We start from the raw sequence: 270,483 nt of genomic DNA on the forward strand, positions 1-270,483 counted from the left end.
GACTCGGTTTTTTTGCAGAAGCCCCGGTTCTCCTACAATGCCACGCGAAAGCAGCGTTTCTACAGTTATGTCTCCTATCAGCCTTTTTGATCCTCTCCCGCATTATTTGACAAAAAAGTAACAAGCAAGGAACAGGCTGTAAATTTGTTTGCGCTGAAAATGCCAGTAAAATACTTAACTGTTACAACTGGAAACCTGCCACTGTTATTTGCAGACTGGCCTGCGCAAACCCAGCAAAAACAAAGCTCCCCGATTAAGACAGTTAACACTTAACATCGTCTCCTAAAGAGCAGCACACAGGGCTTTGTGTCTGAAAGCCACCTTCCGCTGAGTAATCAGTGCAAACCCATTATAGAGCAGTTAAAATAACTATTACAGGCTTATGTAACCGAACCATGATATTTAACACAGCAGGCTTTTTTCCATGCCTTATAAGTATAGCTTCAAAAAGACCAAGCAATGCAAACTTTACCCCCTGTTTCCTATATCTTTTCTTCCTTTCATTTGCTTTCTTCCACAATTTATTGGTTTACTGAAATGAATACTAATACAAGACAATGTTCTGCCTCTGTACATGTAGCACTTGAGCAAAGAAATGCACGTTACCATTCACCAAACAGTACAAGGATGTAGCAAAGTTCAGAGGGACATGCATAAACCCTTCTCTCTACAAAGCTAAAGTGGAAGTAACACAAAGGTCATTTCCCATCAACTCTATATGCCACCCTTACATCGACCTCCTAGTTGCATGAAGGTAGAGAGACACATTATTTTTACCTGAACAGATGGGAGAAAAAAAAAAAATCTACTCCAGAAGGCCAAGAAGCTCTAAATAAATGGCCCAGGAGCCAAATTCATCCATCGTACAATGAATGGGCATAACACTACTTGCAGATTTGATTTCCTTCACCATAAGTTCAGCACTCGATGTTTTACAGTCATCGGTGCGGAACACGCAACTTATCTGTTCTTTCAAATCTTAATTGCATTTACTTCTCCAAAGACTAAAGTAACGTTTTAAAATATTTCTTTAATCATCGGTTGACCTTTTGCAAGTTTTTTTTCTCCCAAGGTGACATCATCTTGGCACCAAGAAATGTGATGAAAAATTCTGTCTGTCGAATGGCCTTGCCTTATAAGGGCTGCGTTCAAAAATAAAAGCTCATGTAACAAAGTGAAAAAGTCCCGAAGAGGAAACCGTGTATGTGAGCTCCAGGACACAGCACCCCTGCTACGCACGAGAACCTGTTATGCAAACCAGTTGTTCCAAGAGCGTGTGTTGAGATTTGGAGAAATCATACCAGAGCCTTAAATTATTCCTGCCAGGCTTACAGCTGCGGTGGGCTCCCCGACATACGTATCAGCGGCACAGGGTCTGGCCCCATGCCAGAGCTTGCCGTGTAGTTTCATTCACGATGCAATGAAGGTGAAGGGAGATGGGAACATAGATGTCTCAGTATTAGCAATAGGCATTTGCTAGAGGGAACTATCCAAAATCCTGCAGCAGGCTGACAGCACATCCATGGAGACAATAATCAATGAAAGCCCAGCGGCCCACATGGCTGGGATGGATTATACAATGAGCTGCAGCACAGGAAGAAGTGTGACCACCCAAGGGCATCCAAAAAGAGCCTTTGTTTGAGTGCAACCTACTCCTGGCGCTGTAAACAGACAACAGAAAACTCCCCAAGGACGTGGTGTAACCAGGGTGAGGCAATCGGGGCAGTTGTCCTGGGTGCTGCCGTGGGAGGAAAGGGGAGTGGGCAAAATAAAACAGCTGCTGACAACAGCTACGTGACCATGACCACACTGGTGGCGTGGCACCAACCAGAAGTTGCTGCTGCCCATGCCCCAAGCACCTGGCCACTTGCAAAGGAGGAAACCTCTTTGAACAGCATCCGTGTGCAAGGGGAGGGGTGTATCAGCAGCCTCAGACCAGCTCACCCCGAGCAGCACTGTGAATTTTGTGACAAAAGTCCTTATTGAGCAAAGGCCTGCGCATGGCCACGCTAACTCTAGCATCCCCACTGCAGCATGAGACTCTCACCAGCCCCACCAGACGGGGTCAATCCCATCATGTCACTCCCTTCCTTGTGTCCCACAAACTGGGGCAGAAACATGACATCAGTGATAAGTAATTCCTGGCCATCAAGGATGGTTTCATCTTGAGGACACGCAGTGTCCAGTTGGGTATTTGCGGACCATAAGAACATTGGATATTTGTGTTCCACAAATGCCTTGAACCACACCTATTCCACATTCAACCTTGCTCTGACATGCCTTTCTGCCGCCAAAAAACACGAGTCAAGCACGTTTGTTAGCCAAGGTGAACATCTAAATCCTGCAAACAACATTCAGAAAATACACTGTAATTTTGAAATTCTGTCATTTAGTCAGTGTTGTCCTGAACGATGACTTAAGTCTTGCATCAAATCCAGCCTACCCTTTACTGCCAAAACCGCGTCTTCTAATGAAAGTTCAAGTCCTGACCAGAAGTTTTGGATTAAGAACAGATTTTTGCTCTTCAAAGATCCAGTCTATGTCCTGGGTGGCTGACCATGACCTGAGGTGCTGGAGAGGCATGGCATGGGAAGAAGTGCCCAAAGCAGTCCTCTCTTGCCTTTCTGTCCCTCCTTCCTCCTATACCTTGGGCTTCAGCACGAAGCAGTGCACAGGAGCAGCACCAAGCAGCAGGCATGGGGAAACTTTCACTTCATTTTTTTGCCATCATTGAAGCCCATCTCAAACAGGGGGGGAAAAAAAAAGATGATTTCACTGGCAAAAAAATGGGATCAATTCTTCCCTCAGCAGCCAACTCAACTGTCGGTCTAGAAATCACTCTACGATTCCCAGAATGCCTTGCACTCCAGGACACATGCGGACCGAGCTAGCTAGGTCCAGCAGCTGGAGTACGGGACAGGCAGGTACGGTGCTCCCAGCCCATCCTTCTGATACTCCCCCCCACTTAAGCAGCACCTGGGACCCAGGCCTCACTCACCCACCCAATGTTACACTACCGGTACTGACTCTAGGGCGTGATTCTTGCTTGGCTGGTTGCCTGGGCCATTCCCAAACACTCAGGTCACTTCCTAGAGCTTTTGGTGGCCAAAAGTATCATCACGTACTAAAACACATATCGCTTCTTGCGCAGTTGCTCTTGGATGAAGAGTCGCTGCACCAAACTCTTCAGTCCTCCCCAAAAATGGCCAGCCAATTCCACTAACGTCACTGTTGCTTTAGCTGTGCAAAAGTATATGGTTATTCTCGCTGCAACCAATCCACTCACAGAAATATCACACTTCATATCATATCCAAAAATCCTCACATTGTCAAACTTTCTAGTTTGCCAACACCATGTTTGAGCACAGAGCTCAATGTCCACCTCATTTTTGCAGGGAACCATTCTGCACAGCTCATCTGCCTATCACCCTCTTAGGCGGCGGCCAAGCCGAATGGGTGAACCAGATGACTGTAGAGTGCATCAGCTCCCATCAAGGTGACTGATGGTCTGCCTAGAAAGCTTCTGAACACGCAGCTACCAAACAGAGCACAATCTATGCCAATTATGGGTTTTCCTTGAAACTTCACTCGTTTGCCATGGGTTTCTCATGTCCAAGCAGCCTCAACCCTTGTGCAGCCACTTCATGACATCCATGCTGAACTACCCTCAAGGCCATGAAAGAAACCTACACGGCTAATGCTGATCAGCACCCTCAGAAGGTTCCTCACATCACAGCTGGAGATAGTCTGGTTATCAGTGCAACATCTGGATTAAAATAGGCCAACCAAGAAACTGAATTATTAATCCCTACAGCTCTTTGAGCCACTCTGCAAATTACCCCCAGAACCTTCCAGCTGGACTTGCCATTAATCAATGAAAAGCTCTCATGTGTATCCCTGTTCAAAAAGATCGATAGCCTGGTCCATCATCAAACAAACTCTGGACCTGAACCTGGTCTGAGGAAAGCTGGTGTCCTTGTTCACGTGGGAAGGATACAGACAAGCCGAACAGTCTTGGGAACCAGCTAAATGTATTCACACATCTAGCATCCTGTCTAGAAAATCCCGGTCCCATGCTTGTTGGACGTCACCTTCCAAGGGTTGGAGGGGAAGAATCAAGAATTTATTGTTTGATGGCCAGCCTTACTTAGCAACATGTCCTTGTCCTAGACCAATCCTTTTTAGTCATGTCTTCACTTTGGAGGGCAGATTTTGATGGATGCAGCCCAGTGCTGTCATCTATCTGTGCTGTTTATTTTTTCATACCATTGCCCACTCCAGTACCATTTCCCTTGACTCTGATCCATGCCTTTTGGCCTGCTTCTCACAGTCTGCTGTTCAGTGCTAGGCACCCTCTATTTCACCGGCCTGTTGGATAGAGATCGGGGACCTAATGGTTCTAGGCACCCTCCAAAACCATATCAAGAGACTGTCTTTGCCCCCAAGGAATTTACAGCCTAATTAGATGAACAAAGAATGGAAATACAGTAGGCTGACCCCCATTTTACAAAATGGGTGAAGGGGCAAGTCCGAGGCAACACAGAAAGTCTGCAGTCGAGTTGAAATTTGAACTCAAGTGGCCTATGTCCCAGCTCTCAAGAAGTCCTCTGATACTGTATGAAGGTATGATCAATAATTGAGCAAATGTTCTATACACACCACCAGTTTAAAAGCTATGGGGGAGAAGCACAGTGACAGCTTGTTCAACTTAGCTGAAATCCACTGGACTTAGAAATCTTTTGGAAGGACATAATGGAAAAATGGTAAATAGTTTGCAACTAATTAAGGACTGTCCCTGCTAAGTTGTGCCAGTTGGCATTTTCACAGGGCAAGAAACAATAAATACATTTACCCTCCCCCCCCGCCCCAAAAAAAAAATCCCTTACTCAAAGCAATTACATCTGTATTGGATTCAAACTAAAATATAGTGCTTGAGTTCATCTTTGTGAAAACATTGACCTCTGTAAAGCGGCCAAAGCCCAAGTGACATCTAGCAAGGTGATCCGGATCAGATGCATACCTCGTGTGCCGGTTACCCAAGGAGAGGGAAAAAAAACCTCTTCACTCAATGTTTCCCGAGTCTCGAAGTCTGCATACAACGTGCGTAGCTGAGCCACTGCTCTCCACTTTTGGGAAGGGTGGCCTTGTCCCAAGTTTTCTTCAATTGGACACAAGATAAAACCGGCAGAGCAGAATCGTTCCTCCAGCCCTCTGTCCAGATGTCACAGAAAGGCTGTACGTGCAAGCCTTCAGACTTGCATAACCCATTTTTCATTTCAGTGGACAAACATGTTACATTAGTTACCCACAACACTGCAATAGAAGGCTGTTTTCTTTGCTTGCGCTCAGTTAATCAAATGCTCTTTTTAACTTTCTCCTTTAAAAGGAGAAGCCAATATGATTTGGTGGAAACTCAGAATTGGGTTACAACTGTCAAACGAGACTCAGACCAGTTATACTCCTCTCAAGACAGCAGTAACTAATTCTCCAGGAAAAATAAATTCTGCCAGCATGAAAACAACTTCTTTTGGTTTGTGCATAGATAGATAGATAGATAGATAGATAGATAGATAGATAGATAGATAGATAGATAGATAGATAGATAGATAGATAGATAGATAGATATAAGCTCACATTGGGCCACATTTCCAGGTACTGCAATATAGAAAGCACAGGAAAGACTGCATAGGGGCTCAGATTGACTGAAGAGGCTGTGATTTGGTTTTTGCCAAAATTAAGCCAGAAGAGGTTTGGGCCCAATTCAGTCTTATCCAAGCTACTGAGATAGTTCACAGCGCACGTGTGCAGAGCGGACAAACAGAGAACTGTTTCTGACATAAAGCCGTTGAATCCCTTGGGCAAGATGTCCAAAAATGTGAGAAGAGAACGAGACACAGCTCCGAAAGTTTGTTTCAGATGAGCTATATATATTTTTTTTTAGTGTAAATTAAAATCATGCCTCTATAACGATATTGATGCCAAGGGTGCTTCAGCGGTCAATCTAATGCTGGAAAAATATCACTTTGTTGCCAGGCATTTGTCACTGTGATCGTGTCATGAGCTCTTCCAGTGCTTTATCTCTCTGATTCTCACACAGCAGAAGAACTTCTTTGATTTCAGCTTGCTGGAAACCCATATCATCAAACTGAGCTAAAAGATGCAGGAATTCAGCTGCCTGGAAAAATAAAGTAACAGAAAAGAGCAGTTTTTATCAGTCTGAGATATAGTCACGGTAAGGTTACAACTGAAGCAATAGCAGCATTGTGAAACAAAGCTGAAATCAAACTAAATCTAGCAGAATTATGTTACTTTTGGTTTCAGCCTTGCTCTTTAATGCTGAAATTATGCTAGCATATTTTTTATGCACACTTAGTGAGTTGAACAGAGCTACGAGCTCATTTTTAACGGTGGGGAATTATTGTTTCTTCATTTCAAGACTGCATATAAGAAATCATTCAGTAACGTTAGGCTGTAACTTCATTAATCCAGATGAGTAGTGCCATGTGATTGTAGAGCGGCCCCATACAACAGGAAGATGAATGTTAATATTTGAGAGGAAATAACCAATATCTGAAATTCTACTGTGTTATAGTCCATGCTATGAAATAATGCCATGAAAAATAGATCAGGAAAACACACTAAGTGTCATCTGGAATTTGCTGGTAGTGCTGTTGCCGTCCCCCGAGTCCCTCAGTCTGTACCAGAGCCAGCCTCAGTGTTTCCAACAGCATTTTGCCTGCAGGTAAATCATTAATACATGTCTGTGGGTTAGAAGCTGGAAGGTTGTTAACTACTGCAGTGTAGCTTTCCTAACAAGAAGTGAGCGGAGCTCAGCGTGTGTTCAGAAAGTGGAGCTAATGCCAAAGCAGCACAGGCATGAAGCTCTTGGCCAGGTCTCCACACTACTGCAAGGGGCACTGCCTTGCAACCCCCTGCCAAATGAGACTGCATCGAGGCACAGCCACAGTGCTGATGCACAGGGGAAGGCAGGCACTGAATGGAGAACCCGTGCAGAGGTCTGAGCACCCTGTGGTGGAGTCAACAGGGAGATGAGCCACCGATGAGGTTGTGAATTTGTAATATAGCATTTGTCAGTGTGGGGGCTATTAAGTGTAGCAAGCAGGAGCAGCAGCAAAGCAGGCTTTCGCAGATGCACTGGACTTCTAGCGTGTTGGAGCTGTACCCCTCAATAGCTCTGTGTATTGCCCACTATGAAAGTGTCCCTGGATGGGTGGTGGTGGGGGGCGATTTGTCTAGTAAAAAACCTAAGCAACGTTCGTCTTTGCTCTGAATGCACCAAATTGCGTCTGACCTTCTTCTCAGAGTACTGGAACATTTCCATGGCTTCTTCCACCTGCCCCTCTTCATAGCCCTGTTTCAGCAGCCTGTCGCAGGCACTAAGATAACTGAGAAACTGCAAAAGGAAAAGGGAGAGAAAAATGGGATTAATATAAAACACCCCTTCCAGCCAGGAGGGTGGTGCAATGAACACTGCTTGCATATGCAATACATTGTAAAAGAGTCTACCTGCCCAAGCCGCCCAGCACAGGTCTCAAAAGGTGTCCCTGGTACCACCTCAAAAGCTTGACTTTATGATACACCTCTAAAATGTGCATAAGTTATAAGCCGGATCATGTAAGGTACTGGGCCACTCAGCACCTGGCATGATTAGGCTCCCGGTCTGGAATCCATCCTGGAGACTGCTCTTGTGATTAACATGCCACTGGGAACCCTCCAGGGGATGACAGCATCAGAGAGACTCCCAGGCATATGTAAGAACAGATGAAGTGCCAGACTGGGCCAGAGCAATGGTCCGTCTAGCCCTGTATCCTGTCTCCGACAGCGACAGAAGTAGATCCTGAAGAGAGCGATCTCTCCCCTATTCATTACCCTCGCAGGCATCCACCATTATAGATTTAGAGATGCCAGAGGAAATGTCTCCAACCATTCTGTTCAGTAGCCATTAATAGATCTATTGTCCATGAATTTGTCGAGTCCCTTTTGAACCTAGCTGTGCTATCTGCTTCCACCACCTCCCGGGGCGCTGAATTCCATGACTGCACATGGTATTAAAAAAAAAAACACTTGCTCCTGTTAATTTTAAACCTGTCTCTTACTAATTTCAGTCGGAACCCCCTACTTCTAGTACTCTGGGACTTGGCGAACTACAGCTCCCTGTTCGCTTTGTCCACACCCTTCATGATTTTATAGACCTCTATCATATTCCCCCTCAGCCCTCTCCTCTCCAAACTAAAAGCCTTTTTAGTCTCTCCTGATATGGCAACTGCTCCAGGGCCACAATCGTTCTGGGTGCCCTTCTCTCTACCTTTTCCAGTTCTGCTACTTCCTTAACGAGATGGGTACGCACGCAGTACTCAAGACATGGGTGCATCATGGACTGAGCACCTCAGTCTGAGATAAACCACCGCATCAGGATTGAAGACCCAAAGAGCCCTGGAGTGGAGTTTTCTTGGCCGAGAGGCTGATCCCCTGCTTTTGAACGACACATAGAGGCCTTCAAAAGGGAAAGGATTTAAAGTTTATTTATGAACACACGCTCCCAGGTTGTCAACCCATCAGGAGAGGTGCAGGGAGCAATTTTAATATGCACAACTAAGAATTTCCTTCTTTACTTTAAATAAATAGTTTAATTTGCGGTTTTTCTTCATCAAGCAAAGCGCCTTATAAGCAAAGGTTGGACTGAATTTGAAGTTGGAGAAAAGACTGTAAGTGAAGCCTGGAAATGCTTGTGGCTTGCATGTCAGAGTTTTCCCATAACCTGTCAAATGCTGCACGCTACAATCGCACTTCAGGGACCTGGACTTCGTGTCTTGCAGTCTCCATCAGAGATCAGCTGTAGCTTCTCACCAGTTTTAGGGATTACATAGGATGGACTAGATTCAATGCAGGATTACTCCATCCCGCTTAGCGTCTCATGCTTGTCCTCTCTGGTTGTCAATGACTCAGACAGCGGGGCTTCCACCGCTCCCCCAGGAGAAGATAAAAATCTAAGTCCTGCCCATTCTGCATGCGTGAGAAATAGGAACAAAGACAGCCACCGCTGGAGGAATCCAAAACGTGAACCCTGCTTGCAGGGAAAAGATGATCTGTACACCTCTTTTATCGGTTGCTTCTATTCAAAAGAACATCTCACTGGGGTGTTAGGTGTGCGCCAACCTCGAATTCTCCAGGGCTGCCAGCGTCACCTTTGATGTTCAAAACTTCGGCCTTCTATGGGCTTGCTCCACCGCTCTGGACCCAGCGGACAGCCTCAAGGGAGGCCTGTGCGCTGTCATGATTGAAAGTAAACAGTTATTTTTGGCTTTCCTCATTGTTCTTGGAGTGCTGACAGCACAATTCCCAGCAGTATCTTTTAAATACCGTAAGAGTCCTTTGCTGCCCAAAAACATGTGACAGGCAACAAACAATAAGTGAGCTATACAATAGTGGGAAAAGGGCCCAAATGGGCCATTTGAAGCAGAGACTGCAATTCCATAGGGTTCCCTAAGGCTATGCTGGTCATGTGAATGTGACCTATAACCTCAATATAACTTTTACCAGTTAAGCATACTACAAATGAATGGCCCATCAGACTCCAGCAATGCCACAGCAAGCAGGAGGTTTCAATAAAAGATGATCCTTGTTGCTAAAGGTCCAAAAAAGTCTTTCAAAAGCTGAGAGCAGAAGTTGGCAGGATTCATGTTTCTCCAGCAGTGCAGTAATAAGGATCGAAACACGTCATCTGAATCCATTCCCTATTAACAAATCCGACCTCAATTGATTTGCCATCCATACTGATAATTTGCTGCCTTTGTTTTCCTCCAGACCTTCATCCAATGGCGTAATTAAGGCAGGGCAAGCAGGGCAGTTGTCCTGGGCACTGATGTGAGGGGAGAGGAGTGGGGGAAACGCACAACTATGCAGCCACGTGATCACGGCAGCGGTGCAGCGGTAGCTGGAAGTCACCGCTGCTCCTGTGCATGGCAGCTGCCCCAGGTGCCCAGCTGTGTTGCTGTACCTCTGCTTTACGCCACCAAAAGCCAGAGTGGTTGCTGTATTTCTCGGGCTATTAACAGGGGCATATGTTTACAACGTGCACCAGGGAAAGCGAGCCGTTCGGGGACTCTCACGCTGGGCAAGCAGAATTTGGAACCGATACACAATTGGATGAGTTTATCATCTCCAAAAGGAACCTCACGACTGAACGAGGACAGGTGTTTATGTGGCGAACCGTTAACCTTTAGAGCTCCGTCTCATCTTCAGCACGGGAATATGAAGAAAGAGCATACCTTTCCTATCCCCGGGGAACGTACGTGCTTAGGGCCAACAAGTTGTCCATCTTGGTTTTCAAGTATATGAACGCACCCAGGAAAGGTTAGGCAGGCAAACAAGGAAAACCTAAATACGCACTGAGCTATAATGTTTCTGTCTTCCCAGAGCAGTGGTTACACCTTGCATCAGGAACGCTCTTAACCATCCTTAACATAAATCGGCCCAAGTGCCTGCATCTTCTACCAAGGGAAGCTTTAAGTGATTATCATTTTAGCATTATAACGAATGGAACAGCCCACCAAAAATAAATCAATCTTAAGGATCCTTTTCCATGAACCTGTCACTCAAGCACGTGTCTACACCCTCATTCATTATTTTAATCACCATGCTAGAGAAACAAGCAATCACAGAAAAGACAAGCAGATGCAGTGACTCCTGGAACAAATTTGCCCATGGCCAATGTCATCTTAAGGTACCCCGCCGGTTCCCTATACTGCTTTGATTGACCTTCACTAAAAAGGCCCGTCTCCACCAGATCCCAATGTCTGGGGGTTGTATGAATTTGGTTGCAGATCTCACTGTACACTGGTTTAATTCCAAGTGTCTCACAGCCAGTTTGGAGAGCAGTCTATAAATCTCATCATTGTGGTTAGAAGCAAAGCACAGCTAGGGCATCTGATGGCCAAAACGGGTGGAAGGATGAATTCGGAACTAAAGAATGGAGGAAGCTGCTGCCCCTTTTTGGAGCAAACACCAGGCCAAGGGCTGGGAAAGCCACTGGTAAGAGCATCCCATGAGTATCCTATGCTGAAGAACAACACAGATTCTCCGTTACGTGGAAAGGAAGAACATCGAAAAAGCAATAGGAACTGTCTCACACAGTGGATAATCAGCCTGTGGAACCCATTGCCAGGAGGGAATAACACAATTGAGGCTAAGGACTCAGAAGAATTCAAAAAAGGGGCCGGGCACTGATATAACCACCACCCTCCGGGGCAGTAAAAGAGCGATTGTGCACCACCTGCTAGGGCAAGAGGTCTCTGTAGGGTGCACCTTCCTATTACAGCTGGTGGCAGCCCTGGACCACACTCCTGATATCAAAATGGTATTGAACATACATGGAACAGGGGGTTACACTTCGTCCCTTTCTTTCTGCCTGTCAAGTTTGAACCCTTCGTGGATGGAATAAATAATGCTCGCTAAACTGGATTACAGGAAGCCTTGCGTTAGAGCTAGAGCTGGTTTGGAAAGGATGGCCCAGCAGAGAGAGTGGGAGCCTGTGACTCTGGGGGACTTGGGTTAAAAATCTCTGCTTTGTCCCAGAACTCTTGAGCAGCCTTGGGTAAGTCAGCCTGTGCCTCCGATCCCAATCTGTATCGGGGGCTAGTAGCACTCCCTCACCTCTCAGAAGTGGTGAGAAGTGAAATACAGTGGAGTAGGAGGTGCACAGGCACCATTGCAATGGCAAGGGTCATTCAAGTCCCTAAAACAGGCTCTGGTTCACACGCAGAAGAGGAAAACTATAAGTGCGGTGTATGCATTGATGACAGGCGGGAATATTCTGCAACGTCAAGGCATTATCTGTACATATTCAAGCCATCCTCATGCTTTGGTGTTGGAGAGGGACCCAAAACATCGCAGAGATCGGCACAGTCCAATGTTGAGTAGACGAGTCACTGAGATAATGCTACTGACCTCACGACTGGGGAAAAATAAATCCTCTAAAAAGTTTCTGTACTGGGCAAATATGTCTAGGCTGTAAAAGAGCATCGGGCTTCCTATTAAATAGGAAAGCAGATCTTAAAAGACGATGTCTTCAGGCAGCATTGCTTGCCGAAGGTCATTCTCATTGAGGATTTCAGGCACAAAGCACAACCCTCAATCGCTTTAATTCTTACTCAAAATGAAGAGAAACGATCAACTCTTCCCAATACAGAACTACTGAGCCTTTTTCTTAGAGCTGCACCCAGGTAGCCCAGAACCCGCGGGAAGGAGAGTCATCCTTACCAGGTGTTTTCCAGACCACTGAAGGAAAGTAATATTAGCTTCACTAACCTGACCTAAACTCTGTCTTCCCGTCTTCTGGAGAGCAAGGATAGCTCTGCGGATCGGATAACCCAAGGCTAAAACTGGCTCGATGAGGTCACGCTCTTCCTGGCTCAGCGCCGAGAGCAGGTCAGCCGTGGAGTCCGGACGGGATCTGTGGGAACTCAGAGGTCGCGCAGCCCCAGAAGGGGCTGGAAGGCAGGAATAGGGGTTGAGGGACTGAAAAATAAACAAGAGGACTTTATGTTCACTAATTAGGACGTATCCACTTACGAGGCACTGGTACGATGCGACACTATAAAAAGAATTCTCTTCCTCCTCCTGCAAAACAACAAGGTAATTGCAGATACTGAAAAGCACTGCTCTGGCATTTGTCATTTAGTGCAATCTCATTCAACTGTGCAATCGGAGGGAAATGTCCATAAATGGACTATCCCAGTTTTTACTTTCCGTGTGCAACTGCGTGTGCTTGGATAAATACAGGATTATGTGTTAGCTGTCATGCATGCGAATCTTCTGGTTACGCATCCTGTTCAAATGAATCCTACGGTTTATGTATTTATTTATTTTTGTGGGGGTTTTTTAAAGCATCCTTTCAGGGATCAGAACTTGTTATGTTTCCAGGGAAACTCTAAACAGAGCAGAGGTGACTATGCCTGGAGGTCGGAAACTTGGGGGAACCGAGCAGCGCACTGCCAAATAAAAAGCAAACAAAGCAACCGGCAAAGCTATGACCATCATGCCGAGATACCTACAGCAATTTGTCCACAAGGAACAACGGAAAAGGAAACCAGATTTAATTAAACCCAGGCCTGGCTGCAGATACCGATCAAAGGAGATAGCAGGCAAGTGTGATTATGCGGTAAATGGGTAAGAACCAGCTTCTACTGTCCAGGGAATCCCATTCCTATCTATAAGCTCTTTACTTGTCCTAGACTGGCCAAGCAAGAGAGGATGACAGTGCCAGCTGGCGTGGGCAGTAAGGCAGCCCTGTCTCGGAAAAATCAACTGTCTGAACACTTGATCTCCTATGTCAGTGTGTTGTGTAAGCAGGAGAGGGAAAGGAAGCCATCTTCAGTCCTAGGAAACAAATCTCCTACTCAGACACGTGCATCCTGTCTAGGGCCTGTGGGAATAGTTGCGAGACTTCTGGAGTGAGAATCGAATGGCTCAGGACGACAGATTAGCAATTAGATTTAACATCCATCGTATGTACAAATACAGGCATGTAATTGCTCTGTAATTCCCATCTCTCGAAACTTCAAGCCATCACGTGAGAACAACATGGTCTTCCACGCATTTGGGGCACCAGGACTGTAGACGTTCAGCACGAACCCGCTCATCTCTCCAGTAGCTAGGATTGTACTCTATCATGCAATTTCAACTTAAGAGGACAAAGGGCAATGATTACTTTGTCGTGCCGTGGCCTTTACTGTACGGTTAAATTATTCAGATTTACAAACAGACGGTGGCGTTAGTCCAAAGTGATCTCTGTCCCATCTAAACTACAAATTTAGTGCAGGTACCGAACTGGAAAAGCCAAAGCCTCTCTGTTTATGTGAAAATACGATCAAAGCAGGCAGTGATCCTCACAGTAGTCCCCCTTCCACCCTAAACAGCAAGGATAGAAGGCAAATTTAGCAGGAGAAAGCATCCCAGTCTTCCTGCTCATTCAGTGCAAAGCCTCCCACTGCAACAGCCAGAAGGGCCTGGTGGCTTTATGCTGCAAGAAAGCCAGGGCTGGTTAGGCAACGTACTTCATTTCCTGAAAATCTTTGCAAAGAAAAGAGAAATTATTGCTCAATGTTTCAGGAATTCATTGAAAACTAAAATAAATACATTTAATTAGTTGCTGAAAACAGGTGTTTCAGTCGGCAGTCTGGGAAATCCAAAAATATTTGAAGGGGGGTGTTTTTTAGATGAAAGTGGTAATTGGCTTGCAAAAGTTCATTTAATCTAAAAGGCATTTTTTCATCACAAAAAATGTCAGCAAAACTCTTTCAACCAGTTCCCCAGAAAAATGACTCAAGGAATACCTCACAAATTATTTCAGCCTTTTCAGTCCCAATGCATACCAAAGACCAGTTGTTTTCTTGGTAGCTTCCAGTGTTGAGAAACCTGTTTATAGATAATCTATTGCCCCCTTCTCTCCCCCCATCATGTTCACACAGAGCTAAGGGACCACTACAGATAGCACCCACAAATGAACGTGGTAGCAAAAAAAATACATCTTACCGCAACTATGGGCTTGTGTTTTTTTATCGGAGGCATCAACCTAGTGGTGGGCAGCTTCCGGCGACTGCAGCAAGGGGTGGTTGGAGGGGTCAGGAAGTTGCGAGGGGTAACTGAAGGTGCTGAGTAGTTGCAAGGGGTGTCCGGGGGTGTTGGGTAGCGGAAAGGGGTGAGCAGAGGTGGTGGGTAATTGCAAGGGGTGTCCGGGGGTGTTGGGTAGGGGCAAGGGGTGACTGGGGGAGTTGGGTAATCATACGGTGTGGCTGGAGGTGTTGGGGAGGGGCAAGGAGTGGCTGGGGGCGTTGAGTAATCACACGGTGTGGCTGGAGGTGTTGGGGAGGGGCAAGGAGTGGCTGGGGGCGTCGAGTAGTCAGAAGGGGCGGATGGGGGTGTCGGGATGAGAGCTCCTTTCAAAGACCCATCAGAGGCAGGGGTGTATCTTCGAGAGCACCGTCGCAGCAAGAACGGTCTTGGCGAGAGTTTCTTTTCTATGGAGGCTCTGTACAGAGGGTGCACTAGAGCAGCGAGCTTCTTTCTGGCTCCTTCCAACTCATTCTTCACGTTATTAAACAAAACCAGGGACCTCCTCTGCTTGTTCAGATCGGGGCTATTTGATTCACTGCAGTGTCTTTCAGAGGGTGGCTCTAACAGCCCTGGAGAAGTCTTTGGCCTGCGCTGATCCAGCTGAGGGAAGCGAGGCACAGTCTTTACAATGGTTTTGGTCTTCGGGATGATTACTTCCTCCTTGCTACTTTTCTCTGTGGATGATGAGTACTCCTCATCAACCTGCGAGGACTCATCCTTTTCTGAGTACCTCTCCTCGCTTTCTGTCTCGGAGGGCACACCTCTGCCCCTGGGGCGGCCGTAGCTCACATCCGCAGCGCTGAGGCTCATGCATCGCCGAACGTGGTTTCCAAATGTCATGCCATCCCTGGCTTTTCCATCAGCCGCCTCGTTCTTCTTTACCTGGAGGCCCAAGTTCTCTTTCGAGTCAACCAAAAGCAGCCAGCAAGGTGGAGCTGTTGGGACAGCTTCTGCGGTCACTTGATACTGAAGAGTTGCTTGCCTAGATGCAGCCTCAATCCAATACAGCACCTTCCTTTCCAACGAGAAATCGTGCTGCCAAACAGCAATAAGCAAAGCAAGTCAGTATCTGCTCAGGCAGCGCTGCCGAAAAACATTTTATGGGTTCCAACCTGCACTTTGATTGCTTACAAGGAGACTAATGGCATGAGCAAGGGTTTCAGGCTCAGACACCGCGCCCAGCAGCTCCAGCATCACTCCACTGGAGCCGCAAATGGAAGCACGTTCTTGGCACCCGCCAGGGATTTGCCCCAGTAGCTGTAACCCTGCAACTGTATCAGCCACTTAGAAATAACTGCAGGCAAATCGCATGAATCCCCTTCAGAACTTTTTTTGTTTTTTAAATCTTTCTGTGAATCTTAAAAAGCCCCACTATCTTACAGAGTGGAGGTCACCAGACCTTGCTGCCCTACCTCAAGTATTTTTGTATAATCTATTATATTGTTGAAAGGGAGAAACAGAATAGTTGGCAGAGGATCTTGGCAGGGAAGTGGAAGGACCATTTCCATACACTTTGTTTTAGAACATAAATATGCTTGTGAATTAAGTCTGAAGACCTGATTGAGAGACTAGGCCTTCCAACGTGCCCAGAAGTTTGCCAAACTAGAGCTCTTATCGGCGGTTGGATAAACACAGCCCATCGTCTAGGTTACAAATTCTGTTTCTATTTCTTTTGGAGAACAGGGTAAAGCATTTGTTAGTTATGAGTGGGATGGGATCCAGGTCCTCTGATCAAAACCCCAGCACACCAAGGGGTGTCAGTGCTGATCCTGAGTCCAGTCTTGCAGCTTTTGCCATCTCCCGAGAACATTATTTTTCCCAGGATAAACAAAAGCCGACATGCTCCAAGGAGGCGATGGCAGGCCTCTGTGCAAATAGCAGTTCGCAGCCCAGGAGGGTGCTCACCTTGCTGTCTGCAAGCAATTACCCGGCATTACACACGTATTACATAAGAGCGTGCTGCAGTCTCCTCCAGGAATATTTCGAAAAATATCATGACGTCAGCTGTAATAATACGTTAGCATTACAATGCCACAGCCATGGTTTTGGTGCATGCGAGTTGCTTAGCCATTGGGGCAGGGCAGGGCTGAAGTAGTGAAGAGGTGGGATGTGGGTTTTTTAAAAACTTTACAGGTGCTTCAACATCCACCGCAAACAGCTGTAAAACCAGTAGCAGGCTTCTCCCCTGTGTAGTGCAATGACTCCACCTATTGGTGAGAACACATTACAGACATAGACCCCGCAACGCATCTGAACTTGACTTAAAAGTCCTGCCCATCCTGTGGTTAAAACCTCATGGGCAATAATTCATAGAATCCAAGAAAATGAGGGCTGGAAGGGACCTCAGGAGGTCACATCTAGTCCAACCCCTCGCTCAAGGCAGGATCATCCCCAACTGGATCGTCCCAGCCAAGGCTTTGTTGAGCCGGGCCTTGAAAACCTCCAAGGAAGGAGATTGCACCACGTCTCTGGGTCACCCATTCCAGTGCTTCACCACCCTGCTAATGGGAAAGTTTTTCCTAATAAACATCCCTTGCTGTAACTTGAGACCATTGCTCCTTGTTCCGTCAATTGTAGCCTTGCAGATCTGTACCTGCGCACCCCAAAATCATGCAAACATCTGAGGACATGGATATAAACCCAGACTACAGAGAGACAATAGGGGAATCCATACCAGAAACCAAGTTTTCAGCTGCAATATAAACAGGGCCAGCCTGTGAAGACAGAACCCGTGGCAGTATGTGCATACCACCTAGGTAGCTGTACAGTGCTCTTCTGCAGACAAGGTGCCCAGGTGAAGAATTTGAGCTGCACCCTACCAGCTTGCTCAGCAGTAAGGGGAAGTCTCATTTCTATTGCCCATCCAGTCTGGTGTTGGATGAGACTGGAGGGAAAAGTGGGTGTCAAGTTCAGAAAAGAAATATTTCAAGGGTTTTTTTCTCTTTCTTCATTTCTATTAGCAAGAAAGAGGGACAGAAAAAGTTATTCTTAGCATCAATTATAACTTAACTGATCAAAGGTCATCCTGAGCTTAGCAGCTTTTGTGTTAACGTGATGGAAGCCTACCATTTTTTGTGTCTGATGGCACACAAGGGGGTGGTATGGATGGTATCAGTAGTCACCTTCGACTGATCTTTTGCTCAAAGACCAGAGCAAGACACCAACACCAACCAGCCCACACTGCCCACAGAGTAGTATGGTGGGCTGACACCGACCCTGGCTCGGAGGACAGGCAAACTTACCATGGTGCTCATTAGGATCTCCATGCAGTCAGGAACCTCTATGTCAGGGGGGCTGATTAAACTGGTCCCCTTTGCAGAGCCATCCTCAAAGCTTCCGTACGTTCTGAAAGGCACGTCATCCAGATAACCCATCATGGTCCTGCGACACTTTGCAATCTAGCCGACACCAGTTACGTGAAGAAAAAAAAAAGGCAGAGCAAATTGAATGTGAAACAGTGGGGTAATGATACTTCAAGTGTCTAATCTTAACAGACACATGAAAGCAGGGGAGATAAGGATACGCTGAAATGAACACAAATAACAGTAACTCAGCTTTTAAACTCACCGATTAGATGTCCGTGGAAAGCACTTCAATGCAGCCCAACCTAGCAAAGAATAGCAGTGCCCATTAGAGCCAACTCTATAACGCTAAATACAGTCAGTAAGACTTGCAAACTAGAAATATTTAAGATTTAAATAAGCCATGCTTTATCACTGCCAAAGGCACTTATGTACAGCACGCGACAGGGACTCTATTTGGGCAAGTCCCACTGACACTGAAACCAGTGATTGCTCCCATGACAGCATGCAGATTTTTGTCTCGCTGCTCAGCAATTCTGTTATGCACTTAGCTGGGCTGTCCCGGGACCCACACACGGTTACTGCTCCTCTCCAGACAGGTTACACATGGTCCCACGCAGGAGTGCTCTCCACTCATACCATGCTTAAGTCGGCAGAGAAACTGCCAAGAGAAGTCCTTCCATGGATCATTGAGGATGGTGCCTTTCCCCCGTGGACCAGCCTAGGTCTGGCATGATAAGGTTCCCCTTGCAGTCCACATCTACACAAACCTCAAATGTTCCTCGAGTTATGTGATCTATTTTTCCACCCTATATCCCCACCATCAAGAGCAGTACCAAACACTCCTTTATCCTATTCCCGCAGATAACGTCACAGAACTCAGTCTGATCTCTTGGCCTTTAGCTAGCTGCTCCTTAGCTAAAGCAGCTTTCCAATGACCTTGACCCTTGATAGCCACTAAACCCATCTTCCACTGATCAAGTGTCCTATGGTTTTAGTACCTATTGTAAGTGAGGCTAGCTTGAAGAGGTGGCAGAAAGTACCAATGTGGCATTCAAGTCCCCAAGAAGAGCTCAGACTACAGCTTTATTTGGAGGAGAACACACGTCTTCATCCTCGGCTGTTCTCCACCTCCAGTCTTCCCCTACGTTCAAGTTCAGCTTCCCCATGCAGGCTCATTACATCCCAGTCCTCATTCTGTCCTGGGATTCATTATTTCCCCTGTTCTCACCTGCCTGCTCCCTCCCTGTACCTGCCCACTCTGTTCCAAGCCTTCTAACCACAGAACAGAGTTGGGGAAAGAGACTGATCAGCAGAGATAAAGGCTGAAATGGCATCAAAGGCAGACACTTCCCAATTTCCTTACCCTGTGGATATGTACTGATGACCTTGGGGTGGCAGATGGGTAGACCATTTCAACTGGTAAACTAGCAGTCACCCAAGAGCATGGGGGAAGCACAGCTAAGCATATGTCTAGCCTGATCAATGGGACCCAGAAGCCACCTTCATAAGTTCAGGACTCAGGAGCAATCTCTCGGGCTTCTTCCTATGCGGTAGTGTATTTAATGAGGCACATGGGATGTGTCTGCTGAGGAGGCACTGGAGCAATTTAACAAGCCAGAGATTACTGGAAGAAGAAAAATGCTGCCGTTGCAGTTGCAGGCACGGACACACACACGCACTCTGTTGCGATTCCATATTCCAAAAAAACACCACTTCTGACTCAAACGTTATGTTAATAGAGCCCACACTCCCAGATTTACTCTTATAAATCCTTCCCATCAGGATAACATCTCTTCCACAGTTAGTATTAATGACTCAATTTAGTGAACAAAAAAAATCCCCTGGGTTCTGGCTTCTGCTGAGCCAGGGCAAAAGAACCGAACCCACTTCCATAGGGACTCAGCGATGACACTGTGCAAATCGGTTTGTGTAACACTGATCAGCAAGTTGTGATGGCAAATCATCCAAGGAATCTTGGAATTGAAAGCCTGTGCTTATTCAAAATACCTGCAAATTATTCAAAATCAGTGCTTATTCAATGCCTGTGCTTATTCAAAATCAGCAGCTTCTAACAATCTTTGCAAATGTGGCCGGGGAAAGAGTTGGAATCACATTTCCTCGGATGCATTTTCCCCTTTGTTAACCCCCCCAAAAAACAATCAAACCCCACACCTGAGAGAGGGTTAATTTGCTAATGAGGATAACCATCTCAAAAAGGAAACAAGATTTATACAGCAGCGGATTAGGATAGTGGGAAGAATGTGGATCTAAAAAAAGGAGGCATAAGCCCCTCTCAAAGCCAGACGCCCATTCATTAGAGAAGCTGCTAAACACAGCCTCACGCACACTTCCTCGTGGTAGCCAAACTGTTTATGGCAAGATTACAAGCAGAGCCGCGCTGGATTACTAATATGGGGATTAGGTGTGCCCTGTGTGGCAGTGTAAGCCAGATGGACAATAACCAGCTTTGCAGAGCTGCACATGTACTTTCACTAACATATTTCATAGGCAACGTGTTGGAATCCTACACCAAGGTAGACCATCTGCTTCCATACATAAAAGATGCATCAGCATTAAGATAGCACCTGCATAAATAATAGGAAAAAAACAGATTATGTATTTAAAAAACAATTTGTATATGCTGTTTAATTTCCAGCTCTCTGCACTTTGTGTATGGAAGAGCCCACACACGCTCACGCACATGTGTTAAATGTTACCTGAAAGACACTGTGCCCTGCAGAAAGAGCAGGATGCCCTTAATTATGTAATAAAAGGTGTCTCTCAATATAGGACTGCTTTCATTATTGCCAGTGGCAGTCAGGTACATATATGGAGAAAATAATATTGGGTTACCTTCAGCCCCACACCTCTCCCCCCAAAATAGCTGTTATTTTTTATGAAGAAAGGGAGATAGAGAAGTGTGACAATGCAAGTCGCACTGAACAGAAAACAAAAATTGCATTCTGATAGTTTCAAAATATTTGCTACGCTGAACTTTTCAAAATACCTGTACTTATCTATATACTGACTTAATTCTAGCAGTATAGCACAGCCGTCCTTAGCGTTATAATGGCATCTATTCTATGTAAGGGCTTGCATACAGCCAGAGCCATCCCTAGGGGTGTGCGGGGCCTGGGGTGGTTAGCGGCCAGAGACGGCAGCACTCGGCGGCAGTGGGGCTTATGCAGCACTGACCACGGGGCCCCCCAAAAGTGCAGGGCCCGGGGCCAGTCGCCCCGATTCACCCCCACCAGGGACAGCCCTGCATACAGCTATACCAACATGGGAATGGGAATAAGCTATAATAGTAGCATACAATAGACACAATTCTAGTACAGTTATATTGTTTGATTTTTTTTAAAGTCACTCCTGTTCAAAACAACGATACTGGTGCGCAAATCTGCACACACAAAGTGTAAATAGTAAGTAGGAGAGATGCTACAGAGAAGACGTGCAGACACAGCACAGTCACAGTACAAATGTTTTCCAATCTAACCTCTGAAGAATCATGCCAGACAAATACGTGAAACTATAACTGAACCTTCTAATTTTGAAAATTAGTTTAGGGACCTTGTGAGATCATAAAGAAGGGGAATCGCTTAAAAACGAAAGGGCTTCCAGTTGGTAGTGGTTTATAGCAAACTACTTTCCACAAGGATTTTGAGCTCAGTCATTCTGTGGCTGCTCCACATTCACGCCTAGACAGTTGTGCGCTAGGGAAGGCTACAGGTTAACAAATGAATTAATGTGTAGCAGGTACAAATATAAGAAATAAGCAGAATTTGTCAATAAAATGTCTTACTGTCATGCAAAATCTAAACTGCACTGGGATCGGACCCAGAGGGGTCTTGAAAATCTTAACAGTAACCCAGCCTCTTCTTTTTACGATACTTTTCTAATCACATAAAATAGCAAGAAGCAAACCTCCTTGACTCAGCTGTAGGTTTAAGTCAGATTCAAATCTATTTGAACAAAGATTTTTAGAATCAGAACACAGGGTCGCACATCATATTTCTAAGTTGTGCAAGATTTAGTGTCCTTCTTTAGTTCAAGATGAAAACCATGCTTCTCATTTAAAAAAAAAAAAAAAAAATCAACGTTTTTCTTGAAAACAGTGTTGGACAATACAAAATCTTTAGTACTTATCCTAAAACTACATAACTAAAGTGTATTTTCTTCCAGGTCACATCATCAACTGGCATTTTCACATTTTGAGCATTTATAGACCCAGTGTACAAAATGCAGCTTACCTGCGAATGAAAGTCATGCAGCTCTTACAGTGCAGTCGTGAAAGTTGAATTGTTTTTATACGCACTGGCAATTCATCTGCTACTCAGTTCTTTAAATGGGCAGGAAATCAGGTGTTTCTGACTTAGTTTCAGATTATAGTAGCTTAAGAAGGTAGCCTGCGTCACCAAATCCTTTTACATAACAAAGGGCGTAATCGCGTACGGTGAGCATCCTCTGGCCCCCTCACTTTCCGGCCCACTCACTTTTATGAATAGAGAGGGCTGTCGCAGTTGTTGTACAGGACTAAAGTTCTGATTTAAATCAAACAAAAACTCTCAGGATTTGTTCTGATATTGGTGAGAAGCTAAATAGCAGTTAAACATACACACAGCAACTAGAATCCCTGGCATTTCCTACAGCACTTCATTACAAACTATGTTCTACGGTGCTTATGAATAGATAAAAAGAGATGCAAATGCTGCATCTAGGAAAAGCATCAGATTCATTCTAATCCTTTCACATTAATACTGAGCCTGCACACACTGAGACTACCTAACTCCAGACACAAGCTCCAGTTGAGCTACAAACACGTCCTTGTAAAGCCCCCAAGAAAAATTATGTCAACTCTTGTCATTCACCACAAATCCCAAGGTAAGTTTTCCAAGGAATGTGAGTAGGTCCCTTTTTGTAGATCTGATGTGCAAGAATTGGAGAGATGTAAATGCCCTGTCACACGGGAGCCAAGAAGCAGAGCTGCAGCCCACTGGCTGGAAGAGCCACAACTCAGTACTACCTGCATCTCTTGCTGCTCAGTAGAAGCTCCTCTGACAAGGATCCCAACACACGCTCCTATTGCTGTTCTACAAATGGGCCCGGTCACAGAACGACTCTGAAAACAGAGTCCACCAGCAGCAGGGCGTGGAGCTCCAGCGCTTTCCCCACGGGGTTACTTTGCCAGCACCCCCTCTCTTTCCCAGCCAGGCTTTAGGGCTTAGCTTACATAATGCCAAGGCCCGAGCTTCCACCCTTAAAAAAACCCCCCACATTTACAAATTTCCAGTCTTCTCTATATTTATTTCTGCTTTAAGTATAAAAATAAAGTGTACAAAAGTTTTACTTTTGTTCAGATCATTTTACACGTGGTATCTATTTACAAGAAAATAAGTAACAGGGCAAGAATGGTTATAGCAAATCACACTTTAGCTTTTTCTAAATTTTCGTTCTAGCAGGCTGATTTACCAAGTTGTACATAACCGCACGGCTGGTCGACCTTGTTCAGCATAACAAAGGCGGTACTATTTCACAGCGTGGTTTCCGTTCAGCACAACAAACAGATCAAAGTGCCATAAGCTGCTGCTCAAGCATGTAAAAAAGAAAAAAAAAAGGTCTAAGTATTTCAAGGGGTCAGTGCAACTTATAGCGTGCCAATTTCTACCACTAAAAATGAGCATAACATTCTTCTCACAACTATGTAAGAGCCTGCTTACTACCAATTTTAGTTTTTTACTCCTGATGTCTTAGCTTGTTCCTAATTTTATTTTTGTTAAAAAACAATAGAAACACATAGTTGAGCAAATTAGATCTACATGTTTTTCCATCTCTCATGTTGTAAAGACATATTTGAAATGAAGTTACAAAAAAATTAGTATAAGGTACTGGGAAGTTGTGACAAGTCTCAACCCCCCAAAAGCAAAGCTATTCCAAATCAATACCGACTGCCATTCTTAACTCGCTCATCTGGGTCCAGACGCTACAAGTCTCCAAAAATATTGACTCGCATAACAATGCGTATCGATGTTCAACAGCAATTGCGCAGGCATTCAGATGAAAATAACTCCTAATGTATTGTGGCGCCTCACAATCCCAGAATAACTTAGAGATAGGATTGTATTATTTGTCTCCATATGCTCTGGAAGTTATTAATAATCTCTAAAGGGATAGTGTTACCCATCCTTTGTTGCTAACGTTGAAGTTTGTTGGGGCAGAAAAGGCTATTTTTAATATGAAGGATGTAATGTTCAGTCTTGCACACTGAGATCACCTAACTCCGGATGTCTAAATTAGGCTAACACATTATGTCTAAACAATTGTATGATGAGAGAGCAGCATATTGTCCACTGCGAACATGATCATCTTGGGGCTTTCCTTGGAGTCCCAAGGTTGCAGTAAAAGAGCACAGGAAAGTACGTTCATTGATTTCCAGAAGCTCTAGAAGAGTTGGTCCACAAGTATCTACAGCTTCTAACACAAGGACGGGCAATTATTTCGGGTGTCAGGCCGCTTAACAAGTTACAGTGAGCTGTGGAGGGCCACATGGGTATGCCTGTCCCCTGGTTGCCATATTGGGTTAGTCCTGCCCCCTAACCCCTGACCTTTGCCGCAAGTCCCTCCCCTCACCCCCAGAAATACTCCTTTTGGGAGGGAGGGGTTGCCATTTTAGAACCAGAAAAAAACCAAGTCATATGCTGACAGTCAAATGCCTGCTAGAACTTATTTTTATTACAAAAAACAGGTGTCACGGGCTGTATAGAAGGGAATTGGATAATAACTCAAAAATAAAGTCTCACTCTTATATTGCGTGTGGGGGATATGGCGGGGTGCATGAGAGGTTTGTGCAGGGGGCATGGCGTATGTTCAGGTATGTGTATATGTTGGTAGGGGTTGGGGGCTAGAGGGGAGGGGCGTGCAGCCCCACTGCCAGCAGCACCAGGGGTGGCTCTGGCCAGCGCTGCGCACAGGGGCGAGAAGCACAGCCTGCCCAGTTGCTTCCACCACCGGGGCTCAGCCTGGCACACCTGCAGCTCCTGCACTCGCACCAAAACACATGGTACTGCCAGCTGGGCTGGGCTGATTCTGGCACCAGCTGAGCTGGGTGAATTGCTGCACCAGCAATTCACCCCACCCACTCTTTTCTTATCCTCCACACTCCTGGATCTGCAGTCACCGGGAGCTGAAAGGGCTGGCCCCAGCAGTATAAAAAGCTGCCCTGGCAAACAGCTCAGGGCTACTTACTCTCAGGAGCTTCTGAGGCCCAGCCAGCTGATATATGGAGAGAGACAGCCCTTGCCCTCTCTACCCACTGCAGCAGTCTGGCAGTGGGAGCTGCTACCTGGCTGTGACCTGCTGCCACATGCAACAGCATCCATCCCCTTAGACCTGCAGCCCCACATCTGAATGCCTGCCAGAGCCAGATGGGGAAATCGCACAGCTGCCCGGGATGTGGTATGGGCACTGCAGCAGAGCCGTCTGCACCTCTGGGCCAGCTGCCATTGGGCTGTAGCTGCACAGTTGGTCTTTGTGCAGCATGCCTGCCATGTGTGCCCCTGCCCTGCCATCTGGGCAGCTAGTGCCTGGAAGATGTGCTCATTGTGGTGGCCCACTGTGAACCGTCAAAACGTGTCCTCCTGGCCCCAAATGGCCAGGTCAGCCACCTCATTTGTCCTCCAGCTGGGTGCCCGGTGCCAGAAATCCGTGTTCTTCCATAATTAAAATGAAACGGCACTAGAGAGAGAGAGAGAGAGAGAGAGAGAGAGAGAGATCAGTTGGGCAAAGTTTTATTGATACATTTACAATTTTAAAACAATTTGCAAGCCTACCAGTGCCTCTAGCAGGGGTATGCCGACAGAGATTTTGAGGGCCGATACCAAAAGCCAATTTTTAAGAAGGCGTATCGGCAGATATTGATCTGATTTCCAATACAGCTGCATGCAGTTGGTAAGTCTGTTGTAGTGGATGGGGAGGAGGGAAGGGGGCAGGGGGGCAGATCAAGGCCCCCCGAGGTGAGGGAGAAGTGGGACTGGAGCCAGGGCAGGTGCTGTCTACCCGGGGCAGGCCAGGGTAAAGGACAGAAAAGGGATGGCTCCATTGCTGTGGGCACCCCAGAGGGCAAGGCCGGAGGTGCGGGGGGGAGGGGTCCCCTGGATCTGTGCGGGGGGCAGGCTGCAACTGCAGGCTGCGCCAGGATCTTCCCAGCACAGAAAGCCTGCAGCCACCCTATTTTGCTGTAGCACCCCTGTAGCCCCTTCCCAGCCTGCTGCCACCTGCCCCAAGCACAGTCCCCACGCACTGGAAGAGCAGCCCCCCAAAGTGGCCCCATGCCCCCTGGACGAGCTGTGGCTCCGTCCCACACCCCGTCCTGGTTGGGCAGCACCTGGCCCACTCCCTCACCACAGAGGAATTGATCTGCCCCCCAATCCACCACAACAGACTTAGCAGCTGCACGCAGCTCTCCAAGCTGCCAGGCTGTGCTCCTCACCACCTACGTGCTGTGCTATGGCTGCATGCATGAACAGGCACTTATTGGGCCAATTATCGGCCACACCAGGCCAATTTCAGATACAATCCATTTTCTTTATATCTGTGCCTATCCGATATTGGACCGATGTATCGGTGCACCTTGAACATCACCATAAAATTAATTCTAAATTTCTATATGCTTTAGTGTTTGCCTTTGGTTTTTTTAAGTCACAGAAAAATCAGACATCCCCCCGACTTTGTTAACCAGGGTGTGGGGACAGCTGCCCCTGCCACCACAGCTCCTGCCAGCAGGTCCCATCCTGACTGGCAGCTGGGCCTGCGGGGTGTGAGATGTGGGGGGAGGGAGTGCGGTTTGCAGGAGGGGGGTGAGGAGGAATGTGGGGATATGGGTATAGGGCTTATGGGGGGCTGCCACATGCCTGCCCGCCCCCCGCAGCGCACAAGCCCTGGTGCTGGCAGCAGCAGCTAACCAGGCCGTCAGGGCCATGGCCTGCTGTAGGCACAGGCCTGAGGCAGCATGGCACAACCTAACCTGGGGTCTGTACATGGCAAATGGAGCCGGCCCAACACGGCCTGGTTTGCCAGCATGCGCCTTTGGACATGACTGGGATTTCCTGGTGTCAAATTTAGAGTCCGCGCTGCATAAGCGTGGGGAACATTTTTTTTTTTTTTTTTAATTCTTAACATGCCTCTTGCAGCATCTCAAACTGCTTTGAAATGCTATAACAGGCACGCCTCCTGGAAGAACCCGCAGTGAAACTGAAGACAATTCCTTGGATGAATGGCCTAATGAAAGAAAACTGCACAAGTCAGACAGCATTTCACTGACTTTTGATGAAAGCCTGTCATGGTGTGTAGCAAGTGGGCTATGCAGAGAAAGCAGCAACAGCAACAATTCAACAAACTCTTCTTCAATTCCTAATCTTGATGCTCATTTAGTAAGTGAAAACTCTGATTGGTTTGATCACAGTTCTGTTTCAGACCAATTCAGTGTTGAGTTTGAAGTAGAGTCTATTTATTCAGAAGATTATAGTCACAATGAAGGAGAGGAAGTCACAGATGAAGATGACGACGTGTATCAAGAAACCATATCAGACTGCAGAGAGTAATGCCGATTTATTTGATGAAGATCCTGAAATTTCACTAGCCGATTACTGGAAGTGCCCTGGGTGTAGTAAAATGAACCCTCCTCTCCCATGGCATTGCCACAGATGCTGGGCTCTTTGTGAGGACTGGCTTCCCAATGAAAAGAACCACTTATCGGAAAAAGAGCAAACTAAAAAGTTCCACTCAGCTTGAACATGAAGAGGGTTTTGATGTTCCAGACTATAAGAAGGTGAAGATGGATGAAGGTAAAGAGCCGGCTGTTGAAGAAAGTGATGACACTACAGTAACAAGTCTCTGAATCTCAGGAAAGTGAGTACTCTCAGTCACTTCAAGAGGGATGTGGCTAGCATTGAGAGGGTCCAGAGAAGGGCCATTCGTATGGTCAAGGAGCAGGCCCTATGAAGAGAGCTAAAGGGCCTGAACCTATTCAGCCTCCACAAGAGAAGGCTGAGATGGGATCTGGTGGCCATTTACAAACTTACGGGGGGGGGGGGGGGGACCGGTGAGAATTGAGGGAGGCTCTGGTCCCCCAGGCACCACCCGGGGTTACTAGGAATAATGGCCACAAATTGTTAGAGAGAAGGTTCAGGCTGGACATCAGGAGACACTATTTTATGGTTAGGGCTGCCAGGCTCTGGAATGGGCACCCAAGGGAGATGGTGCTCTCTCCTACCTTGGGGGTCTTCAAGAGGAGGCTGGACAGATATTTGGCTGGGGTGATATGACCCCAGCAGCCGTTCCTGCCCAGGCCAGGGGGTCGGACCTGATGATCTGTTGAGGTCCCTTCCGACCCCAAGCACTATGATACTATGATGTACGTCTAGCAATCTCTTTTATAGATTCATAGATGCAGGATGGATGCTAGGGTTGGAAGGGACCTCAACAGATCATCGAGTCTGACTCTCTGGTGCTGGGTCAGATGGCCCCAGCCAGATGCCTATCTAGCCTTCTCTTAAAGGCTCCCAAGGTAAAGGAGAGCACCACCTGCCTTGGAACCCTGTTCCAAATTCTGGCCACCCTTACCATGAAGAAGTTCTTTCTGATGTCCAGCCTAAATCTGCTGTCAGTTTGTGACTATTGTTTCTTGTTACCCTAAGAAGCTCGCCCTGGTGAACACAGCATCTCCGGTTCTTTGCTGTGCCCTCCTAATGAGTTTGTAGGCACCAACCTAATGAGTTTTGTAGCAGTCAAGGACAAAGAGTTAAAAGAGAAAGAGAAGACAGAATCCAGTCTACCTATTACCAGCATAGAGCCCTGTGCCATATGTCAAAGTAGACCAAAAGAATGGCTGCACTGTACATGGCAAGACAGAACATGTCATGTTTTACAAGCACGTGAAAACTAAAAAAGCAGAATAAGCCCTGTCCTGTCTGTAGGCAGTCAATTGAGATGCTTGTGTTAACTTATTTTGGTTAGAAGGATGTTGAACAGAACAAGCGCAGTAAAGCAAAAACATTGCAAGATTTCATAGCCTGAAACTATGATTTAAACAATGAAACAAAACAAACTGTTTTTGTACATTTGAAGACTTATTTTGGAGGTTTGTGCCTAAACAGATGTAATCCAAAATAACATGTGCACTGGATTTATAACTGAACACACTCTAAATTTAGTCATTTTGGGGGTTCTCTAAAAGAGAAATGTTTGTTTCAAGATTGAGAGCAAGATTTCCTACCAACAGTCACATACCATATGCAGCTATTAATGACACTTGTATAAGTGGGTGGCACACATTTTAAAAACTAATTCAATGCTCATTAGAAGAGACTTCTTGTATGAGTTTATATTATTGGAAGTCCTCCTACCTCTCTTTAATCAATATACATAACATTTGTAAAGAGATAGAGAAGTAAAAACAATAAATTCTAGTATAGCTATTTCTTAGTGAAGACATAATAGATTAGAATTCCAGATAAATCTTTTTGAAAAATAACATTTTGACTCATTCGTCCTTACAATGTAAATCGATCTGCATAGATAAATTAAGGGGCAGTACTTCTGCTGTAAACTAACCTCAAGAAATGTGAAAATTAGTAAAGCATTTCTAATAGTCATCTGTTTCAGTCAAAAAATGGAATGGAAAAGAGTGGGTTTAGAATGCAGGAGCCGTTATCTTCACAAAAACAAAGGGTACATTTTAGTCACTACATAACTTGTGATTCAGTACCAACCATGGATGGTGTCAAATGGAAGAAGAGAGTTACAGCCTGGTCCAAAACATTTTTCAGGCCTATTTCAAATGATTTGATAGTCTATCCTGGTACTGATGGATAGATCCAATTTGGACATACCTATACACACCTTTAATGTGACACTCCAAAACTTCAGACTGTCTTATGGTAAAGTTATCTGACAGCAGTGGCCCAAGTGTCACTGGTAGGAGGAGCTGGGAGGACCCATCCTGGAGGGATGCAGCTTCCTTCAGGATGATCTGCTGGTACCAAATACCGGTCCCATTCATGCCTGGAAGAGGAGAATGTTTACAAAGGATGTTTGTTCCGTTTCACTTCACCCATAAGACTGCTTATGATATGCTGATACACGTGCATTTCTTTTCATACTGTCTGCTACGTAAGTCAACTGATAAGATCACTCTCTGAATTACATTCTTTAAAGCAAAAGCTTGAAGGCTGAACTCAGATCCCTACAAACAAACGTGTAAGTTCTAAATGTATAGGGTGTGCCATGGCCACCTTTCTCAAGCCACAGGCCAGAACAACCCTGATCCAGTCTGACATGGACTGGGTGGCCTACATAGCACATCAGCTTGGGGGAGAGCCACGTAGCTGGGAACTACACCTGCACTGCTGGTGTTTTTCTCTACCCCCACCCCCCAGAAGGGAGCAGTGCCAGGCTCAGGCCAGTTAAGGATGGGGAGGGCAGTAGTAGTGTGGGAGCAGCTTCCAGCTGCCCAGCCCTAGTGCAGCTCCTTGCTGCTCAGCCCCTGCAGGGGTGGGGCAGAGGCAAAGCCCTCCAGTTCTATAGGCCTTATGCTGCTGACCCTTGCTCTAGGACAGCAGCTCCCAAACTCTGACAGATTGTGCACCACCAATTTAAAACAATACAACCTGAAGTGCCACCAGCACTTAAGGTGGGGGGGGTGTGCACATGTGTGTGTACAGTAGAGTGTGGGGAGGTGTGTATGGTGGGGTGTGTGGGCGAGTTGTGGGTATGTGGGGTTTGTGGGGTGCGAGGAACCTCCACACTTCCCCCATGGCACAGTAGCAGGTGGGGGTGTAGCTCCGGCCAGCACTGCACATCACGTATCCTTCGTCAGGCAGTCTGTATCGCCAGCACTCCCTGAGCACAGGAGGGAAGCCCAGCACTGAAGCCAGCTGACTTTCACACCCCCCAGGGGAAGGCACCTGGGGCTTTCTTCCCATGCTGTGCAGCCCCAGTGAAGAAGGCAGCCAGCTCCAGCACGCGGGGCTTCCCTCCAATGCCCACTGAGTGTGAGAGCTACACACATGTGCAGAAAGCACTGGTGACAGACAGGCCAGAACAGGCTGTGCCTCTAGTGATGAGCAGTGCTGGCCAGAGCTGTGCCCATCCAGGTGCCTGTGCATCTGAGTGCCCCACCTGCTGCTGCTGCCACCACCTGCCAGGCCTGCGCGCCATTTGGGGGGGGGGGGGGGGGGGGGGGGTGGAAGCACAGGGGGTTCCCCCTGTTGCTTCCCCACCTGTTGCCTGGAGCCAGCAGGACACTGGGAAGTGGAGCAGGTACCTGGGGGCTGCTCCATCTGGAAGCTGTGTGCTGGCGGGGCCAGGCCCCTCTGCCCACAAGGGTAGGAGCAAGGCAATAGGGTATGTTTGGGGCTGTGTGTACATGTTACATGTGCGTGCCTCATTCCCATCCTCATGGGTGGAAGGTCTGGGTGGGGCATGCAAACCACTGGTGGTATGCATACCACAGACTGGGAACCACTGCTCTAGGATATCACTGTAGAGAAACCAAAAGTAATGTATCCAAATTATCCAAGTTTTCTTAGCCTCATAAGGGTGAATAAGGAAAACAGAGATTTATAACCACCTGAAGAAACCTGATTAGTATTTGTGAGAGATAACTTTGTATTCACAAGTCGGTGAACCAGGAGAGGCTGCGATTTTATCTTTAAATATATCTATATAACCAAGTGCCACTTTAGTATTGTATGCAGTAAAGATGCTGGTTGCTCTCACCTGATCTGGATGAGGACTGGTACAGAATGCTCAGCTTGTAAATAATACTGTTGGAAGGGTCGCAGCAGATGGCCAAGGGGGAACTCATCTGTTACAACACATTAAAAATTATTCAGTAAAATGCCACAAATTCCAGCTCAACAAAGAAAGCCTAGACAATGAAGATGCCTTCCTGACTTAGCACTTTGCCACTCTATAACTAACGCTTAAATTAATGTATGAATTAGCAAATAACTTATCAGAAAGATCTACATTCAAATTGGCATCAAAAGTTTCATACTGAAAAAGCACTACCCATATATATGCAAGCCCTCCTCTTCACTGCCCAGCAGGGAAACACACAGTACTAGATGGGAAGGACAAATAGCATTGGCTGAATGCCAGTACTAAAGCATCTACACCGTGGGAGGTTTACCACCTAAACCAATGGTGTGCAACCTTTTGGTGCAGCTCCCAGCTGAGCAATGTGGAACCCCCCTGCGTGCCAGGACTGGGCCCTGAGCCACCTCCAGCTGGGCCCTGTGTGCCCAAGACCAGGCCCCGGGGCACCGACATGCACCATCCAACATGCTATCTAGCCCACAGGACTCCCCACAGGTCCGGAAATTTGGCAGCAGGGGAGCAGTAATTGCTGCCACTGTTCCCCCACGAACAAGTTTTTGGGCCCCTGCAGGCCAGCTGGCATGACTCCAGGGGATGGATCTGGCCCATGGGCCAGGGGTTGAGCATCTCCAATCTAAACAGCCAATTCAACCTAAACTGCTTGGCTTGCAAGATGTGACGAGACACTAGTTTATGACATGGTTAACATTTCCAGTTCTTACTGCCACACCTTTTGAATTTGATAAATTTAATGAAAGAACTTGACTGAACTCGTGTCATCTCCACATCTTCATGGCATCACCTATTTCAGCACGTCGGCTTTTGTAAACAAAGCTTTATGCTATCACTTTAACCATAACCTTGCTGGTTTTCACAAAAACTCCCCAATACCAAAGCAAAATTTGCAGCCACGTACCCGGATTGCCAAACAGCACAGACTCGATTTCACGTTTCTGCTGCAGAAGCTTCTCTCTTTCTTTCTTCTGCTTCTTTTCCATTTCTCTTTTCCTCTCTTCTTCCTGCTCTCCTTCTAACATGACTCGTAGAGCTCTCTCTTCAGCTTCATACAGTTCAGTCCGTTTTTTAATCAATGTCCTCATCTTCTGAATATTATGTTCAAAAGCTTCATCTGCTGATGGGGGTGGACAGACACCTACAGAACGAGAGCGAAAACTTCAAAAAAAAAAAAATCAACCTCGAAATCAGTTTCACACTGAGAGGCAATTCGCAGCATTTTGGACAAACCTGCGTCTAAGTCAAGAATTTTTCTCGCAGCTATCTTTCGATAAAATGAGTTACGTGGAGGAGTTTGGAATGGGAGTGAAGCTGCTATATTCCACATGCTAGAAAACAGATCCTTGAAGGCAGTATTATAAAAGCATCCAATTAAAAATTTACAAGTCTGGAATAAAATCTGCCAAAGCAGCAACCTTCCCAGTGCTCCTTCCAGCAAGGTAGCTGGCACATGAGGCTTGTTGGTTACGCTCAAGGATGCTACAGAATCTTCCTCTTGGTGTGGCTATTTGGTACACTCACTGTACACTATTAAATACATAAAACATGCGATTGTTCATGTCTACCATTAACTACTACTTCTTCATCGCCATCACTATTAAGTCAGAGAGTCTTACCAAAAGAAGCCATTGATCGGGATGGGCAATTATTTTGGGCAGAGGGCAGAGTTTTGGCAAGCCATCGAGGGCCCCATGACAGGCAACCAGGGGCAGATAAATATTAATTCTCTAAATTTTTTAGGGGCTCTGCAGGCCAGATAGGTTGGTCTGGCGGGCCACAACCAGCCCATGGGCCGCATTTTGCCACCCCTGCGTTAAATAAAGGACTTAAAACAGATCAAAGGTACCCATTAGAGACCAATATTTTGCAAAGTCAGGGAGTGGTAATAGGTTAAACTGAGGAAGGCCTTATTAAAATAAATACCAAAAAGCCACCGAGAAAGCCCGAATCAGGATTTAAAGCATTAAGAGCTCTCTTCCAATAAAGCCCTTAAGTGAACCTTTTGCTTATGAGAAGAGGACACTACTACAGCCCTTACGCTGTCTGAACCCCTCAGAAACTTACTGAGGGACAAAAGCTGAGCAAGATTTTGTTGTTATCGCACTAGAGTCTCACCAGAAAGCGTGCGTTATTTCAACGGTTGCATGAACTAGAGAGATATATTTTGCTTTACTCCATAAGCAGCCAGAAAGAAGTGAGGCTGCTTGCAAAGTAAACGACTAATTAATATCCTGTCTTGTACCTGGTCTTTAACAGGGTTTGGCAAAAAAAAATAAAAAAATCCCTTCCCCCTACTGAAATTGCTCGTTATTGCCTGCATTTATAATAGTTCACAAAAACCGCACCAAATTTACCTTTTCTTCCTGCGGCTTCTTTTCTCAGTTTTCTAAGCTTTTCTAAGCCCCGAAGGATTTCCACCATTCTCTTCGTGTCTGCCTGCTTCCTCCTTACCTCCGACAAGACGCTGTCGGCAGCCGCTTTGAGCTCCTGCTCCTGCGTTGGGGGGAAAGCAGAAAGAAAACGTGAGCCCCGGCAGGTACTCGCGAATACAGACAGCGACAAGAAGCGTAAAGGGAAGAATAACTGAAATCCGTAACGGCGTCCCAGGACTGACGAAGCGTCTCATCGACAAAGATGCGGGAAGTCAAAACAGCACATTTTAAAAGAGAACGAAAAACACGGCAGAGGGGCCAAAAACGAAGGCAGCGGTTGAGGGATACGGAAACAGGACGTCCTTTCAACCTTAACTCAGCGGTCCCGAAACTTTTTCAGTGGACGTACCCCTCGGTCTCCGAGTGAGACTTCACGTACCCCCGTTCAACGGGGATTAGTTAACACAGGTGGTTAGACAACGTATAAATATCTCGTGGGCCCCGGTTGAGAACCGCTGCCGTAACTCTTCCGAGCAAATACATCGGGGAGTTTAAATGACAGAATTATTTAGCGACTGAGCTAGACGAGGGGTGCTCGTGCCCAAAGGTTTGCCAAAAAAACAAAAAGGAGGAAAAGAAAGGGGAGGGGGTTTTTTTTGGGGTGGGGGGGTGCCCCGCTCACCCGCGCCCTCTCGGCCGCCTCGTGCCCGCGCCGCGCGCGCCACCGGTCGATGAGGGCCTCGCGCTCGGCGGCGCGCGCCTCCTCCTCGGCGCGGGCCGCGCGCGCCCCCCGCCGCCGGCGCCGCCGCTTCTCGCGGGCCCGCGCCGCGCGCTCCCGCAGGGCCGCCAGGAAGGCGGGGGCGCGCAGGGGGGCGGCGCGCTCCCGCAGGGCGGCCAGGGCGGCCCCGGCGCGCTCGCGCTCCCGCTCCGCCTCGGCCCCGCGCTCCGCCCCCGCCTCCTCCAGGCGGCGCAGGGCCGCGCAGCGCGCCGCCACCTCGGCCACCAGCGGCAGCGCCCCCGCCGCCAGCGCGCGCGCCCGACGCTCGCTCGGGCCCGCGCACGGGGCAGGCGCAGGGCCTGTGGGAGGGGGAGGCGGGGGCGCGGGCGGAGAGGGAGGGGGAGGGGGAGGCGCGGGCCGCGCGCGCCGCCGCGACATCAACTGCGCCACCCACTGCTCGTCCCGCTGCCGCTCCGCGCCCGGCCCTGGCCCCGGCCCCGGCCCCAGCCCCGGCCTCGGCCCCGCGCCCGGCCCGCAGCCCGGCGGAGGCGGCGGCGCCCAGGCGGGCGGCCCGGGCCGGCAGTAGGCGGCGGCGGCGGGCAGCAGCAGCGGCGGGTCGGGGCCGGGCGGCGGCAGGAAGGGCGGCGGCCCCGGGAAGCGCGGCCCGGGCGGAGGAGGCGGCGGCGGCGGCGGGAAGCCGCGGAACGGGCCCGGGCCCGGGCCCAGGCCCGGCGGCGGGAAGCGCGCGGCGAAGGGCGGCGGTGGTGGAGGCCCGGCCATGCTCCCTCCTCAGGCGGCTGGAGGGGCGGGGCCGCGCTCGCTGAATATGCATGAGGGGGCGGGGCCTGCGGGGCGTTGACTGACTGCGCACAAGGGGGCGGGGTCAGACGGTGACTGCAAGCGAAGGGGCGGGGCCTGGCGGAGTGACTGCGCACGAGGGTGGGTGTTGCGTGCGCGTAAAGATGTAGGGGGGCGGCTGCTGCTGAATATTTATGAGGCACAGTGGATAGGTCGGCTAGTGATGAATATGCATGAGGTGGGTGGGGGAAGACAGGTGGTCCAGAGATGCCTATGCATGAGGCCACACACACACACGCGGGTCCAGTGGTGAATACTAAAGGGGGGGTTGGCGTTGGGGATGGTGCAGAAGGTGCACGAGGAGGTACAGCACGTGGGGGGCGGGGTGCTGGGGGCCAAGCTGGTGCTGCCTCGCCCAAGCAGCAAGGCCCGACTCGTGCGGGGCCAGCGGCCCCCCTTGCTCCTCTCCTCCAGGGCGGGCGTGGGACAAGCAGCGCCTTGCCGCTGCACAGGCCGGATCTGGGCTAGCACGTGCACGCAGCGGCTAGCAGGGCACAGGAAGAGTCGCAGCCAGCAGGCTCTGTCCCTCCCTCAGGCACATGGCACAACTCCAAGGTGGGAGGCAGATGTGCAGGCCGCAGGAAGGCTACTGCGTGGGGACCAGGAGAGCGAAAGCTCCTGGTTTCACCTGCCCTCGCACCTAGAGATGAGCCTGCGTCAGCAAGTGGGATGACAGAGATCGGCGGTTCATGAATATCTGCTGTTTTATTCAAACGCCAAAGCTGGTTTGGAAGTACAAAGAGTAGTTACACAGCATTTTGTTTCTGTAAAAACTTTTCTTGATTACACATTTCTCAACAACTTTCAAAACTAAGTTGTTTGATGGTTTTCATTAAAATGGCCTTCAGTCCGTTTGGAGGAAAAAAGGTAATTTCTAACAGAATTAAAAGCCATTTTACTTTTCACTCTACAAAAAGGAAAAGGAGGATAGGATACCTAAGTTACAGATACTGGAAGTCAGAGAGTTTACGCTAGGTTAAACCGATCACCTGAATCTTTCCTGAGCTTTGAAAGTAGCCTTTTCTGACCTGTGACCAGAAAGAGAAAAACATCTGCTGCATCTGGTTTAAAGTCATGTTTACTATATCTGTTTTCTAAAAGCACATAAAGTATGACATGACTTTCTTATTTAAATGTTAAACCCTAAACTATTCATGAGACAATGGGGACTAGGACCAATAAAAATCAATAGTACCAAAAACTTTTACTGCTATTACTAGACTAAAAATGGTAATGAAGGTTTTCATTAGCAAGTATGAATCAAAATTCAGGAACAGGACTTAGGAAAAGCTAGACTCACATATCACTGTAAAGAATAAAGCAGTTGTAGATAACCATTTTAATTTTTTAAATGAATCAAAAGCCATACAAGTCCTTTAGAGTTTTCACAAACACTTTCCTAAAGGATTATTAAATTTATTTGGGTGTAAAACAGAAATCAAGGGTCTTTGCTTTGCTGCAAATCTAAAAATCAAGAGACAAAAACACAAGATGCAACACCAGCATTTAAGCGTGTAACTTTAAAAAAGCATGGTCATGTGTACAGTCACTATTGATTACATCAAAATTATTATACAATAACTTTACTGTCTTCATCTCTTAATGTTATAAGAAGATAAGGTTGGGCAAATATCTGGCACCAAAAAATTGATGCACAATAGTTCCGATAATTCGAACAAAATGCATGTATTAGAACATAAATATTTTAAAACGTTATGCCAACATGGTATATCCCACTGCCTTTACATCTTCACCGTCCTCCACAAATCCAGCAGGTTTCACCGGCTCTCTCAGTATTCCAGATGCTCTGTTAAACCTATAGCTAATGGCAAGGTAAAGAAGTTAGGAAATGGCATTAGATATTGTATCCAATTATTGTAAATGTGTTACATTTTAGCAGACTTGCAGAAAAGGGTCATAAAGCAGTATCTGAGGTTTGGAAAATCCAGTTTAGGGCATGTCTCAAGACAAATGTAACAAATCCCTCCAGCACCCATTTGGTTCTGAAAATGAACAGAAACTTAACACTGACCTGAACTTAACCCAAGTGAATTATAAGACGAATTCATAGTTTATCTATCCTCTAGTTAATATTAAGCTTGTTTTCCCATTTGTAGAGTAATATTACCATAAAAGTTTTTTTAGCTGTTGGCAATAACTGCATTGGGTTTAGTTCCAGAAAACAACCCAGGTGTTGCCAAGCTTGTTAGAGCTTTTTTTTTTTTTTTCAAACTGAACAAAAATAACGTACAATTTATACTCGACATTATGCCACCAAAGTCCAAATAATGTCCAATGAAGAAAAATCAATGTGATGATACAATAAATACATGATCTGATTTATTTAACTGCAAGTTTTTTGACCATGTATCATATGCCGGATAGATCCAACGCCTTTAGTGTCAGACTGTAAAGCCCAGTATGATCTTGTAATAACCAAGTGTGCTTTATGCAGGAGAGCCTTTTGACAGTACTTAATTGTTTGCAGCGTCTGCTTGACGAGGCCAGCCTTCCTCTTCAACTCCGGAGTCATACTCTTCCTCGGATGAATCTTTAGTCGGAGTCCTACAATTAAAATGAACTGATCAGGTATGTTAACATCTGAGAAGAGAATGGAGGCAGGATGACTGGAATGGAAACAGCACATTGTCTACTTTAAAACACTCAGGCCAAAGTTTCATTTTAAAAACCCAATTTATTTGCTTGAAAGAGTTCATCACAGAATTCTTTTGTGATAACTGGCAAAGCTTAAGCTTGGACTAACGCAGAGCGAGTGACACTTATTCTGCACTTAATTCAACTGTTACTGAGAGAATACTGGTTTACACTGCAGCGGTTCCTTCTACAGCAGAAAATCAACATGCTGAATTAAGCCTCAGCATCAATGTGAAGTAAATAGCAGCATTATTTCCATTAGTCAGAAAGACAGTATGTACCATAATGAATGCCACGTGGGAGCTTTACGAGACCTACAACCCCCGACTCCTAGTCTTGTCTCTTAAACACAAGACCTCTTCCCACATCTGCATCACTAGTTAACGAGACTTAAAAAAATCACCCTCTGTCCAAGTCTTTAGATGCTCTAACTCATCACTAATATAATATCATCCTAGCAGCACTGAAGTCATCATTTCAACAGGAATTCAGCCAACCAGCCACCTCCAGGAACTCCTTTCCCCATCCTTTCACCTTTGTGGGAAGCAGAGCCTCAACCCCTCTCAAGAATACCAGCAGAAATATCTTGCAAACAGCCCGGGTAGCCATCAACTTTGAGCTACTTCAGACTAAGGGAATCAGAGGAGCCAGTTTTGATTTTTTTCTCCAAGAATTTCAATGCCCTGCCTATTACTAAGGACTAACAATGATAATTCCCCCCCTTCTTCAGGAAATTCAACACAATCACCCATTTAAACAGAGTGTTATATGTTCTTGATAAAGTCATTGTACTATTTACCCACAGACAGGCACACGTCAAGTTAAAACAAATGTCATGTATTTACATTTATTTGGTAATTTACAGTTATTTTTATATTTTTAATCAGAAAGAAGCCAAGGTGTCTCGACTATGTAGCAAGTGCCCTTTACCTACTGTGTATGGCACATAGAAAGAAGGATTCTTGGTTTTAAAAGGTGCGCACAATTTTTATTTTCTTGTTTCTAACGCACCTAATTGACAAGCAGTAGGGCACTTGCCTAGATGTGCTACCAGTCTGCTGTGGTATTGCCATTCCTATTTTACCTAATGTATCCTGGCTCTTTTTTGCCTTCTACAACATCTTTGTCGACCTCCACACATACAATATCAGAATTCGGTACTTCGAACATGGGCTCCAACAACAACTTCTCCTACGAGGAAAGAAAAACAAACGTGTATTTCACCTAGTCCTTCACACAATAATGGTTGGTTGGGTACTCTGTTAGAAGAAATCTGACTACCCTTACCACTGGGAAAAGGTTTATTCTCCATAACTGAACATCCCACTTAAATTACCCTTAAAGAACAAGCTCTCTTGACAAGGACAATGCGCATAATTCAAATACATCTACTCAGGATGCAAATAATTAGTGCTACTTAATAAAGAGCTCACCATTATAGATCGAAGGCCTCTTGCACCAGTCTTCCTGTCCAGAGCCAGTCTGGCTATGGCTTTCAGTGCATCTTCAGTCACATTTAATTCACACTACGTGTAGAAAAGTAACATTGGATATTTTATTTGTATGTCTAACTTCTATGTTTTCCCCATCTTTCTTTTAACTGTGCTTGTGGCAAAATTGCATGCGAGTATTTTTAAATGGCTAGGTCATCCTTTGGTAACTTTTTCCATACAAAGTATTCAAACATAGAAAGATCTCACCAGAGCCCTCTGGATTGCAGCATCTTCCACTCTTATTTTGGGTTTTTAAAACCTTGCCACTGGTCCCCTGGACTATGCATATAATTCACTGTGAAAAAAGTAGTCCAAGGTCTGTCCCAAGCCACAGTGTTTTGGCAGATTGGCATGGTTAAGTCAGGTTAGTTTCTGCAACCAACAGCACACGAGTGTGATATGGCCAGTCATGCTGGCCGTCTTAGGTTCCCTGGTCCGAGGATGGGGGTTTATACTAGGGGTGCACTGATAGAGGTTTTGGCGGCTGATACCGATAGCTGATTTTTAAGGAGGCGTTATCAGCGAATACTGATCCGATTTCCGATATCAGCCTGGCAGTTTGGAGAGCTGATGTCTGGTGTGGTAGAAGGGGAGGAGGAAGGGAAGGGGTGTGGCGATTGGGGCAGATCAAGGCCCCCACAGAGAGGGAGGAGTGGGGCTGGGGCAAGCATTGCCCAGCCAGGGTGGGGCAGGTGCAGGATGGAGCTGTGGCTAGTCCAGGGGGTGGCTCCTGCCACTGCGCGCCGCTCGTCCAGTGGTTCATCTGGAGCTCACCTGGTGGCTCTCACCACTCGTCTGGGACAGCACGGGGGGGGGGGGGGGGGGGGGGGGGGGGGGGGAATCCTCCGGATCCGTGCAGAGTGCACTGGGGCTGCACCAAGCTTTTCCCAGCTGGGCTCAGGCCAGATGGTGACGGTCCTGGGAGGGGACTACAGCAAATTCTAGGGTGGCTGCAACCCCCCTTCCCCTCCCCCCGCCCAATTCCCAGAGCCACGGTTGCCCAGCCTGAGCCCAGGCCAGCCAGGAAGAGCATGGTGTATGCCCTGCCCCAGCCCACCCTGGGCAGATCCGAGCAGCAGGAACTGCCAGATGTGCAGGCAAGCACCAGACGAGCCGCTGGATCAGCGGTGCGTGCTGACACCTCCCTCCCCGCACCGCCAATCCGCAGCTTTGTCCCAAGCCCACCCCATCCCAGCTGGGCAGTGATTGCCCCAGCCCCACTCCTTCCTCAGCGCAGGGGCCTTGATCTGCCCCACCCATGCTCCTTCCCTTCCCCCTGCTCCGTCTTTTCTACCACACCAGACTTACCAGCTACCAGCTGTGCTCCTCACTGCCTGTGCTGCGCTACAGATGTGCGCGTGCATGGGCCATTTATCAGCCAAATTACTGGCCTGATATGGCTGATTTCTAATACAGACATTTTTCTTTATATTGGTGCCGATCTGAGATCAGATCAATGTATCAGCGCACCTCTAGTTTTCACCAGGACCCAATCTAACCAATTACATTTTAACTAGCTTCCACAAAATAGTCTGTTCTAACTAGTTTTTGTGCAGGTAGAAATGGTTCAATTTTGATATTACAGTAAAAGCTGTGTTATCCGGCATCCCCTGGGAATGGGGGATGCTGGATAATAAAATATGCCGGTTAATTGAGTGGCCCAGATCACCACTTCTCCCACCATGTCTGGGGCATCCCACTGCCCCTCCCACGGCATCGCCACCCCTCCCACCGCATCACCGCCCCTCCTGCGGGCCCTGCAGGCCCCGTGGGTCAGGGAGGCGGGCCCCGCACAGCCTGTTATGCCCCCTGGGCCGTGGGAGCTCAGCATCACAGGCTGCTTTGCCCTGGGGGCTCAGAGAAACCAGAAGTGCCACGGTGGGCACTTCCAGTTTCACTTTATCTTACAAGCCGGCATGCCAGTTAATTGAGCATGCTGGCTTGTAAGATACCAGTTAACAGAACTTTTATTGTAATATAAAAAGTCTCTATAGTAGTCCAGGGCCTTGAACTAGGTCCAAACAACGTAAACATGACCTGTTATGGAAAAAGGCCAGAGTAGCCTTATAGACATGGTACCAAAACAGCAGAGCAGGGGTGGGCAAAATATGACCCCCAGAGCCCCTAAAAAATTAGACAAGTAATATTTATCTGCCCTGGCTGCCTGTCAAAGATGACCCAGGAGGCTCCAGTGGCAGGACCCAGCAGCAGCAGGGCCTGCCTGCCCCCCACCTGATGCCCAGCTCACAACTGGAAGCTTCTGCCTGCCAGAGGCTTCTGGCCTGAGACCCTGGGGCTGTTTCACACCTCTCTCTGTCCAAAAGTGGAGAATCAGATGGGTGGAGCAGGAAAGGGGAGTGCGGGAAGAGGATCGCCACCACAGTAGGAGCCAGCCGGCTCCTGCTGTGCTGTGCAGTCCTGGCCATGCAGCTGGGAAGCCCGCCGCTCTGGCAACACATGGGGGTGGTGTGTGGGGAACATCGGGGGGGGGGCATGGTGGCAGTGGTGGGTGAAGAAGGGAAGTGGCAGCAGGCACAGGAAAGAAAGTGGCAGCGAGTGGGAATGGGAGCAAGACCCAGCTAGAAAGCGTGGGGACTGGGCTGGCTTCTGCTGCTTTCTGCATTGCAGCCAGGAACCACACGCTACCAGGAGGTGCCTGGCCAAGCCGGCCAGCTCCGTGCCACACTGCGCTTCTCGGCCACAGTGCCGGGACCACAGAATGCAGCAGGAGCCAGACCGGCCCCTGTGGTTCCCAGCTGGCTCCTGCTGCCGCCTCTATGGCAGAGGCTGTGCACCTGCAGCTCCCACACTCGCAACAGGGGAAAACCCACACTGCAGCCGGCTGCCTTCCCTGCCTCCTGCTGTGGCTCTGCTGGGAGTGGAGGGAGCCCCAATTCCCTGCTTCACTGCAGAGTCCAGCAGAGCACTGCTTCCCCCAGTGCGAGTGCGGGAGCTGCAGGCATGCAGCACAGAGCCTCCATGATAGAGGTGGACAGACAGGCTGTGCTCCTCCCCACTACGGCCTGTGCCAGGCATGAGCTCCCTAAGCCCCCCTGCCTGATGCTGGCATTGAGGGCTGCATGCCATGTGGGGGAGTGGGGGTTCCCCACACCCCCCACCCTCCCTCATACCCCACAAACCTCCATCCCCACATATACACCCCCCCAAAACACCCTATGCCCCCCCACAAGCCTCCCACCCCATCATACACACCCTTCCTGCCACACAATATAAAAGTGAGATTATTTTTGAGTAATTATGCAATGCCTTCTATATACACTACACAAACAAATCATGATAAATGATTCTGTAATAAAATTAAAATATATTTTAATTATGGAGCTGAGGATGGCAACCCAAGTAAAAGACAACAAGAAATTGTTTTTTTAGATATATTGGGAGTAAAAGGAAGGCCCAGGGAGGAACAGGACCCCTGCTAAATGGGCAGAAACAATTGGTGACAGATAGGGGGGACAAGGCTGAACTCCTCAACGAGTTCTTTGCCTCAGTGTTCCTAAGCGAGGGGCACGACAAGTCTCTCCCTGGGGTTGCAGAGAGGCAGCAGCAAGGCGCCAGACTGCCATGCGTAGACCCTGAGGTGGTGCAGAGTCACTTGGAAGAACTGGATGCCTTTAAATCGGCAGGCCCGGATGGGCTCCATCCGAGGGTGCTGAAGGCACTGGCCGACATCATTGCAGAGCCACTGGCGGGAATATTCGAACACTCGTGGCGCACGGGCCAAGTCCCAGAGGACTGGAAAAGGGCAAACGTGGTCCCCATTTTCAAAAAGGGGAGGAAGGAGGACCCGGGCAACTATAGGCCAGTCAGTCTCACCTCCATCCTTGGTAAAGTCTTTGAAAAAATTATCAAGGCTCACATTTGTGAGAGCTCGGCAGGGCAAATTATGCTGAGGGGAAACCAGCACAGGTTTGTGGCGGGCAGATCGTGCCTGACCAACCTAGTCTCTTTCTATGACCAGGTTACGAAACGCCTGGACACAGGAGGAGGGGTGGATGTCGTATACTTAGACTTCAGGAAGGCCTTCGATACGGTATCCCACCCCATACTGGTGAACAAGCTAAGAGGCTGTGATGTGGATGACTGCACAGTCCGGTGGGTGGCGAACTGGCTAGAGGGTCGCACCCAAAGAGTCATGGTGGATGGGTCGGTCTCGACCTGGAAGGGTGTGGGCAGTGGGGTCCCGCAGGGCTCGGTCCTTGGACCGATACTCTTTAATGTCTTCATCAGCGACTTGGACAAGGGAGTGAAGTGTACTCTGTCCAAGTTTGCAGATGACACAAAGCTATGGGGAGAAGTGGACACGCCAGAGGGCAGGGAACAGCTGCAGGCAGACCTGGATAGGTTGGACAAGTGGGCAGAAAACAACACAATGCAGTTCAACAAGGAGAAATGCAAAATGCTGCACCTAGGGAGGAAAAATGTCCAGCACACCTACAGCCTAGGGAATGACCTGCTGGGTGGCACAGAGGTGGAAAGGGATCTTGGAGTCCTAGTGGACTCCAAGATGAACATGAGCCGGCAGTGAGACGAAGCCATCAGAAAAGCCAATGGCACTTTATCGTGCATCAGCAGATGCATGACGAATAGGTCCAAGGAGGTGATACTTCCCCTCTATAGGGCGCTGGTCAGACCGCAGTGGGAGTACTGCGTGCAATTCTGGGCGCCGCACTTCAAGAAGGATGCGGATAACCTGGAGAGGGTACAGCGAAGGGCAACTCGTATGGTCAAGGGCCTGCAGACCAAGCCCTACGAGGAGAGACTAGAGAAACTGGACCTTTTCAGCCTCCGCAAGAGAAGGTTGAGAGGCGACCTTGTGGCTGCCTTTAAGTTCATCACGGGGGCACAGAAGGGAATTGGTGAGTATTTATTCACCAAGGCGCCCCCAGGGGTTACAAGAAATAATGGCCACAAGCTAGCAGAGAGCAGATTCAGACTGGACATTAGGAAGAACTTCTTCACAGTTCTAGTGGCCAAGGTCTGGAACGGGCTCCCAAGGGAGGTGGTGCTCTACCCTACCCTGGGGGTCTTCAAGAGGAGGTTAGATGAGTATCCAGCTGGGGTCATCTAGACCCAGCGCTCTTTCCTGCTTATGCGGGGGGTCGGACTTGATGATCTATTGAGGTCCCTTCCGCCCCTAACATCTATGAATCTATGTTCTAGTACGTGTTTAACTTTTAGTGTATGATTTGTTTTTTTCCTGGTTCTAAGATGGCAACCCCCCAGATGAGCATTTCCGGGGGGGAGGGACTTCTGGTGCCAAAGGTCAGGGGACTTCTAGTCCCAATATGGTGACCAGGCAATGAGGCAATTGTCAAAGGGGAGGCGCGCACTACCCATGCAGCCCTTGACAGTTCACCAAAGCTTGTTTAAGCAGCCCTCCACCCAAAATAATTGATCGTCTCTGCAGTAGAGGTTTTAAGGACAAATATAAACATTGGTGAAAATGAACTAAAAGTTAACATACCTTCCTTCTTTTTGCAATTTCTAGCCAACCCCCGCACCAAAAAACATATCACTTGATAACATTTCAAGGAGGAAAACTAGGATTCATGGAAACATGGAAGATAGGAATAAAAACACCTCCCCCCCCCAGTCTTATACCTTTAGATTACTGGACTCAAGGTTTCAAAGCTAACTTGAATCAAAACAGAACAAATTACACACCTAGCTAGCAGAATAATGTCAACAGGTTTGCTGTATGTTTGGTCAAACCAGTCCACATGGGCATTTGCTGCTGAATTTCCATTATCTCTCTTATGAGAAATTAGGAAACACAATTGGCAAATTATAATACAGAGGTCAGAAGACAGGGGGGGAAAAAAGTATGTATTTACACATTCTTTATGTCATCTGATCAGTATATTTAAGGGAAATACAATTCATGCAATAAGGTCTTGCTCAACTCCTTATCTGGAAGTCTGCATTTCCTGGCATGAAAACAACTGGTGACAGCCTCCAGCTTCCTTTATGCAGTTGTATGTTGCTTTGCCATGAGAGAAAAATAAAAACTGCTCAAAACTCACTGAACCCGACATTAGAACACAGAATTCAGCAAGCAGTTCACAGCAAGATTACAGAATCTTCTGTCAAGCTGAATCGACTTGCGATCATTCAGTCTCAACAAACAAGGACATCCTCCAGCAATGCATTTACACAACTCCAATTACTTACCTTTGAGCAAAGGGATGACTGTTTTCTTTAGCCACAGAGCAGACATTAGTATAGACAAATACTAAAGGGAGGTCAAAGAATAAGACAAAAACCACACCTTATCCATGCTGAATAATGCCTGGTACTGAGGAACCACCGCATTTCGTGGCTCAGTAAGAATCCGCACGAGTGTTTTTTCATCTAGGCTGTGCAAAGGAACCACCACAGGCAAACGTCCCACAAACTCTGGAATCATGCCAAATTCAATGAGATCTCGAGCTTCAACATGGCGCAACAGGCGATCCTTTTCTTCAATGTCTTGCTGCGTGTCTGTCTCCCCACTTATGTTAGCAAGGTCAGCTGCTGCTGCAGCCCTTCTGCCCTTCCCCAAATTAGAGGGTGTCCCAAAACCAAGATACTGCAAAACAGACATCACACATTTGTGGCTTGTTAGATAGCTCAGATTTGCTACACATGCAAAAGATGCATCATCTGCAACACTATATGCTGAAATAATCAACTTGCAACCTCCATACATTCTTGAAGCTAAGTTAATACAAAGTTAAGCCAAGTCTTATATGAACCCCCAGTCAAAAATGCTAGCTACACAAAAAAACCCTACAGCTTTCCAAACATGCAGTAGTTCCAAACTTATCATTAGATATCTCCCCTACTGAAAACAAAAGCAACTCAACTTCCTCCTACCAGAAGCCCTAGGTAGGCTGATTATGTCATCCAGAAAGAGGAAGCTTATACGTGTCCAATTACTGATATCAAAGTTGAAACTGAACAAGTATTGTTTTCTGTTCACCTAAACATTGCAAATAATAGCCACGGTCTGTTTGGCCAACAGATATTACAAGTGAAGCTGTTGGCACTCATGTAAAACAGGAAAAGTTTCCCCTAGTTTTTCAATGTTTGTTTTCAGTTTCACACTTTTTTCAATGGATTTCCTCATACAATTAAGAGAGAAGCCCTACCATCACATGCAGAACTGAGTTTCACACAGGTATGCCACTTTTAACAAATAATGCAGATTTTTTCCCCCTCAAACTTAGCTCTCTTCATATCAGAATTCAGTTTGAGGCACAGAGAAAATGGAATCTGCAGATACAATTTGCCCTATGCCAGTCCTAAAAGCTGCTACCAAGAGGTACCAAAAAGAACCATTTTAAAACCATGCATCCTCACCTTTTCATTTTTTCTCCTGCTGATAATTCTGTCCAGACCGTTAAAAGCACCAGAAGCTACAAAGAGGACGTTCGTTGTATCAACCTGCACCGTTTCACCACGCAGCTTACGAGAATTCTTTTCTGGAACATTTACGATTGTACCTTCTAGTAACTTTAACAAGCCCTAGGAAGGAACACAGTCAATACAAGGAATTAAATAACAAATCTGCACACTTACGCGATGGGCAGCAGCATGCACAAAGCTGCCACGCTGTTGTCTTAGCACCACCTCCCAGCCTGGAAGCCACCCAGCTATGTCTAAGCAGTGGTAAGGGCTAATTAACACTGCCAGAAGTTAAGCTGTTAACTATCTGCAATGCTGCACCATGACACCTACGCTGCTTCTAGTGTGTATTTTAACACGTATGGAATAGAACAGCATGGATGAGGCTACTACTCGCTGGCAAAGTAAGTTTATAATCTAAATGTGACCTTCAACTAGAATGTGTACCAAATTCCACTCATCTTACTCGCACTGGATTCAGTGACTGAGTACACAATTGGGGCAAGCTGGATATGGCTCACAATGCAAATAATATCAAGTGCCAGAGGGCTAAGCAAGATGCTTGCCTGGATCAATACCGTATTCCAAAGCAGCAAAACATACGTCCTATAAAGATATTAAGGATTACTATAATTACTTTGCATTTCTACAGAAGAAAGGAGTTTAGAAACCAAATTTTCCATATTCAACAGTAGAATCTTCCTTCAAGTAACAAAATCAGTTTTTTTGTGGCCATACACTGATTAAAGTAAGGTTTGAGCACATGCAAATAAGAGAATTAGGCCAGTATGGTTCTTTTCATGTCTACATAAAATTTCATAAGATTCATAGATTTTAAGGGGCTGGAAGGGACCTCACGTCATTGGGTCCAGCCCCCCCGCTCGAGGCAGAAAGACAGAGCAATTTCACTGCAGTCATTTTTTTTTATCCTATATCAGATGTGGAACAGGAACCTCCAAAACAAATATTCTGTTTAAAGACCATCTGGCCCCTGGGCTAAAGTATATAATGGAATCCTGACATTTGTTTTCTTGTGACTTGGTCTTCATTACTTCAGTGGAATTAATTAAGTTGCAAGTAATTTACCCAAATGCTGAGAGAAGCAGAAACACAATCTAGGTCTTTCACCCTCTCACATGCTATCTCCCACATAAGCAGAGGTATTTCTAAATATTTTTCACTTGTCCATGAACTTTTAGTGACTTTAGGGATTTAAATAAAGTGAAAAAAATTAGCTACTGTTGTCCAGTTTATCTAACCTTTCGTCTGAAAGCAAATAAGAATGCCTTCTGACAAAATTATTTCATCTGAGACCAGAGAAAGGGTGCTGATATCCAGAAGTTTGTCTAAATCTATTCTAACCGTGCAGTGGATCCAACAAAAGAGACCACCCACAAAAACATCTTGCCTCTTGCATATTTCATCCAGGTCTTTTTTAGGGGGAAAAGAAAGGGTAGAGAAGGGTGGTGGAATAGTAGCTGAAGTGCTCTGGGTTTAAAAAGTGAAGAAGCTAATAAAATATGCATCTATAAATTCAGACACGATCTGGGACTTGATGGGCCAAGTGTTCCACAAGGATGAAGTACTTACTTGCTGAACGCCTTCTCCTCCTACATCCCGTAACTGATGAATGCCTGGCACACTGCCAATCTTATCTACTTCATCCAGAAAAACAATTCCTACAGTTATAGAAAATGCAATTAAGGAAGGCTCTCTCTGGGAGAGAGAAATATAACCTATGCACTCAGAAGAATGCAGTCTTAAAGAGAACAGGTTGCTAAAGCAATGTAACAGATTGCTGAACATTACTTCAGCAACTTGCTAGATGATATGAAAAAAATAACCTGTTACATCTGTTCATAAACTTTTGAAAGGTTTGCTAAGTTTCAAACTGTTTACTCAGAGCTTCTGAAGACACGTGGCTCAAGTTTACCTTGCTGGGCTTTTTCTACATTATAGTTGGCATCTTGCAGTAGCTTTGCAATGACGGACTCAATGTCTTCACCAACATAGCCAGCTTGAGTCAAGGTGGTACAATCACAGATAGCGAAAGGTACATCAAGGCATTTAGCTAAGGTCTGAGCCAGCAGGGTTTTGCCTAGGAGAAAACGCACACACACATATTTATACAACTTGTTTTGTAACATTCGTAAAAATCCTGCGGCAATATACAAAACCACAAGTATTCTCCTTCCAGAAACATCATTTTTTATTAGACAATTAATGTTAATAATTCCATCAATAACACTTTTAGATAAGTCTGTTCTAAAATAGCATGTGCTATCAACTTTGGTCCCCAGCTAACTGAATATATCTCTAAAACATGCTCTATAATTAATATATAAGCCACAATCTATGTGCAATGTGACAAAGATTAAATACAATATTCCAGGGATATATTTGGTAGCTGTGCTGATCTGAGACAAAAAGAAATGCAAAACTCTACAACTCATGGTTCAGAGATGACACCTTTTATTAGACCAACTAAGAAATCGCAGAATGTCTTAGTTGGTCTAATAAAAGATATCCTCACTGAACCAAGCGTTCTAGAGTTTTAAATAAGATATTGGCACTCATTTGTTAATATCTGAAAGTACGATTTGCAGATGCATACTACAGAGATACTTTCTACCTTGTAGCTTGATGATTACAGTCAAGGTTCTTTGTTGCATGAAATAATTTATTGTAGGGAATGCATTTTAAAATTTTGCAGAAAACTACCTAGGTTCAAAGAGACTTAAAATCTGGCAGTTGGAAAGGAGAGAGCTGTAATATAATCTAGTTGTGTGTGCTATACTAACTGTATTGCAGTAATGTAAAACTAATTTCAGTTTGTTTTAGGTAAGCTTCAACTTACAGCGAATTGTTTCAGTTCACCTTTACTGTGACTCAGGCTAAAACAGCAAATTTGTTGCTTATTACGTGCTTTCCATTTTTACTTCCTTCCATCTTTCCTAATATTCAGCCACAGCTGCCCAAAACAACTATGCTAGACTAACATTTCTTGAAACAGGGAACTCATGCTATGTTTGTGGCATATCAAAATACATTACGTAAAGATCTAATCTGGCTATTCAGCGATGCCCATGTGAATACAGTCCGGTGACAAGGAGGTCATTCTCAAAACCCCATGTTAAATGAAAAGTTTCCAGACTTCTCCCCCATAAATGAATTAACTGAAGGCAGCACTATTCTGTGGTGTTTGTTCTACAGAAATGTTTGTCAAGTTATTTTTGAAGCTCCTTAAAGATACAATGTAGAATGGTAGAAGCCCCAAAGAAGTGGCCAATAGATAAGTCTTAATTTTCAGTGAAACCCAGTTACATTATTGCCCTCTGCAAAAGGAGCTTCATAACAGAGGGGGCCTTCATCTGTTAATTTACCTACATGTAGGTTTCCAGTCTAGGACAAGACAAGGAAGTTCCATGTAGACAAACCCAAGCCTTTTCAGCATTTTGATGGGGGTTGGGGATTAGCCTTCAAGCACAAAACTGGAATTGTATATGATTTATATTGGGATAAGCCTGCCTCGGACAGACGGCTGGAACTAGATAACTTCTTGAGATCAGTTCCAGCCTTACGCTCTATGTTAATCCTATGAGCTGTGGGGAGGAGGAGGAAATGGGGAAAACTCCATACATATACATATACATTTGTCTTTAAAGAACAGTAACTCATTCTGCCAATAGATATTATTTCAGAGCAATCCACCACATCTTATCAAAAAGGCAGATACTAAAGAGCTACCAAATGTTATTTTAGTTAATGGAAACCTGCAATGAGATTTTCAGATGGTTGGAACACCTCAACACATTGCTTTAACATGCTTATGTCCTAGTTGTAGAATACTACTAGGAATCTGCATTGGCTATCATAGAGGAATCAAGATGCCAAAGCAACAAAATTAGCTAAGGCACCCCCTCACACACAAACACACACGCACAATTGGGCAACTAGAGGCTACAATGCTTCATGATTTTTGTCTTCAGGAATGATCAAATGGGATGCTTGTTACTCATACTTGTTCTACACATCTTAGGCCTCTCAATTTCTTAGGAAATCTCATGCTTTGGAGAAGGGAGTTGCATGTAACTGAAAACTGTGGTTGAGACCTGCTGGTCAAATGGCAGGATTGGCAAGATTTCTTTTGGAACAGTTCTTCCCTTCAACTTTCTCCGTTTAAATAAATTACTTGCATTTCTCTCCTTTTAGTCACATGCCATGCTTTTATTTACAAGTGGTACCAAAAATATTTTCAAATATATTATCTACGTCAATCCTATACATCAGCAAATATCAACATGTACCATAGAGGACTTGGAATCTATACAAGCGTTCCATTACAGACCTGACCCAGTTGGTCCAAGCAGCAAAATATTACTTTTTTCAAGCTTTATGTCATCATAGGGTGAATCTAGTACTTCGCCTCCACGTTTCTCCTGAGGCATCTGCTGATTCACTTGCTGTTGCATTGATGCTCCTAAAGCATTACCATGTGGACTGATTCCAGCAATCTGCAGCAGTTCTGAAATGAACAACAAGAGCGTTGTTGGGGAACCAGGTTTAACGTGAACTGGCAGGGTATCTGGCACAGCTGTTGCACATGTAATTAAGTTTTTTAACTGAGGTTTCTTGTAATCTTTTAGAGCAGAGGTGGGCAACTATTTTGGCTGGCAAGCCACTTAGCGAGTTTTGGTGAGCTGTTGAGGGTCACACACAAAATCTTTCAGAAGATATCATTTTAACCAGTCACAGATAAAACAAGTCATATTAAAAATCAAACATCTACTATACTAGGGGTGGGCAATTATTTGGGTGGCTGGGCAGAAGCTACTGCTTGGTGCAGGGAAAAAAGCAGGGCCCAGCAGTGAGCACAGCTGCCTCCCCCTTCCTGCTGTGGGGGCCGCCTTGCTGTGGCCACCCAGAGCCTGCACCAGGGCTCTCCCTCCCTGCTGCCACCAGTGCACAGCCCTGGCCTCGGACCACCCAACTTAGGGGGTCAGGGTCCTTGCAGCGCCCGCTCCAGACCCACCCACCGCAGCCACAGTGAGTGGTAACAGCCAGGTAGAAGCTTCTGCTCTGAGTGGGAAAAAAACGGGCCCCAGGGGCAGGTGCACCCACCTCCCCCTTTGCCACTGCCAGGCCCTTCTCACTGCTGCCACCTGGGAGTTGCGCTGCGGCTCTCCTTCCCACTGCCACTGCCTTGCTGGGTGCGAGGGCCTGGGGCGGCCTGGAGGTGGCAGCAGGGAAGAGAGGCCCAGTGTGGTCTCTAGGGAGCAGCAGCAGCAAGGGCCCAGCAGCGGTGAGGGGAAGGTGGCTGCACCTGCCACCAGGCCCCACTTCTTTCTTGCACGGAGCAGCAGCTTCTGCCCAGCCACCACCGTCGCTCATCATGGGCAGGGCGGGCACTGCAGGGAACCCAACCACCTGCGTGGGACAGGCCAGGGCCTGGGCTGTGTACTCAGCCTGGCGCACCGATCCTGGCTGGTCTCCATGGGGTTAGGACCAGTGGCAGCAGCAGCTGGATAGAGACACCACTGCTAGAACTGCTGAGAAATGAAGTCTGGACACAGCCGCCCCAGCCCCGCTGTGCATCTGGGGGTGGCAGGATGCACCAGGGGCCAGACGAGACCAAGGGCTTGCTGCGGGCTGCCAAGTCCCTCTGAGAGTCAGATCTGGCCCATGGGCTATATTTTGCCAATCCCTGCACTATTTTAATTTTTTTATTTAAAAAAATAATTGTGGTCCTGATTTATGGGTTTTTTAATAGTGTATATAGATGCAATTGCATAATAGTTCAAAATAAAGTTTTATTCTTACATATTTTGTAGGGGGAGGGTGTGCATGTGTGGGTGGGTGTGTGGATGAGGGTGTTTGGGAGGATGGATGTGTGTGTGTAGGGGGGGCTGCCCATGCATTAGGTCCAGGGAGCCAACCAGGGGAGGGGGAGGGAGGCACACATGCAGCAGAGTGGGGCAGGGCAAGGAGGTGCAGTCCACCCCCACTTCTGCTGCCATTGGGCCCATGGTGCTCTGCATGGAGCCAAGCCATGCCTGCTCCCTGCTGAGGAACCCACGGCACACTCCTGTCCACACTGACCAACAAAACTGCCCTGGCCTGGCCAGCATGCACAGCTTCCTTATAGGGCTGCTTCCACTGCTGTCTGGGTGCTGCTCAGTTTCCCCCCCGCCTCTAGAGACTTGTCCTCCTCCTGCCCCTGCTGTGCTACTCCAGCTGCCTTCCACCCCCCTTGACTGCCCACAGGTGGCTGCTCATCATGCCAAGCAGCCAAGGGGGTGGAAGGCAGCTGGGAGCTGGAGCTAGAGCCTCACACACTGGGGCAGGACCTGCCTGGCTGCAGCTTCCCCCTTGCCTGGCAGGCGTGGCACAGCAGGGGCAGAAGGAGAAGGAGCCACTGGAGGTGGTGGGAGCCGAGCAGTACCTGGGTGGCTGTAGCAGCAGCAGCAGGAGCATCCCCACCAGAAAGCTGTGCACACTGGCTAGGGCAGTGTCTTTGGTGGGTACAGGCCAGAATGTGGTGCAGGCTGCCCCAGAGAGGACTCAGGCCTGTGGGAAGCGCTGCGGAGGTGGCCGTGGGCTGGATACAGTCAATTGGCAGGCTGGATCCTGCCCGTGGGCTGTATTTTGCCCACTCAGTTTTATAGTTTTGGTCTTCAAACCTGTAATTCTATCTAAGAAAATACATACGGATTCAAACAAATGTAGCTGGTATACACAGTGCAAAAGAGGATTTGCATTTACTTATGTATCTGTGCACACATTTTCAAAAGTTTGAAGAGATTTCCAAACACAAACAGCAATGCTGTGGGGACTCATCTAAAACATTCTAAATTTAAAGCAAGCTCATTAGAAACCTCTAGTTCTCACATATACATAAAGTACCCTGCTTTTTATGAAAAAAGGAAAATAAAAGCACATAGGTAGGACAATAAGTAAGGTATAAAGGCAAATGTAAAATTGGCCAACCACCAATATGTACAAAATCCAGTTATGTTGTGAAAAGTAACTATACAAAACTATCCCATAACAACAGTTCTGAAACCTGGGTACATTTAATGGTAAACTAAGGGGTTTTTTTGGGAGGGGAGGGAGGGTGGGGGGGATTTTGTTTATTTGTTTGGTTTAATGTTTTTTAACACATTTCTTTATTCCTTAGTAATGTAGGGCTGGATTTTATTCACACTCACCCATCAACATAATTTTAAATTAACTCTAATTGCAGTGCAGGATTTTGAAATTTAAGATGATGGAATTGAATAGGTGTGAATGAATTTAATGAACTGGTCTGCAGAAGCACTACTGGTCATGGGTAGCATATGAAACTAAAGAAGCCAGCTTTACAGCGCACTTCAGGTTAGGGGGAAAAGCCTCTTGAGAACTATGCAAACGTGTACAAGCGTCAGTAAGACGGACAAAGCTGTTCTGACTGTCAGAGTACAAACACAACACAGCATATCAAACCTTGCCTGGTTAATGTTGACAAAAGTTGACACGAGGCATTATCTACAAGGTAATGATTTACATTTCCCTTAGCCTCACACAGATGGTATCAGAAATTTATAGAGTTCAAATACCTCACTTTTGAGTAAATAACTCTCAGCTTTCACTTGTTTTATCATTTAAAAAACAAAACAAAACATAAATGCTTATGTAAGGTATCTTTAACAAGCGGTGGGTAAACTTTACCTGCCATCCACCTAGGATTAGAAACCGTGGTTACCTCAGTCACAAACATTGTTAAAGCAGTCAATGAACTACTTTTGGGAGTAAATCAAGCAGAATCTGGCCAGTAATTTCAATCAAATCATCACAAAAACCATATTTTAATGTTAATTTCAAAAGGTAAATATTGCAGAGGAGGACATGAGGAGAGTTCACTTACTTGTAAATCTGTACTCATCCTCCCGTCTTCTTATTTCTAATTCTAAGAGAGGATGAAAACAGTAATATAAAAGATTATAAATGCTCCACCTCTTGCCCTCTTCTGAATACACTTCATCATGGGGTAACAAATATATTTCTAGCAAGAAATCCCCGTGTGAATTCTAGCTTTTATTACATTCTAATACTCGCCCCCATATAAAATGACAGCAGGCTGCCTATTCAATACAATAATGATCTTAAGTTACTGTATTACGATCCCCCAAAATCTTGAAATAAGATTCTTACAGCAACAAATCCACACCATAAACTTGACTTAAAATAAAGAACTGTAATATTTAGTTTAGCATAGGTGAAGTAATTTTAGAGGGTTATTTCAAAGGATTATCAATTATACTTGTTGTATTTGTACAACAAACGTTGTAATTTGTTGTATGCTCTTTGTCTTTATTCTGCTTCTGTCGAGTGTCTTATACAATAGCCACTCTGAGACACCACCACAGCAGCATCCAGTGCAACTACTACTGTTTGTGATTTCTTCAATTAAAAGTTAGAAATAGCTTTGAGATAAATGCAAAAAATGAAAGTTGTTATTAAAAGCAGTATTTCTTTATACTCAGCATAACACTTAAGACTTTAAATCAGATTGACACTCCTTATAAACCAACTACAGTAGAGCAATCCCACTTCTAAAAATAAAGTAAACTGATATGACTGCATAAATACTGTGCAGTCAAAGTACTACCAACAAGTAATCTCATTTAAGCTTGCTGGATATTTAATATTAAAATGACTGAACAGATACTGCTGATGTGGAAGCAAAGTTAATTTTTCACCAGGTTATAGTGCACAGAATATAGTTTAAGTAGACTAATTATTAAGTAGTAAAGCAGATTAGCAAGAAAAAGTTTATAGGTGGCTCATGTTTATAAAATAATTTTTTTTCACCTGAAAAAAGCGTGCTGACAGAGATGCTATTTAAAACAAGTTATCCAATACAAATTAATGCTATAAAAATGTACAGCTTATCCAAATAAATAGCAAAAAAAATCTACATAAGTGAAGGATTTGCAGCACATGAAGATAACTCAGTGGTTCTCAACCAGGATAACTTGACTAGCTAACAGTCCCCTGTGCGCCACATGCACAGCAGTGGTGTGCAAAATGGGCCATATTCGATCCAGATTTGGCCCAAATCAGGGATTCGATTTGTTAACTCACATCACTGTCCCTGATTCGATACGGCCGAATCCTAATCCAAAGATTCGATGCTGATTCGGAAAATCAGCGATTAGGCCACAGACACAGCTTTAAATGTTTTTTCTACGTACCTCGAGGTACCAGGCACAGCTTGTGAATGCTGCGATGCTGGAGCAGATGGAGCATCCCACAGGAGCGCACCCCCCCCCCCCATGTGCTTGGTGGTGAACCCAGAACACTGTCCCCCCCCTGCTCAGCAATCAGTTGGGGGGGGGGGACCCTGGGTGCCCCCCCCAGACCCAGAAGACAAGCCAGAGGGGCACAAGGGAGCCCCATAGTGCGCTCCCTAGAGCACCCAGAAGTGGACTGGAAGTGCTTCCGGTCCACTTCTGGGCCTGCTGCCCAGCGCACTGGGGAACCCCCTGCACTCCTGTGGGACACTCCATACCCCAGCGCTACAACATTCACGAGCCCCTCATACCTTGAGGTATGTAGAAAAAACATTTAAAGCTGTGTCTATGTCCAAAACTTTCCAAATCAATTTGGAGGGGTCCAATTCAATTCAAAGAGGAGATTAAAAGGGTCCTCCGATTTGATTCAGATTTGGAGATTTGGCCACCGCATCAGGCTAAGCCTCTGCCGAATCAAATCAGGGACCGAAGCTTCGCACAGCCCTAGTGCACAGCAAGACTGGAAAGCAAGACTGTGATTGCACACACATACTCTCCTGCCCAATTAGAATGGTCTGATAAGCCCCAGGCAAGCAGGACGTGCCTGCTTTTGCCTTAATCATTCCCAGTCCAGAATCCCCTCCCCTCGCAGGGGGAGGTGTGTGGGGCAGTTCCACCTTCCCCGCACACATCAGTTTCTAGGAGACACAATGCAGGATCAGACCAGGAAGGACTGTAGCAAGAGCAGAGATACTCTTACCTGGTTTAGGTTTATCTGATAACTCTAACAGCATCAGGAGTGCACACATGGGCTACAGCTTTTCCCAGTCTGGCTGTGCATAAAGCACATAGGCCACTTTTACCTGGCCATAGCTGTGGCAACACCCAGGTTGAGAGCCACTGAGGTAGAACAACACTGGCTCTCAAAATCGGGAGTGCAGCCAACTTCAAAAAACGTGTGGAGGAGTCTACTCAGTCCAAAAAGGTTGAGAACCACTGAAATAGCTAAACAAAAAACACAACACAACACAGCACAACCACGGAAATTTAAAATCTGATTTTAACTGAACGCTTGATAAAAAGCAGACTAAGTAGGAATACTATTTATGTTGTTCTTTTGTTTCCTGCATTTCATTCCACCTAGACAATGAAGACAGACCAGTCTATTTTGCTTTGGAGTTTTCATGCAATGAACACAAATATTTGCAAATATAGAAAAATAGTTGCAAACCCTATTTTGCTGACATATATTAAACAGGTCATAATCATTCATAATACTAGCTTTTGCAAAAAGGTTTATATTTACCTAATATTTTGAACTAAGTTGCTTGATAGTCTTTAAGGGGCAATTAAGTCTTTATACAAGAAATACAGCATGGAACTCAAACAAAGTTTAAATGCAATTATTATATATTGCATAAACACTAGGAAAAAAAAAAGAGAGATGGCATTTTATATGTTCAAAAAAATATGAAACATTATACAAACCTCTAGGTGTTAAAGAAGCTTGCTTTTCAACTTCTACTTGCTGTCTCAGGTTAGCAGGAATATTGTTGTAGATTCTTTTGTAATGATTATACACAGCAACTGAAAGCACTTTCTTGGCAAATGACTGCCCAACAACATACTTGTCGAGGTAGTTATAAATCTGAAAAATAATTCTCTCTTAATTTCCACAACACCTGCACGTCACCTGTTAGAGTTAAAAGCATTACATGGCGCAAAGATACAAAGTTAGCATGGGCCAGGTTAAAACTAAACAACCCTTCCCTCCACCTCAGGTTCTGAGGCATCCAATTCTGAAATTCTGTGTACTTAAATTAAAACTTCAAGATTGTGAATCATAATATGCATTGGGCATAAATGGAGGCTGAACTCAACCTGTTGTCTAATAGTGTTCATTTACAAATTGTTTCACAGCTTATGGAATCAACCAAAAATGTACAGCTGGCTTCAGGATACCCAGTACTTAAATGCAATTATATTCAAAACAATACCCTGCCCTGTAGAATGCAATAGCTAAATTTGAATCTTGGCAAACTAACCATCTTTTGGGTTTGTTACAACTGCACTTTAAATTTTGATTCAGAATTTATAAAGCAAAACGTTCCAGTATGCAAGGCAATAGTCTAATATTCAAGGTTCTAATGCAAGGCAAGCTAGTTGGGTGACATTAAGAACCATACTTTTTTCGGTGGAGGAGGTGGCTTCTGCTGGAATGCCAACTTCACAGCTTCTGCTGCCGAGTCCGGCTCTTTAATTATGCTCTTTTTGGAGTCTGCCTCCGACAGCACAACGAAAAAATGGTGACATTTTTCACACTTCACAAAACGAGTGGAAGCTGTAAAAAAAGACAGAGAAATTCTTCAAGCAATATTCATTCAACTTGATGGTTGCATGCTACATAGAACTCAAAAGATGTCTGTAAGAAAATATTTTGTAAATTCCCTCCTCAGCCTCCGAGGTATATCTGAGATTGGCAAATGCCAAATCAGGAGAGACAAAAAGTACAGTAAATATGCAGCATTTACCTAGTGCTTTTCATCTGCTTACTTCAGAAGCTTTACTGTAAAATCACCAGACAGTGGAACGTTATACAGAGAGGTAAATAAAGCACTGTACCCAAGATGACACACAGCACAGACTGTACGACAGGTGAGAAACCAGGTTTCTCCTTGTTCACAGATTCATAGATTGTAGAGTCGGAAGGGACCACAACGGATCATCATGTCCGACCCCCTGCCCCTGGCAGGAAAGAGGACCAAGGTTACATGACCCCAGCCAGGTGACTATCTAGCCTCCTCTTGAAGACATGACCGCTATCTTCCCAGGATCCCCCCACTACAGCATATAAGCCCAAGCAGCATAAAATGTAAGACTATACAGAACCTAGATGTAGGGTGAAAAGGTCCAGTGACTCAAGGGATCAGCAAATAGGCAGCTCTTGTTGGACAGGCCTGAGCTACTGAACCACATGATGTGGATCCACTATCACAAAGCCCATATAAAGGGAAAGGCAGTAAATAGTGGCCTGAACCACATGAGAGTAAGAAAGTGCCATTTGTTTTTATTCCTCTTTGTACAATTAAACTGACTGCTGTAGAAGAGGAGAGCTGGGGATGGATTTTCCTAAAAACCAAAGCATACAAAATTTGGTTCAGTGTCATTATTAGTCAACTTCAAGTCCACAATGAAAGGTGTTTAGCTCTTAGTAGTATGAGTATTTCAACCTATGTAGATCACACAAGCATTTATACAATTAGAAGAAAAGGCAAGAAACTTGGGGGGGGGAGTAGTTTGATTTTCCTTGTCTAGAGCTCCCTTTTAGTTACCACTTCAGAAATTAACTGCCCTGTTTTCTGGCCTTTTTTCAGAAGTCATACTAAAACACCTAAGAAAATAATTTCTTTCTTAAAAAGAAACATGAATGCTGCCTTTAGTAACTAGTTCTTCAGCAAACAAAGAACCATTCAGAAACATTATGAAAATGTGTGGACCAGAAGCAGCAAAGCTATTGCCTTCTTCAGAAAGGCCGAGATGAAAACATCTACAGGAGATGCCAGTAAAGAACAGAGACATCATCCAAATTAATTGTTCAGTTCTTGCTCCAACACTGGAACATCCTGTTAAAAGACCAGTACCAAATAAGTGCAGCATGACCCGTTTAAACAATAACAATTGCTCTGTATCAAGTGACCATTTGAAAAATTCCATGTTGAGTCTCTGAAGTTTTAAAAAGCTTTTAAAAAATAATAAAGACTGCATAGTTCAATTCTGGCCGACAGCAATAACCAAACCCATTTATTTATGCTTTCCACAGAGCAGATGTCAGCAGGAGCAAATCTGATATGACGCTTGCACGTTCAAGAACTCCACTGGTGGATAAATAAGACTAGTGGTTGGGATGCTGCTACACAGTGCTGTGGCAATCATGCTGCTCTTACAGCTACTCCTTTAGGCAGAATGAACAAAGGAGCTGAAACACTCCAACAGTCGCAGCACAAACTATTGGTACCGGAGTAGAGGGAGTGCAAGGAAGACACTCCAATGACAGTTTGATTTGGTGCCGCCATCACAAGGAGAGGTTTTGCCACTGCACTCATTCATAATATTTGGGATATCTGACTGACAACCTGTGTTATAGGGACTGTTCTCCAGGGTGAATAAAAATCAACATTTAAAAAAAAAATCAAAACAATCAGATTTTTTTGATTAAGATGTTTAAAAAAAAATAAACCTATAAAATGATAGTTTAAATTTAATATGTTAAAGCTCAAAGATATCATCATGGAATAGGGATTATAACTTCTAATTGTATACTACTTGAGACAATATATTCATGTAACATTTTTAGAACTTTTATACATGGGTCACAACAGGCCATGGGCTATATTAGGGGCCCAATCTTATGGGGTTCCCAGAGGGTCCTATATAGATTAGTAAAGATTCAAGAAAACCAGTCTACCCAATGGGACTCAGTGCTCAGGTTAAGCATCCCATTAAGCATCTCCATGATGCTTAAGTTTCAGTTCTCAAATTGGATTTGTGTCTGCAGAGATCACATCCTTGTTAACAGCAGGATATGGAGATGAGAGATAACAGACCTGATTACCCACCCATCAGCCCTCTTGTCTCTCTGCAAGTTTGTGTACACAGAATCAAGCCCTTATCTCTCCTTAAAAGTGCAAAGTTTCAAGAAGTTAAATGAATAGAGGATTGCTGGTGTAGATCTAAGCAAGGAGGAGGAGTCTGGAGATAAAGGCAGTAAAACAAAGGAGAAACATTGCGAGCAAAATTTTGTTGAAATCACAAAATATTCCGTAACAACCACTTTACAGCAGCTGCTCTCAAGCAAACAGGAGGAACCAACCTAACTCTTGAGAACTGGCTTACTCTGATGATAATCTGTGAACAAAATCATGACAAAATAGATGGAGTTGTCATAGCCAAAGTTCTCAACACTGGCCTCAAGAGAAATGAAGAATGCATGCTGGCTATCCTGAACCTATTTCCACAGCCTTGAACAAAGGTTATATAAAAAAAACAAAACAAGAATCCACTTTTTGTAGAAAACATTAATTAAATCAAGGCTTCCTGGCCAGTGATTTACAGTGATATAAAACATGATTTAAACCAATGTGATTTAAATCAAATCCACCCTGCTGTTCTCCCTCACACGATACTAATACTTGACACTAGGGTCACAATACATACAGCAGCTCTCTCTAGGGGCAGACTGGACATAGAGAAACAGAAAATAAATGAAAAACCATTAAAAAAAAAGCTACTTTTATTTTATGGTGCTTTTTGCTGGAAGGAATGCAGGATGGTTTAACAATCTAATTCTCCCACGATCCCTTTAAGTCAAAGGTATCAAACATATGGCCCACTGGGCCCGTGTACCTAGTCCCCTGGGCTACCAGAAGCTGGGGGGGTGCAGTCTGCTGCAGAATATGGGGCCCTCTAGCCTCATTGCCCACGGCTGTTGCAAGCAAGATCGGCTTGTCATTGCAGCTGTCCCCAGACCACAGTTGCTGGACCCACTACTGTTCCCTCCAGTCCAGCCATCACCAGACCTACCATCACCACAGTAGCCACGATTTTGAGGACACCCATGGTCCACGCATCCAGCCAGGTGAGTTTGGAAACCCTGCTTTAAAAGAACTATTTCCAGCAATGCACATAGCAAAGCAGAAGCACAAAGACGTTTTTCTCCAAGGTTTTAGCAAGTCAATGGCAGAGGTGTCAAAAGATTATAATGTCAAGAAGCCTCATACTATGAGCACAGTAAATTGTGACAAAGGAAAATAAGATCGCTTTGTTTCCAAGGCAATGCTCAGTTTTAAATACAAAATGACCTAAGATATTAGAAACCTGTGGGAAAAAATTCCTTCTGTTGCAGGCCACTGTGGAAATGCTTCAGACTGTGAAATGGAACACAGCCTGTTAAAGACTGAAACCACCGGGTCAAAACGAAAAAAAAAACCAAAAAAAAAAAAAAAAAATCAAGCAAGCAAGCAAAGCAGAGCATTTTGCACCACCCATTTCACAGAAGCATACATTTTAACTCCATCCCTCAGGACAGAGGTAGAAATAGAACTGATTGAAAACTGATAGGACATTTCTCTGCCAGAGAATACTAATTTCTTGAAAGAGAAGCATTTTACAGAAGGGAAATAGTTGTTGAAAACGATGCAACTAAGCACAGGCAGGTTTCTACCAGAACTCTTTCCACCTTCCTGTAGGCTCAACCAGTCAGCTTTTCTCAGCCTCCTAGGGTCTGTGGTACCACAGCAACACCTATAATAAAATTTATAGCAACTATTCAGGGGAAGGCAGCTGTGATATGGAGAAGAACTGTAACAATTCCAGCAAGCTGCTAGCAGGTCTCGGAGCATATCTTCTTTTGGAAACACCATGTGCTTCTGAAATGAACATTTTAGAGAATTTCTGCTTCATGGGAAACGGTGGCAAGTTTGGATTAAAGGTAAACTGGAATTAAATCAAATTCCAAAATGAGGCAATTGTCAATAATTAGAAATCCCACATTCTGATCAATTATAGCTATGGGAAACGGTACAAATTTCCAGTGCCGACAATGTCATGTTAACAAGTACAGCCAACTTTGTCACTTGCCTCCAATTTCAAACTACTTCACTGGCATGAGAAGGTCTGCAAGTGTTTTTGATGGAAATGTAAGCAGTGAAAGCATGGAGAAAGGCTGAAGTACTTGATGCCTTTTTTACCTTGGTCTTCATAGGCAAGGGCAGCTCCCAAACTACTGTGCCAGGCAGCACAGTTTGGGGGAGGAGGTGAGCAGTGCTCAGTGGTGAAAGAACAAGTTAGGGACTATTTAGAAAAGCTGGATGTGTACAGATCCATGGGGCCAGATACAATGCACCCAAGGGTGCTGAGGGAGTTGGCTGATGGGACTGCAGACCTGCTGGCCATTATCTTTGAAAACTCATGGCAATCAGGGGAGGTCCCAGACAATTGGAAAAGGGGAAATATAGTGCGCACCTTTAAGAAGGGGAAGGCAGAGGATCCACCTCAGTCCCTACAAAAATCATGAAGCAGATCCTCAAGGAATCCATTTCTAAGCACTTGGAGGAGAAAGTAATAAGGAACAGTCAGCATGGACCCACCAGGGGCAAGTCATACCTGACCAACCTGATTGCCTTCTATGATGAAATGACTGGTTCTGCAGATGCAAGGAAAGCAGTGGGCATGATCCACCTTGACTTTAGCAAACCTTTTGATATTCTTGCAAGCAGGCTAAGGAAGTGTGAGTTGGATGAATGGACTGTAAGGTGGAGAGGAAGCTGGCTAGATCATCCAGCTCAATGGGTAGTGATGAATGGCTCAAGGTCTAGTTGGCAGCCAGTATCATGTGGAGTGCCCCAGAGGTCGGTCCTGGGGCTGGTTTTGCTTAATATCTTCGTTAAAGATCTGGAAAATGGGATGGCGCGCACCCTAAGCAAGTTTGCAAATGCTACGAAGCTCTGGGGAGCAGTAGATATGCTGGAGGGTAAGGCTAGGATTCAAAGTCATCTAGACAAATCGGAGAGTCGGGCCAAAAGAAATCTCATGAGATTCAACCAGGACAAGCTGCACTTAGGATGGAAGAATTCCATGCAGCACTACAGACTTGAGACCAAATGGCTAAGCAGCAGCTCTGCAGATAAGGACCTGAAGGTTACAGTGGACAATAAGCTGAATATAAGCCAGCAGTGTGCCCTTATTGCAAAGAAGGCTAACGGCATCCTGGGCTGCATTGGTAGGTATGTTGCAAGCAGGTCAAGAGAAGTGATTCCTTCCCTCTATTCAGCACTGATGAGGCCACACCTAGAGTACTGCGTCCAGTTGTGGGCCCTCCATTACAGAAAGGATGCAGAGAAGTTGGAGAGAGTCCAGTGGAGGGCAACGAAAATGGTTAGGGGGCTGGAGGGTAGGGCTTCTGAGAAGGGGCTTAGAGAACTGGGCTTATTTAGTCTGGAGAAGAGAAGACTGAGGAGGGATTTAATAGCAGCCTTTAATTACCTGCAGGGTGGTTCCAAAGAGGATGGAGCTGGACTGTTCTCAGTGGTGGCAGATGACAGAACAAGCAGCAATGGGCTCAAGTTGCAGCAAGCGAAGTTTAGGTTGGATATGAGGAAAAAAACTCTTTCACTAGGAGGGTGGTGAAGCACTGGAACAGATTACCTGGAGGGATAGCGGGATCTCCAACTTTGGAGGCTTTTAAGGCCCAGCTTGACAAAGCCCTGGCTGCAATGATTCAGTTGGAGCTGGTCCTGCTTTGAGCAGGGGGTTGGACCAGATGACCTCCTGGGGTCCCTTCCAGCCCTAATTTTCTATGATTCTATGGATCTTGACTTAGTTTCACACTGCCATGGCATGCTGGAACCTACAAATTGCAAAGGTATTTATTAACCGTGTGCAGTTGTAAGGCGAAGTCCTTGTCAAATGAACAGAAAAGCACTTTTCAAAAGATATTTGCAGAAACAAAGCAATAGTGCACTTTTAAAACAAAACAAAAACACTTGAAACCATTCTGTGATTTCAAGCACTCTCAAAAATTGTTATGGAGAAGACAACCCTAAGGAAAAAGGGGCAGGAAACATTAATTTAAGGGTGTTTAAGCACACTAAATCTTGCTTTGGAGGCTGGGAGAACTGACAAAATGGGGTGAAGAAGAGGGCAAAAAAGAATGCCAATTTTACAAAGTGCTTATATCCGCAGCATTCAGCCAAAGGCATTAAAAAGTCGTACAGTTTGACTCCACATATCAGGCTTCAGCTTTATCTCACTGAGCAAAGTTCTTAACACAGGACTCCTCGCTCCTCTGTGCAACCTGACATAAGGTTGGACAGACTGCTGCATAAATGAATCAGAGCAAAGTCCCTTTATTCCTTCAAAGGAGCAAGAAAGAGGGTTGGAACAGCAAAGTATCACAAACCACTGTGTAAGGTTGGCAGCTTTATGGGACAGAACATCATGACCTTCAGCAGATAGCCAGGCTGTCATTTCAGCATCCAACAGCGCTTTACTCCTCTATTCACTAATGAAGTAGTTCTCCAACTCAAATTGCATATTAGCATTTCATTTCTTCTAATCCTTTCAACACAAGGGGGGGTGGGGGGGGCGGGGAGTAATTTAGTGTTTAAAGAGCAAAACAAAATGCCAAGGAAGTCTGTGTTTTCCTTCGTTTCCAATGATGTAATTAAAGCCCTGAAGGTTTGTTGTTGTTGTTGTTGCACAAGTGACATTACAGGCTGTTTCACAAAACACAACCAACCCTTAATACGCCCAGAACTGGAACCTGTACGACAATTCTGACAAAGCCGAAGAGGCTTAGAACATAGCTTGCTTGCTCGCACCCACTCAACATTCGGATAAACCCTGAAAAGAAAATAGAGCGATTAAATATTAGAAGTTGTTTTAGTCAGGGAGTAATGTATTCAATTTGATTGTATGAATAAGAAATGGGAAAAATTATGAATATGAAATAGGAAAAAGTGTTTAGGTCTCAGAAGGAAAATGCATGATGAGGGAACAAAGGAATATTTGGAAAATTAAAGCAGCTACACCTGATTTTTTTAAGTTCATAGTCACCAGGAATCCAACTACTGCTTCTACCTAATAATCCCTAACCAAAATGAAAAGAGTCTACTCTTACTTGTTGCACTTTGTGTGTAATTAATTGAGAACAAACTCTTTAAAAAGACACTTAAAACACCAAAATCAAGAAGAGTAAGAAATTATAAATATTCAACTAATTAAAAAATGGATATTCTCACATTTACTTTGACACATCAGTGCCTATAAACTTCTACTAGCAAGGTAGTGGTAGCCCTGTTAAAGCAAGGTCATTATTTCTAGTTGTAAAAGCCTCATAACACCAGTTGAATCCAGAGCAGGTAATACTCTTGATCTGGTCTTCTGAAAATCAAAACTACATTCATTTGTTAAGCCTATCTCCCCTATTTGAAATGCATAAATTAGTCTCCTATTTGCAGGTTAAAGAATCATCAGAACATTGATGACACCTTAAATCAGGGATGTCAAATATACAGCCCGAGAACCTGGTCCAATCCGTGGAACCCTATCAACTGGCCCACGATACTGTCTGTGGATCTTGGAGTGGCCCCATATGCTGCACGCTGGATCAGCCCCCCATGCTGCATGCAGCGCCTACAACAAATCAGTCCAGGACATGTGCTGCATAAGGTGCTCATGTGGGGCCAGTCTGAGAAGCACACTGCACACGGTGCCTGCACTGGGCTAGCCCCATACACTGGATCTGGCGCACAGAGCCAGTCTGAGGGCCCAATCCAGCTTGTAGGCCATTCCTGTGCCACCCACTTGGCCCTGCAGGCTGGATCAGTTTCACACCCCTGCCTTAAATTATACCTGAATTAACAGCCCGAAAGCTTGCTAGTGAACGGGGCAAGGATTTTTTGTGCTATATTTTCTGGACCTACTGTATAGTCAGGAGAGCTGTTGGACAAGCTTTCAGGCATCAAGTGCCCTTCCTCAGGTTTAAGAAAGAGGCAGACACAAGTTGTGCTAAATTGCAGAAAGAAGACTCCATGTAAATGCAAACAGTCTGCTTGAAGGGATGGAGAAGGGCAGTGATCTAGGAGTGAAGAGGCGTTATCAGGAGCTATTATAAAACAAAAGTAGTGAAGTAAAATAGGAAAATCTAGATAGTGGCAGAGGGAAGACATATTTGAATACTTCAAGCTGAAAGCACAGACATCTCAGTCAATAGGTAACACAGGCAGAGGAAACCATGCTCAGACCATGCATCTGCTTGTTCCTGGGTCTCTTGAAGGCAGTCAGCTAGATTAAGAAATTTTCCACCACTTTCACTGACACCCTTTCCACAAAAGCCCTGCATATTTACTGTGATATAGCAGATGTTTGTCCAGTTGTGTACTTAGAAATTCAGAAGTACTGATCACTCACAGAATCGGAATGAATGGGAGCTCATTACTCCCAAAAGTCAGGCCACTTACAAGCTGATCCCTTGCCTGTCCTGAGAAATTAATATAACAGCAGGGCAAGTTACTTGTGTTGCTGGTATATTAAGCCCATGAATGAGGCTTGATTACTGCAATTCCCTGCAACTTTTCTGTTGGAAGTTTGTTCAAAAACAGCGAGCAAGTCCACTCATCAGTTTCTGCAACTGCTGTATTAGATCCACCTGTTGTTCTTTACAATGGATTTCAGTTGGCCTTGTTTTTACAGCCTTTACAACAGCATTAGAGCTGGCTAGACTAGAGACCTCATCCTTGAGCCTTACAAAAACAACTTAATGAAGGACACAGTCCAGTTTTAGAAACTTCAACAGTACTACTTAGGTAAGCTGCATATTGTGCTTTCACTGTGTTGGAACTTAGAAAATGTATTTACCAGTATTTATTCAATTTATATGCCAGCTCTTTCCAGCAAAATCTCAGGGCAGCTTACAATAAGAAAATAGAACAACTTAAAAATAGCAGAGACAAGAGATCAAGAACAACTGAAAACGGAATAGGAATATCAAGATAAAACAGATACCCTGCTGAACAAACACCTCGCCCTCGCTTCGTCTGGTAAATACCCAACTAGGGAGGTCTTACAGCCCTTCCAAAGTATGTCCTAGGCTCAGGCTCTGGGAGGTCTCAAGAAGGAGGGAGTTCCAGAACTGAGGAGCAACTGCTAGAAACAACTTCCCCATGTTTTCACCAAGAGGACTTGATATACTGATGGTATGTGTAGAAGGCTGCTCTCAGCTGACCTTGAGGATCACGACAGGGTATAAAGGGCAAGGTGGCAAATTCAGATCCCTCTGGGCCCCACCACTCCAAAGTGTTTTCAGTGACAATAACAAAGTTTGGACCATTATAGTGCTCAACATGGACCAATAATTATGTTGAGCCCTTTCTTACCTCTGCTGTGTTAAAACACTTATCTTGTGCTTCAAAGACATAGGAATCATCCAATATGAATCAACACAACACTTTGTTAACACTTACACACAAAGGTTTCCACATGCGTGCACAGGTCACCACACTTTGGGCAGCGCAGCTGGTTTCCTCCTTTCCCAGAGTTTCCAGAACCTGACTTCTTGCTGCCTCCCTCACTGACAGATTTCTGACAATAAAATACAATTTCAATTGTTAGTTCTGGACTGTGAATTACAGATTTGTTACATTATATATGCCACTAACTTAATGAAAAAAGGTTGGTAAATTTAAGAACTGGCTAAAATACCTACCGTCAAGATAAAATGATGTCACAAGGACTAGAACGTGGTCCGTTTTTCAAAAAGCAACTAGTGATCCCTGACTTGCGATATACTGAAAAAGGACAGTTCTTCAGAATGTATCGAGCACCCACCCTGCCGTGCCACATCTACATCAGGAGCAATCTGCTGCGCCGACAAAGCATTCCTATGATATATCTCACTACCAGGGCTTCTGTCACTTTAGTAATAGCAGCCACACTGCCATCAGGAATGCCTGGGCCTCATGGCCCGAACGTAGTTCTGCCAACAGGAATTTTTCTGCCTAAGAGCTAGGCCAGCCTCCCCGAATGCCTGTCAGCCATGCTGCACCCACACCACACCAAAGCTTTTGTCAAGAGAGCAGTGTCAGCTATGGAGAGTGAGCTTTTTGCACATCTAGCCAAATAGTTCAGCCAGCATAAAGCTGCAATACAGACAAGATAAGACCCAATGTGGATACAGCTTATAATAACATAGCTTATTCACACACACACACACACACAGACCAAACAAAATGAGCCGCCCTGGTAAAATGGCACTTTGTCAGTATACCTGTGATGATCACGTTGCATGACCTGTGATTAATAGAGCTATGCCAGCAGATATCCACCATGAAGACACAGTTATATTGGCAGAGGGCTGCAGTTCAGACATGACCGCCAGAACAGGCCCTTCCAAAAAGTGTGTCATATTGGGCACCCAACATCAGTAGTTCCTTTGGTAAACTTAAGTTCTTTTAATGCAGCAAAATAGAATCAGTCAGGTCACACCCCTTGCAATTCCACTATATGTTGTAAGAGACCTAAATAGCTCAACCTACACCTCTTCCATTCCTCCATCACTGGGCTGGGCCATCAGACCACATTCCACAAGCAACACTGAAGATAATGCCTCTCCCTTTTAAAAGCTTTAAGGAGTAAAAGCAATATTGATGTTAACATATTATCACCAACACCCAAGTTAGCAGTTGCTGAAATAAATGGAGCAAGTTATACCTCAAAGTGTATTTCTGCCTTTATGCAAACTCGTATATACAGTTCTCATATCCATTACACAGCTATGCTTCCAATCTAATAGCAAGAAACCTAATCTTTAGCTATGTTACAGAGTTCCACCAGCAGAACTATGTTGAACAGGAGTGTAGAAATATAGCTCCCTGAAACTAATGGAGCTACGCTGGCAAAACCCCATGTGTAAAGACAAGTTCTGCCAATCAGTGAGGTGGTGCAATTCTGACAGCAGCAAAGCTTTTTACCCAATGATTACATAGTGTACATGGGGACTCTGCCACCAGTTTTTCTGAGAGGTGACTCATAAGTAGGGTGGCCATATGTTTCAGTTGAGACAGTCCCGGATTTCAGAGGCTTGTCCTGGCCAGCTGTTGGGAATTAAAAATGGGCATCCCAGAAATGCAGAGGTGTGGAGTGCAGTCTGGCTGGGAGTCAGACAGAGTGGTGTGGATTTCCAGGATTTCCATATGGTCAGCCTACTTATACTGTAAACAAAAACAAAAAAAAGTGGGGAAGAGAGAAAGAAATATGTGCTTCTATAGAACAAGTGAGACATTTGTGCGTGCCCTCCAGTTAGACGTCCAGACCTAGGAAAATCCACTCTAACAACAATGTATTGAAGTACTTGCCAAACTTCTGTGTGTGGAGTTAAGAGCAAACTTACACTGGGTAATCATTCACTTGAAAATGTTGCCTATTAATTGCTAGTAAAAGAAAGGGGGGGAGGGGCTTGTTGGGTTTGTTGTTGTTTTTCTCTTAAAGAAGACTAAATATGTAATGAAAGTAGCAGTTAAACAGACAGTAAAAATAAAACTAATCTTTTCACAAAACATTACTGATTAACATATCTGCAACATGTTACTGGTGAAATTAGGGAAAAACCATAAAACATTTGGTTTGGAGGGAAACTATCGTTAAGGAAGTCTGTCAATTGTAAAAAAATACGAGTTGAAAAATTCCTGTGCTACCACCTGACTGAGCCTTCAGCGTATTGCTGTGGTTGTATAATCATGTCTTGCTACATTTTCAAAACTGTTTAATTTCCTTTTTGCTGTGTGAAAGACCCATGCGAACAAGGGATCTAACAACAAAACGTATACACATTCAACAGGAAACTATATGAAAATATTTTTGCAGCTTTAGTGATCTGACAGGTGACTTGGAACAACAGTCAGTAAACAGCCCAGAAAGGAGTGCAGGCTTTCAGATGAGGGCTCCTTAAAATACAAGAGTAGACGGTGAATATCTGATACCTTATTGCCGTCCCCAGAGCCATCTTTGCTTGCACCATCCTTTGAAGCAAAGTATGCTGGTGTTTCAGAAAAACATCTAAAGGGAACTCTTCTTAAAGAACGCGTTTCAAAGGCTCCAAGTCTTCTTAAAACAGGGAGACGACTGCGACCACAAGTAATACCTGGAAATGAAACCAATCCTTTAAGGACAAATTGTTTTGCTTCCCACTCAAAATGCTGAACACACATACGCAACATATTACCTATGATCAGTTTGTTTCATGATATAATAGAACACAGATAAAATACTCATTACTACTGTATTCATCACCCGCTGTTGGGGAAAATTAAAGAAAGAAAAATCAGTTTTACTAGTATCTGTAGGATGACAACATCATTCCCTGACTTCCTCAACCCCTTCATGACAATAAAGTGAACTTTGAAGGAATAGATTACTCTCTTAGGAATCAAAGGGTTACATGTATTTCAATTTTTGTTATAATATGATTCATTCTTGAGTTCCTTCTGTAGTAGAAACACAACTATATGCCAGAAGAATAAAAGCTGAAATCAAATTGAATTCAAGGTCTTGTAGTGACGAACACTAGGATTTCCATTAAGCTTAACAGTTAAAGTCAATAAAAAGTTCATGTGTAAAGGACGTCTGAATTGTAGAATAAGTAATATCCAAAAGACATCCCGAGTATGTACACATCCACACGCCACATGTTACTATGGGAAAAGTTACTAGAGCCTGATAAAATATAGGCACGAGGGCGGATGCACCACAACTGTGCAGTGAAGATTCCCAATGGTGTTACAATCAACAGGGAGTACAGCAAAAGCTGTGTTAGCTAGCACAAGTGGGAAACACGGCACGCCGGTTATATAAAAATCCCAGTTACCTGAGGCAGGGGTTTTTGGCTGGATGCAGAGCAGCGCTAGCGCAGGGTGGTGGTGGTGGCGGCGGCCACCACGTGCGAGCCCCCCTTTCCCCGCATTTGGCCGGCCAGAAATTCCGGTTAATAGAAATGCCAGTTAACACAAGTTTTGCTGTACTACTCAGTTAACATCAGGGTTAGTACTTACCTATGCTACAGACCCTCTGTCACTCCAGCTAGCCTGGTGCATCTGTGTTGACAAGAGCCCTCCAACAAAGACACAGGACATGCTGACAGATGGGTTTTTTCTGCTGACGTAGCTACACCACCTCCCCTGGAGTGCATAAGCTCTGCCAATAAAAGCCTTCTTCTGTTGGCACAGCTGTGCCCATGCACATGGACTTTTGCCAGTATAGGTATGTTGATTATATAGCAAGAAACTTTTTTTTTTTGCCTGCCCCCCACTCCAATGTGAAGCCCCTCCATAGGGCAAGAAGCCCCTTTTGCAGTATTTGCCCCCTTTTGGGGATGGTTTCTCTTTTCTACCTTTTCTTCCTTCCTCCCTCTTCTTCTTTTATTGTATTATTATTATTTTTATAGAATATAAGATGTACTTGTAATAAAAAATGTAGTTTGTAGATGCTTTTATGGGTATAAAATAGTGTTCTGCATCTGCATGCCTCCCCCCACCCCCACCATTGTAGTTGGCCTATTTGTTGTATGTGCCATGGCATTTCACCCTTTTATGTTTTATAGTCTATGCTTTTTAACTTTGTAACAATGTTAGCAAGAGTGGGGAATCCAACCATGGCTTCTCTGTATGGAGTGGATCCCTGACTGAATCTTGGTTGATTGAGTAATGCAGTAGCTACACAGAATAACAAGTTATCCAGCATCAATTAACACCTAGGAAACTAGACTAAGGAGAGGAAAGGATCAATACAGAGCCAGGAACTCCCTGAAACTTCACTGTTAAAGGTACAGAAGCCCCGGTTTGAACTAATCAACATCAAAGACCGACTCTTGGGACTGAATAGCCCCCCCCCCCCCCCCCCCAATCAACTGCCCCCAGAGCCCTGTTCATCACAGCAGTGAATTAATCAAACTTCATCAACAGACTCCTGAGACTGCACGTACCTACAGATGTGACCCCTGGGGCTGACGGCTGCCATCCAGCAACCACCAAGGGGGATGTCTCACAAGGTCAATGACCCCTGGATTGGATAAGCCCAAAAATTGGGGAGTCACCAAAGTCTGCCAGAAAGGGATAAAAGGTAGCAAAGAATGACCCCCAATGGTGCCCTTTTTGACCTGACCAACACCCTGCCTCCCCAGCCAGAAGGACAAGTGGCTGATCCTTCCTGCCCCTGGGGCAAGGGGCTGGACTTGATGATCTTCCGAGGTCCCTTCCAGCCCTAATGTCTATGAAATCTATGAATAGGTATATCTTGACACCGGTGCTTAGTGTTCATAGCTAGCTACTGTGAGTATGTGTATGTGCGTGAATGTGTGTGCGTTTGAGAGGATCAGCCCCAAGGTTTATGATCTGGCTTTGGCATCCGTCTAATAAACGAGAATTTTATGATGACCCTGTGAGTTGGTCCTTTGTAGCCAACAGTTATGAGGTGTGATCTTTTCATGCCCTTAAACAGACATAGCTAGGCAAAACTTAGCAGGCCAGGCCAGGCCCTCAACACCTATGTCCAAAATATAAATCACAACACAAGAGTAGTTACTCTATGCCTTAACCTAATGCTTCACCTGGAGCCATTCAATGTTTTTTTTTTTTTAAATAAGCACACATTCAACAAACACTCTTCCCAAAAGAAAGTGCATTAGCAACTGTCCAGAGCACATTTAAAAAAAAAAAAAAAATCACTCCTCTTAATCTGGATGCCATACTGCTCCGGACAAGCACCGGTGAAATAAAATATCTGATTAATCAAACCTTTCAACATTAAGTCAAACAATGCTTCAATTCAGCTCTAAATATCGAAAACTCAGTTATACAAATACAGTATGCCACCTTCCAAATGTGCATCACATTGATGAAAAATTCTCAATAATTCAAAAAGTAAATGATCCAAATGTATTTCATGTCCACTGACATTAGGGTATCGGAAGCTGTGTTGTACTAAGGACTAAATTTATATCGGAATTGCATAATCAGCTCACTGTGTACAAATTAAAAAAAAGGGACCAACCTTTAGCATAGTATTATGAAATAACGTGACTGCAGGTGGAATTATGTGACCTTTGAAATGTCTCCTGATTGTATGAAATTATGCATGTATTTTGCACGTGAAGTAAAGTGGTCTTAATTTGGCAGATTCTGAATCCTTGACTTTGACTTGTAAACATTTCTAAGTCAATCCCCAAGAATTCTGCAGTTCACGTTTGAGAAAAATTATTAGCGAGAGAATAGTGAAGATGATGATATATTTTTAAAAAATGGTTACCTTTTTACAAAGCGTAGGCATGGGTCTTAAATTTAATGATTCATTTTTAATTTTAATAAGTGACACAGCTCAAAAAAGGACAGACACACCCAAGCTCTAGATTACACACCAGCTGGGAGTTTCCAAGCTGCTTCATATACCTGATAGACAATTCTGGAGGAATTCCTTGGCTGACCTCAGAAAGAAACTGCAACTTGGCACCCATAGGAATTACCATCTCATTGGTGGGTTCAATTTTAAATTTCATTAAATCTGTACTGGAGAAAGGGAAAAAGCCGGCAGAACCAAGTGGAAGAAATCTCATGCCAGTAAAATCTTTTTTTTAAAAAGGGACGGAGGAGGAGGTGGATGATAGGGCAAGAGGAATTATATTGCAGCAGAGCTGAAATGATTCCCGGTCACCTCTATGACAGCTGTTAGATTTTGTTAATCATTTTGTTTCATTTTATTGTATTTTCAAGTTGACTTTTTAAATCAAATCCTGCCACTAAAGGAATAACCCTATAATCCTGTTCCAAGCCAACCTGCAAATATTTTTTTGTCTGGGTTAAAAAACAAACAAACAAACAAAAAATCCTCAATGGGTATATTTAAGTTTCTTTTCACACACAAATTCCAATAAGAGTACATGCTTAAAAAAAAAAGTTTAGGACAGTAGTTTCAGGGTAAATCTCTGCAGACATCTTCTACTGTGAAATGAACACCAGTGATATTTGATCAAATCAGATTTACAGCTTTTTTAGAACAGAAAACAGAGTACTTAAGAGGAACTGGGGGGAGGGGGGGAAATCAAAATAAAAAAGTCACTCTCCATTAAATAAAATCCTTCATTTCACTTGTATACGGCATCCAGTCCCCCCCACCAAGTTTCAAGTCTTGGAATCAGGTTTTCCTGTTTTTAAAGATTTCCATTACCCTGATGCTCTGAGACAAATGTAAACCTGACTACCTACACAGGGTACATGAGGAATCTGTATGTGAAATACTGCCAACTCCAAATTGTAAACTGAAAAGACGCATTTCTCTTTCAGTTAAAATTATTATAGGGATTATTATAAAAATAAGAGACGAGAATTTTCAAGCTGGTTGCATCTCTTCAGCTAAAAATTTGAGCTGTGCTCTGAGCAGTTATTGTGTAAGGGTGTAAATCTAAAGTCCAACAGCTCTTCTATATGAACTCTCTCACAAACATTTTTTGTGCAGTTCAGCTTATTCCATTTTTCAGCGAGTTACAAGACACTCATCTGGAATAGCTTTATTCCATATGATTTCCCCATTTCATCAGGTCCTTACTGGCAATACCAGAAATATCTTGCTTCCCAAGCCTTGACACACACTTTCCTTTATATTCCATGAAACCGATCACTTTAAAAGATTTTGTAGGGTTTTGATATCTATTGCTTAGCCTCAGCCTTGATATCACAGCCAATGACACATTCTAGATAACAGTGTCATCACCTGCACTTGACAGAAGAGGTGGCATGTAGTCGACACAGCACATTAAGTGAGATGCCCAAGGTGGTAAAATGCATTCTGATCTCTCCTCTTGGTCGCAGAGACACCTGCTTGTTTGGCCTTCAGAGCATGCTGTTAAGCTCATCTTTTCTCCCACAAGGGGTTCAGGATGATATAAGCAGGCTGAAGAGGAAAAGTTAGCCGAATGAACATAGAGAAGACTTTTTACAACGCTGCAATTTTAAAATTCAGTTTTTGAAGAAATATTACAGTACACATTCCAATAGAACAGGAATTTTACCACATGCACATTTATTTACATAAAATATAACTAACTGCAAAAAGCAGTTTTTTCTAGGAATATTTCATGCTCCTGTCAAATACAAAGTTACACTTTCATTGCATATTTCAGCCATGGCTTTGAGACATTCAGAAATCCTCCTTTCTAACAATTCAGAAATTCTCTCTCTCTCTCTCACACACTCACACATACACACACACACACACACACACACTCTTTAAACAAACTTTGTGACTGTTAATACATGGTTCAGCATTCAGCTATATCAAAAAATGTGTTTAAAATTTAAAAAAACCCTTCCTGTTCCAGGTATTACCATGTTTGACTGCTGCTGTAGGTCCACAGTTGCTACCTAAAGTCCAATACTCGCCAGATACTGATTACCTTCTCCACCACCCTTACTGCTACTCCAAAGCATCTGAGCACTTCATTTTTTTTTTTTTTTGGCATATATCCTTGAAATCTTGGCAAGGAAAGAAACAGCGAAAAAGGCACCATTCTGTAGATAAGTAACTGAGGTCCAAGAGACAAGCACCGATCCGCAAAGTTTTCTGGTATCTAACTGCTGCTGCTGCTGTCACCGTGAGCTTTGAGCAGAATAGGAAATTAAACCCAGGTCTTTCCTGGGATTACACTAAATAAACTATCTTTGGCACGACAGTCTTAAATTCAGGAGTGATTTCTCTACGTGCCAAACTCAAGTACCAAAGATGTGTGATAACCGCTGCAGCCGCTAAGGTATGGCAATTAAGAAACAGTCTCCTCTAAAACTTTCACAGAAAGCGCGATTCGCGGTCACGAGCACGCGACCCTCGAGACGAGTCGAATCCCCGAACAAAACCCAATTCTGATTTCTTAATGTTTCGTTCGGGTTGCGGTCGACTCGGTCGAACTTTGCAAGGCCCAACCTACCTGACAGCGGCCCTTCGAACCACGGGAAGCGCCGGACTAAGGGTCCTACCAACATTGTGCAACGTGAAAAGCTTTTGGCTGGAGCAGGACTGGCCACAAGAACCAGAAACGGGACCAGCGCGGGAGTCGGCTTCTTTGTGCAAGGTTTAGCTGAGATTTCGCAGCCCCTGATACACGGTGCAGGCCCTTAAGTTAAGAACCACATGCTCCAAAAAAGGCTCTCCCGATGCCTGAAGAGGGGAGTGGGGGTTGTGCCTGGAAGCTTACAAAGAATAATTTTGCAACTGTTTTTCAGTAATAATAATAATAATAATAATATTTAAGTGCAGAGATTTTTAAACCGACCCCCTCCATGAGGCCCATAATAACAATAATAACGTGCAGAGGTGTTTAAAGCGACCCCCCACGAGGCCCCCGCCCGGGGGAAGATGGCGGAGGGGCCGCAGCCCTGGGGGGGGCGAGGCCGAGCCCCGCGGGAGGCGCTGAGCGGCCGCGGGGCGGTTACCTCTGTGCGCCGAGGGCAGCGAGGAGCCGAGCAGCCGCGCGGCAGCGGCGCAGGTGCTACAGCCGGACATGGCGCCGGCGGCCCGCGGCCCCGCCGCACTAGGCCCGTCCAGTAAACACCTCCCGTCGCCTCGCCCAGCCCTCTGTGGCGTCACGAACCTCACGTCCCGTCCCCTCAGAACTACAACTCCCGGCAGGCTCCGCGCGGGGCCCCGCGCCCGCCGGCCGCTTGGCCCTGCGCGCGAAGCCTTCTGGGGCGCGTAGGCGCCGTGGCAGGGAGAGGATAGGCGCGGGGCATGGCGGGCCACCGGGATCGCTGCATGCCGGGAGTTGTGGGCCGCTGGACGGGAGCGCGCGAGGGTCAAACGTGTGCGCGGGGAGAAGCGCTGATAGTGGTCGCGAGAGGTGACTCAGCGCTTGCAGCCTCCACGTGGCCGAGCGGGCACAGCGCTGAGTCAGCCCCAAGCTGTGCGTGCGCTGAGCCCCGCACTTGGTTTGCTGCTGGGTGACAAAGAACTTCCTCGTGTTAGCTTTAGGCGTACAACCTACTAGTTTTATTGTGCGACCCCAAGTTTTTGTGTTGTGAGAATAAATATTAAGTCCCTATTTCATTTCCCTTCACCGTTTAGGTTTTTTTTTTTACGGGTTTCCCTCGCCAACCACGATTTTGAGTACCCACACTTAATATTATATTATATATATATATATATATATATATATATATATATATATACACACACCATTTTGGCTAGCACAGTATTTCAAGTAACCACGGTTTTTCGTGGCTGTGGCTGCCATTTTTCCCATGCGCTTTTTGTCTTGCCAACCAGGGGGAACTTTCAGGAACCTGACCCCAGCGGTTGGCGAGGGAAACCTGTACACTTTTATCATGTCCCCCCTTTTCTAAACTGAATAGGCCTGGCCTCTTTACTCTCTTCTCATCCAGAAGCCCCTCCATACCACTGATCATCCTGATTATAGGCAACACGCAAGGGGGCACAGGTGGGCATGTGCCCCCCGACCCTGAGATTGACCACTGCCAGCTTCTGTCATTCATGATCCTGATTGCCAAACTTCCCTGGACCCTCTCCAGTTCTATATTCTTTCTGAGATGTGGGGACCAGAACTGGTCAGTGTTCAGTTGATTCACTTCTTCAACATACATAATAACCATGACTTTCCCAGCCTGGTGAATCTGCAGCCTGGACACTAATGGTTTCTTATGACAAAATTAATTTGTGTCATGCACTTGGTCCAATAGAAGATCTCTTCCACAAGAATCCTTACCCCACAGCAGTGACCATTGACTGTCAGTGCAAGCTACTAGTGACTGCTTGAGGCACTGCAGACCACGGTTGAGGGAAAAAATTGGTACAAAATGAAGCTGCAAAGGAAGCCAGCTCCTGCCAAGCTTGGGAAAAAAAGTTAAAAAATAACAAAATCACCGCAACCCAGTGTTAACAACGGCAGCTGATGAAGTGAGCTCAGTCCCACAAAAGCTCAGGCTACACATCTCTGATTGAGTTACTCCTTAGCTCTATTCTGCCTTCTGCCTAACACTAGAACAGAACATTTCTGAGAAGAGATCCAAAATCAAAACATAGCAGTTCCCTTCAGAAACACCATTACAACCCTATTGCCATCATTCTGCTGGCTTGAACAACTTAACTGTGGTGGCTTGGTTCATTTTTTTGTTGTGTAACGTTCTTCTACAGTTGTTTGTTCTGTATTTGATTGAAAAAAAATATTTTGAATTTTGAATGACATGGCATACATAATCCCCCTTTCTGGATGCTTCCCTGAGATATAAGCAAGAGATCTAATAGTGCTAACATGTAATATCCAAATAGAAGACTTGCAATCAAGAAAAGGCAGAGATCTTAGCTTCAGCCTTATTTATTCTACCTAAACAGTTCAACATGGATGTGTCAATGACCTGGTAACTCTACTAGAGCGATTTTCAAGCTGAAAGCTTATATGACCTTTTAGAGAGGTAAAATCACCCTTCCTGATCCTCCTCACTACTCTCCTGTGCATGGATCGAAGAATACAAAGTTCTTTGGGTAAATGTGATATATTTTAATAGACAAACTAAATAGTTGTAAAAATTGTTCCCTGCAAGCTTTCAGGCACAAACACCTCTCTTCAGGCATAAGGAAAGTCTGCTGGTGTTGTGTGCTCCTAGGTGTCTTAGAAAAGATATGTCATTGTTGAGTCTGGCTTCTTTAAACCTGTCAGCTATTACATTATAGCAGATGCTTACATTGAGTTGCTTGTCCACTATAACCCTTAAAATCTTAGAGCCTTTTCAGGGATGTTGCATTGAAGGATACATCTCCCTATTTCGTAGCTATGACCATTTTCCTTGACATATAACAGGGTATTACGGAATATATTTTTTACACAGGCCCAGCTCACCAAACAGTGCAGAGGTCCTCAGTAGAAAAGCTACCAGTGTGATGTCTGAAGAGAGAATTTGTATGAAATGCATCATATAAGCCAGGACCCCAATGCAGTGACCATTTGCACATGTGAATAGCATATATACAATGAGCAGTACTGTTGAAGTCAGTAGGACAACTGTTGTGTGAAAAGTTCAGCAAGTGTATCAGCGTTCAAGAGATCGCAGACTTCAGTTTTATCATACTGCATTTGTGATTTTTTCCCCCTGGTAGGTGACAGTAACAGCTCATTACTTTTCCTTTCCATACACAGAACAAGAACCCGAACAAAACAAACCCCTTCAAGAAACAGTTTTCAAAACTTGTATTAGCAATAAGCTATTTTGGTTTACAAACTTAGATCCAAATATTCCCTTTAGGGGCATGGGTAAGTTCAAAATGATATGTGCATGGAGCAGGGAAAAGGCGACATAACACTATTTTATTACTCTTTTCAGTCCTGTAATCTCCAAAGTATGATCTCATTTTATTTGAGGCTTTCTACATGTGTAGCCATGGCTGAGGGAAGAGTTGTTCTCTGTAGACACCTCTTTTCTTGACATTAAATACTTTTCAACAGTATTCAACTGTGTTTTTTTTTAAAACAGAGAGCAGTTCTCCAGATAGAGCCATCTGGTGGGTTTATGCCACAACAGCTGCACATACACTTGCTCTATAAAATTAGTCAATGACATTTTTTTTCCCTGGTCCTGGCCATTCCTGGTGGAGAATGTAAATCCACTGTCCACTTTCCAAGCACAACTGCCTCCAAATTAAACCAGTCTGCCATCTCAGTTCTGTAGTTTTGAACTATGCAGCCATCCAATATCAGATAAGGTGACTGGAGCCAGCTCACACCAGGACAGATACGGCCTATGGACCAGCCAAAATTCACTGAAAAACATCAAGTTCTACTCATCACGATCTAAACCCTAATGGCCAGCTTGCAAACGAGAAAAACATAACTTTCATCAGCTTCTTTTGTAAAAATTGAACCAACAAACCCGTGGCATCAAGCGGGCAGATACCTCCATTGACAATACTAGAGCTGCAAGTCTGCACCGGAGAGCAGAGTTTGGCCCTTGAATTTTAGCACAGCGGTTCTCCACCTTTTCAGACTCGAGATCCCCCTCCAGAGGCTCAAAGCCTCCCACAGAAAATGCCAGCTCTTAGCTTTCACTCGTTTGACTACAGAAAAACAAGAGCCATTGCCCTGTTGCAAAGAATCAAGAAACCCCGCAACTGGTCAGGATGGTTAACGCTGGATCCCCGCGTGCAAACAGCATTTCTCTCGTGAATCGTGACCTAGCAGCGCTAACGGTCTGTGGCGCCCCGAGGCACCCCGGGAAGGATCTCAAGGCACCCGACGGTGAGCCGCCGTTCGACCACGTGCGTCCCGCTGTCGCCCCCCAGCAATGAACTTTAGCCAGGGGGTAAAATGCCGCTGGAAAGGGGCAGGCTTTCAAGGACGCTCTCTGGAGGCCTCACGCTGCTTGGCGGTCTCCCACAACCCCAGCTCTCCGAGTCCTGTTAGCACTACGAAGACCAGACTTCATTTTCTTTAAAAAAACCCAACAGCCTGAGCATACTGAGAAACCCTGGGCACACCCTGAAGGCTCAGACGCCAGGAAAAGAGAGGAAGGAGCCCCACACCACTCTCGTGATGTACCTTCATGATGCTCCACCTGCAACAGCCACACCTGCGCATGCGCCTCGCCCCAGTCCCGTGCGCATGCGCACTCTCCCCCCTCCTGGGCTGTGCCTCAGTAACAATGGCGGCCCGGCGCCTCGCCCCGCCCCTGCGCGTGGTCACGTGGCCGGCGCGTGGCTCCGCGGGAAGGCGGTACCCGGAAGTCGCGGCTGGAGGCGCAGGCAGCGCGGTCCGGAGCGGAGCGCTCCTCCCCTCCCCCCACTCCCTCCTCCGTGAGGGGGAGCCGGTACGGCGGCATGGGGGTTGGGCAAGGTGGGGGATGGGCATGGGCTGGCGGGGCACTGGGCCCGGGGCTGGGCCGAGGGCTGCCTAGGCGCTGTCTCCCGTCTGTGGGGACGCGGGCACAGGCTGGGCAGGGGTAGCGTGGGGGGTCTGTGCTGCCCGCGCGCCCGTGTAATTTCTGTCGTGGCTTGTGGGACCTAGACAAAGAGCCAGTGTTTTCCTTAAATTGGTTTTTAAAACTTGTTTGGTTTTTTTTAAAGACGTGCGTGGCACCATCCTGGACAGCTCCCTGCGTTATGTTCCCTGCCTTTGAATGAGCTGGGAAATCGGATAACCAGCAAAGTGTCGTGGTTAAGCTTTCATGGTGATGGTTATTCACCTAGGAGGCTTTTAACGTTGCGTTTCTGCGGAGACTTGCCTGCGCCGCCGCCGCTGCGCAGGAGCCTCGCAGGAATTGAATTTCCTATCGCCGACGTTGTTTTGTAGCGGTGCACAGAGACGAATAGGAAGGAGCGCGAGCACGGAGCAAAATAGCTGTAAGATGGGAGCACGAGTCAAGGGGCAGTGGTTTGCGGTGTGTGGTAGTTGCCGTCTGGGTTTGGTTCGTATTAGGTAGCTCTCTGCTTCAGACAAACCACAGCTAATGCCAATTAGGGTTTTTGGTAACGATCTTGGTAGGAGCCCAAGGTTTAAAGGTGTGGAGACTGTTTCTTTTGAGTCTTATAAGGGGCCCCTGCAGGTTGGTGTTCAGGTACATTGGTGAGACCATGAGGATGGTAAAGAAAAATGCTTGTTCCAGTCCTGTTCTCTAGAATAACTCCGTCTCTAAGGTTGCCAATTAATGCCTTGCACTTAAATTAATGGCACTAATACAACCACTGGCAGCAAGAGAAGGGAGAGCGGAGAAGAGCTGGAATTGGCTCTCAATCCTGTGATGAATGAAACCATTTCTTTAGCGCGCAGTCCTGTCATCGAGCTAAACGGATGCTTCCTTACATTTCTCTAAAGAATTTGCTTATGTGCTCGCACAGTGGGACCCAGATCCTGACTTGGGCTTCTGGCCACAGCTATATAATAAATTAAAATACAGTGTGAAGCATACACTGCTCTTGCATTAAGGTGTCCGTGTGTGTTTTGCTTGCTTTCGCAATTTCTGCAGCATATTATTGCAGCGTTGTTTCCAAAAATGTTTGTTTTTTGCGTAGTGGCTAATCCAGACTTATGCAGGGGATTTAGTAGAACAAATTGCTCTCTTCTTTTTGCCTAATGACCAGCTGTCCTCCCGTTCCAGTAATATTGTGAGCCTGCTTCACTCGCCAGTCTGTTGGCTGGAGGCGGTGTTTGCTCTCCACTAACTTTTATGCGCTGCCAGGCTAGCACAAGTGGTAAAATACTTGACGCAAGCAGGAACTTATCCAAAATTGAAATACCAGTCAACCCAGTAGGGTGAGATTCTCACCCAATCTGGAAATATTTGTGATGTGGTGAAAATGAAATACTTTTTGCAGTTTGGAAAATAGTAGGTAAGAGGCATGTACTTCATGTTTCTAGTAAGTGTTTCTTCACTGTTTGTTCCATCTGTTTATAAACTAGCAAACTGGGATTGAATTCAAAAGAGCTGTATCTTAATTGCTTTTTTTGTATAGTGGTGGGAACAGATGAGGTGAATTTCCTTCATTTAGGGTCTTGTCTACAGAGAGAAATTGAGTGGAATATATGACAATTCTGATTAGAAATGAGAGTCAGTACCCATTTAATTATATCTGAATATTTGATTAAAAGAGCAAACACCTTATTTTCTTATGCTCTGTACACTGTGAAATTAAATGAATCTCTGGGGCAGAATTTCCCTTTCAAGCAACAGGTTACAAGCAGTCAGAATATAGCCCCAGTTTTAAGAATTATCCAGTGTTATTTGGTATACAAATAAAAGTGCTTAATCTATCAGTGCCATGGCGTTTCACTAGGCTAGTCTTGATTTCATTATTGCAAACAAATTGTGTCCTATATAGAACATGAAACCTCAATATATGGGTAATTTTGTTAATGCTTCTTTGTCTGGGGGGAATTGGCTGTAGTGGGAATAGTCCATCTACAATAGCTATTTCAGAATAAAGCTCCGTGTGTGGACACTTCTGGAATAAACTCTGTTTTAATTTTAGAATTATTACTTTGGCTGGGAAAACAGTTATTTTTCTGGAATAATTTTTTTTTTGGAATAAGTACACTAATTATGTGGAACAACTGTTGGATGTTGCTGTTTTGGTCGGCTTCTCTGTGAAGAGATGCCCTGAAGCTTTGACTGTTCTGTAGAACAGGTATCGAGTAATATGGAGGTAGTGTTGAAGCTTGCTTTCAAGAAATGCTTATGTTAGTTACAGTTGAATTAGAGCATGTGTCCTATATACTTGAATAATTGGAGGGCAAGGCATGAAATACGTGGGCATTTATAGCCCCTTTTCTGAACTGTTTAAAGTTGAATAGAAGCAATGATAAAAATGTCCACTTTTTAAAACAAGTTAAACCCTGAAATACTATCTTTCCCTTTCAGGAGCTGCTCCATTGGAATGGTCTGTAAGGAAAAGCTGCCTTTTTATCCCCGAAAGCTCCATCAGTTCATAATTAGAGGGTTAGTATATTAAAACATTCTAGTGATTGTATCTTCTGAATACCTTTTAAGTAGCTTCTAATTAAAACTAAGGATAACCAAACTTGACATGCATTAGAAACCAGCTGATAAGAGGTAAAAGCAAATTTCATCATGAAAGGACTCTTTGTATATACAAGGCTTCAGTGTAGTGGCTTAGTGCGAACCTGCATTCTTTGCCTAAAAGATGCCATATCTTTGTTTCAGGTTTACCTAAGTTTCATCTAAACATCATGGGAGAGATTAAAGTCTCTCCTGACTATAACTGGTTCAGAAGTACAGTTCCTCTTAAAAAGGTAGGTACAATTTAAATAATTTGTTATGAAATAGAGCCTTATTTCACAAGGACCGTGCTGTGCAGTACTGAGAACTGTCTAAGCCAGTGGTAGCAATGTTTTGGAGCTGTGAGCTGGAACAACTCGACTCCGGTTTGGATCTGTCTCACAGACCCCTGCAGAGTGCATCTTTGCTGGAACTCCAGTGACTGCTTTACATGACTTGCAGACGGTCATGTCTACTGACATGACCCATGTTACCATCTTGCCTGGTATGGCGCTTTTATTTTTGACACAACTCTTTTTAAAGTAATCTCTACTGGGTTCCTGGTGCCATCTGAGCTTTGGCAGTCTGCTGGAGAGCTGTGCTTGTCAGCACTTCTGGCAGGTCATTTTTGATTCTGAAGTTAGGAATTGGCAGTGCAGTTTAGCTGCCTGCCCTGCATTGGTGCTGCTGCTGCTGCCGCCTACAGCTCTGACTTCCATTCCCATTGGTTTGGTTTGGTTTTATGTAGAGCTCTTCTCATCCTCATGGAATCCAGGCTGCTTTCTGAAGTCCCATCCATGGAAGGATGCACTGGGCATGCTGAAGGAAGAAACTCTCTTTCTCGTAGAATGACAGGCTCTTCTGATAGCTTCTGTTGTAACCAGACACCTTCCTCTCTTGTTTAGGCTCTTCTCTGTAGGCTTGACGAGGAACTAAAGTGTTTGGTGTGTGCAGCCTTCTTATAACTTCTGCTGTGAGCTGCCAGCGTTGCAAAAGATTTTCATAAAAGCACTGCTTTCCAGAAGGACTCTGAAGCCAGTTATGTATCTTGTGATATACAGATGAAACCACATGGTTTCTCCAAGTAAATGGTAGATAAATATATTCATAGCTCTCAAACTTGAAGGTGAAGTTTTGGAGGAGATGATGTCTGGTGAAGAGGGAGGGGGAAATATTTTCTTCCTGGCATCAGTGAAGCTTCTCCCCTGTTCACTGTTGCATTGGCTTTCACCATATCTGATTATGAAGAGCTTTGGGAGCTTGGGAACCCCGGAGATGTCTTTGGGAGCAAGTGTCTTAGAGTGGGGTTTCTCAACCCATGGGTCACAACCCAAAAGTGGGTTCCAGGGATATGTGAAAGGGTTGTGTGCAAACTTTAAAGATGGAGTCTTCTTTAAAGGAGAAAAATGTGGGAAACAGTAGCTTTTCCCTTGCAAGCTAGCAGAGTTCCAGCATGTGAGGGGTTGCTTGCCTGACCCCCCCCATACACTGGGAGGCTGGAGGATAGCAGTTAGGGAGTGAGGGGCACTGGGTTGGGACTGGCCTTCATTTACAAATGGGTCCTGATACAAAAGGTCGAAAACCATTGGATTAGAGATCCTAGGTTTGTCCTGCTTCAGTCATGAGTTATCCCTGCCACTTGTACCCCCTGCCCCTACCATGTAGCTGACTTCCTGCCCCTTGGGCAGGGGGCTGGACCTGATGATCTCTCGAGGTCCTTTCCAGCCCTAATGTCTGTGAAATCATAACTGGATGGAGGCCTTCTTCCTGAAAGAAGTGCGAAAAATAAATGTTTAAAGACAGAATTTTCATTCCCCCCCGCCCCGAGCTGCTGTTCGTAGCTGTGCTCCTGACTCATTGGGATTACTAAACAGCCTGGGGCACATTTATAAGTCCAGGAGAGTTTGTTCTGGTGTGCTGAATTCAAGCTTAGATAAACATTCTGCCTAATTGTTATCTAATACTCACCATGTGGTCACATGGGAGGATTCATTGTTCCCTTTCACTCTTTAACCCTGATGGGGCTTCTGGGGAAGACTGGCTCAAGCATTTCACCTGGCAGGCAGCTGTCTTGGGGTTGAGAAGTGATTCCTCCAGTTGGTTTCTAATATGCCAGAGAAAAGTGCTGTGTAAGTCATGCCTGCAATGCATGCAGTGTGGGAGAGGGCAGCTCATATCTAAGGCACAGGACAGGAGTTGAGGGCCCTTGCGTATGATCTAATCTGCAAGCACTTCCTGTGCAACTGTCATGTGAAGTGTGTGTCCCGCAGCTTCCTCCAGTGTGAAGTGGGGCAGAGGGAGCCTGAGGCTATAAAGGGTTTCATGAGCGCTGAATGGGGAGAGGAGTGTAACAACTGCAGTGCACTGCTCAGGAGCAGTGAATAGCACTGACAACCTTACGGTCAGGAAGCATATGCTGCTCGGAGCCATAGAATGAAATCCTGGCTCAGCTGAAATAATTCAGTGGAGTTTAGATCAACTGATGCAAGCTTATATTATGAGTTAAACTTGTTATAAAGCAGTAGGGGGAAAGGGGGGTGAAAATTTTTTGGCAGGCATTGCACAAACCAGTCCCACGTCCTCCCAGAGTGCCACCTTCATCCCCTTCCCCTACCCAGTTTGCTGCTCTGCCTTCTGCGTCCTACGCTGCCTGCTGCTATGTCAGCTGTCCCTCCATGGTCTGCTGTGTCACAAACTGAGGCTGCCCTTTCCACTTGTGGCATGTGCTGCAGGTTGGCCACCTTTGGTATAAGGGAACCAAAGAAGGCAGTGACCTATCTGAATTTGCAGCTACCCCAAGTGATTTTCTTAGTTGTTTGATGCTTACTGCAGTTTCAAGACTAACCCAGTAGGTCTCAACCAGGGTGCCATGAGCCCTCCTCAGGTGCTGCAGCAACAGTAGGCAGGTAAAATGGCCCCATGCAGACACTCCTGCTGCATTAGGGCTCTGATAACCCTAAAGCAGCTTGGACTGTAGCTCTTCCAAACTCCTGCAAATAGAGGCATGTGGGGTAGTTTTACCTGGAGGCAGCATCACCCAGTTGAGAAGCCCTGGGGTAAACTGAGGCAGCACCAACAGTTGTTCTCAACTGGGGGTGTTGCCACCTCCAAAAAAAGTGATGGAGGGGCCCTGTCTGTGACTCTGCAAAGGTTGAGAACCATTGGATTAGGCAGTAAAGCTGTGTTATGGCTATTTTCAGGTGGGACAACTTCATGGTGCCCTGCATGCCCCAAGTTCATTGTCTGGCAGTGAGGAAAATACCATAATTTCTGGCCTGCCCTCCATTTCCTTCCCACTTGTACGCAGCGTTAATTCTCTCTTAAACACTTGCTAGTATCCTAGAATAAAGTGCTCAGGACAAGTTATTGTTTTTCTTTTTAGAATTAAAGCTAGTCTCCTGTTTCAGATGCAGATGGTTGAAATGAATAGATTCAAGTCATAATCTTACAGAGCAGCTGCGAATTGCAAGTTGAATTGTAGATGCACAAGTCTGTCTGTGACTCCAAGTGCTCTGAAGTCTTGGCCCTAAGCCATGTCTAAACTGTTTTGGAAATGTCACAAAAATTACTGCTAACATGGGACTCTCACATGTCCTCTGAGCCTTATGCTGAGCAGGCTTGCAGTGAGCCAGGCAGATCTAGGGATTAGTGATCTGCTGTTCTCCAGGAATCAAGAGAAGGGCTGCTTATAGAAAGTGGTTCAAAGTTGGAATAGATCAGATTCTGGGGTGGGCCTGCTGCAGTATGGGGTAGGTTTTATCTGGGAGTTTCCATGGTTAGTTTGGCCTGTGGTCGGGTACCAAAGGTGAGCCTTGTAGCAGTAAAGGAGACTCCTAAGCATCAAGCGGTACATCTGAAAAGCAAATGCTGTAAACGTGAATTACTTCTCAGCAACAGGAGGGACTAGGAATTTTCAAACTCCTGGTTTTCAAAGGTACCATTCACCCAGGGTCCTCATTCCCATGACTTGACTTCCTAGCATCAGACAGACCTTACATGAAGCTCATGTGCAGCAGTTCTGATGGTGGAGAGCAGATCCTGTCCTCCCCTTGAACGTTGCAGTGAATGCCTCCTTTGCAACGAAAACTCCTGCCGTCCCACCGCAGCTTGGTGGTGCTGCTTTGAGTAAGCTCTGTATAGCATCCCTCTTTTGATGGGATCCAGTTGTTTCAAATTAGTGATCTGTAGTTGGTCTGCTGCATCAAGTATCCCTGACTACCCTCCAGATCTGTGAGAGGCAAAGATGTTTGTGGGTGATATCTCCTATTGGGCTTACTGCATGGTTAGGACCAAGTCAGACCTGCAGACATCTGGATCTGCTCCCACAGCCCTATGTTGGTGCCAAGAAATGAAGCTGTCCTCCAGTCATTCAGAGGGTGATTTTTTTACCAGTCTGTAGCTATTACACTTGATATTCCAGCTACCCGCTGGATAGTTAGTCTAGACTTTAGAAGCCATGTTCCTTCTTGGCCACGCATGCTCTGTATGGTAGTGGTACACTACTTCCTGAGATCCTGACTTGTTTACACAATCTTGCTGCTCTTCTGACTTTGATCTGTGTACATTTTCACATTTTGATTTAATCTATTCAGTAGATTATGGTTATGTTATGTGTTTATGTAACTCTTATGTCTGAGAAGGAAAAATTCCTTCCTGGAGCAATTTGTGAAGGACAGTCTCGTTCCTAAACCACCATGACTTCCTTCTGGTAATTGTGAACTGAAATCCTTTGCTGCAGTGGGAACTTCCACAACCCACTATCTATTATAGTGATATGACCTCTGAGCAGAGTGGCTTCAGATACCTGGTTAGCACAGAAAGCAGCTGGTTACATGGTTTTGCAACAGTGGTGCTGTGTCTAGGCATGTTCGGCAGTTAGTGTAAACACCACGTATAATAGGATGGAGTAAAAGTTATTGTGAAGAGAAACAAAGGGGTGGGGGGTACTTTCAAACAAAATCTTATGCACTATAGTATGAGAGCCAGACACCTGAAACCTATGTAGAACATAGCTGTAGCTAAACCAATCCCAAGGAATAATGGGCTTCATAACTCCTTTTAAAATGCTCTTTTCCCAGATCATAGTAGATGATGATGACAGCAAAGTCTGGTCGTTATATGATGCAGGACCCAAGAGCATCCGGTGCCCCCTCATATTTCTTCCACCTGTAAGTGGAACTGCAGATGTGTTTTTCCAGCAGATCTTGGCCCTGACTGGATGGGGTTACAGAGTTATTGCTGTGAGTATTCTCAGTGCAACCTCAACATCCTGTGCGGATTTATTTTTGTTACTGTAAATACAGTCAGTTCAGTGGCATCATGATGGTTTGTTCTGTTTTTTATAAGGAAATCGCAGAACAGCTATGCTAAGGCATGTTCCTGGTGTACAGAACATGCAAAACTGAGCCCTGGCATACCATGTATTTACAAAGGGAGTTACATGAAACACTTTTACAGATGCTCCTTGACTTCATATATTTTTTTCCCCTCTATGCTTTGAACACCTGGAGTTCTGGATGATCTTGAGATCACATGCATTTCTTAAGATTTATTACTAGGGGGATTTTAAAGCAGCTGCTAGCATTCTTTTCAGTGCAATAGCTACTTGCTCTGTCTCCAGGTCTACAATATAGGAAAACAATCATAGTAGTTGTTTTCTCTGGAAGGCAGCCATAGCATGGTGCAACTTAACACCTATTTATCCACTACGTTTTAAGAAGCATTGCCTGGTATCTGTATGCTAATGAGTAATCTAACTTATAACTGCTTGAGCTACTTATTCCTAGTGGAGCGATGGGTTGGGACCCTACCTTGAGCATCATGGCAGAACCATCGTTTTTCTCTGACTGCTTCTGTCTTGGTTCCTCTCTTTATCTTTAAATGGCTGCTTCTACTATAATTCCTACCTTTAGCTCCTCACAAAGTCAGGCAGTGCTCACTGCTTTTGTAAATAAGAATGCTTTTATATGCAACAAATTCTGACAAGTCAGTGAGGTCTGATGCTGGTCAGTCTTGTCTCTTCCAGCCCTAACCCATATCTGATGCTCCAGAAAGAGACTACTTAGTATGCTTCTCTTCTCCAAACCAGCTATTCTGTGCATTTGCAGAGGGGGTGTCATCCTTTATCTTACAGATAACTTGTAGCTTGCATAGCTGCAAATATTAGGTCACAGTCCTTTGAAAAATCTACTTAAAAGATTGTCTTGAAGTCTGTCTCTGCTGCAGTGAATTCAGCATGTGGTGATCCAAACTTCTTAGTGGAAGCTTAGGTTATGCAAATGGGGTAGTTCCAAATCACTCCACCTTTTTGTGCTGGATAATGGTTTTATTTATGCCACTTTTGCGCAACATAATGAGGGGATTTTGCTCTTTATCCAGTAATCATGCTGTTCAGTACCATGTCTAGGTTCTTTGTTTTTGCTGAAAGTCCAAGCTAATGTGTAAGACTTCTTTCTGAACAGACAGGAGCTATGAGGAGGGCTGATGAAAGAACACCTTCATTCCCTTACTAATCACTGTATTCATTTTATCCTTATACTCTAGTTGCAGTATCCAGTGTATTGGGACCACCTTGAGTTCTGCGATGGATTCAGAAAACTGCTAGACCACCTGCAGCTGGATAAAGTTCGTACCCTGAGATTAACGACTAATGTGTTGTTACAAATGTTCGGTAAAAAAGCCTGTAGTTTATTAAGAACTACTAAGCAAAAATTCTCTTAGGGCTGTGATGCAAGCTTTTTTTTCTTAAGACATTCAAAACTAAGAACGCTATCTAAAGCCTCTAACTTTGCCCATGTTGATCCCTGTTTTCTGGTGTACCTCATATCTTGGTTAATTAAGTTTTTTGTTAACTATGAAAGTTAATCTTTCTTAAAAATTGTAGCATGTAAGCAGATAAAAGTACTGTAACTTAAAGTGGAGGAGGTCTAGATTCTTTGGGGAGAAAACAAAGAACTGTGAACTTTGTTCCCAACAGACTTTAAGTGTAGGACAGGGATAAGATTTAACAGGTTCATCATTGCATTTTTGTAATGCTGTGCACAGGTTTGGGGGGATAAATTTGAAGTTTGTTACATTACAGATGTACTTTTCTGATTTTGAAATAGGTCCATCTTTTTGGGGCTTCTTTGGGAGGCTTTTTGGCTCAAAAATTTGCTGAATACGCATACAAGTCTCCCAGAGTTCAGTCGTTGATCCTTTGTAATGCCTTCAGTGACACCTCTATATTTAACCAGACATGGACTGCAAACAGGTGAGGAAGGCTAAAAAAAAGCAGCCACACTAAGAGCCTACTATTTTTCCAGTAACATCCTGAAACATCAGATAAAAGCGTAAACAGAGTGCTAGCCATTTGGGCTGGGAGCAATTTGGGAGCAGAGAAGGAATAAGGTGATGGGGGAGGGGGAAATAAGTGGTAAAATACTAATGATTTAACAAGACAGATTACAAAGAAACTGCATGCTTTTCACAATTTGGGTTTTGAAATCTTTAATTCTAGGCTTGGAGAACTTTTTTTCCTACCGTGAACTATTGTGACTCATAACCAGACTTGTGAAAGATCGCATCAGAGCTACACATTCATTGTTTTGCTAGAGTCTGATCAAACCTTGCATACAAGAAAGTGTGAAAGGTGTTGTGGGGTGTAAAATATACTCTGGCTGCATAAGAAATTTAGCAGCCTTAGAAAGCAGTCTGTTGTTTCAGTAGGTGCCATCATTCATCCATGTGATCTTTAACGCTTATTTAATGATTGTACAAGTTGTGTCCTGCAAAAAAAACACTTGATTAGATTAAAACTAAATATTTGTATGATCTGCTTTCATTTCAGTTTTTGGCTAATGCCTGCATTTATGCTGAAGAAAATTGTTCTTGGAAACTTTGCATCTGGTCCTGTTGATCCTGAAATGGCAGATGGAATTGATTTCATGGTTGACAGGGTAAGTGGCTCCTGAGTGTGTGTTTATGGGTATGTTAAGCACTTCTAGAGAAATCCTCAACTCCAGTGAAGGAAAACGTTGTCCTAGTTGGAAGTGCCATGTACCTTAACATCTAGAGAAGCAACATGTGAAGCAGTGGGGGTCTCATGCTTCAGTCAAGATAACCATAGTTATTTCTGCATTGTGGGAATACTATCACGCTGCAAGATGAGGAAGATCTCCTATTTTTATTTATATATTTTGAAGACACTTGGAGAGAAGTGTTTTTCTGGGCGCTCGTTTTTTTTGGGGAAGGGGCCAATAGCTGCTGTGTTGAGAACAAAGTCAAAAACCTATAAACTTCCCAAAATGAAATTTTCATTTCTAATTTTCATTTCCTTTATTAAGCTGGAAAGTCTTGGCCAGAGTGAGTTAGCTTCGAGACTTACCCTTAATTGCCAGAACTCCTACGTGGAACCTCATAAAATTCGAGACATTCCTGTAACTATTATGGATGTAAGTTGATCTTGTTTTGTGTGCATTTTCCTTTATGTATTGGAAACTCTTATCTTTCCTGGGTGGGACTTGGAAATTCCACGAGTAATTTTAAATACTTGGAAGATCTAATTCTGTGTTAAATCTCTTTGTCCTCTATGGATTATTCTGTACAGTGAATTAAAGGTAAGGTTATCATGGGGTGTCTTGCGAGTACAACCTGAGCTCAGGGCCGTCTAAACTTTTGCAAACAGAGTTTGCCAGCCTGCCTGTATACTTAAAAACAATATGTACGTTCTACAACTCTAGTGATTTTGGTGTCACCCTGAAGCCCGACTGTAATGCTAGCAAGCCTATGTGATTAATAGGAGAGACTTATTGCCAGCCTTTACTTCCTTTTATGTTTCAAATAGTCCTTAGCAAATATGTAATTTATTCAGTACTATTGTAGCTTTATTCTTGAAGTTAAATTTCGCTGTGTGATGAACACTGCACCACAAAGAAGCTGAGAAGGCAGCATAGAAGGGATAGGACAATGAAGTTAAGGTAACGCCAATGGTAGCTTATTTGTAGCTTACAGTAAGTTTCTTCAAAAGACCCAGTGGGTTTGAGTGATGATTTGTGACTTTGTTTTCAAGGTGTTTGACCAGAGTGCACTTTCAACTGAAGCTAAGGAGGAAATGTATAAGCTATACCCCAATGCCAGAAGAGCCCACCTCAAAACAGGGGGCAACTTCCCTTACCTCTGTAGAAGTGCTGAAGTCAATCTCTATATCCAAGTAAGTCATTAAAATGCAAATCTTCCTAGCATCATAATCCAATCTTCCTCCTACACTTGCTTGTTATTCTTTAAGCTACGTGGATGGTAGTGGATCTGGCTCCTGGAAGAGCTGCTGTGGAGCGGTTGGGCTCTACAGCAGCTACACTCATTGCCTCTGGCTAGATTTCATTTCCCTACTACCATATTTTTTCACATACAACACACCTTTTTCAGCTGTGTTTTGGGAAACGAGTGTGCATTATATGTGAGAAATATGAAGGTTTTGCTGCTTATGGGCTGAAACAGTCAAATCTGCAGCAAGCCATAGGAACAGAACAGTGAGCGAGCTTCGCTCCCCAGCTTCTGCTACTCAGTTACTTTTTTTTAAATAAGGAAAGAGCTTTCTTCTTCATTCTACCTTTCAAAAAACAAGGTGCATAGTATATCCTGGGGTGTGATATATGTAATATGATATCTCTGCTTGCAATTTTAAATTCTTGTGTTCCAAGTAGCTGGGTTAGATTTCTTCCTATATGAAATAGATACCATGCTTGTACAGAAATGTGATGGGGGTTTTCTCTGGTTTAACGACGGGGGGTAATAATGCCATTGTTTTTCCCCTCGAGTATCCGTATCCAAACTTCAGAGTTATTTTTCATATTTAACAGATACATTTACTGCAATTCCACGGGACACGATATGCAGCTATTGACCCCTCTATGGTTAGTGCAGAAGAACTGGAAGTCCAGAAAGTCAATCTCCACATCAGCAGTGAGCCAGAAGAGCAGTAACTTCGTGACTGCCAGCTTGGTGGTCTTCCTGTGTACAATCAACTGTTTCCACTCTGCCGTTTTTTGTTTTTTTTTTTTTCCTCCTCCTTACATTTACCGGTTATCACTGTGTAACTCCAACAGAACTGAGCTATTCAATGAAATACAGCTGAAGACAGTTGACTACAACAGTGTAACAGGATAGTTTTGTTTAACTTTTAGTCTCTGAATTTAAGGAAGTATCTTTGAAGACTACACTTTTAAAAATTGAGACACATTTTTGCTACCAAATCTTCACTGTCTTGTTCTTAAAAGGAACAGTATTTCGTTTTATATTTTCATTTAGCTGTATATATTGCATAAGCAGGTTGTGTACTTCAGTGCCCGCTCATGGTTTTGTTGACTGCTTGGTTTAAAAATGATGAAGTGCCAATTTTGCCATCACTTATTTGCTTTATATGTTGAGTTGCAAGTTAGTTACTATTTCTAACTGAAATGAAAGCATTAAAATTTTTAACTTTCTTGCAAGCTGTAATAATGGTTTTCAATAAAACTTCAGTTTCAACAAGTTGCTTTTTCTTATTAAACAGAATTGCTCTAACTTCACATGATCCTTCAGAGCTGTCCGTGGGTGTAAACAGCAGTGCATAGTTGCCATAACAGCTATGATATCAAAGGGTATTCTTTCCTTTAGATTTGCTTTGAACAATTAAACTGCCTCAGTGATAGTTTCCAACTTGTATTAGGTAGGTGTTCTCAGAGTGCCTGTAAATCGTGGCAATATCATTTGTAAGAGCAGGAACAAAAGGTTAAAAAAAACAACCCTCGCTTTAAGGGAAAAGGTGTCCTGGCTTACTGGAAAACACTTTATTTTTTCCTTCAGCATTGTTTAAAAAAGTTACAAAACTTCACATGACAAACTCTTGTTTAAGAAAGTGTGCCCTTTGTCAGAGGTGGTATGAACAACAGATGATTACCTCTTCTGTACTGAAACAGTAAGACTCGCATGCTGGCAGTTAGCTCAGGGCTATCTGTCAGCCAATAATGTGTTGATGTACATGGGGATGGTTTTCCCTTTAGCAAATATGCAGCCGCTTATGTTTTAAGAAAGGGGACTGACTTTTCAAATATCTCTTCCTTGAGCTTTGCAGGTCTAGGGTGCCTTTAAAAATAAACGGAATACTGACTTAACAACTATATCTTTTTTCCTTTTCCTAAAATGTAAAGGAAGATTTTAAAAGGACAGATTCTAGCCAACTACAAAACTGTATAAGATGTAGCTTCACCAAATACCTGCTAAAGGGAAACTTTCAAGGCTGAGGTCCAAAATCTGCTCACTTGAGGACAGTCCACATAACTCTTTCCCAAAATACCTATGCCAGCAGGTAAGCAGTTCTGAGTCAACCTATGGATAATAAACCACAAGTGATCTGGACAAGAAAGCCTAGATGTTTGGATACAGAACACATTAAGCTACAGTTTAAAAACAAAGGAATCTCCCCGCATTAACTTATAAAATAGACAATTAAAAAACTACATACAAAACAATGTAAACAAGTTAAACGGTAGAAATGAGCATCAACGTTACTAGCGCTGTAACGAGATTTGTTCACTGAGCTGCTGTTACAGTGACCAGGTTCTGCTCAACAGCAAATACAACCCCACCCTTGTAGAAAGAGACAGTTGGTTACTAGCATCTGCTGCTGTACCTTGTCTGATCGGATGGAAGTAGCAGACATGCCATTTATTATGATAAAAAGCCCTTAAGTTATGTCTGCCTTTTGATAAACAGAACAATTCCAGTTCCAATCAATATAGTTGTAGGAAAGTCTTCTGCTGCAGCATCATACAGGGGACCAACAATCCCCATTCGGTGGTTACATTGCTGTACACTTCCTTGGAGAAGTGGTGTCTGCATTTGCTTTTTTCCTAATGCTTTCTGTAAAACAAAAGCAATAGTTCATGTTTTCCTTCAAGCTCATAAGGGTGAAGAGTGGTAATTCATGCTGAGTGGCAGCCTGACACTTGAACTCCCTCTTCCCTTGCTGCTGCCATGGCTGCTTGTCCCTCCCTTTTCCCCCAAATCCCAATTTAAAGGTTTTTTTCCTTGGCAAAGGAGGAGCTGCATTACTGTGTGGGGGTGTATTTGCTCTAGAAAGGCTTGTTTTGATGAATGGGAAGCATGGAGCAGTGGGAGGAAATGCCAGGGAATATGAGTAAAACCCATGCAATCTGTAAAACAAGGGGGAAACTAAAATGAACATGTAATCAAAGCTTAAGATTGTCTATGGGAATTGGTTATATTTATATAAGACAAAAAAAAGAGAAATTTAAAAAAACTCTTGAGGTAGCCAAGTAATTTTAAACAGTGTTGAGTTTGTGCTACTTGGAGCAAAAGTTACCAAGCATTACCTGCTAAGTCTCTTCTACCAATACCAACCAGGCCTTCGTATAATCCTTTGATTGGATTTTCTCCTGCCATAATAACACCATGAAGCCAAATAAGCAACATCCGGTGGCCGTGTTCCCTGTAGCTTTTAGTACCTAGTTAAGATCAGAAAGAAATGCTGTACTTTACTGTGCATGGATTCTGTAAACTTGGCTTTGCAAATATAGCTGTAAACTCGACTCTGGAGTTCAGTGTACGGCTTTAAGGTAAAGCGTGGCCCTATTAGCTATGTAGGCACATCCATGCAAATACAGCTAGAAACATTGTCTTGAGGCAAGGGAGGACTATGCTCAAATGTGTATTGAGTAGGGTTCTAAAGGAAAGCAAAGTTTCTGGGAAAATGATGTCCTGTGATCAGATTTGTCTAATTATTTATCTTAGCAGCAGCATAACTAGGGATGGGTGAGTTGAGGTAGGAGGGCTCTAGCCATGGGAGATGCTGCTGCTAGGGGATGGTATCACTGCAGCCAGTAACTATGTAGTTAACCCTCTCACCTGTACCTGTAGCTCCCCTCCCCACCCCCCAATGGCCAAGTTTAGGGTTTCAAAATTGCTAGGTGGCAGCTACTGCCAAGTTAAGGGTCCGAGGGGGAGGCTGACTAGGGGACTGGACCAAGGTGCAAACTCATACTTCTGTTCATAAACTAAGAGTTATGATCTCTCCAATAAGCCAAGTTGATATCCACTCTGAAAGCCTGTGACTAGTGCCAAACCTGGAAGCCCTGGCATATATGACTTAATCCTGGCAGGATCTGTCTTTGCTTCCACCCCGAGCCCACAGTTATACCCCTCTATTGGCAAAGTGGGGCTAGACAGTCACTTCTGGGGAAAGGTAAAGCAGCACCTGGTAGCTGAAAGGTACTGGGTTTGGGCCTTGCGCTCTGAAGAACCTGGGCACCACATCTGAAGTCATGTTCCACTTAAAAGAACAAGCAGGAAAGATGGTGGGATGCTTCATCCTACATGCATAGGTCAGCATAAGGCCTCAGGTTTCAGTGTCCCACTCGAACTCCAGGAAGTTGCCTGGTATGTTCTGGGCAAATAAAAGGACTTTGGGCTCTTCCTTGCTGCAAGGAAAGCTTGCTTGCAGCCATATTTCCAGAGATAATGCCGGTCCTGAACTACCCCAAGTAATGTCTAGCTGGGTCTATAGCACTACTGTGTTTGGAGGTTGAATGGAAAAGGCACCAAGTTTGCTTGCTAGCTTGCCCCTAACCTGCCTGTCTTGCCCCTCAGCACTACCCTCCACAGGACTTGGATCCACTTTGGCTCTCTCAAGGAGAAACCAAGGGCAAATCTCTCTCACAGGTCAAAGTGGAAGCCAGCTCCCCCTGGGCACTTAGCGTGGCTAATAAAATGGCAGTGCAGTGAAGAACGAATATTTAGCTCCTGCAGAAAGTGTCCTGTGTCTCTGCCCAGGCCCTTTTAGCAGCAAAAGGTTGCCAACCCCTGGTTTAAAGTGTTTTGAACAAAATCTGGGGGCTGTTCCAGGCCAACCAGCCAGCTCCTTCAGCTCTTGGCCATACACCAGAGCAGAAGGATGGAGAGGAGGAGGAGAAAATGCTTGGCTTGTGACTTATACCTGTCCACTGCTGCTCAATGGCTCGAATATGTGCATCAGTGAATTTCCAGTAATGTGCCAGCTTCTTCCATTCATTGGGTTTGAGGTATTTTGTAGCTAATCTCCACATCACCGAGCGAATGTGCTGCGTTTCCAGCCTGTGATCTTGCTTAAAGGTCAAGTGTTTTGCTATCCAGGAGTCCGAGTCGCTGTTCAGATTGTCCTGCCGAGTTAAGAGAGGAGCTTCAGTGCTGGGTTTTTATTCAGGAAAGGAAAACACAGGAACTTGGAGTGCAGCGTTCCTTTGTGTTTGAGAAGCAGTTTAACTTCCCTGCTGGCAGCAACGTGCAATACTGCATGTCGCTCCTGTTTGCCCACAATACAGCCAATTATCCTATGCTGATGCTCACACTGCAGCAGGATACAATGACTCTGTATTGTTAGCAAGATCAACCCCAGTAACAATTCCTGGCCTAAAGCTTGCAAGTGCTGCTCTAGCAATAGGCTGCCTGTGCTTCCACTGGTACTTGCCAATCCATCACATCCCACATCTGTGGCAGACTGGGTGTCACAGAGTTCATTCTGACACAGCATATTTCTGTTTTATTAACTTGATGGTTTCATGCCTTGTTTAATAAGTGCTGTTAATGGCATCATTGCTACGCCAGTCAATGCAGATAACAATTTGCATTTCAATGGTGCCTTCTGTCGGAGACTCTTGAATAGACCCAGGAACGATAAACCAATCCTCAGCTCCCTGGTGATAAAGGAAGCGCTATCCTTACATTTGCACACAGAAAAGAGCAATTGAGGACTCTGCCAAAGCCCCTCAGGCAGTCTAAAGGCCTGGTGCAGAACACACTGTGCCTCTTTCTCCAAACCCCCCTACTGGGATGTAAGACAGCTCCTAAACAGATTAGATAGCCAACTTCCAATGGGCTTTCTTTATTAAACTCCCAAGCTCACTTGCCTGCTGGGTGATGCTGGACCAAGCAGCAGTTTCCCTACCTATAAATGGAGGGGAATGATGTTGATCCTCCTCTCTAATGTGCCCTAAGATCTACTGTCTGAGACTCTCTAAGAATCTGGCCCTCCAGGACAGGCTGGGATGTCTAGCAGCAGGTGCCAAGATCAGGAAGCAGGTCTGTTGTAAAGCTGTTTGGCCTCTTTTATAAAACAGGTGGTGAAAAAAAAAAAGAGATGTTTATCATGCAGTCTGGTGCATTTCTTTCCCCCTTGTACCTCTGAGCATAGCGCATCACATGCTGTCTCAACTGCCATGTAAAGCTTCATCTCGACAAACAGGAGGTCTTTGAAGATGCTCAGCTCAACACAAGCTGCCTACCTTTTCCCATTTGTAAAACCGATCTGCTTTAATAATCATATCTGCTAAGTTGATGTGGTTTCCCCGGGCTGCTACATCCAGAGAGGTTTTCCCTTGCTGAAAAAACAAAGTTAGAAAAACACAGGCTACTGATCGCACGTGCAGGAGAGGTACAGTCGCTAATCTTCTGTCTGTCTCAGGTGCGTGGCTGGTCCTTAGAGCTGCTCTAGCCACACACCCTGCAACCTTCAGTGAATTGGTTCCCTTCATAACCTGGTGAGGGAGGGCAAAGATAGTGACCGTGGGAATAATGTACTGGGCTGGGACGACGGAGTCCTGGATTCTAGTTATGGTTTGTACTGGCCTGCTGGGTGCCCTTGGGCAAAATGTTTAACTGCCCTGTGCCTGAGTCTCCCATCCGGGAAATGGGGATAAGGGTACAGGTCTGCTTGCTACAGTATGTAGGCATCTACTTGGGAAACGTGTTGTACAAGATCTGGGTGTTGTGACCGTCCTTGTTGAGGAGTGGAGAGCCGAGACCCAGAGAAACAATAAGTATTGCATGCTGCAAACTTGAGTACAATTGCAGCTTGTGTAGATGAATCAGAACCAGCTTTAAACTAACTAGATTGGCACCAACAGTAGCTCGCGGGTGAGCAAGATGCAGCCCGCGGGACGGATGCGGCCCACCAGGCCATTCTACCCGGCCCACGGGGCCCCTAAAAAATTTAGAAAATTAATATTTATCTGCCCCTGTCATGCGGCCCTCGATGGCTTGCCAAAACTTAGTAAGCGGCCCTCTGCCTGAAATAACTGCCCGCCCCTGGTGTAGCTGCAGCCCAGGTATGTACCTAGTGTGTCCAGCAGGCTGTGCTGACCTCGTCCACACTGTTCGTGGTTTTAAAGTTGGCCAGGATAAAGCCAGCTTGAGACAAGCTGCAGTCACGCCATAGCCTTGCCCAGGTGACATCCACATAGGAGTCAAAGCACCCGCCCTCCCACCACCATCCTCCTAACAGCATCTAATAAGAGCACCCCTCTGGGTGTCACTGAGTATACATCAATAGGAAGTAACATTCATTAATACAGTCTTTCATGGTGCTTAAATTACTTATGTGAATTGTAACCCCAGGATAATTGTTACCACAGGGTCTCTCTCCACTGCACCCCACTCTGCCAAGCAGGAGCAGCTACAGTTTGTTCCTGAATATCTCAAAGCACGCCGCGCAGAGAACTGGTGGGTTCACCGCACGATACAAACACCAGCTCCAGAACAAACGCTTGGCCCCAGTACCTTTCAACATGCACTCAGCATTTCAAGTCTGAGGCATCTTGCGGCTGTTTTGCTCAACAGGTTCGCTGAGGTGCATGAATCTGAACTGACCAGTGCTGTCTCACGAGTTTCAGTTGTGCGTGTATGAACAAGTCTGATTAAACACTACTTGGGAGGAAACAGCATGTTGACATGACTATTAACGCAGTATTTGAACTCCCTCGTATGTGCCTGGACTCGGTGTGTGTCTGTATCCCTAGTAGGCACAATTAATATATATATTATTATATGCAAGAGACCTAGAGAGAGAGGACAGTTATTAGAAATAAATGCAGCAAGCCAGGAGGGTGATTCTGTGTTAGGGTGAAGCACAGTCCTCTGCTTTGTCTTGTGCTTGGTCTTAGCGTAGTCCCAAGAGCAGCCAGTTGGTGGTAGCAGCAACATTTTGGTTCCCGACTAAGACCCAGTCCAGCTGGGTTTGGCTTTTAATTAATGATTTCATAGACATTAGGGCTGGAAAGGACTGAGAGATCATCAGGGCCAGCCCCCTGCCCAAGGGGCAGGAAGTCAGCTACATGGTAGGGGCAGGGGGTGCAAGTGGCAGGGATAACTCATGACTGAAGCAGGACAAACCCAGAATCTCTAATCCAGTGGTTTTCAACCTTTTTTGTATCAGGAACCGTTTGTAAATGAGGGCCAGTCCCAACCCAGTGCCCTTCACTCCCTACCTGCTACTCTCCAGCCTCCCGGTGTATGGGGGGGGTCAGGCAAGCAACCCCTCACACGCTGGAACTCTGCTAGCTTGCAAGGGAAAAGCTACTGTTTCCCACATTTTTCTCCTTTAAAAGAGACTCCATCTTTAAAGTTTGTGCACAACCTTTTCACATATTCCTGGGACCCACTTTTGGGTTGTGACCCACGGGTTGAGAAACCCCACTCTAAGACACTTGCTCCCAAAGACATCTCCGGGGTTCCCAGGCTCCCAAAGCTCTTCATAATCAGATATGGTGAAAGCCAACGCAACAGTGAAGAGGGGAGAAACTTCACTGATGCCAGGAAGAAAATATTTCCCCTCCCTCTTCCCAGACATCATCTCCTCCAAAGCTGCACCTTCATGTTTGACAGCTACGAATATATTTATCTACCATTTACTTAGAGAAACCATGTGGTTTCATCCGTACATCACAAGATACATAACTGGCTTCAGAGTCCTTCTGGAAAGCAGTGCTTTGCAAATCTTTTGCAACAAACAATTACAATGTTTTTACATTTCATTAAAAAGCATGCCATTTATAGTGAATCGTAGATCTGATACTAAGCTCTACCTGAAAACTCTTTGAGTTTCTCACCTGCACAAGCAAATACGTGCTTGGGAGCAGAGGGCTGCATTTGCTCAACGCTATCAACAATCTTTTTGTTAATCACAGCTGCAGGGTTTCTTTGCACACTGACCACTGGACAGTTCAGATTTTTTGCCCATTAATACATTTGTACTTTAATCCTTCTTACTGGCTATTTAAGACCACCCCAGAAGAAGGTGGTTTGCGTTTAATACATGTGCCGGCAGAGGTGGCAGTAACAGGCGCTGACTCCTGCAGCTCTGCCTAGCAATCAGTGAACTATTCTGCACCTTTCTAAAAGTCAGCCCACACCTTCCTCAAAACTACGCCCTCCTCCATTTTACCCTCTCCCTCCCAATTCCTCCTCATTTGAACTGCTTATCAAAGAAAATATGCATCTTTTTCTAGCACTGGCTGTTTTTCCTGCAGCTGAAAGTAAAATAAATCAGCAGTCCTGTGAAGTCCTCTCAGATCTGTTTGGCCATTAAGGAAATTTACCTTATCAATTAGCTTTAAGTTAACGCCTGCTATGAGAATCATCTCAGCTATGTCTTGTCTCCCATGTTCTGCAGCAATATGCAGTGCGGTCTGCTGCCTCTGTGTAAAAAGAAAGGAGAGATTCAACATCGGGCACAAATGCAGGCTGAGAACAACAGGAAGAAATACGGCCACGTATAATGGAACCAGCTGACGCTGCTGAACTTGCATATTCCTATACACGCTTTGCTCTCTCTACTACCTAACTCAGTCCCATTGATGTTACTGTCAAATGTCCCATCAGCTGGGATGCACCACGGGATTCCCAGATGGGATTCTGGCTTGTCTTGGCACTATCAATGGGAAGTCCTTCATGGTACATATTTCAGCCTAACAATATCTGAGCCTATAACACACCTTTGGGACCCCCCAATTGCACATTTCCAGCCCTATATATCAAGCAGAGGGATGTCTGGGAAATGGACAGTCTTCCCTGTCTCCTTTCCATGGATAACCATATCAAATGGATGCTGGCTCTACCTCTCTAAGGCCTAAATCAAGCTATACTATGCTGGTGATTTCCCTTAAAGTCAAAATGAGGGCTGGTCCTTTAGTGGAAAATTCCAGGTAGCATACAAGAAACCAAGCCAAGAAATAACACAGCAAATCGATACAGGCACTAAGCCAACTCAAATGCTTATTGAGAGCTGATTTTAGTTCTAGTATGGCGATAATGACCTAAAAATCCAATGACTGGTTGAAAGAGATCTGTATGTGCAACAGATGCATTGCTTGCAACATCACTGTTCGGCCCAAGAACCAGCCAAGGTCCATTCCTGCTTTCCTTGTACAGTCTTTCTTAATGTTCTCCAAATTATGTATGTGTTCAAACCTCTGCTGCTGGCTCACAGCTCAGAGTGGGAAGGGCCTGAACATGCAGACCTGTATACAGACCAGCCAGGGAACCTCACGCACAGAGGGATCATGGGGTCCAACCAAGGACCTGCTTGGAAAATGCAAACAACTCAGGCACTTTTGAGTTTCGTGAGCTGAATCTCCATGTTTTGAACGCTGTCTGCTACATGCACCCCTGCTCAGTTCCCAGTCTTACATTATCTGGGATGTCCAGGTCACATTCTGCATCGATGAGGAGTTTAACCAGGGCTGGGAAGTTGTGCAGCACCGCTATGTGCATAGCTGAGGCATTTTGCTGTGGAAAGAAGATGCATTATTTGCCACGGGTCTATAGCTTATATGCAGCCTTCTGCCTGACAATCTACTTGTTAAGGGTCCCGGCACCTGGGCTAGGACACAAAGGCTATGAATCCCCAATTCTAAAGCGCTCCTTTTTCGTTGCCATTCATGCACCTAATGGATCGGCAGCAACTGACATTTGTATGGATTCCTCAAGGGAATGAAGTACAGGCCAGGTGTAGCCTTGCTCCTACTGATCTCAATGAGGACAAGATAGGAAATGAAAGCAAGCTGTTGCTTTCAGGCAGACAAGTCTTCCGAAGGCAAATACCAGAGATAGTTTATAGGCACACGCAGCTGCTCAGCCTGTGCCAGCACAGCATTTGCCGGGCTGCACGATGGAGAAGAGAGGTTTACGACGGCCAAAGCAGGTGCTCACAGACAGGAGATCCAGGTCCCCTATCGTCTGCCTCCCATGACCGTATCCAGAATCTGGCCCCATCTGTTTAGAAAAGCTCAAAATCATTTTGTGCAGCTTACGTGATTGACGGCCTCTGCATGGATTCCAGCATCCACAAGGACCCGGGCTATATCTTCATAGCCGTGCAGTGCAGCATAATGAAGGCAGTTCATCTGTTTCTGAGACACACACCAAAAAACAGGTGGATATTAGGCCAAGGCATTTTATCAAGCAAAAGGACCTTTCTCCCTCTGGGCCTTTGTTCATTCTGCTTCTCAGAGGTTCCAGCTGCAGCAGCTTCCTCAGAGAACGCCCTTCCCTTCCGCTGGGGACCTGGTGCAAGCCACGAGGGGCACAGCAATACTGGGGCGATGATAAGATGTCAGCTGGAGACAGCCCAAACCCGAGGCATGAACAGCTTTACCATGGAGCTGTCACTCTCTGGTTTAATGGCATCTTGATTCTGCGTGTCCTGCAGTGCTATCACTTTTCTCCAATGCAGATGATTTTCACTATCACCCAGTCACCTCGATATCCTTTAGAAAACCCAAATGACCTTTCTTTTGGTGGGGGGGTGTAGGTTGTAGCCGTGTTGGCCTAAGGACATAGGCAGATAAGGTTCTTTGGGTGAATCTGGTATCTTTTATTGGACCAACTGCTAGAATACAAAGTAGTATCAACTACTAGGATACAAAGGATGCAGCTCTTTCTTTTGGTGGCATTTTGTTCCCCAAACTTTTGTCCTGATATACCAAACCCTCTGTCCTGATATACTGGTCTCAGTTAGTTTTCAGAGGGAACTGAAAACGCTAGTTTTCAGAGGGAAAGAAGAACGCTCCTTAGTCCATCTGATTCTACAGTGATAGACCTCTTCCTCAGAGGGAACTTCAGTTTAATTAGTGGTGAATGGGTCTCCTAGCCTAATTTTCCATGACAAAAGAAATGGTGTCTTTGCTGTCCTAGGCATAGTGCAGCATGAATACCTCATCTATCAGCAAAGCCCACAACAAAGCGGGTGTCTGCTCTGTTAGGGTCTATGCTCTCCGAGAAACCATTAAAGTCCCAGTAACTACAACTGGGGGCCTGTTGCATGATAATGAACAAATCATTGTACAAGCCTGGAAAAGAAACAACAGGAACCTAATATTGCCACAGCTCAAACCTGTCTGAGCAGGCCTGACATTGAGTCCTTGCTTCAATTGCCTCCACCTCCAGTGGGAAGACAAAGGAGACCACTGTCAGGGCTTCAGGGCAAGCCGGCTGCCATACAAGCGTTTGAGACCTATCCCTTTGTCAAAGGGGTGTTCCACCCTGCACTGATACTGAAGTCCCACAGCAGCTGGAAGGTGGAAGGGTAGGACTTAACCCTTCTTACGTTGCCACCTGCACACAGAGCAAGCCGCACAGCTGCTGCCCAAGTGGGAAACGACTGAGAACAAAGCCATCTTCCAACAGGTCTTGCTTACTTGGGTTTGGACGTTAACATTGCAACCAGCTTCCAAGAGGAGCTTTACACAGTCATAATGCCCTCCGTCAGCAGCTGAGTGCAGGGCAGTTTGTCCTTCCTGGGAACAAGAACAAGAGACAAAGCTGAACCTGGGCATGGATGCCAAGAGGGGCCCTTCATAGAGCAAGGCTCAGTACCGGTGAGCTGGACGCGCCAGCTTGGTGACACAGGGGAGTCTGTTCAGAGGTGTGGGATCCTTGGGCCTCTTCAGTCAGCAACGTGCTCCCGTGCTGGCTGTACGCATCGGGGTTCACTCCCACTCCAGACTAATGTTAAGGAATCACTCACCACTATCAACATGCTGATAGTGTGGTGTTTGCCACAGCTTTCAGCGTCCTCTCTCACCTTCCTTGCACAGGCAAAGCTCCCTCTGAAGTCAGGCCCCACGCAGCACTGACTGCAGAGGGAGCTTTGCCTATGCAAGGAAGGTGAGAGAGGACTCTGAAAGCAGTGGCAAACCATGCATAATACTCTGTCCCTGCAACCTCTGCCTCCAGTGAGTGATTTTACCCACATGGCCTACAAATTTATCAACAGGGGGAATCTAAAATGGACTCCATACCAAACGTCTGCAATTCATCAGCTTCAGCTGACTGCTGCCACAGCCATCAAATTAAAGTTATTTTTTAGTGCAGCTGGGACATTCTGTAATAAAAAGAAACAGGATGGCATATATGCCTGCTTCACAGATGGGTAAGCTGAGGCACAGGGTCACAAATGATATCCCAGAAGTCACAGTGAGTCATGGGCAGAGCTGGGAATCTATGCCACTTGACTGCTGCTCCTGCAACTACTACAGCATACTTCCCTTTATGAAGGAGGCCCCATGAGCCTTTCCCAGGACATTTATCTACATTCATTGCTACTGTGTGCACGAGGGGAAGCTGATCAGGAAGGGATCCATCCAGAAGTAGCACTGGCTGATAAACTATCAGATGAGACTGCTTCCCTTCCCTTTCAGATCACCTTATTTACTATGCAAAGGCAGCAATTAAGATTTACGTTTATCAGGGATTCATTTAAATTGTGAGACTGAGTGGATTCGCCCCAGGACTCGACTGGATGGCTATTTGCTAGTCAAGACTTTAACTAATGCTCTAATCATAGACTGGTAACTCGAACAGCAGAAGATATCAAATCGAGAGACTAGCTGTTCAGTGACCAGATCGATGTTCTTTATGCAGGACTTGATGTATCTTAAAACAATGTTCATTAACCACTTAGGCACCAGAATATGCAAGAGCGTGGCACTGTAGTGGGGGAGAAAAGATGGTAGTCAAGTTAGTTCAACAGTTACATGAACTGTGAGTTTTTTCCTTTCTCTCTAGAGTAGTCCTTCTCCAGGATCTCCTGAACCTGTATTAAACAAACTACTTCACTGCCACCGCAGTGGCAGGACGTGGGCAGTGCCCTTGTCTTCCCTGCTTTCATCTATGGCACGTGGTAGAGTATTGTTGGTGCTTCTAATTTTGTGCTTTATAGTTGTGCATGAGGCTTTGCAGGGGCAAGTTTGGGAATTTCTTGGGCAAATGGCAGCCTGAGACCACAAAGCCCCTTCCAGTCCTGTGTTCCTACAACAAAGGTAAAGGGAGTCAATTAGTGTTTAGTTTGGAGTCAATAGGGATATTGCTTCTTGCAGAGAAACTGCATGTGTCCAGCACTTTGGAGCTGCGCATTTTAAATAAACCCAGCGAGGCCCATAAGCTAGTTCTTAGCACAGAGCCCAGCAGTCCTGACATGGGAGGCTGCCTCTAAAAGTCAGGAGGGATGCTTGCTTGGGTTTCTTTTATTTACTCACCACGTTCTTTTCATCCAGGTCCACTCCAACTCCGACAATCTTCTGTAGCACCGCCAAATGCCCATTTTTAGCAGCTAAATGTAGGGCTGTATTCTTTTCCTGCGTGCAAACATTGCTTCTTGTGTAAAACCTCCATGGCCAAGCACTCGGGCAAAGCAGCTCTGTACGAACCAGTTCCCAGGATGATGCAAAAGAAGGTTTTCTAACCATCAGCAGAACAAGACTGAACCACCTCCCAGCAGCAGTAGTGGGGCAATAAGCCTAACTGGTTTTAGGAGGAAGCTGAATTCATTTAGGAATTAAACTATACAAGGTGGCTGCCTGGGGATGAGACTTGATGACCCTGGATGTCCCTGCCAATCTCTTGTTTCCATCTGACCCCACAGCAAACCTGGGAGTCATTCTTTTGTCAAATAATTGCCCATTAAGAAAAACAACTGATTCAGTTCTGATGAAGGGGTGCTATGTCTGCCAAGAAACTAGAGCACCAAAAGGAGGCAAAGAAAATTTTCTGTTGAAGCATTTAAGCGTTGCTTTTGAACAATTCACTTCTCCCCACTCCACAAATTTAAATCCTTGGTAAATGCAATTATGGCAGCAATTAGACACATGAATAAGCTTCCCATCACTGTGGGATCTTACCACTGCAGTGCCAGTGCTGCTTCTGATTTCTGACTCCACAGCCCTGGAGCTTGAGTATCCGAGGACTTTCTCCCCAGGAGGCAAATGTCTTCTGTCTCTCTTATCCATCTACTTTACTTCTATGTTCCTCACTGCCGCACTATAGGAGCTCCATAAGGCTCAGCAAATCACAGGGTATGTATTTTCCTGTGAACGAGCTGAATATGTGCTGCTCTCTTCTGTCACTCCTCTCGCACTAGCCCCCTAACAAATATTCTCTTGTGGAGTGAGACGTATCTGTCCTTCCCACACTGGGGACCTAGCAACTGTCTCCAGGAGAACAAATACATTGGTTTTATTCCATAAATTCAGCCTGCCACTTCATCGTAATGCAGGGTTAGGGTTATAACCCCATGGTCCAAAAAGTCCCCCCTGCTCCAGGGCCTATCCACAGCTCCAGCACCTTCCTGCTGGGCTTGCAAATGGACGGGGGAAGAATTCCCTGGAACAGGCAAGACACAGAGCTACCGCACACCAGCGTACAGCCAACCGGCCTGAGCGTGCGCTCACCAACCACCTGCGCGTCTTTGACCCAGCCACCCAAATCGAGATCCCATTGCGTCATTTAAGTCATTATTCCATTGCTGTGCCCCGAACGCCAGCTTCTGTCCGTACCTTGTCTTTCGCGCTGCGGGAACACCCCACTCTGATCAGGAACTCCACCGCCTCCAGCCTCCCGTGCTCTGCAGCCAGGTGAAAGGCCGTCCTGTCCATCTGCAATTCAGAAGAGAAAAACAGAAACATAAAGACAAAGGTTAACAGCTGAGAATAACCTGGATACCCGACACACGGAAGATACTGAATTTTAGCCAATTTTTTCAAATGAAATATTTGTATTTTCCCAAGCAGGAAGCAACTGTGACCACCTGAAACCCGATTTCCTGCTCTTACCTTGGCTCAAAGTAATTTGCATCATCACCGATCCTCACAGGAGGAGAGAGGCTTCATACCAGTTATGAACTGCCTGCCCAGAGGAGTTTTCCACCTATTGGCCACAAGCTAGCAGAGAGCAGATTTAGACTAGACGTTAGGAAGAACTTCTTCACAGTTCGAGTGGCCAAAGTCTGGAACGGGCTCCCAAGGGAGGTGGTGCTCTCCCCTACCCTGGGGGTCTTCAAGAGGAGGTTAGATGAGTATCTAGCTGGGGTCATCTAGACCCAGCACTCTTTCCTGCTTCTGCAGGGGACCGGACTCGATGATCTATTGAGGTCCCTTCCGACCCTAACATCTATGAATCTACTGACTCCTCTGTGAAATCCTACGAAATCTGAACTTTCATTTCTACCCAGGAGAACTTCTACAGTCTTTTCTCCGATGCCTGATGAAGGGGTTTGTGCCTGAAAGCTTGCAATTAAAGATTTTTTTTGCAAAAATCTTGGTCTAATAAAAGAGATCATCTCTACTTCAAGTCCTGATTGCCTTTTCCTCTAGACCAAAACGGCTACAACCTGGATACCTAACACTAGCACTAAGGTAATGACTCTTGCTGAAGGCATTAGAAGTAGGCCTCCCCCAATAACTACACACTGCAAGAATAGTTTTGTCTCCCCCTGGCAGTAACTAGCACTGAGCCTTAAAAGGTTTTATACATCGCCAGCAGGGGAATGTTCCTCTGCTTCAGGGGTGGGCAATTATTTCAGGCGGAGGGCCGCTTACTGGGTTTCAGCAAGCCATCGAGGGCCGCATGACAGGCAGCCAAGGGCAGATATATATTAATTTTCTACATTTTTTAGGGGCCCCGTGGGCCGGATAGAACAGCTTGGCGGGCTGCATCCGGCCCGCGGGCCGCATTTTGCCCACTCCTACTAGTCTGCTTTCACATTTTGGGGTGATCTTAGAGAAAAAAAAAAGACCTGAGCTGAACCACCTGCCTGGCACTAACAACTCTATGCCCTTTGGTTTCATCTGGCACAATAAAAGGCAAAGAGAATGTCAATATTTATTTCAACCCGAAGAAAGGAAAATAAGCAGCTTATCAAAAGGTAATTAAAGCTTAAAAGCCGAAGAGAAAGCAAAAATGATCTGAAGCGTCAATTATCCCGTGAGTCATTTTATTTAAAAAAACCTTCTTGGGTGTAGGTAATTGCCAGTGCAACCCACTTTGTGTGCTTGGGGAAGAGAAAGGATCCCCGCAGGAGCGGTGTGGGGTGAAGAGGGGGCAGCAAGGGCTACGACTGAGGACAGCGAGGGGAGAACGGCACTCGGGAGCCGGGCTCAGCCGTGTGCTTCCTGATGAACGAGGTGGGACCCACCTGCAGCGATCGATCAGGAAGGAACCGCTTGGCGACAGGGACCGTTGTTTACCAAAGGCATGCCCATGCCCTGCTGTGTCATTAATGCAGCCCGGCTTGCAACTCCCCAGGGTGAGGCTGCCAGGCACAGCACCATCCTGCCACTCGACTTTTCTGGCGATTCCCACAGAAAACTGCATTTGGGGGAGCAGGGCATTTTGCCCCGGGCGAAAATCAAGTCCTTCTCGTGATAACGTCTGGCTCGCCCGTCCTGCCTCGCACCCCACGGACAGCTTCCAGGGCACGCTTAGAACGAGATGCAATTCCACGGGAGGACAAGTCCGAGGAGTGGGGCTGGAGGGAGAAGCCAGCCTGCTGCGTTCCCCTGCAAGCCAGATCCTGGATTCACCTTCTCCATGCATCTAAGGAGACGTGATCCCAGGGACTCAATCCTGCTCCTGCTGAAACCCAGGGGAACACTGCCAGGAAGAGCATGAAAGTGAGACTGCTTTACGGCCTTACTACCTTGTCCGTCTTGTCCACGCGCATATTCTCCAGGTCCTCCATGACGAACTCCATCACCTTGACGTGACCTCTCTGGGCCGCGCAGTGGAGCAGGTTCCTGCCGTGCTAGAGTGGGAAGCAAGCCACATTTGCTTAATGAGTCAGAGGCTGCATTACATCACTGCTGTAATAGCTTCTTCCTGGTAAAAAAACCTCATCCACTGCCTCCCTGCAGCTCCCCGGCTAAAGCCAGCTAGGGCTGCAGATGGCTAATTGTTTCTCCAAAATGTTGATGTTCCCTCTTTCTCAGCAGAGGTTTATTTTTAAAACATATCTACTGCTGATTTATTAATGCTCCTTCTTGTTTCTACAGCACCTTCCATCTGGGCCTTTCAGAGTCGTGGACTGCGGAAACCTCTCTGGAACAAAAAATATGACAGCGGAAACCTCTCTGGAACAAAAAATATGACAGCTATGTACTAGCGCAGCTAGGCTCAGAGATGTGAAACAGCTTCCCTAAGCCTGTGGTCACACAGCGGGTCAGAGACAGAGCCAGGAGTGGCACCCAGCTTCGCCCGCTCCCCCGTATCCCCCGCAGGAAGTCAGTAAAAGGATATCAGCTAACAGGGAAGACTGAGCAGCTCACGCCAGCACTGAGCTCTTCCTATTGCCCTGCAAACCTTTCCCCTCCCATGACTGTGCAATGCAGTACGTGGCATCTGCTTGCCATAGATGAAGCAAAATAAATATATACACATCCCCGCAAAGGGCAGGTAGGTTCCTTTGTCCTAATAAACTCACTGTCTCACGGCAGCTATTTATAGTCTCAAGGAAAAAGGTCTAGTATTCTTATTCAATCACATATAAAATGCTCATGTTCTCCGTTGTGCAGGTTGGATGCCTGGGGCTGCCTCCTAAAAAGACCATGTCTCAACACAACGGACTGGCTGCACGCTGGGCTCAAAGCCTTCTGAGAGAGAGACGAATAGCCTCACACACCGGGAAGGACACTTCAATTTGTGTAAGTCGACTCCTGAAGCTACCGCAACCTAGCCAAGCATCGGATTAGAGAGATCACGGCAGCCACTGAAACGGGTGGCTGCTGACCCTCCGTATAGGGGGTAAGAACCCGTTGTCATCCCGCTCCATCTCAGGCGACTGGGGCCCAGGAACAACCACCAGCCTGCGACGGGCACTTCCGTACATTGTGCCCTCGCTAGAAGAGCTGCCACGGTGGGCAAAAACTGTGGAAACAGGCCCGTGTTGGACAGCCCGGCTGTGGGTAGAGGCCTTCAAGCAGGAGTGGCAAGTGAAGCAAAAGGATGTGGCTGGGTGTGATAATATGAGGCTCTCTTCTCAGAGGCAGTCATAGTGCAGAAAATGGATTGCCATGGTGCATACAAATACAGAGCCGTGGGCATATCCAGAGGGCTTTGGGGAGTGGACAGTGCTGGCGCTGTACATTTTCCCCATCATGTTAATAAAATAAATGATGATGCCTGCATGCCTGGACACCGATGGGACTGGGTAAAAGGAGCAGCAGGACGAGAGATCCTGGGATAGGGGTTACAGGAGTCCTCCCAGTACTACTCAGGAGCAACCCAAGCAGTGATTGCCCCCAGGGTGCATGCAGCCCCATCGTGCACATAACGACCCAGCCATGGGTGACTGGTGCCTCCTGAGTTTGGGGGGAAACCCACAGAAGCCAGTGACAGCATCATTAGTGGGGATGGGGCTGGTGAGCACCCGCAGATGCTGACGGTGTCGGCAGCAGGGATGACCCTGTCGGGAGGGGGGGGCACGTGCCCCCCCTACCCAGTCACCTATGGACCCAGCTTTGAGGCCCCGTTGTGGCAGCCGGTCTCTCAGCTCTCCCATTCTCTGCTGGCTGTAATGACCGAGCCGACCGCCCTCCCCCTATTGCTCCCTGGCTCTGGACAGCTGAGGACAGGACACAGGAGCGAGCTGCCTCACCTTATTGACACAGGTGACCTTGGCCCCAGCGTTGACGAGGATCTGAAGGATGCGCAGGTGGCCGAACCAAGCCGCGAGGAGAAGCGCATTCATTCCAAACTGGAGAGGAGGGAGCACAGATCTCTTCAGTCTTACCTTCCCTCCAGGCCTCCCCCCCACAGTACTGCCGGACGCCCCATGCCAGAACTCGGAGGGAATCTGCACGAGCAATATTTTAAAATGTGGGGATCTCTTTTAAGAGCCCCTCCTTCCCTCTGCCAGTTCGATCCCCCTCTCCTCACTGGTCTTCCTGCTCTGGGGAGATCAGTAGCTGCTGAACCTGTCGGTCTGCTGATAGGAAAGTGATCCTCCCTGTTAGCCCACTGCTCCCAGGTGGGAATATGTTGGCCGGACACCACTTGCTGGCCAGCAAACCACTAACACAGCAGGTCCACCCTCACAGCCTGGCTGGCAGCATCAGCGTGGCAGCCAAGGATGAGACGGGACCGGAGTAACTACTGCCTTCAGAGCAAGGCTGAGACGCAGTGCAAGGGAAGCACACACGGCTTCTGCTCGTGCACCCAACCCATTCCCCAAGCACTATGTTGAATTTGAAATGAGATTTCCCACCCTGCCGCCCCACGACCTGCAATAAGGCTGCAAAGGAGAGGCACGGTCATACATGGTCTTCATCATCCAGCGCCATGTCGTGCTCCAGAAGCAGCCTCACAGCTTGCTCATGCCCAGCTCCAGCAGCCCAGTGCAGAGCAGTTCTGTCTATCTGGAGAGGAGGAGAGAGAGGAGCCAAGTGGCTACTCACCTGGGCTGAAGTCTTGGTTGCACTGAAGTCAACGTCCAAGCTCCTTTTGACCTCCTTGGGGCCAGGAAGTTACTCTGGAGCGAGGCCTGCCCCCTTACGGGAAGCCCCATGGGGCAGGGACCAAGCTTTTATACCGAGACTGGCACTTCTGATCTTGCTCTATAGCACCTGGGGTTCCTACATGCCTCGGCAATAACAGTAATGATTAATACTAATAAATGCTGGCACACTGTTCTTTGAAAATCTGGCCCTTCAAATGTTTGGTACAAGGGACTCAGCTATTGATACAGGTACTGATCGCTGTAGTATATGGGTGGATAGGCTGGATTGAATTTAGCCTTAAGCATGGCCACAATGCTGTGATCCTCGACTTCCTGTGCGTTCATTGCAGCTTTCAAATCCTTTCAGGCTGCCCAGAGATGCTAGCACGTTGTAACACTTGCTCCACACTAGTGGGCTGGCGTTGGGTGGGTGACTTTAAGCTTTGCCCAACCGACAGTAACACAATGGAGCATGGAGACGCAGCCTGAACACTACCCCCCTGTGCTACCTGCAGCCCTCATGGTCCCGCTGCTGCCAGAAAGCCCGAAGGACCTACGTTGTTTTTGGCTTTGATGTCCACCCCTCTCCGGATCAGCTCCTCCATCCTGGCCGTGTCATTACGCTTCGCGGCATCGTGGAATTCCTTCTCCGAACAGAGCACTGAAACGCAAGAGAGGGTCACGTGTGGGAGCCATTCAGACACGGATGCTTTGCAGCTGCCAGGAGTAACCTGCCCCTTGCTCACTTCTTCCACTCGTTCATTAACTCTGACACATCTTTAGGGGGGGGAATTCCAGAGCCCGGTACTTCCCGCTCCCCTCCAGACACCTGCAGACGCAAAATGCCCTGCCTTCTTACCTGCCTGCGTCTTAGCGAGCGCGTTATCCGGCCCCACCGGGTTCTTAGTCATGGCAAATCGATTTAAATCATGATTTAAATCACTGGTCTGGAAGCCTTGAGTTAGACTCCCTATGCCTGACAAAGGGTGACCGTGCCTGAAAGCTTGCGAAGAACTTTTTTCAACTACTCAGTTTGTCAAATAAAAGATACGACATCTACCCAAAGAACCTGGCCTGCCTTGAGTCATTGTTTTCTACAAAAAGTGCATTCTTGCTGTTTGATAGCCTTTATTCATTTAACTTTTTGAAACTTTGCACTCTTAGAGAAGGGGAAGGGCTTGACCGTACGTTTGCAAACTTCTAGAGAGACAAGAGGGTTGGTGGGTGGGTAATCAGGTCTGTTATCTCTCATCTCCATACCCTGCTGTTAACAAGGACGTGATCTCTGGAGACACAAATCCAGTTGGAGAACTGAAATTAAGCATCACAGATGCTTAATGGGATCTTCTAGACTGAGCACTGGGTCCCACTGGGTAGACTGGTTTTCTTGAATCTTTACTAATCTATAGAGGAGCCTCTGGGAGCCCTATAAGATTGGGCCCCTAATATAAATAGGACACAGCAGGCCGTGGACTATAAAACTTCTAAAAAGGTTACATGAATCTACTGTCCCAAACAGTATATAATTAGAAGTTATAATCCCTATCCCATGATCTCTTTGAGCTTTAACAGATCTTAAATTAAAACTATATATAGGTTTATTGCTTTAAACAAGCATCTTAACAAAAAAAAATACAATTAAATAAAAAAAGCTGATTTAAATAAAAAGCCCGATTTTTTAGATTAAAAAAAAAATGTTGATTTTTAGCCGCCTTGCTGAGAACACAATCCTTCCTCCTGCACATCCCAGCACACTCCCCCTCTGCTACTTGTGACTTTACTCTGGAACAAGCCTACTGCCCCCATTTAAATGAGGCACGGGGAGGTCAAATAACTGGCCTGAGGTCACGCAGCAAGTCAGTGGCAGAGGTGACCTCCACCCAACCCTGACACTTCCCCTTCTTTAGGTCATGTTCAGTGCAGCGAGCAGTGTCTGGGGTTAGGACTTCTCTCATAGACCCTGCTTCTAATTGTCTGCAGCTTTACCAAGCGGTAGGAATTTGCCCTGAGATGTTCCACGCGGTGGGGGAGCATCACGGGCTGAGCTTTCGAGTTGTGAGAATGAAGTTAGGGGAAAAAAATGCTGCTTTGTGCAGGTTCAAAAACAGAGATTTTTGCAACTGCTTCATTGCTAAGGAGCTTGGACACCATCACGCCTTTGAAGACGGGGCTTGCCATTTAGCACGGTGTTTCTGCGGGGTCAGTGATGTGACTTCTAGCGTGTGATCCGCCTTTGAGTGCACTCACGTTGCTAAAGGCTGTGCTGATGCACATGTGCCGAGAGCTGAATTCAGATCACGCAGGCAACCTGCCGCCTGGCCCATCCTAATTTCAGAACGGTTGAGCTTGCAACTTTGTTCCTTCGAAGCCCAGTATTATAGGTCGAGGGTCTGGTTCTTATTTACACCCACTTCCAAGCCTGTTGATACAGCCAGAGCAATGCAAAGGGGCCTTAGTGTGAGAATGTTGCATCCTCTTAATCAAACGTCTTAATTAATATCTATGGTGAGCCTGAGTCAGCAGAGTAACATCATCTAGAGAGGTTATTTCCCAATCTCCTACAATAGCAAGTGATTAGTTTTCATATGCTATATTCCTCTGAATGCAAGATGCCCTTTGAAGATGCACCCACATTTTCAGGTTCTCAACTTCAAGAAAATAATCACACGACACATTTCCAAGGATGCAACTTCTACGGGATCTATAAGGGCGTTTTACTTTTCAGAAGAAATATCTGGTTGCAAAAAGCCCACCTTATATTTGAAGGAATATGGGAAATTAATGAAGGACTACTTTGAACACCACCACTGCTGAGACAGGCAGCGTTTACCCTGCACGGCTAGAAGTGATCAAAGGGGATTTACGAGTCAGCATGGGCATGGAGTTAGCTCATTTTACCAGCTCCCTGCTTTACTGGAGAAACCTCCCTGCTAACAAGTGAAAACCAGCCCCCATCTCCTTGCAGCGAAGCTGGCAGCGTGGCTTTAGACCTGGATTTATGTCAAGACATTCTTGGCCACCCCGATCCAGCAGGTGCTTTCTCTTTTATCGGGTCCCGTTTCTCTTCCAGGCTGTTCGGTGCAATGCCTTCGACAGGCGATTCATTCAGACGCGAGGCTTGCTGCATCTGGTTGTGGATCCTGCGCGACACCCCTGCGCTCTGCTAGTTTTCCTTTCCCCTCCCGACTCTAGCGAACACTATGGAGGGATGCTCCCTGCCGTTCACGAGCCAGAGAGTTCATTTGCAACGTGGATTTTGCTCACTGAGCTTGCTCACCGGGGGCTAGGCCATCGCCTCCAGCATCATCAACCAAGGGGACAGGGAATCCCTGGTCGAGGATAAGACTCCCCTTGCGTGCCTTTTCCACAAGGTCCGCACCCTCTATAAAGGGACCACAGTAAGACAGTGAAGAACATGCAGGATCTGGGGTTTATGCTGTCTGTGTCTCCGCACGCAGTCCCTTGCACGCTAACGATCATACGAGATGCCCGGACATCCATGCGGTGGGTGCAAGACCCATGCTCACACCCAGCCAACAACTGCTAATCCCTGCTCCCCTAAACACGTGATCTTTTGATGCTAGAGGTTTCCCTGCCCAGACGGAGCGCTCCGGTAGAAATCTCCCTGGCAGAACACGATCTGGGCTTGTGATCTCACATGCTCCTCTGGATCTGGACCCTCACTCCCAAATGGGTTTAACCTGGAAGGTGGGAACGAACTTCAGTCACAGTTCACAGGTCCTTCTCCATCTCCCACCCCTGTCCTCCTCTCCTCCCCACGAATCAGGAAATGCATTTCAGCAAAGAGAGAACAGGAGGAGGAGGAGGATCCCACAGGTGCGAAGAGCCAATATTTACTTTTTCAAGAACTGGCTCGGAGATGGGTGACATACTGCGTGACGCTGCGGCCGCCTTTGCTTTGGGGAACAGCTCCAGTGGCAAGACTGCCTAAGCGTTGGGTTTCCTTGCACACGCTGGTGTTAGCCAAGCCAAATACAGTCAGATCTTAACTCCCGCATTTAGTCTTTACGTGGGTCTCAATTCACACTTTTTTTGTTTTAATCCGACTTTCAAAGGCAAACATGAATTTCTAGTTCCCTCTTTACCTAGGATAAGGCTTGCTTTTCCCGCAGTGAGCAGCACGATCCAAAGAATAAAATCACAGGAAGACTAAACTACGTGACCTCAACAGCTAATACAGGGAAAACCCTAGACTGGGGGTGGCTAACCTGGGCTATGGGTGCCACGAGTGGCATGGGGCAGACTGGGAAAGGGACAGGCATAATGCCAGATGGGCAGGAAGCAGACCATCAGATCAGACAGGGAGCACTGGGCAGGAAGCAGAAAGCAGAGCAGCAGACTGGGTATGGGAAAGGGACTGGAGTGGTGCTCAGCCAGAGTGCAGGGCTAATTTATAGCATGCCTGGCGAAAAGGCTGGTGCCCACTGCCCTAGAAAACAGCTAGAACAAGCGTACATGGGATTGTTACTTAGCCGCACAATCCTTGCCCTCGAAAGACGAGCCCACCAGCCAGCGAGGGATTACCTCTGTGAGGCATTCCCACACCTGAGCCATCTTGCAGAACTGGGCATCCTATTTGTAAAAAGAAAAATGTAACGCGTGCCTTGCACAGAAGTAGCCACTGAGCAATCCTCCTTCGCTCGGGGAATGTCAGAGGTTGAACCGAGCTCGCCAGGGTAGCGTCATCCAGGATTCATTCTGTTTGTTCAGCTATCACCGAGAAGGTCACGCAGGGCTTTTAATAACATCTGATTTCTCCTGTATCTACACAACACATCCAAATTCTTAGCCTTCTGCTTTCATCGTGTCAGTTAAATGTTTGGTCACAGCTTTCTGCGAGACAACAGGAACCTAAGGTAAGAGAACAGATGTTGCTAATAGCTGTCACACGCTAAAGTTAACGAATATTGCATTAGTTGCCCACCATCTGTTACCACTCAATGTTCAGTGGGCAAGGTGTCTCGAACAATGTTCACACACTTCAGTCATCGGGAACAGAGGCACGCATACGGATTGTGCCGACTCTTGTTTCCTTGGAAAACAAGCAGCATAACTTCCCCCGCAGACTACAGCAGGTGTGCAAAATGCCCACCGCTGACATCCAGGCACTTAGCGATACACAGGGGTGTATACGGTTTTTTGGAGGTAGCCCATGTGATAGGAATCTGTTGAATTTCCATAGAAAGTTATACCTAAGAGAGCACTATATATGCAGGCGTTCTTAAAGTCATTGAAAAGACCAGTGGCTATATCAGGGATGGGCAAAATGTGGCCCACGGGGTGGATGCGGCCCGCCAGGCCATTCTATCCGGCCCGCAGAGCCCCTAAAAAATATAGAAAATTAATATTTATCTGCCTGTGGCTGCCTGTCACGCGGACCTCGATGGCTTGCCAAAACTCGGTAAGCCCAAAATAATTGCCCGCCCCAGGCTATATCATAGCAGGACACCTGCCAGGCCAATATAGCTGTATCTGACTCCCCCCAGATCTATTTCTTACGTAACTTGTGTCCATAAGTTGGTAAGCTCGGAGCAGGGTGGGGGGCAAGGGGAGAGGCGGTGTCATCGCTGCATGGCACTTAACATAAAGCAGCGCCAAACCTGCCTGCAATCCTCCCAGCTTCCAGCACCACCTAACCAAGACTTTCCATCCAGACAGGCACTGCGAACACGTGTAATTGTGGGGCAGCTGCAGGGCCTGGCTCCACTGAAGGCAATGGGAATTCAGGCGCTGATTTTAGCAGCAGAAGCAGAATTGCATGTATTTAGCCGTAGCCTGATAGAGCAGGTACAGCTACGGGGCGGCGTTTTCACACCACCCAGCAATACCAGCAGTAATGAGAACGACGCACATAGCTTACATAAATGATGAATGCAGGCGGTTTCACGTGCAAAGCTCGTTTCCGCCGATCAGAATAATAACTCGCCTAGGTCTCCGCTGATCCGGAGCGGCAGAGATGCATGCTCACATTTTAGGAAAGCAGAAAGTCTAGTCTCTGATTAGTCAGAAGGTGCCAAGGAGCCACTGATTCATTCATACTGTAGAGAAATAAGCCTTTTATGCCAAGATCCCCAGTTCAAACCACAGCTTCGGCTGCAGTGGCTGGAATGTATTACTTGACTGGGTATGAGAAAAATGCCCGCAGGATTCAAATCAGCACCACAAATGCCATTGTCATTGCTGCACCCACATGGGCAGCAAATAGTTTCCTGTATATGGAGTACCTCCCTCAGCATTTTTTAACATTAGACTCGACAGTACCTGGCATTCAGAAATATAAATTCTGTTATACTAAACCAGGTACAAAATCATCTGCATGACTTCTCATCAGTGCAATGCATCACCTTGAAGTTACTTTTTTATGCAAGGGATACTTAAGAACAGCAAAGGACAGTCACATGCAAAAAAAGTAATAAATAAGAAAGCATACTGGGACACAAAATTGATTATGGCCACTCCAACCTTCAGGGTGTTTTCATAACTTTGTGTTGGGCCTGGAGGAAATGTCCACAAGAATGCGACCAAAATATATCAAATAAGACTACTCTGACAACAGTGAGGAAGATGAATTGTAGTATTATGGAAGCGCATGTTATTTTACAGGAAAATAAAACCAGAAGTGGTGGGTCCCTGTCTAGGTTTTCCAAAACTTACTTATGAATTTTATGTTTTAGTCTGTTTTTTTTGTTTTTGGCGATTTGCTCCAATTGTAAAAGTACCGAAAGTCACCTGCTTTACCAGGAACCAAAATCATCCCTCCCCCCCAAGCTAAAACTAACCTTTCCTGGTTTTGCTAACCAAGCTGAGAGCAATGCAAACACAAAGCAATCAAAAAGGTATTATGCAAAGTAAATCAGATGTTTCTAAGTCTTTCCACTTCAATGTCATATTGAATTAAATAGTCTGAATGTTTGTAATGGTTGCCCATTAGCCAGTTTCAGGAAGAAGACAAGATTTATCTTCTTACCTAGGTCATTGTTTTGGTCTACGTACGGAAGGTCCTGACTTTGCTCAAAGTCTTAACTTTTGAATTTTCTCTTTAGAGGCCTTTAACAAAGAGAACCTAAAAATGGCCCGTAAGCAAATATCCCAAATTCCGAGAGATCAAACCCTAGAGCTTTTTAAAAAATTGGAAAGAAAAGGTCACTTGTAGTGGTATGGAAGTTCCCCAAAATAATTAGAATGGTCAAGAAAGAAACTAATTACCAAGCAAAAGAATCTGTTGAGTAAGATCCGAGCCCAAATTTGGGGGTAGCGACAGGTTTGGGTAGGAGGGGCCCGGGACAGCAACTCGCTCAATAAAAACTGTAACCTACTCTTCCAATTTGGAGGTAACCTCACTTGCAGAACAACGAAGGAAGAATCGCAAGTGTAGGCCGGATCAGACTGATCCCCTGAACCGCCCTCTCCGTGAACACGAATCTCTTAGTTCACGCTGAAGCTGCAGAGCACCCGAAAGGGACTGAAGGAAGGGGACTTAGTCCTATCAGTATTGAGGCCAGCCCATTGAATCATATTGCTGAGGCGAGCCCACTGAACCATACTACTGAGGCCAACCCATTAAATTGTACTACCAGGAATGAAACCATATTTAGGTGTTTGGCTTCTCGGAATTCTAGGATTGAAAGTATATTATGAAAATAATAGTATTGATTCAAATTTAACTTTTAGTTGTAACTGTAGTTGTTTTTGTAATACTAATTCTTATAGCATTGTTTGGGAAGGAAGTGCATTCGGAGCATTGTTTCTGATATATGTAATTATTGTGTTCTTAATGTTTGTGGTGTTTCTTAAAGCTAAGCAGTGTTATATACGTAGCAAAGAATTTTAAAATAAAATTGTGTTGTATGAATTAAGTGTGTAATCATTGTGAAATCGTGCAATCAGCTAACTACTCCCCCAGCCAGTGCATCAAAACGAATCAGTAAATTGTGTGGGATTTTCTCTATTCCATAACCCACTAGAGACATTCAACACTTCAGCATGTTAATAATGTAGTTTTATCATTTCCTCATTTGCAACAGCACGGCAGACAGGATAACAAAAATGAATCCCCTAGCAGGTAAGAGGTGCAGGCAAGCCTCCCTTAGCAGGGGGAGAATTGAAATGCAGGTTCCACTCCTTTCAGAGTTATTGTCTAATCCTCCGTAGTTTCCAGCCATATGCTGGGCATTATTTTACCCCGCTGTCTTTGCATCACCCTTCATGCAGCATGCAGAGAGCACGCTGTGTCCGCAGGGGGACTCTACACAGCATGCAAACTTTGGACTGTATTTCTAACTCCTATAAAGATAAAACCAGTGTTCTGGAGTAACACATTGCTTGCTCAACTCCAGGAGCCCAGCTCTGCTCCAAGTCCCCAGAGTGGACAGAAAACCTGGAGCAGCAGCATTAGCTCAGAGGGGGCTTGGATTTCTGCAGGTGCGACCGAAAGCAGAATATCTGAAGAGCCAGTTTGAAAGAGCATCAGAAACTCAACAGCAGAAAAAGTCCCCAGCTTTAAGCCTAAATCCACCCCGTGTGAACTCGATCTAGCTGGGAAGCTCTCAGATAGGATGGGCTTACAGAAAACTCTCCTTGGCAGGTTTGCAGCTAAAGTCACGATCTTCTTGCAGAGGTGTACAGAAAAGGAGTGATACAGGAACAATAACAGCCCCGCTCGCCTGTTCATTCCTGTGCTCACCCAGGGCCAGGTGATCAAGGCCTTGACAGGGTCTTACCAGCTTCACTTTGGGGAAGTTCCTGGAGCCAGGGATCACGGAGCCCCAGCCCAAGAGCCCACGACAGCCAGGCCATGCAGGTGGGGCTACATATTCAGGCGGCCTGACACTATCCTGCTTCCCTGGTTCTCCTTGGGGTCAACCATCTCAGGCATGCGTGTGCAACAATAAGTGTGCGTGCATGTGGACATGTGTGTGCATGGATGTGCATGTGTGTACAGAGAGCGCAGCAGTGTACACAGATGGGCATGTGCATGCATTGCCAGGTGTGTGCATGGCAGGGTGTATGTGCACAGATGAAGGGGTGCGCATGCCTGGGTATGTGTGTGTGTGTGCATGGACTGTGTGTGTGCACGGCCGCATGTGTCTGCACAAACTGGGATGTATGTGCGCAGCTGGGTGTATGCGTGCAAAAACTGTGGTGTGGTGTGCGTGTGTATGGCTGGGTGTGTACGTGCACAGACCAGGGTATGTGTGTCCAGGTGTGTGTGTATGGCTGGGTGTGTGCATGTGCACGGACCAGGGTGTGTGCGCCCAGGTGTGTGTGTGCATGGACCAAGGTGTGCGCACCCAGGTGTGTATGTGTATCACGGTGTGTGCATGTGCACAGATCATGGTGTATGTGCAAGTGTATGGACCAAAGTGTATGTGCCCAGGTGTGTGTGTAAGGCCAGGTGTGTGTGCATGTGCACAGACCATGGTGTGTGTGCAAGTGTACGGACCAGGGTGTATGCGCCCAGGTGTGTGTGCAAGGCCAGGTGTGTGTGCATGTGTACAGACCAAGGTGTGTGCACCCAGGTGTGTATGTGTATCACTGTGTGTGCATGTGCACAGATCATGGTGTGTGTGCAAGTGCATGAACCAAGGTGTGTGAACCCAGGTGTGTATGTGTATCACTGTGTGTGTGTATGTGCACAGATCATGGCGTGTGTGCAAGTGTACGGACCAGGGTGTATGCGCCCAGGTGTGTGTGCGCCTGTGTGTGTGTGTGTAAGGACGGGTGTGTGTGTGTGCGCGCGCGCGCACGGCCCAGGGGGTGCGTGTGCAAGGCCGGGTGCCGCCCGGCGCGGTCCCTCGCAGCCGCAGCCCATTGTCTCGCCCGCCCGCCCGCGCCCCGCGGCCACTCACGCGTGTCGTCCTCGGAGACCAGCTCGTCCTCCATCCCGCCTCCGCCGCCGCCGCCGCCGCCGGGTCCGGGTGCTGCCGGCTCCGGGCTCCGGGCTCCGGAGGCGGCGGCTGCAGCGGGCGGGGCGGCGGGGAGGCGCAGCCGCCGGAGACACTGGGGTGCGCCGCGCCGCGCCGGGCCCTGCCCCCGGCCCGGCCCGCTGCTCCCCGCACCGACCTGCCCGCGTCCCGGGCCCGGGGCACAGCGCAGCGCACTCATCACAGCGCGCTGCATTGCTCGCGCCCCATCCGCTACAATGTAGCGCGGCATTCATTGTATCGTACTACACTGCGTTCCGTATACGCTACGTTGGATTGCATGGCCCTCATTGTCCTGTATTGTAGTGCACTCCATTCATTGTCTTGGATTGCACTGCAGTCATTATAGCACGTTGGATTGCATTGCATTCGTTATGCTATATTGTAGTGCCTTGCATTAATTGTATCACACTGCATTCGTTATACTATGTTGGACTGCATGGCATTCAGTATGCTATATTCTAGTACACTGCATTAATTGGATTGCATTGCATTCATTATAGCACGGTGGATTGCATTGCATTTGTGATGCTATATTGTAGTACACTACATTAATTGGATTGCATTGCATTCATTATAGCACATTGCACTGCATTGCACTCATTATGCTATATTGTAGGGCATTCCATTAATTGTATCAGACTGCATTCGTTATACTATGCTGGATTGCACTGCATTCATTATGCTATATTGTAGTGCATTGCATTAATTGTATCACGTTGCATTCATTATAGCACGTTGCATTGCACTGCATTCATTATACTATGTTGGATTGCATTGCATTAATTGTATTGCATTGCCTTCATTATACTATGGGGTGGTGCACTGCATTACTTGTATCACCTTGCATTCATTACACCACACTGTAGTGCCGTGTATTGTACCATGGGACATCACATGTTCTGTTGTTATTGCTCAGGCTTCTGGGCTTTGCCGGTTGCCCCCCGCTTTCTGCCGCCTGTGCCAGGGTGTTGTCAAGCCTCCCTCAGAGGCATTGGGGGCTGGCTGCAGCCCAGGCTGGGCCTTTGGGCTCTGCCAATGCTCCTGCCGGGGCCAAAGCTGGAGGTTCCTGGCTGGAGGGTCTTGCCCCCTCCCGCTCCCGCTCCCGCTCAGGGTCAGATCAATTGCCAGACTTGGGATCAGGAAGGAATTTTACACCATGGTCAGATTGGTAAAGACTGTGAGGAGTTTTGCCTTCCCTTGTAGCAGGGGTGAGGCCTCTACCCGGGATCTCTGGAGCATCTATTGACAACACCTCATAGAAGCAGGGTGCTGGCTGCCTGGTCCCCTGCTTTACCTGGGTCGGGCCGGTTAGGGTGTCGGGGCTGTCTTGATTCAGGGTTGACGGCCAGTTTATGTAGGGTTTAGATTATGGATTGCATGGGATGGTTTGGATGGGGTTGATCCTGCCTCACGCGGGGGGTGGGACCTTTGGAGGCCCCTTCCAGCCTGACTTCCCTAGGGCTCTATACTACATTACATCATATTAGATCCTTACTGTATCATCCTGTATTATACTGTTGTATTGTATTATGTATATTAGAATAGGTATTATATATGACATGTAATGTAGATATATAATGTGTGTGTGTGTATATGTGTGTGTGTGTGTAGGTATTATATATTGCTTTAGGTATTGTATATTATTATATTATATATAACATATAATGTAGGGGTGTGTGTGTGTGTGTGTGTGTGTGTGTGTGTGTGTGTGTGTGTGTGTGTGTGTGTGTGTGTGTGTAAGTAATCCTTGCTGAAAAATTCGATGTAGCGAACTCTTAAGATAAATCCTTAACATTTAATTTAATGCTTAACATAGCTTGGCAAGACTTTTATTTTTTGCTTCTTGCCTATACCAGCCTCATTTCACTTCCTTCCCTTAAACCAACCAGCAGTTCTCTGCCTTTCTAGCATCAGGCACCTCTCAGGAGACTCAAGGCCCCCATCAGAAAATGCCAGCTCCTAAGGTTTTTTGTCTGCAAAAAAAACAACAGTGCAGTTCTTCTGTTGCAAAGAATAGCCCACAGCAGGTTAACGCTGTAAATTCCTATTTGAAATCTCTGGGTTTATTTTGTGAGTCCTGGTTGCACTCTTGACAGTGCTAACACTGCAGAGCACCCCTTGAAGGCATCTCAGAGCACCCCAGGGTGCCACAGCACCTTGCCTGAGAATCACTGCCTTAACACAGATCAGAGACAATCGTTAACTGAACATGAAATAGTCAGGACAGATGCTCTGCATTCACAGTCATTTAGCTTTTCAAACCTGTTGTTAAACAAAGATGCAAGGGTTTGGGTTTTTTTAATCTGCCTCAGAAATTTTGCCCCTTTCTAGTTGGCATCTGGATGAGACCCAAGGCCCAGTTTCCAGCCCCCAGTGCTGAGTGAGACCCAAAGCCTGTCTGCTTTACTCCCATAAGTAGGACTGTCTCTGGTGGTCTCTGGTGTAGTCTCTGGTGTAGTATTTTTATTTAGCTGAGTTATCTCTGATGAATTTGGTCTGGGGGTTTCAGAGCTACGTGATAAGTGGTTTCTTTTCTTTTCTTTTTTTTCTTTTCTTTTCTTTTCTGACTCTCTGGCCACAGTGAGGACAACCAGAATATTCCATTTTCAGATTTCTTTGGGGTTTTTTAACTTCTATTTTCATAGATTTCATTAGGGCTGGAAGGGACCTCAGAAGATCATCAAGTCCAGCCCCCTGCCCCAGGGGCAGGAAGTCAGCTGGGGTCAAAGGATGCCAGCAAGATAAACTTCTCATCATTGAAGTCTGACACACTTAGAATGGTAGCATCATTTTGAGACGGAAACTCAAAACATTTCATTTGGAAGATGCCAGACTGAGACATTTCAACTCTTTGGAGGTTTGTTTTTGGAGCTGAAACTCTTCGTTGTTCAGCATCCGTTGGTGCATTTATTCCATTGACCCAAAAGTGCATTGTTTGGCACGTAAGCCATTCGTGTCAAGCAAAGGAAGCACAGCTCTATCCACTGAAATCCTCTACTGGAGGAAAAAGAACAGGACTTAACCTGTACTTTAAAGCAGAGCCGTGAGCTCTGCTGCTTTAACTTGTGTGGTTATGTTTTGCTTCCTAAATCTCTGCATTTTGAGCTGGAAAATCCTTTCTGCCCCCGAGGTGCTGTGCACAGTTGCTGCCTTCTATCCCAGAGGCGAGCGATGGACCCAGTGGCCCTGCAGGCACGGGCACTGCACCAGGAGACCTCTCTGCACCCCCCTAGCCCTGCTCCCCCAGGCCCTTCCAAGCTAACATTCCCACTTCCACGACTGCAGCTTTCAAGTGGACCTTGCTGACGGTCTTGGACGTCCCTCGGAAGAACAAGGTTGGTGACTGGTGTCCAAGCCAAACTGCAAGCAGCAGGAGCCTCTTGAAAGTCCCGCAGCAATTTCCATGAGATATGGAGACTTCACTTCCTGTCTTAAATCATGCCTGGGAACCCTCATTATTCATCTCAGCCATTCATTCCCATCCCTGTTTTCTCCTTGGCAGACCCTAGCAATCAATTGCTATGTATCTAACTCAGGGGTGGGCAATTATTTCAGGTGGAGGGCCGCTTACTGAGTTTTGGCAAGCCATCGAGGGCTGCATGACAGGCAGAAACAGTTTCTCTGTAAGTGAGGGTGGTTTATAGGCTTCCTGGTGGGCCTAGGATTTGGTTTGGACCCATTTTTAAATCAAACCCTCCCCCTGCAACAGAGTATAACAAATATCAAAAGTCTGTTGCTTTGTCCTAGCTTGTGCTTCCTTCGCCGGGTGTGTAATTGGAAGGAGCTCACATCATTTCCTATTGTCTTCCCTTTTTACCTGCTTGGTCACTCTCCATCCTCTGGCCTAAGAAAGCCCAATGATGGGTATCCCAAACCACAGGCCCACGGACGTCCAGGGGCTCTGCTGGACAGACTTGGGGTAGTGGGTTTCTGTTGCTGGTCACTGGTTCCCAGGACAAGGTGCTTCTGGGAAGAGCAGCTACATCCATGGACCGAGCAGAGAGGAGAGTTAGGAGATGGATTTGGATCTTTTTTAAAAAACAGAAAATAGACCCTCAAGCAAGTCCACCCTGGGGCATCTCCACTGGGATTACACCATCCCAGCCCTGGGACAGGGCCATGGTGACAGCTTAAAGAAGCCCTTTGCAGGAGAAGGTATTTTCAGGTCTCTGATTCAAAGCCAAATCAGTGCAGCTTGAAAGCTCCTGGGAGGCCCATTGCTGCAGGTCCATTAGCTGGTACATTATGTGTCCAGCAACCTGCTCCATCTGAATGCTTTCTCCAAGTGCTGCTGACCGATGTGTAAGGTAGGTAGTTTATTTTAGATGCCCGGTGGTCGGCTGGGGGTGATTTCACTCTATTACTGCTGCCTCGTATCATTGAGAATCCAGTGACATCAGGAGACTTGCCCAGCGTTAACATCCGACCGTGCGAACCTGGGCCCTGATCTGCATCTGACTTACGTGTGTGCATTGTGCCATGCGCTGGGAACGGGTTGACGGTGCAGCGCTTGGAAAGCAATGCACCACCATCCATCTTTGCATGGATCGGGGCTGTTGGACAGAAGCTGGGGCTACCCTGAAGCACGCCGCAATCTAAAAGCAGGCCTGGCAAGCAGAACAAAAACGGAGAGCTCAGCACTGTTAACCAACACTAAGCATTTAGAAATCCCGCAGCAGACTGCCCCTGCTCTTAAAATCATCAGATTGACTGAAAAATCATGAGGCTTTTTGTTTTGCTTCTAATACTACGTGACAATTTGTCAGGCTGCAGGAGCACGGTGCGGTTTTCCCACCCTCGAGAAAATCTGCTAAAGGCAGAAAAAAATGCAATGGAAGACAACTCATTGCTGATCATGTACTGAGAACAGCTCCCTGCTGCTACCAGGGGTGGGAATAGCAATCACCTGGAGGAAGGGGCAGGGTTCAGCTGCTGAGTCGCTTGGGCAGGTGCCTTTCATTAGCTCTCAGGCAGCCGACAGAAAAAGCCCAGCAGTAGGGGAGTCTTGCTGGAGAAAGCTTGGGGTCTGCTGGACTTTATAGTGGCTAATTGGGCTTTAAGCATTTGTTCCAGTCATTTGTGGGGGAAAGGAAGCAGGGTGAGCTGGATCAGACTCTTCCTGTGACTTGGTATAGTGAAATATGAGGTATCCTGGATTTGTGCTGTTTTTGGCTTGCACCTCTTATTTCGGGGTGGGCAATTATTTTAGGTAGAGGGGTGCATGCTGCGTTTTAAGCCATTGAGGGCTGCGTGACAGGCAGCCCAGGGCAGATAAATATTAATTTGCTAAACTTTTTTAGGGGCCCTGTGGGCTGGCTAGGATGGCCTGGTAGGCTGCGTCTGGCCCCTGGGCTGCATTTTGCCCAGCCCTGGTCTAATCAGTGGAGCAGCTTTCTCTATTTCTCACCCTGTGCTAGCTGTCACCCTGTCGTTGCTTGTGGTTCATGCTCCTTCTTCTCTGCCACAGCCTTGTAACCTTGCCTCACCACAATCTCTGCCTGCCCCCTTTCCATCCTGTTCTCTTTGACAGCTTGACTGATATTTAGGTATGTTATGGTGCTATTTAGTGGCTAATTGCTCCTGAATGAGCTGCAGTCCCTGCCTTGGCTTGTTTGCTAGCTGAACAGCCAAGCCTGGCACAGGCGAAAGGCTATGTTCTGCTGCTGTCCTGGTGTGACCTTTGTCCTCTGGAAACTTGCTGCTTGTAGTAATCCCTTTTCTGCTCCTGCCCCCTCGTTGTCCCCATGTCCTCTTGTCCCTGTAGCATCTTGTCCTGTGTCTGATTAGGTTTAACTTGCTCAAACAAAGCTGTCTGCATGCTAGAGCTGCTTCCTGAAAGGAGCTCCAATGACTTCACGTTTTGTGAACGTAGCCCTCTAGACCCGATTCTCCTCTGGCTCGATCTTGCACTGATTGCAGTGGCACGCTTCTCTGGATGAGGGAAGAATTGGGACTTTGACTGGACTACCATCACTTCCAGGGGTTGAGATCTAGATATTGAAACACAACATCCTAATTTCAAAGGCTGGAAGGAACCTCAGAGGTCATCTGGTCCCTGAGTGCAGGAATAGAGGTCTAAATGTTGACATGCATCCTGGTATTTGTTGCCTGCACTAATGTATCCTAGGGGCAAAGGCTATATTCCAAACGCCAGGAGGAGGGACCAGGCACAGGGATAAAGGCACTGTACCAGTGTGGTCTAGGGCTGTGCAAAGCCTCGGGTGGTGGCTAGATTTGGCCCAATTTGGTGGCCGGATCTCCAAATCAAACCAGGGGACCAATTAAAAGGTCCGAATCGATTCGGATGATTCAATGATCAAATGATTTGATGATTTGGGCAGTCCTCACCCAATACAGTGGGGAGCTGGAGCTGACTCTTGGTGTGGGGAGGGGTAGCCATGGGGGGACCCCTGCCTGTTACCCCAGCCTCCCCACGGCTGCCCCGCCTGCCCCAGCTCCCGGCCCTTTAAATAAAATCCTGACTCACCGGTGCTGCTGGGGGGGGGTCATCCCTGCTGCCCCCCACTGCCCCATGCTGCATAAGGGGCTCTGCATGAGCCCCTGACCCCCCACCCACCCCAGCTCCAGCCCTTTAAGCAAAAAAAGGAGAAAACCCCTGGGACTCACTGCTCCTGCAGCAGCCTTAGGGCTTTGGGGGGCTTGTGCAGAGCCCCCCACGTGGTGTGGGGCAGCCGGGATCACCCCCTGCCGGTAGGAGTGGTGAGTCGGGGGTGGGAGGGAGGGTTGTTCATAAAGGGCCGGAGCTGTGGCGGGTGGGGCATTGGGGGGAGGGGGGACAGGGGCTTATGGCGTGCCTCCCATGCGGTGGGGAGCAGCAGGGATCACCCCCCACCCAGCAGCACCTGCTGAGTCAGGGCTCTTCCCCCCCCCCCAGTGCCGGGAGCTGGGGCAGGCAGGGCAGCCGTTGTCGGGCTGGTGGGGATGGGCTCGGCTGATTCGGAGATCTGGCAGTGGCCGAATCTCCAAATTGGGTTCAGTTGAATCGATTCAGGACAGTGATTCGAATCGCCAAATCGAATTGCTGTCCCCTAAATCGGCCGAATCTGAAGCGAATGCTAGCCACTTCTCACAGGCCTAACGTGGTCACTGTCAAGCCTTTAATGGAGTGAGAGGCAGATGTGGGATCTCTTCTCTGCATCCACATGACCGCTGAATGCTATGGTTGTATTTTCGGAGCATGCCCAGGGATGCTACCAGGATGCCCATCTTAGCCCTGCTTCTGAGAGGGACTGGCATCAGCTCGCCCAAAGCCAAATGGTGACTGTGAGTGTTTTATCAGTCGGTGGGTGTAGTGATAAGGGTTAGACTTTAGAGACAGTCCCGTACAAGGGAATGTCTTATCGGGTGAGGAATTTGAACATGATCCCTGGGGAGTAAAGAGAAATCCAGATGGAGGGAGCTGCATGGTCTGTGCTGGAGGAGCTGGGCGCGGTGCTGTCTTTGAAGGTCTGTTCTCTTCCTCGCCGTTGTTCACTGCGGGACGTGGTGTCAGCAGCGGTGAATGGGGAAGACTGGATGGATCTGCAGCATTATCCCAGCAGAAAGCTGGTAATTCAGGGCCTGGAAGCTGCGCTCGGCAAGGAACAAAGGCCTCTGCGAGGACAGTCCCCTCTCTGCAAGGCAGAAATATAACAAGCTCACGCACCGTTAACCATGGGTGCGTTACAAGCCCCTTCCTGCCGTTCCTTGTCAGGCAACAGAGCTGAGAATTGGAGAAAATGTAGACAAAGGTTTGAGTCCTATTTGACTACTATAGGAGCAGAAGAGAAAACTGATGAAGTTAAATCGTCCGTTTTCCTGCATGTGGTAGGGGAAGAAGCGCTTGAGGTGTACAACAACTTTACATTAGCTCCAGGCCAGAATATGAAGTTAAATGAGATACTGAATAAATTTGAAGAATGTTGTGTGCCAAAACGCAATGAGACGTTTGAAAGACGTAATGCTCTATGCTGTCATCTGGCTTTTGCATGCGCGTAAAAAATGATATCGCAGTTAAAAAAGGCTCAGCAAGGCCTGTGTTTTTTGGGGATGTGATGGATTCTCTGATCAGGGCTAGAATCATTTGGGGCATTATAGACGATGGATCAAGAGAGAAGCTGCTACAGGAAGGAGACCTATCCCTAGGAAAAAAAAGTATACAGATTTGTAGAGCAGCTGAAACTGTGAAGGCTCAGGCCAAAGCTGACTGCAGCTGAGGGTGTTGTCCATGTAATACATAGTAGTAAAGACAGATGGAAAAGGCCACTTCAAATAGTGGTCATCCCAGCTACTAAGGGGCAGATGGAGTACAGGCAAGCATGCAGCCAGTGTGCAATGCAGCATGGCTCCAAACGATGGGCTGCATTAGGAAAGCTCTGTTTTAATTGTGGTCAGAATAATAATTTTGCCAAATGTTGCGAAGTGCAAGCCCATAAAGTCCAGGTGCATATGGCTGAAGATACTCCAGAGGGAGAGTATTATATAGACACAATACAATCAAGCAGAGCTACCAAGGCGGGCTGGATCCTGCCACTGGAAGTGCATGGGATAACGGTTCCATTCAAACTGGATACAGGGGCTCAGGTGAACCTTTTACCAGAGCAAGGTTATAAAAGGCTGCAAAGGAAACCAAAACTGAGGCCTACAAAAGTAACCGTAACTGCCTATTTAGGAGGGAAGATGCCAGTCAAGGGAAAGTGCCTAGCCTGCATCAGACATAAAAATGTGGTGTACAGTCTTTAAGTTGGTCTAATAAAAGATATCAGATTCACCCAAAGAACCTGGTCTGTTTGGTGTACAATCTTGCATTCATTGTAGTACCTAAGGAGGTGACATCTATTTTGGGCCTAGCATCTTGGAAAAAGCTCCATTTGGTTAAATGTTGCATTGCAACACTCTGGCTCGGGTTATGAGGACCTTTTATCTTGGGATATCAAGACGTGTTTCGAGGCCTTGGTTGCTTACCAGGGGAACATACAATGCAGATGGATAAATAGCCCCTCTACCCCCCAGTTATACACCCATGCAGAAAGGTGCATTTTGCCCTCCATGATAAACTAAAGGCAGAGCTAAAAAGGATGGAGGAAGCCCAGGTAATACAGAAAATTGAGGAGCCATCAAGAGTAGGTGAACTCCCTAGTTATTGTAGAGAAGAATAATGGACAGGTGAGGTTATGCTTGGATCCGAAGGATCTCAGTAAGGTCATAAAGAGAGAACATTTTAGAGAAGAGACAATGGCTCAGTTTGTGAACGCGCAGTTCTTCAGTACATGAGATGCTGCTTTGGGATTCTGGCAGCTGAAGTTAACAGAGGAAAGTTCAAAATTATGCACATCCAATAAGCCATTGAGAAGGTATCGACTTCTGTGTTTTACTTTTCAGTACGGTGTCGGCTCCAGAGGTATCGCAAAACTAGACATGATTTATGAGCATATTCCATGTCTTGCCAGGTGAGGAACTTGAGCATGGTCCCTGGGGATCAAGGAGAAGTGGAGATGGAGGGAGCCGCATGGTCTGTGCTGCGTGGTGCCATCATGGAAGGTCTGTTCTTTTCTTCACTCCTAATGGTCGTTATTCCCTGCGGGACCTAAATCATTACAGTCAGCAGGGCTTATTTCTTAGCAGCTTTGGGATCATTAAAGAAACCGTATAGACCAGGAGTGGTCAATTATTTGGATGGGATTGCTACTTAAGGAGCCTTGGTGAGCTCTTGAGGGCAGGGGGTTGGGGGTTGGCCCCCTGTCACGCTGTTCATATGGTGCAGAAGGGGGGTGTTGGCCCAGGGAGATGACAATTTGTCCTATCTGGCCAGTCAGCCTTGCACCCACTGCCAGTGGGGTCAAACGGAGCAGGCCTGGGACTCCTGCAGCAGGGTGCTCTGGGCTGGGTGGATGGGATGGGGACATGGGTGGGAGGGGAGCAGCATCCAGGAGTGGGGCAAATGGAGACAAAGCTGGGGTCACGGGGTGGTGACGGTGCAGGGCCAGGACCCAGGGCAGAGCCACAATCCACTGCCCGCATGTCCCTGCAATGGTCACCAGTTCCTTGCGCTAAGGTTCCCTGCAAAACCGGCACCTGTCCCAGGGACTTGCAGAGACTGGATGGTGGCTCTGCCCTGTATGGCCACCACCCTGTGATCCCAGCCCCAGCTTCCTCCACCTGTCCTGCTCTGACACCGCTCATCCGCCCAGCCCAGTGCACTCTGACCATCGGGGTCCCGGGCTGGTCCCCACAGAGACCCTGCCCACTCTGTCCTGAGACCCTGGCAGTGGGTGTGAGCTGGCAGGGCATGCACCTGCTTCTGGATGGCCATGGCAGGGGCTGTCAGGAAGCCAAGTCTGCCTGGCCTTGTGGACTACGATGCCCAGGAGCCATGGGGGGACAGGGTGGGCTGTGCCAGGTGGGACCAGCTGCATGCACCATGGCCTGGGCTGCCCCCGTGTCTGGGCCAGACGGCCAAGGGACCTGCCGTGGGCTGGGTGGAATCGCCTGGCAGGCCAGATCTGGCCCATGGGCTGTATTTTGCCCACCCCTGGTATAGACAAGTCCAACAAGTATGTTGGAGCCACAGGCTCCAGGTGACTCTGGCTCCCCTGATGGCAGCCGCGGGGGGGGGCCGGGAGGGATGGTCCAGAGGGAGACGGCTGGGAGCGGGTCCCTGAGTGGGAGCTGGTGGTGGCTGAGGGGAGCATGACCCTGATGGGGATCTTTGTAGAGGATTGGGGGTGGTCTGAACAGAGGGTGAGGATTTGTCAAGTCCCTTTACCATATTCTGCTGTCAAAGCACTTGATCGGTCTCTCTTTCCATGCAGTAAACCCTTCCTTCTCCCCTCATATATTTGACTGACCTGTCTGTGTTAATTTACCCCAGAAATCGGTTCAATAACCTGGGCATGCCCATTTGGAGAGGGGGGGGCAAGCTGGCACAAACCCAGGGTGCATCTCAGGGTTAATTGCAGCATGTGGCTCTTATGGACAGTGTAAAAACCAGAGGCCCATTGAAGTTAACGGGGGCTTTGCCTTTGCTATCAATAAGGACGAGACTCCAGGGTCCTGTCCCAGCAACTAGCGGTCCTAGTCATGCTGCAAATATATCGAGGAATAAAATAGAGTGGGGATGGGGGATCCTTGGAAGGAAGGGAAGGGATGTGTTCTGGAGAGGTTTCTGTTTAGGCTTGATCACTGCTGCTAGTATGTTTGCTGGCCTCATTTGAGTTGATCTTAACTTTTTTTCTATTCTGTATTAATACAACCAGGTGCAAGGAGGAGCCAGACAGCAGCAGAGTGAAGATCAGAGGAAAACGGGCAGCCAGAACACACGGGGTAAGTGAGAGGACAATCGGACTGATTTGTACTGCGTGTATGCATGAGCTGGTTATCTCTAACTGGTTATGATGGAGGCATTTGGCAATCCTTACGTGTCTCATGAAGTGCAGGGCAATGGGGATGAGGTGTCCCCAGGCTGTCTCTGCAAAAGGAGGGGGTGTGCAGCACATGTGCGTGCCTGCCAGCACGGTGTTCTTCTGGGGTTTGAGTAACGCATCCCAGCAGTAAGGTATTGCTGCACTTAAAGCAAAGTGTGAGCTACCAGGGCTGTGAGACGTCTGCCCACTGCGGTGTCTTGCAGGTGAACTGGCATCGCTGTAGTGCGCTCTGGTAAGGGCCCTCCTCGCCCAGACAGCCCACACCAGAAATCTGCTTGTGGAGCCCAGATAAAGTAACTCTCTTGGACTTTGTTTTAAAGGCGCAATGTGATGTGAGTGGAGAACAGCTCATCTGGGGGACGGTGGCAGAATTATTAGTTAATCCGATAAAGGATGACCAGATAATGAGCCTGAACCAAGTTGCCTGGTCTGTGAGGCTTTAGAGTTAGCTTCCAGTGGGCACGTCTACACACAACACTTTACTGTGCACTAGGCCAAATTATTCCACAGTAAGTGTCACTGTCTGCACGTGCAGATGCTTACTTATCTGGTTGTTTATGAGCAGGGATCCTGGCTTTCCCTGAAATTGCAAATTCTCTCTCTTTAAACCCCCAAATCAGTGATTTTTTTTAAAATGAAAGGCCCCTCACTCCCCTTTTCTGCCCTGCCAGAGGGGTGCCCCAGCTGCCAGGGCTATGGGGTCAAGGACCCAGGCCCACAGTCCCCTGCCCCTGGATGAAGGTGGGGGCTGCTGCAGCAGTGGGGCTGGCTCCCTGCAGCTGTGTGCACTCCCAGAGGGGACCCATGTCCCCCAGATCTGGAGTGGGGTGGGGGGGAGACAGGTGCGTGCTGCCTTCTCTGGGTCTATGCTCCCGCCCTGCTGTCCTCCCCTGCGGCCTCCTGCTGTTCCCTGCAGCACTGGGTTGCACCTGCCAAGCTGCAGAGGCCCCAGGGGAGGGCAGCAGGGTGGGAGCCTACAGTGAGCAGCATGCACCTGCCCCTGCACAGAGATCTGGGGGGCAGAGAGCTGTCTTCCCCCCACCAACAAGCAGCCTGCAGCCCTGTCCTAGTCCCAGTCCCTACTGGGGCTGATGCATGGCCACAGGGCCCCAAGCCCCATGTACCACCTGGCCAGGCAGCAGCCCCAGCCCTGCCCAACTCCCTCCCCTCCCTATGGGGGCTTCACTTCCACCCCCTCCACCCCCCCCATGTGCGCGCGCACACACACTTACTTTTGAGAGCTGCTCTCCAGGCTGCCTGGGGCCATGTGCCCCTGCCCAACCACCCTCTTGCTCCTCCCAGCCCCTTGCAGGCTGGAGCTGTGCCGGCCTGCAGAGAGCTTGTTGCAAAACTGCAAAATCCATGGGTTTCTCTAGTAAAATGAGAAATCCACATTTGCCTCTGGTAAAAGCTAAAATCCACTGTTTACTCATGGGAAACGGAAAAACCCGGATCCCTGCTTATAAGTATTCATCTCTGGACCTGGGCCACCCACTGATGTCTGTGATCTAGAGGATGTGGAGTTTCAATCGAGTGTTAAGATCCCGAGGTGTGTGCACTCCTGTACTTCCCTTCCCAGGGACAGCTGCATGCGTGTTTCTTGGGAACAATAAAGAGGACAAAGGGTTTCTTTTCCCTCCATGGTGTATAGACACAGCCTGGGTACCATGAGAAAGGGGTGTGCGTGCATTGACTTATTTCCTTCTGCCACCTGGCGGACCCGTGTAATAACTGCAGCGTTCTCGCGCCTGGCCTCATTGGCAGCCGAAAACAGAGCAGGGTTGGGGAGGGACAGGTGTCTACCTGGAGTTTTCCATGCTGGTGTGTTTTTTGTCTGAAGAAGTTGCAGAAAACACCACCTCTAACTCACGGCTTGCTAACGGGGTCCCTGCAGGAGGGCTCCAGCCTGCTGCAACGTCTTCTCCAGTGTGGGCTTGCACTTTGCCTTGGGCAAACAGGGACACCTCTCCTTTTCTATAGGAATTGCTGTTTTGGTGCAAACAGCCCTTTTAAGTGAAGGAGGACGCCTGTACTATTGGGTAGCCCCCAGGGTAATGCTGGTAAGACAACCCCTGCTTGCGTGTTTGCAGGTCTGCAACATGGATCCTTTCAGTGTTGATTCCAGCTGTCTCTGCTGATCTCTTTCTGGCCCTGCAAATGTATCTAACCTGCTGGGAATCGGGACTTATAGTAGAGATGATCTCTTTTATTACACCTACAAGATGTTCTGCAAAAAAAAATTCTTTAATTGCAAGCTTTCGGGCACAAACCCCCTTCATCAGGCATTGGAGAAAAGATTGTAAAAGTTCTCCTGGGTAGAAATGACCTCTAACCTGCTGGTAGTGTGAGTAGCTCGTTCACTCTGGAGAGCAGGATGTGTAGTGGGGCATCTGCACTGCTCTGGTGGTACCTTTCCACCCTGTTTTATAGGACCCCCTATAATGTTTGCTGTATGCCACTGGGTTCAGGGACGGGGCACTCGCTCAGACCGCCGTGCCTCTGCAGTCCTGCCCTCAAGTCGCCATTCAACAGAGACTGGTGGGGTCGTAAACTACTTTATCTTTATTAGGAACAGGATTCATCAACTGGCATGCTCTGTGTACAGGGAGAACTACAACTACCCCCACAGGGCATCGGGGCAGAGACTGGGTCATCCCGCTGCTGGCCCCTTAAAGGTACCTTCCATATACCACACCTTACTCTGGGAGCTCCCTCTTAACTAGTTGGGTGTTCATCAGGCGCTACTTTAACACGGGAGGTTTCAGGGTCACAGAGCCAGAGGTTGCTAGCACTTAGCTCACCGGTGGGGTCTGGCCTTTGCCACTATCTCATTATCTAGTCCTTGTACTTCGCAGGCAGTCTCACCACATGTCCACTCTCAGCTTGCGTGGTTTCATAGATGTTAGATTCATAGATGTTAGGGTCGGAAGGGACCTCAATAGATCATCGAGTCCGACCCCCTGCATAAGCAGGAAAGAGTGCTGGGTCTAGATGACCCCAGCTAGATACTCATCTAACCTCCTCTTGAAGACCCCCAGGGTAGGGGAGAGCACCACCTCCCTTGGGAGCCTGTTCCAGACCTTGGCCACTCGAACTGTGAAGAAGTTCTTCCTAATGTCCAGTCTAAATCTGCTCTCTGCTAGCTTGTGGCCATTGTTTCTTGTAACCCCCGGGGGCGCCTTGGTGAATAAATACTCACCAATTCCCTTCTGTGCCCCCGTGATGAACTTATAGGCAGCCACAAGGTCGCCTCTCAACCTTCTCTTGCGGAGGCTGAAAAGGTCCAGTTTCTCTAGTCTGTCCTCATAGGGCTTGGTCTGCAGGCCCTTGACCATACGAGTGGCCCTTCTCTGGACCCTCTCCAGGTTATCCGCATCCTTCTTGAAGTGTGGCGCCCAGAATTGCACGCAGTACTCCAACTGCGGTCTGACCAGCGCCCGATAGAGGGGAAGTATCACCTCCTTGGATCTATTTGTCATGCATCTGCTGATGCACGATAAAGTGCCATTGGCTTTTCTGATGGCTTCGTCACACTGCCGGCTCATGTTCAACTTGGAGTCCACTAGGACTCCAAGATCCCTTTCCACCTCTGTGCCACCCAGCAGGTCATTCCCTAGGCTGTAGGTGTGCTGGACATTTTTCCTCCCTAGATGCAGCACTTTGCATTTCTCCTTGTTGAACTGCATCCTGTTGTTTTCTGCCCACTTGTCCAGCCTATCCAGGTCTGCCTGCAGCTGTTCCCTGCCCTCCGGCGTGTCCACTTCTCCCCATAGCTTTGTGTCATCTGCAAACTTGGACACAATACACTTCACTCCCACGTCCAAGTCACTGATGAAGACATTAAAGAGTATCGGTCCAAGGACCGAGCCCTGCGGGACCCCACTGCCCACACCCTTCCAGGTGGAGACCGACCCATCCACCATGACTCTCTGGGTGCGACCCTCTAGCCAATTCGCCACCCACCAGACTGTGTAGTCATCCAAGTCACAGCCTCTTAACTTGTTCACCAGTATGGGGTGGGATACCGTATCGAAGGCCTTCCTGAAGTCCAGGTATACGACATCCACCCCTCCTCCTGTGTCCAGGCGTTTCGTAACCTGGTCATAGAAAGAGACTAGATTGGTCAGGCACGATCTGCCCACCACAAACCCGTGCTGGTTTCCCCTCAGCATAATTTGTCCTGCCGGGCTCTCACAAATGTGAGCCTTGATAATTTTTTCAAATACTTTACCAAGGATGGAGGTGAGACTGACTGGCCTATAGTTGCCCGGGTTCTCCTTCCTCCCCTTTTTGAAAATGGGGACCACGTTAGCCCTTTTCCAGTCCTCCAGGACTTGGCCCGTGCGCCACGAGCATTCGAATATTCCCGCCAGTGGCTCTGCAATGACGTCAGCCAGTGCCTTCAGCACCCTCGGATGGAGCCCATCCGGGCCTGCCGACTTAAAGGCATCCAGTTCCTCCAAGTGACTCTGCACCACCTCAGGATCTACGCATGGCAGTCTGGCGCCTTGCTGCTGCCTCTCCACAACCCCAGCGAGAGACTTGTCGTGCCCCTCGCTTAGGAACACTGAGGCAAAGAACTCGTTGAGGAGTTCAGCCTTGTCCCCCCTGTCCGTCACCAATTGCTTCTGCCCATTTAGCAGGGGTCCTATTCCTCCCTGGGCCTTCCTTTTACTCCCTATGTATCTAAAAAACAATTTCTTGTTGTCCTTTACTTGGGTTGCCATCCTCAGCTCCATGGTAGCTTTGGCCCGCCTAACTGCCTCCCTACAAGCACGAGCAGAGGAGGTATATTCATCTTTAGTGATCTCACCCTGTTTCCACTTTTTATGTGCTCCCCTTTTGGCCCTTAGGCTGCCCTGGATTTCTCTGGTCAGCCAGGGAAGCCTCCTGGCCCCTTTCCCTCTTTTGCCTCGCTCGGGGATCGTCTTGCTTTGTGCCCGAAGGATCGTTTCCTTTAGGCACAGCCACCCTTCTAGGGCTCCCATCCCTTCAAAACTCCTACTCTGCAGTGCTTCCTTGACTAATCGCCTGAGTGCAATGAGATCAGCTTTCCTAAAGTCTAGCACTTTCACCCTACTAGTTACCTTACCCACTCGCCGTCTTATGTTGAATTCTATCATAAGGTGATCACTGTCTCCCAGATAGATACCAATCTGGAGGTCCCCTATCATGTCATCTCCCGTTGCCAATACCAGATCCAGTATGGCATTCCCCCTAGTGGGACCATGCACCTCCTGTGTCAGGTGGAGGTCCTGTACACAGGTTAGAAACCTGCGTGAGCGATGGGACCTTGCTGTCTGCGTCTCCCAGCAGATGTCTGGGTAGTTTAGGTCCCCCATGACTACCGCCTCTTTAGCTTTTATGGTCTCCGAGAGTTGCCTCAGGAGCCCCGCATCTATTTCTTCCCCTTGGTGTGGGGGTCTGTAGCAGACCCCTACCACCAAATCCCTCTCTCCTTGCCCCCCACGTAGCCTAACCCACAATCCTTCTACTTCCTCGGCCTCGGATTCTGTCTTGATGAGGGTTGATGTATATTGCTCACTGACATAAAGTGCAACCCCCCCCCCCTTTCTTCCCCACCCTGTCCTTTCTATACAATCTATAGCCCTCAATATGTACCGCCCAGTCATGGGATGAATCCCACCAGGTCTCTGTTAGCCCCACTAAGTCATAGGTGTTTAGTGCAAGCAGGAGCGCTAGTTCATCCTGCTTGTTCCCCATGCTCCTAGCATTAGTATATAGGTACTTGAGCCCTGCGACTGGCGCCTTTGCTGCCCCCCCGCTCCCAGTCCCATGGGGCCCATTGTTTCTTACCTTCTTGTTCCTTACCTGTTCTGTAGTGCTGGTCTCCCCATGGCTTTCAGGTTCCCAATGTTCTCTTTCTTCAGGCTGGGCTGTCCTTGTGGGTGCCACATGGTTTGGTGGTCCACAGCTTCCCCTGCCCTCGTACTCCCCTCCCCCCGACGAGCCTAGTTTAAAGCCCGCCGGAGGAGATCCGCCAACCTAGAAGAAAACACACGCTTACCTTTGGGGGACAGGTGAAGCCCATCCCAGCTGAGCATGTCCCTCGTCGTGATGTGCGGGTCATGGTCCAGGAAGCCGAAGCCTGCCTCGAGACACCACTGCCGAAGCCGCCAGTTGGTCTCTCTGATGCAGTTCTCCTGCCGTCTTCCTCGTCCGGTCACTGGTAGGATGGAAGAGAAAACCACCTGGGCACCGAACTCCTTCAGCACGCCACCCAGAGCACAGTAGTCCGCCATCAAGTGATCGGTGGTGTCATCAGGGTCCTCTGTGGGTACTGGTGCGTTCCCTGCAACGTGATGAAACTCTTGCTCGTGGTGGTCTGGTTTGTCTTCTGAAGTTTGCTCTGCTGCCGTCTCTTGAGGTTCATCAACATGTCCTGCTAGTGCCAACAACTAATCCTGTCTTAAGTGTCTTCTGTTCCTCCTGTAGACACTATCACTGGGGGTTGTTACTGCATAGGAGCGTAGTTCATCCCTTTTTGCCGTGATGGACGCTGGTGTCCAACCTGTACTTGTTTACATCCTTACTTTCTCCCCGTGTCGTAGAGGTGGCAGGAATTCAGTCGTGCAAGCGTAGCACTCCTTTTGGCACCTTTTTGAAGTTTCTGCAACTTGTGGGAGGCGATCGACAGGTGTGTAGGAGTCAGCACCGCTGTTGTAGCAGGGAGGAAACTGCAAAAGTCTCCCCATCGGAAGCTGCGCAGGTGCATACTCAAGACGGGTAATGGGCACATCCTTGGGTTGAGTCAAGCCAGATGTAGATTGGAGCCATCCTGCAAAGTCTTATGTGTTGATTTGATGGTCTGAACCATGCGTTCAGCCTGGCCATTGGATTGTGAGTAACTCGGACTAGAATGGGTGATGGTTGTGCCCCAGACGGTCGCAAATAGTTTCATCGTGTGACTTGCAAATGGCACGTGATCACAGACCATTTCTTTAGGTATGTCATGGCGAGTAAACGCAGACTTAATTTTGGCTACTACAATGATGGCTATTGTCTCTAGTGGGTTATGGAATAGAGAAAATCCCACACAATTTACTGATTCATTTTGATGCACTGGCTGGGGGAGTAGTTAACTGATTGCACGATTTCACAATGATTACACACTTAATTTATACAACACAATTTTATTTTAAAACTCTTTGCTACGTATATAACACTGCTTAGCTTTAAGAAACACCACAAACATTAAAAACACAATAATTACATATATCAGAAACAATGCTCCGAATGCACTTCCTTCCCAAACAATACTATAAGAATGTGTTACAAAAACAACTACAATTACAACTAAAAGTTAAATTTGAATCAATACTATTATTATACTTACAATCCTAGAATTCCAAGAAGCCAAATACCAAAATATGGTTTCATTCCTCAGTAGTACGATTTAATGGGTTGGCCTCAGTAGTACGGTTCAATGAAATGGGCTCAGCAATACAATTCAATAGGCTGGCTTCAGCAGTGATAGGACTAAGTCCCCTTCCTTCAGTCCCTTTCAGGTGCTCTGCGGCTTCAGCGTGAACTAAGAGATTCGTGTTCATGGAGAGGGTGGTTCAGGTGATCAGTCTGGACCCGGGCTATACTTGCGATTTTTCCTTCGTTGTTCTACAAGTATAGTCACCTCCAAATTGGGACAGTAAGTTACCGTTTTTATTGAGCGAGCTGCCGTCAGTGGGCTCCTCCTACTCAATATGTCACTGCTCCCAAATTTGGGCTCGGATCTTACTCAACAGATTCTTTTGCCTTTGTTGAGCATTTTAAATTACCTTTGGGAAACTTCCATATCACTGCAAATGCCCTTTTCTTACCAACCTGGTCAAAAGGCCCCAGGGTTTGATCTCTTGGAATTCAGGATATTTGCTCTCTTTGTAAAAGATTTCTAAAAGATGAAATTTAAATTAAGACTTTAAGCGAAGTCAGGACCTTTTGCACGTAGTCCCAAAACAATGAACTAGATAAGGAGATAAATCTTATCTTCTTCCTGAAACTGGCTAATGGGCAAGCTTTACAAACATTCAAACTATTTCATTCAATATGACAGCTATTTTGTGTGGCAGGTGCAAAACTTCAGGGTACTTGGAGTAATAGTTGACTATGATCAAATAAGACTGTCCCCATAGGTCAAAAATGTCCGTTGCCAGTTTTAGCCAAGGTAGGTCTGGGATCTCATGTGAGATCCTGGGTGCTTTCTGATTTACTGGGTTGGAGCTCTTGCGAAGGTGCACAATTAGCAATCCATTGCGGAGCTGGCAGGGGTCATCGCGGAGCCCTTGGCCTGGCTGTATGAGCATTCGTGGTCACTGGCCAGGTGCTGGGGGATTGGAAACTGCCTAATGTGGTCCCAATTTTCAAGAAAGGGAGGAAGGAGGGCCCAAGTAACTATAGGCCTGTAAGCCTCACCTCGGTGCTTGGGAAGATCTTGGAGAGAATCATCAAGGAGCACATCTGTGGGGGGCTTGCAGGGGAGATCATGCTCGGGGGCAATCAGCATGGCTTCACCAAAGGCAGGTCCTGCCAGACCAACCTGGTTGCCTTTTATGACCAGGCAACTAAATCCTTAGATGATGGTGTCTCTGTGGACATAGTCTTTCTAGACTTTAAGAAGGCCTATGACACCGTCTCTCACCCCATCCTTATCAATAAAATAAGCGACTGCGGCATTGATGCCTGCACAGGTGGATGGGTAAAAAATTGGCTGATGGGGCACACCCAGAGAGTAGTGGTGGACGGGCTGTACTCAACCTGGCGAGATGTGAGCAGTGGGGTACCCCAGGGCTCAGTCCTCCGGCCCGCACTGTTTAACAGCTTCATCGGCGACTTGGACGAGGGGGTGGAAAGCACGTTGTTCAAGTTTGCTGATGACACTAAGATGTGGGGCGAGGTGGACACACTTGAAGGGAGAGAGAGGCTGCAACTAGATTTAGACAGACTACAAAAGTGGGCAGATGAAAAGAGGATGGGGTTCAACATAGACAAATGCAGGGTGCTGCACCTTGGGAGAAGGAATCCACAGCATACATACAGGCCGGGGAGTTCCCTTCTTGAAAGCACAGAGGTGGAAAGGGATCTCCGAGTCACTGTTGACTCCAAGATGAACATGAGCCGCCAATGCCAGACCTCGTCATGCATCCAAAGGTGCATCTCAAGCCAGTCCAGAGTGGTGATACTCCCCCTCTATGCGACTTTGGTCAGGCCGCAGTTGGAGTACTGCGTCCAGTACTGGGCGCCGCACTTCAAAAGGGATGTGGCCAGCCTGGAGAGGGGTCAGAGGAGGGCCACCCGCTTGGTGCGAGGGCAGCAGGACGGGCCCTACGAGGAGAGACTGAAGGACCTGAACCTGTTCAGCCTCAGCAAGAGGAGGCTGAGGGGGGACCTGGTGGCTGCCTACAAGTTCATCAGGGGAGATCAACAGCAAGTAGGTAGAGCCCTTTTCTCCCCAGCACCACCTGGGGTGACGAGGAACAATGGTAATAAGGAGAATATGCTTAGGTTAGAGAGCAGAAGGCAATATTTTACAGTTAGGGTGGGCAAAATCTGGAACCAACTTCCCAGGGAAGTGGTCCTCGCCCCTACCTTGGGCAAATTCAAGGGGAGGTTGGACGATCACCTGTCTGGGGTCTTGTGAACCCAGCATTCATTCCTGCCTGTGGCAGGGGTCAGGCTAGATGATCTGTTCAGGTCCCTCCTGACCCTAGCTACTATGAAACATTGCTCAAGGTGGGCATTCATTTTAGGCCAATACATGCTTTGTCGACCTCGCGCTTTCAACCTTTGTATGCCTTGATAGAGCGAGTGAAGCAATGTGAACGTGTTAGTCCTCCCACGGCTTGGAATTATTATTTTCAACCCAGTCATAAGCAAATCATCCTGAATCCGGATTTGGTCTCTGAGAGGCCAGTAGGGCCTTCTGGATATCAAAGGTCTGTGAATGCTGCTTTGCAGACACTGCCCATATATAGGGTACTGACTCCTTTTGCAGACTTTGGAGCCTCTCCCTTTGATTTGCACACTTTTTGCAAAGTGGTTCACTCCCGAGCATTTGTGACAAGTTTTTCCAAAAGCTGGGCAGGACGGAGGCTTGTGTGTGCTTCCACACCTTTTGCAGGCTCTGCCCTTGCAGACGCAACTTGGGCAGAGCACTTGTGAGAGCCTTTCTCTGCAGATATCCACAGCCTGTGCTAGGGGGAGGGAGGGATTTTCCAGAAGCCTTTCTTTGGGTTTGCAGTCTGTTATGCTGAAGATAATTTTGTCCCTCAACATAATATCCTCAGCAAGTCCAAATTCACAATGCTGTGCTGTAACAATCATCCTATGCCTGCAGCCTCACTGCGTGCAAGTTGCCAGAACTGAGACTTTTCAAAGACGGGGTCTTTCCTGGGCTCAGTAGTTGAATGCTGCAAGCACCTCTGCAAGGGTGTTATTAGGGTCTGCAAACACCCCTTGCACGTTGTTGTAGATCTCTAGGGCTTTATCCCCCATGCAGTGAAGCGTGACTACAATTTTATAATCCTCTGCCTCTTCCTCAGCCTTTGTGACTGCAAGGGATAATCAGATCTTCTGTTCCCATCTCCAATTCTCCCCAGGATTTCCAGGAAAGGATAATGCTGGTGGAGGTTGGAAATGCTCCATTTTTTTTTTTTCTCTTTGAATGAAAACTGTAAGCCCCTTAATCAGGATGCTGGTGACTCCTCTGAGAGACGGGTGACTGCTGACACCATATAGTGTTTGCTGTATGCCACTGGGTTCAGGGATGGGGCACTCGCTCAGACCGCTGTGCCTTCGGGGTCCTGTCCTCGAGTCACCATTCAGCAGAGACCGGTGGGGTAGTAAACCGCTTTATCTTTATTAGAACAGGATTCATCAACTTGCATGCTGACAGCTTGCAGGGAGAACTACAACTACCCACCCACACAGGGCATTGTGGGGAGAGACTGGGTCATCCCACTGCTGGCCCCTTAAAGGTACCTTCCATATACCACATCCCCCAGTCCTGCCTGGGGCTGAGCATTTTATGCATATGAGCTGCCACTTGCTTTCAGCTCCCTTGCACTTAATGCAGCTCGACTGGATCATAAAAATTGAGCTCATGTGGTGGCAAATGCCACCTGCAAAGCTGCTCACCTTTCCTGGAGAGAGCTGTTGACACAAGCAATGCGCTCTGATCTGCTGGCGTCACTGCAAAGCCTTCCACTGGGCTGTGCGTCAGCCCTGGCTTCCCTGCTAGGCTCTGATGGGGCAGTGCAGGTGCACCCGGGGCCGCCTGTGCATGGTGTCTAGAAGGTCCGGGTGCCACGGATCCCTGCCGCTCTACCTCCTGCCACTCCTTGGCAATGTCTAATCTCGCTGATCCCAGAAAGGGAACCGAAATGGAGGCTACTGGAGTAAAGGTGCAACTCCTACACCACCAGCGTATGGCTGCAGTGCAGAATGCTGCCCTTGGCCTATGTGCTTGGACAGAAGGAGGACTTGGGTCGGAGGTAGGGGTTCATGCCCATTGCTTCCTATGAGAGAGCTCTCTCCACTGTAGATTACACCTCAAACTTTGCTCTTCCTCAAGTAGGCTTGCACTAACATGAAGAGTGTTGCAGGATGAAAGGCCTGAATCCACAGATTGCAGACTTCCTTACATCAGTGCTGGTGAATGAGCTCCTGACCATCAGTCCCCTTCAGCTGGGAGAAACTCTTGGGCACGTGGGCAACAGGTCAATATTGTTCTGCATGAAGAGGCTTGCTGTGGCCATGCGCCATCTGTGATGCAGCTGGAAGACATAACTGTCCTATCTGTCTTTTTCTGAGGGTCAAAAAGGGGCCCCAGCTGGAAGATGCTGCTGCCTGCACAACAGGCGGAGCAGAGGGCAGATATACCGGTGCTCTTGTTCTTATTTCCCTGACAGCAGAGAGATCTGCCACAATCTGGGACCGTTGTGCAAAGCACCGAGAAGACATGTAGAGCTGGTCTGCGCTGCCTCGGGTGGTGCTAGGGAGGCACCACCGTGGGAGCACGCGTGACCCCTTGCCCCTGCTCAGTGCTCATCAAATACTGAGTTATAAAGATAGTGCTGTGGCTTGGCACCTGCCCTGGCAGCTGTATGTGGCATGCAGGAGCAAATACATTTCCATGGCAGTGCTCCCTGACCTGACTGGTGGCAGCGAAGACCTGTCGGTCCGTATCCCCAGCAGCTTCCAAGCCACTGTAGGCAAGAGGCACTGTGCTGCCTTGCCCCTTATCTCTGTCTTAAAGGAGGGGTTTGCTGCTGGGTACCTATCTGTAGGAGAACAGGGCTGGAAGGGGCTCTTGGGTTTTGATGTCCCATGTGGTTGCTGGTGACCTGGCAATGTGTATTGGCCCATGATGATGGCTGCTCTCTTTTTCAGAGTACAGTCACAACGCGCCCACAGCGGACCTCCAAGGAGGGCAAAAAACCCAAACTTGAGCAGCTAAGAAATCAGTCACGGGGAGGGAATTTATTTCTTCCTGGACCCTGCAGGCAACAAGGACGAGCCCTGGGGCTTGGGATTAACGCAGCACAATCTGCTTCTGCTGCAACAAATGCCGTAAGCACATTAAACACTCGAGAAAAAGCTGGTTTGTTGCTTGTCTTCAAGATCAACCCAGTTGTTTTTTGCCTGTTGGATGCTGTAAGTGGAAAGCTATCCAAAGTCCAAACCTGCTGTAAGCCTTCCTAATACTCCAAGGTCTGTCTAGCACTTGTTTGTGTTCACCGTTGCAAAAAAAATACTAGGATTTCTGAAGAAAACAGCATTTGACTGTGAAGTAACAGGTCGGAAGGTAAGACGCCCGAATGGGGGAAGCAAATGCAAAGGCAGTTGCTTCCTAGATCTAGTAGGCCTTTATGAAGCTTGCTCAGAAAACTCGCACTGAAGTTTGGGTGAGAGGGACCTATGGGAAAGAACCGAAGTGCATCTCTGTCTTCAAGTATGTGATGATCCCCTTGACTTCAGTAGGATTTCTAACAAAATCATGCCTTGGAGTAGGAGCATATTAGAACTGGGGTTTGCTGCCCTTGCCTGTCTCTTGGTCTTTGTCTAGCTTGGGTATCCTGAATAGCTATGGCTTCAAACATCAGTGAGTCTGTAGGGGGGCTGGGTTGGTTCCTTGCCCTCAAGTAGGGCTTTCTGCTGAGGATTACACAAATGCATTCCCTGTAGCCAGAGTCTTCCTCGCAGATGTATTTGGTTATCCACCTTTTTAACCCTATTAATACACCAGCTTTGGAATAGCATCCAACAAGTGGCAACTACTTCATTGCAAGCACAAAAACTTACACACTGGCCTATTAATCAGCCCTCTGCATCCAACAGTGACCAGAACCAGATGCCTCAAAGAGGAGTGAACCGCCTGTGGGATACCAGAGAAAAGCCCCGCTGTGGCTCATGGCCCATGGGGCCAGCCTGGTTCAGGCACACCAGTTTGTGTAGCTAGCAGTGTGCAGTGCAGTGGAGTGATGTGTCCAGCATCACATCCAGCCACCTGTGACTCCCCAACCTGAAAGACTAGGGGTCCATTTACAGCCTGGTCATCCGAGGGAAGCAGTCAGTGGGTATCTGGAGCAAGGCTCCAACTCTCCCCTCTGGATCCATAGTGAAGTGCCTTAACCTCTGTTACTGCCCCCTCCAGATTTGGCAACCTATTATGTGTCCAGAGAAGATGTCTTCTTCCAAGCCAACCCCCAGTGGTCTGGGCTTCTCTTTGAGAAGGGTGTCTTCCTCCTTTGTATGCTGTACTTGCATGTCCAGTCCTCTTTCGAACCCAAATGAGCCCTTTCTCCTGGCAGGGAGCTCCACAGGCTGGGTGCATCTCGCTACCTTTTCTTTTAATGCCCTCTTAATCTTCTATTACAGGGGGCATCAGAGTCCCCTTCCCTTTCTGCCAGTTGGTATTACGGATACCTTCCTCAGGTCTCCTGTTTGGCTCCCACCCCAACTCAACAGCTCAACCTTTAACTCTCTTGCTTATTAGGAAAAGCACCCAAAGGGTTTCTGTGCCCTTCAGAGCATCTTCCCTTCACTTCTGCTCTGGGGGCTGGTTGGGAGTGTTACAATATTTTAGGTGACCACACGAGGGTGCCAGTGGTGTTTGGAGAGGCTGTGGTGGTTGTCCCTAGCTCCTTTCGTGGTCTCCTGCTGTCCAGGGGTCCCGCTAATGGTAGCTAAGTCGAATTCTCCTCTTTGTGCTGCACCCCCTGCACTGACTGGCTCTGCGTGCCAATGGACAGGGTTCCTCCGTCATAGATGGAGTGTAAGATCCTTTGCACCTTCCTGCCAGTATATTGGGGAAATGGGATGCTTAGGGAAGGTGCTGGGACCTTGTACAGAGGAAGCATGGTGCCTGTAGGGTGGAGAGGAGCTGGGTCCCTGTGCTGACTTCTGTGCTGTGCAGCTCTGCTGTTCTCCAAGGTCCAGCTTGCTGCTTGACTCTTGAAGGGAAGTGTATAACCTTTGTCTATGCCAGTGGCTTCTGCCAGCACGGCTTTGTGGAAAGGTTTGTCAGAATGCCTTGGCCAACAAAGTGACAAAGTTTTATCCTTTCAAGGACCGTTTAATCTTCCACATTTCCCAGGTGCAGGTGTCTAGCGTGGCTGGGCATTAGTTGAGGTGAGTGCTGTTGCTGTGAAAGTCCTGCTGCAATTTTCCAAGGGCCCTTTAACTGTCTGATTTCGGAGGGCGTCTGCACCCTCGGAGCTACTGATCCCACCCCTGGACGAAAAACCTTGGGTTCAACTGTAGGTATGGGTGGATGCTTGAAAACGGGGGTTCAGGTGGTATGATGCATCATCACACACACTTTTCTCCCGTTAAAGTAACTAACAGGTCTGCTAATAAGTAGAACTATATTATTTAAGATGGAAGTAAAACGTTTATATTAGAACGTGCATTAATTTGCTATATGGTACTATATATCAAAACCAAAATAAACTAGGTAACAATAATCCAAAGATGTGTTTTTTCTTCTGTCCTGGAGTCATAGTCAAATGTACTTTTTTTTCTTCTTTTAGATTCATAAAACAAAATCAGGCTGCCTTGAGCATCTGGACACTGTTTCTAAGTGTTTTCCACACCTGAGCTAATGTTGCCTGAATTGCTATTTCCACACCTAGTTAATGGCTTTAGCTAGAGTTTAAAAAAAAGTCTGCGCTGCTATGAAATAGGAGCTACATTCCTAGGAGCTAACAGGCAACAGCACTATACAAATAAGGATAACTAGAGTAGTGGAAACATTACAGACCATTTAAAAGGAAAGAGGGTTGTTTCCTGTGGAATTAAGAGTTTAGAAGGAATTGAGCAAATTGTAATGAGCCATGAAGTAATGGACTCCCTCTCTGCCTAAATAGAAATGCTGCGGTCACTTTTGGCCAGTTGGCTTGAAACTTTTGGGTTGACCAGGAATCAAAGGGTGTGCAGGTGCACCCCCCACCCAGATGCACCCCTGACTGCACGTAATTCCACTGTCTTCTCTAGACCTGACTTTGGTGTCAGAAAATAACTACTGGGGATGAGTAATTTGGGATACTGTTCACCTGTTCCATGCTTTCGCGCCTGCAGGCTTAAAGGTTATAAGGTAAAAATCAAAGTTAGCCACGCTGAGCAGCTGTTGAGAAAACTGACCTGGAGCCATGGAGGGAGGTTGTGATGCCCCTGGAGTTTGCTGGCTTCAAACTGATTCTTGCCACTCTCATGGTGCACCTTTGGCCACCCTAGTGCCTGTGCCTCAGTGTTGAATGGTCATTTGGGGGTACATTTTAGATGTCCTGTCCCTCCTTGCTAGCTCTGTCTGCAAGATCTGGGGGACAAAGCAGCAGATGGAAATGCGGTTAAGTTGGAAAGTGTTATTACCGTTGTTCTTCATCACCCCAGGTGGTGCTGGGGAGAAAAGGGCTCTGCCTATTTGCTGTTGATCTCCCCTGATGAGCTTGAGGGGGGACCTGGTGGCTGCCTGCAGCCTTCTCTTGCTGAGGCTGAGCAGGTTCAGGTGCCTCACTCTCTCCTCGTAGGACCTGTCCTGCTGCCCTCTCACCAAGCGGGTGGCCCTCCTCTGAACCCTCTCCAGGCTGGCCACGTCCCTTTTGAAGTGCCCAGTACTGGATGCAGTACTCCAACTGCGGCCTGACCAAAGTCGCATAGAGGGGGAGTATCACCTCTCTGGACCGGCTTGAGATGCGCCTTTGGATGTACAACAAGGTCTGGCTGGCCTTGCTGGCTGCGGTCTGGCATTGGCGGCTCATGTTCATCTTGGAGTCAGTAATGACACGGAGATCCCTTTCCGCCTCTGTGCTTTCAAGAGGGGAACTCCCTGGTCTGTATGTGTGCTGTGGATTCCTTCTCCCCAGGTGCAGCACCCTGCATTTGTCTATGTTGAACCCCATCCTATTCTCGTCTGCCCACTTTTGTAGTCTGTCTAAATCTAATTGCAGCCTCTCTCTCCATTCAAGTGTGTCCACCTCGCCCCACATCTTAGCATCATCAGCAAACTTGGACAGCGTGCTTTCCACCCCCTCGTCCAAGTCACTGATGAAGATATTAAATAATCGGTCGGGACTGAGGGGCATCAGCATGTTGGTGTAATGGGTAATCTCAAGTGTTCAAAGATCAGGAATTGCACTGCTTAAAACGGGGGTGGGCAATTATTTTGAGTGGAGGGCTGCTTGCCGAGTTTTGGCAAGCTATTGAGGGCTGTGTTTCCTTCTGTGGCACAGGGAAGCAGGAACAGCCCTGTGGTCCCAGGCCAGAAGCCTTTGCTAGGCAGAGGTTTCTGGTTGGGGTGGGGGGCAATGCTGGGCAGGCCTTGCCGCTGGATCCTGCCACCAGTTTCCTCCGGGCCCTACTGCCCCTGGGTCCTGTCATCTTTGACAGGCAGCTAGGAGCAAATAAATATTAATTTTCTAAATTTTTTTTAGGGGCCCTGCGAGCTGGATAGAATGGCCCCCAGGCCGTATTTTACCCACACCAGATTAAAACCACAATGTCATCCTTTATTTACCTGTTCCTACCATTGTATGTGCAAATAAACTCAGCCCATTTGATGCACGATTGCCCATGTTATGTTGCACACAAATGAGCCATGATATTGCACTGTGCATTGGCAATTGCTCACTTCCCAGTTTAGAAAATCAGATCTAGAATTTTATGATCATGCTGGGGATAGGAAATTAGAGTGAGGCCCTTCCTCCCCATTGCCAAGGCACAACAGGAGACTAATTGTCCTGGACTGCTACAGCACAGCAGCAGGGATAACTTCAGTTGTGCTATGAGAACACAGCAGATAGATGGGTCATCTCTGGGAAGTTGTCTTGCCTCGTGCATTATGCAGCTCTCAAGGGCTAGGGACAGATTTTCAAAAAATCTGAGCCTGCATTGATTCGATTTTTTTTTTTTTGTAGGTTTATCTAGTCTGCAGACTACATTGAACCGGTTTGCAAGTTCACAGATATTCCCTCTGCACTGAGGAAATGCAGGCACATGCCTACAGTGGCTCAGGCTAGAAGCTGGGGAGCACTAGAGTGGCCCTTCCTTCCCTCCCACAGGCCTGAGCTGAGGGGTATGGGGCCAGGCCCAGCAGGACACTCTGATTAGGGAGGAGTTTAAGCCCCCATCCTGCCTGCACAGTCCTAGGCTTTTCCTTGCTCACTGTTCAAGAGGCAGGAGCCAGCCCCCAGCCCCTGGCTAGCACTCTGAGGCAAAGGGTGGGGTGGGAGGATGGAGTGCATGCATCTGTCAATTTGATACTGAGCTTTTCAATCTCCCTCTCCATGATTCTTCATACTGTCTGCAAACCTGACAGGCGAGGGAGCCAGCAGGGGTCTGATAACACAGCGTTTAGCAGCCCATCAACAAAACAAACCTCTCATTTAGTTCAAGCTCTTCTGCAGCTTTTTGCAAGGAAGGAATGGAGAGACATTACCAGCTACCTGTTGATTAGCTCCAAAAAGCCCCAAGCGGACACTGTCCTGTCTGCTTTTGTCCTGCCCAGTGATATGGGACATGCACACAAATGCCATGTGTGCACACCCAGCCTTAGCCAGCATATCACATGCTGGCTAGGATCTGTGGGGCTGGGATCCATGCTATGGCAGGGAGGGAGGGAGGGAGGGATCCCTGCTTGAGCAGTGAGTGGTGTTGGGGGGTGGGGGGGTGAGATAGGGAGAAGCCCAGCAGACCCTGCTGTGCCTGCAGTCTCCACCGGAGCTCCAGCCAGGGAGCAGGGGGGCATGGCCAACCCTGTTCTCTGGAGCATAGAGCCCAGCCCAGGGCTGCAAAGCATCTGGGATGCTGGGGGACTCTGGTTTAAGTTAAACCTGGAAGGGGTCTGGGACAGACATTGCATAAACTAATTTGACCCAAATCAGTTAAGCCTGATACTACATTCAACCAGGCTCATCTTAAACCAGTTTAAAAATGTCTGAAACTGGTTTATGTGCACTGAGCTTATGTTCTGTTACAGGTTTAAACCAGTTTCTGATCACTTGAACTGGTTTATGTGTAATGTCTGTCCCTAGCCAAGAAGCTAAAGATACTGTGACAGCTGTCCCTCTTCTCACCAAACCATGCTCTCATTATACAGGGCTGTGTGTCATTCCTGGGCTACAACAGTTGAAATTATTGGTGTGTGATCTACCTGGGCATTATTCTCAGGGTCTAAGCCCGCCACTTGGGGCTATGTCAGGACATTGTGGTATGGACTTCCCATTGACTTCCTGGGAGTTGTGTATATAGGCTGATGGCTTAGTGTAACTCAGACATAGGCATGGGAAGAGGCTAAATAAAAACCAGATACCACTGTTTTCCAGGAAAGTTGCAGGGGTCAACATTAGGGTGTTAAGGCTGCAGGTTGCACTCCAGCCTCACCACGGGCCAAAAACTTGGCTTCTTCATACCTGGGACTCTTCTGGAGCTGCTCCAGAGGCCTGGCTATTTTGTGCGTTTTCTTTGATAACCACTCTGTTTTGGGGAATGGAAAACCTGGAGGGGGCTCACAGCAACATGCACAAATATCATCCCTGGAACGTCTAACCAGTAATCACACTGGGCCTTCAGAAACCTTGAAGGGCCTGGGAGCCTGTGAGGAGATCCAGGAGGCTCCTCAAAGAATGCATTCATCCTCTCCTAAGACGGCCACAGAGAAATGACTTGTTAGAGAACCCCTTGCCGCTTGAGGGCCATGCCAGTAATAATACAGGCCCAATTTTGAACTCAAATATTTAGTTAAATGAAGACTGCCTGGATTAAAGGCAAATGGTATCAGAGCCGTGCAGTTTTTCATCAGCGTCCATGTTAACAGCCTGTAACTTAGTAATGGGCCACTTGTTTTCCCAAGCGCATCTAATGGGCATTTCAGCTATGTTGTCATGCCTGTTCCAGGCAGAAGCCAGTCTGCTGGGTCGCTTTTATGCAGAGCTGCACCTTGCTATATGTTGGCAGGTTAAACCCACAGCTCTGGTCCATCTGCCTGGCTGGATCTTCCATTGCATTAGCGAGTCCGGAGGTGGTTGCACTGAAAAGCAGACCTGTCCCTGGGCATCCTAGTGGACTGTAGGCTTTCTGTATAGTTGGTAAGTGGTTGCTGAGACAAGGCCCTTGCCTAGCATAAGCGGTGGGTATAAAAGAGCATCTGAGCTCACTTTGTTGGAATCTGCACCTGCACCTAGATCTGCCAGGCAGCCAAGTCCCCGGCATGAGACGCAGGGGGCATGTCTACATCTGTTCCTTACTGCACATTAGATTAATCTACTGCTGGTGTTCGGGATGTGGCCCGGGGCAAGTAGCCAATGACTTGGGGTGGCCATGGGATGGATGGGGGCAAGGTGCACTAGGGCCATGTGGCAGTCAATGTGGGTGTGGAGTGTGGCTAGCACAGAGGTAAGCAGAAGCCCGTGGTGTGGGTCAGGAAGAGGGCAAGTAGCATCCATGGTGTGCTGTACACAGGCTCTCAGGACAGTGTCCTGGAGGGTTGTGTCAGCAGGTTGCAGACTGCTCGGAGCCAGAGAAGCATGCAGCCAGGGACCAAGGTGCGGGGCATCCTTTTAAAGCAGGGGCGGGCAATTATTTTGGGTGGAGGGCTGCTTACTGAGTTTTGGGAAGCCATCGAGGGCCATGACAGGCCGCCAGGGGCAGATATTCATTTTCTAAATTTTTTAGGGGCCCCGTGGGCTGGATAGGGGCCCCCGGGCCACATTTTGTCCACCCCTGTTTTAAAGTCTGGCACTGGCACCCGGGCAGCCGTGGCTGGAGCCTGGCCGCTGCAGGGGGGCAGAGCGAAGCAGGAGTAGCCCTAGACCTGACTGCTCCCATCGAGCTCAAATTTGCTCCCAATGCCAGTGCATGTGTAGATGTGGTCCTGGGCGCAGTTTGATGTGTCTGAATTTACTGTGCAGTAAATTCAGGTGCATTAAATGCATGCATAGATGCGCCCAGGATATTACTGTCCCTTTGTGCTCCTCATCCTTGGAATGAGGAGCGGGTTGGGGTGATGTGGGGTTTACCCTACTAGGGCATGTGAACTCCTTTATGACCTTAATTGTATGATTTTTGTTTCCCTCATGAGAAATATTTAACGCCAGAAAGATCCAGAGGACGGAGCTCTCTAGGTGATATGAAGAGTAGGATCTGAACGGCTCATCCTTTGACTGATCTAGTTGAAATGATTTATCAATAGTGGTGTAACCCCCCTCCGAGAGACGGAGCTCAGGGATTGCTCTGCTTTGACTTGGGGCCCTCGACTGCAAGCAGCTCGTGCAGATTCTTTCCAGAGAAGGTTTCCAGAGAAATGCAGGTCCCTACTTCACAAGCAGGAGGAGACCCCGGGCTTTAGCTTGGACAGGCTGACAACATTCCCGGTGTCTGTGAGGCACAGCAGCATAAGTCATTGTCGGCTCTGTATCTACATCGATGCCCAATGTTAATGCATCAGATATAGTGGGTGCTTCTTCCTGGCTGCTTCCTATGAGTTTGAGAGTCCCTGTAGCATCTACCCTTTTGGTTAGAGGAGTCATAATGGAAAAATGAACAGTTCCCTGTATGGGTTAATAGTGGAGTTTTCACTTTCCTCTGGGTTCCTCTTTCCCGTACCGTGCTAATGAAGCCCGGTCTGTCCTGCCCAGCATGCCCGTGTGGCCACAATACAAGGGCTCTATGGGTCACCACGCAGGGGTGGGCAGCTGAGGAGCTGCCTTATGTGTGCGAGACTTGCCATGCAGCTTCTCACCGAGCAAATCGCAGCCCATCGGTTCCCTTCTGCAAGAGCACGTGCAGGTGAGCCTGGAGAGCCTGCAGCATGGGACAGCAGCAGCTGGGTCATGCTGCTTCCTTCCTCCTCGCCTCGCTCTGACCTACAGCCTTGTTGCTGCTGGGCAATAGCCCCTTGTCAGCAGTCAGCTCAAGTGGAAGTGGGGACAAGGGCAAGCCGGGCTGCAGAGCTGCGTTGCTCTGAACTGGAGTTCCCCTCCTGCCCCCTTTAGATTGCGTCGGAAATGTTTTGGGTCTGATTCACTATTTCCAATTAGAAATGACTCCACTGATGGGGGGGTTCTGTTAAGGGGTCACTTTGAGGCCAGTGAAACCTTTGAATTGTGTAACATGCATGCGTGCACACTCTCACTGTTTTTACTCGTGAGGAGCCCTGAGCTGGATCCTGGGATCTCAGACAGCAGGGTAAATCCGGAGTCATTTCAAAAGCTTGCATGGTCCAAGTGCAGACTCTCGTGACTGTGTCTTCGATCAAACCTGGGCTCTTGTTTATAAGTAGGGGTCTGGCATCTGGGAGTCTGTCTTGGAAAACAGGTCTTGTAGAGCTGCTGGAGGAAATGCAGAAACCAGCTTCTCCAACCAAACCTCACTTCCTCCTTTGCTGTGACTTCTCTTATTTTGTCCTAGCTGCAGTTGGTACTTTAGAGCTTGGAGCATTTATGGGATTCAGCAGAAAAGTGAGCAGTCTCCACTCTGAGATGCAGAAGCTCTACAGAAGCCAAGACTGGTCCATCAGAGGTTTGGCATTGGGTGGAACGGCGAGCTGAACGCTTGGTTCTTCAGTGAGCTGCCTAAAACTGCACTGAGCTAGCTGAGCGCAGCTTGGGCAGGCATGGGCTACACATAGATTTCATAGACATTAGGGCTGGAAGGGACCTTGCGAGATTGTCGGGTCCAGCTCCCTACCCAAAGGGCAGGAAGTCGGCGGGGGTCAGATCACCCCAGCAAGATAAGCATCCAAGCATTTCTTACAGGTCTCCAGAGTAGGTGCTTGCACCACTTCTGGGGGGAGTCTACTCCAGACACTGGAGACTCGGACGGTAAATAAGCTTTCCCGTATGTTCAGTCTAAAACGGTCTTCCAGCAGTTTGTGATCGTTAGACCTTGTCTTCCCTTGGGGCGCTCTGGTGAACAGATGTTCTCCTAGTTCCTGATGCACACCCCTGATATACTTATAGGCTGCCACCAAGTCCCCCCTGAGCCTCTGCTTCTCCAGGCTGAAGAGTCCCAGGCCTCTCAGCTGCTCCTCATCAGGCCTGCTTTTGCCCTCTGATCATTCACATGGCTCTCCTCTGGACTCCCTCAAGCCTCTCCACGTCCTTTCTAAAGTGTGGAGCCCAGTATTGGATGCAGTACTCCAGCTGCTGCCTCACCAAGGCTGAGTACAGCGGGAGGATGATTTCTTGGGTCTTGCTTGAGATGCATTGGTAGATGCAAGTCAGAGTTTTATTTGTTTTGCCGGCTGTGGCATTGCATTTATGGCTCACGTTCATCTTGTAATCAGTCATAACCCCCAAGTCTTTTTTGGTCGTGGTGCTAGCGAGCGTAGCACTGCTGTGCCTACAAGTATGACGTGGGGTTTTTCTCCTGAGGTAGAGCACCTTGCATTTCTCCATGTTGAATGTCATCACGTTTTGATCTGCCCGCCTTGCAAGCCTGTCCAGGTCGGCCTGAATTGCCAGCCTATCCTCTAGCGTGACCGCACTCCCCCATAATTTGGTGTTGTCTGCGAACTTAGCCAGTCCACTTCTGACAGCCAAATCCAGATCATTTATTAATATATTAAAGAGTACTGGTCCGAGTACTGAGCCCTGGGGGACGCCACTGGTCACCATGCGCCATGTTGACTCAGTTCCATCAACTATCACTCCCTGGGTCCGAACACGGAGCCAGTTCCCCAGCCGTCAGACCATAAGGTTGTCGAGGCCGCAGTTCCCCAATTTTACTATGAGGACATCATGGGAGACCAAGTGAAAGGCTTTTTTGAAATCTAAATATATGACATCAACCTTTTCCCCTTTGTCCAGGTGATGCATCTACCTGGTCATAGAAGAAGATGAGGTTGGTCAGGGACGACCTACCCGCAATGAAGCCATGCTGGCTGTCTCTCAGCAAGTTGCCTTCTGTTAGCCTGTTCTTGATGGTTTCTTTGATGATTTTTTCCAAGATCTCCATCTCTGTCAACTTTCTTGCAGTGGGGGTCTGAACTTGAAGGGAGGCTGAATATCTACCTGCCCCTGCTTTCTTTAGATTTAGACCCGACTGGATTAGTTCTGTTCATCTTCCTCTTGCAAGGTACATCTTCATTGGGTACAGAGCTGGAAAAGGGAAGAGCCTGGATACATATGGGAGCATGGAAAGTCATTTCACTGAGGTGCTCTCTCCTACCCTTTGTCTGCTTTTCATTTTAAAGGCAATAAGCCTCCCTTGGAAGCCCATTCCAAAATATGGAATGAGTTTCCAAGGGAGGTGGTGCTTTCCCCTACCTTAGAGGTGTTCAAGAAGAGATTAGACAGGCATCTGGCTGGGGTTACTTAACCCCAGCGCTCTTTCGAGCCTGAAGCAGGGGGTCGGACCCGATGAGAGCTACTCTAATGCAAATGTCACCAAATGATGTGGCTCAGGGGTATAAATGATACTGGGGGAGTGCAGTATGATCTTCAAGCTCATACCCTGAGCTGTAAGCCATCAACTGATGTGCACAAAGGCCCACTGTGGCATGCACTGTAGATTAGGAGCCACTAGAGACTCATGTCTGGGGATGGGGAGTGGCAGAGAAGGGTGGAGGAGATGGGGTGCTCTTGGGTGAGCATGTTATGGCTACTAGCGGCTATCGCGCCATGACTTACTCCTGTAGACTGAGGAACTTGAATGGTGCAAGCATATCTATACAATAAGGGAATAGTGAGGCTAATCTTGCTTTCCAGTGAGGCCTTTTAGGTAGCAGAGGGGCTGGGGCTAAGGATGACTTCTGTAACATGCCTCCGTGGCCTCGTTCATCCCGCTGTTGTTGGGTGATGACAGAGTTTCATAGGCATATTTCATAGACATTAGGGCTGGAAGGGACCTTGAAGATCATCAAGTCCAGCCCCCCACCCCAGGGCCAGGAAGTCAGCTAGGGCCAAAGGAGTTTGGCAGGAGTAGAGAGATTCCCCAGCCTATAGGCAGGCACAAGCTAGTCTTGCACTGCATTTGATGTCTGCTTACAAGGGCTGGCTGGGTGCATCTTTGTTTCCTCTCCCACCATCTGCAGCAGAGCACTATGAAGGTGATGCAGCTCTAGGGTGCATGAATAGTTTTAAAAATAATCTCTGTGCCCAGAATGGGAAAGCAGATGTAGAGCCAAGCACCTCACTGCTTTTGCCAGCGGACACTTAATAGACCGGTTTCTTATGGACCTGCAGAAATAGCCGTCCACCGCGAGGGAGGTTTCTGAGCAGTGAGGCAAGAGGAAGATGCCGATTATGAAACCTGAAACGAGTGACACTGCAGATAAGTGGAAGCCCTTGGAGTCGGTGGTAAAGCTTTTCTGAAAGGGAGGATTTTTGTTTGCCAGGAAGTCACAGTGCTCTCCCAGGTTTTGGAAAGCCCCTTGATCTCTGTGGCTGGCATACCTGCAGTCCTTCCCACCCCAATTCAGATGCCCCAAGTGCCTCTCGGCCACTTTACCAGGGGCTCCAGGTGAGATGCCTGCTGCAAAACTCAGTCTCTGTTCACTTAATCAGGCATGTTCTTCTGACACGAGAAGAGGGGCGGGCAATTATTTCAGGCGGACGGACACTTACTGAGTTTCGGCAAGTCATTGAGGGCCGCATGACAGGCAGCCAGGGGCAGATAAATATTAATTTTCTAAATTTTTTAGGGGCCCCGCGGGCTGTATACAGTGCATCTAGCCCCCGGGCTGCATTTTGCCCACCCCTGCGCTAGAAGAAGTCGCAGAAATGAAGCTGTTCTGTAAAGCAGTCCTGCAACAGCGGGGATTTCAGCTCGGATTCAGGACTTCTGAGCTTTAAACTAAATGAGCCAACAGTGATACGTGGGCCTTGCTTGGCAAGATGCTGGTGTCTTGCAGAGGTTCAACAGAGACACATCTGACCTGGAAAATGACACCCGAGTTCACTACATGTGTGTTTGGTGCAGAATATGAAAGAGGGAAATGACTTCCTAAGCGCCAAAGTCCTGTTTTCAAACGTATTTTAGGCACTCAAGCATTTCAACCCCAACTGAAAGTTTAGTGGGTGCTTATGTTCCTACATGCCTACTTTTGAAAATGAAGGCTTGCTTTTGGAGATCCACCCCCGCCCAACAAAAAAAAAGACTGTTGTGGTACTTTGGGATTACTGGGTCATTTGACTGTAATCATGGCGGTCATTTCCCCTAATTGTTTTAGATGATGAACAGTTAAAAGATACAAACGGAGCCGTGTCCCCAACACGATGTAATTTCCCCTGGCGGAGAGTTGAACTCATTATCGTTAAGAACGGATTAGAAATAAATAAATAAATAAATTGCCCAATAAATGTGGCCCTTGAGGAAAGCTGGAACTGCTGTTGCAGGGGAAAAACAATCGTCCCACTATGCTCTTCTGCTGGCGGCGATCTGCACCGGTCCATTAGGGCCGAGCTCCACGGACGTGCGTGCTGTGCTGACCTTTCCAGGATAACGGATGCTCAGCTCGGGCCCTCTGCCTCGGCCAGCGCCTGGAGGTGTTTGTGGACTCAGTGGCTGATCTCTCGACGAGCATCGGGGCAGCGCAGCAATCTTGGCCTCTGCTTGCAGTGCGGTCTTGCAGGCTACATGCTTTTAAAAAAAAAAGCAAACTCAAAAACTCTGGTCAGTTAAAAACTATCTGAAGCTTTTAAGGAATATAAGCCAAATTGTTAAAGCAGTGCCACCTGGATCTGATGATGACAAACTACCAGGCAATGCCTAGGGGGATGCCTGGGCTTCTATTTTCAACTCAACACCAGCTCAATTAAACTGTCTTGACATGGGCAGGGCCTAGTGGGGTGACCCTCAAGTCTCTTTATTTCCTCAAGCAACTGAGTGCCTTGTTTTGGGGGGTTTTTGCCCCCCGGGTGCTTTAAAATGGAACTGGCATCAGGGCTCGTAGCAGAGATGATCTCTTTTATTAGACCAACAAGATTTTTGCAAAAAAATCTTTAATTGCAAGCTTTCGGGCACAAACCCCCTTCATCAGGCATTGGAGAAAAGGTTGTAAAAGTTCTCCTGGGTAGAAATTAAAGTTCATATTTCATAGAAGAGTCAATAGGTGGAAAGCTCCTTTGGGCAGGCAGTTCATAGCTGGTGTGGAGCCTCTCGCCTCCTGCGAGGATCGGTAATGGTGCAAATGACCTTGAACCAAGGCAGAAGCAGGGTCTCGGGTTTCAGGTGGTCAGAGTTGCTTCCTGCTTGGGGGAAATCTGATTTAAAAAATCGACTAAAATTCAATATCTTCCATGTGGATACCTTAAACTTGGATACCTTAAAACGGAATTAATAGTCTGCCTCTCAGGCTTGTACCCAGCACTTATAATAGGATGACTGGCATTTTCAGAGGAAAAAAAAAACAGCATGCAAGAGAAGTGCAACTCAGTGTAGCTAATATTACTGAGTCTGCAGGCGAGGAAGTCAATGAAAGGTTTTGGTAATTGTGTAGCAAAGCAGGAGACTTGGTGTTGGATTTGGAGCGTGGGCGGTGTGGCATCTCATAGTGAAATCATGGGAGTGGAGATATGGCACTTCCAGCCAACGTGTTTCTGACCCATTCAGTGGTTTAACAAGGGGGCAAGGGGAGAAGGACAGCACTGGGAGGAGGGCGTAAATGCAACATTGGAAGTATGGCAGACTTTGGGTGAATCTGATATCTTTTATTAGACCAATTCAAATAGTTGGGGGAAAAAAAACTTTTTAGCAAGCTTTCAGGTTTAAAAACCCTCTTTCATTTCTGGCTCTCGGTTTATTTCCAGAGCCCGCAGCATCTGCCTTTGCCTCTGGACACACAAGTGCACAGAAGAGCTTGTGTTCCAGCCGTCGCGAGTAATGCCACGGTCTTGAAATCGGAGCCCGCGGGTGGGGGAGCGGAGCACAGCAGCTGGAGCGGGGTGGTTTGCAATGAAAACTGCTGGTGCTGCTTTTCAGCCACAGCCATATATTTATAATATATATATATTTTTTGCACTGCTTTAAAGGCTTTCCTTTTAAAGAAATTGCTGCCCAAGCCTCTGCAGACCCTCTAGGGGCTGCCGCTTTCCTGGGGTTTTCTGAGGTTTGGCACAGCAAGTGAAAGTGGAAAATATTTCCCTCCACAGAGAGGTGGTTTGCATTTAATTGGGCGTAAACCTGACTTGGTCTGTGAAGGGAACGCACTTGGGCCTGGCCCTTCTCTAGTTTCAGCCCGCCCTGCGCCGCGCAGATCGAGAGGCGAGAGCAAACTGCACGCGAGCCGCTCGTCGTCGCGTTGCTTCGGCAGCAGCTGGAAGATGCTCGGATACTGCAGCGAGGCACCTGGGTCGAGAAGCGCTGTAGAAGCGGCGATTCATATTTTAGTCGGTCTCAGCAGATCATTTAAAAAAAGAAAGAAACCCCAAACCAGAAAAAGTCAAGTCTTCCCCCAAGCAGCAAGAGACCAGAGCTGCTGGATAATAGTCGTGAGCGCAGGAAACGGAAGCTGTCACATGCTTATCATGTGGTTTCCACCACAAGGTCCCTTGGGCCTTTCAGCAGGGCTTACCCACATACGCATGTGCATGCGCCAACACCATCCTCTACACACGAACAAGCAGATCCCCCTCCTCGCCGCAGTTTTTTTTGGTGCTAAGATCTGCCCGCAGCGTCCCACCCACACGTGGGATGCAGCCCCATCGCTTCATGCGTTTGAGCAGTGAGCATGCAAAAAGGGGAAGGGCTGTGACAACCTCTACATGCCTGTAATGTCCCTCCTCTCTTTAGAGGCCTGCTGCCCCTTGGCCCTAGGGGCTGCATTTCCAGTTATGGGAGCGAGCAGGCCTTTTCTGTGCAAGACCAAGAAAGACCAAGGAGAAAGGAAATTTGCTTGAACAACAACGATCGCAGGAAATAGGTGAGATCTCTGTGGCTGCTCTGCAAGCAAGAACTTAGAGTAGTCCCTATTTTAGGGACTTCACCGGTGCTGCGGCAGCTTGTGGCAGAATGGCCTGAGTGACGGACCGAGAGCCAGGAGCTGCTGCATAGTCATGCGGCCTCTGACACTGATTCTTGCAGTGGCCTTGGGCAAGTCCTAATGGCCTGGTGGTCAGCCCTGCTGGGCAACAGGCAAATTCCCCTGAAGGCAATGTCAGGCCGGTGTTCAGCAGCTCGGAAAATCCGGCCACTGACTTCTCTGGGCTGCTGTTCACCCTCTGCGTGAGGAGGGAAGGAAGTCCTGCTTCCTCTGGGCTGTGTTAAAAGCCTCATCGTGGGGCAGGTAGCTCCTCCATGATGTCTACGCAGCACCTACTACTGCCCAAGTCCCCTGCAAGGTGAGTTAGAGTATTGCAGGAAAAAAAGCATCCAGTGTTGTTATTGCAATACTGTGTGTATCCAGCCTCCCATCCAAACCCTTTCACCCCTGCAGGGAAGCCGAGCTAACCCGAGATGCTGGCGATCAGCTCAGAAGGTCTAGGTTCAATTCCAAGCTCGCCCCAGGTTTCTTGAGTGATTTTGCTATATGGCTACATATGGTCAGGAGCCCCACGGAGAGCTGCTGAGGATTTTTGCAACCCTTTCCCACCTGATGCACAGCACGGGGGTAGTAACACTGCCTTCCTTTTCTCTGTTTAGATCAGGGTCGGGCAATTATTTTAGACGGAGGGCCGCTTACTGAGTTCTGGCAAGCCATTGAGGGCTGCATGACAGACAGCCAGGGACAGATCAATATTAATTTTCTAAATTTCTTAGGGGTCTCGTGGGCCGGAGAGAATAGCCTGGTGGGCCGCATCTGGCCCGCGGGCCGCATTTTGCCCACCCCTGGTTTAGATAGAAATTCCTTTGGAGCAAAGACAGCCTCTTAATTTGTGTGCAGAGGACAAGAGCCACACACGAAGCTGGAGTCTCTGCTGCATTGCCACAGTACCACTAATCACCCTGGAGTGCCTGATCCTGTGTGGCCCGTGGGAACGGGCAGAGTTTACCACTTTTCCTGTTACTAGACAGTCTAGAGAAGCCCACCCCGGTGTCGGGCTGGAAGAGCACTGACCCAATCTTGGCCCATGGACATGGCCAGTATAACTTCACAGCAAGCTCTGGATGAAGTCTCTTGGCCCTGGCTGTGTCATCCGTCTTGATAGTGACACCAGTGAGAGAAGTGGCAGCTGGTGCGGAGCAGGTTGTGGTGCCGGCACTGCAAGGACTAAGCCAGCGTTGTGACGTGATCTTCGTGGGGCCGCGTGCTAATTAAACACCTCTGTTTCTCTAACCTTTCCATCGCAGTGCTTATCCCTCCCTCCAGCTCTGACATCAGGTCAGTCCAGGGTTGAAGAAACAGGGCTGCATAAAACCTGCCCTGAAACTTTGCACCGCTCCAGTCCTAAGCGGCTTGGGGCTCTCAAGCCTGGACCAGTCTCCTGTGTGCCAGCTGCAGCTAGGGCCTTGCTATCAGGTGGTCTCGCCTGCCTGCTTGCAGACTTCTCCTGGGTTGGCATCAGCCCTTGTTTGCTGCTGGCAGAGGAGGGATCATAGCCCTGATCCCTGCTTGAGCACGGTGTGCCACCTGGCCTTGACTGCCTCCTCGTTTGTACGTAGTCTGCATACTTCTTGATGCGATACTTCGTTGGGTCCCTGAGCATGGAAGCAGAAGGGACAAGACGGCATGCTGGCCCTGGCAGGGTTTCTGAACCAGCTGGAAACAGGAAGAAGTCACCATTTCTCTGGCCAGCCCCAGGAGGGTGTGGGCTCAGCCAGGCATCTGGACTTGGGGGCCCTTCCAAACCATCCCTGCACGCTTGACACTTGCCAGTCACTACCGCGCACACTTGCTGCCCAGGGGGTGGAGCGCAGAACAGTGTCGTTTTAGAAACCGGTGAAAGGAAGGTTTCTTGTCCCGTTGCAGCTGCCCCCCCAAATCCTGAACGGGGGTCAGGGTTTGCAATAACGAGGCCACAAGTGCATTAGTCAGACATGCCAACGTTTCCCAGAAAAGCAGCCCGCTAGCAAGCTTTGCTTTTGATACAGACCCTGGGCTCGCCTGGAAAGCTGGTGCAGGAAGCCCCTGTCCATCTCCAGCCCGTTCCTGTTCGCACCTGCAAAATGGACCCGCTCCTGAGGACAAGCTTTCCCTCTGGAAAATCCCAGCCCCACTCTGGCCTGCCCTTGGCCAGCGTCCTGCTCTGCCCTCCCTGGAAATACCTCTATTTTTTTTTTTAAACATCTAAATGGCCAATTCTGGGCTAGGTTTATGTTGTTTTCAATCACTAGGTTGTAGGCTCTGAAGTCCGGCTTGCTCATCCCTGCGGGGATGGTTCCTGTGCAGCTTGTCCGAGCCCTGGGGGTCTCTGGGGAGCTGCACAGGACCCCAAAAAGTGTTGTTGGCTCGGTGCTATGGAGCAGAAGGGATGTCTGACATGCTGGGGCTGACTGTGGGCAAGGGAGAGGGTGGCTGTGGCTGGCGGGAGGCCCTGGGGTGTTTGAAGTCCCAGTTGACCTGCTTCTGTCAGCTGCTTGCTACAGCACACGCTCACTTCCCCCACCTCGGCCCTGAGGAGCCTGCAGCCCGAGATCTCTGCAGGCAGCAGAAGCGAGCTGATTTCCTCCTGACGATGCAGCTATCCTTATAAGGGAAAAGTCCGTCCAGGACCGAGCTGCGCGGTTGTCGTGTGTGCTCAGCTGCCGTCTCGCCGGGGTTTGCTGCACGGCTCGTCTGCAGGGCATGACTTAGCTCCAACAGCGCCGGGCCAGGCGGTGCTCTGCAAATTCTCCCTCGTCTTCTCTAGCAAAAAATAAATTGCTCCTTTGTCTTTGCCCCCATCACTTGCTACCGGCTGCTGAATTTACAGACGTGAGCGACAACTGGGCAGTGCGTGCTGGTTACCCCAAGGACCGCACAAAGCCACCGCCCCGTGCCCTTGCTCCAGTCCTAGAAAGGAACTGGCAAAGCCACTGTCGGGGCACCCTCGGTCACAGCTCTTAAAATCTCTGTCTCCAGCACTGGTGGCGGGGCCCATGCTTGGCATGGCTTCGCTGCCTCATTTCTGGCCTGTGTGGAGTGGGCGCAGGGGTGGGCTGCTCAGCATCCTTGAGAGCAGCGTGGGGTGCTTTAGATGGGTCTGTCTCATTAAGTCTGTATTTCGACCCCACACCTACGTGAAGCCCTCTTGGCCCTGATGGGGCTTCTTGTGGGGAGCGTGTTGCAAGACCCGGGGTCTCGATGGTAGCCAGGGACTTGCGGGGTGGTGTGGGGAACTCCCGGCATTGACCGACTTGGTATAAAGCGAACTCGGGCTATTGGGATGGACGGTTGCTGCAACCCAGGCTCTGCTGCTAACTTCTCCGGACAGCTTTGTCCCATGGGACAGAAGGGGATGGGGTTACCGAGTGCCGGCCTCTGCTGCGATGGCTCCTTTGCAGCTTGTCAGAGCCCTGGGGGTTTGCACGGGGCTGCACAGGACCCCGAAAGCCTGGCGAAAACCTTCTCTGATATGCCACCAACATGGCATTTGGGCTGCGAGCTCGTGAATTTGCATCTCTGTTTTTAGAACTGAAAACTAGTTAGTTCAAAACCAGCCAGTTAACTGAAAGAAAACAGTCCCCCGCCACCCCCCTTTTTTTTTATTTTGCAAAACAGGTGCTAAATAGGTCCAGATAGTGAAAGAAATGGGAAATGGGCCAGTTCTGGGCATTAATGACTGTTTTGTCCCCCTTGCCAGTAAGTAACCCTCCTTTCCTGGAACAACACAGATTTTTCTAAGCCCTCCCCTCCCACCCCGTACGAGCAGCCACTGACGTCTGCAACCGCCTCAAGGGAGAATTCGGTTCAGAGGCTGTGTTGCCAAAGCTGGCCGCTGTTCACCAAAGCGTTCCCTCCAAAGGGGCAGGTGGTTTCCCCGAGCGCCCAATGCAGATCTGCAACCAAGCCCTGGCAAACTGGCCTTAGGGAGCTGTGTGTGGATGTGTCGCACCACCGCCAATCCTCTGACTGGCCTTTCTCTGGCTGCGAACGTTTGTGAATTGGCTGCTTGGCTGCCTCGGCTGGAGATTCCTAAATCTTGTGATGAAGTATAAGACAAGTCCTATCTAGATTTGATTGGGGAGGGTCCTCATCAAGAAGCATTTTTCAGTGAAAGGTGTTTTTTAAAACTTTTTTAGGGCAGGGGGGGCACACCAATTTTCTTTAAAATTCCTTGGCCTGTCACAAGGAGAGAAAACACACGACCCTACGATTTTGCAGCACCTGACTAATGTAACCCCTTGACTGAGTTGAAAAGAAGTGTTTTGCCCAGCTCTAGTGCCAGTCTTCTCTTTTCATAACCTCAAAGCGGACCCAGATCAGACAGCACATGAAGAGTAGAGGCAAGAGCAGATCCCCTGTCTTGTGACTCGTAGGCCTCTGTATAAACCACAGTATCACCTTTTAATTCAGGCTAAATCTAAACCTCTTTAAAGACTGGATGAAGCATCTGCAAACCATTCGAAACCCAAAAGGGAGCTGAGCTCTGAAGCAAGCAGGTAGGGAAAGCCAGTTGCGGCCCCCCGTCCCTTCTGCACAGGATGCCACTGCAGCGTACCCTGCCCGCGGGTCAGTCTGCAGCGCTCCAGCGCTGGTCCGTAGCGTTGTCCACCCACGCTTTCCTCTCTCCCACCCTCTTCCCCCAATGCGCACCCTCCCGCTCTCTGATCCAAAGGGTCTCTTAACCTCAAATCTCTCCCAAGCATTTCCAGTGCCTAGCTTACCCTTTGGTGGGGTGCATCTGAGGTCTTCCTTTGTCATCCCTGCAAGGCACTGAAGAACAGCTCTCGCTAGATGCAAGAGGCCGCTTGTGGGGTGGGGGACGGGAACGTTCCCAGAAAACCTAACCAGTCGATGGCTTTCTGAGGAATAGACACACACATCCAAAGCCCCCCAGCCCCTGGTCTAGGGAGTGTTTGGAAGCTCTGCTCTGGAGAGTCACACTTGACACTGTCTTCAGTCCACAGCTGGTCTGTGTTGGGGGCGTGGAGGATGGGAGATGCTGTTGCATCTTCCACAAAGGCTAATGGGAAGTGAATGGATAGGCGGGGACGGGGAGGGAGGGGAGGAAATGAGCTGCATCTGGTATCAAATGCAGTCTGGTTTGCTCCAGGGCTCACGCCTGCACTGCCCTGTCTCACTCCTGGCTCATGGTTAGCTCCTGATCTAGCTCAGATGAGATTGCTTGCACAAGCTGCTCTGGGAACAATGCCTCAGTCCTTTGTTCCCTTCCCTTGTTCTTCCTTTCATTAATAACGAATGGTCCTTATGCTGATTATGTTGAAGGGGGGGTTATTGCCACATCTCCAAATTCTTGTACAAGCAGAAGCCAGTGTTGTCTTTTGGCTGGCTGGGGCAGCTGATTTTCTGACAGGCCTTCACATTGGCTTTTTAGCATCCTAACCGCCTTCCGGGTGCAATTATTTAACGGTGGCACTGGCAGCCAGGAGCGCCAACCTGAAATGAAGGGCATGTCTAAGCTGCCGCCTGCAGTGCGGAGACCACTGCAGAGGATCCCTGCCCTGTCACTCTGCTCCACGTGCGTTGCTTGTCGAAAAATGTCAGGCAGCCACTTCTTGGCACATGCTCTCGGATTTGAAGCCCCCAGCACGCACCTGAAAGCAGTGCTGGACAGTACCTGGCCCCCCTCTCACATCAACCACATGGCATTTCTGCAGCACATGGTGCTTCAGCGCAGAAGCAAGCAGGTGTGGCCTGTTCTGTAATCATTGCAGAGGCATATAGACATACTCTAAGCGTCACATCCATCCCAACAGACCCATGGGGTTTGTGCACCAGAAAGCAACCTCAGTGCAACCAGGGCTTTTAAGAGTGAGTGAAAAGTGGGGGTGGTAGGAAAGGGGCCATGTTGGTAGGAACTGTCATACTAGCTCAGAGCAAAAGCCTTTGGCATCCCAACTCTGATAGGGGCCAGCACTAAACGTCTCCGAGAGATGCAAAATAAATCACGGGGGAAGGCAGTTACAGAATGACCTGCCCCCCTCCATTAGGTTGAGCAGACTCATGATCAAAATGGGAATAGCATGGGAAAACTGCACAATTAATTCAGTGTTGCACAGAAATCACGATGCTTCATTTCTCCAGATACACACAAGACCAGTTGAACTACGGGTGCATGTGGACTCGCCACTTTTAGAAGCAACTGAATCAGAAAAATAAAACTCAACACTTTTGAGCAGCAACCGCTGTGTGTTAAAAGAGATTTCACTTAAGTTATATGTATTTACACATGGTACAAAATGGTATGTTATGTTAGTAGAGCACATACAGTATTTAGCTGTGGCTTGTAAAAAAAAGTTTTAGCTCCCCCGTCTCCTAACAGATTCAGGGGGTTTCTGCTAGGAGTTCCTATTGCTGGGGTTTCGGTATCACATCAGACATCTGTTCACTAAAAGACTCAGCATTATATAAAAATATACAGTAAATATGAGCACAGCCTGTCATTTTAGCTGTAACAGACATAGGTGTCCTGGTGCTTTTCATCAGCGCTTTCCCTCGACAGGTATCTCGCACTTAGCACAGTGCGGTGACAAAGGGCTTGCAAGAGCAAAAGCATCTGTGTCTATTGGAGATGTTGCCAAACCTTCCCCTGGGTCCAAGCATTCGGATCCCAGGGTTGGGTTTGGCCCCCCCTGCGGAGGACTCTGAATCCTCATCTGAACCTTACCTATTACGTGTGCATCTCCTTTGCCCGTACGGAGGATTGTTTTATTTCCCAAATGCCTGCCCTGCTCCCTGAAAGCTGATATCCCGCCGCTTCCTGTCCGCACCAGGTTTTTCTACAGTTCCTGCTGACATCACACAGTGTTCGGTTAACAAAAGTGCACATGCAGAAAAATCCATCAAATGGCTGATAGGCACTGAATAGACCAAGTCTGTACTGGTAGCCCTTGTCTTACAAGTGCATCTCCGAAGAGAACAAGACTCTCGGTTCACATTGACTCTACAGCAGTAAGTGATGCAGAACTAGCGTTCGTCCTTGGGCTAAGTTTGTGGAACTGCGTTCTGGACACCAAAGGTTCGGTGATTTTTGTTGCCTAGAAGTTGGGGCTGTTTCGACTCTTGAAACTCAAGGGAATTCTAATGCGCAAAAGCGTTATTACACATATTTTATTATGTGTAATAAAATAACCAGTGACTTTCAATGCAAGTCCAATGACTAGCCTGAGAGGAAGACAGAACAGTTAGAAGCAGGTCGTTCTAGCCAACCAGCCTGGATGTCTGGGGTGCAGCGAATACCTGCCTCGACCCACATTGCCATTTTTAAGTTCCTGAAATCTTTTGGGTCAAGGTGTGCACCTTTCACACCTAGGAGAGGCCACTGTCTGAATTAAGAAGGGAATAAGAGCCTCTGAGTTTTGAATGTTGGTTTGCTGCTGCGCAGGAAGAAGGTTGTGGCATCTATTTATCCGGGTCCCACCGGAGGAGCCCCAGTGAGCTATAAAAGAAGGAACCTGAGATCAAGGTGCACGGCGTGATCCTGACTCTGGGCAGGCAGGAAGGTGGCAGCTAGTTGGAAGCACTGCTCCTTAAAATCAAGCTGGAAAGGCCCCCTCCTGCCTCCGGTGCACAAGAAAACAAAGACGAGGGAGGCAGGGGTCCTACGGGTGCCGATGCGGTGCTGTCAAGAGTGGGAATGTTGGGGCAAAATTGTGAAAGGAGGATACAAGCAAGCAATGACCCCCTTGGCTTGGTCCAGAAAGTGCCAGTGTGCCTGGACCGCCGAGAGGTGCCCAAGTGTGTACCGTGCCAGGATGCAAACACGAGGCATAACTTTGTGACAATCCCCATTCAGTCCAAGTTCTCTCACTAGATACTAAGGGAAGTGGGGTTGCTTTTAACCAAAGGGCAGAGATTCAATTGGAAATTTGCTGAGTCCAGATCAGACCTTTATACTATGAACACCTTGTCTGGTTCAAAGCTAGTGCTGCCCCGCTCAACCCCAAAGGAATTTATGTGCAAACTGCATCTCCTTCAACGAACGTAGCATGCCCACACGTGCTCCAAGATGGGCATTCATGCCTAGCTTGTAGCCTCGGCATAGCAGGTAAAAACCTGCTACAACAATGTGAATAGGCGTTTAGCACGGCCTGGTGCCATGATGCACACCTCCCTGCACCCGTCAGTTCCTAGCCCGAGACAAAGCTGCTGTATGTAACACGGTGGGAGCCTGCTTCCAGGAGAGCCAACATCCCTAATGAATGAGCATCTTCATTGCAGCCCCTATTAGGCACTGACTGCTCTCCCACCCCTGTTTGCGCTCCAAACATCTGCTTAATTATCCCCTCCTACAATCCGGGGGCAAGATCGACTTATTCTTTAAAAAACCAAGTAGGTTGGGCAGCTGGAACTGCTATTTCACATGATACCGGGGTAGGGATAAGCTTGTTTAAATTTGATTTTGGGTTCTGGTTTCTGCAACTGACTCCTTTGCCTTAACCACTGCTCTGCCTCAGTTTCCCTTGTTGGGGTGGTAGCACGAGGATCATAGTATCATAGTGCTGAGGGTCAGTTAATATTGGTCCAGTGTGTAAAACAAGGAGCGCTCTGTATCGCTCTAATAAATGGTGGTGATTTTACATTATATCTAGGTCTGAAAAACGATCCTTTGCCATCACTAGTTTGCCAGCTTTGTGTGCATTTCTATCATGCCAGTTTGTACCTGCAGACTGAATGAACGAGTTTCCTCGGAGAACATGAACCATTTGTTCTCGCATTGCTGACAGCAAGTGAACTACCGGGGCAAAATTTACCCTGACGTTTGGGGCGTGACTCTCAGTGGCAGTGGTTTAACTGGTGACACTTAACGTGTTCAGGGCTGCTGTGTGGGTATAGGTGTGCCTGGGGATATTCAGACAGACGTGTCTGGAAATAGCCAGCACTCTTCATCTGATTACTAGTTATTTTTCAGGGCCTGATCCAAAGTCCACGGCTGTCTTTGCCAATTGGTGATTTGAATATATTCAAATTGAGCCCTTAAAAGAATATTCACATTTTTGCAACCAAGGTTCATTGACTTGTAACTTATTGTGCTAAGGGAGTAAGACCTGGACTGGACTCTTGCAGCAGAAAGAGACTAAAATGAAGTGTGACTGAAAGGTTTGGCTCTGTTCTGCATGTGTGGTTTGTGCAGAGCAAAACACAACCTCATTTAACACTGGCCTAGCAACAGGGTTAGTCCTAAATGGCAACTTGCTTCACTTTGTCACAAGGAAGACACGTCTGGTGCAATCCATCTCAGGGAACGCTTCTCCTATACAGAGTCACTAGCTCCTTTCGCTTCTCTTTCTCCTTCTCGGTGGGCTCCTTGCTCAGTTCTTCAAAATCTTTGATCTCCTGCAAGACTTGTGATGCTTGCCGGAGCTGCTCCACCGCCTCGCTGAGGATCGTCTTGGCAATCACCGGAGGGCCATTCCCATCCTGCGTCGGGTTCAGCTCCGCCTGCAAAACCTTCTCCAGCAGTTTTTCGGTCTTTTCCTTTTCACTCGCCACTCTCTCCTCCATTTCCGCCAGGTCGTGGTGGGCCTCCTCGGGGGAACCCCCATCCACAAGTGCTTTCTGTGCATTTTTTGACTCAGGCAGCAGATCTCCCGGAGGAGCACAGCGGAGCTTGAGAGGAGAAGCGTCCTTTGCAAGCTGGCCTAGCGGCATTTTCTCTGGACTAGATACCTTAACGTTGTCTTGGTTTGTTCCTGCATCTAAGGAAGTCTCTTCCTCCTCCTCTTCGGAGGCTTCCTTGCTGCCTTCTTCCCCTTCACCTTCCTGAGGGGGGGGTTCTGCTTCTTCACCATCCTCAGCCTCCTCCACGGAGGGTTTGGAGTTGTCAGACTCCTGGACACTTGCATCCTCATCTTCTAAACTTCTCCTCTGGCTGGGATCCATGGTTGCCCTCAATTTTTCTGACAAAATCTTAGGAGGGACTGGAGGCTTTTCGGTATCTGGCAGGACCGCTTCAGCAAGGTGTTCCTGACTGCCCCCTTCCGAGGGTTTGAGTTCTTCCGTGCTTTCAGGGTCGTGGGATGATTCATCCCAGCTCACTTTCAGCTTGTCTGATAAGATCTTAGGAGGAGGGATGGGAGCGGCGGCTGTGCCTTTGTCGCTGAGCTCCGTGAGGTTTTCCTTGCTGCCCCTGGAGGATGTCGATCCCTCGGCACGCTCCTCTTTACCGACGGACTCCTCATCCTTGGAGCGCAGATCATCGGTGGATGAAGTTGTTTCTTTAAACTTCTTGGCTGGTGGCAGGGGAGGCGACAGGGGCTTTTTAACCTCTGGATCGGCCACGTTGTCATCTGCATTCTCCTTCTCAGGCACGACACTGGGTTTCGCAGGAGGCATCGGTGGCTTTGGCGTTTCTTTAGGAGGCACGTTGTTGGCACTGTTACTGATGGGCAAGGTCGAGTCTGGAGGGCCGTTGTCCACTTCATCCAGATCGAGCCTCAGGATGCCATCAGACGTACACTTGGCCACCTGAAATGGAAAGAGAGAGATGTTAGCGTTCATCCCATCGCCCATCCCTGATCCTCAAAACATCCCTGACGTTCAAGGAGGTACCGTGAGAGTGGGGTCGGGATTTGACTCTACAGGCTTCGCTGAAGGGAAGGGTCATTGTTTCCTATATCCATCATCATCTTGTTTTCAAATCTGTCAAAAATGCGACTTCTGCACCATCTAGCAAATAAGGGAAAGGCTCGCGAGGACCTGCTTGTATGACTTGACGTGAGCTTTACAGCAGGTGCCGCTACCTTTGCTTCACGTGACATTGGCCATAATGAGCTCTGTGATGCCAATACAAATGACACGGGAACATGGAGGACTCGAGGGTGCCAAAACTTTCTTGCTACGTGGAAGAGAGTGGAGACAACGCTGTTCACTTGTGTAAATCCTATGCACGTCACACTGGGGAAAAAAAAAGCCCGTTTCTCTTCTTGTCTTACTCAAGAAAGTGGCTCGTACGTCGGCCGTGGAACGTGCTTGCTGCCGAGTTATTGCAGTGGTCAGACGGCCGTCAGAGCCAGAACAACCAGACGGCAGGAACCGGTCTGAGCACAGCATTTATTTTACCACTTCCTTGGGAGGGGGAGAGCACTCGTACAACAAACCTGTCAGAGCCTCTGCAGCAAGCCTGACCAAAGCCTCCGTTGGCACCTGGGCCCTTTCAAGAGACCCCTGCACCAGTGTGGACGGTCCCTTTGCTGCCTGCATCGCTCATGATCCTTGACTGTCTCCTTGGGATATTCACCCCCCTTACTTCCCTGGGACTGTGTAGCCAACCGTGTTGGGGGGGTTTTTTAAAGCAAAAGGAGGCGAGAAAAAAAAATAGATGGCTTTTTCTTTTTTTTTACATTTACTGCGCACCATATTCATGTCTTTGTGGGTGTGTTGTCACCCTCTTTACAGGCTCCTTTCCATAAAGAGAGAGCTGTGCACAGTTGTCCAGACTGGTCTGGTCCTGGTTGTGCAGGTTGGCCCTCTACCCGACACCCAGCAAGCGTGGCACCGGGGGACACGTGAGGTCCTGATCCTGCTAGAGCCAATGTTGGTTCCTGATCCTTCTCCTCCATAGGTTGCAGAGCACTGCAACCTAATGGGGCTTTCTGCCTTAGACTCGTTACCTCGTGTTTCCCGGGAGCGAAATGCCCAAGGCGCTCGCTCACCCCGTCCCCGATCTGTCTAGCTCATTATGGATTCTGCTGCCCTCGTCTTTCGTAACAGCTTGAGCGTGCGTTTCCTCTTCCATTCAACAACCATAAAATCATCCCTGACACTAGTCTGTATGGTGTTTCAGTACCCCAGGGTTTGCATCCAATACACCCTCCCCTTGCAAGTGCCCTCCGCTTCCAGTGCCCAGAGAAGACCTCATTTGACTTAGGATCCTGTGTGACGCTGGAAGTGTCTAACACCCCCCTTCCAAGTGCAGGCCCTCGAAACAAGAGGTCTGAGATTTTAGGCATGCAATACCAGCAGGGGTAAAGGGAACTAGGTCTGTGAATAAAATTCCAGGAGAGCATTTGTGCCTTGGAGGCTTTTTAATGAGGAGGCGAGTGGAGGAATCTGCTTATTTCCGGGCATTTCTCTAGTGAAAGATCCACCTGTTGGATGTTTCCTGGTTCCTTTGCACTTGGCACTTCCTCCTCTGTGCTAAAATCGGTTCAGACCCGCACACAAGGTGGATGTCAGAAGGCTGTGACGCTTGCAGAAAGAGCTTTAGACTTAAGCCGTTTAAGTGTGCTTAAATCTTCTAAGGCATCAGTGCACCTCCAATGCAGAAACGCCTCTGCAGTCATAGAAATCCAACATGAAAGGGCAACCTCTTATGCAAACAGGTTGGCTTCTCTTAAGTGCTGGCTACAAAGTGCTAGTTGGGGCTGACAGTAGACAGGCTGGCCCATAACATTGTTTTAGAAAGGAAATATCTCCTTTCGACCCATGCTCTATGCTTCAGTGTCACCTGCTTTCTAATGAATCAACAGCGACTCCTGCAAAAGCAATTCAGGAGCTACGGAAAGGCTTTGTGCATCAGCTACAACTGAGGGATGCATAGCTTACACAGCTGCTGTCCTCCTCCTTCCCATAACCCCTTTCCTTTCAGAAGTGTTACCAGCTCTTAAATGGGTCAAACAGAAGGCTGTGCTCTGTTACACGGGTGCTTTGCCCGTGAGCACCTGTGCGCTCCAAAATCATCGCCCCTGCCACCTGGTTGGGGAGTTATCCAAGCAGTGAAAGCGGGCAGGGGCCTTCAGCAGGCTGCGGCATGCAGCTCAGAGCTGAGCGCTTACCTCCTTGAGATGACTTCTGGTGGGCGGTCTTCGCCCTTGGCCCAGCTTTGCTCTGCCCCGAGTCACGTGTTCCAGGGAAAGGCTCTCGTCTACCTTCACCTTTGAAGAGGGAGAGAGGGGGTAAAAAGAGCGCATGTCAGTGACTTATCAAGGCATGGCTGAAAAGAGCTCATGAAAACGCCCTTCCCTGTTGCTTCCTGGGTCTGCATTTGCACCCAGGGTGGCTTTTCAGCATGTCATCATTATAATCCAGCCCCAGATTCCCATGCTCGGCCAACCCTTTACTTTTTTACCGTTCCTTGTCTCCTTTGTGCACGGGCGTGTTGTTTGCCAGCGTTGTTACGCTGCCTTGAAGCCCGCAGTTGTTTCCAGAAATGTTTACAACCTTATCTGAATGCTGCAGTCCTGCCCAGAGGCCTTTGCATCAGACACTGGAGCACTGAACACGCTACCCAAAGCCTCTTTGTCAGCAGGGCGCTGTGCTGTGCACCGCAGCCATCTCGGGTGTGGAAGTGTTTAGAGCAGGCTCCTTCACCTACTTGGCCTCGATGCAACAGATCCTCAGACAAGCCTGCAGGCTCTGTTCTTGGAAAGCCAAGAGGCGGGAGAAGACTTGTTATCAATGCCATCCTCTGTTCCCCGCAGTGGCGTGCCAGCAACGGAGATCTGAACAGAGCCATGGCTCCATATGGTTGCAAAACCTGACCGACTTTTCAAAGCTAATCCAGGCATGATCTGGTGCAGATTAGCTGCATTCAGCATCTTAGCTGTAGTAAGGCCCGCTCCAGATTCTCATCTTGGGTTTGCCACACATAGGGTGACTGGGCTGTTCACACTTCTCCACTTCCACGTGTGGGTACACTTATGCTTATCCACAGGATGCTAGGCTAGGCACGGCAGTGGCCTGGGTGAAATTAAGAGAGTCTTTGCAGTCTGCCAAACTCTGGAGCTCGCTGCACCTCCAGGGCAGGAAAAGGAAGGATACAAGAGGGCTTTTGTTGCTCTCTGCCCAGGCTGGGCTTGGAATGACTGCTGAACGTAGCAGGGAGACGTGGTAAAATTGCTCTTGCCATCTAAAAGGTGAAGGCACATCAATAATCCTGACCTGACTGTGAACTGTATCAGCAGCTCCCAGTAATAGACCTTCCCTTGTACGGCTTCAACGGTTGCAGGAAGCCGAGTAGAAGGTGTGAGCAGTGACCTGGATTAATTGCAACTGTAGCTGAATTAACACGTTTACATTCTGGAAGCAGATTTAGAACGAAGTGCCAAGCCCGTGGAAAGCCAGGGGCGACCTCCCAACCCATGCAAAGTCCTCTTGCTGCTTTGGCTCTCTTCCCATCCCTCCTGAGCAGCCCCGACTCCTGTACCCAGTGAAGGGGCCCAGGGTAGGAGCAGAGTGCACCGCACCCAAGCGATCCCAGCGGACATAAAGCCCCATTAGAAAGCGGCCATCAACTGGTTTGGTGCTGAGCAGCCCTGAAGCTGCTCTAAACTACGCTGGGCTGCCGGCGGCACAACTGACCCGAGGAAGGGAAGAGGAGTCACCCTGGCTTCTCCACGGTTCTCGCTCTCAGCTGCCACCCAAGGCCCGCTGACCGCAGCTGAAGATTTGGCCTTGGTGTGTGAAAGCAGCACGATGCGATGGGAATGCTGGCTTCCATGCACCGAGGATCAGGCCTGCACCGTTTCTGCACCCAAGCAGACTTTTTGTCTGTTGGGTCCATGCCTCCAAGACATTAATTGTTCTGTTGTTCATGGGAGTTAGGCACCTGGAGAGGCGTGAGGTGTCTGATTGCTTTTAGCTGTGAATCTCAACCAGGTTGCCAGGTGCTGCGAGATCTTCTTAAGGATGCCTTGGGGTACCGCGCTCTGTTAGATCCACAAACACCTACACGTCATTCACCAAAGAAACCCAGAGATTGCATGTAGGAATCCACAGTGTTAAAACCATCGTGACCTGCTGTGGGCTTTCTGAGGTCTTTGCGATGGAAGAAATGCTGTTATTTTTCCACAGCTGAGAAATGAGTGAAAGTTAAGAGCTGCATTTTCTGAGCGGGGCCTGGAGTCTGACAAGGTTGAGGATCCCTGCCCGGTGGCGCCTCCGGACCTGCCTGCAGCTCTGCGCTCCCTGCAAGCTGGGGGGTTCACCCTGTGTGACGCTCCCGGAAAGAGCTCCAGGGGATTCGTGGCACCCCTGCCTCCAGGGAGAGAGAGATGGAGGAAGAGAGCAGAAGCAGGAAGGGCTGTCCAGCGTGACGTGATACCGTATCACAGCTCCTCCTTGGCTGTAACACTGGAGCGAGCTGGAAGGCTGAGGCTTCTGGTTTATAACACAGCCCCGGCTTGTCTGCAGCTCCTGGCTTCGAACGCTGCTTTTTTTACTGTGTGGGAGGAACAGCAGCGCCACCCCAAACAACAATAAATATACCCCAATACTGGGAGGAACAGGGCAAGGCCAGGGGAGCACAGTCCTGCCCTTTCCTCGGTGGCCTCCAGCGATTCAGAACAAACCCCAGATCTGCATGATAAATCTGCACTTTGCACGGTGCAGCTGGAGTCTGAGTCGCTCCAACCCCCAGTGCGGCACTGCCCGGGCCCAGCATGCAGCGCTCATCCCAAGGGTCTGCTCTAAGGCACCGGGTTTGTAGCACGGTGGGGGAAGGTGTCTGATGCGTCGATGACCTGCCAGTTCTCTCCAAGATTTTGCACGTCGCTTCTGAGCTGTCTGGTCCAGGACTGAACCGATCTCATGAATTGCTTGGTCTCCTAGACCCCACGCATTTCTCCAGATGTCATTCTCCTGGGTGGTGTTGTCTGCCCTTAGCAAGGACCGGTTTGTGCTCCTCCTCCTTGCTGCTGTATAATGCGTCACAGGTACTGTTCCTTCTGGTTTTTCTTTTCCGAGGGCTGGCAGCGAGCCGAGGGGTGAGGGAACGAGACAAGATCTATGCTTTACCAGGCGATGTGGTTTTAATCCTCCCTTCTGAGTGTCTGCGTGAGGGCGTAGCTCCAGCTTGCAAGTGAGTTGGGAGCCCGTTCCAGTGTGGACTCTCCGGGGCAGTCTCAGGCAGCTCTTGGTGGCATGTCTCTGCAAAGCAGGTGTTTTCAGGGACCGCGCAGTCACTTTCCATCACACCTCTCTCAGCAGTGAGAGGAGCCGGTGGGTTGACACTCCTTTCTTTGAGGGCAGGGACAAATCCCAGCCAAGAGCTTTGTCTCCAGTTACCTGGCCGTTGGTTGTGGACACCCGCAGACCGGAGGGGACCTGACGGCAGGGCAGCTGCAAGGGCCCAGCAAGAGCTGCCGTGACACCCGTGCTCCAGTTCCTTCCGCAGCGGAAGCGAGGGACGGCAGTGTGATCACTGAGAGCCTCATTCAAAGCCCCCTGAAGTCACTTGAATGTCTCCCGCTGACTTCAACGGGCTCTGGATCAGGCCCCTAGTTGCTCTGCCGCTCAGGGTGACCACAAATGATACCACTTCTCCACTCCCCTCTTTTGTCCTTCTCAAGAGTCCTGGCATCACAGTGGTGGTGGGGAGCGAACCGCGGGGCCATCACCCAGTGGATGCACGAACCCAGAGAGGTTTCTTTGAAGCTCTCCCAAAAGGCTACACAGCCAGAGGCGTGCAATGAGAAGGGGACAGATGCAGCCTTGTTCGCCTACCCCAGGGCCACGTTCTGGACGTTAGCATGGTGTAAGGTGCACCCTCAGCAGGAAAGTGAGGCCAAGTCGGGCTCTCTTGCTTGCTGGGATTCACACTCGTCTAGCAACACATCGCACACCCCAAACACAAGCTCTCCCCAGGCACACCACTTCTACCTACGGCCCCATCCCACGTGCCACAGGTCAGGGGAGAAAAGCAAGGAGAGCTGTTGGCAGGGGGACAGAAGAAGCTCTTTAACGTTGCAGGTTCTGGCTGCTTGACCTGGCTACACATTGGCAAGGGGGTGTAACTCGGGCACAGGGAGTGCCACCGCCTCTGAACCTGGACACAAATGTTCTGTCTTTGTTGGCCATGACTTTAGCGTGGTCTTAAGGAGCGTGGTGCATGTGACCTCTGCTCGTGCATCAAGAAAGCGGATCTCATTTGAGCATGAGAAAAGGAGCGATGGGCTCAGACTGCAGCATTTCACTTAGGATCCAAACACTCACAAAGCACAAGCCCACGGTTAATAAGACCCTCAGCGAGGCCCCGGCTCCAGCTAAGGCAGCAGGGCAAGCAGAGCGGACCTAGAAACATATGGTGCTTGCAACCCGCGGTCTCACCTCATCGAATACTTTGTTTTTGCCTCTGTTGATCCCCTCGTTGAGGGCTTTCATCCATGACTCCTTTTCTTCCAAATTTTGGGCCTGAAATTTGATATCGTGGACCTGCAAAGAAAAGAGACATTTTCATCTTAACAGCGCTTGCCAAGGGCAGGGAAACGGCCTCGCTGTTCTCTATACATCACTCGGGTTTTTACTTCGCGTCCAGCTCCAGGCGGTGTTTAAACTAGAAATTCCTTTGCACTTTGGCAGCAGCCTCGCACCGCAGTCCCAGTGAACAGAGCTGCGTTATGCTGGACAGTTTGTTGCTATAGTTTTATTTTTGCAGCGAGCAATTAAATGAATAAAAGCAGCGAGGAGTAAGGAAAGGTTCTGGGAGCACCAGATGGCTCTTTACCGAGTAACCTGGGTGCCGTGGCTTTGCCTGAGCTTGCTGCATTTGTGCTAGTGCTGCCAGGCGCAGTAAGACGTTGCACCCCTGACTCCCGCGTGTGCAGCAGGGGTCAATGTGAACTTGAAGCAGTGAACTCGGCTCCCGTGCGGCTCTGCAGGGTTGGGGCAGGGTGCTGGGCCCCTGCGTGCTGCACACGCTGTAACCCTATGCAGCACACACAGGGGTGGTGGGAAGAGCTCCCTGTGCTGGGGGGTCTGGGAGAAAGGAAGCGGGCCAAATGTTGTGGCCTCCTTACTCCTCCACCCTCCTTACTCACAGTGCAAAGACACGAGGGCCTGTGTGTTATCACAGCCCTAAGACTGTACTACCAGGCACAGTGTGAGGCACTGCCACCGGAGAGGAGATCTAACTCAGGAGATCTAACTCTGGCCTGAGAAGGGGCCCTGGTGCCAAATTCATTGGCTGAGGCTATTCGTGGGGGTTAGGGACCCTAATGACAGAACTGCCTCCCCTTGCCCGGGGAGCGTAGCTGTGGAGAGCCTAGCCGAAGGACAGCAACAGGTGCATGGCATTTCTGAAGGGAAAGGATTTAGGTTTTCCACTGAAACATTTCAGATTCAAACTTTGTTTGCCAGAAGGACCAACGTTTCCATGCAATATGCTGACAAAAAGTATTTTTCCCCCATTTTTACTGAAATAGTCTGGGGCAGGGGAGAAAAGAATCCGATTTTCTCAAGTATTGTAGCTGGAAAACTCAGAATGAGACCTCCTCGACAGCCCCCCTGAAATCCTCAGTCGCTGGGACGTGATCTTTCTTGCCAGCTAGTGACAAACTTTACCTGAGCCCTGTGCTCAGGATTTGAAACTCCTTGGAAGATGTCCATGCTCGAAATGTAGTGGGTTTTTGCATGTTTGGGGGTTATTTAAAAAAAAAATCATTTAATGATAAATAGGTTTCTGCATTAAAAATGGCCGAGAGTCTGAGCCTCATCAGTACAGCTCTTGGCACCACCTACAAATGAACAGCGTGGAAACTTTTAAGGTCTGCTTTGCAACAATGCATTTCTTCTAAAGAACGGCCCTTGCTGCTAGTAGATGTGCTATCCAGGTGTGCTTCCAGATGTTGGAAGCACCTGATGCTGGAAGGCTGACGCAGTTCTCCGTGACTGGAAGAGCTGCGTGCATCTCGTTTGGACAACCCTGAAAGGACCTAACGGGCGTTCTCCATCTCTGGGTTTTATTACGAGCTACAGAGGGAAACAGAGAGGAGAGACTTAGGCTGCGTATCAGGAAAAGCTTCCCCTCCGGGGGATACATTAGCTGCAGAAATCATTTCCTGAAAGTTCAAGATAAGGAAAATGAGGTGAGGGAAAACCAATGGACTTAGTCCAATGTGACAGAGTTGCAGGGGGGAAGGGCTAGATGTCCAGGCTTTGTCTCCCCTGTTTTAATCTCTAGCATGTACTTCCATAGATTCATAGATGTAGGGTTGGACGGGACCTCGGTAGGTCATCGCGTCTGACCCCTGCCCTGGGCAGGAAAGAGTGCTGGGGTCCGACGACCCCAGCCAAGCGCTTGTCCATGTGCTCTGCTCCACAGCGTGAAGAAGTGACACGTTGTAAGTGAGAACGTGGCAGCGGCGTCTCCCTTTGTGACTCGAGCGCTGCAGGCACTAGCTGCCCGAGTGCTGTCGCGCTGGCCCTTAGTTATTAAATTATAGGTGGAGAGTGTGGGAGCATGTCAGGATAAGAGGCCGGTGCTGCAAATGCCTCTGGATGTCCCCTCCGTTTTACTACTAGGAGTGAGCTCTGCCTCCAAACACACCGGTGGAGAGAGGGAAACAGCGTTATCCCGGGACTCGCGCACAACGGTTACACTCCATGTTGTTCGAAGCAAATCCCTTAAGCCGTACTAAGGAATGGATGAAGAGAGCTCAGTTCCAGCCCCAGATTTCCTCCTCCTATCTTCCTGGTCTATGATTTGTCAAAGGTTTATAGCTCAGCCAAACTGGGGGGTGTTTTCAGTGGGAGGACAAAAGACCCACCCTTTGCACAAAACCAATCCTGCTTTGGGTAGGCAGCATGGCTCCTCAAAGCAAAGCTCACCAGAACTGAACCTGGGCAAAGCAATGCGTTGTTTTCTTTGCTTTGCCCTCAAAAAAAAAGTGCTGAGCCATTTTGGCCACCCCTCCAAATAAAATAAAAAATCCAGCCCAAGCAGTTACACCTGAAATCAGGGGCTTTTAACGGGAAGGACTGAGCAGCCTTGCTTACACACAGCACTACCCGTCCTGACTTCAGTCCCATGTGGCATGTAAAGGTTGTGAAGATGATGGGGTGCATGGCCTTTCTCCTGCATGGCAAACACGGAGTTAGTGCTTCCTCCAGGCAAACCCATGGGACAAAGTAGGGGGACGAGGTCCGGTTTTGTGGCCGGCTCAGCTCCGAGGAAGGGGCATGCACGGGGCGCTGCCCTGCAGCCACTCTCTGTGAATGCAGCCCAGAGGTCGAGCTAGCCGGGGACCTCATAGAGGCAAGGCTCCAGCACCCAGCGACAAGCTGGTTTTGTTTCAGCTCAAGCAGGCCTGTTTTTGTGTGCGCTTAAAACCCTTTTTTTTTGTTTGGAAACGGTTGTGCCCTTCAGCTTTGCGATGACAAAAGCTTGTGAGAAAGCTCTCCTTGTCTGCGGCTCAGCTGTTGGGCGGGCTGGCACAGACCTGGCAGTGTGTACCGGGAGCTTAGAAACCTCCGTACATGTTGTTCGTGGAAAAGTTCCCTGCTCTGCTGCAGGCTTCCTCCCCTCGTGCCTCTGCCTTGTTCTGGGCTGCCACCAGAAAGCCTCAGCCTCCGAGTGTGACTAAGCGTGGGTGTCAGGCGGGGATTGTGCGGCAGAGCGGAGAAGGCCCGGGGGATTGTTCCTCATTTAATGAGAAGCTGAGGTGTCCCCCTGGCAAGGAACTGAGAGTCTCGCAGCTTAGCGCTGGCCTGCAATGACAGTCCCCTCAAACGCACCCGGCGGCAGCAGGAGGAGGAGGGTTGTTGAAAAGATGCTTTGTGGCTATAAGTACGGGCTCGGGGACAGGGATGCGGGGTCCCCTCCCGGCTGTTCCAGAGGCAGCCTGGATAATCTGGGGCAAGCGGCCCGGCGTGCTTGTTTTTCCCCAGATTTGCAAAATGGGAACAGCGCTGAGCTTTCGTGGCACTGCAGCCGTTTTCCTGACTCGTTCAAGAAGCCCCATGGACCGTGCAGCTCAGATGAGGCAACGGTCGTGGCCCCTTCTGACCTTAACACTTCTAAATGCAGAAGAGGATACAGGCTTTGGCTTCCCTGTAGGCCCCCCAAAAAGCCTATATTGATGGCTTTAAGTGGGGTCGCTGCAAGAAGTGATTTTCACCCTCCTATTTGCAAGGCATATCCAGCTCCTTGGGTAAAAGGACAGAGCATCGGGATTCAAAGGAACTTGCAGCCGTTCTCTGCCACCCCCAAATGCGGGTGTCCTCACCTCACATACATCCTTCCACGTGCACAGACAATACTGCGCACGGTCCTTCGTCTTCTCTCCAAGTCACAGGCTTTCTTGTGGCAGTACCTGCCCCTATGGAGCATGCATAAGCCACAATGCCAAGCGGCACCTGTGGTCCCGGGGCCGAAATGCCTGCCTCTCTTACGCTGGTCTTCCACCTCAATGACTCCAGAGATGTAATGCATAAAGGAAAGGTCAAATGCCATCAGAGATGACGTGAGGTTCTTCGTGGGAGGACAGTGACCCTGTCGATTAGGACGGTTTTCTGTACCACTTCGGAGCCCCAGTTCTCTACTGGGCTAGAAGTTTTCTGGTAAAGAGCCCCAGAGCTACCTTGCCGTCCTCCTGCAAATCCGCCCCCGAGATCCCTTTGTTGCATTGTCTGTAAAAGCCCTTGACAGCGTGTGGGTGGCTGATCTGCCAAGACCCCAGCTTGTTTTGCTGACTAATATTAGTGCTGCTATTTCCTCGTACTCCCCCAATTCCCTGTAGCCATCTGCTGTCTCCTGTCTGAGCGCCTGCTTGAAAACATAACATGTTGGTGACTGAGCCTGGTGTCACAGGCTGCCAAGGCAGCATTTCATCCTGGAATGAGAAAGGACAGGCTGGCCAGGGACAAGGGACACAAGGCCTTTACAGAGCTGCCCATGTTCCTCCTTGTAATCCTGTCCTCCCTTAGCTTTCGTGTCCTCTCCTGCTTCTCCTCCCCTCTCATCGCTCCCTAGTGTCCTTCGCAGGATCCTCTGCCTCCCCACCGCCAGCTCTCTCAGGAGGGCAGGGGTCTGCCCTTGGTTCCTTCTCTCTCTCTCTCTCTCCAGGTTATCTCTAAGTACTTTAATATCTCAATTAACCAGCTCCTTCCCAGTTCTGATCCCCTGGGAGCCTCTGGAAGTTAGTCTTGTGCAGCAGACTAGGGCGTATAAGGGGGACCTTAGAAGGAAATGGATTTGCTCTTCCTCGTGCTTTTACTGACACGTGGGCATTTGCAATTTGAGTGTCAAAGAGGTGGAGAGACACCCTCCACCTCCCCCATATAACTGCAGGTGTATGGCACATGGGCTTCCAAGCTGGAGCTCCTCTTCAAAAAGAGAATGACGGGCCCAAAAGTAGAGCCAAGGGATCACTTGCTGCATGATCGACCCACTGTCCTGCTCTCTAAACCAGCGGGGACTCGGTTGTGATCCAGACCCATGTCTTGGTGCACCCATAAGAGCCGACAGGATGAAATCCAGCAGCCGCTCTGCACAGCCTGTAGTGTGCGCTGCAACAGAGCGGGGCGCAGACCAACCTGTTCATGCTGCACAATAATCCTGATACCACGAAAAAAAGGAAGCTCCTGCATAGTTCCTTCTCAGCAATAGAAGAAAGAGGGATCTCTTTGCTCCCTGGGCTTTCTGCACAGTTTTTTCTGTCTAATAGTAACAGCTTCCAAGCCACCCTATCTGGCTTTCCAGTTAAGATGGTATCATGTTCACACATCCAGTCTATGGGGCTTGGAAAATGATGATATGCAATAGGTTCATACTAAGCAGACTTCCCCCGCTGACATCAGGTGGGATGGCTACTTGCATACAAGCAGCACGAAGCTGCTAATGGGCTCTGGCATGGAAATTGTGGCTACCCGGCAGCTAACCGGAAGTGTGCGGCACCTGACGGGGTGGCTTGTAGCTCTCTGCATATGGCATGGAGATGCTGATACTTTGATATTGCCGTCCCTCCCCCAACCATTCACAGATTTCATAGACATTCGGGCTGGAAGGGACCTCGGAAGATCATCGAGTCCAGCCCCCCGCCCGAGGGGCAGGAAGTCAGCAGGGATCATAGGATCCCAGGAAGAGGAAGGCTGGTCTGGTGGCTAAAGCACTGGAGTGGGATTTCTAATCCCTGGTTCAAATGTCAACTGTGCTACTTACTTCCTCTCCCGCACCGCCTCTGCTGAGAGCGTAGGCTCCTTACGGCAGGGACTGTCCCTTCCTACATAGTGGTACAGATCTTAGTGCAACGGGCTGTAGGTGACACTGCCGTAGTAAATACCGAACGTGCAGAACCCAAGAGCATGCACAAACCCCCCGACAGCGACTCAATAACCCTTACGTATCTAAACTTCTGCATCTTCCTGCCCTGAATCCATACCCCAGCTGGCTTGGCTCTTCCAGACAATGGTGGGAACAGAACAGGCCGTTACTTAAAGAACAACTGCGCTTCTCTGTTCCCGAACGGGGAGCTGTCTCGCTGCACGGGATCGGTGTCAGACTCTGCCCATGAGCATGCAGCAATGCAAGTCCCTCAGGACCCGGGCGCGTGTCCAAACCGTGTCTTCTGCAGGGGTCCATAGGGGCTCGAAGACTACATATCTGCCAAGGGCAGGTGCAGCTGGCACCGAAGCCCCTGACAGTGAGTGTGACAAAGGTGTAGGCACATCCATGCAGTTACTGCAGGGCTGGATTTGAACCCGCGAGTGCCAGGAACAGAGTGGCAGAAGCTGACGTAAGTGATGGATTTCCATTGACTGGTTTTCTCGCTCCCTCCCTTGGGGCAGCAAGGTTTGATACCCGCTATGTGCCAACCGCCTGCAGACGACTGTAGCCTGTCTCATCAACTCACTCGCTGCGAGATTCACCCTGCTCTTCACCCTGTCGGCTCCCGGGGCCGTCGTCCACCGCTCCAGCAGCTCTCTCTGCTTCCGACTTCCTTAACCAAACGGGCGTGGGTGGCTTGAATCATCTGAAGATTTCTAAACAGAAGGGATCCTTTGCTCACTTCCAGGTCTTCAGAGAAGTGCTGCTCCTCACATTGCATTGGGTTTCAGGGTTTTATGAGGAAATAAAGTAATAACAGAGCAGGACACAAGGAAAGGCAGCATGCAAATGCCTGTACTCACATACTCTCACAGCACAACAAAGGCCCTGTCTTGGTGAGAAGGGCAAAAGAGTCTGAAATGCTTTTGCTACGAGGCCTGTTTCAAACAAGGCAACTTCCTCTCTGCCTCATCACAGGACAGGATGGATGCGGATGCTCTGGTCGATGCAGAACGGATGTATCCCGTGCTCGCGGTGCCTTACAGAGTCATTGCAAGAGGGAAGTGGGCGTCTGCGTTCGTCCTCCTCTACCTGGTGTTTGCAACTAGCACGGTCAGATGTGGGTATCGCTTCTCAGCCTTTTGGCTCAGATCAGGTATCTCGGTGGGGGCACCTGAATCTCAACGCCTCTGGGCTCGGGCCTGCACGTAGGATGCCTGCCCATGGATCTGGGAGTATCTGAAGTCCCAGGGTGAGAGCCTGGGATGAAGGATGCTCGCCAGTTGAAGCGCCAGACATAGTGCTCAATCGATACGGTTTTTGGACCGACCGAGCCCTGCTCCATCAATATGATTGGGAACCGATTTGGCTGATCTGACCCGGAACACAAAATATATTAATAAAAAAACCCTGTGAGCCCAGCAGGTGAACAGATCTCAGCACAAATGGCCTGCTTTTTTTTCTCAGAGGCACTCCCCCAACATCCCCTCCCTCTTTGCATGCATTTAGCAGGCAGTTGGGACCAGCAGCAAAGACAAACCAGCGCTGCGGGAAGAGCTCAGCCGTCCAGTTGACAGGGGCAGGTTCAAACTGCCCGGCGCGGCGGCGAGTCTCCCAAGTGGAGACTGTTTAGCTGATATATCTCACCACAGCTGCAATTTCAAAACAGAGGGAGGACCGTTGTGTACATTGGCTCGTTAATTGAAGCCTGGTCTCACATCTGTGGAAGTATGTTGTGTGTCAACATCCCTGCCAGAGTCCTGGCCAAGGAGTGGGGGAAGTTGCAAACAGGGAACGTCTCATTTCTAAAGGCCCTTCGTTTCAGCAAAAGAGCTGGATTAGAAAGTGGCCTCTCTCTACAGCACTGTTTAATCAGCAGCAAGGCATTATGCAGAGAGAAGAAAACCGGGGCGGTAGAAAGGACCCGTGCTCTAAAAAGGTGCAGGTACCCTGTCATTGCTGGGCTGGGGCTGACGGCAAAGCATGGCTCCTCTGGCCAGGGTAGGAAAGCTTTGGGAAAGATCGCACTCCCTTATTCAGGCAGAAATGTGAGATGACTTAGAGGAGATAGGGAGGATTCGATGCTTTCCTACCTAGATGATATATGATAGGTTCATACTACACCATCCATTTCTAAGCAGACTTCCTCCGTTGGCATCAGGTGGGCTGGCTGCATAAATACAAACAGCACGGAGCTGCCAACAGGATCCAACGATGGAAACTGCGGATATTTGGCAGCTAACAGGCGGCATCTGATGCGGTGGGCTCATAGCCCTCTGCATATGGCATGGAGATGCTGTTACTTTGATATTGCCATCCCTCCCCCAGCCATTCGAGAAGAGGAAGGCTGGTCTCGCGGCTAAAGCACTGGAGTGGGATTTCCAATCCCAGGTTCAAATGTCAACTGTGCTACTTACTTCCTCTCCCCCACCACCTCTGCTGGGAGCGTAGGCTCCTTACGGCAGGGACTGCCCCTTCCTACATAGTGGTACAGATCTTAGTGCAACGGGCCCTGAACACGACCACGGCTGTAGGTGATGCTGCCGTAGTAAATACCAAACATACAGAACCCGAGAGTATGCACAACCCCCCCGACAGCGACTCAATAACCCTTAAGTATCTAAACTCTGCAGAGGTGAGGAGCTGGCTACGAGCAGACATTTGTGGCATTCGATATCTTCATGGAGATTAATTTGTTTTGTTCAAGGCCCTCTGTGCCTGTCAGATATGCACTGGGAGACGCAGCCTTTCAGGGCGGGGTGGTCTCAGTCTTGGGCCAAAGAAAAGGCAAAATATTCAGGAAATAAGTCAGAACTGAGACGCCGAAGAATAACAGCAGCTAAAGTTTCATCCGTTGAAGATATCTAAATATACAACCCATTGCTAGAGCACCGGGGTGAGACTCTATATAGATCCTGCAAAGCCTGCCCCCGGAGCTGGGCGACCGCTTGGGCCAGGAAGGCTGTGTTGAGCTCCGTGCTGCTGCGGCTGTGCCCGCACGTCAGGTGTGCCTATGTTACACCGCGACTGCGGCGGTGGCTATACTGCTCTGTGCTGCTGCGGCTGTGCCCTCACGTCAGGTGTGCCTATGTTACACCGCGACTGCGGCGGTGGCTATACTGCTCTGTGCTGCTGCGGCTGTGCCCTCACGTCAGGTGTGCCTATGTTACACTGCAACTGCGGCGGTGGCTATACTGCTCCGTGCTGCTGCGGCTGTGCCCGCACGTCAGGTGTGCCTATGTTACACCGCGACTGCGGCGGTGGCTATACTGCTCCGTGCTGCTGCGGCTGTGCCCACACGTCAGGTGTGCCTATGTTACACCGTGACTGTGGCGGTGGCTATACTGCTCTGTGCTGCTGCGGCTGTGCCCGCACGTCAGGTGTGCCTATGTTACACCGTGACTGTGGCGGTGGCTATACTGCTCTGTGCTGCTGCGGCTGTGCCCGCACGTCAGGTGTGCCTATGTTACACCGCGACTGCGGCGGTGGCTATACTGCTCTGTGCTGCTGCGGCTGTGCCCTCACGTCAGGTGTGCCTATGTTACACCGCAACTGCGGCGGTGGCTATACTGCTCCGTGCTGCTGCGGCTGTGCCCGCACGTCAGGTGTGCCTATGTTACACCGCGACTGCGGCGGTGGCTATACTGCTCTGTGCTGCTGCGGCTGTGCCCTCACGTCAGGTGTGCCTATGTTACACCGTGACTGTGGCGGTGGCTATACTGCTCTGTGCTGCTGCGGCTGTGCCCACACGTCAGGTGTGCCTATGTTACACCGTGACTGTGGCGGTGGCTATACTGCTCTGTGCTGCTGCGGCTGTGCCCACACGTCAGGTGTGCCTATGTTACACCGTGACTGTGGCGGTGGCTATACTGCTCTGTGCTGCTGCGGCTGTGCCCACACGTCAGGTGTGCCTATGTTACACCGCGACTGCGGCGGTGGCTATACTGCTCTGTGCTGCTGCGGCTGTGCCCACACGTCGATGAAGGCTTTCCCGTGCCAGCACCGTTGCCAGGTGTGGGCTGTAATCGGATCCTGTCCCAGGCATCCTGTTCAACACTACGGCTTGGGGGAATCAATCACAATGCATACTGCATTTTCCAAGGCATCGCTTTGAGAAACAGTTCTTTGTACTGCGCTTTCAATGGGACTGGCTGTTTTTGCTCAAATGCTGCAAAACACTGAAGTACATGCCTAGGGCCTGGACTGCAGCGGGCTTTAGGTGCTTGCTTAGCATAAATGCATCCTTAAACAGGGATGCTTTCCTACCCCAGAAAGCGGAGGAGAGCAGATGGACATGGAAAGGTGCAGGCTTTTTCCATCCTTCCCTGCTAAAAGTCTCTGAGACCAACGAGTAAAAGCTTTTGGGGCTGAAAAATTCATGAGGAAAACCTTTTCCTGAGGGAGAGCAGCTGTGAAGGAGGAGACCTATCTCCCCCATGCGGAGGACATATCCACCCTTCTCTCGCGTGGTGGGAAGAGCTCACAACTGTGTCTGTTTGCTGCTCAGAAACTTAATCCCACAGCAGAGTTGAGCCTCAGAGCCTCCCAGCCCAGCAACACTGGGCCATACTTCACGGACACAAGAATCACCCCTGCCTGTTAGCGGTCCGAGGTCTATGAGACGCAGCGGAGCAGCTCGGACTCTTTCCAGGGGCTGGAGAGGTCCATACACGCACTAGCCAGTTCAACACTGCGCACCTGAGCAGGAACGGTGGCATTTCCCGGGTCCCTACACACACACACACACACACACACACACACGCAGGCTCCTCCTGCAAGCGGCAGGGCTTTAGGGTAAAGAGAAGGACAGTCCTACCTTCTTACCCGAGGAGCGAATTAAAAGGAAGCGATTTTTCCTCTTCAGGAGGGCCCGCAGCTCCTGGCACCTGTCGTAGTTCTCCAGCTCCACCGTTTCGATGCATTTCTGTTCATCCTGTAGGGAAGAGAGGGAGAGAATACAGTCCTTTATAGTAGTACACATTGAAATCCATTGCGTACCGAGGCTGGCCGACAGCGATTTGACCTGAAAACCATCTGGATGCAACTAAAAAAAAAATCTCTGCAAGAAAACCATGCAAGCACCTCGCTGGAGAAAGGGGCTTCTCTGTAAGCCTCATCTCATTCCCCAAAAGCTGCAACTCGGGTGGATGCTTGCAGCTGTTGCACCTGTTGTAGCGCTATCGGTCACGATCTCAAAGCTGCTGAACTCAGCATCCCAGCACCTGCGGCAAACTGCACCCCGTTTGCTACACCTGGAGAAGGAGACAGACTAGGGCTCTTCCAGGTCTGGCAGGGAGGGAGCCTGAGCAGGGCTAGGGTTCAGCCCAGCTCTCCTGGCTCTTCCGCCTGTATGCTTCCTTTTAATTCACTCCTCGGGTAAGCTAGAAAGGCTTCTGCAGAGGGGCAGAACAGCAGCCCCAGCGGGCAGCAAGCCAGGACCTTCGCACGAGGAGTCAGAGAAGCAAAACCGAGGTCTTCAAGGGGCACCCGAGACACGGGCTTCAGCTGGGACTCAGCGCCCCACTTCAATGCAGCACACAAAAAGGTTGGGGTCCAAATCCCAACCTTGTAGCTCGGGCCGCTCACCCAACATAACCCCCAAATACGAGCCCCCCCCAAACTGCAAGGCACAGATTCAGCCCTGAGCGGTGTGACTCAGCCCCATCTCTAATTACATTCAGCAAATGACCAAAGAATGGCCCAGAGGAGGAGGAGGGGTGTGGGGCGAGGAAACGTGTCATTGCCGGGAAGCTGCTGATCAGCTGGAGGCAGGGAAGAGAGAGTTCAGAGGAAAGTGGGCTGTGGGGAGTTTCCTTCATTCACCACTTGATATTTGAGTTGCTGGGGCCAGCTCATGCTATGCTGCAATTTTTTCATTGCTTTGCAGTGCTGGGAAGCAGAGCTGGCTCCAACTATGCAGCGATGGCTGGGTATGCTATGCTATAGCTTTGTCTTTTTCTTATTAAATTAAACATTTCAGCATGGTGTTTATCCCCTTTAAAAGAGGAAGGGAGCAACAGGAGTGACTCGAGAGTGGATGTCTTATTGTGTGATGTGCAGTAAGGGGCTGATCTCAGCAGCCAAAACTCGACCGACTCCAAGCGACGGTACAGCCCCCAATACAGAGCATCTGCAGAGCACGGGCAGCAAATGTCAGGCATTCGCACAGGGCCCGGCAGGATCATGATGAGCACGAAGGAAGGAAACAGAGCATTTAATAAACCCTATAAACCAGACAGAGGAGGGTGAGGCCTGCAAGAGGAGTGATCTCATCCTGGCTTTGGTGGATGGCTGCCCGCTTCTCAAAGCAGCCATGCTGCTGGCAGACTCCGTGTGAACCTTTACTAGGGGTCAGCACCCAGGTGGACTGCCCACACCGCGGAGAGGGGCCACCCGAGGCCCGGGGGTGGTGTCTGCCCCCGCCCCATGCCCTCAAGTCCGAGGGCCATATTACTGGCTCCCCCCACAATCTTGCCTGCCTAGAGATTTCAGGTCCCTTCCCTAAACCCCCGCCCAGAAACCCTCCTTCTGTGGGGGCTGTGGCTGTGTTAGAGGAGGAGGAAGGCCGGCAGGTGAGGGAACAACAGGTCTACCATAGCTTCATCCTCCCCCAGGATGGAAATGATGGTCGCTGCAGCACCGAGTTTCCCCCGGGAGGGCAGGGGTCAGGGCTGGTGAGGAGGACCTAAGGACACAAGGGCTGCAGAAGGGCTCTTTGTGCGGATGCCCTGTCCTGGGACACAGGCCTAATTTTCAGGCTGTGGCTTCAGAAATGGGAGTTTCCTGAGTAAATTAGCTGGTAAGAGTGGCCTGGATCAATAGGAAGAAGAACACCCCCCTTCCCATGGGGCAAAAGGACCAAGGGAAAGCTTCCAATTTTGGAGAGCACCTGGGAATGACTTTCTTAATCTCCAGCATACTATTGCAAAGTGCCCATCTCTCTCTCTGGGCCGAGCCAGATCCCAAAAGAGACCCCATGCAATTCATTCTTTATTTCATTTGTGTAATCCTGGGATGCCAAGTGCTGGCAGGCTCTTGGGAGCTGTGTACTGCCCAGCACCTCTCAGAATCAGCCAGCAGCTCCAAGTTTGGAGAGCCGTCTTGAGCAGAAGGAGCCACCCACCCGTCTGTCCTTCACAAGCCTGGGCACGACTGCGTCTCTGGCGTCAGAGGGAGATGAAAATGCTCATTAATGTTGTGCTACCACATAGGAGGGGCTGATTCAGCTGCCTTCACTGGCACCCGAAGGCTGCACTTTATGCTACGCTGCAGCTGTTTGGTGCCGACCTGTTGGACTTTGCTCGCTGGCCAACTACAGTCAAGATGCGTGATACTTAACTCCTGAGATGCGACGCAGGGGTGGTGAATTTTACCCATTCCTCTTTCTCTTTGGCTTCAAGTGTTTTAGATGTTTTCTTCAATCTCTTTTACATTAACTGGAATAAGGAGCCTTCAATAAACACTTCAGCTCCTGGTCCAGGGAAGCGTGTAGGCACACGTAGGCAGGCGAGGTTCTTTGGGTAAATCCAATACTTTTCATTAGACCAACTCAGATAGTTGGAAAAATTCTTCTTTGCAAGCTTTTGGGTACAAACACCCTTCATCACGTGGAGGAAGAGTCTGCAGTTGGAGTTTCCTTCAGGAAGAGCACAGACCAGCTGCGACGCTTCCCCAGCCTGAAGTAGGGTGTTTGTACCCAAAAGCTTGCAAAGAAGAATTTTTCCAACTATTTGAGTTGGTCTAATGAAAAGTATTGGATTTACCCAAAGAACCTTGCCTGCCCGTGTCCTTAGACCAACACGGCTACAACCTGTACCCCTTAGGCACACATGCCACTTGAAATACAAGAGCAGCCCCACTGCTTGTTCCCATAGTAGACTACTGACAGCGTGAGCATGGATGTAACTTTTAAGTGCATGACTGGATCAGGTCCTAAGTAGACAGTTGTTAATGCTACCGGGCACTTCATTACATGTGCATTGAATCGGAGCACTGTACATGTAAATATAGTGAGGCGAGGGATCCTTGGGAAAATGAGGTTCTTTTCCAAAGAAAACCTTTGTTGTTTGCTTGAAAACTGAATTCAATGTGAACGTGAAAACCACTCGAACGCTTTGCCTGAAAACTACCCTCTGTTTGAGCTTGGATTGATGGTTTGCACCGAGAGCAAAAATATTTCTAAGCAAACAGATACTTTCCACCAAAAAATTCATTTAGATGAAAGCCCTCTTCTCCATTAGCCATCTTCAGAGGAAGTTCTGTATTTTGTGACACTCCAATGAGATGGCCTGAAATACTCCACTCATTTGCGGAGAGATGTCTGCCTGAGGATCTCAAAACACTGAGAAACGCAACATTAAGACTCTGGGTTTGCATTACCCCCACTTCACAAATGGGGAAGACATAGCAAGAGGCGTTACTCACTCGACTGGCCACACAGGAAGGGCTAGATATAGAACTAGCACTAGAATTAGAGCTACGGCCCAGGTCTTCTGGCCTCTGATCCTGCTCTTTGCATGCTAGGTGATGTCCCCCTCTGCCCCAAATTTACAAACAGTACGTGCCTGGTTTTACATTAGGCAGACGAGGGTCTTTGGGTGAATCTGATATCTTTTATCAGACCAACTTAAATAGTTAGAAAACAATTATTAAACTATTTAAGTTGGCCTAATAAAAGATATCAGATTCACCCACAGAACCGTGTCTGCCTATGTCCTTAGACCAACATGGCTACAACCTACACCCCTGGTTTTACATTAGTTATTCTGGACCGGACAAGCCAGGGCTAATTTGGAAATGCGATACAGTCTAATCTGCAAAGTGAGCGCACAGATTCTTATATCCAACTTCTGTGTGCAACTAATGTTATTTTTATTAAGTGTTATATATGCTATAAATACATCTGGGGGGTTTTTGGGGGTCTTTTTCATGGGGAGGCAAAGAGAAGTGGTAATGTCGGCAGACCAATGCAGAGATGCACCTAACTTCATTCCATGCCCAAGAAAGCTTGAAACATAGTAAGATAGTAGAAACGTCCCTAAACCATTCACTCGGGGTGATACAAAAGCCATTTATAATAGTTTGCCTTAGGGAGAGCGCTACACGTTTAAAACAACCTAAAGCCTGAATGAGAGATGCAAAGCCATGGCCACGTTTTCGAGTGAGCTATCTGAAAAATTTCAATCCAGACTGAAATGACAGAAGAGTTTTGTAAATGGTGCTGATCCACTATGGGGCTATTATTCTTGGGTTCAAATTTTCAACGAGTTACTGGCTACATTTTCTGCTGGCCTAAACCTTGCTTCCGATTGCATGTGCCAGTCTTTGCACATGTCCGGTTGCACAGATGGCCAGCTGGTGCACTCGGGGAAACAGGGAGCATTTGTGCTTTCCTTGTGGGCATCGATTTAGGGCAACCATTAGGAATTCTGGTTCCTCTGCCATTCACAATGGGGCTAGGCAGCTGGAAGGACTGATTAAGGGAAGAGGTGCCTTCTGCCTACATCACGAGCTTAAATCCAGTGGCCCACAAGTTCCCAGGAGACCAGTGGTCTCCAAACCACGGCTTGTGGGCAACCATCCGACACAGCTTGTGACCACAGACAATCAGGCTCTCGCCCAGGAGCCAAGTCTGACACTGCTCCCCATTCCTGGCTTGCTTGGTATAGTTGTCTGCGGGCCAGTGAAGGTTGGACACTGCAGGAACAGACACGTATGATTTTCAAACCCACCCTTGTTGGGGCTCTCCTTAGAGAGGCCTCTAAGCAGGCCACCCCTTTGGGGCAGGCTTGACCCCAAGGAGGCACTTGATCCTCCTCTTGCTGTTCCTGTCCTGATTATAAAGAGAGGTCTTCTCTCTCCAGGGATCTTCACCCCAAAGTGTCACAAGTGCAAACTGCTCCATTTAGTAATGTGCAGTTCTGAAAAAAAGCAAGGCAAGCCATGCTCTTTTCCAGTTGTGCAACGAGAGTTAATACAGAGGGATGGGGAAGAGGATGGATGAGGCTGTGGACTAGGACAGAAAAGTCAAGGGTGCAACTGTGGGCTGTCCCCCAGACACCCTTTGTGACCTTGGGCAGGGTGCTTAGCTCTTCTGAACCCAGTTCTCCTATCTGTACAGAGCAGAAAATAGCAGTGCCCTACCTCCCAGGCTGCGGGGGAGATAAAGGCATTTATAAATGTGGGCTGCTCTGTTAACTATGGTGATGGGACTGTTATAAGCGCCTTAAATAGATCACCAAAAATGATCGTTTTCTTCAGTCCGCCTACAGCAAATCTGCATGGCAGCACCCTGTCTTCATGCACAGATACGTTTGTAGTTGTTTCCACTCCTCAGATATTTTCCTTCGATATAAGCCAGTGTAACAGCCTATAGATACGAACAGGATCCTTCGGTGACAATTGTGGAACGTGGAAGCTATTCCGGCTCGCGGATGCAATTAATTACAGGACGTTATCGCAGCCCGCACACTACAAAAGAGCATTATGTCTGATGGCTGAGATGCCATTTTCCTGGCTGAGATAATCAACTACCTCCGTGAATGATGGGGCGGGTTTCCTTCACCTGAGCATCTGCGGGAATTAATCTCGCAGTAAAATGCCTCCTTTCCTCCCACAGCAGTCAGAACCACAGTCGCTCTAGTTTTTAAAGGTGTCACCTTTGCAAAACTCGCGTCCTCTTTATAGATCTGAATCTGTGAGGTTCGGAGTGCCTGCACCTTGAGCTGGAGTCGTCAGCCGTCCAGGGCACTCAGCAGCGGTCTGGAGGGGCTCAGTCCATTGCAAGATTAGGCACGAAAGCCTGCAGAAATCTCCCCACACCTCTGCCTAACCTGGAAACCATCAAGCATTTTATTTGGACTTCTCCTTTAAATGAGCTCACACTTTTTTAAGGCACTGGCTAGTTCAAAACTAAGAACAAGCCTCTTTTTTAAAGCGTTGGTTGAGGGGGCCTAATCCCCATTTCCTTTGTCGATTATATCAAACCTTCGCCACTAGGCAGCTCATGAGAGAAAGAGAGAGGAACAAATGCACTTTTCAGCGTTGCTGTTCCTGGCACCTTCACAATAATACAAGGTGCTCCACTTGAATGCTTACTAGCTAAATGCATCTTTTGCTTAACTGCATAGCAGAAGGCCAGTTCCAAATTTCTGCCTCTTGCTCGCATTCCAACAAGCATCGGTTATTCTGCATCTCAATTAAATGCATAAATGGCTTAACTGCTTAGGAATGCAAAACTCTAGAACTCTTGGTTCAGAGACCAAATACATTAACTGCTTAGGAACAGTTTGGCCCCGACGTCTACTTCCTAACTTCATCGCACAATTGGTGAAACCCGCTACGAACCACCCGTTACAAGGCCACCCTGTAGCCTCGTCCTCTTTGCTGTATCTGCGGCAGGTTAGGGTGTTCTGTCTTGTAGCCGTGGCAGGGTTGGCAGTGCAGTTTTGCTAATAGATTAAACACTGGATTTGAACAGGATGGTTTGGAGAGGGCTGATCCTGCCTCAAGCAGGGGTTTGGACTGGATGACCTCTGGAGGTCCCGTCCAGCTTTGCTATTCTGTGATAAAGCAGCCCTGATCTGATAAGAGCTTGGCAGAGTCATACGGTGGTCTGAGATGCAAGGGAAAGAGCCAGGATGGCAGGTGAAAAGGCTGTGTTGCCAGTGAGCACGGTTTATGCCAAGTGTGGATCAGCCAAGTCCAGGTAATTACTCAGACATTAAGCTACTATTTAAGTGAGATGTTGGAAGTGAAGCTGGATACCAAGTGAGCTGTTTTCCCAGCTTGTTCCCTTGACATATGAACACAAAATTTCTGCCTTGTTTTCGGACTAGGAGCCCTGGCTCCGGGCCCCAGACCCCATCGTGCTAGGCACTGTAGACGCAAGCATTTTGCACTCATCTTTCTGGGCCCAACCCTTCAAACTCTTGCACATGTAAGAAGTCCTCCTGAAATCATGGCAAAAAAGGCCAGCTCCCAGAAACTTTTGCTCACACAGGCAGTCTCACTGAAGCTATACAGGACTGGTCCCTGGGTGTTCATGCATCTTTAAATCCTTCGTGAATAGAGACACAGGACAGATTTCACCCAGCTTGTACTTCCCATTTGATGGAAAATGGTACTAAACCGGGCCTTGACATCGGTGCATGTGAAGGACCCCGTCACACCGAGGGGGCTGATCCCAGGAGCGAGCCTGGAGGATGCAGCCCTAGTTTAGCACTGGCTTGGATCAAATGGAAGGGAGGAGCCACGTAAAGTGTGGTAGGGGTCTCCATGGAAGGAGCTCTGCAAATGCTCCCGAATATACTTTGCACCCAGGAATAGGTAAGCAGACCCCTGAAGAGGCTGGAAATGTGGCAAGCTGGATATTTGAAGGCTGCCAAACAGCTGCAAGGATGCCTGTCAGTCACTCCGGCAGCAGGTGGCAAGTCAGTGCATTGCAGTTCAGCTGCATAATTTAGAATAGCAAAAAATTCCATGTCATTCCTTCTTCCCAACCGTTTAATCCGCCTTCTCATAGCCCTCCAACCCCTGGGCCCCAAAATTTGAACGCCAGCATTGGTGGCTTCCTTTTATGAACTAAAATATTTAGTATATTCCATTTTTCTTCCATACAGCATGTGCCTTTCCCCCCAAATTCAGCTGCTGGAAACTGGGATGCACATTATAAGCAGGGAAATACATCAATAGCTGTTTCTGCCTCTGCTGGGGAGAAGGGTAACGTAGGGCTGCACATAGGGCTCTGTCACTCCCAGCTGTGGACACTTGCTCCTTATTCTCCCCTGCCCCCACACCTCCAGGCAAGGTCTCCCATTTCAGAAGCTGCTACTTATTTACTTCCCACTACTGACCAGCATTTTTAAGTAAAGGTCTTTTTTTCCCCCTTCATTCTGCCTTTCAAAAGCAAGAGGGGAGGGGATTGTAGGTGAGAAAATACAGTATTATATACTGGCTGCTCCGTTTAAGAGCACAGCATTGGGACTGAACATAGGCTAGATGCCTGCTCAGCATATGCACCTATTTAAACTCAGTGCAAAGAGTTAAGCAGGCAGCGCTGTCAGTGTTGAGGTGTTACAGCCCCCAAACTGATCATCTCACTTTGAGGGCTCTAATAATAGCCCTAGCTTGACCGTAGCTTTCCTGTTACTGTTTTTGGGGTGGTTAAAGGTTGACTGTTACTAAAAGGAGATGGATACGGTTCCAGTTTCTCTGCAGTTAACTTAGTTACAGGTACGGTACAAAGCACGCTGTGGGGCTCAAGGATGCTCTGCACTTTTAAGCTGCTTGTGTACTTAGCTGCTCTGCAGGTAACTGGAATTTGTCACCACATATGCAGCACGCAACAACTTGGGGCTGGTGCCATATTACGTGGTGAAGTGAATTGTGCACGTATCTAGTCTGCATGAAGGTAGAGCGCAGAGCTGATTAGAAACAAAGGAACTGGAGGGAAACAGCTGAGGAGCACTGGAGCGCTTGCTGCCCCAGGCCTGATCCTATTCAGGACTACACTGGATCGGGCCATATTTAGCCATGATGAGCTGCTCTTACCTCATCTTCATATACCAGGAGCTTCGTTTTGCATAACAGGACATAACGATCTTTCCAGATTCCCAAGAACCCTCCACTGCATTTCTTAACCCAGCCAGCTTTGTCTGCAGTCAGAGCACATTTCGGCTTCTCTGTGACCTCCTCCTTCACACCCTGCATTGACGGTGGGGAAAGAAATGGAAAGAAGGGATTAGTGTTGGCAGCACTTGCCAGGTACAGTCATCATCAACAGCTGAGCGTTGAAAAAGGCCTCATCAGGAGGGTGACGGGCACCTGCCGCTCCAGCCAAAGCTGTTGGCAGGACCTAGCCCTGTTCTCACAATCCCTCTTCCAAAACAGATCAGCATTTGATCTCCGAGTCCGGCTGCTCTTCCTCCCCAGGTGTCCCACTCCAGCCCCACCATTATCCCAACAGCCAGCAGAAACCTCTGCACGGGAGAGAGGAAGTAGCCATGTTCCCTCGTGCAGTTTCTGCCCCAGGGAAGGAAGTCCGAGGAACAGGCAGGGTGCCACACTCCAGAGCCAATGTATTGGGGGGGACCAGAGAGACGATGCAATTGCCTATGCCACCTGCCTCCCTGGTGAGCCCTCGCGCTCTCTTTCCAGCACAGCCTTGTAGCTCTGCTGAGAGGGTTTCCCTTGCTCCTATTCTCCTGGGATTCCTGCTTAAAAGAAAGTTGAGCGGCTCATAGCATACCTCCTGCCTCTCCAATGGGTGCCTGGTGTTTGACTCAGCTCCACCCTTATCCTAGCTAGCAAGGCCTGAAGACTCCTAAGAAGCCTGCTCTCTGCTCCGCTCTCACTGAAGTCAACAGAAAAACTCATGTGACTCCATCTATTTTTGCTCTTTCACCACTGTCCCTAGGCTTGCTTTGCCTCTCCGTTGGCCTCGTCCTCCAGGCACACATGAAGATGCCCCCAGAAGCCCACATGGTAGCATGTACAATGTCCTGCCCGTCTGTGCTGCCGTCAGCCGTGCATGGGATTGAGCTGTTCTCACTAGCAGCGTTTTGGCCGCACGCAATTCAAGAGCCCCAGGCTTTGCTTCAGAGGTGTAGCAGGATATTTCAGCACCCAGGGCAGAGATGCAAGTGGGGTGGGGGGGGTGGGGGAAATTATGCTGACCACTGGAGAGCAGGGGGGAAGGAGAAGAAGCTTACCTGCCCCTGCTCTCTGTGCTTGGATGACAGCCGCCACAGCTCCTGTTGTAGCAGCCTGCACTTAGGCTGCTGCGGCTGAGGCACGGGCTTGCTGTACACTGGGGCAGCAGCCTAGCTGGTGCAGACTCCAAGGGACCACTTTGGATGTCCTGTTCGCTTCCCCTCCCTCCCCCCGATATGCTGCTGGGCACAGGGCTGCAGCTCTCATGGCAAAGCATGGGGGGTACATGCCACTTGCCTCATTCAGCTCTTTCCCCTACAGATGGGGCATGGGGCTGTGCTTGCCTGACTCTATGGCTGAGCTGCCCCTGCCTTGGAAAAGACTCCCGGGGTGGGGAGAGGAGGAGGCCATACTGGTGTCCCTTTTAAGTTGGTGCCCCTCTCACCTTACCCTAGTTACACTACTGCCTTGCTCTCTGCCCTCTATGGTTCCTTCAATCCCAAATGCAGATTAACCTTGGCAGCAGGCAGGCTCGCACTGGGATCAGCAGGAGTGGCAAGAGGAGGAAGTTTGAACCAAGAGTTCCCTTTATTTGGTGCAGTCTCACAGATGTTGCAAGCCTGGGTTTCTGTCCCTCATGCTCTGATTTGAATGCTCACCTCCCTCTTCAACACACTGCCAGCCCCCTGACTTTCTCAGCATTTCAGTGGCTTTGAAAGCCTGGAGCATCCCGACAACAGTGCCCGCACACAGCCCTCTCTTTGCTGGGAAAGAAGAGGAGGATCATCTGCCCTTGTGGCATCACGGGGTTGGGCTTGAGATGGTCTCTGTACCAAACCCCACTGGACTGGGGAATACACAGGAATACAGACTGCAGAAAGCAGAAAAATAAAGTAAAAAATCAAGCGTTGCTTGAAAGGCCTTGCTCTGCTTCCGGGTCTCAGCAGCACTGGCGGGCAGATCTGCGTGTATGCTGTAGTCCCAGCTGCTGCATTAAGACACCTCTTCTGCGTATTCCCCAGGCTAGTCTTAGTTTCCACTACTTAGACAAAGAGACATCACTGTCGGTCTGTGGGGGTGGGCTGCAGACAGCTGCTGCTGGCGAGGTTTCTCAGGCACAAACCGCTCTGCTCCAGAGCAGCGCAGCCCAACTCCCATGCACTAGTTCTACCTTGCACCAAGCACAACAAAGTGACTCCTGCATCTCACCGGCACAAGGGAAATCACCACTGGACCTCCAGCGTTAGAGCCAAGTTGCTTGTTCCAAGAGCTCGTGCGTAGGTGACGGGGACGTACGCCCAGCCCCAAATGTTCCTGTTTGGCTTCATGCTCAGGAAGAAGCTAACTTCTGAGTCTTGGGATTTGGGGTGGGTATATGTGCCACAGCTATGGGGACGGTGCAGAAGCATTACATAGAAAGTGTGACCCCCTGGACCGTTCTACTCTTTCTCGAGCCCATCCATTTCCAAGCCTAATGCAAACAGGGACCATGTTACTTCCTTCATTTAAAAAAAACCCCAATTGCAATACCTGATGCCCACTATTTTTTACAAAGGGGAGAAGGAAACGCATGGGCGGGTGGGGTCAGTGACCTGCTACATGGCAAAACCCTACTCCGTCCAAAACACGCTCTAGCTTCCACTGCAATGGAAGAGGAGCTGTCCTTACAAACAGAGCCTCTCCACCCCCTGTCCACGCTGCCTGCCATTTCTGCAACTCTCCAGTGGCAGCACTGACCCTCTGACCTTGCCCTGCACCTAGCTGAGCCAAATCCCCTCAAATACAGCACTTCAGCAACCTCGTGACCACAACACAAGGCCTACCCAGGCCTCCCCCTGTACTTTGGGAGAATCTCACCCTAAACACAGGCCGAGCTTCCTTAAAGTGCCAAGAGAAGTCGTCGGAGTGGCACGCACCTTGCTTCCGACGCAGAACTGTCCGAAACTGGCCTGCAATAAGGAGGCAGAAACCCAGCCCACCCCAACGTGGTCTTTGCTCACGACCGAAGGAAAATCCTGTTGTTGGAAAACAGATCGGAGCGACTCGCATCTTAGCCGCTGTGCATCTCAAAATGGGGGAATGCAACATGCAGCGGTGGAAGCGGAGGTCTGGAGCACCCACCCCAGCCCCAATTACAGGCAGAGCCAGCGCACAGAGAGGAGTTGCAGAAACTTAGCATGGGACTGTCGGAGGAGGAGCGCTGGAAGCAAATCTGTTTCCATGCATTGGATTTGCGCTGGACACGCTTTTGGATAGCAGCTGCCACTTATTTGAACTGTGAGCGCACGGAGGAGAATCGTACCAGAAGAGAGAGCGAGAGAGAGGGGCCCGAGTGATCTGCAGACAAAATCCTATTCCAATGCCATGTGAAGCCAGTGGAAGGCCCCCCCCCCCTGCCCCCCTTGGTTTTCACAGGCTTTGGACCAGGCCCGCGCACAGAGAGAAAGGCAAACCCCCGGCGTATCCCTGCATGGGTTTTCACACATCTGGATAAGTGGCAAGCGGCTGCTGCGGGAGGGCTGTTTGGACCATCCCCAGCCGTGATGCAGGGTGGCAGCACACAGCTGTTTTCCTGGAAATGGGGAGCTCCTGTTTTGTGTTTATTTTGCTGTTCACCTAACTCCTCGGGTTGCCAGGAAGTTGCCTTCTGCTGCGATCTGTCACTTCAGCACACCCCAGCCAGCGACTGCACAAATATAGCCACGCTGGTTTCCTGAGGGAGCGCGGGCCTTTTTGATGTTGCACACAGATAGCTGGAGCCCGGTGCCGAGCTCAGGGCTGCCACTTGTACTCTGGCGCAGCTCTGCCGGGGCCGCTCCGAGTCGAGCGGTGTCACCAACAGGAAGATCCAGCACCACCCTCCCGGCGTTTAGCTTGCACCTATGTCCTGAAGCTCAGGCAGGTTACTCCTTTTGCAGGCACATTTTAAATATCATCGTTGCCGCCCCACCCATCAGAGGGGAGAGAGGAAATCCGTGTACCGTGACCTGCTCCTTTGCTGTGCAGAGTGCAAACTAGCCCTGTTTTCTGTGGTTTTCAATAAAAATATCTGCTGTAAGATTACAGGCCAGGAATTTATTCTTCTTCGAACTAAAGCAGCACTAGACCTGGGGGTGGGGGGGCTCTAGGCAGAGGCCAAGGCATCAGCCCCTCCCTCCTTCCCCCGCGCGAGCTTAGCCTAGCCCCAGCCCCGGCCCTCCTGACTTACCCTGCCTCCAGCCCCAAAGCAAAAATATCAGGCCTACACGGGCTCCTCCCCGCCGGGAGCAGACGTCCAGGAAAGGAGAAGCAATGACTGGACTCACAACTGCTGTTCCCCCTTCTCAGCAGGCAGGCACCCGTGACCCCTGTGGAGCTCTGGGAGGAAATGGCATGGGCTTTAACTTGCTGCCAGCTGCCCGGGACTCGGTGCTGAGTTGTGCATTTCTCGAGCACTGTGCTATCACAGAGGGGCTATGGCGCCTGCCCAGACGAGGACTCGAAGAACCAGCATCTTCCACAAGCCCCATCCCAGCTCCCCAGTGCAGCAGCAAGACAGGAACACGGCGGCAGGACCGGGGTCAACACGAGCATCCCCCAGCAGGGGCATGAATCAGGAGCGACTCCCCCGACAGCTCCAGGCCAGCGGACGTGACCAAGAGGACCATGGAGCTGTTCTGCCACCAGTTGAAAACCAGTGGACTCCACTCCAGGGACTGGTCTGACAGTCGCCACTGTGACATACGCCGGGCTGACTTGTCTGGCAAGACACGCTCGGCTTCCACTTCCCATCCTAAAGCTTCACGGAGGCATAAAATCGAAAGGGTGTTTTTGTGTGTGTTTGTTGTTTTACAAACGATCGAGCAGATCCTTTTACCTTCCCGGCCTCCCTTCCCTAAATTTTACAGGCCCACAAACCGCAGAGGTTTAGTTTCTTCTGACCAAACATGTTGAATCACTATGGCGGTTTTGGAACGAGACGCACCTCCTTTTCCAAAGGGGCCCTGCTCAGTGAGAGCAGCGTCATGTCAGAGACCCTTCCCGCAGCTAACCGTGACAGATCGAAAGCAACAACAACTTCCTTCCACTTCTGACGGCCCTGCTGCCACCATGGAAAAAAACCCCAAAACAAGCCTCCCGCATTTTCAGCGGGTTGAACCTGGCTTCTGGTTTTCCGCACGCAGCATGCCACTTGACTAGACTCTAGCCCGTCGGCCACTATCGTTCAGAGAGGCGCCGAGCTGCCTGGCACACGTGTCTGAACTGCAGCAGCACCCGGACGACCTGGGGCCAGGTCCTAGCCCAGCGAGATACCAGTCCGCCCTGCTCTAGCTCCCGAATGCAAGCGGTGGGCGGCTCTCCCCCCTCCTGCATGCTTTCTTGGGACCCGATCTGTAGAGCAAGGTGACCGGATGTGACAAAAGTAGGTGCATTTGTGGACTGTCAGGACTTGAGCAGGGTAAAGTAGAGTCGCACTCAGACGGCTAAGTCCACATAGACGCCTAGTAAGTGGAATTGAACTCGGCTCTTGGAAAACCAAAATGAGCACAGGCCATCCACAGCCCTTAACGACAGGGTGCAGAACTTGAAGCCGTGCTTCTAAAGGGTTAATTTGGTCCCAGTGAAAAGCCGGTGGCGAAGAGGAACTCAAATCCCTCGACCAGCGGTGTGCGCCCCGGGCAAAAAGCCGGCATCCCCCCTCCCGTCCTCCCCGCACCAGCAGGGACCACCCTGGGGCCGGGCGTCTCCGAGCCCATCTAGCCCCCGGGTGCCAGCTGGAAGCTGGTTTTTGTGATGTGGATGAATTTCATGTAGGCCAGCGGATAATAACAACTTTCATTCCCTACCCCGTTCGGCTGCATTTCAGTTCCCCCGACTGTCGCTGCCAGGGCTCTGGGACCCGAAACGGGGGAGGAAGCCACGCCAGGCCCCGCTCTGAGGTCCTCCGCCAGGCAAAGTGCCCCGGAGCTGCGCTCGCACCAGGGCAGCTGCTAATTTGGGGAACGAAGAAGGAAGCACTTCCGCGCCCGGATCATCCGAGAATGAATGGCCGCCCTTTAAGTGGCGCGCAAGTTTGTAGCGTTTTAATCCCTCCCGGTGCAGAGGGGTTGGCTAGTCCAGCCACGAAGACGCATGAGACCTGCAGGAAGAGACGCGGCCGCACCCTCTGCCCGAAGCCAGCTTGCTCCCCAGCCGGAGCCCGCGCCTCCTCACCCGCGCGCAGTGCCGGGAGCTGGGCACCGCGCTGCCTCCGCCGCGGCCGCACTCAGCAAGGCGCAGCGGGACGGAGCGGGCAAGCCGCGGGCACGGGATGCTCCACACTTGCCGAGTGCCAGGAGCCGAAAGGAGGACCCGCGGGGCAGGGGTGACAGAGCCCCGGGAGCCGAGCCGAGCCGAGCCGAGCCCCGCCCCGCCCCGCCCCGTCCCGCCGGCTGTCACCCCCGGCCCGGGACCCCACTCACCTCCTCGTGCATGGCGGGCGATGGGGCATGCCGGACGGGCGCTGCTCGCCGCCTCCGCACCAACTCGGCGGCAGCAGCAACTTGGTTTCCGGCGCTGCCGCGGGAGGGCGGAGCGGGGCGGGGCCGGGGCCGGGGCCGGGGCCGGGCGCGGGGGATGCGCAGCGCCGTGCGCCCGGCTCCGGGGGACTGCAATGCACGGCTGCCGCTCTGCTTTGTGCCCCTTCCCGTGCTCCCTGCCCTGTCTGCGGCTCTGCTTCTGCTCCCCGCCCCGTCTGCCGCTCTGCTTAGTGCTCCCTGCCCTGTCTGCCGCTCTGCTTAGTGCTCCCCGCCCCGTCTGCGGCTCTGCTTCTGCTCCCCGCCCCGTCTGCCGCTCTGCTTAGTGCTCCCTGCCCTGTCTGCCGCTCCGCTTAGTACTCCCCACCCCGTCTGCGGCTCTGCCTTCTGCTCCCTGCCCTGTCTGCCGCTCCGCTTAGTGCTCCCCGCCCCGCCTGCCCGTCACCTCCTCCGCGTGGCCCTGCCGCTCGCGAACCCCGGCTGCAGGCGGACCACTGCTGCCCTGGAGGAGCAGTGCTGGCCCCTGTGAGCCTGGCCGGGTGCTGGAGGGGCTGCTCCATCGCGGCTGGCCACGCTCAGCCAGAGACACCAGGTCTGTACAGAGCCGGCTGCGATGGGGCGCCGATGCACGCGGGCACTGTGCAAAGCGTTGGAGCGGGAATCGTTGTACACCCACGGCAATGGGGCAGTCAAGGCCCCAAGTATCCACCAGCCAGCGGGTTGGTCACACGTGTCATTTCCCCTAAGGGGAAACCTAAGGGGCAAGGGGGAAGCTGTATGTTAGGCCTCTGATGAACTTGTAATGCCGCGTGCCAGGCTCCGCGAGAGCGAGGGCAGGTCCTGCTGGCTTGTAGTCCTTGCTACCAGTAAGGAAGCCCTTTGCCTTCAGTAGGGGGCATGGGGGGTGGTCGACACGGCAAGTAACTCCATCGTCCATACGGTAGATTAAAAGTGTGGGGAGGAAAGCGCAACAGCCGTTCCCAGGCCCACGCACGGGCTGGATAGGTTGTGAGGCAGCTTCTGTTGACCAGAGACCCAAGATGGACTGGAGCTGTAACTAATTCAGAGGCAGAAGTATCCACCGTCATGCAGGAGTTTGACTAAAAGACATTGCATTTGTCCTGGGATAAACCGTTTTATCCTGGGACAAAGTGCAGCCATATAGACATCTATGCCTGTTGTCCCAGGATAAATCCTAACAATGTTCACAGGATAAAAAGTGCTAATAGTTTATCCCAGGGCAAAGTGCATCTGAATGGTTATCCTGGGACTGCATCATTGAATCAATGGCAGAAAAGTGGCAGTGTATTAAACCATTCACTAAACCCAGATTAGAAAGGTGATGTGCATATATGCCAACCCCGGGGTATTTCTGTTCCAGGACAAATGCAGGCAGCACTTGTCTAGAGGCAAACGCACCGTCTGCTCCTAGCCTTCAAGTTAATGGAGCACCAGGGCAAACCAAGATTAAAAATTGTATGCCACCATGGCATATCTGCAGCAAAGCATCCGTGGCTCCAGACACACTGGCAAGAGAGAGACTTGCTCCAGGTTATGTCTGCAAAGCGATGCAGGAATCTGTTATAACGTAGAAATGCATTGTTTTAGGAGAGATGAACGGAGTGCCTCCCAGGTCAGGACTCAGGAAGCATTTGGGAAGAGTGTCAGCAGTGAATGGGAGCTGACTTGCCCTTACCGGCTGGAGTTGAAAGAAAGGAAAAATACAGCTGAGAAAAACATCGCTGGCCTCTCGGAGTCTATGGAGCTATCAGCTGAGGTTATTACGTACAATACTGTACAGCTCCTAGCACCCCTTACAAAAGAGGGTCCTTCTGCCCAGGCCAAGACAGTCATGCATAATCACAGCCTCCTTTATGCTGGGTGAAGTTAGCTCTGGGAAAAGGTGTAGGGCTGAGAGATAAGGCAAACTCAGCCCTTTGGTTGTCCAAGGGACAAGATAAAGCAGAGCAAGTTTCTTCAGTCTAGCAGCTAATGTGGTTTAATCCTGATTGCTGAGGCTGCCTAACTTCCTTCCTTGGTCTGCGGAGACTGCCATTCGAAGCGCCCGTTCCCGGGAACCTTTGTGATGCGAATGCACATGCTGGGATGTGGACGGAAACCATCCTTTCCCGCACAGCACTTTGCTGCCCGCATCCCTGGCAGCCATTGTCCTTTTACAGAGCAGAAAGGTCAGTGGCTTACTAAAGGGGACAGAGGCAGCAGGGACGGAGAAGAGGGGCGTCTGATCCTAATTGTCATCTATGCTCAGACTCACGTTTCCCACCCTGTAGCAGGAAAACCAACATTAATATTCAAGCCTGGGGCATACTACAGAGCCCAGAAGACGATGAAAACACCAAGCTAGTATTTCAGAAAACATCCAGCTTAAACCATCTTCCATTGCTACTGTCTTTCTCTTTCCCATTTTTACAGCAGTTATTTAATGGTCAAGAGGGTCAAGAATCCTTTCTTCTAAGTTTGGAGAATTAGGTTTATATCACTCCCGTGTCTGCTTTGTCCCCTGGGAGCCACTGCAGAGCACAAAAGAAGAAAGTTTGCCTGGTGGCTTTTGAATCAGTGGGATAAAAGATCAGTGTACATTGAGCACCGTGTCTCAGGAGGATGGCCTGTGTGGACTCTGAGGTCCGGGCCAGAGCTGGACAAGTCCAAGTCTAGATGCAGCTCAGTTCCACAGGTTAGGAAAGGAGTGATAGGCCCATAATTTCTCCTTGCAAAAAAGTGAAGGTCCTAACTCACAGCAGGTCCCCCAGGCCATCAGACTGCAGTCAGCGGGTCTCACTGATGCCCTCCATGACATCTGATGGAAAAACTCCAATTCAGCAAAAATGGCATAGCCAGAACGAAGTTGAAACAATGACAAGGTTTCTTCAAGATGAAGGAAACTTCTGCTTTCTGACCACCAGCCAGAGCTGTGTCCAGCACAGGATCGACTGCTGATTCCTTGCACTCTTAGATGATTCACATCTTGAAATACAGATGTCCTTGACTTACAACATTTCGAGTTACAACGTTTTGCACTTACAACGTTCCTAAACTGACACCCCATTTCAACTTTCTGATGTCAGTTTTGACTTTACAACGCTGGATCCGATACGATGCCACGTCAGTGAACAAGTTGGCTGCGTCGCCCATCTCCCTGGAGAACATCTGTCCAAACTGCCTGGGAGGCTTTCTTTAAGAAAGCAGACGAGACTCCAGAAAGACCTGCAGCCAGGACTCCTGGGGAGACTCCAGCCAAGAACCCTTCAAAAAGTCCAACCGAGAGCCCTTCAAAAAGTCCAGCAAAGTCACCTCCAAGAAGTCCTTCCAAATCAATGTGATTGCTATTTACAAGATAAATACATTCATGTCGCTATATTACTCATTTATAATTGATCGAGCACAAAATTCTGGGGTATTTTTGGTGAAAATAGGCCTTGGATCAGTAACCAGTCCCTCATTTATAACATTGTTTCTTATGAGAAAATTGGTTCCAGGTTACAATGTTTCCACTTAAGACTGGTTTTCAGGAACCAATTGAGGACTGCCTGTATGTCAAATTATGGTGCTCACGCATGATTGTCACCGTCCGTCCAGCTCTCTCCCGCACCCTCGTGGCTAGCATCTGCTCGCAGTCTGGCTGACCGACCACGCTGGTCTTCCACGGGCCATTCCAGCATTTCCTTCGGACAGCGTCACGTTGGCTGTGCTGGGTGGTTGTAGCTACCTGCCCTGTGGTGTTGAATTGCATACAAGGGACACTCTTCAGTGAGACCTACGCAATGCCAGTGATGCCAGCTTCATCCCCCACTCATTACTTGTCACGCAGGCACTTCTGTGCACTCTCCTTATGCTTGAGAGAAACTCAGAGGGTCATCTAGTGCCCCTTGCTCAAGGCAGGTTCATCCCTCACTAAAACATCCCAGCCAAGTGTCTGTCCAACCTGCTCTACAAAATGCCCAGGGATGGATTTCCACTACTCCTCCGCGTGTCCTGTTCCAGTGCTGGACCATCCTCAAAGGCAAAAAGTGTCCCTAGCTCTTTCAGCCTTCCTTCATAAGTCTTGCTTCCCACCCTATAATCATTTTTGCTACTCACTGCTGGACTCTTTCCAAACTGTCCACATCGTCTTTGAAGTGCAGGTCCCAAAACTGGACACAGGACTCCAGGTGAGGGCTCACCAGTCCCGAATAGAGCAGAAGAATCACTTCCCTGGATTTGCAGGTTACACTCCTGTTAATTCAACCCAGCATACCGTTGGCCTTTTTTGCAACAAGAACGTACAGTTGACTCATATTCAGCTAATGGTCGACTGTAACCCCCAGGTCCTTCTCTGCAGTATTGCAGCCTAGCCAGGTATTCTCCAGTCTGTATTTGTGCATGCTGCTATTCCGTCCCAAGCAAAGGACTTTGCACTTGTCCTTGCTGAATGCCATCTGGTTGACAGTAGATCATTTTTCCAGTTCATTCTGGATCCTAGCCCTCCCTCCAGGCTGTCGGCAACTCCACCCAACTTAGTGTCACCCGCAAATTTGCTAAGTATGCACTTAATCCCACCATCCATTAATGAAGATAACAAACAATACCAGACCCAGGACAAATCTCTGAACACCTCTTCCCAAGTAGGCATCGAGCCATGGATGGTCCCTTCCAGCCCTGATGTCTATGAAATCTATGAAATCTATGGATGACTGCTCATTGAGCACAATGATCCAGCCAGTTATGTATCCACCTTACAGTACTTTCATCTAGTCTGTATTTCCTTAGCTTGTTAATGAGAATGTCATGGGAGATGGTGTTAAAAGCCTTACTAAAGTCAAGGTATGCACTGTTTTTGTTGTGTTTCTACAAGGTCAGTGACTGGGGCCTCTAAAGCACTGACACCGAATAAATAACTGGAATAAAGAATGAACACAATCGTGGCTTCCACGTATCTGCTCAGCTCTCAGCTGGATGAGGTTCTGCTTTCTCTGCTGCATTATCTTGTCTGTGTAAAGTAGCTCTCTGGCTTCTTTCTTAAGCCTTTTTTAATGCAAAGAATGACATTGTGCAAAGAAAACATTGTGGTCTAATTGCAGACACTGGCACAGGGAACTCGTGTGAATAGCCACTTGGTTTGCCCATGTAAGGGCCTCGGATTGTTCCTGTACCCTCCACAACAGACGCCATTCAGCGTGCTGGCCAGAAAACGATGGAGTGCCATTGTCATTCATAGTTGTAACAGAGTGCGGGTTAATTCACTGCTATGTAACATCAGATGGGTGCTGGCTAGAGACCGAAGAGCAAGTCCCTTTGTTTAATCTTTCTCCCCGTGAACATGGTGATTCATCCGGGAAGCGAGAGCCATCCCCATTCACCTCCAGTTTGCCAGGTTTAGGGGTGATCAAAAGCCAACAAACTCTAACTGCCCAAAATGCTGAGCAGACAGGCTACTTTGGATAAAGCAAGACGGCAGCCATCATAAAATGAATTATTAAAACAATCTATAGCTCAGCCCTGCTCTTATCATGACAAAAGGACCAAAAACAATCCCCAGCAAATGCCAGAAAATAGAAAGCAAAGTTTAACAGTCTCTGCTTAAACTAGAGTACTGGGGGTGGGGGGAAGAGGTGGGTAAAGCTGAGTGACTGACTGTGGAAGTAGGGTGTGGGCCATAACATTGACTTTCCCGGAAAATGTTAATCAGAGAAGTTAGGATATTTTTAGCCTGCTGTCTTTGCACGTGTGCAGCTGAAGAAGTTGGTGCATGGGTTTTTTCTCTGTGTCCTGTTTCATTGCCTGTATTCTTATAGTTAGAAGGGACAGTACGGAGCAAATTCAACATTAGCATTATTTATCAGGTAGTGCAAATATCTGAAGCCTCAGCCCCTAGCCTAAGATGCTTGCAGGCTGATCCAGACAAACCAGAGCAGGCTCAGGCAGCACCCAGTACATCAACGTGAACTGGAGGTAACGACGGAAATCCAGCAGTGGCTTTGCTTTTGGAAGGATTCGTAGAAGAACTGTAGTTTGGAGGCAGATTTGAGCAGAGGTAGTTTGTCACATGAGAAGACGTTCCAGGCCGAGCGGGTGGCATGGCTGAACGGACATTAGGGAAACGGTTATGTCATACATAGCATAACTTTCCTTAGGTGTCCAAGACTTTCCTTAAGTGGAAAGTCCTAAGTCCATAGACTTTCCTTAGGTGTGCAAGAGTGGTCCAAGGGGAGAAACAGAAATACTCGTAGTCCCTTCATCTTGAAAGATCTTGGCAAAAGGCACTTAATTCTTGCAACACCCAGTAGCTGTGTGCCAGAGCTTTTGGCCAGACTTTACAAGGAAGGGAAGTGCTCTCTGCCCTTTACATTTCCAGACTATTGTCTTATTCACTGATAAAATATGGTTCAGACCATTTCTCCTGGAAAATGAAATAGGGATGGCAAAAGATGCTAATGAGCTTGTGCTGGGAAGAAGGATGAGTCAGAAACCAAATCGCTATGTAATGGAAATCATCCTTTCCTGCTCATTCAACACTTTCTGGGCATGCAGGCACATAATAAAGGCCTGAACCTGCTTGGTACCAAGTGTCCTCTACTCCCTAGCAAACGAAACCAGGTACTTTGCAGAATTGGGCCTTGGAAGAGCACTTCCACAGCCAGGACTGAGTGGATGACAGTGAAACTTGGGACATCTGATGCCTCTGCACAGGCCTACCACATTGTGCATGTTGGCTAATGACGTTCTGCATTACTCAACACCATGGAGATAATGCAAACCATGTGAGCGTGGGGCTGTGAGCACTTCTAGGAGCAGAGAGCAGAGGTTTCTGCCAAGCATCCGCACGCCTTCGTCCTAAGTGAGTGGCCCATAGCAGCCCCCAGGTTTCCACAGCACAGGTGGCTGGAGGCTCCTGGGGGACGAAGACAGGTTTCCTTGTGGCAGGTTCCATCTTCACCCGAGCCTGGGGCTGGGATTCAGGAGCACCGCATTCATTTCCCAGCTGTTTCACTGCCTGGATGTTTGATGATGGGCTTTTCTTTCCCCACCTGCAAAACAGCAGTGATATTTCTTGGTCTCACAGGGATGCCACCAGGCTTAATTCATTCCCAGTCAACAGTTTTTAAGATGCCTTGATGCACTGTGAAAGTGCAAGGTGTTGTTATGATGCATGAGTTCTCACGGGAGCCGCAGAAGGCTGGTTAGCCAGGGATGACAAGGCAGGCTAAGCAAGGCAAGGATGATTAGTTGTATTCCCCCTCTCTGCCGACAGCGTTTTTGCATGGGTGTCACTCTTGACTTCTGTGCAGCTACTCCTGTCTCACAACAGACCGAGAGGAGAATCAGGGGGAGGCAGCAGCAGGGTTAAGGCTTGCTGTGGCTCCAGTGTTGTGAGGTCAAACATGCTCCAGGCCTTCACCAAAAGTTGCCCCAGCTGACTTGGCCATAAGTGGTTATATGAACGGAGGGTCAAAGGCAGCCAGATGTGGTACTGGCCTCATCCCTCCCTTGTGCTGCAGAAGCTGGTGTGCCCTTAACCACGCTAGTCTAGGGGGGTACTCAACTTATCTGAGCCTGTGGCCTTTTCAAGAGGAAAAATCATCCCCTAAATCAGTATTCAGGTCTAATTATTAGGCATATTAGAGTGAAATCTTGGCCCCGTTTACACTAACGGGAACATCTACATGCAAAAAAGGAATGCGTACAACTTTTTTAGCTAGCCTGAGTTAGCCAATTCATGTTCAAATAGCTGTGAAGACAAGGGGCTTGGCAACAAATCAGCTTGGGCGAGCTGAGTCAAAGCCCATCCAAGGACTAGATGCTAATTGGAGGTAAAACCCGGGTCACTGTGTTGTGACAGGTATCCCAAGTGAGCTAATGTGGGCCAGTCGAACTGCGTTAACGTGCATTCTTTATCAGTGTGGACGTACCCCATGCGAATACTTCCACTGACTGAAGAGACATGGATTTCAGCCAGCGCTCTTCTGGTGCTCACTGCTAAGAAAATCTCTTCCTTCAGATACCAGCGCATGCATCATTATTTGAGCTCCACATCTGAAAATGGTTCTTTCGCACTTCAGTTCTGCATTTAAAAAAAAAAAAAGCACCAAACAAAAGTGTCAAAGTCGCCACGGGGTCTAGAAAACCACGTGTGCTTTTTGATGGCTTTGCAGGAATCAAACATTCCTCGTTCCAGGCATCACCTCCAAAGGCACACCGACGTGATAGGCAAAATCCTTCAAAAAACTTGGAAAAGCTCTTGGCTTACTCGTCCATAAGGACAATTGGAGGAGAAAAATAAAACCTTTCTTTTGAATGGAAAACAGTATTATGAATAAAGGGAGTTAAAATAATCCAACATAACCTTCAAATATGTAGTAGGGTCAAATACTGAGTTGAAGCTGTCTCTCGACATCTCCATTTTAGCTACCCTAGTACATATAGGAAAAAATCATCAAAAGGCATTGCACCGTGCCAGCTGCAAGAGCATAAGGTTGGGAGTGTGTACAGGCTCTTCAGCTCCTCGAACAACATTCCCACCTGTGTCTTTTTATGGACGTGATGTTTGAGGGACTTTTCCTTATGTTGAGGTATGAAAATTTCAGGAGCGGGTCAAGATTAGGCTGTAATTGGAGTGGCCTAACGTGCTGGTGCCACAGCTCCTAAAACAGCTGGTCCTGTATAAACCCACATACTTCAGTCTTTGTCTATGGGCAGCTACAAGGAGCCGGGCAGGCTGCCCCGTTACTGCGTCTTGCATGGATCGCTGATCAGGTTCGGTGTGGCAAGTCCGCGCCCCTAAGTGCTTCTACCACCCCAGGACCATCCAGCCAGGATATCAAAATGATAAAAATAACACCCTTCCCCTTCCCACAAAAAAAACCCCCTTCTCCTCCTAGCTTCAGCAGAAAGCTGATGTGTAAACACACCTGCTCTTCTCTTATGGGTAATGACGATACAGCTGTGTTAAAGAAAGCCTGCGGACGGGGTTGGGTTCATGCAACCGTTTCCTGAATTTCGGGAGCAAGCCACATTTGCTTATTGATGTATTTGTTCCTCTCTCTGCTGTCTGGACAGGAGGAGCTCCCTGTAAATACAACTGACCTCTTCTTCTAATAGACGGTAGTTTATACCGTGTCCTAAAGCAGCACATTTCAAGGGGGAAGACTGCAGCTGCTGGGAAGTGGTGGGGATGCGTCTGGGCCCTCTGAACCCACTGCCACAGGGCTGGGTTGGGAGGCTGCCAGCTTCCCTTTCACCTTGCTCTGTCTTTTCCTGTGTGATGTTGAGCAAGTCATTTGGTTTGGGGGCATGCGTGAAAAGGGGGACAAGAGCACTCTCACCTCACAGGCTGTGAGGCTAAATGCAGAACAGCTCAGAAGGTGATCCTTTCCTGCGCTAATATTGTCCAGGTACATACCTTAGAAGCCAGGTAGATTTTCCCTTGCTTCCCATAGACTAGGGTCTCCGTTCTTCCTTGGTTCACAGATTTTAGGTCCAGAACAGCCTAGTCTGACCTGAATAATATAGCCTACCTCTCTAGCTTACCCTGAGCTCTCGCCCAAGGAAATCCTGGGTGCCTTTTACCCTGTGCCAACTATACCGCTGAATGCATGCAATCATATTTATTATCCATATTGCCATAGCACCAACACTGCGCTGGGCACCAAGCATAGGGGAAAGCTATGGGCCCCACGCTGAGGACCTTTCAGTCTGAGAAGCTAAAGGGATGCTGTAGAGGGGATTGATGTCAGCGGTGACCTCCGCTGACAACTGGATGGAAAGAGGTCTAGTCAGCCTCCAGATAGGAGAAAACAGAACGTGTGACGGATAGTTTCTAGGGGGAGGATGGAGCCAAGGCTCTGAAGTGTAGACGCGGTGTTTGCGTGGTGCCCCCAAATGTCTACGCTGAGCTTGCTGCTCATGGCGAGACAGCCTATTCGCCAGGTCTTGCCCATGGAAGGGGCTGCCTGGCAACCTTGCCAATGTTAATACCGTGTTGGACTACAACTCAAAACCAAACCTCTGCCAAGGTGCAACCTGGCACTAGTGGCCCTACCTAGCTCAGATCATACGATGCCGCAGCAGAGATACTAGGTACGTTTCCGCTCTCAGGGGCATCGCTGTGAATCCCAACTCCTCCTCCTCCTCCTTCATGACGTTTTGTCCCCCTTATACCTACCTCTCTGTGCATGGGGCCCGAATCTGCTCTCAATGATGGCAACACAGCCTCAGTGAAGTCAACAGGCTTCTGTCTGTGGGAGTCAGGGGGGCATGACCCATAGCATACAATGTTACACAAATGGGACCGCTCTTGCTTGTATATGTCCAAGAGTCCCGACGATGTCAGCGGGCACTGCAGCGCACGGTGGCTGTACGTGCGGTATGGTGACAGCTGTGCACGCAAACCACAACATGCCGACAACGTAGATGGGCTCAAAGAGTGGTGCTCAACGTTTTGGCCCCATGCCCCAAATGAGAGGCACAGGGCTAGTATGCAGGCCAGATTGGACCCTGCAGGATTGGGCCCGGGGCCCCACATCACCTCTGTCTGGCCCATGTGCCAGGATTGGGCCCAAGGGCCCAGCACTGCTTCTGCCCATGCTGGGTGTGCGGGTCCAGGACCCTGTACCACCTATGTGCTGGGATCGGGGCTCCAGGGCCCTGCACTGGCTCCTTCTGGTCCCACATGCGGGGAGTCCCGTGCTGCCTCCATCCCGCCCCGCAGACCAGGATCAGGGTCCTGGGACCCTATTGCACCTCCAGCTGGCTTTGTGCACCAGGATTGGGCCCTGTGCTACCCTGTGTGCTCAATCTAGGACACAGGGCTGTAGTCCATGGTGCTTCCCAGGACCCATGAAGAAGACCTGTGGGCCAGATGACATGGTGCCAGGGGCCATATCTGGCTTGTGGGCGAGGGGCTGAGCACCTCTGCTCGTGTTGCCACTAACACAAATACACTGGGAACCACCTAAAGTTGGAAAAAAGGGTTAAAACAAATATTTATGCATATACCAAGTTTCTGAGGTTTTTTTCTCTGAAGTTCCTGATACTCCCTAGTAATTCCTTTTTCATTTGTCCTGTAACTTAGTGTCAAAGTTGGAAACAATATCTCTCCAACTAAATTTGGGTTATCATTTTCATCGAAAACTTGGAGTTCAAAAGAAATTTTCATTTTCAGCGTGGTTTTCCAAGCGTAGCCAAAAATGAAGCAACAGGCTCAAAGCAGCCATGGGTCATGCAAATAACCGATTTTTCAATAAACCCCCCAAATAGGGGGAAATCAGCCCAGTCGGAACCACAGTTCAAGCTTGTGGTTATTTTTCCTCAATAAAACATAAAATAAATCATTTAATTTCACGCAGCAGCAATCTTCCTGCTAGACCTCAATCTAAACACTGATTTTCAAGCATATGGAAGAAAAAGCAAATAAGATGAAGCCGTGAGTCACAATCCTGCAGCAGGAAAAAGAGGAGAAGGAGAAATGTCTCTGTTAATTCCTCCTTTTCCTTCTCCAGCTGTTTTGTGACTCTATGTCCAAAAAACTTTTTAAAAGCTGAAACTATTTCATGAATTTGACTCAAGATTGCAACTGAAATGGCATATTTCCATTAATTTACTGTTTGCCAAGGAAAAACTATATCCCTGCTCAAAAGCATGATGAAATAGCACTCGCCCACCTGCAAAAATCACAATTTGTCATCATGAAAATATTTCTGTACAATATGATAATTGCCTTTGCTGTGATGGAGTGTCCCATGGCTGGTGTACAGAGCTGTGTGGCAAGAGACCTGGCTTGTGTTCCTGACACTGCTGATGATCCCTGTGATCTGATACAACTGGTCCTGCCTCCGTTTCTCCATCACTGACATGGGGGTGATGCTGGCAGAAGGTGCTTTGTAAGTACAAACTGGGTGTCCTGCTAGCCATGTCATGTTTCATTAGGCAGCTTGAAAAATCTAACGCTGAGCAGGTGTCTACAAATACTGGCACTGTTTTCACCAGACTCAACACCATGGGGATAGGCGCTGGGTGTTGGAGATCACAGTTCCTGCAGCCTAGCATCAATTATTGCTATTTTTGTGCTCTTATTTAGATACTGATCTAAAAAAACCCCCAAAACACGCATGGTTTAGCTCTGTCAAACAAAGGCTGGGGGAGAGGATGATTGCTGTCTATAAATACATCAAGGGGGAAGCACCAGGAAGAGGAAAGAGTTATTTAAGCTAAAGGACAATGTTGGCATGATAACACATTTGGATAAACAGTCCAGGAATAACTTTAGGCTGGAAATAAGAAGGTGTCTACCCATCAGAGCTGTAACGTTTGGAAACAGCATCCCAGTGGGAGCAGCAGTGGGGAGAACCTAATTAGATTGAAGATTGGGGTTGCCAACTCAAGAATTTGGATTTTTTTTTTTTACTAATAACCTGGAAATGATTTTACTGACAATCAAACTTTTTTACTGACATTTGTTTTTACATAATGTAAATGTAACTCTTCTGTCAAGTTCTGGAGGGGAGGAACAAGGGTCAGGTTCAAATGTAGGCGTTTAAAATCAAACATAGTAAAAAGGAGCTTGTCAGTAAAAAAATAAATCTGCTCAGTTGGCAACCCTGCTTGACAGTAGCAAAGTTTTACACCATGCTGCCCCTACCCTAGGGGTCCTTTACACAAGTCATTGGATATAAATGACATAGTAGAAGAACAGACCTTAGGAAAGAAATGAATTGGGTGTGCACCATGCCTGTATTTGTCCACTCACTGCCTAGTCATCACCTTGTCCATCTGTGCACCTCGAATCTCACCAGACTTGGGTCCCTTCTCCAGACTTGCTCATGACACTGCACATGCCTCTGGGCATCCATCCAGTGCTCTGGGGGGACCCCATGTGTGTCCAAAGGCCAGGTAGTAGAAGAGTTATAGAAAATATTGGAGTGGAAGAGCAGCACAGGCCCAGGAACTGCCTTTTGTCCTACTTACTAAGTCTATCTCCTCTGAGCTCCCAGAGAAATCAGGAGTCAAAGTCCCACTGACACCACTCAGAGCAGGATACGGCCTGCTGTGCCAGACTGAACCGAGACCTTCCTGGTTTCCATTAGTCTGCACCTCAGCTGCTGTTCTTATAAACAGAAAACGTTGTTGCCATTTAGTTTTTCTGTAGCTGGAAGTCATCACATCCTCCTTCCATATCCTTCCTCTCCTTTGGGTTTTAATTGCCCCACTCCCTACCTTTCAACATGAAATCCTGTATTTCCTTATTCTGCTGTATTTCTCCTGCTCATAAAACCTTCACCATTTGGGTCCTGTGCCTGGGAAGCTCAGCTGTGTGTGTGCACGCGCGCGTGTAGGTGAAGGCCGCCTGAGCAGCACAAATGCTAGGCACTGTAGAGCCCTTGTTTCGTGGTAATCCAGAGATCCGGCCTTAGAGCCATCCAGTGCAGTATTAAGAGAGCATGCCAGAACCCTCATCCAGCGTAAATCTTCAAAGGCCCTTTCTATGCCAGACTTATCCAGTCACAGGATCTCCTAAGGCAAGTGTTACTATACACCAGCCAGTGGCATTTTAACCACCATCTACCCTGCTCAAGTGAAGGACCAGCAGCTGCCCATTCCTATCCACCCCAGAGCTGCCAGACTGAACTGGGGGGGACGTCTGAGAAAGGACCCTCTGCAAACAGAGGGGAGTGTCTGCTCCAGGCTTGCCAAAACCTGGATTTTTGTCATGTGCATCGCTGAGTTTGCCATGAACCCGAAGAACAGACCAATTGATCTGGAAGCACTAATTCCCCTTGTGAAGTACACCCACGGATGGATACCTCTAGGGATTAGCACCAATGTCTGCTGCAGCCAAGTGTCCTTTCCTCCTGCTTATCACTACAGCAGCAGCTTTGGGCTGAACTTTTCCCTGCTTGTGCAACAGCCACCTTTTTGACCAACACGCTGGGTCAACTCTGGAGCAGCGGGCATGGCGAATCACCAGCCTAAGGTAGAAAGGGCAAGACTCTTGTAGCACGCCCATGCTAGCAGGTGACACACTCAGTGTGGGCACACTCAGATGTGTAAAACGCAGGCTGTGTCTCAATCATATCCCTGGTGGTCTTGGGGAAGGAGACTCTTGAACCAGCCTTGGTCATCCACTCCTGCTCACGTGTGCCAAACCCGGAGGCACAGCGGTAGAGTTGCCCTGGGGACTCCCCCTTTCAGCCCTTCTCTAGACCTCCAGAGCACCTGCGAGGGACAACCGGGGATGCTCTGAAGTGGCTTCACCATCGCACTTCCACATCCATCACGTGTGAACTGGCATGGGTAGGCCAGATGTGCATGAGGGCATCTCTGCCTGAGCACATCAGAGCGGCGGTGTAGGCACATTAGATTTGATCTGGTGATGGTGACATCTCCTGCCATCTAGGAGACGGCCAGGACCATTTTGTTCCATGCCCCAAAATGTCCAACCTGAAGATTTCTGCACCCAAAACCTGAAGCCCAGCATTGGTTCTTCCTGAGGCGTATGGTATTAAAGCCACATTGAAATAGGGCTTGTGGTTGTTTCAAACTTTAGAAGCTGAGGCTAGGGCTTCCAGAGAAACCTGGGGGGTTTAGGGGCCCAGTCCCTTTTAAAGTCCCAGCATTGTGGCCTGATATGGTGCCCACTGTAGTAATTTTGCCATTAACCTGAATAAGCAATAGCATAGGCCGCTGAGACCTAGCATTCTCCTTGTTGAATGCGACAAGCCTGTGGACAGCTCGCAGGAGGCAGATTATAGACCTCCCACTGCAAACTGCGCAGTCAAGTGGTAGCCTCAGTTTAGCTACATTGCCTTTATGTAGCTTTTTGTCATTCCTGATCTGGGCAAAAATGCTGCTGTTACATGCATCAGACAATGCAGCTAGAACGCGTGTAGGATGCGCATTGTAATACGAGTTCTCCTGCTGGGACTCGTTTTTCCATCCCCTTTCTTTGCATATCATAAAGTCTAGTAGCTCTGTTGAGCAAGGCACTATTCGGAGGTAGCCAGAGCTTCCCGTCCGATGCCAAGGGACACAGGAAAGAATTAATGTACAATTGTTTTTTTAATTTAATTTTAAAGCCTTTTCCATGGCTTGTGATGCTGCTTCTAAGTCCCAAGGGAAGGCAATGCTGGTAGCACGTCAAGCAAGACTCTAGGATGCTCTTTTCAGCTGAACCACTGGTTTATCATGCATCTTTGGGCTAGGGAAGGCTGACCCTGCAAACATGGAAGTGTGCAAACAACTCTCCTTAAATACAGTCCTTTAATCTCCATCTCATCCTTCACCCATGAATAGAGGGATATATCATATATCTTTCTCCCAGGCTGTGCCGTCCCTGACAGAAAGGTGAGCTTTCTATATAATGCTGACTTAAGTGTGGTGGCTATCTCAGCGAGGATAAGGCACCCTGGTCTCTAGCAGAGGCGAGCTAGCTGAGGTCAGCACTCTCCTTCCCAGCTGCGTCTGCTCTTGCTTAGTTTGCTTCATGGTAAAACTGAAGGTCCTTGTCTCTGCTGTATGTGCGCTTTGCTCAGGCCATGCATGGCAACATTGCAGCCTTTTTCAAGCACTGCAAACTCAGTCACAGAAAGGCAGCATGTTCATTTGCAAACCACTCAGATAGGGAATGAAGTATGCCAACTGCCTGGCAGTGGGTAGAGGCCAAATTCTGCCTTATGATTATGCTAATCAGCTGCTGTCCTTGGGAGAGACACAGCACTTGGGCTGATGACTGACAACACATGGATCAGGGATCCTCAGCGCTCAGCAGTGGGCTAGTTTGTAAGAGAGGCCTCACCCAGCCAGGTCTGAAGCATGCAGATGCCAGCAGCCACTGAGGACTGTTGGTAGGTACTACACATGTCTTATAATAAATTATAATCATTATATTCTAATTCAGGTAGATTATGCACTTCAAGAATACATCCAGATTTAATACTGGCAGAAGACTGGGTAATGATGCACCTTGACTTAACTAAATCAGAGGTGCATAAGCTTTTGTGAGCCTGAGCTCACTTCATCAGATACTGTTTAATTATCTATCTGTCTAGAATAATATTTAATAGTCTGTGATTTTAATGTTGCACATTATCTAAATGGATATTTACATGCTGCATTGGGAATAATTGTTATGTCTTAGATATTCATTTATTATAATTAATGAATAAATGAGCAGTCCTTTACCAATACATCTTGTATTACCTGCAGTGGCACCTTCAAGCATGCTGTAATACTGTCCAAACCAGAAGCCACATCTGGGATTTCCAGCAGGCTAATTAACCTGCCCCATGCTAATTAGCCACTGGGATTTAGCTACACTGTTTCTGGTTAGGAGCAGCATATAGCATGCTTGAAGGCTTGGCCACCAAGGACAGCAGGTTCACCGTGTAGACACAGCCAGCATGACCCAGGGCCAGCATTTAGCTCATGATGCTTCCCGTACAGCAACTATGGAAGAAAGACTCCTTTCAACAGAAATTGTTTCATAGTCATCAGAGCAGCAAAGGGGTTAACGGGGCTCCGTGGGGGAGCGATTACCAGAAAAGAGCTAACGAGGTCCCTTTGGCAAGTTCCAGCCGAGTGTGGAGGACTTGAAAGGCTGATACTATCCTACTGCAATTCAAAGCACGCTGAAAGTGCTGGGCTCTGAGGAGCGAGCACTGACAAGAAAGGCCTTTCTGTCTCAAAAATACTTTCACGCAAGCCACTCAAAGCAAAAACTGGCCTTGGCTGTCAACATCAGCCCAGGCTCTTATTTTAGGAAACGCTGTCTCAGAAATGAGCAAAGGAAGTCAATGTGTTGCAAGTCTAAAATGCATTGAGTTTGTGGTTGATTTTTCTCAATCTACAATTCTCTGTAATCTGAGTCTCAACGGCCCCGCTCGGATGTTTAATTTTAGATGGACTGATACAGGGTTTGAAACGTGCGTGCTGAGAGGCTTCACAAGGCGCCGAGAACGGCAGTGCAGCACAGTGAACAGTGCACTAGAAAGCGGAGGCAGAAGCATCCTGCTTGCATATCCAAGGCCAGCCAGCTCCTTGCTGTGGCTTCACAGTCTCCACCAACCTCTGCTGACATCTCTGTAATCAGGGGATAGAGCAGACATGGGATCTGCAGTGCGGGAAGAGGCCGCTTCTCTGTGAATTAGATGGGGTTCAGCGTGCCTCCAGCATCCTCATGAGCTCGCTGGGCCAAAGTGCGTCTGCTTGGTGCAGAGCGGTGACTTCCTTGGGAAGGTCACATCACGTGTTATCGCCAGGGTTTATGAAGCTGCATGTTGCTGGCCTGGTAGCACTTCCCCATGGGAGAGCTGGTGGAGTCTGTTGCATGGGCCCCTGACTAGCCGTTTCGGGTCGGGTGGGGGGCGGTCAGGGGAAGGGCTGCCCTGGATTTGTTGGTTTGGGGGCTGAGCTGGAAAGTCTGCTGGAAAAACGAGTTCAAGAGGGAACAAAACCGAAATGGTGGGGGGTGCAGATTGTGGTGAAAGAAAAGAGACAAGTCAGTTTGCGTCAACCCATAATGACTGGTTCAGCCCCAAATGCTGCATTTTGTTTCATTTTTGGTTGATTTAATGCCTCATAGCTTGCATTCTCTCTTAATTTCTGGCCACTCTTTAAATGAAAAATGCTGCTTCCAAACAACCCTCCTTAGTGCAAACGCACGGTCCATTCATGGGTTACGCTTGTGTTTGAGCAGAGGACAGTAACGCCCCGGGCTACGTACAGAGCTGCTCATACACAGCCAGAGGTCCTGCCTGGCCCCCGTGAGCGCTCAGATTTCCCCTGAACGCTGGGATTTGATGGTGATGATTTTCCATGTAATTCGAGTTCATGTGCTGTTACCAGTACCTAAGTTAGCCATTGCTTGACTTGGATGACTGGCAGCCGATGCCGTGGAGGGATGGGATCCGGCTGGCGATGAGATGTCATTTTATCTCTTCTAAATGCACTGCCTTCTTCCATGGGAGGCTAGGGTGCAGCTCACTGCAGACAAAGGGCCAGACCTGGCTCTCCGTTACAGGGAGTCAGTCCAGAGTAACCGTGTGCACACCGGTGGCGCTCACTTTTATCTCCCTGGGTCTCACCTGGAGCTAACTCAGAAGATTCGATGACAGTCAAATCTAGCCAAGAGTCACAGAGCTCTCTAGCACAGCAGATCTCACTCAGCACGTTCAGCAAAACGACGCAGCCCGGGCCTGTCTTCAGAGGTGGGGAGTAGAAGGGCGAAAAAGGAAATGTCTCCATGCTGACGAGCTGGTTGCAATTACTGCATACATGTTGCAAGAACGCCCTGGCTGTCAGGCAGCCTTTCCCTTTCATTGTCCTCTGAATAGGGACGCAGCTGCAGTGCACAGGAACGTCAGTGCCCAGGCGCTGCAGATCCTATTTCAGTTTTCTCCTCCCAAAAACCTCCGGGGCACCTGCTCTGACCGCTGGTATCTGCATCCCCGTTGGTAGTTCTGGGATGGTTGGGAGAGGTGAGATGCTTATTCATTCACTTCTGCACCTTGAAGGGCATCCAAGTGCCCTTCTTCACGGGGAGCGACTGTGCGGAAATGCAGGCACGGCAGAGCTCTGCCCGTATGGCTGTTCGAAGGGCTCTTGCACAAAGGGAATACGGGGCACTTGGGACTTGCAGCTCCTGCTAATAGTTGTGAAAAGCTGTGACATCCAGGGATGAAAGGGCTAGAAGATGTGGTTTTAAGGTGAGCAGGGCCAGGTGGGTCAGGGGGCGGCTAAACAGCGAGCTCCGTGGCTCTGCTTGCAATCATCTTCCTCCAGATCAGTCAGTGGCCCTGCCCCAGGAAGGACCCCTCTTGCCTTTAGAAGAATAATGCATCTCCCAAGGTTAAGTGCAGGTTAGGAAGGAGCCTCCTCAAGCCCCAGTGAAGTCAACAGATGCTCGCAGAGCGAAACACCAACAGGACTGGACCCTGCTCTGGCAACGTGTCACACCCCCGGAGACAGCACAAGTGATCTGAGGGGGTGAGCCGTGCCCCTGGCCAGGAAACCAGGCTTTTCATAGCCTTCACCGGTAGCCAGAAGGCTGGAAATGTAGTTGCTGTGCCCCAGCAATGAGTCTGGAGGGGTGGAGGAGAGATGGAGAGCGAAGGGCCTGAAGACCTAATCCTGCTCCTATTGACATCAGTGTCATTCATTCAAATCAGGCCCAGTCCTGCCTGCTTCCTGGATGACGGCAGGGCCTCGGGATCCCAGTGGAGACCAAGGCCATGACACGCCAGGGCTGCAGAAATACAAAACAGGGCATGGGTCAAGGGCCACATGTTATGCATAGGGAAACTGAGACATAGAGCGATCGAGACAGGCTCACGGTCACAGTGAGAAGAAGTGACAGAAATGAGAGGTGTGTCCAGCTCCCCATGCCAGGCCCAAATCACCTCTTCTCTCCTGGGCCCTGACCACTGACAAGACTGGGGACCAGCCGGCTGCTGGGGTCTGACCGTGGCTTGGCGACCACGTGTGCCCCTGCACCAGTCCCGTCTGTGATGTTGGCTGTAAAGCGTGGGTTTGCAGGTCCCGCAGGATGTTGATGAAGACCAGGCACTGCGAGCGAGCAGAGAGAGATGGAGAAATACTTCATAGCAGCGAGGCAGCCTGAACTGTGGGAGCTTGAGACCCTTGTACAAGCTGCACATTAAGGGCTTATCAATACGAGTGTCTGGTTTCACTTACTGTGCGGCAAACCTTCCTGCTGGTGGGCTGTAATACATCTTGGACGGACAAACCTGGTCTCCGCCACTCAGTCCAGTGTGTGAAGATGGGCAGAGCTGAGCGAGGCATCTCCCAGGTCAGGTTCTGAATGGCTGGAGCAGGAGGAAAGGCAGTTTTGCATACGTTGTAATGGCCACTGCAGAGGTGATAAATCAAGAGAGCCAAGGGAAGTCCTGTCAGGCTTTATGGAGCAGGAGCAAGTGCTGTTTTCTTAGATGGAGCCGAAATGAGGTGGGAGACAGAAAATCAGGTACCCACGGGGCCTATGCTGGTCCTTATGGTCAGAGCACCCTGGCAGTGCTCAGCTGCAGTCAATGGGCCTGATCTTTGCTGCATCCTAAGACTGGATTAGCTGGCAGGTGGAGGACTCCCTCTGCTCCAAGGGTTCTTCAGGTGTCACAGCACTGGGGTACCCCACTCATGCAGCAGGCTGCCTGGCCAAGGGAAAGGGGAAGCATCAGCCCAGTGATCCCTGGAGGCTAGCGCCAACACTGGGTCAATGGGACAAGCAGGTAGAGCGGTGTTAAGGCTGCTTTGACTTATGCTGGAGAAGTGTCTCAATAGTGGGGGAGATTGCAGATAGCATCATTGCTCTTCCTAAGCTTCACTGGTCACCCTGCACAAGCCCTGGGCCAGCGGGACAGGTCCAGTATAAAGCCAGGATTGTGATCACTTTAATATCCATTCTATACGGATGTAATTCACAGGAGTTAGCCCAGATACATACAGGCCGAGAGGAGAGATCCCTAGATGATCACCCTGAGTCACCATAAACTGCCTTTTGAAGCCAGCATTTGCTCTGAGCTTGACCTGGCTCTGAGCAGGGGTGCAGGTGATCTTATCCCTTAGCCACATACAGAAAAGCTCTTGCAATAACCCAGGAGCCCAAAATGTTTCTTGGCTTGGGAGCTTCCTGGGGATTGTGAGCCTTGCTTTTCATATAACACGTGGTAAAGACAAGAGCAGTATCCCATCCCCAGCTCAGAAGTGATGCAGAGGAACAACTGGCCTGGTTAATAACTCCTACAAAGAAGTGGGTTTCTAGCTGATTTACCTGCCTCAACTTCCATTTACAGGAAGGAGAGAAAGGCTTTTGGTTCCCTATGCACACAGGGCAGACTGTATCCTGCCCAGGACGGGGGGTATGCACTCCTTGCAAGTCAGAAAAGAGTTAACAGGTGGCTGAGAGCCTAATCAGCTTGGCCTTGCAATGCAGGGAAAAGGCATCATGCTTTGAGGTAGGAGCTGAAAATGGAGAGCCCGGGTTAGGTGGGGGCTGGCTGATGGCAGGGGTTGAGGAGAGCTGCAGTGTAGCTGGCATGTCAGCTATTTGGAGGCTTTCATAATGAAGAAAAAAAGGCCCCATCAAGAGAGTTGCTGTTTGGCTACCAGTGGGGTGACCTGGGTGAGCGGGAAATGTCAGCCTCCTTGGTACCAGACAAAGTGGAGATGGTTGAGCACTGAGCTGGATCAGGGAAGGTGCAGTCATAATTGGCTTTAGGTCCTGAGCAGAAGGGGGGCCTGAGAAATGTGACTGGAGGAGGATGAAGGTGGCTGATTTGATTTCTACAGGTGGGAGCAGAGTTAATAACAACCCGGTGCTTCCCAAGCCAACCAGCCCTGGTTCTGCCCCGTTCCCCCTGCAGTGGATGAGGCACTGAGCCCTAGCTGACCATCTGCTCGAGGGCCACCCCGAAGGGAGCAACCAGCCACTTCTGGGTGCTGTGTGACGGCTGCTCCACCCAGAAGCTTCTGCTGCAGTTTGGTGAGTGGTGGTGGTTTTGGGGTCACTTATGTGCAATGAACCCCTTCCAGATCACTGCCTTCATGGCTGTGCTGTGGGCCTCTGGGTCTAGCCACGTTGGGTGTGATCTCCTGCTGATAGAGCTGTCCTGCCATAAAATAGCCACAGAGGCCGTGTGTAGATGAAGCGTGGGGCACATGTGCATGACACTTTAAAGTAGGTTAAATGCTTTTGCACCACTTTAATGGTGTCGGTGTTTGCATGCATCAGCGGCATATTGCTCAGCAGTTCCAGTCCCCGTAGCAAATTCAGTGGCATAATGGACCTTAAATGACTTGGGGTGCAGCAAACTAAAACTCCTCCGAGGAGTTTTAGTTTGCTGCCCTACAGCCGTGGAGCGAAACACTGGGCTTCGTGCAGCTCCGTGGCTCTGCAGGAAGCCCGTGCAGGCAGCCTGGCAGCAGCCCGGGAAGGAAGGCTTTACCCAAGAAAAAAGAGTGGCAATCTTTTTTTTTTTTTTTTTCCTTCCTGGAGCCTGCCTGCCTGAGACGCGCGGGGCCTGGTGCTTCCCTCCGCAGCTGCGGTGCACCCTGGGATTGCTCAAGCCGGGTGCCTGTGGGTAGGTGCCGCCTGGGGGATAGGGGGCCCGCTGCTGCCATGGAGGGAAGCACCGGCCCCCAGGGACCACTCCTCCCCACCGCCGGAGAGGCAGAGAAATGCACAGGTGTGCACGACACGGGGGTTTACTTGGCCCTAAATTGAAACGGTGTTTTGAAAAACCCACCACTTCAATTTAGGGCCCCATTTCATCTACACACACCATATGATTTTAGGCACAGGGCTGGCTTTATCATGTCACCACAAAGCTCAGCTGCAGTGGGATCCACAAAGGAGAGCTGATGGCTGCAGAGTATGCCGATAGTCCTGCATTGACAAAGTGTTCCTAGTTTAGACTATCTACATAGTCCTAAAGTGGCCCATCCTCCTGGTGTCTCAGCCTGTCACATGTACTTCATGGGCACATCTGCGGGTAATTCCAGCAAGGTCTTCTCATGCGGTGCATGCTGGGTATTCTTGGTATTCCCATTTCCTTCCAAAGCATAGCCACAGTTCCTGGTGAAAGGAGCTGCAGTTGTGGTGCATTGTATGGCATTGGTTCCTTTAAAGGGCTAAGTGCTTCCAGAAGTGCTAGTTTGCAGGACTTATTTGTGCTAAGGTAAAGGACGTTGCAGGGGAGTCCTTACCAGTAAGAATCTGAGTTGTGGGGACTGCATCATCTGTCTGAAATGGTTCCTCTAAGCCGAGCGTTGCTCTCTGTACTATTTGTAGCAATAAGGCCGCGACTAGGGTTGGGCAGGGGAAATGGCTTTTGGTGCTGAGCTCTTGGTGGGGTGGAGGGGGAGGGCTGCTCCTGTGGGCCCGCTAAGCAGACGGTGACAGTTCATGCAAACTTACCTCTGAAAAATCTGACTTTTCTTTTCTCTGACTATGACGACGGTGGTCACCGCTGGCAGGGTGGCAAGGAATCCTTGTTCTAGACATATTGGACTCTGTAAAATGTTCCCGTGCTCGCTCCTTTATGTACCCAGCACAGCTGTCCTGTCTGTTTTCTGGCTGGCGGGTAGGTGCCACAATTTCAGGTCACAGCAATGTCTAGCCGAGGCGGTTCCATCATAGCTCCCCTGTCCTTTACTGAATGCAATACAACCCTCTGTTGCAGATGGCTGTATAAAAGCCTACAGATGAGCTTTACTTTCCTAGGCTAACTTAATTGAATAATGGCTTTTGCAGCCCCCTGCAATAGATTGCTATCTATCCAATTACCCTCTGTCTGGATCTAATCTTGGCTATAGCTCCGAGCAGCCTGTCTTGGCTGCAGCTGCCAATATCAGCCTCAACGACTCCAGGCCTGGTTCAGGGTGTCAATAAAGCATTCAAGGGTGGTGGGAGGGGACAACCCCGCTTAAGTGTGGCGTTGAATTGGGGCCGAAAAAGAGGAGAGACCCCATCTCATTAACCCATGCATTTCCAGAGCTATACTTTCCAAAGCCACCTTGTTCAAGAGACTGGCTTGTTGATGACAGTTGTTGTCCCATTTCCCATCATTCCCCCGGTGCTGAACAGCTTGCAATACCCCATCCATAGGGACCTACTGAATTCATGGCGGAAGTGGGGTGCGCGGTGGCTCCTTTAATCTGGCAGGTTCCCCTGCATCCCCCCTCTCCTTGGGTTATGGGCAAGAGGCAAGGTGTGTATGGGGGAGCATGCAAGGTGAAAGGAGCCGCCGTGCACTCTACTTCTGCCAGGAATTCGGTACCCATCCCGAAACTGTACAAAGCTGATAAAAGCCTAGTTATCAGGCTGCACACAAACTAAAATATCTTGAAGAATATCTCCCACCCCACAGTCTGGTTCTTGGCCTGGACTTGTCCTAAAGACTGCCAGTATCTAGGCACACAAGTTTTAAAGCCACCCCTGGATCCTCCTAGTGGGAATGCTCTGTACGGTCCCTGCGGCAGTAGAGACTCAAGCCCATTTCAGGCTCCAAATAGCGTTGGGTATTTGACTGGTTAAATAAAATGTGGTCAGTTGACCAGTCAAATATCAGTCAAAACTTTGTGAAGAATTGCCAATAGGTCCAAATACTACACAGAAAAAGCACAAACTCTCCATTAAGAAATGTTTAAAACTAATCATATTTCTGTCTAGGAACTTCAAAAAAGCAATATGTTTGGTAAAATTGCTATAATTTTTGACAGGTCAAAAATACGCGGTCAGTTGACCGGCATGCCAACCCTAGCTCTAAATGCAAAAGCACAAGGTCTTGCCTCTGTCGTAGTACCTCTCCAGACAGAAGCCTCTCCACAGTGTGGGTGCACCCTGAACCCCTCTGCTTATCATGGGGAGCCTGGGTCCCATTCTTGACCTCTGGGATGTCAAATTGCCCCTCAGTACCTAGGGATAATGGCACTGAGCCCTTGGCAAAGTGCTCTGAGGTCTAATGATAAGTGACCTAAACCAGGTATTACTTTCAATGGCACCATTAAAGGAATACTGTCAACATTAAAGTAGAAAATAATCTTAAAAGCTGTATAAAACATTGTGGGGGCAACCTTTTGTGACATGCCTGCCGAAATTAGCCCTTTATCCTCCTTGGGCACATCCAGACGAGCACGCACATGCTCTTTGTGGCACCTCAAAGGCTTTTGAGGTGCTGCAAAATGCACGCGGCGCGTGGGAAAAGGTTCTCCACGCTGCATATTTGCAGTGCAGCGGCCAAACTAGATACTGGGAAGACCTGGTATCTAAAAACTGTTTAAAAAAAAAGTGGAGCAGCACATGCGCTGCTGGGAATTGGAGCCTGGCTGGCCAGAGCTATGCTCTGGCTGCCAGCTGGGCTCCACATGCCTGGATCACTGCTGCTGCTGCCCTGGCATTGCCCCAGGGTCCCAGGTAAGGCTGCTGGGGCCAGCCTCCCCTACCCCACCCAGGGCAATTTGCTGTGTGCCAGAGCATGTGTGCAGGGGCATTCCCCAGGGACAGGTAGCAGTGGCACAGCTATGTGCTGCTGCTGTTTGTCCTTGGGGAGATGCACATGCGTGTTTGTTGGTCTGTGCCCCCTGAGTGCCAATCCAGTCCCCTTCCCCTGCCTGACCTGCTGCTCTGCTTCCTGCCCTATCTGCCACTGTGTCACCTGTCCCTTCCTGGGCCTGTCACCAACCATGCGCAGAGGCTGCCTATGCTGCTTGTGGCACGTGCCGTAGGCTGGCCATCCCTGGTATAGATCGTCATTCAAAATACACCAAAGACCAGTGGAAACTCTTGCAGGGTTTTAAATAGTCCCATAAAAGCAGTTTTCTTCAAAAGGAAAAGGAAGAGTTTTCCCCTGATACTTCAGCACCAAAGAACTTGACAATGAAAGAGACACTGAAAGTGAAAATCACATCACTTTGTTTTCATTTTCAATAATAATGATAATTATCATAAGAATAAGCCGAGATGCATGTGGCGGTGTGTGCATATTAGTGACCTTTGATTAGAAAAGCGGCTCCTCATACCAAAGGCATCTGTAGCTTGTGATCAAAGTTGTCAGTGGCCCTTCTAAAAATCCCATCAGTGTTTCATACTTCATGCAAATCAACAAGCATTTATTTTGTACACTCATGGGTAAGGCAGTTCCCAAATAGTGTACCTGAGCCGCTCTGAAAATCAATGCACGCAGCCCTTGCTCTGATCTCAGCCGTGCCTCCAGAAGTAGGCTGGGATAAATTGGATTAAGGAGGGATTTACAGTAAGTGCAGAAAAATAAACTCTTTCACATGAAGGATTTCTCTTGTTTGCCCGTTGTTTCTGCCAGTAAACATTGGCAATTGCAGGCAGTGCCTTTAAACAGCTGAAAAAGAAGGCAAGGAGCGCTTGCTCTGGCAACATGTGCGAGACAGATAGCAAGCGCTCTGAGTAGCTTAAGCTTACCAGCACGTCCTCACGTAGACTCATGCTCGTTTGGGTCCCTCCGTCCATCCAGCGGAATAGTCCACCAATGAAAATCATGTGTTGGGGCCAGAAACTCATGTGACAACTTTTGTTATCCCTTTGCCTTTGGGTTTCTGAGCCTCTTGAGTGCCCTTCAGTCGCACTTCCAAGCTTTTCTACCACAGTCAGGGTTTGAAACTCACTCCTTTTCTCAAAGAAAGTTGAGACTCTGACAGTCTCATGACTCCAGGTGCTGGTGACTTAAGAAGAATAGCAAACAGGAGACTTGCAATAGAATAGCAAAAGTTGGCAAAGGACTTCCTGCAGCTACACATAGAGAACCCCAGGGTCTGCTGTCTACAGCACGGGTGGGCAAAATGCGGCCCAGGGGCCAGATGCAGCCTGCCAGGCCATTCTATCTGACCCGCGGGGCCCCTAAAAAATTAAGAAAATTAATATTTATCTGCCCCTGGCTGCCTGTCATGCGGCCCTCAATGGCTTGCCAAAACTCAGTAAGTGGCCCTCCGCCCAACATAATTGCCCACCCCGGTGTACAGCGATGTCCATATGACTAGAGAGGGTGCAGTCCCTCATGCTCTGGTGACTGGCATCAAATCCCAGGCAAAGTCTGCATTGCTACTGTCTTAACTTTGTTCTTATTAATATTAATCCTTTTGAGTGCTGGAGGACAAGGGATAGTTAACAGAGTACTATCCGACCCTATCAAAAGGGAACGCCAATCGCTACTACCTATTCTGCTTCCTCCACTGGATGCTCATGGCCTTTATAAAACAGGTGAATGCATGCTAGAATTCAAGTCTTAGGGTGCATGTAACTTCCTTCATTGCCACTGAAATAATAGGGCTTCCAGGGACAGTACATTAGCACCGAAGAGGGCATGGGGGCGTTGCATCTACACAAGACATTTACTGTGCGGTTGACTAATTAGCTGCATAGTAAATGTCTTGGTGTTTACATGTCATGGCGTCTACACAAACTAATGTACTCTGCGGCAGGATAGTACTTGTGAATGCTTGTACAGTATTTACTTGTACAGTATTTATGGACAGTAAATACTTGTACAGTATGCAGGATAGTACTGGTAAATACAAGTACTATCCTGCGGTGGAGTAAAATCTCTGCAGCAGCACACATGTAGATGCTGCCCATGCTGGCTGGGGCTCAAGGATGCCCCAGTGTGGGGGCTACCTGCTGGCTAGTCCTGCCCTGAACTCCCTCGTGCCCCAGCCAGCCCCTCTGCAGCACACTGAGCTGGGGGGGAGCAGTCCTGGGCTGGCAGGCTGACCCCAGCCGCCAGCCGGGGCTGTACCGCCCCAGCTCAGTGTGCTGCGCATGAATAAACTGTGGAGCTTATTGCTCTGCCACAGTTAATTGCTCCGGGGCGTGCTGTTTGAACATGTGCCTGGGAACAATAAACTGCGGAGCAAATAAGCTCCGCAGTTTATTCACGTGCGGTAACAGCATGTGTAGACATGCCCAGATTGGCCCTTTGCCTCATGTGATGGTTGCATCCTCCTAGACAACAGAGACCACGCTGCCCAAAGACGTGCTCTCCTTTTGAAAACCCAGGAAAAGCTTCCTGTGGACCAAGAGTAGATGCGGGAAGGGGAGGAATGCTCCCCGGAGGCACAGTCTGGCCTCCGTCTGCTTCTCTTGTGTAAACTTTCCCCTACGAACCTGCTCCGACCAGCCTCATAACACCAAGCTCCCAAGGTTGGTCATGAAAGGGGACTTTTCCCCTCTAATGCATGCAGTCACTGCTGGCAAGGGGCAGATGGGATGTCCCTTGGTGCGCTGTGAGTTGGTGGTCTGTGTCTGTACCTACTGGCCTTACCCCGTGTTGCTCTTGGCACTGCCTGCTCCTGCCCACACTAACCTAGTAGCCTTTGCCAAAACTCAAATGGACAAGCAACCTTCTCCTTACCTTTCTGGTCAGGAGATGTGGATGTTCATGTCCTGTACCCTCAAGCGAATCATTTTCCAGGTCTACAAGCCTTTCACCAGCCTTTTACAAAGCAAAGCAATCCATCCCCTGTGTATGCATCTTATGCCAAATTAATTAACTAATTAATGTGTTTATTAAAGGGGTGGCATGGAACAGATTGATTGACCGGTGTAGCTGTTTTGGGTTCAAAAACCAAATTTATTAAACACATAAGGACTCCAAAACACAACAAGGCAGTATAAGGGTATCCTTACATTGGCTGTCCACTCGGTGCAGAGATTCAGCTGGCCAGTAGGGGTGTGCAAAGCAGGCCCTATTCGATTCGGATTTGGATTCTGCGGACCTGGAAGTGGACCTGAAGTGTTTCTAGTCCACTTCTGTGTCTGCTGCCGAGCGCCCCGGGGAGCCCCCTGCACTTCTGTGGGACACTCCATGCGCCCAAGCACCGCAACACTCATGAACCGCCTGCTACCTAGAGGTATGCAGAACAAACATTTAAGCTGCGTCTATGTCCAAATCTCCGAATCTTTCTAAATCTCTCCGACTTGATTTGGAGGGTTCCGATTCGATTCGGAGAGGTTAAAGGGTCCTCTGATTCGATTTGGATTCAGAGATTTGGCCACCGAATCGGGCCAAATCTCTACCGAATCGAATCAGGGACCGAAGCTTCGCACAGTCCTACTGGCCAGGTGTCCTCAAAGCACCAGGGTGGGAGGTTCTCAAAATGTTTTCTCTTCTGCACTGCTGATCTTCGCCACTGCCGGGCTCCCCCCACCACATGAAGTTGCTTCAACAACTTTTTATACATCCACGTGATGGACAGCCTCCATACACAATAATATCACAGGCTTCAAGCAATCGCTCACACCCAGCAACTATTTTCCATCAGTCAATCTCTCACAGCAACCATCGCTCTCTCATTGCAACCATCTTGCTGTTCACCCTTCGCACAGCCAATCATCCTTCTTGCAGCAGCTTACACCCTGTTACTTCCGTAACTCCTATTCTGTCATTTTTCCAGGTCAGTATTCACCAAAGCGGGTCATTGGGTTGCTTGAAGGTCACCAACTCAGGCTAAGGCCTCAAAGTGCCTACGGTCATGTTCAGGCTTTCAGGATGGATGGCAGGATGCTCTTCATGTCCTGCACCCTCAAGCGAATCCTTTTCCAGATCTACAAGCCTTTCACCAGGCCTAACTCATGCAAAGCAAAGCAATCCATCTTGCAAGTGTACATAGGCCAATGTTTCAGGGCTGTAAAGCATCCAAGTCTGTATTTAGGAGCCCTAATAAAAATGTTGTATTGGTTGCCATACATCAAAGTAACCAAGCTGGACTGATCACATTCTGCTTTGTGGTTGAGGACATAAATCTTAGAGATTGGCTTTATAACCATTAAAATATCAATACCAAGAAGCACTGAGCACCACAAAGCCCATGGGAGCTGTTAGGTGCTCAGCATCTTTGGTGGGGTGGAAGAAAATCAGGCTACTTCGCTTCTGCTGCAGTCCCCAGGAGGAAATCGCTGAAGGGAAGATCTTGCCCTTTGTGCCAGGTTAAAAGGTTGCAGCATCATAAAGGGGCTTTTAAAAGCCTGGGATCTGGCTAGAGCTGGCTTCCCTGATGCAGGCACTGAGGAAAAGGGTGAGGGCTGTAAGGCAGTTTCCCAAGGTTTCCCCTTATAAGCCCTACCGCGGGGGGCATGCTGGGTCCAGGGCAGCATGGAGTTTATTAAGGGCAGCTCTCTGGCCCATAGGGTACTCTGTGGATGCTGCAAGCCCCTTCTTTCCCCCTCTCCCCCCAGTAGCGGGCACATAGCTTTAAGTCCTGTGCATTGCCAGCTGAACATGGCAACTCCTTCCCAACGACGGGATGTTTGTCACTGGTCACAGACAAGATTCAGACAGGCTTTAGCTCACTTACTGTTTCCCAAGCCCATCTCATTTCTCTAGATGATCAATATTGGCCAAATAATATGGATAAATAATGTAACAGCACAGGCGCATGCAACAAGAGATGATCTTTTTCCTTAGCTAGTTTAAAGGCTGACCTGAGAAGGGGGCAGTGTCTGCAGCTGGGTCTGGCTGAAACCAAACTTCGTTGAAATTCAAAAACTTATCAGCAGTTCCTGAATGCTAACAGTGGCACGGGCCAGAGTCAGCCCTCAGGCTCGCTGTCATTTATGAAGACGATTGAGCCAGTTTGATGCAAGGTCTTCGTTCTGCCCTGCCTGTCCCACCAGTGGAGCTTTCTGCTGGTTCACACTGTTCTCCAAGACCACGTCTATCTACCTGGGTGGCTCTTGCTTCTGCTGCAAGGTGGCTAAATTTCCAGCCTAAATTTCCCCTGCTGCAGCTTGAGGCTGTTGCTCCTAGTCCGGCCCCTACAGCCACAGAGAAAAGCCCGTCGCCATCCTCTCTATAATCGCCCTTCAGGTATTTGGGTGATCTGGCTACTGTGCGTATCACACCATGCAGGACTGTGCCTGTTTCAGATGCTGGTTTTATTGTCCTCAGTAACTGAGAAGAGGTGCTGTTCCACCTGCAAACCCAAGCACCAATAAAAGGGAAACTGTCTTGCTTATAGTCGGCCACTGCCCTCGAAAGAATAGTTGTATAATCCAGATCCTCTGAGAGCTTTCCGTGTACACTCATGTACACTTAGTTGGACTTCTCCCCAGGCCGTGCACACTCCCATACACATAGCTGGACTTCTCCCCAGGCATGGACCCATTGACTGGTTGTGACAGTGCCTGTCAGCTTGTTAAACACAAGGTGCCCTGCAGAAGTTGAGAGTTGGAAAGTAGGGAATTGTATTCAGTGGGATGGGAATGCCATTAAAAGCATCTATATAATGTGCCACTTAGTGAACGCTCAGATGCTTCAGGGACGGTTCAGACCAATTTTCCTAGCCCCAGAAAGGATGCTGGTTAGTCTCTGCAATATGAAAATCGTCATCTGATAGATACCCATGCCTTTTCAGCCTCTGGCTTTTACCTGCACCCCACCGCACCTGTGCCAGGGTTAGGACACTTCTGTTTTAATTGGATAACAGCATTGCTTAGTACAATGAGACCAGAAATGCAAATTGGGATCTTTGCCTGCTACAGAGAGAATAGGGGATCTGTTCCTTAGGTAGCTTAGAAGCTGACCTGGGAAGCAGCCTGCGCGACCGTGTGTCCCACGCCACCTGAACTATGATCTGTAGTGCTGCAAAGGCAAGTATATGTTTGTTTGGCTTTTGTAGAGCCATCCAAGGTGGCAATCCTCCAGCTGCAGAGGAACCTCCTGCCCTCTGTGACCCCAGGGCCCCTGCTCAGTGCGTCTAAAAAGCATCTTGTATAAATATTCAGTGCCCTGAAAGGACCCTTTGTAATGGCTATGCTAACCATAAAGAATTTTCCAGCTGCCAATACTGGGATGCACTACAGCAACAACATCCAGGGAGGGGTTGCTCTCTGTTTAATGTTGGAAGGGATCATGTTGCTAGAAATGTATTTCAATTGCTCCAACCGGGCATGGTCCTTGTCAGCGCTGAGTGCCCCGAGCTCCTCCTGGAGTCAGTGGTACTAAGTGCTCACGTCCCTGGAGGCACTTGGCATATTGCAGGAGCAGGCAGTGTAGCCAGACACAGCTTAATCTATCGAGCAGACAATGAGGCTGAACCCGGCAGTAGTCGTGTCCCTGTCAGCCGGTGAGTCATGGAGGGTGACACTCCGGGCTGTTCCGTCAGGTGGGAATCAAACTGTTCCACTTGAATCGGTCTCCTTCCAAAAATATTTGAGCTTGGGGCGAGGAGGAGAATGCAGGCCCCAAGCTGGTGGTAACGAGGGCTAGGTCCTCAGGGTTGCAACTAGCACATCTGCAGCCTGCAGTGATCACTACAGGACTGGGATCCACCAGTAAAACCAGCTGCCTTGTTTGCAAATGTATATGCAGGGGTTGTACTTTGCACTTGTGCCCAAAGGAGAGTCCAGCAGAGGCTGGGTCTGCACTCAGCATATAGGCATACAAACGCTTTAATGCAGTGAACGGAGGACTAAGCTACTGCAAGTTAGCTCCCACTCATCGCAAGGCCACGGAGCACACGTGGGCAGTCACTGCCGAGCAGCTGACATACAGTGAATCCCCAGGAGATTGCACAGTCAACTGGTCCTGCAGCCACAGCCCTAAAAGCACAAATGTCTAGTCTGTGATCATCACCCTCTGTGGCCTAAGTATCACGACTGATGGTGTAGGCCTTTTGCCTTGGCCGGGCATTGGAAGGAACTGGGAGTACTGGGATGCTGAGCTCCTCTGGAGCTGCATTCATTCAGGAGCTTTGTCTACTGACTAAGGATGCTGTGCAAGTCCACGTGCCAGCACTGAGATAGAAGAAGAAGCAGGACAGCTGCACCACTGCAGGAAAATGGAAATAAAAGCCTCACACAGCAGCACGTTGGGCACCCCTTGCCAAAAGGATTGGAATCAAAACAAAAGAGATCCTGAAACCAAAGGATCACAATAGACTAGAGACTGGGAGATGTTTAGCAGAACCAGATAATAAACAGGATCTTGTACCTCTGCTGTAGAGACCAGTGGATGCTTGCCGAGTCCTTCTCGTGAACGTGCTCACGAGAACCAGAGCTTCACAGAGCAGAGGAGTCCAGCAATGGTGACAAGCCCCTATAAGACTAGGAGACAGAAGTCCTACACTGTCTGGTGACCCAAGCCACGTGCTTGCTCTCATTCCCAAGAGTAGAGTTCCTGGATTAGCTTTGATCCACTTTTGCCGCTCTCTTCGGATGTGAAGAAGAACAGTGCAGCTGTTACAGAATGCGTTAACACGGCAAGAAGCCCTGAATAGCACTTCCCTTGAAATAAACCTCTTCGTTCGACATTTATGAGTTGGCAATGAGGCCTGCAGCGTTGTTACAACTGGTGCTTTGAGACACTTCCATTAATGTTCTCATGGCTCAGTGAATTTAAGAGTCCCACTGGGAACGAGCCGAACTTAATGTTGTCTGGGGGTTTGATAAAAGGCTGGTTAGGCCAGTGCCATTCATGTACCGTCTGGGATTTCAGCTGAAATAGTCTTTAACTGGACTAATGGTGCAAGCCAGAAACCTTCCTTTATCTATGTTGAGTCCCAGCTCCTAAATTCCTCCAGAAGACAGTTGGATACCACCTCTTTGATAGTCCACTAGTCCTTCTGTGCAATTTATCCAGAAAGCATTAAGTCTGGGAAGGAATCCTCCATCAATCAACCACTTGAGCGGAGATGCAAACCAGCTGTCCTTGGACAATGCTACAGAGTTATGGCTGATAGTAGGGAACTTGTGCTGAGCCTACAAGCACAGACTTATGCCTATCAGGGACTGCCGCGATCCTGTACGCTGATCGCCTGCATAGTGCAGGCCCAGTAACTCCAGTATCTAGCCCAGCACTCTTGCCTGAGCTGTAGCGTCTCTTCTAGAGAGACCGTCAGTCTGGACTTTGAGACTGAGTAGCAGTGTGTCCCTTATATATACACTTTTCTGAGGGTCAATAATGTTGTTAAACATCTGCACTAATATCGAATGTGAATGAGTCTAGTGTTAGCGTCCAGCTGAGGCAATCAGTGCCATAAACAACAGTCCTGTGTGGTCTGGGCAAGCTCCTGCCTCTCGTGTCCCCATCTGTCAAACGGGGCTAGCGCGATCCTACGGAGAACGGAGCTGTGGCAGGACACGCTGACGCAGGGACTTGTCCCCACCTGCACAGACCGCTCAGACTCGGTCATCAGATCTGTTCAGCATCGTCACGGGACTCCTCACAGCTGGACTGAAATACAAACAGCCCACACAGACACAGCGCTGAAACATCTTGCCAAAGTACAAGTTGTGTGATCCGCGTCGCAGGAAGGACCGGGCAGCTCGTGTCCTGGCGGGGGTGATGGGTGGGTGGATCATCATAACTGTGTTTCACCCTAGCGCCGTCATCTCCAGGGGTGGAGAACCCATGTGCTTAGTTTTTGTGCTCTCAATGTTGATGCAACTGCACCAAAGACTCTGCTGTGGTATTGGGCTTTTAAAAATGATGTTGAGTCCTTAAGGAAATGCTGCCCTGCAGACTGGGGCAGCTCCGGGATGTCCGTCTGTTTATGAAGTCTTTTGATGCACTGAGCCAGGGAAGGTCCTGGGCGGCTGGTTAAGAAATCCTCATACTGCTGCATGCCCTTCATGCAGATGGAGATTGCGCTAGCAGTTTTTTGCTGAATCTGGGAAATCGATTGAGTTTCAGGCCCACAGCATTACATGCTGCATAGCTGTAGTGAGATCCTTAATTAAATTACAAGGTGTGTATTAAAGCCCATGGCCCTTGACTGTGATCAAATGGAGGGACTCATTTGAAGCCTGGCTGGTGCAAACAAGTGGACTTCCTTGGCATTCATCTTGTGCTCTGTGAAGGGCTACGACTGCGTGAGGCTTGAGGAAATAACTGTGTTACGAGGAAGATGGGGTGGGAAAAGCTGGCTTCCTGCATTTGTTCTTTATATGACAATTAAAAGTTATCATGGCACATCAGCTCTCTGGCTGGGTGACAGTAAGTCACGCTTCTGGCTGTGCTTGAGAGTGCCAAAACAGGATTTCCAGCAGAGACTGGGCTCACTTGGGGCTCAAATGATGTGCTGAACTTGCTGATACAAAGCAAAGGCTTCTCTGCTTGCCATGTCCCAAGCCTGCCTCAGTGTCTCTCTTGGGGATGAGAATGTGCTCCTGCCTCTCAAAGTGCAGGCCAATGACGCAATGCTGAAGTTCATTTGGTCTTGCAGAATCCACCCTGAAATATCAGACAACCTGCAGAGCCGAGGTGCAGCGTAGGACACCTGCCTATTTTTGTGGGGCATGGGTGTAAGGGTGGACAACAGGTTTGGGTCACACATCCACGCTCTGTAAAATGGAAGTGCAAGCTCAAGAGAAGGTCTAGGTCAGAGGACGGTGGGCCTGGAGCAGAGGGGATTGAGTTAGACCCCTAGAAATGGGGCTCTTTACATCCACCATAGTTCAGCTGTGTGCTGGCCTACGGGAGGGGGCCAGGCTGGTCTATGCGAGAATCGTGTTAGAGCGGAGCCGAGATGGACGTTGTGCTCGTTCTGTCGGGTTGACGAGCTACGTGGCAAACAGCCTCTACTCATCTAAGTCCGGTGATTCACTGGATTGTGGCTTCTGGGTAGGGAGGTACACCGCCCAGGTCACTAATGACATTATAGGACTTGGACAGATGAAACACGTAGCCAGTGTAAGTGGAATTACACTGTGCGAGCAGGGGAGACGTATCAGCTGGTGGAGAGCACCCCTGGAAGAGCTGTCTGGAGGGTGAGCGGGGCGGGGGGGAAGAGACCTCCACTTGTTTAAGTTAAGAGGAGGGGAACTCCTGCAATATAGAGATCCCCTTGCCCAAAAAAACCTATTGCAGGCCTTTGGTTTTCATTGTGACATGGAGCAGCCCAGCGGCTACCCAAGTGATCCTAGGAGTGACCCCGCCTCGGGCATCCCCTTTTTCTCTGGTCCTTTAGCTAATGGATGTCAGCAATTGCCAAGATAACAGAATATATCGAATTTGCTCTTCTCTGCTGCCAAGGGTATTTTAGCACACTCTCAGCAAAAGCTCTCCAGCCTGACAGCTGCTGTGCGGTGTATCAGAGATGGGTGTGAAGGGCTGGACCGTGGCACAGTCTTCAACCCTAACATCAGGGACAATGGGCAGTCTCCTTCCTCTCCATAGCCCTTAGTGTGCTCCAAACAGAGGGGTGTGCATTTGGGCACACGCATGCCTCGGTGGCACAGGCAAAAAACAGGGTAAAGAGTGCTGCCCTGACACACCTGTCTGCCCATGGGAAGTAAGCAAACCCCTGGTGCCACCGCAGCCAGTTTGCTTGGGACGGACTGGGCTCCCTATCTTATTCTGGTCTCGTGAAGGCCACATCTCTCTGTGTCCCAGGGTGAGATCAGGGGTTCCTCTTGCTGCTACAGTTGACCAGGACAGGAGATGTTCAGACTATTGGGGAGGCAGAGGAGCAAGGTCCAGATCCTTGTCCGCAACTCTCCAGAAGTGACATCTGCCCAAGAGTTCATTCCTGTGGCTCTGCAGAAATGCTGCAGGCAATTCCCTGCAGCCTCGATTGGCTCCTTTGGGGGGTGAGGAGAGTCGGCAAAACTTACTGGTACGGGTCTGCATGCTGGAAACTCCCTCTGGCAGTCACTTGCCCATCTCTGGAGTCCTGTGCTGGCTCCGGTCTTGGTAACTTCTGTCCCTACACAGAGGTGATTCTGAAGCTACCTCTGTGCAGCCCAAACTCAGGGCCAGGATCTGCCTGCCCTACTGCAGCAATAAATCTGAACATCCTCTCCAGCCCCTCTCCAGCCCTTGCCAGTCGGCACCAACTCATACTGGGTGCATCCCAAAGCGGGTAGGATGTGAAGGAACTTGGTCTGCACTAAACTTAAGAACCACTCGGTGGTGCCCAACGCCTTTAAATCATGAACTGCAGCTCATGGAAGGAGGGTCTTTTTTTCTTTTTCTTTATCCTTTGGCAAAGGGGTTGATGAAGCTTGTAAACCTTAAAGGAAACCATGTGGGGGGGTTTAGGGTGCTCTCTTGGGAGAGTATTATAATAAGGCAACAGTCAGATTGCTCCTTTCTGCCCTCCTTGCCAGAAACCTGTCAGCCACAAAGCGCGGAGAATTGAAATGACAGCCTCCAAGAGATAGATGCTAGTTCTTGTGTGTGTGTGTGTATACACCTGTGTGCACACAAGGTGGAAGAGAAGCATTGGGATGGGGTTGGAAATTGGGAGTCCTGTGATTGGAAAACTGGTACTGCAGGGCTCCTGCTCCCACCCAATTTGAGACCAGTTTTACCGGTTAAGAGAATAGGAGAAAGAAAAGCCCATTACTTGCACCTGCCCTGGAGGAATGCCCCTGTCCTGGTGAGCACAGGGCAGACCAGTACTCCTTCTTCCCAGCCTCTTGCTAAAGCAGCAGCCCTAAGAGCACAGAGCGCAGCAGAGACCTGCGGCCCCGGCCACTGGAGTGGGGTGGTTATGAATGATGTGTTCACACAGGCTTGCTCCCCACTGTGTTTTGCAGATTAGGCGCCAGCCCAGAAGAGACCTCTTTCTGTTTAAAACCATGCATGTGCATTTAGTTCTTGCCTGTGGAGATTCAGGGGCCTGAAGAATTGGCTTAATAAGGAGAGTGACATTTTGCAAACCTTTTGCTTCTAACCTGGGCTAGACACCTTGTATTAAGAAAGGCAGAAATATTTTCCCTTACTGTATTGCTTCTGCCTGGGTCCAATTTAGACTAGTTAAGGGACGTGGTTTAAACTGATTGATGATGGTGCTACTAGGAAGTCAGGGAGAGGCTGGGCTGTGGGGTATACAGGCTCATAGGAAATTGAACTAAAGTTCTCATCTTCCTGGCTGTTCTGAGCTCTCTTCTCCACGCAAGGATCAAGAAGGATCAAGGCGAGCTAACTCACAAAATCAGGCGGAAAATAATTTTTTTTCCATCCCATGAAAGAGTTCAAGATTTCAAGACCTTTTTTCCCTTTCCAAAAATGAACAAAAACTTGAAATGTTTTTGCAAATTGAATTGTGGTTCAGGTCAGTTCTTTAAAAAATTCAAATCTTTAAAAAATGGTTGTGAAATAATTAGCTTAAATTTCAAGTCACTTCGAGATATCTCAATCTTGAGCATTTTTTTCAAAGCTTTTTTTCCATAATTACAGTAAAAAAATAAATTGAAGAAGACCTTTTTTTTTTGCAAATAGTTTCAGTCTTGAGAATTGGCTTCCTTTAACCAAAGAAGAGGTATGAGCTTTCAAATAATTCCCAGCTAGTTTTCCCTACAAATGGCAAAATCTGAAGTATTCTCCAGACAATTGTTGCAATCAGTTCACTGTGTCTAGCAATGTTCAAATATCCGTTCTCACCTAGTCTCAAAGGTTAGGAACAAACAAGCAATGCCAGTCTCTCACAGCATTCTTGCAAGCAAGCTAAGGAGGTACGGGCTGGATGAATGGATTGTAAGCTGGAAAGAAAACTGGTTGGATCATCAGGCTCAGAGAGCAGTCATCAATGGCTCAATGTCTGGTTAACAGCCAGTATCAAGTGGAGTGCCCCAGGGGTCGGTCCTGGGGCCGGTTTTGTTCAATATTTTCATTAACGATCTGGAAGATGGCACAGAGTGCGCCTGCAGCAAGTTTGCAGATGGCACCAAGCTGGGGGGAGTAGTATATGTGCTGGAGGGTAGGGCTAGGATTCAGAGAGACCTTGACAAATTGGAGATTGGGCCAAAAGAAATCTCATGAGGTTCAACAAGGACAAGTGCAAAGTCCTGCACTTAGGACAGAGCAATCCCATGCACCGGTGCAGGCTGGGGCCGACTGGCTGGGCAGCAGCTCTGCAGAAAAGGACCTGGGGGGACAGGGGACAATAAGCTGAATAGGAGCCAGCACTGTGCCCTTGTTGCCAAGAAGGCTAACGGCATCCTGGGCTGCATTGGTAGGAGCATTGCCAGCTGGTCAAGGGCAGTGATTCTTCCCCTCTATTCAGCACTGGGGAGGTCACATCTGGAGTCCCGTGTCCAGTTTTGGGCCCCCACTATAGAAAGGATGTGGACAAATTGGAGAGAGTCCAGTGAAGGGCAACAAAATTAGTTTGGGGGCTGTGGGACATGACTTGTGAGGACAGGCTGCGGGAACTGGGCTTATTCAATCTGGAGAAGAGGAGACTGAGGTGGGATTTAACAACAGCCTTCAACTCCTTGAAGGTTGGTCCCGAAGAGGATGGAGCTGGGCTGTCCTCAGTGGTGGCAGATGACAGGACAAGGAGCAATGGGCTCCAGTTGCAGCAAGGGAAGTTTAGGTTGGATATTAGGAAAAACTTTCTCACCTGGAGGGTAATAAAGCACTGGAACAGGTTACCCAGAGAGGTGGTGGACTCTCCATCCTTGGAGGTTTTTAAAGCTGGTTCGACAAAGTTTTGGCTGGGATGATGTAGTTGGGGCTGGTCCTGCTTTGAGCAGGGGTTGGACTAGATGTGACCTCCTGAGGTCCCTTCACATCCTCATTTTCTGTGATTCTGTGATTCCATGACAGGTTATCTCTCTGAAGAACTTAGTTATAAGTTTTTACTTGTTTATAATGTTCCTTGCTGTCTGTCTTTATTGAGACTCATCTTGCCTTACTTGTTAGCTTTCCTGCTTTACCCCCTTTCTAGCCCCAAAGCCATCATAGCAGAGGGGAGAATCCAGTTGAACACGAAGCAAAACACTGTGCCACTCCAGTCTGTTCCAGGGCCTAAAAGCCATCCCTTGTCTCCTTACCTAGTGGTAGCAGCTTAAGCGGCTAAAATACTATGAAAGATCAACAAGCTTGCAGCCCTTAGCCGCGTTCTTCTATGGATGTGCTGGGGACCTTGGCCAGGATTAAAAGTGAAAGCTCTAGGACCTGGCAACACTAAAGCTGTCCAGGTCCTTGATTATTTTTGCCGGCGTCTGGGTGTAGGTCAAGTCTTGTGGAACATGCGGTGTTGTTCAACATCTCTCCAAGAGGCACTGCCCTTGCCCTAGCACACCCTGATTTAGGGTCTCAGGTGGGCATGGCTCCTTCTCCTTGGGTGTGCCAGCTCTCTGCAGCTTCATTTGGAAATGGTGTGCTTCCTCCCTTCCAGCCTGAAACCACTACGTAACAATGCTTTGTCTTTTTGGCAGCTACCACATGCCACCCTAGAAGTAGCTGCTCTGTTGGAGGAAAGAGACTCCTTTCAGCTGCCACCCCTGGAGAAAATAATCCTTCATTCTGGTTGCTAAACTGCATTGAAATATTCCTGCTATTGCCCCTGGTCTTTAGGAAACCTGTTTAGTCTAGTGCATGGGGCACAAGCTGGACTTGAGCAAGTCACTTCACTGCTTTGTGCCTCAGTTTCCCTTTTCCTTAGGCTGTCCTCTCTTGTTAGAGTTCACTGTTCAGGGCAGAAAATCTTCAGCTGCACTTTGCAAATTAGGGTCCCAAGATTAGCACCTGATAAAGATCTCATAGTAGCCTCATCAGTTTGGGCTGTAGATGCTTCGTTAAAAGTCCCAAACCAAATTCCTCCTGCCCCGTGCACTATATCTCAGACATGGATCTGGTGGGGAGCTCTCCTTGAAAGCAGGGCAGATCCTTGAGCAACGGGGAAATGGCTCTAGCAAGACCCTTTGTCAGTATGTCAAGATGTGCCGGCAAGCAGGGAGCCCGTGGCCTCTGCTGACTGACAAGGGTCCGGTGTGGACGCTCGTGGTGGAAGCTGTGCTTGTCCTTGCACCCAACAGAGCACAGATTTGCCCTCCCCAGGGCAGCTCTGCTCTGCCGCAAAGCAGGAATGAAGGAAACGGGGCTGATGCTAATGCCTGCTCGTGCCCCCTGGTCAGGGAGGTGTCTCTACCAATAAAGGGCTCGGACAAACCATTTGGGTCCTCGCTCTGCCCTAGTGCTGCATTGCCGGGGTGGAAAGGGGGTGCATTCGTGCTGCGGTCCCTCGTCAATGGGCAGCTAAGGAGGTGGCTGTTGTTCCGCGAGGCCTGCGTGTGCATATCTGGCCCTGGCCCGAGGAAGCGGAGGGGGCAGTTGTTGGATGCCCGTAACCATCTAGTGTTGCGAGTTTATCTCCTGGCTCTTAGGGCAGGGGACTCTCTGCTTCTGCAGCTTTGCTTCTTGCACTAGCAGTCTGACTGCACAGCCAGCCCCTGGTACCGCTCCCGGGCAGAGCCCTGTGCTCATTTCATATCGAGGGGCACGGGCAGATCCGGGGCGCGCAGTGGTGCAGTCACACCCCGTCACTGCTGAGGCATCCGGTCTCCGCTGGCAGACACATTGCTGCCCCCCCTTTTGTCACATCCTGGATCTGCTGGTGCTGCCAGGATATGCCCTGGTTTCGTTCCTAGGCATTTTCCCAGCTCTCCCCTGGGTCGTCTGAGCTGCATCCATGCAGAGGCGGCAGTCCCATGTGCAGCACATACCCTGCACTCGAGGCTCTTGCCTCTCATTTCCCCTCCTGCCCAGTCTCTCGGCGGCACAGCTGCTTTTTTCCATGCAGCCTCTAGCTGCTACCTCCAGCTCTCTGGCCGGCATCTGCTTTCCAACTCCTTTCCTGCATGAGGATGCCTCCCCCTGGCGACAGCTGTTTGTACCATCCCTGATACAGCAGCAACCCTTACTCATGCTGGCTCTTCAGGTCTCTGGAGAGGCTTCTCCTTGTAAGCACACCTCCCTAGCAATGCTGCAGTCGTGCCCATTTCCCGCAGCGCATGGGGGGTCCCTCGACAGCATGGCACCAGGCAGGCAGTTTGCAAAAAGCAGCCCTGGCCTCCCCCGTTGCAATTCCTTCCCTTGCAACTGCTCAGGGCAGCGTGTGCTTGCAAGCTCTCTAAATCAGCTGCGTCTGTTGCTCCTTTAAAACCCCATGTGATTTGGGAGCGTTCTCAGGATCCCAACAGCTAGCAAGGTGCGGACGGTTCATGTCTACTGTGGGGTGTCTTTTTCTCACTGCCATCTGCTCCTAAGTTTGTTCATTTAGGTCTTGGCCTCTCCTCTACAGGCCTGAGAAGGAGTAGGGTGGTCAGCTGATGTTGCTCTAACATCCTTCTGTGGGGACCCGCTAGTTAGGGTGATCGTTGCTGGGAAAGTGTGCTTTCCCCTTGCGGTGGTGTGACTTTTCCTAAGGGTTTTCCTCTGCTAAGGGTAGCATTGAGTCATATCTTCCCTTTGGCCCTTGCCTCCTGTGCATCTGGCCTCTGTATGCACCTGGAAATGAGTGATATGCAGGGGGCTGGAGGGAGTGTGTGGGGAAAGGAGTGATGTGGCTGGTTCGGGGAAGGAGACGGGCAGGGAGGAGGCAGGGAAGGATGCCAGAGGCCAGGGACAGGGATGGCAGGGGAACAGGAGGGTACATCAATAGGTGACAGAGTGTCTCTGGGTTCAGGGAAAGTTTCTGTAGCATGTGAGTGCTCTAGGGTCAGGAAAGGTGCCCATGGGGAAAACCAAGGATCTTTGCCCTGGGGACAAAGCAGGAAGGGGTCCCCAGGGGCTGTCAGGCCATAACTGAGTTCTAGCCTGGCATTCCTCCTTGCTAAAGTCTTTCTCTTAGATAGGACTTGATACTGCCTGCTGCAATACCGCATGGACAGTGAACCCTCTGTGTGATACCTCCCATCCCTCCCTGCCCGGAGGGCTCCACTGCTAGGAAATGGCTGGTTTTTCCATCAGAGGAGCCACATTTTTTATCCCTACCAAAAGGATCACAGGATATGGTGCTTCTTTCCTGCCTGATCATGTGCTGCAGCCCTGGTCATGCCCAAGAACTTTATAAAGGGACTAAATACCAGTCTTGCTAGCTGTAAATTGGAACCAGCCTTCCCAACACATGTCCTCCGTCCTCCGTCAGCCTTGGGCTCACTCTGGGGTATTTTTGGCACTTTCTGGTCCTATGTTATTTACCCTTTGGATGCTGCTGGAAGAAGTCATTTGTGGAGGAGTCTCCCTGGGGAAAATCCCGTGCTTCTACTTTGGAATTGCAGGGGAGGAGGTGGGGGATGCAGCTTGTGCTGGGGTGCAAGCAGGAGGGTCAGACAGCTGGGTCCTGGGATAGAGATGTGGGAGACAGATCAGATGAACAGTGCAGGGCTCCATCTTCTCCTACAGTTATTCTTGGCTCATTGCCTGTCCATGGAGGAGCAATGGCAGGGCCACCACCCTCTCTTCTGGATGTTGCAGGATTCTGAGGTCGAGGTGATGACTTTGCTACCACTTCCATGATGGATGGCATTGGTGGCATCTCCCAGGGAGACTAATCTCAAACTGATGCTCCATCTTGGATCTATGTGCATCCAAGTTATCCAGCATCTTTGGAGATGCTTCAGGAGGTCCCTGAGATACAGCTGAGAACATAGGAACGACAGGATCATCTCCACGGTCCCTCTCAGTCTCTGTTTTGAGAGTGGTCAGTGCCAGGTGCTTCAGAAGAAAGTGTCAGGGACTCCACGGGGGCATATTATCCCATATCTGCTTCCTACATTGGGTGTTCTCTGCCTATCCAGAGCCTAGTTTAAGTCTTATAACACAAGCTTAGTTGCTCCTGGCTGTTGGAAGCGTGCTGTGTGGGAGAGTAAAGGAGAACTTGTAGTTGCGAGAGGGGTGGACATGGGGCCGTGTTTGTATACCGCTCCATTTGGCACATGGAGGCCTTTGTTGAGATCAGGTTTTGCTCTCCTGCCTTTGTGAGAGAAGAGAACCGGGTTCCCAAAGACAAACTGCCCCTCTGAGTTATCAGACATGCTGCTTTGAGGCAAGGGCGAGCACTGTGCCATTGCCTGGCTGAGACTGAAGACCAAGCCCCAACTCCAGGGACGGCACTGGAGCTCTTGGTGTCTTCGGGTCTTGGAAGTGAGATACTGCTTCCAGTTGCTCTGCACATCACTAGTCGATCATGCTCCCTGGATGTGCCTCACACCTGGACATGGACAAGGACCCCAGCCAATTATTGTCCAAGGCCATCAAGAGACTCTTGCTGATATCAGAGGGGTTGGATTGGGCCCTAAATCTGGGAGTCTCCTCTAGTGTGGTCTCATAGTGTGGGTGACTTCCAAAGTCATCATGGTGACACTCTGAAACAACCCTCAGGCCAACATGTACCTACCTTCTTCAGGGCCTGGACCCCATTTTGACTCTGTGTCTGTACAGCACCTCCCACAGTGCCTGCCCATGAGTGGGGTTCACAGCAACGTAAGCAGTAACAAAAAAAGGAAGACGGATGCACACGGGGCTCTGAAACCAGATCCTGCCTGCACCCACTAACAAACTAGTGGGGAGCGACATTTTTGGCAGACATGCTGCAAATTAGCCCTATGCCCTCCCCTACCCCAAGAGCCACTCCTATCCCTTTCCCCTCCCGGATCTGCTGCTCTGCTTTCTGCTCCCTGCCCTATCTGCTGCTGTGCTCCTTGTCTCCTCACCGATCTGCCACATGCCGCACACAGAGGCTGTCCATGCTACAAGCTGGCCGCCCCTGTAATAGTCAGCGTGCCGGAGCGGAGACACCTGGAGGAAGGAATACCTGGGAGGCTTTTAAATTTTTTTGTGCTTCTTGGTCAGGTTGCAGTGAACGCACAGCCTCGGGCTCGATGTGCTCCAGCGCTCAGCCTGCCCCTCCCCAGACTTGTTCTTGCACCACGCGTAGGAGGTGGATTGGGTTCAGCCCTTTTACTGCAATTCCAGACACATGAATAACCCGGCATGGCTCCCCTCTCTGATTACCAAGGCCCCTTTGGCCCTTGCATGCTCCAACCTGGGTGGTGCCTTTCGGTTCATCCGGATTTCAGGCAGACAGATAACCTGGCTTCTCTCACCTGTGGGATTACTCACATCCCCTGTGGCCCCGGGTCTGCTCCAGCCTGGGTGGTGTCCCAGAAGGGCTTCTCCAAACCAGAAACAGCTTTTCGAGGTGTTAGGGTTTTCCTGTAAGTTTTGCTACATCTATTCTTGGCTCTCTCCCACCGGCCAAGCCTTCTCTTGTGCAATTCCAGTCAGAGTCCTGACAAGCCAGCAGAGCCAGCCTTAGGGAAAATGGCATCCTGGGTGAACTCAGCAAGACCAGGGGTGGGCAGCGTGGGTGCCTCCCCCTCCCCGCCGGACTCTGCCCTGTGCCCCCGCCTGCCTGCCTGCCTCTGCCTGTAGCAGCGCTGCGGACTCGCGGGGGGTCTGGGTGCTGCTCTGTGTGTGTGGCAGCCCACTGACCGTGGTGCCCTGAGCAGTCACCCACGTTGCCCACCCCTAAAACTGGCCCTGCCAGCTAGTGCTGGGCATGCCCTGTATCGACAAGGCCTTCAGCTCTACATGCAGGATCTTCTCCAGCAAGCGCATCTGAGTGTCTGTCCAACATCCCCACTGCAGAAGCGTCACCGCAGGGCTAGACGCAGAGTTTAAGCCTGGCTGGTTGTGGGCATGGGGATACCCCCAGCTGCACTGTTTTGTACTTGAAGGTTGACTCCTAATCCCAAGAGATCTCACAATTGCTGGGATGAGAGACCCTTGCAAAAGGAGACTCGTGCCACTAAACTCTGAAAGGAAGCAGTGTGGTGTCTAAAGGTGAACTGCAGAGGCTCGGTTTCTTGCTGGGTTTTTGAGTTATATAATTAATGAAAACCGGAAGAGCATGTGGGGGTATGTGGATGATGCTTGCTTTCCATGTTAACACTTCAAGTTCTGCCTGGGCTTGAAGTCTGAGTGGAGAGCTAGTAAAATGACAGCACAAGGGGAAGGGCACTTTTGCTGTGTGTTGGCACCTATTTAACTCCAACAGCTAAGTAACATTTTGGAGAAAGGAAGCCTTTGTCAAAGGATATGATCTTCCTGGTCTTTGCCTTGAGGTCCAGTGCTAAGATACAGAGCGCAGCAAAAGGCTGGTCCTGAAACGCTGCAGGAGAGGAGCCCAGGCAGGCAGAACAGTCGGGCCTTTTTTTAAGACTTCAGGGTGCAACTGAAAAGACATGTGCCCAATTAAAAAAATCATTGCAGATCACCCATGGAAGTTTACTGCATCCAAGAGCCCTGGCTTCATAGGGAGGTCGGAGGAGAAGGTATGAGAGCAAAAGCAGTCTCTGTCTGTGAAGCATCCTGTTTCCCTGGACGCTGAAAGGAAGCAGTAGGATGATATTTCGAAAAGAATTGCAATCCACGTGTTGTGACATGTAGAAAAGTAGCAACTTCCTTAAAAGAGGAGGCACCGCATGCAACCCTTGCTGCAACCGGCGGCTTTCCCTCATTTCTCTCTCTCCTCCCTTGCTCCTGGAGCATCAGGAGATGAATTCACCCACATAGTCCCCAGGGGCTGGGTGCCATTCAAAACTGGGCACATCCTGACTCCTGGCATTTACCTTTGCTGTGGTTCTTGCGGTATCCCTCGCCCCTTAGCGTTCACATGGCCCCTGCCAGCAAAGGTACATGTGACCAGCGCTGTGGGCAGCAGCAGAAGTGTCCAAGTTGAACAGCGCTCGTCAGATTTGTGATTTTCTAAGCGGCGTCTTATGAGCCCTGTGAAATCTCGCTCCTTTGGGGTGTCACACCCTCCATTTGGGCTGACTTCTGCCTGAAGGACGCTGTCATTTTGTTGTTGATGTTTCAAAATCTTCCTGCGCTCAAATCCTAAAAGGCCAGATGAGTTTGACACCCCTGCTTTAAAGAAAAAAAAACAAGATGTCTCCAAATTCCTTATTGGCGTCATTAAGAACAACTATTTTTACACTTGAATCCTGTTTAGCATTCAATCATTTTTTTCTTTCAGCTTTTTAAAACATAAACTTTCCTCTAAACATTAAAACTCCTGTTGGCTGTCTCCTACTGATTTGGATGTCTCATTCTGATTTGGAGTATAATTACGTCTGATGAAGATTAATAAGCAGCTTTCAAACTAAGAACACATTAACCTCTTTGCTCCTGTCTTCTAAGGGAAAGTTGATTCATTTATTGAAGCAAGGCTAGGGCTGATGCATAGACGTTTGGGAGATCTCAGCAAGTGTTTCACCAGCCTTCAGCATTTGGTTTAATGGTGCAGGATGGACCGTGGTCCCTCTCCATGTGCGCCTTTTAACAGTGGAGTCATGCTCCCCACAGTGGTTTATCACGACACGCTGTACATATCCCTGCATTTGCTCTCAGCTCGAGGAGGAGGTTTGCATGTCATATGCAAAATGGACACCATGTTTTGTAGCTTCAAATCTGGAGAGAACAAGGGCTAGAGGTGTTTACTGCATTTCAACATCGTATTGCAAGAAAGCGATGTCCTTGGCGTTAAGGCGCTAGACGGTGACTCGAGAGATTCGGTTCCGGTTCAATTACCTGTTCTGCTGTCAGACTTTCTGTCTGGTCTTCAGGACATTGCTCGATCTATCTGGCCCGATTTCCATCTGGAAATAACGATTAGCATCTGGTAGAAACGTTTCCCTGGAACTCCCTTGCTGACACATGCCAATTGTTGTCAGGCACAGCCGCTCGGAGAAGAGGGGCTGTCTTGGCTGTCTTGGCGAATTTCTCACGTTTGGAGGCGGGGAAGAGAGCAGTCAAATGGTTGAAATATCCCATCTTAATGCTTTCAAGGTGGAAAAGCTCAGTCGTGCTCAGGGGTTTTTTTGTTTGGGTTCAGTTTTTTTCAGTTCAAAATGACTTGCAAGGAAAGATGTACAGCGATCAGAATTAAAAACCATTCAAAATGATCACTGGTTTGATTGACCTCCACTTTGCCACTTGTGTGCGCTCCTGCTGAGTACTCTGCACCAGTATGGGGTGCACTAGGCAAGAGGATTCCCTCCTTAACCGTGTCATTAGATCCATCACCACTTGCCTTATGCCAACGCCGGTTGACTGCTTAGCAGTCCTCTCAGGCATTCCCCGCACAACACCCAGAGACAAGCTGCTACTTTGGGCTTGGCCTCAAATCCCAAGATCTGGACCATTGTCTGCACTCCATCCTAGTTGCTGCAGACCAGAAAACCAGCTACCGCCTGAAATCTCAGAACCCGTTCTCCACCCAGGCCAGTAAACTCACCGAATCTGCAGACAACATGTCGCCCACAGCGTGGACCTCCCATCAGTGGAGCAGGCTACCTGGTGCACAAGACCTGTGGCTAAAGACCTTCATCCCCAACACCAGCTTCCTCCCCGCAGCCTGGACTGCTCTTAACCATCTCAGAATGGGCATTGGATGGTTTAAGGAAAGCATGTGCTCTTGGAGCCTCTGCTTTTCCAGTGATGCCATCTGCAGTTCATCATCTATGAACGCCCTTACGCCCTCCTTTGGGTGCCCAAGGTCTTATTGACATTGACCCTTCAATGGACCTGTTGCTGGCTGCCTGGCTCACATGCTTCTGACATATGAGTGTGGTGACCCTCACTTCATCACCGGCATCATCATCATTTGGGCATTACATCCAGACATGGAATGGGAGAGAAACACATTTAAAAATACCAAATTCTTGCTGGATGGGAACATTAGAATCATAGAAAATGAGGGTTGGAAGGGACTTCAGGAGGTTGCATCCAGTCCAACCCCCTGCTCAAAGCAGGACCAGCCCCAACTGGATTATCCCAGCCAAGGTTTGTCCAGCCAGGTCTCAAAAAGCCCCAAGGATGGAGATTGTACCACCTCTCTGGGTCACCTGTTCCAGTGCTTTACTATTCTCCTAATGAGAAAGTTTTTCCTGATATCTAGCCTAAGCTTCCCTTGCTGCAGCTTGAGCCCATTGCTCCTTGTTCTGTCATCTGCCACCACTGAGGACAGCCCAGCTCCATCCTCTTTGCAACCCCCCTGCAAGGAGTTGAAGGCTGCAGTTAAATTCCCTCTCTGTCTTCTCTTCTCCAGACTAAATGAGCCCAGTGTCCTCAGCCTCTACTCAGAAGTCATGTCCCCCTGTCCCATCACCATTTTTGTTGCCCTCAGTTGGACTCTCTCCAATGTGTCCTCATCCTTTCTTTAGTGGGGGGTCCAAAACTGGACGCAGGACTCCAGATGTGGCCTCTCCAGTGCTGAATAGAGGGAAGAATCACTGCCCTGGACCTGCTGGCAATGCCCCTGCCAATGCAGCCCAGGATGCCGTTAGCCTTCTTGGCAACAAGAGCGCACTCCTAGCTCATATTCAGCTTATTGTCCTCTGTCATCCCCAGGTCATTTTTTGCAGACCAATTTGTCAAGGTCTCTCTGAATCCTAGTTCTACCGTCCAGTGTATTTACGACTCCCCCCAGCTTGGTGTCATCTGCAAACTTGCTGGGGGTGAGCTCTGTGCCATCTTCCAGATTGTTGATGATGCTGAACAAAACCAGCCCCAGGACTGACCCCTGCGGCACTCCACCTGATAACGACTGCCAATTAGACACTGAGCCATTGATTGCTATCCTCTGAGCCCAATAATGCAGCCAGTTTTCTATCCACCTTACAGGCACTTCATCCAGCCCGTACTTCCTTAGCTTGGTTGTGAGAATGCTGTGAGAGAGACGGTATCAAAAGCCTTGCTAAAATCCAGGTACACCACATCCACTGGTCTCCCCGCATCCACAGAGCCAGTCATCCCATCATAGAAGGCAATCCGGTTGGTCAGGCATGACTTGCCCTTGGTGAGTCCATGCTGTCTGGTCCGAATCACTTCTTCTCCTCCGAGTGCTCAGAAACGGATTCCTTGAGGACCTGCTCCATGATTTTTCCAGGGACCGGGGTGAGGCTGACTGGTCTGTAGTTCCCTGGATCCTCCTTCTTCTCTTGCTTAAAGATGGACCCTATATTTGCCCTTTTCCAATTTTCTGGGACCTCTCTCAGTCACCACAAGTTTTCAAAGATAATGGCCAGCAGCTCGGGAATCACATTGGTCAACTCCCTCAGCACCCTTGGGTGCATCACATCCAGCCCCATGATGTTGTACACGTCCAGCTTTTCTAAATGGTCCCTGACCTGTTCTTTTGCCACTGCTGGCTGCTCACCTCCTCCCCGAACTGTGCTGCCTGGTGCTGCGGGCTGGGAGCTGCCCTTGCCTGTGAAGACAGAGGTGAAAAAGGCTCCTTTCAGTCCAGCTCTGATAGCGATGCTCTCCCCCCTTGGTGTCTATCTTGTTAGAAGTAGTGTCCTCAGGAAGGGGGTCCTCCTTTATTGCCGGTAGGTGCAGTCCTAGCATGCAGAGACCTGGTTCACAGTTTTGGCCGCTAGCTGCTACTGTAACATTAATAATTCATTATCCGAGTTTATAATGAGGTGAATTGCACAGGCACTTATCATAGTGCGGTCTTGCTAACAATGACTTTCTGAAGAACTGGTAGCTTCTTCCTGCTTCTCCGCAAAGGTTTGCGTTGGAACCTGAAAATGTGAAGGCATCAAGTTATTATTATTTTTTTAATCCAAATCCATTGGGATATGTTTGCTTGCAAATTATAAAGTGCAGCTGTCAGTAATTTAACACGTGAGCAAACTATCACTAAAATAAACCAGCAACAGGTAATAAGTTTTGGAGAGACCTCATCCTGGCTTCTTCCCTTTGCTCACTTACTGCCGTGTCGTGTTGCAGTCAACGCTGCTACCGGGTAGAGCTACATCAGTGGCAGTAGTCACAGCAACAGTGGCCAGCTAGGTTAGTGTACTAGGGAGCTAAAAAGGTGCATCAGAGTAGTGGCTACAGCTTCAACTGAAGAGCCAGGTTCTCTAGTAAGGATACCTAGTCATGTATAATATACCTGAAGACCTGCAACGAGTTGCACAGACAAGCTAGAGCGCAGGAAGGAATCTGTGTTTTGCTAGAAGAATGCAATCTGTCCAGACTGGCTCTCAACATCTGCATTAGTTTCTACATCTTCTGACTTAAAGAATCATTGCAATAAAATTACCATTTGCCCAGGCCACACACGGAGCTCTCAATCAGCTGCTTTGTCCGTATAACAATTGGAAAATTCAGTGGAGAGTGTTTTACAGCTAGGAGCTGAGCTTCGTAGATGCAGAACGTTTTCCCAAACCCCATGCTTTTACGTTCACTTGCAAGTGGCTTGCCATCCGCTCTGTGCCTGGTTGCCCCAGTCCCCTCCAACCAGGGGACCGGGAAGCTGCTGTGTCCCTTGAAATGAGGGTGCCACCCAGGGAGGGGTGATAGGAGGGTAGGGCTTGCACCACAGCATCCCCAGCGGGTATCAGAGGCAGAAATATGATGCTCCTGTTGGTCTGTGTCATTTGGGCCTGAGTGGGAGCACTTAGGAGCAGGCTTCTCTAAACTTTTTAAGGTTGGTTTCGAAGCAGTGCTGCAGCTGGCTGCTTCCCCTTCTGCTGCTGTATCCAGCAGACAGTCCCGATGGTTTAACTGGTGTTATTATCTACCCCAGGCATCCCAAAATCTCTGAGCTCGGTTACAAAATCACAAGAGTATTGCTATTTTTTTCAATGAACTTCAGGTCCCCTTTTCTCAACTTCGAGCTTTGGATTTTCTTGTTTCAAACAGCATGTATCTCAAGACCTGCCACCAAATCCTGATACCTGACAGCCCTGCTCATTGTGCAGCAGCCTTCAGAGGCTGTTCTGCAAATCTTTTGTAGTGCTGGAGTCGCACTTATTGCTGCTTGAGCTGAAAGTTTTCCTGGGTAGACCTGCTTAGCTCCAGTCTGTGTATTGTGGAGGTAAGATTTCAAACTGGTGAGAAGTGTCCTTGTTTAATAATGTGGTTTGTTGCTTTGTTTCAAATATGCAGCGGGGTATCTAAGTCGGTAACTTAGCTGTTGGTATACATTAGTGTCAGGTGAAAAAGTGTTATCCCTCGAGGATTCATTTTTGGCAATTAAATCATGGAAAGCATTGCCTTGGACTAATGTGGGGAATTATGCCGGCGTCTCAGTAAGACGCACTTGCCAGGTTGCACCGATCCCCTGCAGCCACCTCGAGGACAACTGTCCTGATTCACGCCTGGGGCAACTCAGTTCATTTGCGGTGATCCTGCATAAGGAAAGAATCTGACCCACCGCTTCCTAGCAGCGTAACGCACGCTGGCTATGATAATCAGCGTGTGACAGGGGACGCTGGATAAGTTTGGGCACTGTAATTAATAAGCATTAGGGAACATGACCCTATTTCAAATAACAGGCACCCCTGGGTAATTGAGATGCAGAGAAGTGATGCTGTACAGCTTTGATAAAAGGCTTTGGGGGTAAATTTGAGAATAAATCTCTCTTATTGTCCCTTTGATTGAAAATGAATATGCAGGCTGAGATTCATCATGCTACACAAGGGATTTCCATGCCCAGCCTGCACTGAAATTAATAGGTCTTGGGCTTCCAAATCTCCTAGGAGAGTTTTCAAATTGCATCCTTCATTAGATGGGGCAATCCTGATGTAAAAGATATTACCATCAGCACTGGTGCTATCAAACGGGGCCAGATTTCTTCTGTTTTTCCCACACCTGGTCACTGTTTTGGCAAGCATGGCCTTGTAGATATACTATTTTTAACCACACTTATAGCCTAATTTCAGGTACTGAGCATGCTCCATTTACAATCAAGCCCTTGGGTGGGTGAAGCTACTCTGTACCTTCCTAGTTCTGACCTAAATTTGCTGTGGCTTTAAACCTGGTATTTTTCAAAGATACCTAGGTGGTTTAGACACTCATCCCCTATTAACATTAATGGGAACTGGGCAGGTAGGTTGACAGCAACATGCTTGTGCTCACAGACCAGAGAATTACAAGGGGAAGTTGGCCACAACAGTCACTGGATTGTAGAGGGCTTTAGAATAGCTTTCTGCATGGGCTGCGTGAGCGTTTGGAAATGCAAATGACTTTATCTTAACTCCACTTTGGAAATGCATTAACCCTCACAGAACGAAGCGATACGTGGTCCGGTAGCTCCGTGCGCACAGCAGCTTCATCTGGCTGGTTGCCCTGCAAAAAATCATCCTTGGTGCAGCATGCTGCCATCTCCGTGCGCAGTCTGATGTGGGCACAATCCTGCCAGGGGCAAACAGTCCTCTCTGCAAACACAGCTCTGGGCCTGAAAATTGGGACCTGGGCTTAGCTTTTCCTGACCTCCAGGAGATGTTCCCTTGTTCCTGCTACGTCTCTAGCTAGGGCTGTTCCGCTTGATAAATGATTTTGCTGTTCAGTGTTGTAGCAGTGGTGCTCATGGATTTACATAGCAAATATCTGATCTCAAGTGGGCCAAAATGTCCCAAGATGAGAGGAGAAACAGGAAAACCACTCTCCTCTTTGACCAAGCCTTGCAGCTCCCTAATATGCCTTTGCCAGGGCACAAAACAGTAGGCCCAAACCAAGCTGGGGCTCTCCTACAATGGTGGGGGCTCAATAGGTAGCAACCAAAAGAAAAACAGCATTTCTGTACAGTTCTGCATCTATACAGTAAAGCAGCTTTTGGATGCTCCTGAATCTTGTCAATGAAACCTTTAAAAACTAGTTCTTCCTTTGGGTTTCGAATGGGCTTTTCTAGTAGAGACCTTATGATGCAGGGCTTTTTTCCTTTCTTCCTAAAGGTTTTTGCGCAGTAGTTTAAAGGATGGCAAGTAAATACCCAAACCTCAGCAGCTGGAAAAGTTTTCAGTTGCTTTGCTTTTGGAACAGACTCCATGGCAGCTTTTGCTCTCTCCATGCTGCCCTAAGCAGGGACTGCATTTCAACTAGAAATAGCTGTCTTTTGGGGGGGCAGGTGGACCACAGCAAACTCCTGTTTCTCTGGAAAGAGCCAGTGCATTGTGGAAGGAGGACTTTCCAAGGATGCCCTCCACGCCCCATTAGGAAATGCCGTGCGACTCCCCTTACTGCAGTGCCAGCACGCACACCTGGCTGTCCCTGGCAAGGGTAGGCACTTACTGCCTGTTGGCGTTTTGTTTGGAAATGGTTGGGATTTCGATCTCTCTATCAGCCTCCCCTCCCCTGCAAATCTCCTCTCGCTCTGCACTCTCATGCTGCCTTGAACTCATCAGGCGGCTCCCTGAAGAGCAGCATCGTGACAGCGAGGTATTCTTTTTACACAAGAGCTCAGGCAAGGGAGACTTAACAGTTGCATTGCAGCACTAGAATAGAGCGAGGAGGCAGCTCTTCGTCTCCCCTGCCTATCACAATATCTTTGGAGGCTTGAGTTTGAACAAACCATGTTTATCCAAAAGTCCCAAAGATCCTCCACCTCTGCCAGCGCGAGTCAAGCCACAGGCTCAGCCGCTGCACTGACCCCAGCGAGCTGCAGCACGGCGCGGGAGCTGGGCGTTCAAAGAACTGCACTGCTGCGGATCCAGGAGGCAGATGTCTGTTCTGGAGCACAGCTCGCAGCGCTGCCGTCGACAGGACTCACGTTGCAGAGGTGGGCTGTCCCTGATCGCCCGGCCCAGGGAGGGTTAGAAAGGTTTGCTCTCTCCATAACCGTGGCAGTCTTTTATGAGTCGCACTGTTCCCTATGTGGGGCAAAGCTTTTACCCTCAGTTTTATTCTGCTCTCAGCTGGCACAGGCTTGCTGTAGGGTGTGCTCCCTGCGTGGTTGTGCGGCATGAAACACGCTTGGTCCTATTGAGCACTATCAGTCCGAGGGTGCAATCACACACCTGTTTTCAGCCTGTCCCACACCAATCTTATGGAGCAGGAGTGCAATCTTTTTATTGATACACCACTGCCTGCGGATATAGGTACAGGCATAACATTTGTCCCTCTTGGGCAGGGGTGGGCAATTATTTGGGCCCGTGGGCCATATTACGCAGGTCTGGGTAGCTGCCACAAGCCAGTCGGCACCCCCCCCAGGTCCCCCAGTAACAGCCTGGAGCTTGGGCACCCTGCAGCTCCTCCCCGCCACCGCCATCAGTGCATAGCCCCCCCGACCTCCTGCCCTGTGCCTGCTCTGGATCTGGCCAGGGAGCCATATTTTGCCTCCCCTTGCTCTTGGGGAATAACAGACGTGGTTATAGTTGCATCTCTGCTTGTCTTGCTTTGTACCATTGTAGTACAAGGGATGGATCCTGTGTGTACGGGCCAGGCTAAGCCCAGTTACTCACACGTGCGTGTGTAGACACTGTCGCTGGGGCTGGAGTGTGCTGGCAGCGGGTGATGGCGCTTTGCACATCTGCACAGGCGAGGGAGAGGATTTTTTTATTGCTGTTGTCTGAAGCAGCGGACCAGGGAAGAAAGCCTGGTTTCCACGGCCGGAGCTCCAGGGGCGGGTGGCTGGAAGTGTGCGAGAGAGAGATTGCACTATCAGTCCGAGGGTGGAATCGCACACCTGTTTTTGGCCTGTCCCACACCAATCTTACGGAGCAGTCAATGACTCAGAGCTCTGCACCTCCTGAGCCCACAGAAGGGCTCAGATTGCCCTTGGAGGTAGAAAGGGGTCCTGTCTGCCTTGCATCCCCACTGCTGGGTGGGAGCTTTTGGAGGAGGACTCAGGCAAACTGCTGCCCAGGATCTGGCGCATAGAAGCAAAGACCTTGGGGGAGTAGGCACTGGACATGCACAGGACCCATTCTGGTGACGGCTGTCATTTTCCTCCGTTGTATCCATCAGGGGTTTTGCATTGCACATCAGTCGTGTGTGCCGCATCTTTTTGTCGGCTGGTTGTACAGCACCTAGCACAAAGGGGCTGATCCTTAACTAAGCTCTCAGTTCTTCCAATAATTAGTATGAATAACGTATATCTCTACCTCGGGGCACACAAGTCTCATCCTGAAGGAATTCATCCTTTAATGGGCGGAAGAAGGGTGTCTGGTACTGAGTCACCTGTAATAAATTGGCACAGGCCGCCTGTCCTTCCAGTGCAGAGCGGGAGCCAGTGGCAGGCTGGGACAAGGAGATTTTCAGGCCAGGTCTTAGCCTACCTATGTTAAGAGAGGATTTGCATCTGCCATGTGAGCAGTGGGCAGGGTCTGGTATTCTGGGTCTGACAATTTGGACCATTGCTGTAGCCCAAAGGGCAGCCAGCAATCTGTGGTCCTGTTAATATTCACTCTTGGGCTGTGTTTTTGTGTGTGATACCCAGGCAGCTTTGGGTTTTTTCCTTCTTGACTGTCACAATTTTTTTAATGATGAGAAAGACCAAATCTATTGAAAACTAATGGCCAACTCGGTTCCTGCTCTCCACCTGCAATTCCAGACCAAACAGGCCGATATATTTTTATTTAAACGTATCCATCTTTTCCTCTCTAAGAACATCTGTGTTGGACTATTCAGTCCCTGGAGTGACCTTTAACAGATGAGCATAAAAGCTCTGAAAGTCACTTCACAACTTCCAAATCCATCTTTTTGGATATTTTTACAGGCCTGAATCCATAGTGGGTTTTTAAATGATTTTTCTTATTGCTAGTATTTTTACTAGCAGGGCATTTTGACAACATTTGGGGAATATTTTTGGCCTGCTATAGGGAAAACCACCTTCTCGACGATCACGATTTAATCTTGTTTTCAGAGAGGAAGAATTGCCCCATTTAGAAAATACTCCCAGCTCCCTGAGGGCCTGGTGGAAGCAGAAATCTTCGGTCTAAATGTTTTTATGGTCCCCATCATTATGGTATGTGAGCAGTAATGGATTTATCTCTACAATAACCCAGGAAGACGGGGAGGGATGATTTCCAAAAAGGCTGTGGCGCAGAGAGGGAGGCCAACATTTTCAACAGCAGTCACAGAGCATAAATGCCTCGGGTATCGGGGTCCCAGCTGGAGACACTGAGGGCTTACTGTGCCGGCTGGACCAACCTGGGGGCCGTTGGTGCTGAGTCTCTTTGAGACAGTGATGCTCAATAGGTGCTACCAAACAACTGTCTGTGAAACTCCTAAAAGGGCTCCAGTGCCATTTGTGGACATCCCTGAGGCTTGCCAGCTCTGGTCTTGCAAGACAGTCTTTTCCCACGGTCATGGAGTCCACCGCAAAGCTGCGAGCTGAACCTCAGGCTGCTCGGGAGCTGGTCTGGTCCCGCAGCTGTGGGAGTCCCCTTCCTCCCCACCCTGTGCCAGGCTTCAGACTACCATGGCTAATTACTACCTCTCTTATTTCTCTCCATGCTACTGGTCTACTGTCCATCTTCCCCAGAAGCTCTTGACTCAAAGGAAGAACCAAGCATTTTGCAAAATTTCTGGATCGAGCAGGACATGCAGAGGGGGCTTCCCCCACAATGGCCCAAACATGGCAGGACCCCAACAACTGCAGGGCAAAGGTAAGGGCATGCAGAAGGGGCAGCACCATTCATGGTGTCCGTTCACTCAGGGCTTCCCTTCACCCTTCCCAACATGTAAACCCCGCTGCATTGACAGCTGCAAATTCTGTGGCTCCCTCGCTGCATCAAGCCCTGGCCATTGCTCCTCTCCGGGCTTCTCCTGGGTCTCCTTTCATGTTGGCAAGCAGCTGTCGGTTCCTTTCTGAGATGGACAAGGGTGGGTCAAGGGTCTGCATCTTTGTCATTCTTCCTTAGACAATGCTGACAGTGCTCGGACCTGACAGTGGCCTTGCTATACCTCACCGGTGACAATCTTGGAACGGGGGTCTCTGGCTATTCAGAAGCCTGGGGGTTAGATAGTCTGTTCACTTTTGGCTGCATCAAGAATGGATGGCTCCCACCCCTCCCAGCTTGCGGGCACTGGTAGCAATAGGGAGCACTATCCTGCCACTGGGATGCTGGGTGAGGAGGCTTGGGAACAACTCCTGGCACTGCTGCAGATGCGTGGGGAGATCTTGGGGAACTTGTTTGCTCTCCCATCTTTTAGATCATAAGGTCTCTGGGGCATCAGTGGGTGTGAGTATATGTGTGTACCATGACCCCATCTCAGCTGGGGCCTATAAGAAATAGCAAAGCTGTAACACCTGTCTTAAAATGAACTGCTCTGACCTGTTTTATGAAAGCATAAAAACCAGTCTTCTTAATATACTTTCCCTGTTTCACGTCTCCTCTATTAGCACCCAGTTGGAAAGTGTTTAGCCTTAACCTCCCTGCCTCCATTTCGTCATCTGTGAAATAATAAATTCTATATACTTTTCTCTGTAAAGTGCTTGGAGATTCATGGATACTTGACATGTGCAAGTACCATTATGATTAGAAATTAACTATGAATATTAGTAAGAGTACGAGCTGGCACTTAAGCTAATACAGAGAGAAAAGAAATGGAGGCGTGAATGAGGGTTTTGCAAATCTTGTCTTGGATTTGCAGTTCGTACAGAATGGAAGGAGTCAAAATGGAATCAGAACAACATCCTTTCCCCTTGCCTTGCTGCATTGTGCGTGTGAAGTAGGAACGGGCTGAATAAAGGATTATTGGCATTGTTTCTTGAGTTGCTGCCTGTTTGTGCACAGCTTTCATTTGTTGGGCATGCTGCATTCTGCTTTCGGCATTGCTAAATTCACTTCCCCCTCAGACTCCCTGCGCACTATGCACTTCAGCTTCTGAGTCCTTGAGAGCCTTGAGGCATGCTCCTAAGAGATCCCTCGTTTTGATCCCCCAAACTACCTCCATCTCACTGGGGTTTCTTAGCTGTCTGAGCACTGAGTCATGTTGGAACGAGAACATTAAGAAACTCAGAGCTTGTGGCTAATAAGGATAGGCTTGGTGGGACTCGGCAGTGAGGAGAGAATAGTGCGGTGCAGCACTCGGTGTGCACTGCTGGAAGCCATGTAGAAATGTAGAGGTTGGAGGCCAGACAGACCTGTTGTCCCTGGGACTTGACTTCCAGGCAGGAAAGAGGTGAATAAGCAGAGGGAGAGAGAAAAATCTGTTCTGACATAGTCATGCTGTGTATTCATGGGGTATTGGTAGAGATGCCAGTGCTGATGCCAGGCCTGGGTTATGGGTTCCCTTGCTTCCGGGTCATGCCATGCTGTAACAAGGAGCACCGATGGTCCTCTCAAACCTGGGGGCCTGGATTCCGGGTGCTTGGGGCCTCACTCTCAATGTACCTTGACCTGGAGGTGGAAGTCTGTGTCCTCACACACACAGGACTGATGCTTGTATAAGTGGCTTCTCAGTTTGGAGAAATAACGAGAGCCAGGGGTTGAAAGGGGAAGCTAGGTACATTTGTCCCAGGAAGAAGGTGAAATGATTTAGCAATGAGGGTGACCAGGGACAGGAACACGCTTCAGAGGGAGGCAATGGGGGAGTTCATGGTATCATCATAGTAGCTAGGGTCAGAAGGGACCTGATCAGATCATCTAGCCTGACCCCCCATGAGTTGCCTCATGGACCATCTTTAAATTAAAACGGGCTGGTTTTTGTTTTGAGAAGAGGTGCTGGCTCAAACCAGAGGGCGTTCAGGGAAGCTGTGTGACCAGTGTGATACGGGAGGTCAGGGAAGGTGACCCCAGTGGTCACTCTGGCCTTGCTGTCTGCATGTCAAACCCTGGTGCTGTAGCAGCACTGACCTGCAGAGCAATTTTGCAAGCACACCAAGGTGAGCCAGAGCCTGGTTCTTCCACAAATGCCCACCGTGACAGAGACAGGAGCCCGCAACAGTCATATCCAAGACAGCCCCATCTGCTTGTGACCTGACCCCATAGAGATCCCTGCATTGGCACTGGTGAGGCTGAGAAGGGCTCCAACCCAGCCTGGTTTTCAGAGATCTTTGTCCGGTGTCACCCCATCCGCTCTTTCGAGCTCCTCTTTTTGGCACCAAGCCCCTCCACAATATCATATATTTGCTTAAAACATCCAAGGGGGTCACCTTTCCCCTTCTGGATCTGTTTGCATTTGCCTGACTGGAGCCCTGGCAAGGCTGAGTGTGTACAAGCCAGCTCTTATTTGTTTAACTTCTTGAACTCTGTGTACAAAGGTATGTTGGCTTGGGTGCGTGCTCCCTTTCGCTTTCTCCTGGACAGGGAGGGGAATCCAGGCTGCCAGCCAGGGGGAATCATACAGGGAAAGGAAGCAGACACCAAGCACCCCAGGCATTTTTTGTTTTTTAAATGCTTCATTGCTCCCCTGGCCCTCCCTTTTCATGCTTTCAGAGCCACGTTGATGCTGAAATCCAGAACAGGACATTGTAATACAGGCTAAAGGGGAAGCCTTGCTTTGGTCCACAAAAACTCTCCCTTGCTTTGCAATGGCAAAGGCGAGTGAGCTGCTGGGATGAGGTGGAGCATCAGTGTTTTGAGCCTGCAGCAATACTCCCCTCTCTGGTGTCTTCCATTTTGAAGGTTCATAGGTTCATATATATAGGGTTGGAAGGGACCTGAGCAGATCAAGTCCGACCAAGGTCTCACTATAGAGCTAGGAACAGACATTACACATAAACTGGTTTAAGTGATCAGAAACTGGTTTAAACCTGTAACAGAACAGACATTCAGTGCGTATAAACCAGTTTGAAAATGGCTGAAACCAGTTTGAGATAAACCTTGTTGAATGTAGTGTCAGACTTTACTGACTTGGGTCAACTGGTTTATGCAATGTCTGTCCCATACCCCTTCCTGGTTTAACTTAAACCAGAGTCCCCCAGCATCCCAGATGCTCTGCAGCCTTGGGCAGGACTCTCTGCTCCTCAGCAGGGCTAGCCCCACCCCTCTGCTCCCTTTCTGGAGCTCTGGCAGACACTGCAGGCACAGCAGGGTCTGCCTGGCTTCTCCCTGCCCCATCCTTCCCTCACCACTCCCTGCTTAAGCAGGGATCCCTCCCTCCTCTCTCCTGCATCATTGACCATAGCCAGCACATGGTATGCTAGCTAATGCTGAAAGGTGTCTGTGTAAGGCAAACAGGACAGTGTCCACTTAGGGCTTTTTGGAGCTAATCAACAGGTAGCTGGTAATGTCCCTTTGTTCCTTCCTTGGAAAAAGCTGTTTAAGAAGTGTTTGAATGAATGAGAGGGGCTTTTGTTTTGTTTTGCTGGGCTGATAATTGCTTTTCCCTGCTGTGTTACTCCCTGCTGGTCCCTCGCCCCCCCTCAGCTCAGCACTGTAAAAGGGAAGGGAGGGCTGCTCTAGCACCCTCCGGCAAACATGATCTGAATTCTGATGCAAGAACCATGAGCCCCTCTCAGCCACCCACCTGTAGAAGAACCCTTTCTCTTAAATTTCCTTTGCCGGCCCCTTTTTAGAAAGGGGGCATAGTGTTGCAAACCATTTATGGAGGAAAAGCAACTGCCCTCTGTTTTGTATGTAGTGTCCCACCTTCTCCACATGCTTCAGAATGCTAATTCCAACTGGAGTGGTTTGAGACTTCCCCCCAGCCCAGATATCGGACCTGCTCACTTAGCTCCTGTGCCTGAGTGGGCATGCTGTGCTTATCTGACACGGTTGCTCAATGCTCATAGTCTTGATTACAGACAACATTTGAGCACATGTTTAAATGTTGTCCCAATGTAGGAATGTTCTTTTGACTTCTAGAATAGGAAGGAAAGAACGGACTTGCTTGTACAAAAATAAGTGTCAGGTTATTGCTTGGTTTGTGCCATAATTCATTCTTCAACTTTTCCACTGAGATGCAAAAAGTGAATTTGTGGAAAATGTTAGTTTGCTAATGAACACTTTTGTAAGTGTATGTATTTATTCCAACATTTCTAACTTTCCTCTACCAACAAAGCTAAGATAATTAAAAGTGTTTTGAACTTGCCTACAGATATTAAACTCAGCCATGCGTGTTGAGAAATAGTGTTGTTCTGATGACATTTTAAGCATATTTAGTGGACAACTGTGCTTTTGCTGGATTCTGCTAAACAATATTTACTCTTTATTTTTGAACGGTGCTGCTTTTCTTACTGCCCTGTGTGATGGTGTATTTGAAATGGCTTTTAGTTTGGCTCACAACTTTCATCCAATTTTTTGCATTTCACTGCCCTTCAGCAGCTTTGAAGCCATTAAGAAGAAAGGCCTCTACCATGATAAATACTCATTTAATTGTTGCATCTTGGAGGCTGCATCAGTCCAATAAGAACAGACTTGATGACTAGGGAATAAATGAAGCCAAATTGTGTTCTTTACTTATCTCTGCAAATCCACACAACTCAGTGTGGGGACAGCAGAATCTGACTTTAGGATTCAGTCAACAATGAATGTTTGCCTGGGTTTTTTTTGCATCCAGGCAAATGCTCACTGATAATGACACAGCCAAATGCAACTCTGTTTGCTGCTGGAAACCCCTTAGTGATGCCTTCTGAAGCAAAGGTGTGACTTTGGAGTAAAGGAGAGCAGAGTGCAGTCCACAGAAACCAGATCCCTTAATTATCAAGGTGGCTGTGGGCCAGATATGCTTCATGTAGTCTCTCTCCCTTTCCTTTGAGAGGGGATATGGGGTTCTCCTTTTTAAAGCAAGTGTGTCCTGAGACTAGCAGTGACTTTGTTGTCTGCATCTCAAGGAGTGAGCACGTTGTGTCTCCAGTGGCACAAAGTCCAGCGATCCAGAGGACAGAGGGGCCTGTTTCTTAAACCCTGGTTTCAGCATTTGACAGGAGGGTTTGAATCCAGCACACTGCACAGAGGACGGCTAGGCACCAAGCTCCAATCCATGCCTTGATGCATGGACTATAGGCTTGGGCATGCTCCAGTGAGGGGTTGTGACTGCATTTGTGGTCATGGCACTTCCAAGCGCTGTCACAGACCCCACAACTTCAGCGGTGGTAGTGGGCTCAGACTTCAGTTTGGGTTGGGTACCAAAAAAGATGGAGCACTGCTGTTCTAATGCACCAGCGTCTGGTGACTTCTCAGTGTTTGGAGAATTTTTAGGATCACTGGTTGATATGAAATGGAGACGCAAACTAGAACGTCTATGTTAGTAGCTCAGCCTAAGGGGCATCGACTTTCAGTGAGTGCTGGGGGAGCTGGGGGAGCTGCAGGCACTCCTTACCTCTCCAGGACCAGGTGTGTCAGCCCTAAAACTTTTTGACTATTGTATCAAATTTCCAGTCCTTCAGTCCATGCTAGTTCTGCTGATTTGGGCATTTATATTCCACCCTTATAGGCAGCTCGCTCCCAACCAATAATTATTACAGTTTGCTCCCAGAACCAAGGGACCGTTTCTTGTGTAATACATCATCAGAGGGTCTTGCTCAGACAATGTATTCTACCCAGGCATCAATAAAACAACAGCACTCTGATGATGTGTTGGTGTAATACATCAGCAGAGCAACAGGTCACTCTGATGTATTATTGCAATCCATCATCAAAGCGAGACCCTCTGAGAATGTATTATTCACGAGGAAGCGCCCTCGAAGGAACGACAGATGTGGGGACTAACTCATTTTAATTTTAGAGGAGGGACACGTATCCCTTTTGTTCCTTATTTTTAAGGCAGGATGCAAAATCCAATGGTCTGTAATGCTGTTAAGATGGAAGTATTTATTCCAGTGGCCTTTGGTTTCCGCTGTCTCTGATGACTGCTGGTACCTGATAAAGCCAGCCATCCTCTTTTTAGCACAGCCAAGTTAAAGGGGTAGCATCAGTTCAGCCTTAGCCTGACCAGTGAGATCAACTCCCCTTTAAAAGGACGGATGCCCCCTCTTTTGACCTTCTGTATGCTAGGCCCAAAATCTGCCTGGGAAATCTTTTAGCTTGGTACACCCGTGCAAAACATACTAAGCAGTGACCCTGAGATGCACTTATGCTGGTTGGACCAGCTGGTGGCAATGCATGAGATGATGTCGGCTGAACTGAGTGAGGCTAGAACAGGTGTGAATGAGAAGACCCAAATATTGCAACCACAGCCCGTTCAGCAGGAGCTTGGTACTCTTTCATTTGAGACCTAAGCTGCTTTGATTTAGCTTTTATCTAGTGCAGAGTAAGGGTGGACACAAAGGCAGTTAACACAGAGCAAGCTGCCATGTAGTAAATCTCTTCTCTTCTCTGTCTTACTTTGTGGTACGTAGTGTGTGTGCCTGCCTA

General features: G+C 48.5%; 6 protein-coding genes, 2 long non-coding RNA genes and 1 pseudogene across 16 annotated transcripts; 4 read left to right on the forward strand and 5 right to left on the reverse strand.

Moving 5' to 3' along the window:
- Positions 1-4,883: 4,883 nt before the first annotated feature.
- On the reverse strand, positions 4,884-24,548 carry UBAP1L (ubiquitin associated protein 1 like). Of its 2 annotated transcripts, XM_019477771.2 has the most exons (7): positions 22,190-24,548; positions 18,202-18,241; positions 17,877-18,032; positions 14,554-15,669; positions 12,328-12,537; positions 7,313-7,414; positions 4,884-6,175 (listed from the first exon to the last, which is right to left on the reverse strand). In XM_019477771.2, exons 3-7 carry the CDS (start codon positions 18,009-18,011, stop codon positions 6,041-6,043), a joined length of 1,698 nt encoding a protein of 565 aa, XP_019333316.2. In that variant the 5' UTR covers positions 18,012-18,032; positions 18,202-18,241; positions 22,190-24,548; the 3' UTR covers positions 4,884-6,040. The 2 variants fall into 2 exon arrangements, with proteins under 2 accessions (XP_019333316.2, XP_059570540.1); XM_059714557.1 differs by having other exon boundaries at positions 18,202-24,548.
- A 98-nt stretch (positions 24,549-24,646) lies between these two features.
- Positions 24,647-35,714, reverse strand: PDCD7 (programmed cell death 7). Of its 2 annotated transcripts, none has more exons than XR_009455532.1 (6): positions 34,884-35,714; positions 34,184-34,322; positions 32,731-32,967; positions 31,713-31,800; positions 29,825-29,996; positions 24,647-25,670 (listed from the first exon to the last, which is right to left on the reverse strand). XR_009455532.1 is itself a non-coding variant. In XM_014605920.3 (6 exons), the coding sequence occupies exons 1-5, from the start codon at positions 35,697-35,699 to the stop codon at positions 29,879-29,881; spliced, it is 1,398 nt and encodes a 465-aa protein (XP_014461406.2). In that variant the 5' UTR covers positions 35,700-35,714; the 3' UTR covers positions 24,647-25,670; positions 29,835-29,878. The 2 variants fall into 2 exon arrangements, 1 of the variants encoding a protein (XP_014461406.2); XM_014605920.3 differs by having other exon boundaries at positions 29,835-29,996.
- Positions 27,152-27,880, forward strand: LOC102559660 (E3 ubiquitin-protein ligase Mdm2-like; annotated as a pseudogene).
- Positions 35,715-36,463: 749 nt separating the features above from the next.
- Positions 36,464-77,741, reverse strand: CLPX (caseinolytic mitochondrial matrix peptidase chaperone subunit X). Of its 4 annotated transcripts, XM_014606019.3 has the most exons (16): positions 77,631-77,720; positions 77,126-77,387; positions 75,916-76,095; positions 71,139-71,299; positions 68,625-68,742; positions 58,791-58,945; positions 58,093-58,252; positions 55,236-55,277; positions 51,681-51,857; positions 49,266-49,430; positions 48,923-49,011; positions 47,288-47,452; positions 46,215-46,514; positions 39,866-39,958; positions 39,517-39,623; positions 36,464-38,342 (listed from the first exon to the last, which is right to left on the reverse strand). In XM_014606019.3, the coding sequence occupies exons 2-16, from the start codon at positions 77,178-77,180 to the stop codon at positions 38,252-38,254; spliced, it is 2,058 nt and encodes a 685-aa protein (XP_014461505.1). In that variant the 5' UTR covers positions 77,181-77,387; positions 77,631-77,720; the 3' UTR covers positions 36,464-38,251. The 4 variants fall into 4 exon arrangements, with proteins under 4 accessions (XP_014461505.1, XP_019333190.1, XP_006275722.2 ...); XM_019477645.2 differs by lacking the exon at positions 75,916-76,095; XM_006275660.4 differs by lacking the exons at positions 75,916-76,095; positions 77,126-77,387 and having other exon boundaries at positions 77,631-77,740.
- On the forward strand, positions 38,281-39,875 carry LOC109280671 (uncharacterized). The gene is made up of 2 exons (XR_002087071.2): positions 38,281-38,366; positions 38,894-39,875. It is a non-coding gene; the product is annotated as an uncharacterized LOC109280671 (long non-coding RNA).
- Positions 77,742-81,901: 4,160 nt separating the features above from the next.
- On the forward strand, positions 81,902-95,201 carry SPG21 (SPG21 abhydrolase domain containing, maspardin). 2 transcript variants are annotated; one of them, XM_059714558.1, is made up of 11 exons: positions 81,903-82,007; positions 82,264-82,539; positions 84,555-84,632; positions 84,858-84,946; positions 89,771-89,932; positions 91,236-91,316; positions 91,799-91,944; positions 92,521-92,629; positions 93,017-93,124; positions 93,742-93,882; positions 94,532-95,201. In XM_059714558.1, the coding sequence occupies exons 4-11, from the start codon at positions 84,884-84,886 to the stop codon at positions 94,652-94,654; spliced, it is 933 nt and encodes a 310-aa protein (XP_059570541.1). In that variant the 5' UTR covers positions 81,903-82,007; positions 82,264-82,539; positions 84,555-84,632; positions 84,858-84,883; the 3' UTR covers positions 94,655-95,201. The 2 variants fall into 2 exon arrangements, with proteins under 2 accessions (XP_014461609.1, XP_059570541.1); XM_014606123.3 differs by lacking the exon at positions 82,264-82,539 and having other exon boundaries at positions 81,902-82,007.
- A 277-nt stretch (positions 95,202-95,478) lies between these two features.
- Positions 95,479-124,388, reverse strand: ANKDD1A (ankyrin repeat and death domain containing 1A). Its single transcript, XM_059714556.1, has 15 exons — positions 124,116-124,388; positions 114,804-114,907; positions 114,068-114,166; positions 113,407-113,505; positions 111,454-111,558; positions 109,313-109,411; positions 108,017-108,115; positions 106,178-106,276; positions 104,792-104,890; positions 104,169-104,267; positions 103,079-103,177; positions 99,989-100,084; positions 98,665-98,866; positions 97,046-97,177; positions 95,479-96,572 (listed from the first exon to the last, which is right to left on the reverse strand). The coding sequence occupies exons 1-15, from the start codon at positions 124,384-124,386 to the stop codon at positions 96,511-96,513; spliced, it is 1,764 nt and encodes a 587-aa protein (XP_059570539.1). The 5' UTR covers positions 124,387-124,388; the 3' UTR covers positions 95,479-96,510.
- A 4,791-nt stretch (positions 124,389-129,179) lies between these two features.
- LOC102558808 (uncharacterized) lies at positions 129,180-163,119 on the forward strand. Its single transcript, XR_002087022.2, has 4 exons — positions 129,180-129,339; positions 133,643-133,733; positions 135,449-135,515; positions 162,877-163,119. It is a non-coding gene; the product is annotated as an uncharacterized LOC102558808 (long non-coding RNA).
- A 7,175-nt stretch (positions 163,120-170,294) lies between these two features.
- Positions 170,295-207,379, reverse strand: PLEKHO2 (pleckstrin homology domain containing O2). 3 transcript variants are annotated; one of them, XM_019477833.2, is made up of 6 exons: positions 207,183-207,379; positions 200,641-200,793; positions 191,906-192,022; positions 181,155-181,259; positions 176,885-176,983; positions 170,295-174,575 (listed from the first exon to the last, which is right to left on the reverse strand). In XM_019477833.2, the coding sequence occupies exons 1-6, from the start codon at positions 207,192-207,194 to the stop codon at positions 173,346-173,348; spliced, it is 1,716 nt and encodes a 571-aa protein (XP_019333378.1). In that variant the 5' UTR covers positions 207,195-207,379; the 3' UTR covers positions 170,295-173,345. The 3 variants fall into 3 exon arrangements, with proteins under 3 accessions (XP_019333378.1, XP_006276454.2, XP_019333380.1); XM_006276392.4 differs by lacking the exon at positions 207,183-207,379 and adding an exon at positions 206,568-206,890; XM_019477835.2 differs by lacking the exons at positions 200,641-200,793; positions 207,183-207,379 and having other exon boundaries at positions 191,914-192,000.
- Between the last annotated feature and the right edge of the window lie 63,104 nt (positions 207,380-270,483).

Source organism: Alligator mississippiensis, chromosome 11 (genome assembly GCF_030867095.1).
Source record: "Alligator mississippiensis isolate rAllMis1 chromosome 11, rAllMis1, whole genome shotgun sequence".
NCBI classification, from domain to species: domain Eukaryota; kingdom Metazoa; phylum Chordata; order Crocodylia; family Alligatoridae; genus Alligator; species Alligator mississippiensis.

Coding starts and splice junctions, on each gene's coding strand:
- UBAP1L (XM_019477771.2), bottom strand. CDS start 18,011: ATGATGGGTTATCTGGATGACGTGCCTTTCAGAACGTACGGAAGCTTT. Junction 12,538..14,553: donor AACACAAGCCCATAGTTGCG/GTAAGATGTATT, acceptor TTTATTTTTCAG/TCCCTCAACCCCTATTCCTG. Junction 6,176..7,312: donor TCCAGTACTCTGAGAAGAAG/GTCAGACGCAAT, acceptor TTATTTTTCCAG/GCAGCTGAATTCCTGCATCT.
- PDCD7 (XM_014605920.3), bottom strand. CDS start 35,699: ATGGCCGGGCCTCCACCACCGCCGCCCTTCGCCGCGCGCTTCCCGCCG. Junction 34,323..34,883: donor AGGCGGCCGAGAGGGCGCGG/GTGAGCGGGGCA, acceptor CCCCCAACGCAG/GAGCAGGAGCTCAAAGCGGC. Junction 29,997..31,712: donor CCAGTCCTCATCCAGATCAG/GTGAGAGCAACC, acceptor CTCCTCTTCCAG/GCATGAATGGGACCGGTATT.
- CLPX (XM_014606019.3), bottom strand. CDS start 77,180: ATGTTGGTAGGACCCTTAGTCCGGCGCTTCCCGTGGTTCGAAGGGCCG. Junction 49,012..49,265: donor TGTAGAAAAAGCCCAGCAAG/GTAAACTTGAGC, acceptor CTATAACTGTAG/GAATTGTTTTTCTGGATGAA. Junction 46,515..47,287: donor GCAGGAGAAAAAATGAAAAG/GTGAGGATGCAT, acceptor TCTGTTTTGCAG/TATCTTGGTTTTGGGACACC.
- SPG21 (XM_014606123.3), top strand. CDS start 84,884: ATGGGAGAGATTAAAGTCTCTCCTGACTATAACTGGTTCAGAAGTACA. Junction 84,947..89,770: donor GTACAGTTCCTCTTAAAAAG/GTAGGTACAATT, acceptor CTCTTTTCCCAG/ATCATAGTAGATGATGATGA. Junction 89,933..91,235: donor GGGGTTACAGAGTTATTGCT/GTGAGTATTCTC, acceptor CTTATACTCTAG/TTGCAGTATCCAGTGTATTG.
- ANKDD1A (XM_059714556.1), bottom strand. CDS start 124,386: ATGCAGCGCGCTGTGATGAGTGCGCTGCGCTGTGCCCCGGGCCCGGGA. Junction 104,891..106,177: donor ATGTTAACGTCCAAACCCAA/GTAAGCAAGACC, acceptor TGTGTGTCTCAG/AAACAGATGAACTGCCTTCA. Junction 104,268..104,791: donor ATGCAGAGGCCGTCAATCAC/GTAAGCTGCACA, acceptor TTCTTTCCACAG/CAAAATGCCTCAGCTATGCA.
- PLEKHO2 (XM_006276392.4), bottom strand. Junction 181,260..191,905: donor TTCGCTCCTCGGGTAAGAAG/GTAGGACTGTCC, acceptor TTTTCTTTGCAG/GTCCACGATATCAAATTTCA. Junction 176,984..181,154: donor AAAACAAAGTATTCGATGAG/GTGAGACCGCGG, acceptor CCCTCTTCAAAG/GTGAAGGTAGACGAGAGCCT.